Consider the following 288358-nt stretch of genomic DNA (forward strand, 5'->3'; position numbering starts at 1 on the left):
GAAGAAGAATTAAAGCTGCTTGGCATTGTGGAGCAGGGTGACTAATCCAAATTAAGGAGTGGCTAGGAATAGTTTGGATAAATGTTGTGGGCATATATTTCTGCACACACTCAAATGCAGATGATTTTCAACACTGAAAAAGTGAAAAATACAGAAAAGTGTTGCCCAGAATTCTGCATTCATTAATGATTGCTATCATGGGCAACATCCTTGTTCCATAAAAGATCCCTGTGGAAAGGAAACCCACCAGGTTCTTATAAAGTGATTGGGGGAGACATTTACAGAGTGTCTGGCAAACTCTGACTCAGCCCTTCATCATTGACTGAGACACCCAAGACAAATAGTGTTCAAGCTGTGCAAACATTACTAGGTTCCAAGGGTGAAGGCAGGAGGAAAGCAGACCTCATCAGCGCAAGGAAAGAGCCAGAGGTCAGCAGCGATGCAGAAGGAGAATGGAAGGAGACAGGGATCACAATACTTGGGCACTGTGGCAAGGCTAGAGGAACACAAGCTGGAGCACTCCAATGAGCAGCAAAGCGAGCTGGCAAAGCAGGGAGAGGAAAGCAAAGATCAGAACTGGGGGAGGAGATCAAAACTGTGCCCAGGACTTAGAACATTTTGGGCATCAGCCACCCTTATCCCCAGCAAAAGTGCAAGTAAATAGGATTTTTGCACAGAGGGGAATTAAGGGGGATTGGGGGGAAAAGACTTCTCCACCTACTCCAGCTTGGCAGGCACAGCCTCGCTGCTGCCACTACTACAATCTATGAGAGTAGCCACTGGGGCTGCTGTGTGCCCCCAAAAGGGAGGTGGAGGTAGGCTACTGAAAGGAAGCATGGTCATATGGTTAAGATACTAGATCAGGGATCGGCCACCTTTGGCACGCGGCTCGCCAGGGTAAGCACCCTGGCGGGCCGGGCCAGTTCAGTTTGTTTACCTGCCGCGTCCGCAGGTTTGGCCGATCGCGGCTCCCACTGGCCGCGGTTCGCTGCTCCAGGCCAATGGGGGCTGCGGGAAGCAGCGTGGGCCGAGGGATGTGCTGGCCTCAAGCAATCTGGGTTGAGATCCTGGGTCTGCCACAGACTTTCCCTCTTGCTTAGACTCTCTGGGTATGTCGACAGTGTCATTAAAAATCCCTGGCACTGTTTCAAGTCCCAGCTCAGTAGACTCAGGTTTGTGGAGGCTGGGCTACGGGTGTATGGAGGGGGGCTGGAGCCCGGGTTCTGGGCCCTCTCCCCGCCAAGCCTGGACATCTACACTGCAGTTTTATAGCCCTCGAGCCCCAGGAGCCAGAGTCAGCTGACCCACAGGTCTTTTATCACCCAGCAGCAAGTCTCGGTACCTGGGTCAACTGACCCAGGCTCACGCCACGGGGCTAAAACAAGCGGTATAAATGTTCCTGCCCAGGCTCTGAAACCTGGAGACAGGGGAGGTCTCCGAGCTCAGGCTCCAGCCATTTCGTGCTGCTCTTTTTAGCCCCATAGCGCAAGCCAGAGTCAAAGTCCTCTTCAGAGTTTTAAATCTTTTCAGTGGGCACTTATCAGGCGGGAAGGTACAGGCAGGAATGATCCCAAAGGTATCATAGTAATGGGGTAGGTATCGGAGGGCCAAGATATCCAGCGGGCGCAAAGTACCTTCCCCCCACCAAAAAAATAAATAAAACAGCGGAAGACAAAAGCAGCAGCCTTGCAGTGAGGCAGACGGATCAGGGAAGTCCTGGAAAGAACAAAGGATCTCTGGGAATGTGTGGGCCTGGGACAAATTCTCAGGTCCAGCAAAGCTCTGCTAGGCCCAGGACCCAGCATGACAGGAAAAAGGTGCCCTGGTGCTCCCATTAAAGCCCGTTCCCCAGCCCTGCGGCCTACTAAAAATCCCTTCAGACTGCAATGCCTCAGGGTTGTTCTAAGTTGTGCCGGGCTACAACAGCCCCCATGGGACCATTCAGAAGTGACGGTTTGCCTGAGCACAGCCACCCTCGAGCCAGGCTCCCTTCCTCCAGGGCATCACTACACCAAACCAGAGAAATCCTCAGCTGGCCAAAGAGGTCAGCTTTATAGCCCCTTTATGCTGCTGTGTGTTTAGTGCTGATGAAAAGAACTGAGGGGAAAGACCAGGGCCACCCAGAGGATTCAGGGGGCCTCGGGCAAAGCAATTTTGGGGGCCCCTTCCATAAAAAAAAGTTGCAATACTATAGAATACTGTATTCTGGTGGGGGGCCTTGCAGGGCCAGGGGCCTGGGCCAAATTGCCCCACTTGCCTCCCCCCCCCTCTGGGCGGCCCTGGGAAAGACTCCATATCCCATAACGATTTCCCTGATTCATCCTTTTCCCCTAAAAGAGCTGTGGGAAATGAATTGCCTATGGCCTAATCCACAGCACTGGTTTATTTTCATCACTGGTTGCTCTTGTCGTTTATTTGTGAGCTGTTAGCCCTGTCCATCTGGAGTACTAGCAAAGATCCACTAGACACAGCTAACATCTTGCACTTTTGTTGCATCTTTCATCCAAGTATTTCAAAGTGCTTTACAAAATGCTAATTAAATTTCATGAGCTGGGTATGTAGTACTAAGATAGATACTCTGAGACACGGTTCAGTTAAGCGATGTTACCAAGGTCAAACAGTAAGTGAAAGCAAGGAATAGTCCCTACCTATATATATAACTGGAATATAGTCCATCTTTTGATGAATGCCTAAGAAATATTCAGCTCAGCTGTTACCCATACCAAAGAGCCTACAAACAAGCTTCAAACAAAGGCAGGTTCTCTTGGTTCTCATGAATGTCAAGTAAGCAGCATTGCTTCATTTGCTTTGAGCAATGTGTACCTTGTATTTGAACAGGATTTTAACAAAGGCTGGGCCATATAAGTAACAATATGCTTAACTGTGCAATTAAAATAAGTCATGGATGTGAGGAGCTAGACAAATGCAGGACACCACTGACTAGATTTACGTGTTCGTCAGAGCCATAACTTCTGTGGCAAAATATGTGCCTTTTACGGGGAGAGGGGTTCATTAAAACAAATCATTAAAAACCTCATTCATTAAATAAAACCTGATCCTCATCTGCTATAAACTGGTCTCTTCTTCTTTTTCACACTTAGCTGGCTCACTGCTGAGCTAGATTCTGTGCACAGTGGTTACAAAATTGGTTCTCGTTTTCTCAGGTATGATGGAGTATGGGGCGCTCTAATGGTTTTAAATCATTAGTTCAACATTATGAAATGGGTTTTAACGGTTTTGACTGTAAATATCCTTTTTCATTTGACTCATCTCATAATTGTCCTTGACAAGCCACTTCACGTGAATTAACGTTCTGTCATTACTCTTACTTAGACTAAAATTATGACTTCATTTTTTACCATGACAAAACTGGCTTTTCCCATTCTTTTTGCCATGACAAGGAACCTAAATGCTGAGATCTGAGGTAGATATTGGTTTGGTGAGACCCCGTTAATGGGCTGTTGGTTCTTGTGGCATTCCTAGGCTTCTCTAGACTGTATTGGGAATGGAAATCCCAATAAAAGTGAACTTTGCTCTTTAGTCTGTTATACCAACATGCCATTTAGAGCCTGCTTCTGCTCTCATTGAAATCAGTGGCAGAGCTCCCATCTGCTCCAATCTGAGGGCTTGTCTACATTACCAGCTGGATTGACGGGCAGCGATAAATCAACTAAATTTAGATGCGATAAATCAACTGCCAAGCACTTTCCCGTCGACTCTGGTACTCCACCAGGGCAAGAGGCGCAGGCAGAGTTGACAGGAGAGCGTCAGCCATCGACTTACCGCAGTGAAAACACCACAGTAAGTAGATCGAAGTACGTCAGCTTCAGCTACACTATTCACGTAGCTGAAGTTGTGTAACTTTGATTGACCGACACCCCCGCCCCCCCAGTGTAGACCAGGCCTCAGTACAATGAAAGCTCTGGTCCCCAATCCTCAGGTCCAGCTGAGCTCTGTTTGGTGCAGAGCTGAGGAAGGGAAGGGGACAAAGATGGCTTTACACAACTTTTGGGGCTCTCCCAGTTCTGGGACCTGCCATTGGGGATTGCTGGAGCAAAGCACCCATCTACCCATATTGCTTCCCTCTGTCCGTGTTCCCTAAGATGGAGTGTTGGGCCAGCTTCTCCAGCTGTCTGTCACCCAGGAGGAATTCCCCACACCAGCCAGTTAGCCCAGGCCACTGGGCAGAGGATCAGACCTTTGCAGCGATACCATTCTTTCTGCCATGTGACTTTAACGGATGATAAATTCATTTCTCAGGGGAGCTGCCTAACAACAAATCAGATCAAACAAGTATTCCTGGTATCTTTACCACAGGATCTCTCTTTATGATCCCTCTAGTTACTTGGTGGTTCTTCTTATTAAAAAGCCACCATCTGACCCTTGATAATCCCCATATGGCATTACCGGGAACTGCTGGACAGACTCAGAACTGGTCTGTGTTTTTCAGTTTTAGACTGTCCCATCACCCTTACAAGTGATGCCAGGTTATGTTACATGGACACATTCTCCAGCCTTTTTTCAGTTAATGCTTTGGCACTTGGTAATGGCATGTATTGATAGAGGGCAATAAATGGGTGGGTTTTATCAGCAAAAGTGAAAGCCAACAGTACGGAATTTGCTTTCTAAAGGACTTGGTATCAGCACATGGCCCTATCAGTTATCTTAAAAATAGAACCCATTGAACGTTTTAGGCACTTGAAGCATGTTTTGATGATCTGCTACCTTGGAGTCGCACTGTGACGCACGGAGAGAAGTTGGTGAACTAGTCGTCCCCTCTCTTTATTTAAGTTAAAAGCTTGTTGCTGCTTTTACTTTCTAGACAGATTGAAGGACTGGAGCTTCTGAAGAAAATACTTGAAAGAGAAATCAATTGAAGTGAAACAATACAGTACCCGGGTTTCAAACAAATGTTTGTGCTCTAAGTACTTGCCTTAGAAACAATAAGTGCTAAGTATTAATCGGTCATTGATTTCTATAGGCATTTTTAATCTCTCAGCACAGTTAACGCTTATTTCTTAACTGCTAGTATTCAGCACTTGTAAAGTACTTAGTCAACACGACAGAACTGTAGCGATCATTATTCCATATATTAAACAGGCTTCTGTGCAGTTAAAGTGACTTTTTTCTCACCCATATTCAAAAATGCTACCTTAATAATAAGGAATAATTAATAAAAGGAATTAATACTTAGTTCGGCTCTAATACTACACTTGGTCTTAGCTCCGAGGAGCCGAGAAGTTTTACAGCTTTCTGTACTGCTGTTTTCTGCAGTTTTCTGTACAGGTCTGGAGTTTTTAACTCAAAGTATTCAGATCAATTCATGAAAAGGTGCTGCCACAGTGACTTCTCAGAGCTCTGTGTGCCTGTTTGAAAAAATAATGTAAGAAAGTTCTTCAGCTTTATAGAGTGCCATAAAACATACGCTTTGGTTTTTACTAGTGGCTGTGTAACTTGCATTTCAAGTATCTATGCCAGCCAAGGGCGGCTCCAGGCCCCAGCACGCCAAGCGCGTGCTTGGGGCGGCAAGCCGCGGGGGGCGCTCTGCCGGTCGCCACGAGGGCGGCAGGCAGGTTGCCTTTGGCGGCTTGCCTGCGGAGGGTCCACTGGTCCCGTGGCTTCGGTGGACGTCCCGCAGGCGTGCCTGCGGAGAGTCCGCTGGTCCCCCAAAGCCGTGGGACCAGCGGACCCTCCGCAGGCAATCTGCCGAAGGCAGCCTGCCTGCCGCGCTTGGGGTGGCAAAATGCCTAGAGCCGCCCCTGATGCCAGCTCTGCAGTGAAGGCGAAAAAGACATTATTTTTCTACCAAGTGGGGAATCATTAACATGGTGCTTACTCAGTGCTATTATTGTGAGTCTTTGACAGCCATTAATCATCCATGTCTGTAAGACTAGTGCCCAGAATGCTCGTAGAGTTCACTAAAGGAGAATTGCGTGAGATGGCCAAGCTTTCAAAACAAGTTGTTAATCATCCCCTGGAAGATGGGCTAGGCGGTGGGATGCAGTTGGCTTTAAAGATTTTTAGCATCAGCTTAATAAAAATAAAAATGTTGGCAGTTTCTTGCTTTAAAATATCTTCCTCTACAGATCCCCTGTATGCTGCACTTTGATGCAATATGAGCACGACCTACAAATGCTTCGGTCAGTAAAACTGTGATAACAAATAATAGTTGTGAACATAATATACCCCTTTTGGGGAGGAAAAACAGGTCTCAGACCCTAATCCTGCCACTTGTGGCACACGGACAGAGCCACGCACCTGCTCAGAGCCCTAGGTTAACGGGGCCTAAGCTGGCCCCTATCAGAGGCTGTGAGCCAGAAGCCCAAAAGAGTCTCTCTCTAGCTGTAGAGGGAGAAGGGCCTGGCTGCAGGGAGCTACTGACAAAGTACCTGAGTGGAGCAGGGCTGGGGGAAGGCAGAGGAGCTGGGGAGCTCCAGCCTGGAAAGCCCCAGGCTGCGGCCTAGCACTGGGCTAAAAGATACTGGGGGTTGCAGAGGGCAGCCCAGGGGTAGGTAAAGGCAGCAGGTCCAAACCCTCCTTGCCAGTGATGAGTGGCTGATACTGCAGCCTGCCCCAGGGCGTGGGGCTAGACAATGACTGGCAGTAGCCTGATACTGAGGTGAGGTGGGAATAGTGGGTGGGGGTTCCCCAGAGAGAAAGGGGTTACTGCCAGGGGGCAGCACCCCAGGTAAAGAGGGTACCGGGGTCCAGGGAAGGACACCGGGGCCAGAGGACAGGCGGATCACCGGCCTGCAGAGGCCGCTCCAGGGCTGGAAGAGCTAATTCCCAGAAGTCCCCAGCAGGAGGTGCCGCAGGGGTGAGTCCGCTCGTCTACAGTTGAGTTTAAAGGAGAACCAGGAACATTGTGAAGTGAGAAAACCCCTGGAATAAAACCATGAGAAAGTTAGGGTATGTCCACACTAGCACTTCGTTGGCAAAACTTTTGTCATTCAGGGGTGTTAAAAAAAAATAAACGCACACCCCAGACGACAATTTTTACCAATGAAAAGCACCAGGTGCAAACAGCGCTTTGTCGGCAGCAGTGCTCTGCTGCTCATGGGGGGTGGAAATTTTTGCTTGGCAGGAGAGCTCTCTCCTGCTGACAAACAGCAGCTACACTGTGTGCCTTTTAGCGGCACATCTGTAGGGGCACAGCTGTGTCGCTAAAAGCCTCATAGTGTAGCCATAGCCTTGAAGTAGTGCTGTGCCTTGGAGCTTCAACTTTGGAGTCACCTGAACCTGTTGGGGCTGCCCTGGCCTCCTCTTTACCTCATAAATGAGTAAGTGCCACTCATAAATTTTTTTTATTAAAGCTAATGTTAAAAAAATTATATAATACATACGTTGAGAAAAGTGTCTGTACATCTGGATATAGTGCTTAGATTATCCACAAATACAAAGTTAGTTTTTTAAAAATCATATGATACATAGAGTATATAATCAGCAATAACCCAAATTTAGGTGAATAGATTTAGCAATACAGTTTAGATATTAGAATCTGAATACTTGGGTACATCACTCATGAAAAGCTGTACAGAGATTTGGTTGTGGAAAGCAAAATATAACAATGAGTGGAGATTGTCCCTCAGTAATTGAGAATTAGGTTGGTTGTCCAGTTAGAAAATATAATCCATGAGGAAAATATTTCAGTTACTTTCCTGACTGCGCTTCTCATCGGCACCCCTGCTCATCCTTCCTGGTATTGCCGATGTCCGGTGATGTGTTCTATGTAGGTGTCCCTTTACAACCTGATGGCATCTGACACCATGAGTTGCCACATCAGCCGAGCATAGCGTTGACCGATTCCGCATTCTCTCAGCACTCGCTCGTTACTGGGTCCCATGCGTCCAAGGCTCCGATGAACCTGGTAACCCTTTGCTCTCAAGGTTTCAGCCAGAGGGGTGTATTTCTCCACCTTTCGAGCTCAGGCATCATGGAAGGCTGGGGTCCTGTTCTCGAAGGGCACTGTGGCATCCACCATGATGATCTTCTTCTGGTCCTCGTTGGTGATGACGATGTCCGGTTGCAGTTGGCTATTGGCTCCGGGGATAGCAGAGTTAACGACAACCTTCTCCATGAGTGGCAGGATGGCTCTCGCCAGGCGATCTTGGATGGCGTTGTGTTGTAGCTGCCAAGCTCTCAAATGGGGCTTGCAGCTACACAGGACGTGGGGTAGCGTGTCGTTGGCGTCACTTGTCCCGCATCCTGCATCGCTTGTCCCGATTCCCGTGACAGACGGCTCTTCTACACTCACTAAATGCCAAGTTAGTCTCTAAGTCACACGACTTAGTCCCATTGTCTGTCTTATGCTACTGTGTACGTCACTGCCAAATTTATCCCAGAGATTCCCGAGGAGGTTTCACCCACTTATTCCAGGCTGCCGGTGGCCCACCCTAATCATATGATGGAAAAAATAAAACTTTTCAAGATAGACAGTTAGTTGAAAATAATTCCTAACCAGGTTCCCATGTCCATAGGCAGAGCCCAGATTCTGACCTGACATATCTTGTGTGAGCACACTGCAGTCCAGAAGGCTGGCAGAGATTCTGATCTAAGATGGTTTGACAGTGAATTGGAAGGGGACAGTAAATGGTAATAATAATTGAGGGTTTCCCAGTCATTCACAGATACTTGGTAACAAGGAAATTCAATGGAATGTTGTTGTTTTCTTTTGGTCCACTATTGCCTAGATGGATGCAAATACAGTACTTATTAGGTCTCAAAACTAATTATATTCACAGATATGCAGCAGATTAGTGCACTGCTTTTTAGCTGTGAACCTCTTGTGAGACAAGTTAACTTCTACCAATATATTGTGTACTACAGACCCAGCTTGCTCCTTACTCATACACAGTAGGATGTTAAATACGGTCTTATTTTTGGATCTGTAATCTCAGTGCATTGTAAAATACCTATAATCACAAGTAATGCTCTATATTTAATAAGCAGGAACGGTATATACAAGATACTCTTTCTGGGGGGGGAGGAGGGGATTTGAGAACACATGTCGACTGGGATACAAACCCAGAAAGACACAAGTCTCTTTAGCTTTCTTCAACACACATGGCAAAGGGGAAATCTAAATAAAGACTAAAGTTTCATGACGGTGTTCAGTATATGTGGTGAATAGGCCCAATACAGTAACTCCTCACTTAACACTGTAGTTCTGTTCCTGAAAAATGCGAGTTTAAGTGAAACGATGTTAAGTGAATCCAATTTCCCCATAAGAATGAATGTAAAAGGGGGCGGGGAGGGTTCGGTTGCAGAGAATTTTTTTTTGCCATACAGTACAGTACTAGAGTTGGGAGGTGCCTCCGCCTTACCCCACCCAGGCACAGCGCATTGGCGCTGGAGACAATGAGGCGGGTAAGGAGGCTGAAGGTGCTGTAGGCTAGGGGAAGCACGTTGCACAGCAGAAGCGGCAGCTTCCCATATTCAACCCTTGGCCTGCCCACTCCACCCCTTCCGCCCAGTCCCCACCCTTAACCCACCTCTTCTTCCCCCCTCTCCTCCCCCTTTACTCTGCACACCATGTCCTCGCTCCTCCCTCCTGCCCGTGGCAATCAGCTGGCTTGCGACATTCAGGGAGCAGGAGGGAGGGGGGAGGAGCGAGGAGTCAGTGCACAGGCTCCCCACTCCGTCCCCTGACTCCTGCCCGGGGAAATCAGCTGGCTTGCGGCGTTCGGAAGGCACGGGAGGGAGGGGGAGCCTGCATGCTGAGTCCTCCCCTCTCCCTCCTGAACGCCACAAGCCAGCTGATTGCTGCGGGCAGGAGGCGGGGGGAGGGGTCTGCCAGTGGGCAAAAGGTGCTGTGGGGAGGGCGTGTAGAGGAGCTGATGGGGGCGGGGGACCTGCCAGCTGTGGACAAAGCAAGCAGCCAAATGACGTTATAGCGAAGCGTTGCACAACTTTAAATGGAGCATGTTCTGTAATTGAGCAGGGACATAAGATCAAAACAACGTTAAGCGAGAGGATGTTAAGTGGGGAGTTACTGTAGTTTGTTTTAAATTTGCACAACGTCCCTAGTTGTAAACAATAACCACAATATCCTAACATTAGCCGGTGGGTGTGAAAATGATATGGTAAACTCCAGGAGAAACACTACTGGTGAATTTCACCCACGACTACAAAAGGCCTTATGTCCCACTCCTAGGATGAGGCTTATTATGTGGTAAAGAGGCCTTATGAATAAAGACTTTACAGAGTTAACATTCACTACACACCTGGTTCTTTAGATTCAGGTTGTTATTAACACCTAGGACCTCTTGTCATGGCCCAGGACCCTGGTAGTATTAATGAGTGCACCATATTATGATATAGTTGTTTCTAATTTTTCAACCTATCCTGCCCAATCTTTCATGATTTTATCCAAAGCACAGTTTGCCATTTGGACTGCTCATGTGACCGGGGCTATTACGAGCTGATATTCAGCATTTGAACGTGAAGCAAAGCTGCCCTCAGAATTCAGTCATTTCTGAAAGCTTAGGAAAAACTATGAATACAGTGTGAAATTCACTCCTATGTAAAGGGCCAGCCCAAGGCCTATGCGACACCTAAACCCTCTGCTGAGGCTAAGAACATAGGAACTGCCATACTGGGTCAGGCCATGGTCCATCTCACCCAGCTTGCTGTCTCCAGCCCTTGCCTGTACCAGAGCTTCAGGGGAAGTGTACAGAACATGGCATTTATGGAGTGATCCATCCCTGTCTTCTACTCCTGGCTTCTGGTAGTCAGAGGTTCAGTGTTGCCCTAAGCATGGAGTTGATCTCGATGAAATTATCTGGTTATTTTTTTTAACCCAATTATATTTTTGGCCATCACGATATCCTATGGCAATGAGTTCCACTGGTTAGTTATGTGTTCTGTGAAAAAATACTTCCTCTTGTTTGTATTATACCTGCTGCCTATTCATTTAATTGGGACACTTGGTTTTTGTGTTGTGTGAAAAGATAAATAACACTTCTCTATTCACTTTCTCCACACTTTACGATCTTATAGACTTTTATCATATCCCCTCTTCGTTGTCGCTTTTCTAAACTGAACACCCCTAATCTTTTCAGTTTCTTGTCACGTGGGAGCACTTCCATACCTTTGATTGTCTTTGTTGCCCTTCTCTGAACCTTTTCCAGTTCCAAGAAAACTTGTGTGTTGGTTCTCTGCACAAATGTGAATTCATCCTGTGTATATATAGCAGATTAATCAATACGATGAGATTTAAAAGTCATCCTCTGAAGGGAATCCTCTAGAAAACTATCATCTTCTCTATTACTCAATAGGAGACATACCAGCTGTACTGAAATGTCAGAAGGGTTTGCACAGCTGACAAGTTGCTGAAAACGGAGCATGGCAGCATCTCCATAAATTCTCTTTATCCAGCCAAGTGCAGCAGCTTAATATAGACTTAGTAAAAGCTTTAGTCCCACTGTCTCTCTCTCACACTGCGATCCAGTTCTGCCACACGCCACGACAAAAACATGAATGTGGGGATTTAACAGCGTGTAATACCATTAGTAGCACAGCGTTTTATAAATTGTTTTCTGCCGGTTTAAAAAAATGTCTGAATTCAGCCAAAATTCTGACCAGGAAGTCAGAATTGAGGACATTGATGAAGATGAAATCTTAGGAAACTTATCCCCTGAAGAGCTGAGGGAGCTCCAATGTGAAATGGAAGTCATGGCTCCAGACCCAAGAGTCCCAGTTGGAATGATACAGAAAGATCAGACTGAAAAACCTCCAACGGGAAACTTTGACCACAGATCTCTTGTTGATTACCTGTATTGGCAGAAGGCATCAAGACGCATGCTAGAGGATGAGAGAGCTCCCGTCAACCTCTTGCCGTCTGAGGTAATAAGCGAGAATCACAACTGTTTATTATGCATCTGCTATAAGACTTATTGTAAGAGTATATTGCCAAAGATCAGGGCCTTCATAACAATAGGTTTGATGCTTTTGTCTTCCTTTCTGTCAGTTCCTTCTACAAATTAAAGCACAGTATAGTGTATGAATTTAAACTCAGTCAAATCTTGTTTCAGAATTCTGTATAACTATAGGATGTAACTTGAAAGATTACCCCAGGGTTTTTATTTTTACTTTTTGCCCTAAATTGTTAACTACATTTTCAAATGTAAGAAAATGACGTTTTTATTTCATCAAAATCTGACTGAAAAAACACCATATAAAAAAGCAAAATCACAAAATAGAAGTCAAGCTTTTTATTTCTCCATAATATATATAAGAATATATATATTGGCTAGTGTGATTTTCCCTGATAACCTTAATATAATTAGAAGGGCTTAATAAATCTAAAATTAGATAATAATAGTAATAATTAATATAACAATGTTGCATTGAAAATATCTGTCTTTTTGCCTCTGAGTTACAGTCACTAGTGACTATGAGCCCAAACTTCATGGGCCAAACACTCAGCAGATGTAAATCAGCCAAGTTAATGGAACTGGGGATCCAGTTGTATGTCTTAGGCTGGGCTCTGATTCAAGAGTCCAACCCTATTCAGCAATGCACTTAAGCACATTCCTAAGTCCAATTGACTTAAAGTTAAGCACATACTTAAATATTTTGCTGAATTGGGGCCGTAGTCTTTATGCAGGCCAAGCTCCAACTGAATACAAGGGGGGATGTGCCTGCATAAATACATCTGGATTAGGACCTGTAGGAATTTTAAATGACTCAAGAGAGAAACAGTGTGTGACTTTTTACTATCAGTCCAACCTTATATAATATGGTTGTATTCTAGTATGTCAGTACTATATATACCTGAATTCCAGTAACATTTTTAGTGTCATAGTAGCTGTTTACAAAGAAGATAAGCTGTTGCTCGATCATTGTTGGCCTTTAACAAGTTCACATATAAATGTGCTTCCTTTTATACTTTGGGATGTTGAAAGGTGTTGGGGTTTCTTTAACCTCTATTGTACAAAGTAGAGATGGGCCTGAGTGGCACAGTTTGGATCCAGATTTGAACTACAGGTGAGTCTCATCTTACGCGCATTTAACATGCGTGAATTCAGCTTGGCACAGTCGGCAAAAACCAAAAAAAAAGAGAGAAAAATAACAATTTTAATACTGTACCTGTAGTGCGGGTGATTCCGCCCGCCATTACACTCAATGTAATTTTGACTATACGCGATTTTCGCTTTACGCGCTGGCACCGGAACGTAACCCCAGTGTAAGATGAGACTCGCCTGTATTCCAAAGTTGGGGGTTGTGTGGTTCATTCCCAGCTCTGTGTCAAGTTAAATCCATACGAAAACTCTGAAAATTTATATTTCAGCATCCTCTACTTTGTCACTTCAGAACTTGACAAATAGCAACCTCCACTGGTACAACGGAGAAGTGCAGTTAAGTGTCACAGTGGTCCCAATCCTGGTCTCAGTGGGGGCAGGACCACCACCACCATCTGCATCCCTTACTCTTGTACGTACAAAGGGCCTGATCCTGCACTCCTTATTTATATATAAACTCTCACTGGAGTCCATGGGTGTTTTAAGCTGTCTAATTGCTTACTAATAGCAAGCTGCAGACAAAGTGAAATGGGTCCTGAGTAGTAAAATCCAGTTCTTACCCATCATGAGGAAGGGACAAGAAAATTAAATTGTACATGAAATAGACCTTCAGGGAAACTGGGCTAACCTTCCTGGCAGGAAAAGAGCAGAGGCCAATATGATGTCATTACTGATGCTAAAAGCACAGCCCTTGCTTCAAGCAGTGTTCAGAAACCACTTTCCCACTGCAGAACACAAAAGCAGTTGAACTAATATTCACCTACATCCCCAGTGGTGCCCGCTTAATGCTCTACACAGAAGCCTAGACTTCTAAGGCTTGAACACTAATAGTTTTACCCGTTACTATGATGTTCTCCTCTTTTTGGTCTTCATTAGATTGAGCCACAGAGCCAATATCTAGAAATGTATCTCCAGTTTTTTGCTACATGAAAAACAAAGGTTTCCTAGAAATGCAATAGACAACCCATTGTTATATCAGAGAAAATTAGGGCTGATCTACCACTGATGTCAATAGAAAGATTTCTCATGACATCAGTAGACTTTAGATCAGAAATGTGAAAGAAGTTATTGGCATTCTTGGAAAGTTTATATGAGAGACTGCTGTATAACAGTATTTAAGTAAGGAATTATTGTTCATGCACACTTGGGCCAGAAGTACTATGAACACTGTTTCTTTTTTCTAAAAGCATTCTCTTATATATGATGTGAGGAAAAACTGATGTTAAATCCATTTGCTATATTTTTATTTCAGTGCATAATTAATGTAACAAAACCATTTTAAATTATTTCAGCTATTAGCATTTTGTCTTCTTTAGAGAAACATTGCAGAGAAGTTTGAAGAAAATGCTGGGGATATGGACAATATTGCTAAGCAAAAAATGGCAGAAGATACTACAGAAGCAGACAGAAAAGAAACATATTACAAAAACGAACATGTCGAACAGGCCAAGCCTGGTTCAGCACAACAATCGGGAGAAACAAATGAAGAGAGAAGCTATAAAGAGACAGAAGATGAGGAGGAGCATGATGATGACGAGGAGGAAGATGACAGCGACGAGGAGGAAGATGACAGTGACGAAGAGGAAGATGATGACGATGAACAGGAGGAGGAGGAAGATGATGAAGAAGAATCAAGAATGAAGAAGCCATATGGAGACAAAAACAGCAACAGTGATCAGGTAACTAAGAAGGCATGTACAAAATCAGGGGAAAATCCAGAAAACCAAGAAAACCATGAGAAGAAAGTATCAAAACTACAAATTCCAAAGAAGTTAGCTGTAGATACTAGTTTTATTAAGTTAAGTGCAAGACCTTCAGGAAACCAAACCAATTTAGATGAGAGCTTGCAGAAGGTCCGGAAAAATGATCCAGATGTGAAGGAACTCAACCTGAACAACATTGAAAACATCCCAAAGGAAATGCTTGTGGACTTTGTGAACGCCATGAAAAAAAACAAGCATGTAAAAACATTTAGTTTAGCCAATGTGGGAGCTGATGACAATGTAGCTTTTGCTGTGGCCAACATGTTACGTGAAAACAGAAGCATCACTACTCTAAATATTGATTCAAATTTTATTTCAGGCAAGGGAATCATTGCTATCATGAGATGTCTGCAGTATAATGAGACGTTAACTGAACTGCGCTTTCACAATCAGAGGAACATGTTAGGCCAACAAGCTGAAATGGAAATTGCCAGGCTTCTGAAAGCCAACCCTAAGCTGCTGAAGATGGGCTATCACTTTGAACTTCCAGGCCCCAGGATGGTTGTTACCAATCTGCTCAGCAGAAATCTTGACAGACAAAGACAAAAAAGGCAGGAGGAGCAAAAACAGCAGCAATTAAAACAGCAGAGAGAGTTAATAGCCATGTTAGAAAATGGACTAGGGTTGCCTCCTGGGATGTGGGAAATGCTAGGGGGACCAATGCCTGATTCAAGGATGTATAGCTCAATACAAGCCCCCAAGCCACCACCTGTCCCTAAAACTATGCCCATGAGCAGGAAAAATGAACATGCAAGAAAGCCAGCGCCTGAAGAACAGAATAGTGAGGAACCTGCCTCCTTCAAAATGGTCAAACTCAAGAGAACTCAGCGCAAGCCCACTATACCAGAATACGTGGAACCAGCTGAAAAAACAAATATCAAAGATGTGATCAAGACTCTTAAACCAGTTCCAAAAAAACGACCACCTCCCCTGCTTGAGACAACCCCAAGAGAAAAGCTCTTAAATGACATTCGTCAGAGTAACGTCGCTTATCTTAAACCGGTAAGTGTTTATGAAACAGAATGGTAGCAACAGAGAAATATTTCCATCTTTGTAATTGAATGCAAATCAAATCTAATATTCTATTTTAAGGGCTTCCACAAAAGCATCTACAAAAATTGTGGGCATATTCATTTTCAGGCATATAAACGTGTTTATTGTATGCAAGTTGGCATTTTTTTGAACAGATTTTGAGCATTAGTCACGTGTTTCTATATGCACAAATGCAGACTTTTGCACAGGCAAATTAATACAACCACAAATTTTGCAGGTGCAATTATTAATGCCTGGTGAAGATTTGGCAGCTATGCTTTCTGGATAGATTCATCATCATTTTAAAATTAAGTGCATTTATGGGTTTGTTAGGTGCCTCCTGGGCCATTATAAGCTGTTAGATGAATTCATACTTTAATTCACACTTTACACAAATCAGTAATGACCAACCACAGTTTTACTTCAAATGTGGTGAATATTAAGCCCAACTTACAGTCCTTATATAGGAAAAGCTCCCACTGAGTGTTCTTTGAGCAAGGATGGCAAGACTCATACTGTTGTCTGCCCATAGAGTGAGATGTCATGCCTGATTTAAGCTCATAAGTAGACAAATCAAAAGCTCCTCTAAATAGTAGTCAGGGAAATGGTACCACTGATGCAAAGTCCTAAAGGGAGATTTCAAATCTTTGTATGCCCACAATCATAAAGGTAAAAGAAAAGGACTCAACTAATAGATAAGCAAAAAAAATTAGAAGACTGTGTGTGTGTGTGTGTGTAAATCTGTTTCTTTTAGGGTGCAAACAGTTGCAGGAATGATTTATTACTAATCCACCAAATATTATGCAGGGTCCTTAACAATTTATGGTCAATCTTATGAGGTTCTGCACCCCATAATAATACTTATCTAGCACTTTTCATCCATAGATCTCAAAGCCCCTTACAAGGTGAGTATCATTATCCCCATTTCACAGCTGGGGAAAGTGAGGCACAGGGAGATGAAATGACTTGCCCAAAGATTACCCAGCAAACCAGTGGAAAGGCCAGGAACTGAACCTAGGTCTACTTAGTCACCTGTTCAGTGCCCTAGCCTTAACATAAGAACATAATAATGGCCATACTGGGTCAGACGAAAGGTTCATCTAGCCCAGTATCCTGTCTTCCAACAGTGGTCAATGGCAGGTGCCCCAAAGAGAATGAACAGAACAGGTAATCATCAAGGGATCCATCCCCTGTCGCCCATTCCCAACTTCTGGCAAACAGAGCCTAGGGACACCATCCCTGCCCACCCTGGCTAGTAACCATTGGTGGACCTATCCTCCAGGAATTTATCTTGTTCTTTTTTGAACCTGTTATAGTCATGGCCTTCACAACATCCTCTGGCAAGGAGTTCCACAGGTTGACTGTGCATTGTGTGAAGAAATACTTCCTTTTAAACCTGCTGCCTATTAATTTCATTTAGTGGCCCCTAGTTCTTGTGTTATGAGAAGGACTAAATAACACTTCCTTATTTACTTTCTCCACAACAGTCATGACTTTATAGCGCTCTATCATATTCCTCCTTAGTTGTCTCTTTTCCAAGCTGAAAAGTCCCAGTCTTATTAATCTCTCTTCGTACAGCAGCCATTCCATACCCCTAATCATTTTTGTTGCCCTTTTCTGAACCTTTTCCAAGTCCAATATATCTTTTTTGAGATGTGGCGAACACATCTGCATGCAGTATTCAAGATGTGAGGGCTTTCACCACTCAAAAGATCTCATGAGAGACTGTTCTTGTTTTAGTGGGGAGAGGAGTAAGTTTGTTTGTTTGTTTGTTTTACTGCAACTCTTCCTTACTTTGTTTGAGATTATCATGACATTACAAATGGTGCCACTGCCACTGCCCCTTAATCTATGTCTCTGTATACTATTTCTAAGGTATATTTAGTGCATATGCCATGACTTTTGAATTGATAATTTGCTAGACAGGCAGAAGTGGCTCCTCCTGAGCTGCTTTGGTCTATCTGGTCTAGGACACATTTTTTAAATGGCCTGAGTACATATCAGATAGAATCAAATGGCCTCTAACGTATTGTTTTGGTCTGTAGGGCACATATAATGCCTTCAATAATATCTTAATTAAAAATAATTTTTTTAATAAATAGATAAAACCAAACAAGAAAGACCATGGGCTAAATTCACTTCTGGCATGAGCAAGTGTAACTGGAATGAAATCAGTGGAGACAGGCCCTTTTACAGCAATGGTGAATTTGGTTTTGCATTTATGAAATGTTAACAGTCAGCATGTATTTAACAAAATAATATATTGGTCCCGAATCTGTGTATATCACTCAGTGGTTCTTAACCTTTACTGCCGCCCGCACCCCTTTGGTTCTCAAAATATGTTCTTGCAACTTATCAAAAATCAAAATATGTTCTCGTATCCCTTAAACTTAGATATATTTTGTTTGTATATTACAGTAATCATTAAAAATGTATAATGTTAATACATAGGTTTGATGAAACAAAGTAGTTGTATTTACGTGCCTGGGCTTAATTTGTGTTTTCGATGATTTACCTTCTAAAAAAATCTGGCATGTCTCGTCGCACGCCCAGAAAGGGCCTCTCACACCCCCAGGGGGTGCAAGCGCCCCAGGTGAGGAACCACTGTGTGACTATAGTGACTGGACTTGGACCTGTTCCCATTTAAGTCAATGGCAAAATTCTTGGCGGCAACAGGAGTAGGATCTGGGTCTGTTATGCATTTTAACAAAATATGGGGCAAAATTATGAAAAGGACTAATGATTTTGGATGCTTCCATTTTTGTGTGTCCAACTTGAAATACTTTAAGGAGGCTGATTTTCAGAAGTGGCGAGCCCTCAACCTGGGAAAACCAGGCCCCTTTCAGAAGTCTCGGGTTGGGCACTCAAAATCATGGCCAGTGTGTTTAACATTCTGTTCTTCTAGGATCTAATACTGACCCCGTTGTTCTTACGTAAGTGATCAGGCCCATTAAATTCTGTGAAAATCATCATCCAAATGGAATTGCTTGTGTGATGAAGGAATACTCCCATGAGCAAGAGTGTGGAGGATCCAGTCTAAAAAGTAAATTGCCAAAAGGTGCCATTCCAATTTCTCAAGTAATTGACACCTGCTTCATAACTTCCTCTGAATTTTTTTCAATGTATTAATTTTTTTTAAATTACAGGCCATATTTTTGGTCCCATTTACATTTGTACAAACTCACGATGTTCAATGGAATTACACAGGCGTAACCAAGACAAGAATTTGGCCTGATGTGTTCAAGAAGATGAGAGGTCTTAAAATGACACCTGCCTGTAAATTCAAAGTTAATGCTGCCACTATGTCCCTAACTCACATCACTGGGGTATTTTTATTATTATTACTATTATTACAGTGGCAAGGATTTAGCTGCAAAGAAAGGCAGTCTTCAAGACTTCTGCCCTTTTACATTGGTGTAGAAGTGTTGTATCTTGGATTCTGTCATACTGTCTAGAAGTAAAATACCTGCAGTGGACAGGGCACTGGACTTGGATTCAAGGCACATAGACTCTGCCACTGACTCACTGTGTGATCTTGGCACCTCACTTAAACCCTCTCCTGAGTCTCTCTTTCCCCATCTGTTTTCATATGCAGGATAAGAATGCCTCCTCCTCACCTTGTAGAGCACTCTGAGATCTATGGGATCTGTATCTGGGCTAAGTGCTGTTATTGATGGCTATCTGATTTATCAAGCAATAACCAACAGCTCTGTGAATTCTAAGAGACAACAAGGTGCCAAGAATTTCTTAAGCATTACAGCCACAGAATTTCCTGTTACATTTTCAGTACTTTGATGTTACTGTCTAATTATAATAAGCACACTTATTTTTGGAGAGAAGAGGGCGAAGCTAGATTTTCCTGCTATTAACGTGTCTTCTTATTGGTCTTGTACAGGTGCCAATGCCTAAAGAGCTAGAGTGAAACACCAGATTCTCCTGAAGGAAACAACTTGAAATAAAGACTATTCAAGTTTCACTTACACTTGTTTCAAAGGATGCTTTCTTCAGAAGCCACGTGGTAGATACGAACATGTGGGAACAATGCCTGTAATATGTATTTGTTTATACGATGATGAAAAGGGTGGAATGGAACAAGTCAATGCTAAAAGGATTTCCATCAGCTATCAAGTAACAACGATACCCTGGTATAATCTCTGTCTGCCAGCTGGATTCTAGTCTCCAGTTTACCCAGAGGTATTTGCCCAGCAGCAGCAATAACTTAACAGGTTTTACAGATTCAGTCAGTGAACTCTATTGCTTACATGGTACTTCCTGCTGTTAAATTCTCCTGCAACACATAGTGCCCTATTGCGACTTTCCTTCTTTACACACACAACCTTCTTTTTTCACACTGCTGTATGCCACTGCTTTTTTAAAAAGAACACATGTGATTTCTATCTACACAACTTATATTTTCAGTCCAGAATTATTTTCATTTTTTAGACTGAGGAAACAAACAAAGAAAGAGCAAAAATGCCCTGACTAGGAGAGAGCACAGTGTGCATTTCTTCCAGAACAAACTGCAGTAGTTCTGAGAACAAAATGGCTGCCATCTCCGCAAACAGGCAGAGTTCTTAGAAACTTAAAGCCACAGTACAAGGAAAAAAAGAAGGTCATAATGGTTTCAAACTTCATACTCCATAGAATGTGTTCTGGCAAGTATTCTATCTGGTTAGCATTTAAAACATGAAGCCATGAGCTGTTCTGGGAGCTGTGTGATCATTATTCCCCTGGCAGAGTGTCTCTGTCCTTGCTATAACCCTGAACTGTTTCGCCACCCTCATGCTTCAGACCACACATTGCAGTCACCTTCTGAGAATAGAACTGGACTGTTTCAGATGTCCTTCAATACTCCTGATGAACTGGCCAGAGTTGCTGCTCCTGAGTATTGTTAGGCCCTTGCCCTCTGCTTGGGGCTCAAACTGCCTGCCTGTTTAAGGATGGCACTGAATGTCTCGCTTGCATGGCGATGGCAGTGCAGAGCTCTAACTGGAGGTAACTGCACTCGCCCATCCTTGCACAAGTTAATGGTTTAGAAATATTCTGATAGGGAAAAAGTGCTTTAATGATCAAAGCGATAAGCCTTGATTCTGTACTATCCAAAGACAGCCCAAGTACCCACGGAACGCGCCCACGAAAAGAGAGGTTTATTTCTGGTGTTGGGGAAAGTCTATATCCCCAAGCATGTGAAATCCTCCTCAGTTTCTCTTATCTTTAATGAATCTCTTTTCTGGATGCTTTCCCTTTGCTACCAGGCATGCCGTTGTATTCCCCCTACTTCAGTCTGTTCATACCAGCCTATCCACTCTGCTTGATTCCCTATCTGCCAACTCTCCTTTTGCTTCCCACAAAACTTCACCCCACGCAAACCAGCCTCACCAAGTCCATTAATGGCCTACCCTGCCTCTAGTAGCTAAGATGCAAGGCTGGGTCTTGCTCTTTTTTCCCTCCTTGGTCTGCCTACTACTGCTGTTCAGTTCCTCCTCTTTTTGTCTGCATGTCCTTGGCTATCCAATAATCTGACCTCTTCTTTCCATATCTCCTCTGGTTCCTCCTCATTCTTCTCTTCTCACTCAATATGATCACCAAGGCTCTACAAAAGCTTCTGCCAGCCAGCTTGTATTTCTCTTACACAATCCATGCTTCCTTCCCAAACCTCTTTTCTCCCACTCACAGTATCATATCCTACTACTCCCACATTGGCATGAAGAAAGCAACTGTTCCCTATCAACCCTCTCCTTTCAAATCCACCCTCTACCTTAACTGAGCTGCTGTCTGATTCCCTTTAAGGCTCTGTGGGGGCAGGGGACATGCAGGCAGGCAGGAAACTTGATTTACTGTTTGTAAGGTACTGTATGAATTTACAGCACACTAAGGAATTTTTTAAACTATGATTCAACATTGCCTGTGCAAATGTTGAGAGGAAAACATGGTTTTACTTTTTCTCATTTACAGCTGTCAAATGAAGAGAATCCTCTAAGTGGGATGTGCCAGTGTTGTGGTCTCTCTCTTTCAATTGAAAGACTAGCAGAAAAAGGAGCATGGTCAGGCAGAGGTGGGAAAAGCCAAAGCGGCTTTGAGCCACTCTTATTCAGCCCTGTCTCCAGAGGTGATTCAGGACTCACCCTCAACTGAGCAGCTTTTCAAGGGTCTGTCTGGGTGGTTGTGGTGGCGGTGGGGGAGTGTGTGTGCCTTGACCATAACTCCTAGTGTTTAGGTATCATTGCCAGCCAGAGAGGGTGTGAGGGATGGCAGAGCTGCTGCAGTGACCCTATGCCATCAGCCAATCCCTACATGAAGGGAATGCTCCCAGGGCCAGTTAAGCTGATTTTATGCCTGATCATTCTAGTGAATCAAACCCATAATGTTCATGTAAAGTTTTCAGTGTGTTCTGAATGTCTACACTGTGTAGTAAAAAAGAGGGGGAAGCGAATGAGCGATAGGAGCCGCTCTGCACTCACAATCTGGAAGGGTGTCTAAGTGTTTGGAAGAACATAGGGCAACCCCATCCCTTCCTCTGAGGGAAGGCAAAGCAAGCAAATGCCCATCACTACCTTATGTGTAATCACAAGTAGAACCATATGGCCCACAGGCCACACTCAGGCAGGAACTGGCAGCATTGATGAAAGATGCAGAAGGGAACTATATGGAGAAGAGACTGGAACATGCTATTCTCAGTGGCATCAGCACAACCCTGGCCTGTGATTGCAAGACAGTTTGGAGGGGGTGTGGCCAAAGGAAAGGTAGGTCTAGGAAAGTGCCACACAAAAATGGAGCCTTCTGAAAAGGCACAAAGGCAGGTTGCAAAACAAGTTGGCTGCTATTCACAGCCATCAGAGCCTACTGTAAGAGAGGAATGTGCAGCAGGAAAAGATCCCATCTCTCATCCCTTTAGAAAGCATGCAGAAGCAAACACTGGGAGGTATACAGCATTACCCCCATTCGAGCCCAGCTCCACTGGAGGACTGGTTTGTTTCAGAGTAGAGACTCACTTTCCATTGAAGTTTATCCACATTGGACTAAGCCTCACAGTATGAGGATCTGTTAGTGCCTCGTAGATGTCTATAGTTAGTGTGGTCATGTCTGGTGTCATACCATTCACAGGGTTCAGGTCTGAATGGTGGTTGTGGGGATGCATATCACATCACCCTACTTCCCCCCCCCCCCCCCCCCCATGAATTACATACATTATCACATCTACTACTTGCTGTCTCCTACCTCAACCCTAATGGGATTGCACTACTTTTTCTACTGCCTAGACCTCTGCAAACTCCTTATTTGCATTAGGGTTGGAAAAGGTAACTGAGCCCATCTCCCACACTTTTCTGATAGCCACTTATAGTTCCTGCCAACCATATTTGGGTGGGGCGTAGCTTCTTCTAAAAATCCAACAACCCATGCCCTACTCTTTGCTTGTGTCCTCCTTTAAGGGCCCAAAGGATTCTGCTAAGGCCAGAAATAGGCTCAAACTTCAAGGATAAGGGGTTGTTCTAGGCTTTGTGCCCCACCCCCCACAAAACCCAGTAGCAGATACTAACTGGAATTATTGTTATTGTAAAGGTACAGCTGGTTATCTTGTATAGGAAGGTGTCCCCCTTTGCTTCAGTTTCTTTTGAGGAAATATAGCAGTTTACCTCTCTCTACTGCAGAAGCTTTTGTTCAGATGACAAAAAACAAAACATCACCTCATCAAGTCAACCTTCCCACCTCTGACATATAGTGTGCTGGTTTACTCCCACTTGGTTTGGGGTTTTGCTGAGGGTTTTTTGTTGTTTTTAAAGTCAGGAGGTGAAAGCAGAAATCTTCTCCCTTCAAGCTGCATCTAAAGTAGAAATTTAGTTTGGTGGGGACTGGAAACTGAAAATTGCTCACATAAGGTAACTGTGCTCCAGTAACTGTGGTCTGTATATGCACTTTAAAAAGAATGCACAAAACCTCCAAAGTTACATCTGAACACTGGAAAATTTGGTTTAACAAACAAAGAAACCTAAACCCTACACCACCCAGTTTGGTGAGCATACCATTTCTCAAAGTAGTCCAAGAGGCTGCCCTCTCTACTCTCCTCCACCCAGAAAACCACTCACCCAAAAGGACACAGATATCCAATGACTCACTATGGCATGTCCCAAATCCATTCCCTTTCTAAAAGGAAAGAAGACCCACAGTGCATTGTGTTGTGCTTTTGTTATATGTAAAGTAGTGACCATAGTTCAAAAACAAAAAAAAGTATCACTTAAACTGCGTCGTGCTATTGTAGAGTACTGTGATCTTGATTTTCTGCATTATGATTAGTTTAAAAAGAAATAAATGCACTCAGTTTTATCAATTGTTAAAGTTTATTCTTCACAACTCATTTTTAAAATTCTACAATGTAACTATATATTCATGAAGTCATAGGCTAGTATCTCTTCTGTAAGTGTGGCAAGAACTACTCATCAAAAGCTAAGACAAGGTACTATAATAAAGGAACAGGTCATTGCTTCTTACCCTGGAATATACAGAAAGACAAAACTTCCAGTAAATACTGATCACTCTGGAACATTTGCATGGAATGAGGTGTTCAGACTCCTAAACAATTCATTTCAAAGAGACACCATGTGTATGCGCACACACACGACTATATACATGAACTTTGAAGAGGTTTTTGGGTATCTGCTACACCTGCCATGTAGATCAAGTCAGTTACAGATAAATACTTCATAAAAAAGGAGAGATGCAAGAGTGATAGTTATACACTATGTTAATCTGCATACTTTTTTCCATGCATATGGTTTAGGTCAAGTTGAAGTTTACTGAAGAGATTTGTAACAATAGCTCTTGAAACTAATTACTTACATGAATTTGGAAATCGTTCTAAGAATACGCAATTTGTTGTTTTTAGTTATAAGTCTGAAATCTAGTCTTATTTCCCCTGAACAGAGCCACAAGTGGAATAAGTTAGCAAAATGTATGTTTTAGCCAGTGTCTTCTTTAAACTGGAAGCGAGTCAGAGCACAATTTGGACAATGAGGTAAGTCCTAAAATCTCAAGCGACAGTTCTGTTTTTCAAAAACACAGAACTCCAAATAAGATAATGTCCTAGCTATTCTTAAAGTCCAGTTTGTTTTAAATCACAAAACCCCACCTTATAAAGTGTGAAATTGTGGCTCTCTTGAAGTCAATGGCAAAAAAAAAAAAAAGCTTCCATGGACTTCAAGAGAGCCACGATTTCAGAGACACATGCGCCTCTTCTACGGAATTCAGTAAAATCTGCGTAGGTGTATTGCGGGCAAAGCTGGACAAGGCTGCTATCTAGTTTACATATGTTGCTCATTTAGACTTTGATCTCCTGCTATAAGAAAATGTTACATTTCGTGAACGGACTAGGAGCATGTGAGGTGACTTGTGCACTCTGGTCAATTTATTCTTTCCATTTGCTACTTCAGATAAGATGGCTTGAATATAACCTACTTGAAAAAGACATGACACCCCCTAGAGGGTCTTTTAGGGGAGTTGGAGGGTGGGGAAGAAATGAAAATAAAATGTGTATTGGCAGAGCTTTCAGCCAGTCCTGACTCTGGCAGATTTTTGTCTGGTGACATTGTTAGCCAAGTAGTGCACTAAACAGCCCTCCCACCCCCACCCCATACCATCCCTCCAATGAAGTGCATTATAAATACTTAGACATGACACTGGCTACCAAGAACAGGTTCAGAGACTGCAATTCATGTTTGTTTCTCCCTTATCTCCCTGCCAGAAAACAAGACATTATAGAAAGGTGCCTCTCTCCTCCCCAGTCTTAGAGGAGCCCTGAATAACTTTGTGTACCTGTATCTTGCCATTGTCAATCTGTACAGTACGTGCATCTCAGACAAATTGAAAGCAAGCTTTGACAAGAGTAAATAGCAACTAAATTCCTGCAACAGATAAGAATGCCATATTATGTGCCCCTTATTCCTTCACTTTAGCGATGTAATCAGCCAGTTTGTTGATGTTCTCTTCCTGCTGTTCAAGGGCATCAAGTACTATGCCCATGGGGGTCTTCTTCAAACCTATTCCTTCCATTTTATTCTCCAGTTTGTTCTTTATGCTCCGAAGCCTCAGAGACGCATGGATAAATATCACTAAGAACAGAAATACATGTTTGTTAACTGACATGCCCCCATTTAATACCTAGTTTTTTAATGCTCCTCATCTGGCACTTTGACTCTGTAAGTGAGCTGACATCCAAAAGTAGGAAGCTGGAAGTCTAACACGTATGTACTGATATGGTCTGCTTAAGAAATCAAGTATGTATATGTCCTACCTCCAATATAGTTTATTGTTCTTAAAAGGAAAACTATAGATTCCTCCAAGTTTCACTTGCTAGCAGCCTTGAAAGTCAATTGTAGAAATGTGTTTTGGGACAATTTTTAAAACCTCAAATTTCTTATATTAAGTGAAGCCAAGCATTAATTCAGAGTGAATAGACTTGAGCTTTTAGTTCTAGTCATGGGAAGAGGGGAGAAAAGCTATACTTACACAGTAGAGGAAATGTTATCCCAAATATGAATACCATGACACCTCCAAAATAGGATATCAAGAAGTAACTAGACAGCAGGATGGCTACCACAAACGCAGTTGGGTACTGCTTCTTGAACTTGCGAAGGATGTCTTTGTTGTGTGATGCCCACACAAAACCTGTGAACACCAGCACTACTACAGTGCCACCAAGGATCATGTTCAGTGGGCTCAGAAATCTGGGGAGAAAGTGAGGGAAAAAAGTGTTTGAGCAACATCTTCATTTTAGAACATACGAGTTACGCATTCAGTTTGAGTGTCTCACTATTACACGAGTAGGAAGATGGAGACCGTTGACAAGGCTTATGCTTCAGTCCTCAAAACCCTTATCAGCCAGCTTCTGACATTCACATGTCGTGCTTTGTTAGCCACAAGTTGTCATGCAGAGACCATAAGCCATTGGTAAGTGATGCACTGAATTCGTATTGTTCTTGTGTGTATTTACACACACTATTCTCCCCTGCCCTAGTTTTTGGAGGAGTTCAGTACTCATGAAAGCAAGGAACTCACATGTGGCTAAAGAGTCCTGACAGGAATCACTGTCAGCACATCTAAACGCCACCACCCATTTCACTCCTGGGCCTTTCCTGAGCAGCATATGACAGTAATGCCAGATGGTGTGATGGCCTAGTGCTTGCTGGGACTTGTCTTCTCCATTTGTGGCTTAAAACAGGATCTAACCTAGTCTTCAGGAGGTGATAATGCTAGTGATTACCCACTGTACTGCCTTGAGCTTCAGATAAGGTTCAGGCCAGGATGTTTCATTTCTATTCCCCCTCCCCCGACTATATTATGCAGAATGGTACTTTGACTTCTATTTGTATTCTAAATCTTCAGATATAGTAAATGTAAGAGAGAAGAGATGCAGAGATAATCAAACTCAAACCCCCAAATCAGGACAGTCTGTATCCCTATGTAGGGCAATTACTTTCATCAGCATGACAGGTGCAAACTGCAGGTAGGTGTCTCTCAGGGTCAGAAGGAACTAGGGTCTAGGACAGAGTTGATGGACCTGTCCTCCATAAGCTTAATTCTTTTTCTGAGCCATTTATACTTTTGGCCTTCACAACGTCCCCTGGGAATGAGTTCTACAGGTTGACTGTGCAGTGTGTGAAGGAATACTTCCTTTTCATTGTTTTAAGCCCATAGTTAAGAACAGTTCTGTTTGTATGACCAAGATGATCCTGATTTGCCACTGTCAAATGGGGTTTATCTCTACTACAGCAATTCCAGTATTTCAGGCCATCGTTCATCTCAGACATAACCAGATGCAACACTAAAGCTAAGTGACCTGCCCACACTTACATCAGCAGTAAGCTTGGTGCATCCTGTTGGACAACTGCTGTAGCATATGGTAGCATTTATAGTCTGTCCTTAACAGCCAACAAAAACAAAGAGCCATTTCATACACATTATCTAGTTACACTGGCAGTATTTGTATCCACTACTCTGACAAAGGGTTCTGTAGGAAAGGGGAAAACTAATCACTTTTGTTTGAAACAACTCATCTCCAGTTTCCTCTGTAGATCAGCTGTCCCAACAAGGATGGGACAACTGGGCTGAAAATAAAAACCCAAGTTAGCTACCCACCTGCTCCTGTTATTCATGTCTGAGCTCCAGCATGGCACACAGGAACTCTGATAGGGCAGGCCTGTTTGCAATATTTGAGTCATTTGTCTTGCAGTCAGCCACAGACTATATTTAGTTTAAAACAGTCTCTTAAGCTTCCAGGCTGGAAAAAGTGACCAGCATTACTCCAGGCAGAAGTTATTTTAAATCTGTGCTCTGCTGCAGCAGGATTTCTGATCAGACTATACTAGTAATGCTAGTATATATTTTTTTGAAGTCTAAATACACCTCATTTCCCCCTCCACCAGGAGGATTAGCCTCGTTAACTTCTATGAGAAATGACCTGCTCTGTTTAATAGTTTGCCAGTAGCCGGTCACTAGATTTGAGTGCAGGAGGTAGAGCCTTGTCCCCAGTTAAACATTTGTAGGAAAGTTGATATATTCTACTTCAACATTCAGAAGCTTTTATTTATTTTTCCACTTTAGAAGTTGGGGGTTTGTATAAATCACTTCCACCCAAGAACATTAATGGAAGAATATTTTTCTCCCTATTGACAGGTAGTTCATACCAAATCTCTACTTTACATGTTTTTTAAAGCTGAACTTCCTCAGCTGCAAGTGATCCCACAAGACAGCTTTTCTGAGGAAAGAGTTAATCTGAAGTACATGCTTTCTGAAGTGGGATGAATTGCAAAGAGTACAAAGAAGCAGTGAGTGTAATAAGTATCAAATGAGATCATTCAGAGCCACATAAAGGCAGATTAGTAGTAGTGCTGTCCAAAGAACATGAATATTCGTGTTGTGAGCCATGTGGTTCAGATTCCTCAACACTGTTGAATTCAATTTGGATGTTGTGTTATGCCATTTTCCCCGTAACATCATCACTGAAATCTATTTGCATTATGCAGTACTCCTTCCTGCTCCCGCAGTGCTACAACAGAATCATGCTCACAAGAAATAAATGCCATCAGAGAGAAGGAGTAAATCCAAACCTATAGGCTGAAAATCTGTAGTTACAGTGGTGTTTGGAGGAATTGTAAGTAGCTGGGCAGAAGACACATCTGACCAGCGAGATGATGTTAAGAGGAGGTACTGAGTTGTTGAAATCTGAATTCTAAGACAGATGGCTTGCAGTTATCACAGGCTACAGGTTAGGTTTTCCTAAGACTACACACACACACACACAATCCAATGTCTGTTTATATTTTAGAGACATACCATGCTACCTCTCATCTTGGTAGCATATTTTCCATAATGGCCTGGTCAAGGGTGTAAATCAACATACAAAAAAGTGAAGGTGATCAGTTGCACAGAGAGGGGATAGCCCAGCTGGCTAGTTTTTCCAGCAGCTAAGAACTCAAATAGTCCTTTTGTAAGAAGAGCTGGCACTAGGCATAGGCAGACTAAGCAATTGCTTAGGGCCCGCTATTAATTATTAATATGTGTGTGGGAGGGGGGGGGAGAAGAGATATTCCTGCTAATGGCCCCCAGTGGGTTAGCACCAGCACCATTTGTAAATTAATGATGGCAGACAGTGCTCCAGTGAGTTTGCTCTTTTACATGAGTCTAGGCCAGGGGTCGGCAACCTTTCAGAAGTGCTGTGCCGAGTCTTCATTCATTCACTCTAATTTAAGGTTTCGTGTGCCAGTAACACATTTTAACGTTTTTAGAAGGTCTCTTTCTATAAGTCTATAATATATAACTAAACTATTGTTGTATGTAAAGTAAATAAGGTTTTTAAAATGTTTAAGAAGCTTCATTTAAAATTAAATTAAAATGCAGAGCCCCCCGGACCGGTGGCCAGGACCCGGGCAGTGAGTGTGCCACTGAAAATCAGCTCATGTGCCGTCTTTGGCATGCGTGCCATAGGTTTCTTACCCTAGTCTAGGCAGAGGACAGTTCAAGAGGTGGTACTGTGTCAAGCTTTTAAAGTAGGGATGCTTTAAGAACAGAGCTAGGTTGACCCTGTGCTTTATTTAGCAGCTGTCACACCTGTCAGCTTGTTTTGCTTTGCACATGATCTTACTTCAGGAAAGTCTCTACTAAAACACTGGCAGAACCTTTGTTTCTTATTATGTAGCAGAGCTTTTTGCTAACTGCCTTGTGACTGTGACTAGGCTCACCCTCAACACAATATCATCATTTAGAGGGAATACATAGAAAAGATATGCACCCTTTCTCTAGAGGCCCAAGAAAGTTATGCCTCTGTTCCCCCGCGCCCACATTCCAGTACATGAGCAGGCATGAGTTATTTCAAGAGAGCACAAATTCAAATTCTGCCCTCAGTTACATCTATGCGATCTCACTGAAGCCAGTACAGTTTGCATAGGTTAAACTGATGGTAGAATTTAGTGCTGTACATTTAAGCAAGTGGGATTGCCAGGTGTCCGACCGGAACACCCGGTCGAAAAGGGACCCTGGCAGCTCGCCCTTAAAAGTCCAGTTGGCAGCACAGCAGGTGCCCGGCCTGCCGTGGCTCCCCGAAGCAGCGGCATGTACCCCTCTGGCTCCTTAGGTGTAGGGGCAGCTAGGGGGTCTCCATGCGCTGCCCCCGCCCCAAGCACTGGCTCTGCAGCTCCCATTGGCCAGGAATGGGAGCTGCAGGGGTGGCGCCTGAGGCTGGGGCAGCATGCGGCTGCTTGAGGTAAGTGCTGCCCAGAGCCTGCATCCCTGACGCTGTGCCCCCCCCACACCAACCCCCTGCCCCAGCCCTGATCTCCCTCCTGCCCTCTGACTCCCTCAGTCCCAGTCTGGAGCACTCTCCTGCACCCCAAATCCCTCATCCCTGGCCCCATCCCCACGTCTCCCCCCCAACCCTCTGCCCCAGCCCACAGCCCCCTCCTGCACCATAAATGCCTCATTTCTAGCCCCACCCCAGAACCCACAGCCCCTGCCCAGAGCCTGTACCCCGCACCCACACCCCAACCCTCTGCCTCAGCCTGGACCCCCTCACATACTCTGAACCCCTGGGCTCCACCCCCCAGTCTGGACCCCCTTCCTGCACCCGAAATCCCTCATCCCCAGCCAGAGCCCTCACCCCTTCCTGCACCCAACCCCCACAAGCTAGCCCAGTGAAAATGAGCAAGTGAGGGAGGATGGGGAGAGCAAGTGGGGGATGGAGTAAGCAGGGGGCGGTCCCTCAGAGGTTTTTGGTTTTGTGCACGTAGAAAGTTGGAAACCCTATAAGCAAGCATAATAGGGATAACATTTCCAACCCTTATGAGTTACCACAGATGTGTTACTACTGGGTGAACTAAGTCTATTTAACATTTCAGACACCACTAGCATCCTGAGATCTCAAAGAGCTTCACATACATGAAACAGCTACTGAAGCACCATCTAGGAATAGAAACCAGGAGACCAGCTTCCAATATCCCTCTGCTAGTGCCACTACTCACCATTCCCTTAGATGCTTCCCAAATTTTGCTTTGTCATGTAGGAGGCTAACCGGATTGAATATGGATGTATTTTTTAAAGAAACAAAATGGAAGTGCTGCTCACCCTCACTGTTTTTATCCTTCCAGTTGTGTGGGGTTTTTTTTAAGCCCAAATCCTCCAAGCTATTAAAAATAAAGTGGCATTTTGCTGCTTTGGAGTGATCTTCTTGCATAGGGAATTATTCCAACTATATCGATCAGCTAACATGATGGGGGGAGAGTAAAGCGGTTTTGTCAATTGATAATGACTGTGCAGTAAGCTAATGGAAGAAGAAAAGAATCAAAAGGACCAGGGAGGGGGGAGAAGAGAAGAGGAGAATGCAGGTTAAAAACAAAAAAAATCACAATGTGAGGCTGCAGGTAAGCAGACTACTAAGCCATATCAGAACAGAGAGATAAGGTGGGTGAGGGAATATCTTTTCTTGGACCAGCTTCTGTTGGTGAGCAAGACATGTTTTCAAGCTACATAAAGCTCTTTGTTGGATCTGGGAATTTGGGATATGTACTAAGATGAAAACAAATATTCTAACTTCTTATGCTAAAGTATGTGCTGTTTGATCTTGTATTTAGCTATGACACTTCTTCAGATCTGGGAAGTGTACTAAGAGCTCTATGTAGCTGGAAAACTTGTCTCACACACACAAACAGAAGCTGGTCAACTAAAAGATATTACCTTACCCACCTTGTCTAATATCCTGGGACCCACACAGCTACAACAGAACAGACAGCTGTTGACTTACACAGCAGATGAGGGGCTCTGGGATCCCCAGCTCATTTTACACTACCAAATTTTATAACAATTTTTACATGGTGTGAAGGCTCTAGTAGCTAAAATTTAAGTGTTCCAAAATACTGTGCAAGTTTAACGGAATACACAGTGATTTGACTTTTACTAAGGCAGCATCACTAAGGCATAGAAACCCATTAGGCAAGATTTCATTCTCCTGCCAGAGTGGGAGTCCCCCATTAGGATGCAGGGATGGTCTAGGTCAGGGGTCGGCAACCGTTCAGAAGTGGTGTGCTGAGTCTTCATTTATTCACTCTAATTTAAGGTTTTGCATGCCAGTAATACATTTTAACATTTTTAAGACAGTCTCTTTCTAGATGTCTAACACCGATAACTAAACTATTGTTGTATGTAAAGTAAATCGGGTTTTAAAAACATTTAAGAAGCTTCATTTAAAATTAAATTAAAATGCAGAGCTCGCCAGTCTGGTGGCCAGGACCCAGGCAGCGAGAGTGCCACTGAAAAATCAGCTCGCGTGCCACCTTTGGCATGTGTGCCATAGGTTGCCTACCCCGGTCTAGGTATATTTGGTCCTGCCTCCGCGCACAGGGATGGAAGAAACGACCTCTTTGAGGTCCCTTCCCAGCCCTATATTTCTATTACTCTGATCAGAATAAAAACTAATACTGTACAATCTTCATGATAGGACAGATCTAAAGTTGAATGTTTAAGAAGATATTTTTAGATCTTTAGGGTTTTTTTTTTTGGCTCTGTTTGTACAGCACCTAAAACAGTGGGGCCCAGAGGCTCCTGCTGAAATACAAATTAATAACAAAGGCACAAAGAACAGTTAAGCACCCAATTCCTATTGATTTTGGAGCCCTAATCAGATATTGAATAACTTGGAATAGCTACAAGGATTCAGTGGGAGACAGATTCTTAATATGGAGCTATGTTGCTGTGTAAGCCCAGCCTTGAAAAATCAAGTTACTGTATACAATGTGTTTTAACACAGAGCAGCACTGATTCATTCCCACTGGCACTTTTATTGTATACGTAAGCAACTATAATAGCCAAGAAATGTTAGCTTCTAGTTTCTGGATTCACAGTTTTCTACTTAGTCCTGGGGGACTCACACATGATTTTTTTTTTTTTTTTTAAATGCAGTGTTGTTATAGACATGTTGATCCCTGGATTTTCCTTTTTAGATATCACACAGGAAGTGTGCACATAATAGACTGATTACTTAGTGGCCTTTATACTTTGCCGTCTGGGACCCCCCCCACCCCAATAGCTTTTATGGGATAAGATTAGTGTTCAGATGGTACTGTACCATATGATGGTTCTCTATTAAACTAGGGGGAAGCTATACAGAGGTAATATTTCAATTTTACAGTGTGCCCAGCATAAGGGATCCAATAGATGCAGCTCCTTATCCCAGGTAGAGGTATCCTGTACTCATCACTTGAGGTTTCAGAGTGGTAGCCGTGTTAGTCTGTATCAGCAAAAACAATGAGGCGTCCTTGTGGCACCTTAGAGACTAACAAATGTATTTGGGCATAAGCTTTCGTGGGCTAAAACTCACTTCATCAGATGCATGGAGTGAAAAATAAAGTAGGACAGTATAAATATACAGCACATGAAAAGATGGGAGTTGCCTTACCAAGTTGGGGAATCAGTGCTAACAAGGCCAATTCAATCAGGGTGAATGTGGTGCGTTCCCAACAGTTGACAAGAAGGAGTGAATATTAGAGGGGAAATTATTTTTTGTAGTGAGCCAGCCACTCCCAGTCTTTATTCAGGCCTAATTTGATGGTGTCAAGTTTGCAAATTAATTCCAGTTCTGCAGTTTCTCGTTGAAGTCTGTGTTTGAAGTTTTTTTGTTGAAGAATGGCCACTTTTAAGTCTGTTATTGAGTGTCCAGGGAGATTGAACTGCTCTCTAGGGTGACAGATGTCCTGATTTTGTAGGGACAGTCCTGATTTCGGGGTCTTTTTCTTACATAGGAGCCTATTACCCTCCCCATTCCTGATTTTTCACATTTGCTGTCTGGTCACCCTAGTGCTCTCCTGCTGGTTTTTGAATGTTACAATTCTTAATGTCTGATTTGTGACCATTTATTCTTTTGCATAGACACTGTTGGGTTTGGCCAATGTACGTGGCAGAGGGGCATTGCTGGCACATGACATATCACACTGGTAGATGTGCAGGTGAACGAGCCCCTTATGGTGTGGCTGATGTGGTTAGGTCCTACAATGGTGTCCCTTGAATAGATATGTGGACAGAGTTGGCAACAGGGTTCGTTGCAGGGATTGGTTCCTGGCTTAGTGTTTCTGTTGTGTGGTGTGTAGTTGCTGGGGAGTACTTGCTTCAGGTAGTGGGGCTGTCTGTAAGCCAGGACTGGCCTGTCTCCCAAGGTCTGCCAGTGAGGGATTGTCCTCTATGATAGGTTATAGATCCCTGATGATCCGCTGGAGAAGTTTTAGTTGGAGGCTGTAGGTGATGGCTAGTGGTGGTCTGTTACTTTCTTTGTTGGGTCTGTCCTGTAGTAGGTGACTTCTGGGTACCCTTCTAGCTCTGTCAATCGGTTTCCTCACTTCCCCAGATGGGTACTGTAGTTTTAAGAACACTTGATAGAGATCCTGTAGGTGTTTGTCTCCATCTGAGGAATTGGAGCAAATGTGGTTGTATCTTCGGGCTTGGCTTATATGCCCAAATAAATGTGTTAGTCTCTAAGGACTCCTCATTGTTTCCACTTCAGGTTGGAAGTCCAATGAGTTTCCATCTTATTGTCAGACTCAATTTACAACCATAAAAAAAAGAGAGGGTTTTTATGGTTTTACTAGCAATGTATAAGACACAATTCCTAAGAAATGCTGATCATGTTGCCTAACATCACCACTACCCCACCACCAAACTATTCCAGCATAGAGTATAGAAACACACAGCCCAGGGTTACAGACACACCCAGCTTGAATGAGATTAGTTAGGCTACTCTAAAACAGGAGTTGACCATGGGGCAAATTTAGCCCTGTTGAGTGTAAGAATTTTGCACACTGCAATGGTCCTTTTGCAGAATCCTGTCACTGCAGCCTTATAAAAGCTCTTGTGCAAGTTAAACCTCATCTTCAACGGGGTTTTCTAGAAGACATAGAGGCATGATACAGCACTGGATTGCTGCCCAGTGAACAGTTAAGCATGGAGAATTTAGACAAATGACTAAGTCTATGATTTATCAGCAGAGCTTTCTTTAGTTTTCCTGCTCAGCACACTCAGTATTTGAATTGAATTGGTGAGGTCAGCCACAATCTGTCCCACATTAAAAAGGGCAGCTTTATGCAATGCACACCCAGAAGCATGGACTTTTGTTTTTCCATTAGAACTAGATCTTCGCTAAAATAAACGAGTTTTGCTATTCCATTCAATGGCAGCAGGATCAGCACTCCTAGGATGCAAAGTCTTCACACAGTATGGCGCATAACTCAGGAGCAAGAAGATCTCAGACTCCAGATGTGCCTTATCCTGGTGTTGTCACTTCAGGAATTATTTTTGAAAACTAAATATCAGAACAGTTAATGTTATGGATCTGTGCACCATGCCTGCTGGGGTTTTTATTGGCAGATTCAACACATACATGCAGCTGGAAAATGAGTAATATTCCTCTCCCCCCGCTCCAGTTACAGGTAGATAATCCTTATTCTAGAACAAGGGTTCTCAAACTGGGGGTCGGGACCCCTCAGGGGGGGTCACGAGCCATCAATCTCCACCCCAAACCCTGCTTTGCCTCCAGCATTTATAATGGTGTTAAATATATATATAAAAAAAGTGTTTTTAATTTATAGGGGGGAGGGGAGAAAACGCACTCAGAGACTTGCTATGTGAAAGGTGGCCCCAGTACAAAACTTTGGAGAGCCACTGTTCTAGACTGAGGATTTGAGTACTGTAGATCTGTAGGGAAATGATTGAGACGACCAAACAGGTTCAAGCTGTGGTGGCAACAACAGTTTATAGTGCTTTTGAGACCCTTGGCTGAAAAGTACATTATGACTAATGGGTTTTCTGCCTTTCAGAACTGAACATTAGCAACCTGAGGTAGAGAAGAACTAACACCTGGCCAACACACAAAGTTGCACTGATTTACCTAACAGTGAGACGTTGCACTAGTCTAAACTAAAACTACTTGTCTATTCTAGCTATGCAAGAATGTTGACAGTTAAGGGTAGAGTGAAGTAAGCCAGTGCAACTTGTGTGTTTAAAGAAGCACGAAGTAGCTTGCTCAAGGTGACAGAGCTGGGAAAACAACCCAGGAGTCCTGCCTACTAGTTCCATGTTCTAAATCACTTGACCATACAACACCCCTATACTCCCAGTTACCAGCAGCCTTCAAGCTTAGAACAGGTAGAAGAAAAAGATATTCTATTCCATGCTGCCAGTTCCATAGCTAGTAGGCAAAGTAAAAATATCACCCACTTATGAAGACTACTTCACCTCTCAAAGTTAATTGATGCCAATTGAAAAAGTGTGGTGTTGACTTTCAGGAGGCTTCAGATTAGGCCATACGTGTTAAGGGCCTCAAGGAGTCTGACTGGATGCAAGTTCTTTGCTTTAGCAAGTTTTCATTCTGGTTTAATGTTTTAAATGAACTATCTGACATCGTTACAACAAGGTGGTGCCCTGGCTCATAGGCTTAAAGACAGACCTGATTCAGACAAAACACATGATCCTTACCACCCCCAATTCACTATTTAAGTGCTCTGGATTCAGATAAGTGTTACTACTTTACCTGCCTGGAGATGATAATTGCAAATGATTTGGTTGGTAGATTAAGAGGTCCCCACCCCCATTACCACTTCTTTCTGCATCTGCTTCTAAGACACCTTAACTCAAATCTTACAGCAATACTCTAGAGGGAGCCACACCAGATGCCCATTAGAAAGGGGTACAATACTTTGTCCAGGAGCAGACAGGCTCCATAGTGCAGTTGTGCTCAGAGTACACCAATACCCAAATGAGACCCCATGTGCAAAACAATCCTGCTCTTATCATTGAACTTACAGCACTGACTGCTTCAGGGACTGATCCTGCTCCCCCTCAACAGACCTGGAGCCCTGTCCTGACCTCAGGCACAACAGACACAACACCATGACTGAACAAAATTGGTCCCTTGCAGTTTATGGAAAAAAAAAAACCACACACACACACACCCCAACCACGCACCCCTTTCACTTTCTAAATCCCAACTTGCCTGATTCTGCCCTATGGCTGGTAAACCTTTAAGCAGAAAGCACATCACTGCAGAGGAAGTGGTTTTATTTTTAACAAGAAAAGCAGAGTTATGAAGAGAGCGACAGCATCCAGTTCATAAACTCAGTGTTGTTTTTTAAGACCGAGCAAGACTTTAAATTTTTTGATTGGCTGTTTAGTTTAAAACTATAGGTCTCCAAAACAAGCGCACACACACATACATATATACACACACACACACAGGCAAGCAACAGCAAACCGAGAAAGAGGGAGACTGGGGGGAGGGGAGGGAGGAGCTGTTTTAGGACTCCTACTACACAACTGTGCTTTCGAAAGGAAGCTACACCAGCAAACCTTCCACTGAGTCACACCCTTCTGTTTTTGTGCCAACTATATCAGATGAACAGAACCAACGCTTCTGGTTTAAATTCAGAAACCAAGTATGTTTGCTGCCTCCCTTAATACAGCCAAGTTCTTGCACAGTCCGTTTAGCCTAGGCTGCCATGCAGCTGTAGGCCTAACGGATACAATTTAGATAATGCTTTCCCAGCCAGAAGAAGAACAACTGCTGAGACTTGTGCTGCGGCCCTGATAACTGTGCAGCCTCCACTGTAAAAGAACAGAGCTGAAAGCGCTGCATGGGTGGGTGACACATTGACACAGCCATCAATGTCCTGATCCTAAATCCCACTTTAGAACCGTGTCCGCTCCACCCAACAGCCCAGGGAAAAGTTGCCTCGCTAATCCCTAGGACCCAGCTGAACCCAGCCCTTGCAAGTCGCAGGTGCAGGAGACCAAACCAGGGCAGCCCAGAGAATTCAGGCGGCCTGGGGCAAAGCAATTTTGGGGGACCCTTCCATTAAAAAAAAGTTGCAATACTATAAAAGACTATATTCTCGTGGGGGGGGGGGTCCCTGTGGGGCCCAGGGCAAATTGCCCCCCAGGGCAGCCCTGGACCAAACCCTGAGCTTCCCCTCCCGGCAGCGCAGACAGGGGAAGGAGGGGCGCCCCTTTTGCTACCGACCCCCCACCCTGCGCAGGAGAGAGGCAGACTCACCCCACGATGGAGATGACCACGGCCGCCAGCAGCAGGTAATTGGTCTGGTAATAGAGCAGGTTGCTGACCACCCTGTTGTTCCATTTGGAAACGTCTTTGAAATCCGGCCAGGCGAAGCGCTCGAAGCCGGGGAAGAAGTCGTCCCAGGCTCTCCGGGGTGCGACTTGCACATCCATCGCTCTCCCCCTCCGGCTCCGTGCGCCGCGGCGCGGCGCGTCAGCTGGGCAGGGTTCAAGAGCTCCCGGCAGCGAATCAGCGCCGCCGGCTGGCTCAGCTGGGCGGGCAGCGACCCCGCGCCGGCCCGGCCAAGCAGCGGCAGGAGGGGGTTATTTTCCTGCTTCTTCCCTCCACTTCCTCCCCTGTGGGTTGTAGCGGGTGGGTGGCGGTGGCAACGTGACCGAGACGCGATGTGGCAAGCACACGGGAGCGGTATTTTAAATGCCACATTTGCAACAAGGATTCTTCCCCTTGGGGTCTATTTGTTGTTGTTATTGTTGCAAAACTGCCTTTAAAGTTAACCCCAATGTGCCTGCCGTTCAGTGGATGAGATTGTAGCAGCCGGGCGAATTTCGCCAGGGGCGGAGAAGCTCAATCATTTAATAAAATCACATTAATGAGCCTATTGGAGAATTGTTGCAGGCCTTTAACTGCTCATCAAACCCAGGAGAAATCTACAGTCAGGTCAGATGATTAAGAGGCTAGGGATTATTTTGTACATTACTGTACTTACTGAAAACGGGGAGGGAGGAGCATTAGTTTAAAAATATACATATTTTTAATTGACATGAAATTTTTACAAAGTGTCAGATGAATACATATAAAGCAAACGTGCACTCAAATTAGCATAAGCTGTGAAATTCTTATTTTTCATAAAATATTTTACACCAATGCATTTGATGTTTTATAGCACATACAGGCCACTGCCAAAAGCTTGTTTGTTCCCTTTGTTCAATAAGCTGTAACCATCAAAACTGAAATTAACATGCTGTTTTAATTGAAATCACTTCATGAATTCTAAACTATTCATGTTGCAGAAATGGACTTGAATTCAATGCGACTCAGGTAATGGTGATGGCTAGTTCCAGCCATCAGTACATCAGCAAAGGTTGATTCCATTTATCCAGTTATCTTGTTCTTTTTGAGCCTAATCCCACTTCCATTGACTTTAATGGGAGTTGGATCAGGCCTCACTTTAGCCCTGGTTTCAACAAAAATGATGCCTACAGTGTGTAGAGGGTGTTCACTAATTCTTATTTTAAATATATCAATGATCTGTGTGTGCTTCTACCTGGCAGGATGTAGTTGTCAAAGGGGATTCTACAATGTTGCTCAGTAGTCTTTGAGATTACTTTCCACATATGTTGTGTTTGCAGTCTTTGGACCATATCGTTCCCTCTGCTTTTTGCTTTGGGATGAAAGGAATGGAAAACTTCAGTTCATCGCCCTAAATTCTAATGGAGGGAGGTGAACTGCATAAACATCCTATCATACCCCATTCCATTTAACCTCACAGAAACCTCCCTATACCTAGACATCAATATCACAACAACTAATAGGAATAAGTAATTTGACACACATGAGCAGCTCCTTTGGATACAATGGGACTACTTATATTTGTTGTTACTCAGTCCATTAGTGTTTATCAGATTGTCTGTGCCAGCCTCTGTTCAGGCAGAAAGCCAATTACAGATAACACTGATAAGACAAAAAATACATTTCTTCTTCTAGCCTTAGTCACATCTATATGGGGTCCATGCGTCTGACGAAGTGGGCATTCACCCACAAAAGCTTATGCTCCAATACATTTGTTAGTATATAAGGTGCCACAGGACTCTTTGTTGCCATCTATATGGGGTTGGCTCTTCAAGTCCTTCTTCATTCCTGTCTGTCTTGAAGCAGTGCTTCAGAAACTCCAAAGCTAATCAGATCCTTTTGTATGACATCCATCCATCTAGTTATTTTCCAACACTTCTCTTACTTTCCTACTTCTAAGTTAATACCCTTTCCCATATATTCTTCCAGTCTTCTTTTCACATGCCCAAACCAGCTTTTCTATAATTGATACCATCTTCACACTTCCCCTAATTTAAAAAAAAAAGACAAAAACTAAAACAAAAATACATATAAACTACATAAATAAGATGTGCTGGACAGATGGCTGTATGATTATTTCTCTGCAATAAATAAGCAAGAGTCCGTTTTGAAAGCTGGTCTCTTGCTCCGTGAGGCTGTAGTTCAAAGTGCAGTGAACACAGATTGTTCAGTCCCTGTTGGGACTCAGGAGGGTGAATCTTTCAGAGCTTGGTGGTGATCTCTCAAGGCTGTATAGAAAAGTCACATATGAATTTCAGAGGAAGCTCCAGCTTTCATCAGCCTATGCTCTCCATTGTTATGACTGTAGGAGTGAGTTATAGACTCTTATATGCTGCACTATGGGTGTAGGGCTGAGTGACAGGGCCTCCTATGCATTGTGGACATAAATAGCGGCATTGGGAAATCAGAGACCTGCCTATGTGTGAAGGGGAATTCTACAGGGCTTACACCTGGTATTATGGAGTGAACTCTACAGAGGAGGGATGTTTTGGGGGGCCTATGCCCCACAGTTTGGCAATACAGTGAGATGTGCTGGGACTTTGGCCCTGGATGCTGGCTCTGTGGTGAGCTATAGGGAACTATACCCTGCACTGTTGCTAGAGGGATGAGTTCTATGGGGCAGGTTAAGGTTGTGGAGTCCCTGGAGGCGGGGTCCATTCGCTACGTTGTTGCTATGGAGATTAGTTCTACACTCGTCCTGTCCTGGAACCACGTGTCATGCGCGCGCTCCCTCCCTCCCTCCCTCCATCACGTAGCCCCTCCGGAGCACGCCGGGTGGGGCGCTCTATCCTCCCAGCTGCTCTCTATGGCCTCCCCCCGTCTTGGCGCTCTAGCTGAACTGCGCCCATAGAGGCGCGGCGGTGCCGTTGGCCGGCTCGGCCCGCGGCGGTTTGGCAGCGGGGCATTGTGGGAAGCAGGGGGAAATATGGCGGATGGTGAGGAGCCGTAAGTAGCTGTGTGTGTGGTTTCCCCCTCCCCTCGGGGCTCGGTGGGCCCCGGGCTCCCTCCCCCCCGGGCTCGGTAGCGCGAGACTGACCCTTCTTTTATTCTCTCTCTTTTAGGGAGAAGAAAAGAAGGAGGATAGAGGAGCTGCTGGCGGATGGGTTAGTGTGGGGCCGGGCTGCGGGGCCTAGTGCGGTGGCGGGGCCTCGGGGGGAGCGTAGCGCAGGGCCGGGCTGCTGGGTTAGCGTCAGGCCTGCCCGGCGCGGGGCCGCCCGGGGCGATAAGGCAGCTACTGGCGGGCGGTTAGTGCGAGGCTGGAGCTGTGGGGGGTTCGTGCGAGGTCGGGTAGGGTGGAGCTGGCGGGTGCGGTGCCTGGGGGCAGGAGGGTTAGTGTGGGCTGGTGTGGGGTTGGGGGAACTGGAGCTGTGGGGTGGGGCAGTGCGAAGCAGGCTGGCAGGAGGTGGAGCTATGGGGTGGGTTAGTGTGGGCTCCTGGGTGTTAAGGGGCTTGGGTAATGGATTGGAGAAGAGGAATCTCCTGTGGAGAGGGGGCTGGTGCTTGGGGTGCTGGAAGCTTGGCATGAGTATGGCTTGGCAGTGCTGGGAGATGCTATGCTGCTGGGCAGAGGCCTGAGGTGGTGGCTGTTTTTGGCTGCTGAGAATTAAAGATCCAGGCTACAGAAGAGCTGCCTTTGCTTATTAAAACCCCAGACTCTATGCACCTCCCCTCACTCCCCAAGATATAACACGTGGGGACCCTCAAACTGTATCCTTTCCTCTGCTTGCAACCCTCTCCCTAAAGATCACAAAACAGACCTAGCTACTTATCTTGGGAGGTAGGCTCACAGGCATTGCATGTGTATGTTTGGGATGGGGTCACAGAGGTTCTTGGGCATATTGGATGCATGCTGATGACACGTCCCCTCAGAAGCATGGAGCTTTGGGAACTGGGAGGGAGAAGGAAAGAGTGTGGGACCTGGGACACCATAAGGACTGTGATACAGTGACAATTAAAATGACATTGAAAATTAAAAATGAGAAATTGAAACAGTTAATTGAAATATATTGTAAGATCCTTAATAAAAATTTAATTACACAGAGACTGACTAATGCCATAGTGCTGTAAAAATGAAGGCTTTAAAAATGAACAGAAAAAACTCACTTCAAACAACAGATTTGGCAGGTCTCCAAAATGTCTAACTCGAAACCAGATCTTACTGAATACAGTTAACTGTAAATTGAGCAAAATGTAGTCATCTCCCCACTCCCTCCAAAAAGTACAGTTGGATAATGGATACATTTAGACTCTATGTAAACAGCACAGAAAATCAGTTCTTAACGCCACCAAGCACAGCGTTACACTTATTTGTAGCAGAACTTTAAAATTACACTACATAGGATACAGATTAATGTTTGTGGTGCAACTAAAATGAGTTAAAAACATCTATGAGATTTGCATTTCTTTAGTAGCCATGCACCCTAAGAATCAACGTACAACAGGAGGATCCATAGATCCAAGAGTCAGAGAGGAGAGCGTGAATTGTACATATTGCAGAAGAAAGTGAAGCAAGTTTCAATTACAAAAGAGATCTTTGTGCTGTAGTACTTATTATTAAGCTCTTCATAAATTAGTAACTGGTATAACTTCAAGTATCAGAGGGGTAGCCGTGTTAGTCTGGATCTGTAAAAGCAGCAAAGAGTCCTGTGGCACCTTATAGACTAACAGACGTATTGGAGCATGAGCTTTCGTGGGTGAATACCCACTTCGTCGGATTCATGTAGTGGAAATTCACCCACGAAAGCTCATGCTCCAATACGTCTGTTAGTCTATAAGGTGCCACAGGACTCTTTGCTGCTGGTATAACTTCGTAGAATTAGATAGTTACCCCCAGGGATGATTTCAGCCCACTGTCTAAAAATAGTCAAAATATTGACAGCTTGTGAAATATTCAAACAAATCCAGTTTTAGGGTTGTTTTTTTTAATTTATGCAGCTCTTGCTAACACTGAACAGGAATTATAGAGGCTGAGTTGAACTAAATTTTTAAATAGATGTGTTCTTTCAGCGAAAGATTATTTGTTCCGTGTATAGATTAATTTAAAAGAGACAAGTGATCTGAAATTAAAAGCAATATTGAAGTGAATATGCTGGTTCTGAAGTATTCCAACAAGATATTTTGAGATGTAAAATTAAAATTAATTTAATTATGAACTACTAAAAGTGACCTGCAAAGGTAGGAAAAATGGGTTATGGCCTCTTTTTGCTTTATGATGTAAAAGAATTCCTTAAAGCTTAAAAGAAAATTACCAATACAAATAATTTTAAAAATACTTATATTGGAATTTCAGATTGTCTGCCCTGGAATACCCTATGCTTAACTGTCAAATAGGTGCAATGAAAGTGGCACCTCATTAATTGAGAAGAAATTACTTTTATTCTGACAGTTGGCATTTTTGTTAATGCCTGTTTAAAATGCATGGAAGGAAAACTATTAATACTCCACCGCTGCTAAGTGCTAAGAACGTCTCATATGCCTATCTGATTATCTAAGAAGTCCGACAAAGAAAAGGAATACAGGAATTGACATTCCTGATATTTCTAAGGAAAAGAGCTGAGAAAAAAAACTCCTTCAGGCATTCTTTGTACATCAGAAACAAACACACAACAAAAGAGTGCACTCACTTTTTCTTTCCAGGTCACCTTTAGCTGATTGTAGGTAATTAGCCAGATTATTTTCAAGTGTCTATTTGTCTTTGACTTTGGTGTGTAGTTACTCTATTTCGAAAATACTCTCCAGCTGCCACAGTCCTGCAAATGTTTACACGTTTGCTTAACCAGAACTGGAGTAAAGTTAACGGATGTGGACATGTTTTCAGGATTAGACCATAGTTTGGTTTTCTTTTAGCACAACTGATGGAAAACAAGCTGTAGAGGTATGGCATTTTCTTTACTGATTTTTGCAGCTGAATTTACTATGTTCTGTGCAGAATGGCTGTTGATGGTGGGTGTGGGGACACTGGAGACTGGGAAGGTCGCTGGAACCATGTAAAGAAGTTCCTCGAGCGATCTGGACCATTCACACACCCTGATTTCGAGCCAGGCACTCAAGTGAGAAACATTTATTTTAAATACAAATATTTGTAGTGTTGTGTTGCAAACTACTGTGAACACATTTATTGGTGTACCATCCAGCAATGCAAGATAACTAAAAATGCATGTGTGTGTTTAAAGTGAATCAATTGAATCGTATGATTTTAGAATAAAGCACAGTGTTGTAAATAAACTTCTATATTTTTACACTTTGTTGTGAGCTACAAGCTTTCATAGTAATATGTACATAAATTGTACAGTGCAAGTGGACTATTTCCTGAAATTTCAACTGGAAAATAGTAACTTTCTACTGGTTTTAAATAATTTTGGGTGCAGTAAGGAATTATCTCCCAGATAAACAAGGAATTAAGCTAAACGTAAGTAGTCACAGTACTGTAGAACCTCAGAGTTACGAACACCCCGGAAATGAAGGTTGTTCATAACTCTGAAATGTTCGTAATTCTGAACAAAATGTTATGATTCTTTCAAAAGTTTACAACTGAACATTGACTTAATACAGTTTTGAAACTTTAAAATTCAGAAGAAAAAGGGTGCTTTTAGCCATCTTAATTTAAATGAAACAGGCACAGAAACAGTTTAATTACCTTGTCAAATCTTTTTTTTAGTTTCCCTTTATTTTTTAGTAGTTTACGTTTAACACAGTACTGTAATTATTTAGGCTTTTTTTGTTGTTGTTTTTTTTGTTGTCTCTGCTGCTGCCTGATTGTGTACTTCCAGTTCCAAATGAGATGTATGGTTCTGGTCAGTTCGTAACTCTGGTGTTTGGAATTCCTGAGGTTCTACTGTATTGGGAAGGGAGGATGTTTTTAATGGGAATGAGCAAAAATCCATAATATTTGAAGGTGGGATAAATATTTGAAGTGTTGCTATGAGTTCATGTGTCACACTCATATCAATTCTGATATGTATAAGGTAGCCTTGGCAATTACAAAAAAATTAAAAAATAAATAGCAAAATAAGTGAATCCTTTGATTTATTTTGCTTTTTGCCCACTACTTTTTGTTTCCTCCTCTCTGAATCCCTCCTACTTTTTTCTTTATGAACAGTTTCCTAGTTCCTTTTCACCTGATAATTTCTCATTCTTTTCCTACATTGATTTTTCACTTTATAAAAATTCTTACCTTTTTTCTTCCTTTTCCTACTTTCCATTTTTATTCTGGATTCTTAGCCTGTGCTTTTGGCATCTATATTTTAAATGCACTCTGGCTTTATGTTAAAAACAAAACAAAAACTTAAGTGGCTTTTTGTTTTTCATTTATTTTTGTTTTTCTCTCTCCTTTTTTCAGTGCATTTCATTTATTTATTCTTGTTTGTTATCAAGAATATTTGTTTTATTCCTTTTTAGCTTTAGTGTACTGTTCCATCAGTTTCCAGTTCAAGATAAATATCTGGTGGAATAGTCCACAGAGAGAATTATCCAATGCTGCAAGTATTTCACTACCTTTTAGGCCAGCAATATTTTCTGTCTCTGGGTTTACTTTCATTTTGTATTGTGTGGCAGTGGGAGAAAGGCACCGTAATATCTTTAAATAAATTATTTTAAGGGAAGATGGCGGGCAAGTTGCTTATTTCACAAGCAAAATAAAATAGGAAAAATGAAGGAAATATTGAAATCAGCAGACATCTTTTACTAAAGTTAGTCAAGGTATAAGAAATGTGTGGACCAAACAACTGGTAAAGTCCAAGATCAAATAAAAGTTTATTAGGTGCTTAGAAGTTGTAAGTTAATCATACGTTTTGTGATGCAATGGGGAAATCTTAGTTTTCTCCTGTTCAACATATTAATATCCTTTTTCATTCTTTATAGCCTCTCGACTTTTTGTTAAACACATGTAAAGTTCTAGTTATTGGAGCAGGAGGATTAGGATGTGAACTCCTGAAAAATCTGGTAATTACTCTGATTTTCATCTTTTTCTTGGAATCCTACTCCTTTCCTCAGGAGATTATTAATTCACTTTGATTGTTTTTGTTCTCTGTCATATCATTCTTGTGTAAGTGTTTGCAAGATGGTAGCTTACGTGTTGTCCTGCCAGTTTCTTTGCTCTGAAAAGCCTCTTTCACGGATCAGAAGAGGAGCTATAGTTTCAAGTTAATCTCAAATCAAATTCACTGTAGCAAGTGAAATAGTCAGCTGATATAAAACACAATTTAAGTATGTTAAATAAATACTGATGATTCTATTTAAAATCTAACTTAATTTTCTTTAGACTTTTGGATGAACTTAAAACGACAACTGAGCATCATCCAATGAAACAAGATGAACATGCAGCACTCAGATAACTAATGTTAAATTCTCACTTACTACTGCTGCCTAAGAACACATGCTTTTACTTTAAAAAAAATAGATTTTGATTTCTGTTTAATTACTGCTTTGAATACATCATTATTAGCCTTAAAACATATAATATGGTGTTCATTTTTGGATATCAAATAATAAATGTTTCATATGTGTGAAAATATTGAATATTATTCCTATAAGAAATTGGAGGACAAGGTTCTTTGTCAGATTCTTCAGATTTTACCTATTCTGCTTGATAGTTGCTCATTTTTGAGAGGCCATGTTGCAGCCAGTATCCTTGCTGGTTTATGGGACCGAACTGAAATAATTATGGCAGGAGGGTCACTGTTCAATAACAGAAGGCATTTTCTTCCTCTGAGGCAGTGTGCTTTTCTCCATAGCATTTCAATTCTTTTTACTGCAGTTCAGACATGTCTCCTGCGTGGTAGTGTCAGGGCACTATCATTAAACTATTGGATCAGCCCCACAATAATTGTGTAGACATTCTTGTGCTTTAATACCATTTGTCATTACTGAGGATGGGCTGGCCTAGCGACAGGATTGGGCAGAGAGATTAAGGGGCAGAGAGATTAAGCCTGCTGAGTTGTGTCAAATAATGAGGTGATTTTGCACTGCTGTTTGTACTTCAGTATTGACTATAAGTTCTTCATGGTTATTGTCAGCTGTGATTTGAGCACAGACATGGAAAGCCCCCATCTGCATTTATCTTAACTCAGAAATGGTTGTTAACTCCATTGAAATTGTAAATACTTTTAACTTTCTGCCTGAACATTTTAGAACCATGTAGGTGAGGGATAAGTAGATTAAGATAGTTCTGCAGAGTTTACTCTTTTTCAAAGTCTGACCTTTATTTAAAAAAATCTGTCCCCTGTGGTTGTGCGGGTACCATTCACACTGTAAATCAGCATATTACCATCTTCCTTGTACTGCAGTCAGATGGGCTTAAACAAAACAACACCAACTAAGTGTGACTGTCTCCTTCATCTTAATAGTGTTCTAAATTCAAAATGTTTTTTGACCATTTCTAATGTATTTAACCCAGTTTTACCAAATACCAGTTTTTGTAATAAGTATTTTAACCAGAAAATGACTGCACTTAAATTCAAATTTATTACTTACATAAAATACATGTAATATGCATTATAATGTCCTGTGACTTAGCACATAAGCATTACAACACTTAATATTTCAGATATTTTCTCATAGTACTCGTGCAAAACCAATTTTAAAGTGAACAGTCCCTAAAGCATGAAGTATTAGGCTATGTCTACACTAGAGACCTTACAGCGGCACAGTTGTACCTTATAGCAGCACAGCTGCAGCGGTCTCCCATGTAACTGCTCTATGCCGATGGGAGACAGCTCTCCTGTCAGCATCATTAAACTTGAGTGGCAGTAGCTATGTCGGTGCTTCTGTCAGTAAAACTTATGTTGGTCAGGGGTATGTGTTTTCACGCCAGACTGACAAAAGTGCTAGTGTAGACATAGCCAGTGTATTCTGTAATACTAAGGCTATATCTGTGACATCTTGCACTTTTTTTGTTAATCTAACACAGGGTTAGGCAACCTATGGCACATGTGTCGAAGGCGACACGTGAGCTGATTTTTAGTGGCGCTTACACTGCCCGGATCCTGGCCACCGGTCCGGGGGTGGGTCTGCATTTTAATTTAATTTTAAATTAAGCTTCTTAAACATTTTAAAAACCTTATTTACTTTACGTACAACAATAGTTTCACACTAGAATGTTTGTTTATTGCAGGGAAAAAAGTCAACAGCTTCCATGTTGTTTATGTCCATTTGCCAATCTGTGTATGGAGTTGAACACATTTATAGATTCCTTCAGATGCTGGCTTTTTATGAACCCTTTAGTACTTGGAATGTTTTATTGATGAGCTATAAATATCTCACTTCCTCTTACAAGCCTTACTTTATTTCCACAGGCATTGTCTGGTTTTAGACAAATCCATGTTATTGACATGGATACTATAGATGTTTCTAATCTGAATAGGCAATTTTTGTTTCGGTAAGTGATATTTTCATCATTTAAATATTCTTAGATTTCTAAGCAAAAGGCATATGTATTAGATTGTGTGTCTGATTAGGCCAGTAGTATGTCATCAACATTGCTAACTAACTTTTCATATCAAGGGAATGCTCATTCTTAGCTAAGCCGGGAGCCTGATTCTGTACTGCCTTGCACTTTTTGTAGTGTATTGCACCTATGCAAAGTGAATCTAAAATTCTTACTGTTCTGATCTGGTAGTGTTTTACAACCAGGTTGAACTCAATTTTCACAGGTTTCAATGGCTACAAAAGATGCAAGACATTGAGTGGAGATTAGAGTCCCTCATCTCTTAAAAGATGTTGGTTAATATATGCAAGATTATAATTATTGTAAATATTAGCCTCTATAGCAAGCATCTTAATCTTGCCAATTGACAATTTTGAATGCTTTCTTAAATACCTTATTGCAGGCATAGATAAATTTTGAATAATATTTAAAAAGTATAAAAGTTATTGTTTGGAAGTGTGCCGTCAAGAAAATCCCAACATCCTCTATACAGACAAGTAAATTACTAGAACATGTCCTGTAGAAAAGAATCTTGAATTGGCTGAGGGAGAGACTGGAGCACATAGCTAGAGAAGTCTTTCATCTCTAATTTCTATGAGGAAATCTGGTGGCTTTCCAAGATTAAAAAATAAAATAAAATCTAATCAATTATGGCCATAGCTGGCATGGTAGAAAATATAGACAACGTTAATGTGTATAGTGCCTAAAGACTTGCAGTGAGCTTCTCAAATTAATTGTACAATTTGCTGAACAAAGTTCTGGTTGAAATATTGTTGTAGTCTTGATCAATGTCTAGAGCAAATTAAATGAAACAAATTAAGTTACATCTTGGTTCTGAGATATTTAGAAAAGCTATCCTAATGTGTTTTGTCAGTTCTAGAGAGAGAGAGAGGGGCTTTCAAAGCTTACACAGATGTCTTCTTCAGGTCAGGGAAATGTACTCAGACTGCCATAGCTAAATACAAGGTGGAACAGATTGTTTAGCATAAGTAGTGAACGCTTCAAAGGACCATTCGAGGTGAAGTGGCCCATTAAGACCCCTCTAGTTATGGGGGGGGGGAATACATTTTGTTAGTTCTGTCCTCAGTTGCTCTTGGTGGAAGTTGCATATGACGAATTGAGAGTAGAAATCAAATTATGTATTGTTAAACAGCATACAAAAAGGAGTTTCCTATTGGGTACAAGTATGGTACTTTTCTTTTTTAATTAAACAGAATAAAGCTGTTAACAAGTAATACATAAGTATCAATTAATTCACTGATGCCTAAGGTAATGGAATAAGTAATACTATAGAAGAATTTATACATATTAAAGTATCAGCTTCACAAGTAACACTTTCCTTCCTAATAAAATAAAATATCCACCAGTTTTTCAAATATTTTGTATCAGCAGCTGTTACGAAGATCTTTAAATGTGTTTAGTCTCATATCTGAAGCTTATAAGTAAAAACCATTTAACAAATGATAGAAATACGCCGTAATAGTATCTGTTGTTAGATTCTCCTACAGTAATATTTCATCATGTGTAAATCATTTGTAAGACATGAATTCTCAAAGGTTAATGATTTGCTATTAGAATAAGAATTTTAAAAGCCCTCCCCCTTTTTTTTGCAGACCCAAAGATGTTGGACGACCTAAAGCAGAGGTTGCAGCAGAATTTCTAAACAACCGAATTCCTAATTGTGCAGTTGTACCGTATCCTTTTAGAGAAGTAATAGCCATTGAAATTAATTGTGTTTTTAAGATTGCTGTAGGTTGTCAGCCTATTTACCACTGGTAATTAGTACTGAGGGTCAATGTTGGGATATTGAAAGTCTTTTTCCTGAGTGTCTGGCTCGAGAGTCTTGCCCACATGCTCGGGGTTCAGCTGATCGCCATATTTGGGGTCGGGAAGGAATTTTCCTCCAGGGTAGATTGGCAGTGGCCCTGGAGGTTTTTCGCCTTCCTCCGCAGCATGGGGCAGGGGTCGCTTGCTGGAGGATTATCTGCTACTTGAAGTCTTTAAATCAGGATTTGGGGACTTCAACATCTGAGGCAAGGGAGAAAATTATTTCAGGAGCGGGTGGGTCAGCTTTTGTGGCCTGCATCTTGCGGGAGGTCAGACTAGATGATCATAATGGTCGCTTCTGATCTTAAGTTCTATGTTTCTATGATTCTATTTAATTTTAAAGAATCTAACTTCATTTCTTTTCATTTGTTTAACAAGTAGCTTACTAATTGGACTGATGGCTTAGGTTCTGTCCCACTGTGGCATTATCTTCTAGAACAACAGAAGTGTGCATGGGCACAGAAGTAGCTTTGGTGTATGTATTGGTGTTTTTTCATCCCTTCTCAGCCTCGTGGCTGAGGGGTGAAAACATTATCTAACAATCTGTGATACATACAAACCTATTCATCAACTAGAATGAAATACGTTTGAAAAATGTAAAAGGAGCTATACCAGCATGGAACCTCCTGGGCCCACCAGTTATAGATAGATAGCCATATGTGTTGTTACACCAGCACCTAACTATATCCTTGTGCACTCTGGTCAGGGTGTGTAAAGGGACGCACCTCTACCCACAACTCAGTTTCTTCTGATCTAAATAGGCAGCAAGCTGAAACTTGGCAGAATCCATTGTTACTCCCACCGGCCCCCTTTTTGGAAAGCTTAATGTTTTCTCAAATATTTTTATTATTCAAGTTAAGGTAGTTGAGTCTTTTCTGTGTTGTTGTGGACCTTTGTAGACTACGGCTGCTCTTGGCACTGTGACCAGCATTGCACCAGCATTGACTCATGGACCTAAAGTGATGTCATCTCTGTCCAGCCTGTCCCTGTGTGCCACAGTTTTATTCACCGGTCTGATTTGTCTTGTTCAGACTCTTGTCTCCTCCTCTTTTAATCTTTCTTCTTCTTTGGTTTTCACCAGGGAATTCTTCCCTGCTCCCTTTTTCATGTATCTCTTACTTTGGTAGGACTCCCAATTCAACCTCATTGCTGTCTGAGGTCTCCTCCAGGTTCACTTTCTTTCACAGCTCTCCTATGCACTTAAGCTCAGATCATGCTCATCATCACCTTCAGAGGAATATGAGGGTGAAGAGACTAGACAGCACTCTCCAGAGGGGCTACTATTGTTGTCTTCATAGCCGGTGATTTTATGGTCCAACTTCAGTCCAAAAATTTCCAGGAATTGTGAGGCTACTGATCACTACTTTAATATAAATATTAATAGGGTACTATATAAAGCAGGGGTGGGCAAACTTTTTGGCTTGAGGGTCACATCGGGGTTGCGCAACTGTATGGAGGGCCCGGTAGGGAAGGCTGTGCCTCCCCAAACAGCCTGGCCCCTGCCCCCTCCCGCCCCCTGACTGCCCCCCTCAGAACCTCCAACCCCCTCTGCTCCTTGTATCCTGACCGCCCCCTCCCGCCAGGACTCCCACCCCTATCCAACTGCCCTCTGCTCCTCGTTCCCTGACCCTCCCCGGACCCCGCACCCCTAACTTCCCCGGGATCCCACCCTTATCCTTCCCTCCCGACCCCGATCCACATCCCTACCCCCGACAGGCCCCCCGGGACTCTCACTCCCAACCCTCCCTGTTCCCCATCCCTTGACTGCCCCCCCAGAACCTCCACCCCATCCAAACATCCCCTTCTCCCTGACTGCCCCCCAGGACCCCCTGCTCCCTTCCCCCTTAACAGCAGCAGGAGCTCGCAGCCGCGACACCCGGCCAGAGCCAGCTGCACTCCCCATGCTGCCCAGCGGGAGTGGCGGGCCAGAGCATGGCCCGCACGGCGGCATGGCTGCAGGGGAGGGGCCAGGGATTAGGTTCCCCGGCTGGGAGCTATGGGGTGGGTAGCTGGCCCGCGGGCCGTACTTTGCCCACGTCTGATATAAAGTGATAATGATACATCATTAGGTCTTTTGATTTACTGATTTTGTGTTTGTTAACCTATATTTGGTTATAATACTATAAAAGTACTAATTACCATAATATGATTCCTTTACTGCATATACATTCAGACATTTTAAAAAAATTCAGGATATGGATGAAACTTTCTATCGGCGTAAGTAGCATTTGCAAATATACAAATTCTCCACTTGTGCTTTGGGAAAGCACTGTAGTTGTTGATGGTTGCCATTTTTTTGTTAAGTCAGTAGAGGTGTTCACTTTTTATTGTTTGTTTCGAGTGAGCAGAAAATACTATTCACTTAAAGCCAGAACTGTTAAAGTGAAACTTTCTTATAAACTACATAGCACAGCTAAGTTAACTTCATTCCTTTTGTGTGAATAAAATGTATTGATTATTTAAAGGAAAACACACTGAAATTTTAAATTTTTTTCTTCTAGAATTTCATATTATTGTATGTGGTCTGGACTCTATAATTGCAAGAAGATGGATAAATGGCATGCTGGTAAAAACTTTATTTTAATCTTTCTAAAGTTAATCATTATCATTTTAGTATAGATACCTAAATTTAAACAGCTTTATGCAACATATAGCAGTAGTATGGAACAAAGGGGGTTAAAATGGAATTGTGAAACTGGTTAAGATAATGGTAAAGACATACATTTTCCATTATATTTCATATTTGAGTATATTTTCATTTTGATGTATGACATTAAACCTCTAACTCCTTGTGAATCGTGATGAAATGTATACCACTCAATTACATTTTGTGAAAAATGTCAGTTTAAATGTAAACTATAAATGGATTTTAATGCCACTGAAGCCAGCTCATACTTTTTTCTTGAGTGGCTTATATGTAATGAGTTCCAGTTCCTGCTGGACAGCTGTCTGCATCACAAAATCCACCAGTATAATTGGCACTAGTTTGGCCCTGTTTTTTGCATTCTGAAAGGCCAAGGGTTAAATGAGCATGGAGACTTCACTCTCTCTTTTCACACCTAGAACTGGTCCCTTTAGGCCAGAGTTGAGATACAGTGACAGGCAGCATGGAGAAGGTCCATCCACTTTCTCAACATCACTCATGATTTTATATACCTCTATCATGTCCCCTTAGTCTTCTCTTTTCCAAACTGAAGAGTCCTAGCCTCTTTAATCTTTCCTCATATGGGACCCTCTCTAAACCCCTAATCATTTTAGTTGCTCTTTTCTGAACCTTTTCTAGTGCTAGAATAGGAAGAAGTTTGCCTTGTTGCTGCCTGTGCTAATGTGTTCTGTGAATAAACAGAATTCTGTCTTCCAGGCTGTCAATCCAACACTTTTAGTGAGCATTACATTCACTTCAAAACAAATAAAAGCAGGATCTAATTTTAAACTGATATAAATAAGGGAATTCAGGTTAAACTGTTTTTCTGTTACTACTCACCACTTTATTCCTTGCTGTTAGTGTTAATTCATTGACTCAGTGGGATGAATTAAAGATAGAGATGTCGCTATTTCTTTGAATTTTCTTGCTCCTGTGAGTTTTTTATATTTATCTTGTATTACTTTGGATCTTATTCTTAAATTCTTTAAAAAAACAGCAGCAAAACCTTCTGACACTTTATTTTGGGGACTATGCACTTAATAGTACATGAGTGAGACAACTGTGATTTTTTTTCCAATGCCATTTTAGTGGTACCAGGTAAAAATAATACACTAAGGGCACTTCCTGCTCTTTGTAAACACGACTTATCACAGTTGTGTACAGCAAGCAGGATTTGGTCCCAAAAAGCTAATTCTTTGTTAATATGGGACTCTCTTGAGTTAAGATAATACCCTGACAGGAGGCAGCAAGGTCTAGTGGACTTGAGCATGGGACTGGGAACCAAGGTTTCCTAAATTTCAGTCCTGCCTCTACCACTGACTTGCTGTGTAACATTTTGATAACTCACTTAACCTCTCCAGACCTCAGAACAAATTATGGCACTTGGCAAATGTATAATAGTGTGTCTGCAGCCATACCCCTTAGAATTTAGCAAGCTATCCCAGTATGAGGCTAATAGCACCAAATCCAGTGCATTATATGAGCCTTTAACAGCACCATTTCATTGCATGTGTAAACCTGAGATGTTTACACCTGCACTAGTTAATTAGTCCTCCCAACACAATTCCACAGTTCTCTTGCTCATCCTTCAGTGATCTCTCTAGACAAGGACTCCTTGGCATTTGTGTCCCATGCTCAGTGCATACCATGGCAATCCTACATGAAGTTTTATACTTGTATATAATGTTCTACATTCATCTGCCATAACAAAACATGAACTTTGTAATCATTCACTTCTGTGCAATCATTATGTTCTTGTGCTAGCTTCTGCATTTGGTTTGGAAATTCCTTCAGCACCAGTTTCCTATGATTGTGTGACTGAGCCAAATGTGTTAGGGCTGTTCTCAATATCTGGAGTGATGAGGGGATCCATTCTGAGCTGATTCTCATTCCAGGGCACTTTTGTTTATGCCACATGTCACAGCATCTGGTCAAGCTTGGAATAAGGCATAATGCAAAGCAGTACTGGGATAAAATTAAGAGCGTGAAAGTGTGGTTCATTTGGATCCAGAACAACACACGAATGTCTATGGAAGGAAGGCAAATCTTTCCCCATCTACAACATGTTAAAACATAGTCTTGGGCCAAGGCATTCACTGAGCCTCCCATGTCATTGAACAACAGAGAGGCATCCTGGTGGGGCAGGAGAAGTGAATTGATAAGCAGAAATTGGACTGGCAGGTCATGAACCTGGACTTTATGGATCTGCTGTTGTAGATCCCAGCTAACAGTGTTGGAATAGAGGAAGGAGCAGACTCTCCAGGTAAGTTGTAGTGTTTATTTATAACTTAGCTGTATGCTTGAGTTGAGAGAAATGAGGTCCATATGTTAGTGATTCATTGCTGTTGTGCGGACGGATGCTGCAGCCATTAGGGCTGAAAGTCTTCACTCTTTCCACAGCCATGGGGAGCAAGAGAGCAGAGTGTTGAGCCCCTCCTATGAGTGCTGTTTGGCCAAAAGATTGATATTTTTCTTCCCTTTTCCCCCCCAAAATGTGATGGTGCATGCTGCCCTTCACAGTCCCCTCCCCCACCATCATTCTTGTAGCCAGAGCCTGCCTTTCTTTCTGCTGGTAGAGAAACAAGTTGGTTGAAGTAATATCTTTTATTGGACCTAGAATTTGGTTTAATAAGATATTACCTCACCTACCTTGTCTCTCTAATATCCTGGGACCAACATGGCTACAACAACTCCATCTTATGTTGTCAGATTGGCCACCTTTAAGCATAGAAATTCCAGTGACCCCATGCTTCCCATTGAGTACTGTGCCCCATATAATAGCACTAAAGCAGCATGAAAAAGATATTAAAATGTAAAAGTTTCAAATACCCATTGATGGTATTAAATCCAAATCCACTTACTGTACTTTGTAGCTAGTAGACATCAGTGACCTGAGTGGATCAGTCGAATCTCTGTCCAATAGGACCAGATCATGTAACTAGTGCTGATAACAGTTTATCTTAGCTACAGTCTTTTTCCAATCTCTGGGTGTTAGAGTAGTGAAATGCTTGGTTGTTCACTCCTGTAGCTCAGCAATGAGGTTGTTAGCAAACTAGCCTTTCATGACCCCTCCCTAAACCAGGGTTTCGGCACTGATAACTTGAAAAACGAATACAAATTGTATTGAGGTAACCTAGGGCCTTTGATTTCAGAATCTACAGAACCACAGCGTTCACCAGCGTATTTAACAGTAAATGTGTGTAAGACTTTATGCTAAATTGAACACCCCCTTATTCTCACAAAAGTGCAAAAGTTACCTCTATTCTTGCAAAAAGGACGCTTATTTCAAATTTTAGTTCTCCCTATTAGTGGTGGGCAGTTGCAAGTGAGACAGATTAAGATTAAGAGAAATTAAATATCCCTGTTTAACCCTGCTGCTTTTCATTTCTTTTTCAAAAGTTGCTATTAGAAGGGGGAGGAGATGCATATATTAGCAAGAACAAAGGAGTGTAATGTTAAGATCAGCTCAACAACCTTCATAAGAAGAGATCAAGGATTGATAGCTTCCCTGAGTTACAGAGGGAGCCTGATTGCTGGAGCCCAAGAAGAGGAGATGACAGAAGAAGTGATCTTGACAAATTTAGTTGTTTATTGAGAACAGCTTAGAGTGTAGAAATCTGACAGAGTAGGAGAAGGATCAGAGACTGCAAAACTATATGGAACATGAAAAGGAAATAAACTGGCTGGTGATAGAATAACATTCCATGGCAATGTACCAGATGATGGGGAATAGGGTGAGCCTTTTAAAAAAAATGAATGCCTAACATTCTCAGCCTGACTGTGTCTACCACCAGGCTTGTTCCAGCAGATACCCTTCTAGCAGTGATGCTTTCATGAGTGTTCCCCTTGCCCTGGAATGCCTACTCTCAGTTTCTCACTTCCTGGCTTGCCTTCCAACAGAACAGCTGTGACAGCCTAGACCTCAGCCAGTCTCCAGCATCACTATCTGTAGGTCTATTACCTGCCCACTTCCTTCTTCCCACCCGTATTTGTTATTGTGATGTCTGACCTTGGACACTGTGCAAACACGATTGTTGTCTTTTCCCTTGCACTTGTTCAGTTTTTATAGTTGAATAAAACTTGTTTTAAAATACATATTGTGTGAGATGATTTTGTTTCACATACAAGTGATTTAGTGGAGTTATATCCCCTATCAAGCTCACCATCAAAAAGCATTGAATAACTGTTACTAGTGTAAGAAGTAAATTGACTGTGATTATAACTATCAGCACTGTCATTCCCATTTGCTTCATTTGCAAAATACTGGCAGAGGGCATCCCTAATATTAGCATGTTGCTTGCTGGCAGCGTTTATGATATCCTTAACCAAAGCATCCAGGTCTGGCTGGTGAAATGCCAAATCTGCATCTGCCTGCTCTATCCACTCACTAGTGAACATTTCCCTTTTGCTTTCATAAATGCAAAATAAGTGAGCAGATGACCTAATCAGTAGCAGTGTAATTTCTCTTCAGAAGATGTTTCCATCTTGCCTTAAAGTTGCAGCCGTTCTGGCTTTGCTGAACCAAGTAGTTGAAATAACACCTGTCACTATGTAGTAATCATGGTAAGCTTTCATAAGCTAGCCACGATTATGGTCTGTGGTGTAGGGCAAAAAGACTGGATTTTTGTACATTTCAGAGCAGTCTAGAATTCTTCAGAATTAGCTCAATTGTACTTTGTCAGGCCAGCCTAATGCTTGTATGATCCACCAGGGCTTGTGTTAGCATGAGGCCAGTAGCTTTTTTCAGTTAATATCCTCTTACGTTGCTTGAGTGGGCACAGAATGGTGCCATCTACAGCTCTAATGCAGTCAGTGAAAGCTATCTCAAGAAATTATGTTGGGGACATTTATGTTGATCACATTCCCCAGTAAAACTTATCTTCTGTGATACACACCTCCAGCACACAAGCCCCCTTTTGTGGACTTTCCAAATCCCACGTGTCCCAGTGAGCAATGGTTCCCGCAGTTGCCAGCTTCCACAAGGAAAGTGGATTTCTTTTTGAGTGGATTGGAACTTGTGTGTTGGTATGAGCTCCTGAGAGAGAGAGACACACACACACACACACACGTACGTACGTCTCCTTCATTAGAGGTGTTCTAGCCACTGTTCCTCATCGCTGGTTTCTTGCACAACTCTGTTTCACAAGTGATTGGACATGTCATAGTCCAAAAATATTTCTCGGTCAATAAAAGATGGCAGCCATCTGAGCTAGGCATGAATGTGGGTTTGAGCTGGGATTCTTGCTCAAATGTCTGAAACTGATTTTTCCAGCAGCAGATTGTAATATAGCATTACGAATACCACTCCTTAAAATGTCCATGTCGTCTGAGAGGATACCTAATTTACATATGTGATCCTTGCATGTACTTCACGGCTTCAGCAGGATCCTTGAATAGATGCTGGACATTGTACTGTTGATGGATGTTTGGCTTGTGAGGAGTTGGAAAATAGGGAGCCGAGCAACAACTAGTCAACTGATGAAATTGCATTATGTGAATTTGCAGTGTATTCTTCTAGATGTCTGCAATATAGACTTCTAAGCAGAGTGTGGTTCCTTGTAAACAAAGGCGACAAAACTGGAATTGTTGTAGGTGAAAGCCTGTTTGTGTCCATAGTTATAGCCATCTTCCTTATTAAACAGCACTTGCTTAAAAAGACCTGTGATTCTATGGATCTTGACAGTAATGGAGAGAATTCAGTGTGGGCATATTATATCTACTTAATCAAATCAGATTGAATTGTGAACAAACAGTGAACTCTCTCAGAAACAAACAGTACTAGAAATGCTTAGCTGTTATGTTTAATCTTAAAATGGGTCAGTCACCTACTATATGTAAGCTTTCTATGACTGTTTCCTCATCTACCTCCGCATATGTTTTGAGAGGGTGGGCTGGCTAATGTTTTATTGCACCTTGCAGATGTAAAGTGCTAAATATTTAGGCATAATACAGTTTATGGGATTTATAAGGAATCTTGGTCTGTATATTCCCTTGACGTCTGTACAGTATACAGTACATATGACATATTTATATCTAAGCATAAATAACAGGCTAGTTTGTATTTTGGTCAGACATAATGGTGGGTGCATTTTTTTTTTTTTAATTTCTGCAGGTTTAACAACATTGCTGTTCTACTTGACTGTAGGAACAACATTCTATGAGAAATGAATTTGAGGTTTAAGCCTTATATATCTAATAACAAATATGAAAGTGGGAGGATGTATAGATTTTTATAATTACAATACTGAATATTTCTTAGCATGCCACATTGTGTTATATCTTTAAGTAATAGATGTTTTCAAAGGAACTTTTTGGATTTGGTATAATTTTTTATGCAACTTGTACAAACTTGTAATTTTAACAGATGTCATTTTTAAACTATGAAGATGGCATGTTAGAGCCAAGTTCCATCATACCTTTGATAGATGGAGGAACAGAAGGTTTTAAAGGAAACGCTCGTGTGATTATTCCTGGAATGACAGCTTGTATTGAATGCACACTTGAACTTTATCCACCTCAGGTAACTAAAATCATTGATTTTTTTTCCCCTGTGTATTCCATTTCTGCCACTTCTCCATTCTCCTTCCTCTCCTCTCCCTCACAGGATATGTTAAATCATTTTATGATCTTTCCTTATCAGATCAATTTTCCCATGTGTACTATTGCATCTATGCCCAGGCTGCCAGAACATTGTATTGAATATGTCAGGATATTGCAGTGGCCCAAGGAACATCCTTTTGGAGGTAATCAGTACACTGCATTTTATTTTATTTTTTTAATCAATGAACTAATGTGACTTTTAAATAATCAAAACGCTGCAAAGTAAGAGGTGTAAAATCATACTTTGAGTCAGTAAACTGTTTGTTTTTAATTTTGCACTTTATCTTACCAACAACCACTAGCCAAATTTCACTCTTGGATTAAAATCCTGTGTGTCAGTTTTCAGCCTGAAGCAAATATTTTACAACTGCATTAGAAAGAAAACAATAGATTAATCATGTTGAATAAACAGTTATTGATCTCTTGTTCATCACACATTGCTTATTCTTTTTTACTAATCCATAACTGCCATCAGCAGAAAAAAGAACAGACGTGATTGTTAGAAGCCAGTAATGAAACTGTCTATTGCTAATATAGAAATACACAGATGTATAATTTCAGACTGAATTTGTCTGTTTTGTAAATGGTTCCATTGAGAGAGGCCCTTTTATTATGCTGAATTAATTGATACAGTACTGATTCATGTTATGGTAGCTTGTAATGGTTTTCACTGCTTATTACAGTAATAGTAAACTTAGTTTGTGACAGTGGTTTACTGACTTTGAATGGTTTAGATTATTTTAATGAGTTTAATACTATATCACAGTCAAAGTATCTCATAATTTTTAAAACAGGCTTTTATTTACTGTTCATAATAAATCCTTGAAAGCTTAAATATTTTTGCTGAACTTTTCCCTTGTGTAGACCTATAACTTTGCTGCTACGTTTGACTATGATTGCTGATATTTGCATACTTCTTGGGGGGAAAAACAGTATTGAGACTTTCAAGGGGTTTGAAGAGAGATGCAAAAAGTAGTTCTAATATTTGGTCTACTAATCTTAACATCGCCCTTAAATATATTATATGGTCTCAACTCTTGAGAACATGCAGGGTTTTTTTTTCTCCCCTCCAGCAACAAAACTGTACATTTAAAGTAAGACTTTTACTTTAAAATTAATATTGGGGAGTGTGAAAATGTGCAGTTAAGGTTAGTTAACATTAACTCTGCCCCCTGGCCACTATCCACAGAATAAACAAAAATCAGACAATCTTATCTTCATGTAATGCCCATCATTGAGAAGCAATCTAATGTAACTACCTGATGTACACCCCCCCCCCCCCCCCCCCCCCCCGGCCCCCACAAGATACACTGTCTCCTGGCAATGCCCCGGCAGGAATTGGCCATATAGAATAGACTGGATTGAGAGATTTCTCTCCAGGCCAGTAAATGGATTCCTTATCCTCCCCAGACCAGATCCCTCTTCCCGCATAGGTTTTTTTCCCCTTTCTGTTCACTCCAGCCTTCCTTGTTCTATTCCCCCCCACCCCCACCGCACAATGTAGTTCCCTGCCCACGACTCCCCTATGCACCCTGTCATGGCCATCAATGCAGATTTTATAAATTTTATGCACCAGTGCTCATAAAATGTATGGAAATCAGTTTTAACATCTAAATTGTTTTGCCAACATCACCTCCAAAACCGTGCTAATATCTCAGCAAGACTAGTGGATTAAAACAAATATAGACTTTGTAGACAAAAAAAGTAGATGTTGAAGAGTCGTCATGAATTTAGATAAACTTGTCTGTATATCTTTAATTTTCCTGTAGAGAATGTTCCTTTGGATGGAGATGACCCTGATCATATACAATGGATTTACCAACAATCTTTAGAAAGAGCATCACAGTTCCATATTAAGGGTGTTACATACAGACTTACTCAAGGTAAGAAAGAGCAGTAGTTAACATTTCGTTGAGTGTGTGTGGACAGTAACCTTTTGCAAATGGCAACAATAAATACCAAGAAAAATACCAAGGTATTTCAACAGCATTTAGATACTACAGTGATAGGCGCTATAGAAATGCACAGTATAGGAAAGTGTGTAAAGTGATTTAGGGTATAATATACTGCAGTCAAAACAACCACAATTTTTGGGTAACATAGTCCTTTATATGGGGAAACTATTTTGGAAAAGGCTTAATGCTGTATGTCTTGTCTTTGTAGGGGTGGTTAAGCGGATCATTCCAGCTGTAGCTTCTACAAATGCAGTCATTGCAGGTACAGTAATGCCGAAAGGACAATCTTTGGCTTTCATTAGAAGGTTCCCAGGCATCTGAGTACAAGTTTCCCTCACTTTGCCCATCCATTAGGGGTAGTGAGCTTTTTCATGAGGTAGCTGTTGAAGACTGGAGGGTGAGAGTGGGTAGCTTAGGGGTTTTCTAGTTAGCTAACTTTTCCTTTTATTATCCCATTTTCTCTACATGGCAGCTACACATGATCTTGCATAATTCTGAGTACTTTATGTGACTTAAGAGTAAGCAAAAGTTTTGGAGGTTGCACTGACACCTCAAAAATGTAGAGATAAAAAGTACAGTGCAGATCTCCAAGACTGTCTCAGATGAGTACCAAGTCCACCACATATTAGTGTGTAGTACTACCAGCTAAGTCTCTGAGAAACCTTTCAATCTGTAGGCATTTTGATTGTGTGGTTGTGTATATTCTGAGATTGAGAACAAAGCAACTGTTTTTTTTCCCTTTTCCAGCTGTATGCGCCACTGAAGTTTTTAAAATAGCAACAAGGTAATTTGTTGTTTTTAATATAAATATTTTCAACAAACTTATTTGAATAAACACTAACACATTTCTCATTGCAGTGCATACATTCCTCTTAATAACTACTTGGTGTTCAATGATGTAGATGGATTATACACATATACATTTGAAGCAGAAAGAAAGGTTAGTCCTATTACAGAAGAACCTCTTGGTCTGGCTGGGTTGTTTCCTGATTTTTATAGCACCTGTTGCAATAGCAGCTACTTACTTATTTGCTGAACTTAAAATTCAATGTCTGGTCCCCACCAGTGTAGTATCTAAATATCTCCCAAGTTCTATTTAAAAATAGAAGTAACGGTATGTCTGACTACTTTCCCATGGAGGAGTAGCCTGATGAGTATACAGGATATTTTTGGGGGGAGGGTTGGCCTCGTAGACAGTGATCTGCTTAGATCGATAGAGAGCAGCTAGACTTCAGCTTTCCAGGGGAATAAATTAAGGTCAGTTGTTGCTGATCTGGGGGTATATCAGATGTCTGAGATACGGCAAGTGTACTAAACAACTCTGGGCACTGCTGTTATTTTGGGAAAAAAATTTCCATTGGTCCTCCAGATGTTACTCTGCTAGCACCAAACAGCCAGGCAACTGTTTAGAAAAAGGAGCATTTGATAGTTGGGGTAGGCCTGGGATCCACCTGTCACACACCAAATTACCAAAGCCCATCATAAAATAAATACAAAATACTGACACCTTATTTAAGAAATATTTATGTATGTTGGGCTAAAATTTCCCAATGACTGGGGGAAGAAGTTCCACATGCAGAAAGGATTCTCCACCAGCTATTTGTGTTAATGTTGTTGCTGCATCCAGTGTTTAAAGTAGCGATCCCTGTCTAGAAAGGTGAGCCAGGTGACTAAATCCCTAACTCTGGCAATTGCTTTTGCTAATATAGCTGGAGGAAAACAGTAGCTGAGCCTGGAAAGCAGGATCAAGGAAATATTAACCCTCTGACATCAAGAATCATAATTCACAGAACAAAGTACATAGCCTTAAGGACACAACAGCAACTGTTGGCATTAAGAGGTTAGGACAACATAGTTAATTCAGTAACATACAGGATTAACCCTAAACTTTAAACCAAACCGAATACAGATTGACTGTACCTTTTTATTTATATTGTTGTACGTTGGTGACTAACAACCTGATTCAAAGCCCTTTGAAGTTGATGAAAAGGTTCCCATTGACTTCACAGAGCATTGGATTGGGTACTTAATCTTCACAGAAGTATTAATTTTGCTAGATCCACGCGTTTATAAATTTTGCAAATAATTGTATTAGCGAATATATACATTTTGAATCATTACTGGTACTGATATAAGTATATTTGAAAAAGTCTATTAGTATAAGCTTGATTATTACACTTTTTTTTTTGGTAGGAGAATTGTCCTGCCTGCAGCCAACTCCCTCAAAATATAGAGTTCCCTTCATCAGCAAAACTGCAGGAGGTCTTGGATTATTTGACAAATAACTCTTCATTGTAAGTGTTCAACTATTCTGATTTCTTTGATTAGTTTTTAGAAATTTGAAGTTTGCAGCATGTTGAAATTTGATTTTTCAAACTGCATTTTATCCTGATAGCTCTCATATTTTACTTTCATGTTTTTCATACAGGCAAATGAAATCTCCAGCAATCACAGCAACTGTGTATGGGGGGAATAAAACACTCTATTTACAGGTGATCAGTACCTGTTTGCTTTTGCTTAGTTAACTTATTTTCATTTAAGTTTGGCTTGGTTTAATTTAAAAACATGTTTTATTTTACAGACGGTAGCTTCAATTGAAGAACGAACAAGGCCAAATCTTTCTAAGACACTGAAAGGTATTGCCTAATTGAGTCACGCAGAATATCAAGACATGCATATAAATCAGAGATATGATTACTCAGTTTTAGTGCTGTTTTGTTTAATGCCTCTGTAGAACATATTACACATTTTGCAATAATAGGAGCACTTTAAACAACAAATCTTTTAAATTACATATAAATTCAATAAAGTTAGTATGTGACTAATTTTAGAGAACTAGGTTTGTATCTGATGAAGTCATTTTAAGATATGTGCAAATATGCAGATTGCTGGATTGTCTTGAAACAAGTGGATTTGATTTATTTGTATCTGGGATTATTATTCCCCATTCATCTCCCCTAATTGGGATTTTTTTGGAGGAGGAACTGTAGGGATTACCTACTACAGAACAGGATTTTCAATGCAGTTAGCTGTGTGCTTCTATAGAAAGAAAAACCAAATTGCAGAAGACAGAGGGAGTAGAGAATTTTTCTCGGTTACCTCTTCTCCTTACATTCCCTCCACTCTTCCTGTTCCGCTGCTCTTCATTTTCTATTCTCTTCTAATTCACAAACACTGATACTAAAAACCTATAAGAGGGTAATAACCCACCTCCTCACTCACTAATTCCTGCAGTAGAATATGGTTAACTCCTTTTCATACAGTCAGCCATGTCCTTAAAATTATTTTGGGGATGAGCACTAACTCCTTTAATAGCATTCATTATTTGGGCAGATGTTATTAGAAAAAATATTTGAGTCAGCAAAGGATGCTGTGAAACTTAATTTGTCTTTTATTCTTAACAAATATCTTCTGCTAGTCATCTTGGTTGAATTAACACTGAGGTTGTTATAGCTAATGAATTACATATAACTGAATTCTGATAGTTTTGTTTAAGCCTTTGTAGAACTGTAACTCAGTTGTTGTTTTTTTAAATTAAGCATACATCTATTGCATACAACTTTTTTTTTTTTTTTCCTATTTCAGAGTTGGGGCTTGTGGATGGCCAGGAACTTGCAGTTGCTGATGTAACTACACCACAGACTATGTTGTTCAAGCTTCATTTTACCACTTAATTTAAGCCTCATTAATCTGCACATACAGTGAGAGAATTCTGCACACCATGTAAAACATGTGCTCTATGTGGATGTTCAGAGTAATCTAAAATGTCCCTTTTAAGTACTAGCCTTGCTGGAAGTTAGATTATCCCAAGTGAATCACTCTTATTTTAGAACTGTCCTTAGAAGCCAATATTTGGTGGATGGTATTTGTATAAATACTCATTAATGTACAGAACTTGATGTACAGTGATGATTTTTTTTGGTTTATGTGTTGATGTTAAAATAATGCCAACACTCCTTCCTACACTTGGACATTTTTTGGTGGTCAAAGGAGTTGTTCTCTGCTTGCCTTTGAACACCCACATCTACAAAAGAATATCCTTTAAGGAGAACCATGATGATTTTAAATTAAATTTTAGAACCCATATACATTTACTGAATCTTATATTAAAACCTGCGGGCAGTAGAGTAAAATAAGCATTGTATGTTTCCTCCTTTATTTAATATTCATTTTTATTGATCTGCTAAACGGATATTAAGTATTGCAGGAGGGTTAATTCACTTTGTTTACAAAATATGGAAAGACAATGTAATTAAATTAAATGAACATCTATGCATGAAAACAAAGTATTTTTCATGTTTATATTTGCAGTGGATTAGCGGTTACTATGCACAATAGTTCAGTCAAAAGCCCACTGATGTTCTGGATTGGTGACTTATGTTTGGTTATCATTGATGCTCTCAAGGTATTTATTAATAAAAATATAAAGATAACTTGTGCTGCAGTATGTCAATGGGAATTTAGGACAATGTGACCATAAGAAAGAGAGACAAAAATATAAGATTGTGTGGTATTATTTTGTCAATTAAAAGAGCTGTTTCTGTTACCATAATAGGTACAAAAGGTGTGTGTGTGAAAGAGAGAGAGTGTGTCATTTGTGCACAAATTAACTCAAATGGATCTGAAATCTATTTTATTTGACACATACCTCCCTTTCTCTTCTTAAATCTCCCATCCCAGCTTTTAGAGATGTATAAGTAGAAAGAACTTGAAGACCATACACCCCGAAAACACTGTGACATGAACATGTCTTGCAAAATGTGGTTGTATTTACAACCATTTTAAACATTAAAATTAAAGCTGGCTGAAATATTTTTAAATATGGAACTTAGAAGAAAAAAATTATTAAATCTTTACCAGTTTTGACAAGGTGTAGCCAAAAGAGTTAAACTATTTTTAGCTATTTGAGTAAATTACTTCCAATAGTACTTCTCATTCTTAGAACTGACACTTTCTAAAAATTGACACACCTTTCTAAATAAGGAGTAGGCCCAGCTTCCCTGCTTTTATTATTCTTGTTGTGAATAGACAAAAGCTGATTGCCCTCGTATTAAAAAATGTCCTTTCTGTACTCCCAATCAAAATAATCAAAGGCCCTGTCTCAATTTTCCTGGCCTTTTGGAGCTGTATAGCCAATTCCAAGCATTCAAAAATCAGCAGTCAGGCTGCAAAAAACATGTTTTTTTTTAAATTGCTTTTTGGGCATTTTGTACCACTGGGTTTAGGTATTTTTCTCTTCTCTCCCCCCATGCAAGCATGTGTACTAGAAATTTGCCCTTTTTCAAAAATGAAAGGGAGCGTAATCACGCCTGCAGGAAGGCGGCTGCAAGAAATACACCCACGGGTTCGATCAGTATCTTGGGATCCTCACTTCAACCTCTTCCATCTTTGCATCTGCAATTGCCCAGTCATTGCATGGGGCCGGGTCCTGGAAGGTAGGGTGAAAAATCAGGACACTTTATTTCCCAGTGCGGGGGGGGACGACTAATTGCATCTATAAGACAACGCCCATCCTCGCGGGAGCTGTGGTGGTTCGTCCTGCCAGGGACCGAGCCGGAACTCATTCAAAATCCGGAGTGGGGAGGTCTCGCGTGACCTTCCGTCCGCCATGACACACACCGAGGCGGAAGTCACGCGAGCTGCGGGAGGTAGTTGTGTTGTGCCGCGGTAACTATGGCGGCGACAAGACGAGCAGTCACATGACCACCCGCCGCTTGACGCGCCGAGTGAGCCTGCGCTGGGTTTGTTGACGAGTGTGCGACGTGGAGGCGTGTGACGTGCGCATGTGCGGGGCCCTCCCTCGGGCCGGGGCTGGGGGGTGCGGGCCTTACTCCTGCGACTGCTGCTGCGCCCCGCGCGCGCTGCGTTCCCCGCCTGGCCGCGGAGGCCCCGGGCCCCGGGCCCGAGCCGGGCGGGGGGATGAGCTGGTTCAACGCCTCGCAGCTCTCGAGCTTCGCCAAGCAGGCGCTGTCGCAGGCCCAGAAATCCATCGACAGGGTGCTGGACATCCAGGCCGAGGAGAGCCCCTGGGCCCAGGCCGTCACCCCCGAGCACGGCGACGGTAGGTGTGCGAGCGGCCGCGCCCCTCACCGGGGCGTCTGGGCCGCGCCCTGGGGTCCCCCCCACCCCCCGCTGTGCCGCGCCCCTCACCGGGGCGTCTGGGCCGCGCCCTGGGGTCCCCGCTGGGCCGCGCCCTGGGGTCCCCCCCACCCCCCGCTGTGCTGCGCCCCGCACCGGGGCGTCGGGGCCGCGCCCGGGGGTGCCCCACCCCCGCTGTGCCGCGCCCCCCACCGGCAATGAGGTGGTCTCTGCTCTGCCGTACTTACAGTCTAAGTCAGTGGTTTTCAGCCTGTGGTCCGTGGACCCCTGGGGTCTGCAAACCAGGTCTAACCGGTCTGTTACCATCGAACAGGGGTTTTCAATCTCCAGACTAGATCTAAGATTTCCAAAAGGGTCTGCACTTCCATTCAAAATTTTTTCGGGAATGGGGGGGGGGGGAAGAGTTGAAAACCGCTGATCTATGCAGCAGCACAGAGGCCGGTGCTGTGTGAAGGCCAGGTTCTGCCCACCAGTGTTTGCACATGTAGTGAGTGGTGGTTGAGGACAGAATGTGACCCTCTGGCAGAACCATCTGCTGTAGGGTGACCAGACAGCAAGTGTGAAAAATTGGGACAGGAGGTGGGGGATAATAGGAGACTATATAAGAAAAAGACCCCAAAATCGGGACCGTCCCTGTAAAATCGGGACATCTGGTCACCCTAATCTGCTGTCATATTTATTGTGGAGGCTGCCTTGAAAACAAGGTTTTTTTCTGCCTCTTTCACAACTTATTCTGTATTTTTTTTTAACACTTTACAATTATATAGCTCCATTGAAGGTATTCAGAGCTCTTTGCAAACAATTACTTACATTTCCTAATAGGTTTACCATATTACAGGTGAAGGAAAATGAGGCACAAAGAAGCCTAGTGCTTTCCCCAAAGGTGTAAAATGAGGAATTGCTGGAACTGATATTAGTCCTTTTTCCTCTGCTCCACTTGATGACTGACAGTAATACTCCCAGTTTTGAATAATATGCTTATGCCTTGAGGATAAACTTTTAATTCATCTACTCAAGAAACTTGTTAATTCATTGTTGCTCAATGAGGGTGACTGGTGTGAAGAGAGAAATGTCTAAGTAATATGATTTCTTCACCACTCCTTTGTCTAATTCTGATACAGGCATCTCTTCCTCTACTATCAGTGTCTGCTGCATTAATCCCTCTCCAAGTTCATAGAAATTCAGTGGAGTTTCATGCAGAAGTTATGGCAGAATAAACTACTGCAACTTCCTGCTTGCAAATGTTTATTAAACAAATTAGATTGTAGAAAGTTTGCCATAGTCTAAATATGATGAGGTGAAGTCTGTTATTTATATAAGGCACAGCATTAATACAGAACTTGAAAGAAAAATTCATCTTAAATTATAGTATTGAGTTTCTTTCTACGCTATACGTTCAAGGTGAAGAAGTCCTGATATGGGACACTATTTTAAAATTAGGGCTGCAGGATGAAGAGACTCAGTAAGCTGTAATGGTAGCCAATCAATGTCCTTAATACAAATGTTGTGTATATCTTGAGCATAATATAGCAGTAAAATGGAGATAACAGTATGTTTACCAGGCAGAGTAAACTTGAATCTCTAATAAAGGACAGTTGGAGAACATTTTCCAGGGTGATAGTGAAGTATAAACGAAGTTTAATATATAAGCATTTCTAGTAAAAATCAGTAGCCACCTGTCAGATGGCTTCAATGTCATATAAGTTAAATAGTGGGGGTTTTGTGTGAACAACAGTTACACAAAACTCAATCCCTGCTTCTTTTAGTACTATACCAAATCATTTTAAAATGTCAGTTGTATTTAATTTTTTTGTGATAACAATATGAAATTCATAAGGACATCAGTAGAGGTAATTCAGAGGTCATGGGCAAACTCCGTGTGGACCAGATAAAACCACATTTTAGTGATTTCAGCTTATTTTTTAAAAATAAGCATGTGTGTTGTCAAACTGTTGCCAGACTTTCAGATGTGCTGAATCACATGCATTTCACATGAAAGGCAGTAAAAGTTTTTAGTGCTCAGCACTTTTGGCAATGAAGCCATTAGTGTCTTACACAAACTTGTGTCTTACCCAAAAGTGTTGATGTTACTAAGTATGATGTAGGCAATAATGTACCAGTGCAACAATTGATATTGAGTGTTGTAACTTACAGATTTCGTATTAGTTTACTATTGCATGCCATAACTATTTGGGACAAATCTCTCTTTACATAAGTCTGAAATAAGTAGTGAGATACCCAGTGCTTTGACTACATGTGGGAAGTATCTTGGAAATTATTCTTGAACCCCAAATGTTTTCTGTTCCATATTGTCCTGTCAGTTACTGCATTTACAACACTACTAAAATTTGACAATGAAATTCTTCACATCCTACCCAACATATACTAGCCAGAGAACAAAACTGTCCAGAGGTTAATATGAGAGATGAGGCTGGGAGGGATGCTACTGAAGTCCAAGGCAAACAGTTGCAGTACCCTGTTTGCTGCTGTGGGACAGCACTGAGGAGAAGAGTGAAGCTAACTGGATTGTTGTTAGTTTTATTGTGGCCCCACAAGGCTGGGCATAGCAACCATGAAAACCAAGGAATGTCTTGGTTTTACCCTGTGTAAGAAGGTTAGGAACAGCCCCCAAGGCACTGGAGTTGTTTGTCAGCTGCCTCAAGAAGTTTGTTCCACTGGTTTGTGTTTTGGAAGATTATTGTCATAGCCATAAAGGCTAGAACCTTTTAGTCCTAAATTCTTCAAAATTGAAAGCTGAGACTCTCTCAGTTGTTAGAATTGGTTTTCCACTTGTCAGTGACAGGGAATTTATTTTAAACCATGATAACTGCACTTTGTTCTTTTCTGATCTGCCTAAAGCTCTCAACTTCAGAGTGTCCAGATCACTGTGACTAGCCTACTCTCACTACAGTAAGCCAGTTATATTCCCTGTCCACTGTCCCCTTCACTGGTTTCCTTTCCATCTTGGAAATTGTCCTTTATGATTTTCAAAACTCTATATGGGCCTATTTCACTCTGTCTCTAATACTCATATCCACCATTTTCAGCTGCTTCTCAGATCTTGGTATAACTCTTGTCTGCCTTCCTATCCCCCACTGACGTTCCACAGTTGCTGGGAAGAAGAAAAGTCATTTTCATCCGTGTTGTTCTACCTTTCTGGAGTTCCTTCTGTACATTGAATCATTATGGCTCCTTTAAACTTTGACAATTACTTGTAAAATGTAAGGTTGCAATAATAATAAAAGGTACTATAGCTATCTATATATCTTCTTTCATGCTGTATGTTCAACATCATATAACTTTCTTTGTTCATTTTCTGTATTGTTGCATCTCACAATGCCAGTACTGCAAAACCGTAACTTTTATATTTTAGATGCTTTTCATATGACTGATTTTCTTTACTTCTTGTTTTAGGAACAAATTCCCTTACAAGTGGAGGATGGGATACTTCTACCTGGGGATTAAACTCAAATATAGAGCCTCAAAGTCAGCCAATATCCTCACCAACAGCAATCACCAAACCAGTTAGGAGGACAGTGGTGGATGAATCTGAGAATTTCTTCAGTGCCTTTCTCTCTTCACCAGATATTCAGAGTATACAGCAGAATCCAGTGGTGTCTAAACCTCCAGCCAAATCACAACGACCCAAAGAAGAAGTGAAAAGCACTTTAGAGGAATCTCTATGCAGCAGTCATCCAGAAACGCTAGTAGAAACTGAGACAGAAGCAAAAGATTCCTCTGCATCTGTCCTAGTGGACTTGAAAAACCTTGATGTTCCCCAGGAAAAACTAGAAGAAAGTTCTGTACTTGAAACTGATGTTAAGCATGAAGAGAATACAAACAAAGGCACTGATGATAAGGTGGCCACTCCAGATCTCAAAGTACCTGAAGTTGTTGTTAATGTGAAATCTAATGCAGGAAATGATGGATCAGGAAGTGCTCCTGACAGCCCTGCACAATCTCTTACTGCAGAGACAAAGGACATGGGTTTGGAAAGTAAGGAACAAAAAAATGAGGACAGACAAAGCAACACACCTTCACCTCCTGTTAGCACTTTCTCCTCGGGGACATCCACAACTAGTGATATTGAAGTTTTGGACCATGAAAGTGTAATAAGTGAGAGCTCAGTAAGTTCAAGACAAGAGGCTACAGATTCAAAATCCAGTCTTCATCTGATGCAAACTTCCTTTCAGCTCTTATCAACATCTGCCTGTGCTGAGTATAATCGCTTAGATGACTTTCAGAAACTGACTGAGAGTTGCAGCTCCTCTGATGCTTTTGAAAGAATTGACTCATTTAGTGTGCAGTCGTTAGATAGCCGAAGTGTAAGTGAAATCAATTCAGATGATGAATTATCAGGCAGAGGTTGTGCTTCAGCATCTCTCACAATCAGCCCTTTAACACCAAAGACTGAGATGGTTGACCTCATGAAAAATAAATCTAAAGAAGAATTGAATGAGATACTTGTACACGCAGAGGAAACTGAAATGGAGGAAAGTGGGAGAAGTGCAACCCCTGTTAACTCTGAGCAGCCAGATGTTTTGGTTGCTGCTGTACAAACAGATGAAGGACAAACAGTCAAAGAGGAGGTTGTGATGCAGCAGCAAGGTGCTGAAAAGTTGCCTAAAGTGAATTGTGAAAAGGAAGAGCTTTGCAAGGTAACTAGAGAATATGTTATGTAAACACACAACATGCATTCTGTGGGCTGAATTCATCCCAGTTATAAGTGAGTGAAGCTGCATTGATCTTGACCCCTAGGCAGTGACTTATACCTGGACCAAATAAGTCCATACTGCATCATTCTGTACTAATGGAAAGTTCTTTGATCCTGCAATGTAAGGCTTCATCTGTCCAGAAGCCCAGTGAAATCATTAGAGCTCTGCATGGGTGCAAGCATCAGTCTGTGTGGACCTGACTGCAAGACTGGGGCCTTAATGGGTATGTCTACGCTGCAGCTGGGAGCGAGCCTCCCAGCCTAAGTAGACATTCCTGCTAGTGGGGCTTGAGCTAGCATGCTAAAAACAATAGTCTGGACATTGTGGCTTGGGGTCTCAAACCCATCTGTCCCCCCTGGGAGCCTGAGCCACAGCGTCCATACTGCTATTTTCAGTGCATTGTCTTGAGGCCTACTAGCAAGAATCTGGCTCAGGCTAGGTATACACACTACAGACTTATATCAGTATAACTACATCACTCTGGTGTGAAAAATCCAGAGCCCTGAGCGACATAGTTATACTGACCTCTAACCCCTTGTGCTATATTGATGGGAGAGCATCTCCTACTAACATAGCTACCACCTCTCGGGGAGGTGGACTAGTTATGCTAACGGGAAAAGCTCTGCTGTTGTCATAGTAGCAGCGTCACTAAAGTGCTACAGTGCAGCTGTACTGCCGTAGTGCTGTACCTGTACACAAGCTCTCAATAAGTATTTTTGTCAAGTGTACATACTTCTAGCTGTTGTGAATTTGACTGATTATGAGATAAACAGTGAAAGGAGCCCCTTGAAAATTTTATGATGTAAAATTATCAGTAATCGTTAACATTTCAACAGTAGTCAAACAATTTGCAGATATAGATATACAAGCTGTGTAAAACTGATTACATGTAGAATGAGCTTGAAAATATTTTTAATACACTTTATTAGGCTTGTATACATTTGGTTTTGTAATATATAGATTTAGTGTTAACTTGTTTTCAGAAATGGGAAACAACTTTGATTAACTAGAAATCATGCTGAAAACATTTTTTTGGCATTATACAGTAGCTTAATTTACACAATACATCAGCATTATTTCAATTGTAAAGACCTCTCCTCATAGGCACAGGAACTGCGGGGGTGCTGCAGCACCCCCAGATTTTACATGGAACTCTGTTCCCAGCCCCGCATGTGAGTTCGTGGTGCTCCACATCCACCCCCAGTTGTGGCCCCAGCCTCTGCTCCCTTATCCCTGTCCGTGTTCCCCTCTCCCAGAGCCACAGCCTTTTGCTCCTGGCCCCAGCTCTAGTGGGTGGGGGGAACAGGTAAAAAGTTTGGGAACAGTTTTTTGCTGACTTTCATCACCCCCACTATAAAAAAAAGTTCCAAATGCCATTGCCTCTCCTAGAGAAGTGTTACACCCGAAAGCTTCAAATGACCTAGTTTTTGTCACTAGCAGATACTTTAGAAAGACTAGGTAAACTAGGTGTTTAAAGCCAAGAAGAGAAACGAGTTAGTGAGTATTGACTAAAATAAGTATAAATTGGATAGCTAACTTAATTATACAAAAAGGAGAAATGTAGACAGGAAGCATGGTTCAGCAGATAGGGTACTGGACTGGAACTTCAGAGACCTGGGTTCTATTCCCAGTTCTGCCACTGACCTGCTGTGTGAACTTGTGCAAGGCACTTTCCTTTTTTGTGCCTCATTCCCCTCCCAGCCTTTGTCTGTTTTAAATTGTCAGCTCATCCTGGATAATCTGTTTCTGCAGTGCCTAGCACAGTTGGGCCCTAGTCTTGGTTTGGGCCTGTAAGCATAGCAATGATATTACTATTAATAATAGCAATGGGAAAAGAGTGTGTCTGAGTTTATGAAACACCTTTAGTTAATACACTTTTGAAAGAAAATTAATAAGCGTGTTCCTTTTAGTCTGTGTAAAATTGTACAGAATTATGATGTAAATGTTGCAGAAAAGTAACAGCCCATGACTGTGTACATAATTATGTTTAATTAGATAATTGTATAATTATTGAATATAGAATACTTTTTTTGGTTTAGAAATCTGTTCTTGTTCATGAAATATAGTAGATTTTTCAGTTACATTTACCCTGATTAGATTGTGGTACAGGTAACTTTACCTGTTATTGGAGATTTGACTTGACTTATATTTGTTACATGTAGTTTGTAGACTCCATTTGTATTTTGTCATGCCTCTTCTGTGGTAAAGTGCCACAGAACAGTGGAATGAGAAGTATAAAGGAGTTCTTAATCATGCACATCTATTTATTAAAAATCTAGAAAGTATAGAGCCTTGTTTTTCTTGTTTCTTAATTTCATGCTGATGAATGTCTTGAGTTTCTATTTAGTACTTATGGCCAGTAGTTGTAAAACAAAACTTCTGCTCCCTATTGTGAAAACTTAAAACAGCTGTTACAAATGAAGCATTTTGGAAGCAATTACTCTTGCACTTAACATCTTTAGCTCTTAGAAACATGAAAAAGATTCAAAATTAAGTTGTCAGATGCCACAATTGTAAGCTCTGTCATCTGCAAATATATCTGACAAAATAAGCAGATAAGAAAATAGTGGAGACTCAGGGCCCTATTTAGCACTCTTTACTCAGACAGAACTACCATTGAACTACTACTGAATTTAATGGGAACTTTGGCTGAGTCAGGAATTCCCTTTGTTAAAAGTTTAGAAAACTAAATAGATTCAGAAGGTCCAGATTCTGTCTCTGGTATAATTAGATGTAAAAGCTTACCATGAGGCTTGCTATTCTTCATTGACTTTAAAATAAAAGTTCCTAAAAGTATCAAAAGAATCCCAACCTCAAAACCCAGCTAAAGAAAAAAACATGCTATTTCCATCATTTAACTGTTTTTGATCATGTCTAAAATTTTATTCAGATGATTGATTTGTTGACTGAGAAGCTGGAGAAGAGGGAAACACAATTATTAAGTGTTAGTAAAGAGAAGGCAAGCCTGGAAGAAGCTTACGATAACCTGAAAGAGTAAGTATCAAAATAGCGACATTTCTGAATGTAAGGGTTCTGTCTATAAGTGCTAAATTGTGACTTATTGCAACAAAAATGGGGGCTACTTAGGTGTGTGATACAATAAAACAAATGTTTTTCATTAGTGTTCAAACAGTTGTTCATTTGTGAAATCAGCCTGATATTAGTGTGAAGTAGTCATGATTTTTTGTTTATTAAATAACTTAATAAACAGTTGTCTTTTACATAGTGTAACTCTTCTTGTTGTACTGATGCTGTATGTTTACCCATTCGTTAGCAGAGCTTGATTAGTGAATGTGTTTTAGATGACATTGTAATGCCAACCTTATGTTACACTACTTAACTAAATCGGTGAAGATCTTCTAAAGACCCGTGTTTCTGATGAGCGTCAATGTTTTGTGTCTTGCTAGTTAAAGTTTATTATAAGAGCTTGTTGAATGCAGTTTGAAATGTCAACATAACCATTGGACTATTCTAAAATGTCTTAAATCTAGTGAAATGTTTAGAGTGAAAGAAGAGAGCAGTAGCATTTCATCTCTTAAAGAGGAGTTTACTCAGCGAATAGCAGATGCTGAAAAGAAGGTCCAGCTAGCATGCAAAGAGAGAGATGCAGCTAAAAAGGTAATCAGCTTCCTAGCTGAATTAGTATTTATAACACTAAATAGTCTCAGCTTCCCTGAGGAGCAAATCATAAAAATTGAGTTTAGGAAAATATGACATTTACAGGAGCCACTGTGAAGTAACTTCGATATCAATATAAAGGTTTTGGGTTTTTTGTGGGGACGGGCTCCACAAGACCTGATAGAGATGTTTTCATGATTTTATAAAATGAAAAGGATTTGGGGATTTAAATACTCACTGCTCAAACACTAAAGCATTTTGCTTAGCATGGTCTGTTCATAGTCATTCTGCAAAAAGTAAATTAAACAGCATAATTAAAAAATATTCTTAAATTTCAGATTTTAAAAAATGCTTTATTGTAAAACACAGGTTTTTTTGTTGATGCCCCTCTAAATGTGTGTTGGAGCAGTTGGGGCTGTACTTCTTTTTAGGAGGAAGTAGAATCCCATGTTATCTGATATTCACTTGCATGAATTAAATAGTTCTGGGTTTTTTTTGCTACATTCCAAAGATTTAAAATAGGATGAGGTAAAGCCAAAAGAAAATTCTGGTTGAAAAGAGAAAATAGGGGTATTCATAGATTCCAAGCCCAGAAGGGACCACTGTGATCATCTGGTCTAACCTCCTGCTTAATACTGGCTATAGAACTCCCTAAAAATAATAGGGGTGTCAGTTAACTTAAAAAATATACACTTAAGGCTAGTTATCACCTTCTGCATCTTTGAGTTCACACAGTTATTGCCTAATTCTTGCAGAATAATTTTTCATTCTTTTAACTGCTGGTTTATTCTAAAATACAAAGTCTAAAGCAGTCGTTTTCAATCTGAGGTCCGCGGACCCTTGGGAGTCCGCAAACTATGAGATTTCCAAAAGAGTCTGCACATCCATTCACAATTTTTTAGGGGTTTGCAAATGAAAAAAATGTTGAAAACCACTGATTTAAAGTCTTTTTAGGAATCTGAGAAATTGTGCTATATTTGGGGCCATATCTGTTTTTCCAGTGGATAAAAGCTCCATGTAACTTAACATATGTATTTTTAAAAGGGCTAACATTATTTATAAATAGTACTAAGAATATTTCCTCCTTCTTAGGAAGTAAAGAATGTTAAAGAAGAATTGGCAACTAGACTAAATTGTAATGAAACAGCTGAACTATTGAAGGAGAAGGATGAACAAATCAAAGGACTAATGGAAGAAGGTAAAATTGGTAAACGTGTTATAGTAAAGATATTTTAGAAGTGTCTTTTAATGCATTTTGTCTTATTTTAGATCTTGCATGAAAATGTCATGTTATTTCAAATATCTTCTACATGTGGAAAATGTTTAAGCAATGAGTCTCAATCCTGTCCATACTTTTTAAACATCAAAATGTGGGTATAGTGGAAGAATTTGATGGAAGAACTTGGGAATTTCCATCCCTTGTCTCTACTTTCTGATTTGACAGGGAACTCTGAGTGTAGAAGCCTTGTATAGGTAGATAACGTAAATATTTTGCTCTGTCACAAACAAAATTAGATCAGCAGCACAGGGCACATTCATCTACATTAGGAAAATAAGGTTTTCACAGCAGGTGTCAAATTCTCTATCCTCCAGATCTCCTGAAACAATGTTCAAGAAAAATGTCTAGTACTTTTTGTTTGAATGCGTGTTGGTCTCTGTCAGGTTCACTGCCAGTCTTTCACAGCCCTTAATGGGGTCCAAAGAAGCCATTTTTAGTGACTTAGGGCAAGAGACACAAAAGGTAGGCTGAGAGCTGAATGGAGCTGCTTGTAAAGAGCCATTTGCAATGCTGGTGAAGTGCCTTCTCCTGAAAAGTTCCTGGCCTTCTGCCAGGAACCACCTCTTGCTGCTGCTGGCAGCATGGATGTAGTTACTCACCTGTCCCCACCTGCCAGTGTGGATTGATTTAGATTAGTGGTTTAAATCACAAAGTTTAATCATGATTTAAACCAGTAAGCAGGAAACCTTGATTTAAATAATTGATTTAAATATTATCTTACATTTGTACTTTTTAGTTTTTCTTAAAGTTTAATTCTCGTTAGTTGGTGCAACTATTAAAACTCGTTGAATCGCAACCAGATGCAGCCTTTTCACTAAATCTGGTGAAGCCAGGAGGATCCACTATGTCTATACACATTTATTTAAGCAGTTATATAGTCAGAAGGGACATTATGATCTCTGACCGACCTCCCCTAAGATGCAGTCCACAGCCCATCCACCCCACCACCCACTGAACTAATGACTCACTTGACTCTGCTGAAATGAATGCTTCTAGAAATCATTCAAGTAGCAGATAATCCACCAGCCCCCACCCTGCCCCCCCCCGACCCGGCCCCAGAAAAACCCAGGGCCAGCCACACTGCCCCCTGGGAGGAAAAATCCCAAATAAAATTCAGACCCCACCCCGCGATGCTGAACAGGCCTGTGGCAGAGACCCTCACCAACTCCTCCAGAAAAAGGCTAACAATATCCCAACATTGACCCTTTGTACTATGTACCAGTGTGTGGTGTTATTGACCTGACCTATTGTTAAAACTATACCATCATCCTCCATAAACTAATAATAATCTATTTAATATTAAGGTAAAGTCATTCCTTCTCCTGTTGTTTCTGTTGAGCTGTTCCAGAATTGCACTCCTCTGATGGTTAGGTTAGAAAACCTCAAGCCATTTCTCTTTTTTTGATTGACAATATATTTATATCCTCGTGTCCCCATTAGCACATGAGCTGAAATAAATCTCCCTCCCCCCCCCCTATTTATTATCTTATATATTTTAAAGAGTGCATATATATCTCTTATCCTTCTTTTTTTTTCTAGGAAAAACAAACCCGCTCCTCAAGTCTCCTTTCATACGACAGGCTTTCCATTCCTCGGATCATTCTAGTGGCCCTTCTTTGTACCCGTTCCAGTTTGACATATAGCTTAACATATGTTTATTTAGATTCTTACTTTTTACTTTTTTATTGTTAGAAAATGGTGAATGATGCATTTCTTCTTTACTAGGTGATTTTTTTACTTGAGATTTATGTCAAGCTGCATTTGGATTGAAATTAGAATTCAATTAAATGAATATAAACAACATTTTAAACCATTTTTATTGATTAAATGAAATTACCTTACTGTGCTGGGTGCATAAGAAGGAAAACAAATTTATCAAAATATGTTTTGAGTTTAAAACTGATTTATTGAACAAACAAGTATTAACTGTTGATAGTGAAGTGATAGGAAACAATTATTCAACATGAGCCAGATTGTCAGAGGTATTTAGGTGCCCAAAGATGCATATAGGTGCTTAGTGGGATTCTCAAAATTACCTAAGCAGGTTCGGTGCCCAAATCCCGGATCGGCGGGTAGTGATTGATCTATCAGAGGTTGATTTATCGCATCTAGCGTAGACGCGATAAAATAGATTCCTTGATCGTGCTCCATGTCGACTCCGGAACTCCAGATCATGAGAGGCAGAAGTGGAATTGACTGGAGAGCGGCAGCAGTCAACTCGCCGCTGTCCTCACGGCCAGGTAAGTCGACCTGGCCGATACGCTGATTTCAGCTACGCTATTTGCATAGCTGAAGTTGCATATCTTGGGTCGACTGCCCCCGCTAGTGTAGACCTGGGCTAAGTGGCTACACTAAAATGTTGCTGCTGCCGATATAACTCGCCCACTACACCAACTTAACTCCACTTCCACAAGAGGGGTAGAGTCAATGTAGATGTAGTTAGGTCAACACATTGTCAGTGTAGACACTGCATTGCTTACATTGACTGTTGCTGCCTTTCAGAAGCTGTCCCACCCTGACAGTTAAATTGCTGCAAGTGCTCCTGGTGAGGATGCGCACCGCTGACAGAGGGAGTGTAGTATGGACATGCAAAAGTGATTTAATTACTGTGGTGGCTGTATGTCGTCGTCGCTTAGGTCAGCATAATTTTGTACTGTAGACATACCTTACGAGGGAAGTTTTCAGGCATTGTGACATCACTACGCCTGTTCCATTGGGATTGGAGGAATGACGACTATACATTTAAGATGGCCAGAATCCACTGACAATAGAAAATGTTATAAGGCTGCCATGTCAGTATCAGTGTAAAAATACTATAGGTTGAAGTGATTGGGAGAGAAGAAAATAAGCAGCTTTAGCACTGATTCACTGTTAGTTTAATATTGGAATAATAGATGATTTATGTCGATTCCAATGTCTTTTTATAGTAAATAATGTAGTCCATGCGGCAGTTGCATTAATTATCCTTAATATAGCACAGTGTAAGCATGTAGATATTATGGCAATAGGTGCTATACAGTGCCCTAATGTTTGAAATTAAGCACTGTAGAGGAGTCAATGTAAAATCATATTTCCTGGTGATACTGTTACTCCTTAGAGAAAACAAATCTTGCACTATATTGGATGATGGAAGGGCATGCTAATTAATACTTCACTTCATACACATTTTTCTTTTAAAGGAGAAAAGCTTTCAAAACAGCAGCTACAGAATTCCAACATCATTAAGAAGTTAAGAATGAAGGAGAAGGAAAATGAAAATACTAATACAAAACAGAGCAAAAAGATTAAGGAGTTAGAAGAGGAGTTGCAGCATTTAAAACAGGTTAGAAATATTTGCAGTCACATTCTGTAAATCACTTTATTCTGATATTGATTCCTTTAACTTTGATTATACAAGATGGTCTTTTCTGAGAGGTTTCATAATAGCTTTTGTTCCCTTGTACTTCATTGTGGTTTGGAGATTGTGGTCCCTCTTCTGATTCTCAGTAGTTTGGGGCATGTGGTTTCTGGATGCTTTCACTTAATACATTAACTGTTCTTCATCATTTGTTTCTAATTCTATAGTTCCTCATTGTTTACACTCTCTTTCTCAGTTTTCCTTTGGGGGTAACTTTATGTAGCTGTAATTAGGGTTTTTTTTATACAGTTAATTATGGATGTCTTTCTAGAAAACTTAAAATAACTATATTTTTTTATTAGTGTTTCACTGTTGCATTAGCTGAGATGTTGAAATACCTCAGTGGTTGCAGATGTTATCCTGAATGAACAATGCCCATCTGAAATACCTGCTTACAAGGGTCAGACTTAGTTTATTTTATTGTGATTTTCTGTGAAAGTTCAGGACACAAATGTCACTTCATGCTTTCAGAGGCTTTAATAGCCTCTTGGCTGCCATAACAGTCGCTAGTTTAACCTTGGTGATCAGATGTGGAATTCCCAGTTGAGCTTTCCAGACCTAGGTTTATGGCACTTCTCTGAAGGGCTCTTTTTAGTATGTCATGTGCGTTACAGACATTATTGATTCTCATACCTTGGAGTGGAGATATATTAGAGCAACCAGAGAAGTTTTGATGATATTATTATAGTTCTTTGTCGATGTTGCTGTCAAGTGTTCCTGCAGTGGCTCAATAGCATGATTACCAACCTCAGGGCTGACTGTCAGGAAACGGGGCACAAACCCCAAAGTGGCTGAGAGCTGTATACTTAGATTTCATCAACCAAGTATAAAATGTAAACTCCTCAGGCAGTGTAATCATGGAGTCTCAGACATTCCCCTGGGGTACTCTGATCTATCTTGTCATTTAGTCAAGCTTGCCTTAGTGATCGATGGTCCCAAAGTCAGCACCTGTGCCACTAACCGTCAAAGGTTTTACCAACAAAAGTGCTAGTGTAGACAAAGCTAGTATTTCACATGTGTTAATGCTTCTGTCCTTTCTGGTAATTTACTGTTACAAAGCAAACACGTAAGTATTAACTTATAACATGATACAAGTATTATAAGTGAGATTAATGCAGGCAGCAACTTACAAGAATTTCATCAAGTCTAAATACAAAACACATTTTTATAACTGTAATACTTATATTAACAATACTAACACACAGGTGAGCCAGACTGGTTCCAACTATGTATTTATCAGTGTTCAGCTGAGACCTGGGAGCCTTGGCATTTGCTGGCACCTGGTCTGCCAGTGTCACAGTTGCCACCTAATCAACGGTGGTAGTGCTGGGCGGTGGCTGGGGGAGGCTGAGCCTCCCCAAACAGTCAGGCATGGCCCCGCCCACACTCCGCCCCTAGGGCCCCGCCTTGGTGGTGCCACTTGGCTCCAGGGGTGGAGCAGCGGCACCACCGTGTGGTCTTCCTCCCGGCGCTCCAGGACTGGGGTGGACTGCGGGCACGAGCCAGCCTGGGGTGGGGGCTGACGGCGGTGGTTGGGGGGCTCTGGGTTCTGAGGTGCACGGAAGGAGTGGAGCCTCTGGCAAAAGGGACGGGTCTGGAGCATAGCCTCCCCCAGCTGGAGGTTCACAAGCTGCTCATGATGGTAGTTTCCTTATCTCAGTAGGTATCCCAGCATCCTACATCTCTCCCTTTTTTCTTCAACTTTAGCGAAAGCGCCATTCCAGGAATCTTACGTTCTAGGCTTTCACTCACCAAAGGTAATTTAAAGACTATTCGGTAGTCTTAGTAAGTCTTATTCCGGCTCTTGATATTTCACTCTCTCTAAAACTTATGTTAGTGCTCAGCAGGGCTTTCTGTTGGCCCTGAACTTGATTGCCACCAGTTGCCCTATGCCCATGCCTAGAAGTAATGTCACTATAGAGGCCTATGTCTGTATTAACTCACAGGTATGCTGTAACCATTCAAGTGCAAAATGTTGTAGTCTTAATTGGAGCTGGCGTTTCAGGTTTTAATGGAATTTAACTCAGGAAGACTTCTATAAAATCCTCCATCTTAAATTTGGAAGGGGTTTTTCAGTTATTTTGGTAGACTTATAATTTTTTTTTCACTCTAATAGGTGCTTGATGGCAAGGAGGAGGTTGAAAAGCAGCATCGAGAGAGCATTAAACAACTGAACAGTGTGGTAGAGCGACAAGAGAAGGATCTCAGCAGACTTCAGGTCGACATGGAAGAGCTTGAAGAACGGAATCGAAGTGTTCAAGCAGCACTTGATAGCGCATACAAGTAAGCAGATACTTGCATGCAAAAATCAAGAAATTTACATTTAGAAACTCCTGTATATAGTGCCTGAGAAATGTTTATAATATGTAGTAAAAAAATTACTTGGTAAGTCATCTTGACATGGTATAAACTGTGAGGATCACTGTAGTTTTTCTACTTAATTTGAATTTTATGATCTAAAATTCCAGTGCCTTTAATTCTTGGTTTGTAGGGAGCTTGCTGATCTTCACAAAGCTAATGCTACAAAGGATAGTGAAGCACAAGAAGCAGCATTAAGTCGTGAAATGAAAGCTAAGGAAGAACTTGGATTAGCTCTGGAGAAGGCCCAAGACGAAGCCCGCCAGCAGCAAGAAGCTTTAGCAATTCAGGTGAGCTTTTAAGCGTGGGGATTAAAGCTTTCTCTTCTAATTTGAGAGTGTACTTTGGGCTAGTGGATGATGTGCTCTATTGAAGGGAACCAGGCTTTGTGCAAGCTGGATGTCAAAATTCTCCTCCATTCTTCCTAAAAAATACCCTTTGCCAGAAACAGCTTGGAAAAAATACTTAACAGATCTAGCACGACTGTTTTGTAACTTAGTAAATAGAAAATAGTGTGAACACCAGATAATAAATTTAATTAACAATACATAGGAGGAGAAAAGTCATATTGCACTAAACCGCTTATCCAAAGTCGTAATTTTAAATGTGTTTATAATCATGAATTTAGACAAGATAATTTTGGTGGTAACAGGGCTGGTGCAGCCATTTAGGCGACCTAGGCGGTCGCCTAGGGCACTAGTATTTGGGGGGGGCGGCAATTTCTTCGGCAGTGACCGCGGCGGCTGGATCTTCGGCCGCCCCGGTTGCCGCCGGCATTTAGGCGGAGGTAGCTGGGACAGGAGAACGCGGGGAGGGCCACCTGCAGCAAGTAAGGGGGTGGGGCGGCATGCAGGGGAACTCCCCGCCCCCGCTCACCCCTGCCCCGCCTCCACCCCGAGCACGCTGTGGCTGCTTCACTTCTCCCGCCTCCCAGGCTTGCGGCGCCTAAGCTGATTGACGCTGCAAGCCTGGGAGGCAGGAGAAGTGAAGCATTGACGGCGTGCTCGGGGTGGAGGTGGAGCAGGGGTGAGCTGGGGCAGAGGGGGTGCCTCAGGGTGGAGGGTGAGGGGTGGAGAGCTGCCGCGGGGGGGCACCTCCAGGTGGAGGGGGGAGCTGCCACGGGGGGGGGGAGGACGGGGGAGGGCGCAAGGTGGAAGTTTCGCCTAGGGCGCGAAACATCCTTGCACCGGCCCTGGGTGGTAAGCCATAGTTCATGCTTGTGCCATTCTCTTATTGTGATGCTAAGTCAGGGGTAGGCAACCTATGGCACGCGTGCCGAAGGCCACACGCAAGCTGATTTTCAGTGGCACTCACACTGCCCAGATCCTGGCGACTGGTCCGGGGGGGCTGTGCATTTTAACTGAATTTTAAATGAAGCTTCTTAAACATTTTAAAAACCTTATTTACTTTACATATAACAATAGTTTAGTTATATAGTATAGACTTATAGAAAGAGACCTTCTAAAGACGTTAAAATGTATTACTGGCACGTGAAACCTTAAATTAGAGTGAATAAATGAAGACTCGGCACAGCACTTCTGAAAGGTTGCCGACCCCTGTGCTAAGTGTAACTTCCTTGAACTGGACACTATATAACTAGTCAGTGGTGGGTAAGCTAGTGAAACTGTTATGCACATGGTGTGTGTGGGTATGCAGAGCTGACCTGTAAAACTCTTAAACTGGAGCCCCCTGTACAACATTCACTGATGCAAATACACGTGGCTGTAGCAGTGACAAGTGGAAACTAAAATTCTTCATTAGGAATTAATGAAATACAGTAATGGTCTGCTTCCTGCTGATACAGGTGGCAGACTTGAGACTGGCACTTCAACGAGCCGAGCAGCAAGCAGCAAGAAAGGAGGACTATTTGCGTCAAGAAATCAGTGAACTACAACAGGTACAGTAACAATTGTTTCTTTGATATTTCTGGCACGCTACATCTTCATTTGGTTCAAAATGTGTGTGTGGGGGGGAATAGCTCAGTGGTTTGAGCATTGGCCTGCTAAACCCAGGGTTGTGAGCCCCCTTATTGAGGGTGCCATTTAGGGATCTGGGGCAAAAATCTGTCTGGGGATTGGCTCTGCTTTGAGCAGGGGGTTGGACTAGATGACCTCCTGAGGTCCCTTCCAACCCTGATATTCTATGATTCTATGAAAATAAAAAATGCAAGGATTATACTGAGATAGACAAGGTGGGTGAGACAATATATTTTATTGAACCAACTTTGGTTGGCAGTGGCAGTGCTAACTCATTGGGGGCCCTAAAAAGGAATGTCCCCCCCAACCCACCCCACAATGCATACTAAAAAAGCAAATAGAGGGCCCCCTTGAGCTGTTCGGGGCCCCTAAGCAAGTGCTTAATCTTCTTATGCCTGTTCGTTGGTGAGAGAGACAAGCTTTCGAGCCACACAGAGCTCTTCTTCAGGTCTGGGAAAGGAACTCCCAGTGTCACAGCAAAATGCAAGGTGGAACAAATTGTTTAGCATAGTAGTTAGCATATATTGTAAGGGACCATTCCACCTCTGTTGTCATAGGACAAAAAGAGAGGATTAGTGGGTTATAGATTGTTGTAAGAAGCCATAAATCCAGTGTTTCTTCTGAACCCCCACTTCTGGCCTTCAAACAATCCCCCAGCCTCTCCAAGCTCCTCATCAGAAGCAAGTGCCACACAGACCAGGACACAACAACTCAAAATGGTATCAGACCCTGCCAGACCAACAGATGGAAAACCTACAGACATAGCTCCACTGCTGCAGTGATCAACATCCCCCATAACGCACCTTTCAAGAGCCATGGATCCTACCCATGCCTATCACATATGGTATACCTCATTCAGTGCAGTAAATGCCCCAATAACTGTGTGGGTAAAATCAGACAATCACTGCGCTCTCAAAGGAAAATGATACAAGACAAAAATGCCCTATCACCTGTGGGATGTACACTTTTCACAAATAGGTCAGATATAGAGTGATCGATCAGTCCTCATCCTCAAAGGAAGCCTGCACAACGCTTTCAAAAGACGAGCCTGGGAGCTTAATTCATTACTCTGTGAGACACTAAATGTGAACCAAGACACTGGATATATGGTTTATTAAAACAATCTGTAACCCACTAGCCCCCCCCCCCCTTTTTTTTTTTGTCCTATGACTGCAGAGGTGTTAACGAGCCACTCGACCTTGAATGGTCCCTTACCATATGTGCTAACTACATATGCTAAACAAACCATTCCAGCTTACATTTTGTTGTGACCCTGGGAGTGCCTCCCCCCACCCACCTAAAGAAGGGCTCTGTGTGGCTCGAAAACTTGTCACTCACCAACAGAAATTGGACCAATAAAAGATATCGATCTCCCCTCAACTTGTGTCTTGAACATGCCTGCACCGATAGGACTACAACTATACTACATACATAGGATTATGCTGAGTCATTTGTTTAGGGGAGGGACTTCTAAAAGCAGAATACAAAATGCTCAAATGACTTCAAAGTTCATAGGCCACAAGATAGTTGTTTGGGTTGATACCTTTTCAGCCACGTCTAATGCAGAAGAACATTAGGAACAAATGTTAGGAAAATCTTTTAGTGGCTTGATTTTCAACCAATATATTTCTTTGAAAACCATTATGCCAGCTTTTTAAGCATGACAGATCTTTTTAGTATGAAGCAAAATTTAGCCATGAAGAGTGTGATTATACTGTAAAACGTCCAGCAAATGGACACTTAAATCCCTTCCTACCTTCCTTGGAAGAGTGGATTACTTCTTCATCCTTCCCTTTTAGGAATAGCCCAGAGATTAGTCTAAATGAGGCATCTTCCTGGTGCCTGTGGAGAGAGTATTGCCAAATGAATATGTTAGCATCAGGAGGGAAATGTGGGCTTGATAGCAGATCCTGTTCAGGTGTGAAGTGGTTAGTAGAGGCAAAACTTGAACTTTTGGGCCCCAGAATGGAGACCTCCTCTTTCTTCCCAAGTAATGGCATTTTTAAAATTGAAGCCATAATATGCTGCCAGCTCAGAATTAGGGCCTGCTAGATGAGACTTGTCTTCTGCTTAATACTGGAAATTCCAGTTATATACTAACACAACACTACCATCAGAAAAAGGGTTCTTGGCAATTAAATCATCTTCAACTGTTTGAATTTAAACACCAGACCTGTTTCCTAATGACTTGTCTAAAGATGTCACTCCAGCTCTTGATGATGTATTATTCTCCTCTGACTTCACTTAAAAAAGAAAGAAAGAAAGAAAAGAAAAGAAAAAAAGGTGCGGTTTAAATAGTAGTTATTGTAGAACATATAAGGATTGTAGTTACATTTTTAGCGGTATTTTGTGGTAACATTTGAACTGGTCATACCGTGTTAAGGTTTAATGGCATTTAACTAATTCATAATTCAGAGACTCCAAGAAGCAGAGAATCGGAACCAAGAACTGAGTCAAAGTGTTACATCTGCCACCAGGCCACTTCTTCGGCAGATCGAAAATCTACAAGCAACACTTGGAGCACAAACCTCCTCATGGGAAAAGTTAGAGAAGAACCTTTCTGACAGACTTGGTAAGTCTAGCTTGTAGACTTCAATGTACAGTATGAATGTGGAGGAGACACTAGATGGCAGTAATGTAATGAGAAGGGCATAGACTTGTGTCTAAAGCCTAAGACTGTGAGTTGGGAGATCTGGGTTCAAATGTGTATCTGTAATATAGGATGATACTTAGGTGTGTTTGCAAGGGTGCTGTGTGGCATGATTTACTGAATTTGTAAAAGACTTGAGATTGTATGGTGGTAGTGATTTATATAAGTGAAAAGCACTCTGTGTATATATATATAGCATTTTAAAAAGGGAGTGGGCCTGGGAGAGGGGCGGGAGTGGAAATGGGCCAACATCTTGAATTGTCAGATGTGGTTTTTGGATTCCATGACGTGGGGCTCAGCTAGTATAATTTACTGTGACACTATCCCAAGCTGTAAAACAAATATATTTCACCTGGGTTGAGGGTTGTAATGAAAAACCATTTCCCCTTGGATGAACAAAATGACAATGGAATAAAATGTCCAAAGCCACAGGTAGAGTATGTAAATATTTCCTGGAGCTACCGGTTTCAGTCCTTTAATGATTTACTCTTTAAGACTAGAATCTCAAATCCTCCTTGCCCGACAATCCTCTCTACCTCCAATTGCATGTTCTTGTTTGAGGGCAGGCATACTGCCACCAATCAGTTCTCAAACAGTGCTGTATCTACTAGTCCTGCTATTACGTGCTTCTGATGGCTAATGCCAAGATGTAATTGCTTACCACATTTTGAATGCTGTTGAAAAGACTACATTTCTCTTGAAGCCTGGAAATAGTACAAGAATAAACCTTTACAATGTTAGATTCAATTCAGATATTTTTCAAAACATTTGGCAAATATGACAAACATTTCAGTTAAACACCTAAATAATTGTCTTAAGTTATGGAGGACTGACTGTTTTGGTGTAAAAGTCAGCTAATAGTTTAGTTTTTTTATAATGGATTGTGTATTTACTCTTTCTTGGGAATTAGGTGAATCTCAAGCCCTCCTGGCAGCAGCAGCTGAGAGAGAACGTGCTGCTACAGAAGAACTTCTTTCCAATAAAATCCAAGTGTCTTCCACTGAATCACAGAATAGCCTCTTGAGGCAGGAAAACAGTCGCCTTCAGGCTCAGCTAGAAGCAGAGAGAACCAGACTCAAGAAACTGGAAAATGAAAACAATAGGTGAATTGGGTCAAGTTCTTGGCTCATTCATGTTTCTTTAGTCAGATTCATGTGGAAATGAAAGGAACAATCAGGTTTTTGTGTTTGAATAGGAAGACTTGCTCTTTTGTATTAATTGGATAACTACCATATAAAATACTGATGGTGTTGCTGGACAGGTTTTATGAAGAAAGACAAAGACAGAGATCCTTTTGTTTATCTGATACCTACTACTTTCAGGTCACTTCAGCTCTTCGGGGCTGTCGTTGTACCCTTCGGGTTCCTAATGGCACTTCTGATGCATTGAGCCTTAAATCTCTCACCTCACCCATGACCAGTCACTCTCACCTACTTGATTTGCTTTTGACAAGAATATTAGATAATGTTCATGTACGGCAGGTACCATAGGCTTGGGGAGGCTATGCCTTCCCAAACAGCCAGATGTGGCTTTGCCTCCCGCCCCCCCCCCCCCCCCCTGCTTTCTGCGCTCTGCATGCGGAGCTCCAGTCCCCTAGCCAGTACCGGCCATGGCTGGGGCTGCGGACACACATGCCGCCCACCTTCCCGGTGCTCTGGGCCTGGGGCCTGCTGCGGTGGGGGGAGGGATGCAGAAGGGGGGGGGCTGAGGGCTAGCTTCCCCCAGCCAGCAGTTCACGTTCCACCTATGATAATGTTCTCTTTGGCCCTACTCTTGCAAGCTGCTTTGTGCAGTTGCAATCCGTGCGCCTGCATGCTGGCATAAGGGTCCATCTGCACAGAGCAGCTTGCAGGATTGGGACATTAGAAAGCATCCAACATCTCCCAAAAGAAATTAAATCAAATAATTATCAAGTGCTAAGAAGTTGAACTGTGGCAACGACTATTTTCTTAAACAAATTCCCGCTTTTAATAATAGAAAAACAAGAAAACATGTCCCTTGAAAACTAATGCTTTTTGGTGGCTCCCTGCCACCACCTTCTGAACGTCTGCCCTGATGCATTTCCACCAACATCCAATCCAGGCCTCCCACCTCTGCCTCAGCACAGAAACTATTGTAGAAGCAAACCTGAAGTCAGTAGTAGAAACATTAACTATGAATTATCCTTGTGAAATTCTTCCTCTTAACTATGTCTCTGACAAACTCTGTGTTTGTTTCCTTTTTAATCCCCTGGGCTGTTCCTGGGGGGAGGTGTGCTTTCCTGCATTGTGATTCCTGTTCATATCAGGAAATTCCCTTTTCAGCATCCTGGTGGTACATTGGGAGGATCAAAATACTTTGTTGATCTTTCAGTAGACTTCATCCTCTCTAGGCAACTGCAGTTTCTTCTCAGACAATCTACCAGTCCTAAGAAATTCTGACACCTGGGATAGTTTTGTCTTCTGGGTTTCATTGTGTTAATTTGAAGAGTCATATGCTCACTTCTGTAGTATGCTTACACTGTTTTTCTATGAGAAATAGTTAAAGCAACTTTCAATAACTTATCTTTAAGGTTAATGTGTTACTGGTTCATGCAATGATAGACCAAGTATCCAGAATATTAAAGCTGCATGCACCACAACTAACGACACTTAAGAGGATATTCCATGGAAATATAAGTAGTAGTTCAACAGGGGTTCTTAAGATTTGCAAACATTCAAGTAGCCACATACTGCGTACAAGTCAGTGTGTGGGTATTTTTCTAATATCATAGAGAAATAGTTGTAGTTCTCCATTTGGTAATACAGATCAATTCTGTTCTTGATGCAGTTAGATATTAAGCTTAGATATATATATTTGTATAGAAAGCAAATATAGTGCATTATGCTTTTGTCAGTTTCAGTAAATTCTTTTTCTTTGTGTGAACCTAAAATAGAAACATGAAGAGACAATTGTCTTTAATAAAATTACATTACCTTTCTCTCTTTTCAATATAGGTATGAGATTGAATTAGAAAACCTGAAAGAGGAGTATGTGAAAACTCTTGATGAAGCAAAGAAAGAAAAGGTATTGGTTAATTCGATATTGCATTGCTTCATCATAAAATTTTGAGTTTGCAAGGGATTAAAAATCCACATTTCCTCCTTCTAGACGCTGTTAGCTACTCAGTTAGAAATGGAGAAAATGAAAGTTGAACAAGAAAAAAAGAAAGCAATTTTTGTACAAGAAACAGCAAAGGAAAAGGTATTGAAATTTGCTTTAATGTTTATTCATGTATTTTAAAAATCTTATTGGGACACAGGATGACCGAGCAAGTCTCGAACGCTAAAATGTCTCATAAACAACAAACAAGAATTACAAGGATCTAGCATGGTAATACCATGAAACTAAGTATCTGGGACTTCTCCACATCTTTCTTTTCCTGTGAATTCAATGCTTGTGTGAAAGGTGCTGTATTGACAGTCCTGAATAATTGCTCTGCCTAGCCATGGAATAAATGAAACATGGACAGTGGCAGCATAGGTTGAGCCACACTGTTGCACCAGTGTGCCTTTGTCCTTACCTTGAGGGGCATAACATTCAGTGTCTAGGGACACTGAAAAACTCTTACCTCTGCTGAGACTACTGGCAAGGTGCTGGTTAATTCCAGTTGTGATGTGTCTGTGTGGTATGAATACTGGTCTGTAGGCCCCAGACTCCACTTTGTTTAGCATAGGTTACCAAGTGCCCATCAGTCACTACCAGTCAGCAGTTGATATTCTAACACAGCTCTGTCCTCACTGTTAATCTCCTAGTTGCTGCAGTTCTGAAACCAAAGTCCTGTTCAAAGCTATTTACTTCATCCTTCTGAAGCCAGCATGTCTTCAGTTGCTGACTGCAGAGGACATCAGCCTATTTAGAAAAACTCATCAGTAACAGAGTTTAGCCTCAGAGATCCTGAATTTGGGCATTGTAACACTTTTTAAAAAATCTCTTCACTGTCCTTCATCCAGGGAAGAAACCCACCTTTTTGTTCAGGGTGTCATTCCTGTGAGGCACATGAGCTCAGCAGAACTCTTAATTGTCTCCAGGGCTCACGTACTTTTGTGGTCTTAGGTCAGCATTATGCAGTGTGGCTACTGAAAGAACACTTCCCTATGCAGTAGGTAGTAACTTCTGTTTCTGCATAGCCAGGAAAGGCTAAGGCAATGGTGGGAAACCTGCAGCCCGTCAGGTTAATCTGCTGGCAGGCCGCAAGACAGTTCGTTTACATTGACCATCTGCAGGCATGGCCGCCCGCAGCTCCCAGTGGCATGTTTCGCTGTTTCCGGCCAATGGGAGCTGCGGGCTGGTCAATGTAAACAAACTGTCCCGCGGCCCGCCAGCGGATTACCCTGACAGGCCGCAGGTTTCTCACCATTTCCTTAGGCTTTCCCAAGCAGTTGAACTTGGGCTAGATGTACTAGTGACACTGTTAAATCCACGTCACTGTTTAAACTTCAATTAATATACAGAAAAAATGAATTTGTGCTATACATTTGGGAGTGAAAAAGGAGACCGCCTTATATGCGAAAAGGTCTGTTTATCATCCTCTTCCTCAACAGTCTTTGTTCCTTGTATTCACTTTCTCTTAACTAGCTGTTGTATTTTTCAAAGGAGCGTAAGTCATTTACCTCATCAGCAATGGAAACTGTTTCGAGTACTCCAACACTGTCACGCTCAAGCTCTATAAGTGGAGTTGATATGGCAGGCCTTCAGGCATCCTTCCTCTCCCAGGTAATGTATCATTTATCAGTTGATGTTTTTTGATCAACCATTTTGCTATCTTGTGTGTGTTTGCAATGAATCATGTTGGTGTCTTCAGATAGTTTTATTGGCATGTTAATTTTATCTAGCTAGTAACTGCATTGAAAAAAGTGATTTCAGCTATTCTGATTTCTTAAACATACCTACGAAATGTCTAGGTTTGCATAGCATTTGAAGGAGGGTGCCTGAGAGTACATTTAAAAAAAAATGTAGAACAGTAATGTGGAGAATATAAACGTCAGGTACTATTCGTGTAATTCATTCCAAGGTGCTTTATAAAATAATTGGACACTATATCTAAAGTTGACTTGACTGACTGTTAATCCAGTGATTCTAGTTTTAGTGCACCACTCACCCATGTAACACTGCCACTGTCTTGATGCAATCTGTGAAAAGTCTGTTGCTTCTGATGAATTTATCTGTGAGAATATAGAGATCTATGCTAGCCAAAGGAAAGTGGTAAAGGTGACATGACAGCCAGCAAATAAGGAGTTATCTTAAACTTTGTTTAGCTATTCAAAATGAGCTTTTGTTTGGAAGGAATATATTTGAAGCATTGAAACTTTTGACTCTGATGATGATGGTCTTCCTTTGCTGTTCATATTGAATCAGTAGGCTCTTGCTTCTAGTGCTAAAGTCTCTCAGTGTCTGATCTTACGGTTGGTTAACTTTTTATTTGTAGGATGATCCTCATGATCATTCATTTGGGTCAATGTCTACAAGTGGGAGCAATCTTTATGATGCTGTAAGGATGGGAGCAGGGTCAAGTATAATTGAAAATCTGCAGTCACAGTTAAAACTGAAGGAAGGAGAGATTTCTCACCTACAGGTACTGTGAGAATCACTTTAAGTTTATTGTGTCATAAGTAGAAAGATTAATGTGATTTTACTTTACTGGCTTTGTTTTACAAAGTTTATTTTACTGATAGCTGTGTAGGGTCTGGATGTGCAAACAATGGTTTTGTCTTGCACTGATGTAGGGACACTCCTCCCCACCCATCCCCCGGGCAGTTCTGTTAAAGTCATGATGGGCCATCACAAGAGATGTAAGCATTCATTACCTAGGTTTTGGATGAGGTGGATCAAGTAGACTCTACCTGGCTATCTCGACATTGATCAGGGTTCCAGGGAAAGGTGAAGAAAAAGGTGAGGAGTTTGTGTTGAATGCTGTTTCATAGGGCACTTAATTGAAGATGCTTTAAAGGCAGTATATCGGAATTCCTCCCCCTGTCTATCTCTGTTCACCTGGTTTGATTGCTTCTAGTTTCTACTGATCTGGGAGTGAAAATCCCCAAGACTTAACTGTAGTTTAAGTGTAAGGAATACTAATGTGAACTTATGTGACATGCAGGTTGGAAAATAAAGAAACCACTTAAACATGTAGTTGTGTGTCATTGTAAACCTGTCTTAAACTTGAATAATGTGTTTTTCCATGTTTAAGATGTATGCACTCAGTTTAGCAAATTAACCTTGAGCTTCAATTTTTATGTATGAAAGAGCTCTTTAAATTGACACCTTACTCCACAGCAAATACTCTTACCTATACTATATTATTTTCTTTCTTTATAAATCTGACATCCACTTGGTACTGTCTATATCAGTGATACTCAGACTGAGGCTTGCGAGCTGCAAGTGGATCTTTAATGCGTCTGCTGTGGCTCTTTGCAGCACTGTGTCTGTTTTGGGTAATGGTGATCGCTATTTTGGTTCCTGAACCATTGAGGTTGAGTATCACTGGTCTGTATAATAAATTGACTTCCAAGATCAATCATTCTGAATTTTTTTTTAAATGAAAAACAAAGTTAGTAACTCAGTAGGTCACTCTCAGCACAAAGCTCTAATAACTGTTAAATGCCTGTTACCTTAGCTGGAAATTGGAAACCTTGAAAGAACTCGATCAATAATGGCAGAAGAGCTAGTTAGATTAACAAATCAAAATGATGAATTTGAAGAAAAGGTGAAGGAGATACCAAAACTACGTGCACAGCTAAGGGTAGGTGGCTTTCATTTATATAAATCAGGTGAGAGATTGACAAGTGATTTATGAAAACTCTTTTTACTAAGTTAATCATTCATAAATAGATATGTAACCCTGTAGGTGCCCATAGTGATACTTAATTCAAAATCTCTTTTTTCCTTAAAGTTGAAAATGTGGTAAGAATCACAAAGTGTACATTGAATTATTAAAAGTTAGGCAGTGGAAAAATAACTCAAAGGAATACAATTTTAGACTTGAAAATTAAGTGCTCTTTTTACAGTAAAACTCATAAATTGTTTTGTAACTTTATAGGATGCAGCTTAGAGATGGATGGGTTTTGTCAGCAGGCTTTGTTGTATTGCATGGCAATTATCAGTTACTTCCCAAATTGATTTTCAAATTGTTATGCTAGTAAACATACATACAGTTCATTGAGTGTGCATACCTATAAAAGAATCCATGTTAAGAGTCAGGAATTGTGAGCTGCAGAGATACACAGCCATATTTTCAGAATTATGCCCATTGTCAGGAATACTAAAATATGCCATATAATCAGTGTAACTGCATGTGTAAATGACCACTTCATAGGCATATAGTCACTTGTACACACAGTTGTCATAATTGTACGCATAATTGTATACAAAAATTAGGTGTGCATATTTTTGTGCTCAGAGCATTCCAAACATTTAGCCTGGAGCTCATAATTTTTGAGTGAATTGGAAGCCTGGAGAGCCAGCATATGGAATACTCCAATTCTTATGAGTTTAGCAAAACATAACCTATCACAGAAAAGGTTTATGATGCCGTCTGATCATGATACTGGTGGAATTAATAAAATAAATATTGCAGATTTTAATCCACTCTTATTACTTAACTTCTTGGGTCTTTTTTTTTTAAAGAGAAATAACATGCAAATCTTTTGAATTGCAGTTATCTCATTCTGGAAAATTATTCTTTTTTATATGTGCAGCATGTTAAATTTTCAAACCAGAAAGTTTTTGACTCTAAGCTTCTTCCTACAACAAAATCTAGTGATGGTTTGCTGAATAGTCTCTCCTTGACTCATCTTAAGTTATGAACATTAACAATTGCACAGTTTTCATACTGCTTTGTACTATGCAAAAATGAAGGGAAAATGCTTCTGAAACCATTTTAGGCTTTCATGTGTACAAGCGCTTGTAAAATCTGGGGTGTGAGAGAGTGTTAAAATTGAATATTATAATTTAAAGTGACCTGAGTCATGAAGTAGATGCCCTTTCATTAGATGATAATTTGTGGACCTTTCCAGATTATTTTACTCTGAAATTCATTTAGAAACTACAGCTGCCCACCTGCTGAATGGAATGCTATGAGCAACCAACCTCTGTGTTTAAGCCGTCAGTTATATTTCAAGATCTTAGTGGTCTTCTGTAAAACCCTTAGCGGTCTGGGGCCTGTTATCTGATATATCAGGGAAAACTTGCAAAAAGTGCCTATTTTCTATAGAGACTTGGGCATTAAAGCTAGAGTCATTTATGAAAATTTTACGCCCTCACCCTATACCCTACCACAGCAGCTGAAACTGATTTGAAGATTTATGCTATTGCTCTTTGTAGTTAAAAATCCTGCCTTTGGAATTTGCTTCCTTTCACGGTTCCCAAGAGCACACAATGCAGTATGTTTATATGGGTTAGCATTAGTTTAACTTTTCAGTTTTTTTAATACTTAAAAGAACTATAGGCAATGTGTTTAGACAAATAATGAAAACAAATATGTGGCATTGCTTTTAAATTGGGGAAACAGCCCAATAACCAGAAGCCCATGTTGTTCTAGGATTTGGATCAAAGATACAATACTATACTTCAGATGTATGGAGAGAAAGCAGAAGAGGCCGAAGAGCTTCGACTGGATCTTGAAGATGTGAAAAATATGTACAAGACTCAAATAGATGAACTTTTAAAACAAAGACACAACTAATTCCTGCTGAAACTGTAACTTTCCAACAATGACTTTAAACTGTAAAGAGTGATGTTTATGTAAATGCAGAATTCAAATGCCTTGTAAAAAAATGTACTATAAAAATGGGATTATATTGTAGAGCTCTTATGTGGGGGAAAAAAATCATTACACTTTAACAGTGTTTAGTACTGTTGGCAGTTAAATTATTTGTGCATTATTTAAAATGTGTTTAAATAAAAACCATCCTTCTCTTTATTTAAGTTTAACCAAAAGGTGGACCATTATGTACAGACAGCACAGAGATTATTTGACTCATGTAATATTACCTAACCATACAGCACTGGAAGGTGTAAGGATACTGTAGCATGAGGCTTTATTAGAACAGCCCTTGATAATTTTCAGATTACTGTTTTACACACTTTCATGGGTACAGATCAGAGTTTATGTTGAATGATTTTTTTAATATCCTGGATATTTTTTCTATAATTTTATAGTACAAATACTATTTTTTTTTAACATGACTATAAATAGCAGTGACTTGCAGTGTGAAACGAAAGGGGGTAGATATTTCAGGCTTAGCTTTTTTTTAAAGTGAAAATTTCTGATTTGTACTTTGGAGATTTTGAACATACAAGAGTAACAATTTCATGTTTATAGACAAAATTTTATCTTCATATTACATCTTTTATCTTCACTCCCCAAAGCAGGAGATTGACTCAAGACTACTACTCTTGTTCTTTAACCTACTATTCCATCTTGAATATTCTTTGTGCTGCATTCCTGAAGCATAATGGGGCCATTTGGTCTGTAACTCTAAATGGAACTAACTTCAACTGCAATAAGCAAGACAATTCTTTTGGTTCTTGTAGTTTTGGGTGCTGCTTTTTAACAGTACTATTTAACAGCAAAACCCCAACAAAAACAGATATATAAAATTCTCTTGACACAAAATAATTGCTGCTGCTCTTCTGTAGCCATTCTGTCTATCTTTATATATTTTTAAAAGTGGATTCTGATGTACTATTTTTAAGATAGCCTGCAGTTGTTAGAAAAGATCTCCAATTTCCCATTTAGGAGAGGCATTGGCTAGGAATCAGATAACATCTACATAGCTTACTGTACGAAGAGCTACATTTGGGGTCATGTGTCAGAGGGAACTTCTGAATCAGACCCTTGGGAGTGCTGAGAATTAGCTTGCCTTCTTCCTCTTTGCATTCCAGACAACAAATAGTTCATTGCATCTCAGATTTGTAGCAGTGATGGATACTTATAGTGTGAACTATGCTGCATATGAAATTCACTGCTTATCATACCACTGCCTGCAATCTGAGAGATTTCTCTCTCTTCCTGTTAAATTACAAATGCATATTAAGTGTCAGAATAATCCCTAATGTGTTACAGTTTAGCATTAGTTGGACTTAATGGGACATGGAGACTTGACTGAGGCTTGGTCTACGCTAGAAACTTATATTGGTTATAACTACATCACTTAGGGGTGTGGAAAATCCATACCTCTGAGCGACACAGTTATACTGACCTACCTCCCTGTGTAGACAGCGCTATGTCAATGGGAGGTCTTCTCCCGTTGACATAGCTACTGCCTCTTGGGGAGGTGGATTTCCAACGTGACGGGAAAAGCCCTCCTGTTGGCATAGGTTGCATCTTCACTGAAGCGCTACAGCGGTGCAGCTGCACCGCTGCAACTTAAGTGTAGACAAGCCCTGAGGAATCAGCCTCTTCTAGAGAGATACTTCTGTAGTAGGGCTTTCCTTCTCAGGGTCTGCCTGCATTAAGTATTTCTGCACTGATGTAGCTACACATGTATAAAATGACGATTGCACTGGTGCAGTTTACACTTTCAAATAGATAACATCTCTGCAGATTTGCACTGCAGCAAAAAATCTCCAATGTTAACAGCAAGATTTAGAGTGAAATATTCAGAGGATTCTAATAAAGCTATAGAGAATTGTAAGGATGCTAAAAGTTATAAAGGCCTGCATCTGTTATAGTAACTTTTAAACAATTTAAAATAGCTTTTTTGGTCAAAGGAATTTGTATTCTTGTGGGTAGTGAATCCTTACAGTTTATTTCATCTTGTAAACTAATAGTTCTTATACTAAAAGACAAACTAAGATTTTGCTTTCTTAAAATGACATTCAATTGCTGGTAAATACAAAATGTAGACTAAAAATTTTATCTAAGCTTATTTTGCAGAAGGTGAATCATCTACAGGTTGGTTGAATCATTTTAAATTCTGAGGTGTAAATATTTAAAAATTGAGCCATTTGTAATGGAACCAATGTTCTAGTAGAGGTAAAATTAGTTTAGGGCACCAGTGAAGAATTGTTTTCATATAGCAGTTTCCCATTACAAATGAGACAACACTCATCTAGTAAAAGGAATGAATAAGTATCTAAAAATGAAGATCAATTAATAGTGATTTATTCTTAGTAGACAAGTCAAGGACTACTCCTGAGAGAGATGCATCTAGCTTGGCATTTTTATTTCACATATGATTGCAGGTGCTTTTCTAAGAGAACATTCCATGCTTAAAATATGAGAGGGTAATTTTCAGTCAAAAGAGCAGATATAGCAACGGCTCTATTCACTAATAACTGCAAATATTTTTCATATGTTCTTTTCAGTAATGAAGAGCTTGAATAAATGGGAAAAAGTAGTGTACGTTCTACACTCACTGTTTCTTCATTGGTTTTAGCTATAAAGTGATATATGTCATGTATTTCAGGCCCAGAATTTGTTTTACAAAACTTGACACATTTTATAAATATTTTGAATTCAGTGAAAAGATGGCTTTTTGCTTGCATTCAGCCATTCTCCTGCAGTGAAACCATTTGCTATAATAGTGCAGTAAAATCAGAAAATGAAACAGTCTAATCATCAAAGCCTTGTGAAACTTAAAAAGTAAATAACATACATGGTGAAAATTTTACTTTTCACCACTACATTTTAAAAGTTCTTTGTTTTAATCATCTTGGGTGAAACATTGTTAAAGAAACAACTGTAAAACATTTTAATATGCCAGTGTCCCTTAGATGCAATGCTGTTGTTGAGATTGTCTGTCTAAGAGAAATATTTTTGGGGAAAAGGGATTATAAAAAGATTTGGGAAAGGTCTAACTTCTATTCAAAGTAATAGATCAAAATATTACCCAAAGAATAACTATTTTGTCTGTATCTGTTAGTCTTCAGTAATAAGTACTATATGAGTGTGAAGAAACATTACCATTTCAAGACTTGCTCAAAGTACATTTTTCAAATGGGGCCTGTTCTGTAGCCCACTGAAGGCAATGGAAAGACCCCTATTGACTTCGGATTAGCCCCATGGTGGTTTAATAGGGAGAAATTAAGGTTCAGTCCAACACTCATTTACTTTAATGAGCATTGCATTGCATCCTTAATGAACAACCAGAGTAGATGTTCCAAATGCTATTTACCTGTATATGTGTAACAATTTTTATTTTCACTACAGAAAAGTTAATTTGTCCTGTTATTAGACTGTTTTTGTTATGGTTATGTTTTGTAAAGGGCTACAACTATCTTGAATATAAGACCGAAAATGGATTAATATACTATGAAAATTGAACATTTGAATTCTGATTGTAAAATAATGTAAATAACCTGTATAAAAAAGGGGCTGGGTAAAATAAAAATTGAAGCTAATAGTGTGTTCCTAGTTTTCTGTAATGACTGAAGATTGAAAACTAATTGAAGATAGGTGATTCTTTGCAAATATCAACATGGCAGCCTGCAAAGAAAATGTCTTAGGTAATTTAAATAAGCAGCCCTCAAAAAATGAACGTTGAATTGAATCAGGGTTTCAGAACACTGGTAGGTCTTGCAATTTTTGTTTGTGCACCAATATCTAGGCACCATAGGATGGTTTACCAAATGTAGTTCTGAATTTTAATGCTGTTCTAGGATTAAGATAATGCAGGGTTTGGACTAACTTCCCTTTAGGCTGTAAATGTAAAATATCTATCAAATAGCTTATTAAAATTAATGGGACTGAAATTTGTGCTTAAGTGTTTTGCTGAATAGAGATGGGAAGACAGATGGTCCAGTGGTTAGGGTGCTAGCCTGTGACTTGGGGGAGCTGGATTTGGTTCCCTGTGGTGCCATAGATTTCCTGTGTGACCCTGAACAAATCAATAGTTTTGCCTCAGTACCTCATCTGTAAAATGGGGATAATAGCACTTTCCTACCTCACAGGGGTCTTGCAATGATTTATATTTAAAAGATTTGAGGGGCTCAGCTACTATGGGAATTTTGTTTCCTCTAAACTTATAGAAACTTTTTTAATTTTAAGAATAACTGAAATGTACTAACATCAATAAATTGAACTGTGCACCCACATTGGGTGGACCAGTATTAAATAATGTTACTGTAGGTGACTTAGAATGTTAACCCTCGTCCTTTCGTTCCAAAAGTCACTTTTCTCGCCTTTGCCCTTCCAAACTGAAGCACAGCATCAGAGAGATCCGAAGACTGGCCAATGGCATTTTCAAGCAATAAAATAGCAAGTGATGTCATTCTCTTGGCCATCGTCAATTACAGGTATGTTTTAATTAGCCCGAGCTTCGAAAAGCTGTGCTTACCACTCACTACTGTGAACGACAGCGTGAGCAGAATCCCCAAAGCTATCCACACATTAGGAAAAGTGGCCTTCAGCTCTGCATCGTGAATGAATGGGAGAACTTGGAGTGGAGAGTGCTTCCCACATTGCAAAATGTAACGGATGTTGTCCAATTCAACACGGAGGTCTTTATCATTGACATCCAAACATTCCCCAGGCGTCAGCCTCCGGTGAAGATCCACACAATTGTTCAAGTGTTTTCCTGTCTGCCGGTAGCTTGCTAAGGTCATACAAAAAGCCCTAGGTCTTTTCATGGTGCTTTGTGTCCAAACCTTTCTTTGATGGACACTTGAGCAGTGTCAACAAGCAAGCAAAAAACCTCCCTCTTGAATTTTTCTTCTAAGCTTCCCATCACTTTCTCTGTCCTCGTAACCAACTGGTCTCCTCTTCTGATGAATACAAGTTTCCTTGAAGACTGGCTCAACTCCTAAGTTTTCCGACATTTCTTTGGTAGCAACATTCTATTTTCCTTTTTGTCACTAGCAACAAAAACAGCACCCCAAACCTGGCGCCCCCTAAACCTGGTGCCCCCTAAGCCTGGCACCCCAGGCAGTTGCCTGCCTCAAAATCCAGCCTCTACCCTGCGGTAATTAGAATGGCTTTTGAAAATAAAAAGGTTGCATTTTGGCCACTGAGAAGCTGTGCATATTAAAGTTAATGGGAGTTTGCCCTTTGACTAAAGCAGAAGCTGTATCTAAGTAGGGAAATAAGTTCAAGATTGAAGGAAATAAAACAATGGTGTTTTAAATGGGTACGTTTCCTGTTGGACCATGGTAGGAAAGGCCCTTTTCCGGTACATACTGAAAAGACCACCCTATCCTAAGCACACCAGGAGAATAGCTCTGTTCTAGTACTTCATTTATGTTCTGCTTTTTACATAGATAAAGGGAAGATAATTGGAAGGTCTGAAATATAAACAGATTTTTAAAAGCATTTAACATTTATATTGCAGTAGCACCTAGCTGTCGAGGTCAGGGCCCCGGTGGACTAGATGCTATGCAAACATGGTAAAGAGCTAAAAAAAGACACAATGGGTAGATGAGACAAATGGGAAGGTGTATAGTTACTTGACATTTATCAAAAATAACAAAGTAAACCTTAATCATGGGTGCAGATAACTGGGGAGGAGCTCAAGCTCCCTTCAAAATTTAGTGATTGCATTAATAAATAAGACACTGAGTCTGGAACAGAAGCTTATTTATCTCACTTTGTTTAAAGGTGCACAAATTTAGTCATGGTACAAAAGTATTCATTAAAGTGCTATTCAATACATATTTTTAACTCTAGGCTCTCCCCCCCCACCCCAAAAAGTTACTTATGCTCCTATTCTCCAATGCATTAGTCTGATCATTATGGGCTTTGAGCATGACAACCGCAAACAAGCTCCAAGAGCTGATAAAGTGTACAGAAAAAGCCTGCTTTATGTACTGCCCTTTGTACTGGTACAGCTATGTTAGGGGTGTGGATTTATACTGACAGTTATACCTGTACAACAACTAACGTGGCTGCAGTTGGAGCAGAGGTGGGCAAACTACGGCTCATGGGACTGTCCTGCCCAGCCCAGCCCCTGAGCTCCTGGCCGGGGAGGCTAGCCCCTGGCATCTCCCCCTCTGTCCCCCCACAGCCGCAGCACTCTGGCCTGCTGCTCCTCTCGTAGGGGCTGTGATCTCCTGCTGCTCGGGGCAGCATGGTAAGGGAGAGGGGCTGAATAAGGGGTAGGGGGTCTCAGGAGTCAGGGGACAGGGAGCAGGGGGTGGTTGGATGGGGCAGAGGTTCTGGGGGGGCAATTGGGACGGAATGGGTGGTTGAGTAGGCGTGGGAGTCGCGGGGGGCCTCTCTGGGGGTGGGGGTGTGCATAGGGGTCAGGGCAGTTGGGATGGGGAACAGGGGGGTTGGATAGGTGTGGGAATCCCAGAGGGGACTCTCAGGGAGAGGGGATGTGGATAGGGGTCAGGGCAGTCAGGGGACAGGGAGCAGGGCGGGGTTGGATGGGTGTCAGGGGTCCCAGTCGGGGGACAAAGAGCAGGGGGTGGGGCTGGATAGGTTGGAGGTTCTGAGGGGGGCAGTCGGGGGTGGGAAGTGTGAGGGGGAGGATAGGGGGCGGGGGGCCAGGCTGTTTGGGGAGGCCCGGCCCTCCATACAGTTTTGCAACCCCAGTGTGGCCCTCAGGCCAAAAAGTTTGCCCACCCCTGAGTTCGAGCGATATTAAGGTCCCTTATTCAAGTACAGTTTATTCCCTTTCTCATAGGTAGTCATAGGCATCCTTCAGTCTCGAGAAGGGTGACCAGATGTCCTGATTTTATAGGGACAGTCCTGATTTTTGGGGCTTTTTCTTATATAGGCTCCTATTACCCCCCGCCCCCAGTCCCGATTTTTCACCTTTGCTGTCTGGTCACCCCAGTCTCGAGAGACCATGGGTTTGTGTCCTGAGAGGTAAAGCATTTACTCCGTTGATTTTACGCCAGATGCGAACAAGAGAGACAATCTCTGCCGCATCCGTCGCATTTCGAGGTGATGTTACAACCCTTTGGGCTCTGCCCTCTGCCAGCTCTTTTCTCTGCTGAGCTGGACGGCTTCCTCTCCTGACTCCCCCCGGACCTTTTTAAAACTCCCCTTTCCAAAGGCTGCTGTCTCCAGAGCCATGTATAACTGCAGGCGCGTGGGAGTGATTTAATGCTGTACAGAGTAAACTTAGTGGGAGCATTTATGGTTTGGACAAGGCCTTGCTAACCACAACCAGGCCCAGGGGGGGTCCCAGCCAGGATGCTCCCGCAGCACCATTCACAAGTGAAGTGGCCAAGTCCCTCAAAAGCATGAGCCCTGCCCGTGCCGGGCGGCCCAGCTGCGGGTGCCAGCAGCGCGGTGACGACAGCCCATCCCGGCGGTGTCACAGGTACAGGATTCGGAGTCAATCCGATTTGCTAGGCGAGTCCCAGGCTCCGCGGGAGCGTGCGGCAGGTAAGGCCGCGTCGGGCTTTAGACTCAGTGCACGGGGGCCCCGCTCCCGCAGGCTGCCCCGCTCTCCGCGCGCCCCCTGGCGGCGCTGGGCGGGACGCCGGGCGGCCAGAGGCCCCGGTGAGGGGCGGCTCCACCTCAGGCCCGTCCGGCCTCCTCGCCGCCCCTCCCCGGGGCTGGTTTCCGGTGAGCGGAGCCAGCCGGGCAGGACTCCGCCCTCTGCTCCCCGTGCGGCGCCGGCTGCGGCAGGGAGCCCAGGCGGAGCGGCCGGGCTGGGCAGCGGCACCGTCCAGCTCCAGGTGGGAGAGCCGGGGCGTCCCCCTCCCGGGGCTGGTGCCTGCTGCTGGGGGCTGCTCGGTGCTCCCCCCGGCCTGGTGCCTACTGCGGGGCTGCTCGGTGCTCCCCCCGGGCTGGTGCCTGCTGCCGGAGGGGCGGGGGCTGCTCGGTGCTCCCCCCGGGCTGGTGCCTGCTGGGGCTGCTCGGTGCTCCCCGGGCTGGTGCCTGCTGCGGGGCTGCTCGGTGCTCCCCCCGGGCTGGTGCCTGCTGCTGGGGGCTGCTCGGTGCTCCCCGGGCTGGTGCCTGCTGCTGGGGGCTGCTCGGTGCTCCCCCCGGGCTGGTGCCTGCTGCCGGAGGGGGCTGCTCGGTGCTCCCCCCGGGCTGGTGCCTGCTGCGGGGGGGGGCTGCTCGGTGCTCCCCCCGGGCTGGTGCCTACTGCGGGGGGGGCTGCTCGGTGCTCCCCCCGGCCTGGTGCCTACTGCGGGGGGAGGGGGGGCTGCTCGGTGCTCCCCCCGGGCTGGTGCCTGCTGCGGGGGGAGGGGGGGCTGCTCGGTGCTCCCCCCCGAGCGGGTGCCTCCTGCTGGGGGCTGCTCGGTGCTTCCCCCGGCTGGTGCCTGCTGCTGGGGCTGCTCGGTGCTTCCCCCGGGCTGGTGCCTGCTGCTGGGGGAGGGGGGGCTGCTTGGTGCTCCCACCGGGCTGGTGCCTGGTGCTGGGGAGGGGCTGCTCAGTGCTTCCCCGGGCTGGTGCCTGCTGCTGGGGAGGGGCTGCTTGGTGCTCCCCCGGCCTGGTGCCTGCTGCTGGGGCTGGCTGCTGGGCTGGTGCCTGCTGCTGGGGGATGGGGGGCTACTCGGTGCTCCCCCCCGGCCTGGTGCCTGCTGCTGGGGAGGGTTGCTCGGTGCCCTCCCGGGCTGGTGCCTGCTGCCTACTGGGGGGGGGGGGTGGCTGCTTGATGTGTTCCCCCCGGAAGCTGGGAGAGGGCTGCTTGGTGTACCCTGGTGCCTGTCTCAGGGTGGGGGGGGGCACAGGGTGGCTGATTTGGGGCATTTCTTCTCTCCTCTTTCACTGGGTGCTGCCTGTTGCACGGGCTGGCTGGGTGCTGCTCTGCCACCCTCGCTCCTCCCCCACTGCAGGCTGGATGCACACACAGTCCCCTCCCCGGCCCTTACTGGAAGTGTGTGTGTAAGAGGAACTGGCTCAACTTGGGGGTCTGGCACTTGGCATCTCCCTCTCAGAGTTTGGGGAGGATGTTATTGAAATTGTATTGGCTATTGTACATTTGTAGGAGCTGTGTTATCTACCGTCCCCTTCTACCCTAAGGACTGCTTCTTCTCTGTTATCCAATTGGTCTGTGCAGAGAATTAACCCTGTAGCAAAGCTGGAGAATCCTCTTCCATTCTCCCTGTGCCGCACCGGACCTGCCCTGGTGTCAAAGAAAGGGCTGTAAAGTGGCCTTCCAGGTCATTGTTCATCCAGCTCTAGGGGGGAGGAGGGATTAAAGCAGTTTGAGGGTGTAAACCTTGACTCAGTTAAAGCATCAGCTAGCATGACAGGGCTACTTGAATTTCCTCCCCTCTGGGTTTGTGGTGGTTGAGAGGAAGTACCATTTTTGCACACACTAGCTTCCCATTACTTTCCTGGACATCAAATTTGTCCTAGAGGCAGTCGGGTTCTACAGCTATCTAAGGCACTTGGCACCTTGCAAAACTGCCCATGCCTTAGCTCAGGACATGTAACCTGTACTCTGTGAAAGGCTCCATGAATTGATATTGCCTATGCATTTATCTGCCTGAAAAGACTCACTGAATTTGCATGGAGCTGTGCTAACCACGTTTTCCACTTCTGATATCTTGAATTTAGCAACAGGTAACTTCAAAATTCTATTCCTTGTGTCTTGTCTGGTTACAGAGTCCCAAATCCCTCTGTGCTGAAAGAGCGGCCTCATTTTTAAGAGCAGCATTTAATTTTGCCTCACAGTTAACTAATGTGCTTGTTACAGAATGTAGCTGTTCTACTGCAAGCAGTTGCAATCTACATTTTGTCATTCATTCGTGAGCATGAGTTACTGTGATCACCAATTATGATTGTAGGAGCAAATTCCAGGCTCAGAATTGAATGTCCCTCAAAATGTAGTTGTATTGATCCATTGGAGACTTGTAACTGTAGAAAAGGGAGCTGTGGTTAGAGAGTTCATCTCCGATGTAGAGAGTAGGGAGCTGGTTTTGTGTTTGAAGATCTCTGAGGAGGAAAAGGGTGCTCGTACTAATGCTGACTCTTGGTTTTTCTTTGGTTTTCTGAAGACCCTTAGATAACCATGGTAATAAATTCTGTAGGAAAGGGGAAGATCTGAAAGCTCTTTAACTTTCTTTAAGTTTTCTAACTGAAAGCTTTTCAGCAATAGGAGTACGACTCGGAGAGGCTGGGAAGGGCGATGTTTAAAGCTATAGATTGGGCTGTGTGCACAGTTTTAACAGCTACAGGTGTATGATTAAAAATGTACTGACAATTCTGCTTATTGAATATTCTCAAGGTTTGTGATTTTGTATGTGAGATTTTCTATGCAAAATGTATTTAATTCTTCCCTGTAGCCAGAAAATCTAGAGCAATTCTCCTTGAGTAGATAGGCAAGTAACTGACTGCATCATAGGAATATTGCTAATAGCTTTAGTGGGTTACAGATGCATTTATTTTGAGACCAGAAGGGACCATTATATCATCTAGTCTGACCTGTGTAACACAGGCCACGGGGTTTCCTCCAGTTACTCCTGTATTGAGCCTAATAACTTGTTTGACCATTAAAATGTATCTTCTAGAAATGCATCCACTCTTGATCTGAAGACTGGATATATGTATGTTACATTGTTATAATATACTCCTTGGGAAAAATATGTGTAATGTTAATAAAACATAACCAGACTGATGCATTCAGAAACTTAGATGCCATATTGAGATAGTATATATTGCCATTCAACTGGTTGATGCATTCCCACTTTGTGCAAGGAAACAATTTGTATTTTCCAACATCCCTATTTTTTAAAAGTTTATTATTTATAATCTTAAAAAAATGTAGGCAGTTTTGTAAAACAAGTTCTTCCTACAGTCCAGATACAATATAGTCTATATATAGTTTCCTGATTTGGACACTCAGGATTCCTTGGGACTCGGTGAAAGGCAACACACCCATTTCGCGTTGAATTTGAGTTGGCAGTGCTTAATAACCCTTCATGACTAATGATTAATTTTTCAGACAAATCAGAGACTGTACGAATTAATCTCAGTGCAAGTTTGCCCTGCCTAGGAAAAAGCTGCATGGTCCAAGACAAAATACTGAAAGTGTATTTATTTGACAGAATATTGACCAATAGATATGTTATGTTACTGTCTTTCCTTCTTAACTGCAGGACTAGTTGGCTGCCATGCTAATGTTGCTTGCGTTTGGAGTGCTGCTTCAAGAAATCCTGGCTAATGCCCAAGATGAAAATCTTACTGAAATCAAAAACATTCCAGAAGTGCCATTATATAGCTACAAAAGTATCAATGTACCGGAAGAGCATATTCCATACTTTCTGCACAACAATCGGCATATTGCCACAGTCTGTAAGCAGGACTCTCATTGCCCATATAAAGTAGGTATTTCTATGTTTACTCAAATGTAATTTTGGGGTTGCTTATTCTTAGAATCATAGAAGTTAAAGATGGTAATAAGTTGGTCTGTTTGCCAATGGGTTGGTCATCTCTGGGGTTAGAACAGCTCTTCCTTAAAACTACTAAGCAGTGCTCTTTCCTGACTCCCATACTGTCACAAGAATGGGGGGGAAGGGGGGAAGGATTTGAGATATACAGAGTTTTTTGTTAATTACTGTGATGGTCTGTATTCACCCCTTGCACACTATTATAATAATCTTTGTACAACTGTGCCTTGTGAGGTATCATTTGAAACCTCATAACTCACTGGTCGATATTGTCCTGATAAAATGTGTGTGGCAACATTGTATGTAAAATTATAGGACTCCACAGTATGGTATTACTAAGACGTATTCCAAATCTGGGAAGCAGCCAAACCAGTTTCTCAGAGACAAAAAGACAAGATGACACCTCAGCCAGATGTCAGCAAGGTCAAATGAGCCATCACCTGCTTAAGTGGCTATTCATTGGCAGGAAAAGGGACATGGGTGAAAAATCTACCTCTTAAAAAGAAACAGCTTTGGGTTCCCATCCTCACAGACTTTGTGTCTCCTGAACCTCAGCTAGAGGTGCTTTTCGAAGAAGGGAAAGAACTATGTCAAAGGAGGGCAGATGCCCCAAATCATTCCTCCCTTTCGCTCTGCCCATGGAATCCATTGAAACCTGAAGAACAAACGAAGCAGCATTGGACTGGGGGAGGGATCCTGTCTGAAAGAAGTTCAGCCAGTAGGACAGCTGAAACGTGGTGAGAGAGACCCTACTTTGAATTCATTCTAGTTAGGTATTAGTTGCATTTTACATTTATTTTCCTTGTAACTAATTCTGACTTTTGTGCCTCATTGCTTATGTTCACTTAAAATCTATCTGTTTGTATTTAAGAAACTTATTTTTATCTAAACCAGTGTGTTTGAATTGAAGTGTTTGGGAAACTCCATTTGGGATAACCAGATTTGTGCATATCATTTTCTATTAATAAAATGATGGACTATATATGAGCTTGTGTTACCCAGGCGAGAGCTGGGCAGCACAAGATGTACATTTCTGGGGAAAGTCTGGGACTGGGAGTTTGCTAGTGTAGCTCTGCAGTGTAATTCAAGAGTGGCTGGCTGCAGCACTCAGTCTAACTGGGAGTAACTTACAGGCTGGAGGCTGTGTGTGAGCAGACCAGGAGTGGTAGCTCTCACAGCAATGCAGTATAAAAGGCACTTTAACTTAGAGAGCAGAGGTGACACAGCTGTTTATCAGCCCAGATTGTACCCTGGGTATGTCACAGTGGCGCAGCAAGCAGGGTGTGTGCATAGCTCATTATTTCAAATGAGGTTTACACTTTAAGCACCGGTTAAGCGATTTTAAGTGACTGTTCCCAGGTATGACTGGGAACAGTCAGAGAAAGTTAGTTTATTTTCTGTTTGTTTATTTCGGGTAATTGAAACAGAAACAGTACAGCATAAAAATGAGCATCACTGAAACAATTGCAAAGCTACCTAGATTGGAGGCAGAAGAAAGAGAGCACGACTGCGAATACCAGAAATGGTAGGCAGAAATGAGACTGGAAGCTGCCCACAGGCGAGCCATGGAGCTGAGACTACAAGAAACTGAAGCTCATAAAAGAGCCATGGAGCTGAAAGACAGAGGCTGAAGAAGAAAGAAAAGGAAAGAAAATATAATCGGGACCTGATAGAAAACATGGAAAGATCCCAGAGTTACCAACATTTCTCTCCACTCAAGGAACCCTCAGCTTGGACAAGTTGTGTCCTGCAGTTGTCCTGTGAGACTGCATTGAGGAATACCTTACCACTTTTCAAAAGCTATGTGAGGTTCATATATTCCTGGGGACAAGAAGGTCTCCACACTGATTACAAAACTGTGTGGTAAAGCTTTAACTGTATTTAATGAAATGCCAATTCAGGAAGCTTTGGAATACTTTGAATGTAAGAGAGCCATTTTACAAACATTTCAAATTACTCCAGATGTGTATAGTTTGAAATTTAGAAATCTTAAAAAGAGTGTTGGCATGAGTCATAGTGAATATGCTTATAAGATGTATGACCTCAGGACAAGATGGGTAAAAGGGAAGGGGGCTGAGGATTATGACTAACTGCTTGATCTCTTCGTTCATATACTCAAGGAATGTTCCTGAGCAAAAAGTGTAAGGAGTAGCATGTGGGATAAACCTTTAAAATCGGTATTAGAAATGGCCACTCTGGCTGATCCCTTTTGAGCAAGCCCAGATGTCCAATGAGCACAAGCCACAGAAGAAGGGGCACAAACCCAGTGTAAAGGGGGAAATCCCTTTTTGCCCCTGGGAAAAAGGAGGGTGGTTGGGAGCCTAAGAACTCAACCCCACCCCAAATCGTTCCCCTCCCAGAAATCCCCATCACAATTACCATATAGCCAGAAGAGAAACAGGCTTGTGTACACTGAACAGCATGTTCAGACATGTGAAAGAAGCTCTGTATAGTAAATACAGTTATTAGAAAGTTTCTAGACTTGCTACCAGGCTGGTGTAGTCTGCTTGTCACCTCCAGACTTATGTCAGGTGTATTGAAATTTCAAGTGCTAAAGCTTTAATCTTACAAGTACTATGTACATGTCCAGCTCATGCATATAGTCCTATTGAAGTCCATGGGAATAATGTGCATAAAAGTGTGTGTGTGTGTTTGCAAGACTGGCGCCCAAGATGTAAACAGGTAATCTAAGCAGTTCCTTATGATAATGCGGCGTGAGAAAACGTAAAATTGAAAGCTTTTTATGCAAGGCTGATTTCAAAGAGACAGGGTGTTAGCTAACCGTTATTTGGAAGTCAGCTGAAATATAACCTAATAAGCCAACAGTTCTCAATGGGGATCTCCTGTGTTACAGAAATACTTGAAGAATCTAAAATCCTGCTGGGGCTATGAGAGATCCTGCAAGCCGGAATACAGGTTTGGTTACCCAGTGTGTGATTATGTTGAAACGGGATGGTAAGTTTCCATTTTAAATGTATAGAAGTGCAGCGTGTCCCTAACATAGGACACTAATGTTTATTTTGGATATTGAGTTAACTTACTTGTTTCAAGGCATAGTGCAGTGTTGTCTAAAGGAGGATACTGTGATTTTCTTCATGGAAACCTGCATAACATTGAACTTTTTCAGGAAAAAAAGTGTTATTTGAAGTACTTCATGTCATGATATTTATGCAGACTGGCTAGTTCAGGGGTCGTCAACCTTTGGTATGCAGCCCATCACGGTAATCTGCTGGCGGGCTGCGAGACATTTTGTTTACATTGACCATCCGCAGGCATGCCCTCCCGCAGCTCCTAGTGGCCAAGGTTTGCCGTTCCCAGCCAATGGGAGCTGCGTAAACAAAACGTCTCGCGGCCCGCCAGTGGATTACCATGATGGGTTGTGTGCCAAAGGTTGCCGACCCCTGGGCTAGTTTGTTATAATACAGCCTTAAATTCAAGTATCTTTTTCATAGTTTAAAAAAAGAAAAAAGAACTTGATTTTTTTGGCTGTCCAGCTGATATGTTTCCTGTTTTGAAACTGAATGGAGATGAAAACAATACACTGGCTGGCTCTTCTGTTCTGGTTTATGTATTAATAACTTCAGCTTGTGAGGAGAGAGAGCCTACTCTATAAGATGGTTGTCAGACTCCTTCTGTGGTTAGGGGAATGATATTTTCAGTTATGGACCATGGTCTTCACCCAGTCTCTATGATGCACAGTCTAAGGACAAAACCTGCAGTTTTGATTTCTGTTGAAATTTGGCCTGAGGACGTTGTTTGTCCTTCTCAGTGCAGGATCCATACAGCAGGGATCGTTTTGCAGGATCTGTGGCATCATAACTAACATTCTTTCCATTTACTTTGTGTCCTTTTTGTGTATCTCTCATTTTTACTGTCCTATTTTTATTCTGTCTATTCTGAGATTGTCTATTGTAGGAATTAAAAAATAAAGTAACCTTCCATTAGCCACCAATTGCATTGGTTACAGGAGGCTTAGATATTGCTTTTTGTAGCTCTGCTTTCATAAATTGATAGACTCTAAGGCCTTGTTGTGATCTCCATAATGCAGGCCATAGAAATTCCTCAAAATAATCCTTGTGCAGATCTTTTAGAAAAACATCCAATCTTGATTTAAAGATTGTCAGTGATGGAGAATCCACCATGACCCTTGGTAAATTGTTCCAATGGCTAATTACTGTCACCTTATTGCCAGTCTAATTTGCCTGGCTAGTTTTGAGATCTCTCAGACGATGAGGATAAATAAAACTAATTTCTCAGGCATCCTCTTGCAGTTTGAATTAAAGAGCCTCTTCAAAAAGCTAAAATGCATTAAATGAAGGTCCTTGAATTTTTTTCATGCATCAGGGCTAATGACATTGAGACAGCTCAGCAGATATTCTGGAAACAAGCTGACTTCGGTTATGTTAAGGAAAGGCTGGATGAAATGAAAACCCACTGCAAGCCTATAGCAAAGGTAGGTGTTTTGATATACTTATAAGATAAACAATGCAGTCTTCATAAGTTTTTAAACATAATGCCACTACATAAATCCATGGTACACCCACACCTGGAATACTGTATGCACTTTTGGTCGCCCCAACTCAAAAAGATCTTTCAGAATTGGAAAAAGTACAGAGAAGGGCAATAAAAATGTTAGGGGTATGGAATAGCCTCTGTATGATGAGAGATTAAAAAGACTGGGACTGTTCAGCTTGGAAAAGATGACCAAGGTGGGGATAAGATAAAGGTCTATAAAATCATGAATGGGGTGGAGAAAGTGAATAGGGAAGTGTTATTTACCCCTTCACATAAAACAAGAACCAGAGGTCACCTGATGAAATTAATAGGTAGCACATTTAAAACAAAAAAAGGGAAGTAATTCTTCACACAATGCAGTCAACCTGTGGAACTGCTTGCCTGGGGATGTTGTGAAGGCCAAAAGTATAACTGGGTTCAAAAAAGAATTAGATAAGTTAATGGAGGATAGGTCCATTAATGGCTATTAGTCAAGAGGGTCAAGGACACATCTCCATGCTGTGGGTGTCCCTAAGCCTCTGACTTCCAGAAGTTGGGAGAGGAGGATAACAAATGGATCACTCGTAATTGCCCTGTTCTGTTCGTTCCCTCTGAATCATCTGGCAGCAGCCACTGTTGGAATACAGGATACTGGGCTAGATGGACTACTGGTGTGGCTATTCTTATGATGTTCTGCTCCTAGTAGTATTTTATTTTAATCAATCCCCACTTATTCTTTTTGCACAGGGTGATTCATCTCTGGCCTGCTCACAGTACCTCCAGCATTGTAGAGCGACAAACTTGTACATTGATTTAAGAACCACAAAGCGAAACCATGACAGGTCTCTGAATTGCTTATGTTCCAGCAATACCAGGAAACACCAGGGAAAATACACTTCAAAATGCATATTTCACAAATCTCCCTCTCTGCAGTTATCTAGTGCATATGTCGTCATGGTACCTGGGTTTCAAAACCTATAGAACCAAAGACTGATTGTGCTAGGTTCTTCCTGCATTTACACTGGTGCAAACCAGACAGCTTACTGGGGAGACTTGGGGGCTGATCCTGCAGAGACTTAAGCATGTGCTTGACGCATGCTGAGTAGTCCCCACTGAAGTCAGTGGGATGACTTGTAAAATAATGCAAGTCTTTGCAGGATCTGGACATTGAATATCAATCAGAAGGGTAGATTTCAGGAAGGGGAGTTTTGGAGAGTTGCATTTACCATGTATGGCAGCACCACTCATTGAAATTCTCAAGGAAAGAAACTGTAGGACCACCCACATCTGTTTTTTTTTCTCTTGAGAGCAATTTGATTTTGGGGAATATGTAGCTCTCCTTTTTTAAGTAACAAATCTGACCATTGGCAAAAGCAGTGTAACCAATTAAGCATGTTTAGAGTGCACATCATTTCAAAGGGATGCAGTTAACTTAAAATCTAGACAACTTTTAAAAAATGAGTTCAAGATAGTTTGTTGCTACACCTGCCCTGAGCCCCCGTAATATTTCTTGAGTTCACAATCACGTTTTCCTATTTAAAAATGTATATATCTTTCTTGCCTCTATTGCTGTATGAAGTGCTTGGTCACACTTACTAGTAAGGCTACATTTATCAATAGTTTTTTAAAGGGTTAATTTATTATTAATATGTATTTTAATAAATCATTAGAATCCGACAGATCATGAGATTGCTTTTAACGGTTCCTTAGAGCACCTACCGGAATGCTTATGACAAGATTACACATGCTACTCATGTCTGTAACGTGCTTTTATCACCTGTTTGTCATTTCTTGGAAAACTGTTTAGTTTCGTTTGTTTGTGTAATTACAGTAACACTTAATGTCCATCTCCTGTACTGAGCTCCATGTTGGGGCAGCGATCCACCTACATGGCACTCACTACAGAATTGAGGACTAACTGATTGCACAAGAGGAAACTCTGAAATTGAATAGGCAGTGTCATTACATGCACAAATTAAAGACATTTAAAAAATTGAGAAAAATTTGGGGGTCTTTTCTGTTAATCTTAGGTGTTACTTGTTATAGAAAACATTTCTAGTCTGAATACATGACTTTAAAGAAAAACTACTGATGTCCCTTTAACTAGCACAAACATTTAAACCCAATTAAAAGATTTAATGTTGGTAGTTGGAAAATTTCCCTATTGATAATCAAGGTACAGTATTGCTATATTTTTGAATGTTGTTTTGAATGGTAAATACTATGCAATCTTAATTCTTGTAATAGTATGAAATGTATTAATTGGCTCAAGGATATTCTGTGTTGGAGGAATCACTAGTGGTTTTCTGTAGTCTGTGCTATCACTTCCTGGTAAATTTCAACCCTCTTGTACTATATGAAAATAGATAATTTGTATTAAGTGATTTTTGTGGGTGAATATAATGCTCAGAAAGTGAAACGAAGGCCCAAGTTCAGCAAGGTACTTAAGTACGTGCTTAACGTTAAGCATGTGAGTAGCCTTATTTAAGTCAGTGGGGCTACTTGTGCCAAATCTTTAGTACATGTTTAAGTACTTTGCTGAATTGACCTAGCACCTAAGTGCATTGGCCTGAGCTGGCTGCTGTGCAGGCTTACCCGTGTAGAACTGCAGTGTACCTCAGTACTGATCTGTCTTGGGCTGGGCTCCTCTTGAACTGCTACGCTGGGGCCAGGTACTTTATGTTAATATGTTTTTATTCCTTTACATCAGATTCAAGGAAGACTTTCTCCAGAAAGGAGAAATCGGAGGTCATTGTAACTTTGACAGTCAAGCATTCATGGCTGAAGGTCAGCGCAAGAGCCCTCTGCAGTCTTGGTACGATTTGGAATTGTAGCTGTATCCAAGTTAGAGTTGGTTTTTACTCTGTCTGCCTTTCTTTGGCATCAACAGCTCTCAGTGAGGCATTTCGTGCTAATGTACTTCATACTGAGAAATACTGACTCTCGGAAATAAATGAATACAAATTGAATCCCACACATAGCAGAACCCGATGTGGTCATACATTTGATGCTGCTGTTTTCAACATTGACGTGGACAAAAGACTGTAAATGTCTCATAGTGTTAAGTTTGAGTAACTATTGATCCAACAGTTAGTTGGAGAAAAGGGTATTGTCCCGTCTTGACCCAAAAGCAGCACTGTCATTTTGTTTGGGATCCACTTGAAACAGTCTCTGAAACAAACCAAAAATGTGAAGTAGTAGTAATGGACTGAGCACGGTGCCGGGAGTCAGAAACCTGGCTTCTGATCTTTGCCTATCTGTGTGTCTGAGTACCGGCACTTAACCTGTCTGCACCTCCGCTATCCCATCTGTAGAATGAGGCAGTAATGATAATTCCTTTCGTGTGCAGTGGTTTGCTATTTAGGGGTGAAAAGCACCATTACCTGGGTCAGCCAGGTCCTTAAACTTTGAGCATAAGTGCTTTGCTGAATTGGGGCCTACTTGATGTCTGTGCTTTACACTCCTGTACCTGCAAAAGGGAGTTTGAGCTTGAAATTATGGGCTGGGTGCAACTATCTACAGGGCTCGGGGACTGTTGCAGGGCAGTGTTTTGTGAGGACACTCCATCCTAGAGTGAGGTAGTGTGGGATACCTTGCTCAGTTACCACTTGAAGTGCTGCTGTCACATAGGGTTTGTCTGCACTGCGATTAAAAACCTGTGGCTGGCCCATGCCAGCTGATTCAGGCTCATGGGGCTTAGGTTCTTTTGCTCTGGGACCCTCCCATCTTAATTGCATGGTAGACATACCCACAGTTGCAGGTTAATCTCTAGGGCAGGTGGAACTGGAGACATCAAGTAGGATCTAAGGATTCAGTTTCCCTCCTTGTCCACTTCCATTTGTGCTTTCTCTGACCTCACTAGGGTTCCCTTGGGTTCCTCTCTCTGGCCATGTGTAACCTCATTGTCCCCACTGTGATCAGTAATCTCAATGCCATCTGAAACGCTGATCCATTTTCAAAAGATGGCTGTCAACATGCAACCAGCAAAATGAATCCTCCTAATTGGTTTCAGACTTAATCAACCTTGCACCTGTGGGCGTTAATCTCGCCAAAGCATTGCGGTCTGTAGTGAAATGCCTTTTAAATGCACATCGATAAATTGGACAGAAATGTATTCAAATTAACTGCACCCAGGAAATATGGATGGAAGGAAAGACTCTTTTCACAGTTCTTTGCTGGGTTGATTTGTAGATCAAAGATGCTGCTTGCTCCTGAGATCAAAGGCAGAGTTTTTAACCTTTTGAAGCTAATGATCTAAAACCCTTCAGTTACAATTAAAAATTATTTTCAATTGTCAAACCTTATCAAACTTTGGCAGCATTATTAGATGAAATGTACATGGTGAATTGTAATAGGTACTTGTATTCAGGCACATTATCTTAAAAACTCATTAAATGTCATTGAATAATTTCAGGTTTGCCGAACTCCAGACATATACTCCACTAAGCTTCAGACCCATAGAAGATGGCAAATGTGACATTATTATTGAAAAGCCAACTTACTTCATGAAATTAGATGCAGGTAACAGATATTATTTTTCTGTCATATAGTGTGATAATGTAGTGTCCATTTACATTACATTTTTAGGGTGTGTGTGTGTGTGAAATTCACTGTGAACGTGTATGTGGTCTTTATAGATCTTTGAAGTAGAGTGAGATTATAAGACTTTGTTTTCACTCCCTTTTCATAGTTCAACCAAATCTGTGAGATTGTGACAAAGTGCAAGTTTTGTACTATTAATATTAATAGCTTAAAAAAAAAACCCAGAAAAGTTTCACACCACTTCCATTACACTTTGACTGATGATGACTATTTTCATATCTCACTTGCACATTATGGGAATAAACATAATTTATTACTGGCTATATCACTTCAATCAGCTTCTGCATACATAGGTATGTAACGGTTATGGGGTGGTGGGTGGAAGTCATGTACTTCAAGAAAAGAACCCAAGCAAATAACTTTTTATGCAGGTTTGTCACTTTAAAAGTAAAAAGACTTCTTTAAAAGCTTTGAACTATGTGAAAATCAGCTGCAAAGTATGTAATATCTTATCTACTTCAGTATGGGAGAGCCCTACTGATTGCTGTCCTGCACTATATTATACTTCATGAGAGACTTGAAGTAGCTTATGAAGGTCTTTCCATCATGAATATTTTAGCATTTCTTCAATTTATTGATCTTATCTTTAATATTCTTCATTTTAGAGATTTAACATTAACAGGGGAGAATACTTAGCCTGGTATTTAGACAAATGGGTTAGGCTTTAAAAAAAAATAGGAGTGGGTAAAAACACTGTGCTCAAGAGTCTATTTGAAGCGGGCTTTGGAGCAGGTGCTAAATGAATAACATTGCAAGAGTAGCATCTTATCCCACGGCCCAAAGTGAAGTTTACCGTACCTTTTTTTAAAAAGCCTGAAAACATTTTGTTGAAGTCCTAATATTAGTGTTTGCTATGTGCAGCTAGACATTGCAGTACCATTAATGTGGTAGTGGTTTTAGTATACAATAGAAAATCACAATAGCAAGTGTAACTTCAAAGAAGTTTAATTTGTGGTTTAATTTTTTACTGCTTTTGGCTGCCCTGCCTATTCCTTGGATTTTTCTTAAAATATCTGGTTAATTCATAGTTTTCTCATGTGATTCCACCCCTACTGAAGCTCTGCATCTCTAAGGCATATAATAAGTTCTCAGTCACATAAAGAGTAAAACTAATTTAAAACCCAGACCTTTCTGTACACAGGAACAGGGAGTGTATTTAGTAATTTCCTTGTGAATAATAAACACGAATGTTTGCAAAAATGGGAATGAATAATGTAGTGCCCTGCTTTATAGTAAAGAGCTTTTTTTTCTCCTGCCAGGTGTTAATATGTATCATCACTTCTGTGACTTTGTCAATCTTTATATCACTCAGCATATTAACAGTTCGTTCAGCACAGATGTCAACATTGTCATGTGGGACACTGTAAGTAGGACTTCCTTTTAAAATATTTGTAGCGGTTCTATCACGCAATGTATTGTGTGCTGCTTGAGCAGCACCCCATGCTTATCTTCTAGCAAAGCAGCAGTTCTGCCCTACAACGAGCCTTTGCTTTATTTATTATACAAACTTGTGCATTGTAATCAAATCACTTGGTGAGACCTGCTAGATGACACGTGAGTCTTTGCATCTTTAAAATATGCAGTCCTAGAGCCTGAAAATCCCACCTGTCCTGCAGAGACTTCTTGTCCAGCAGGGTGAATTCCACTGAGTGACACACGCCCTACCTGACTGCAGGAAGGAGTATCAGGCTCCAGCGCTGAAGGACTGTTTTGTTGAAAAACACCTCATGTGAGCATGGTGGATTTTTTGACCCACCTCTTGTTCATACCAGTAAAATTGAGACAAAGGGCTTGTCTTCACTGCAAGAGTTAGCTCAAGTTACTCCGCTGGAGCTAGCCTCGCTCCTGCAAGAGCAACCACACTGCGAAACACCACTCCAGCTAGGGAGGGCCGAATTAACCCATCACTGGACCCTGAGCGTACATGCTTCCGAGCCTGTCTGCTGGTCAATTCAAGTAGATGCTCCCTGATGTGTTTAACCCTGTCCTGGCCAGCACAGCTGCACTAGTAATCTGTTAACCAAACCACATCCAACTCCTGCACAGATGTTGCTTAATTAAGATCTTGACTTGAAACACTGTCCTTAGTGTTTACCATGGAGAATGCTACATTGCTACAGCACTGAGAGAACGGTAATCCTAGTCATGCTGGAATTTTAGTAACTACTTTCTCAGTGTTGCCACTGTATTCCAGCTGTATTGCCAAGTGTTTAGTTTCTCATTGTATATAACAAAATCTTTCCAATGATCTCTACCTTTCACAGTCAGAATTTCCCCTAAGAACTTTGGGTTAGATTTAGTCTTATGGAATTTGTAGGTATGAGACAGGGAAATACAGCTGCTTGTATTGGTTTCCCCACAAAAGAAATGTGCAACCTGTATTTAAAAAAAACCCAAGCAAACACCCTGTTGCTGTTTAATGGCTAGCTCATGAACAGTCTTTTGCAGTCAGTGCTCTTAATCGCCTTCAAATGTGCTACTATGACATTAACAAATAAATTAGTCCCACCTAACTACGTTACTTCTAATTGAAAATTTTCAGTGGCCCTTGCTGAATTGAAACTATGACAATTTGTGTCTGTTAAGCATGGGAAAATTAGTTTATTAACCAGTATTGAGTGATGTAGGACCAGGTTGGGTTTTTTTTAAGTCACTTGGTTGAAAAATTAGCAATAACATTGCAGTCCAGAAATTCCACCTTTCTAGAACGTTGTCTCAAACTGCAGGATTTAATTTTTAACAACTATTTTCTGCATTCTCTGTATGTTCTAACTCATCGAATGTTAACCTTCCTGGAATTGCCAAGTCTCAGCAGGGTATATCTTCAACATGCTCTTCAACATGAATCCTCCTGGACAAATCAGACAAAAAAACCTGTTTCTAGGTTCTCTAATATACTGGAAGCCAATACATATAAAATATAAGCATCGGTCTTCCTTCACACGTAGCATTTGTAAGTGACATGATCTCTTTCGAAGAGATCAAATATATCAAAGCATCATGATGATTTCCTTTTAAAAACAGCAGGGATACTTTTCCTATTGTTCCTATATTACTAGGGTCTTAACATTTTTTTACTTCTTACAAATGCATAACACAAAGTGCAATTTTTTTATGTACTGGAACAGATCACTTTTGTTTACACAGATTTTATTACTTCTTGCCACCAGATGATGGCACCAAGAAACTTCTTGATTTGCTGAGAGGTGTCTGTGGTTACTCAAAGACAGACTCCAGCTTATTACTGATTCCCTTTTTTTCTTAAAATAATTAGATATGCATGTACTTTTTGGCTACTGTAGAATTGCTGTACTGTCCTTATTAAACAGAAATGCCGTTAGATGTAGGTGAAGCAAAGCAGAAAATGAACAGGAAATACATGGGGTATCTAATTGGGCATTTATCTGCAGACACCCCACCTTCAGCCACATAAAAAAGTGACGTTTATAAATTCCCCTACAATCAGTTCTTTTATGGAGAATAGGCAGCGATAGGACTAGAGCTTTCAGCTTTGAAGATCAGTGCTTTGCTACTGATCTGGAAGTGCAGTTCTTATAACACAAGCTGCTGGAGAATAATATCGAACCTGAAATTCATTAAAACTTCATTGCAGCAGTGGGGGGAAAAAGCAAAGCTGCAAGCTAATGAAATATGCCATCCTTTAGATTCTGTTACATTTCACTGGCTGCCTGCTCTAGCTTGCAATCTTTTTTAGTCTCTTTTAAAACACTGTTTTTATTAAAAATTATTTTCACTTCACATTCAAGACTGATGGACAAAACAGCTGCAACATCCAAAGGAAGTGTACGTGCTGCAAACAGCAGTCTGCTTCCGACTTTCTGAGGGCATATCTAACTGTAATCCAAAAGAAAGCACTGATGCCTCTTTGTTCCATACATGTTAGTGATCTATTAATATCTGTGCGGAGAATACGTGCTGGGGGGAAGGGGAGAAGTGTGGTGATTCTGTGGCAGGGATCGAACCCAGAACCTTTAGATCTGACAGCATGAGCCTCTACTGCTTGAGCTAAAGGACAGGGTCTGTTAGGATTACAGTTAGGCTGACACAGGCCTGGTCTACACTGCGGGGGGAGGATGATTGATCTAAGTTACACAACTTCAGCTACGTGAATAACGTAGCTGAAGTCAGTGTATTTAGATCTACTCACTGCGGTGAGTCGACAGCTGACACTCTCCCATTGACTCTGCTTGCGCCTCTCCGGTGGAGTACCGGAGTTGACAGGAGAGTGTTTGGTGGTTGATTTATCGCGTCTAGACTAGACACGGTAAATCGACCCCCACTGGATCGATCATTGCCTGCCGATCCGGCGGGTAGTATAGACAAGCCCACAGTGATTTATGTTGACCTATTTGTGCATGTCTACACTCAGATTTGTCTGCAGTCAACATAAGTGCCCTATTATGGCGACGCAGTAAAACCACCTCCCTGAACACACAGTCTACATTTCAAAGTTAGGTTGATGTGAGTTCTACTCCACAGTATGCGTAAAAATTTCCTAAAAGGCATGCGCTGGACGGTGGTGCATGGCGCACTGGGATACCTACCTGTGGCGTACCACACTTTGTAGGGACGCTAGGACTCCTGGTGGTTATATGCAGCATCAACACAAGCAGCTAAGTCTGCATGAGCGATATGCTAACTTCGGTGACCGTACGCTGGCGTAACTTGCATCAAACAAAGTTTGTAGAGTAGATGTGACCTTACTGGCTTGAAGGCAGTAGCAGGTTTCCATCTTTATGTGGTCCAGCCACTAGAAGCATTCTTATCCATTGTGTTATGAGATACTGCAACAAGTTGTTAAGGGTAGTGCTGAATTTCATCACAAATTTGCCTGTTGTTTCATCCAGCAAATAAAAGTATTTCCATGAAAGGCACACTGGCTGAATCAAGTAGCCACTCTGTGTCACTCAAGCAGGTAGGCATATGCAGAGGGTGTTTCTAGATCCAGGAGCTTGTCCCCAAATCAAGGTGATCTATTACAATAAGCAGACTTACAATAACTCTTTATTTCAAATGCCTGCTCTGCACATACATTCACAAATGGGTTTGTTAATCTCAGCAGCCCCACTTTACGTACCCATCCTCCCCTCTTCCCTGCCACCTCACACCCGCTATTAGTTCTTTTGTCTTTGGGGAGAAGAGGGAGTGCTGGACACCTCCCCTTGCTGGCTGATCTCTCCACCTCTTCAGGTTTGTCTAGCCTAGAATTTATGCCTGTGTTAACACAAGATGATTCATTGCCAGTTAATATGAATTAGCGAACACAATTGTCAGTTTTAGACATTGCAAACTTCTGTGGTTTACTCCAGGCTGTCCTGATTACTGTGGTGATGGGGTCAATATAAGAACCTGAACTAATATATAGAATCCAGATTGTTACCTGAGAGCTTTTATTCATTGTGTTTGTTTTCTCTTTTCTCCTAGAGCTCGTATGGCTATGGTGATTTGTTCAGTGAGACCTGGAAGGCATTTACTGACTATCACATAATACACTTGAAAACATACGACTCTAAAAGGGTATGGAATTGTATATTAAACTATAGTGCCATGATGGAGTTTTCCAGCCAAACGAAAAAACAATATTTTGAAAGAAGGCTTTACCCTGGTTACAAAGCATAGCTAGACTCAAGGTTACCCTACAAATTAAGACCAAGGTTGTAACCCACTTCCCTGAAGTGGTGGCAGCTGTTGTGTAGACAGGGCCATACTTCCGTGGTTCTGTGAGAGGAGATATTTAAAGATTGGGGCTTTTGCTTCAGCAGCGCATGTATGCCTGTTTCAAACATTGGAGCACATTATGGAGCTTTTAGCATGTCGTAGCAGGGTTCGCACAATGAGATACTGTGTGGCAAGCTATTGTGCTGTAGATTCACACCCTGGCTTGCCACGCACTGGCTTGCCATATAGACAAGCCCTAAGGGTTTTCTTGTGGTATCGTTTGTTCTGAATCTTGTAGTTTTCACTGGGTTATGTCTCTCATCTGTGTCTTAATATAGCTTTTATGTTTGATATTCATGACCTATTATGATATTCCTTCCCTGCCCCCTTCAGCTCCGCCTCCAAGATATGAAGACTGTGGGATATAGTCTACCCTTGATTTTTGTTCTGAAAAATCTAGCTGCCTTCAGCGGGAGTTCATTTTATCCTCTCTTAAATCCCTCCTTTGAAACCTGCCTCTTCCACAATGCCTCTAGATTGCTGCCATCTGCTTAGGTAGATGGACACCTGTGATTATTGATCCATGAAACTACAAATATTCCCTTGTCCACCATCCTACCCTACTCCTTTTTTTGTCTTTTTCCACCTGTTGAATCTTGTCAAAACCCTAGATTGAGTTCTCTGGAACAGCAACTGTCTTTGGGGATGTCTATACTGCAGTCACAGGGTGTGACTCCAGCTCGAGTAGACACACCTGAGTTAGTTTTAATCTAGTTTGCTTAGGTCCCGGAGCGGTGAAACTGCAGCAGCATGTGCTTCATCCCTGGCTAGCCCTGTGAGTATAATTACCCAGAGTTCCAGGTTGCTTCAGGACCTGAGCTATCTAGATTACAGCTAGCTCAGGTATGTCTACTCAAGCTGCAGTCCCACCTTGTGATTGCATTATAAACATACCCTTTGTTCTCTTAGTTTGCAAAGTGCCTAATATTATGGTGCTACGATCCTTGATTGGTGCATTTAGTTGCTGCCCCAATATAAACAATATCTGCAGTGAGCAAGCATGAAATGTGCCCCTTTAACTGTATATTAGAGTACAACCATAACTTTAATGATCTTCCCTTACAGGTATGCTTTAAAGAAGCAGTGTTTTCATTATTGCCTCGAATGCGATATGGCTTATTTTACAATACACCACTGGTGAGTCCTTTTTATCCTGTCAATGTGAAAACTAGACATCTGTGTTCGGATCAGCATTGAACTTTCTGCAAACAAATGCTGGAAAAACCTACTTGAGTTATCACAAGTGTATAAATTGTAATATAAACTGTAAGTGAAGCATCAGATTATAATATAAATTGCCTCTCTGATTTCAGATCTCTGGCTGTCATGGTACAGGATTATTTAGAGCATTTTCCCAGCATGTGTTACACAGATTAAATATCACACAAGAAGGACCCAAGGTATGACTGATACAATCATGGTATGAAGCTTGCATTTCTTTTCTTTAAGCAATCATAGTTCTTACCCCAGTAAGTAGAAGTAGCTGTGAATGTCCTGCTGAAAATAGTGGCAAATATTACTATTTTTTGCTCCCTTGCACTGATGTTTTGAGTCCACCTTTTGTTTGCCAATCTGTTTCATAAAGTTCTTTTGGCAAATATCTGCGCATATTTGTAAAAGGCTGCTCCAGGTCCTGTTCCCACTGGAGAAGGCCTGCACACCTCTTCCCCATTTCAGCCCGTCTGTCCCCAAGGACCTGCATTATGACAAATGTTCTTCCAGGCCAGGAGAGCTGGATGTGTCGCTCCTTCTGGAGTGGCTATCAAGTGCTGCACTTGAACACCTGAGAGAACAGCACAAAGCCATGCATGGTGCACTTCCTTTCTACAAAAACTCAGGTGCTGCCTCTGCAGAGCCACAGAGTCTCTGCTGACCTGGGAGCAGAGAAAGGAGCAATCAAATCTGGCCCTCTGATCCCTGCATGGTACCATCAGGCTGGCCCTAGGCTTATCAGTTTTAAAACACTTGTTATTTTTTCGGACCATTACAGTGGCTGCATTGATGGATACAGCAGCTTTTGATTTTCTGAAGTATTTGCCGGAGAGTAGCCTACATGTTATCACTAAGGGATACACTTTCAAAGCACAAGCATTTAGCTGTACATCTCCCACTGACATTAATGGAACTCATGCAGCTAAATCTCTGGGCTCCAGTTGGAAAATTTACCCCTAAGGGTCCAACTGATTTTAAAAGGTGAGGGAGGGGGAACTGCTACACAGGCAAAATAACTTTTTTCTGCAGGTCTTGAGCACAAATCATCCTCTGTTTCTTTCCTGCTTTCAGATACGCCTGTAATGGCCAATGCAGTGATTCTTTTTTACTCAATTAAAGTTTTTAAACCATTCCATTGTTGTTAGGGTCAAGAATTATGCAAACTATGACATGTTTTTATATTGGAAATCTCAATTTTTGCTCATTTTGGAGGGCGTTATGCTATGTATATCGGTATAACTATGTCACTCAGGGGTGTGAAAAATCCACAAAAGGGACGTAGTTACACCGATCTAACCCACTGTGTAGACAGTGCTATATTGACAGGAGATGTCCCATTGACATAGCTACACCTCTCGGGGAGGTGGATGAACTACGCTGACAGGAGAAGCTCTCCCATTGGCATAGTAGCATCTTCACTAAAGCACTACAGCGGCGCAGCCCTTTGTCTTTAGCTAGCCAAGTTTTCTCTCGGGTATGGAGGCTACTCCTGTATATAACACTTAATTTCTACCCAGGCCTGGAGAAGATGTTTAATACTCAAGTAATTGTTTCATTAAAAAATTTCATGGCAGTTTTACTGAGTATTTTTGGTCCGTCAGGCCCTGCAGATGGGTATATAGCATTGCAGTTTCTCTCTTCTGTCTTTTTAGGATGGAAAAATTCGTGTCACAATACTTGCACGCAGTACAGACTACCGGAAAATATTGAACCAGAATGAGGTTGGATTATTTTACTTTATTAAAAAAAAAAAAAGTTTTTAATTTTTACCAATCTTGTATATTGTGCATGATGTGTTAAGATTTTCAGATAAAACCAATATATCATCTAATGGTAAATCTTGAACAGGCTCAGTGGTAACACTACATTAATCTGACAGACATTCTAGCCTGTATCCATTTCTGTGTCTGCTGCGAGCCTTGTAGCTTTTGTGGATTTCCTTATGGAGATTGGTAGAGGACAGCAAGTAGTGCTGACAGATCAGAAGTGCCTGCCTTTTTAAGCCTCTCCCCCCAAATTATAGAAAAGTAGGGCTGGAAGAGACCTTGAGACGTCATGTAGTCCAGCCCTCCCTGTACAGAGGCAGGACCAAGTATGTCTCGATCATCCCAGACAAGTCATTGTCCAACAGTTCTTAAATCCCCTCTGGTGATGGGGATTCCACAAACTCCCTTGGAAGCCTGTTCCAGATCTTAACTACCCTTATTGTTAGAAATGTTTTCCTAATATCTAACCTAAATCTCCCTTGGTGCAGATTAAGCCCGTTATTTCTTGTCCTACCTTTAGTGGACATGGAGAACAATTGATCACCGTCCTCTTTATAACAGACCTTAACCTATTGGAAAACTATCATCAGGTGCCTCGTCAATCTTTTCTCAAGAAAAAACAGGCCCCCTGCCCCCTTTTTTTAACCTTTCCTCATAGGTCAGGTTTTCTAAACCTTTGATCATTTTTGTTGCTCTCCTCTGGACTCTGTCCAATTTGTCCACATCTTTCCTAAAGTGTGGTACCAGAATTGGACACGTCCTCCAGTTGAGGCCTTGCCAATGCCAGAGTGTGATAGATACCCCCCATGTCTTACGTACGACACCCCAGAATATTAGCCTTTTTTGCAACTGCATCACGTTGTTGACTAATTCAATTTGTGATCTTCGATAATGACCAGATCCTTTTCAGTAGTGCTCCCACCTAGCCAGTTATTCCCTATTTTGTAGTTGTGCATTTGATTTTTCCTTCCTAAGTAAAAGATTTTTTTGAATTTCATCTTGTTGAATTCAGACCAATTCTCCAATTTGTCACAGTTGTTTTGAATTCTAATCCTGTCCTCCAAAGCGCTTGCAAACACTCTCATTTTGGGGTCATCTGCAAATTTTATAAGCATACTCTCCACTCCATTATCCAAGTGATTAACAAAAATATTGAATGGTACCGAACCCAGAACTGACCCCTGTGGAACCCCACTAGATATGCTCTTCCTGTTTGATAGCAAACCATTGATAACTACTTTTTGAAAATGGTCTTTCAAGCAGCTTTGCACTGACCTTATAGTAAATGTATCTAGACTTCATTTCCCTAGTTTGTTTTGAAAATGTTATGTGGGACTGTGTTAAGGCCTGACTAAAATCAAGATATATCATGTCTAAAGCTTCCCCCTTCCACTATGCTTGTAATGTGATTGTAAAGCTAAATTCTCTTTGGCTGAATGTTGTTCTTTATATTCTCTCTGCACACCCCACTTAGTTTTTGGGTGGGTTTTTTTTTTGGTAGACCAATGCGGAAAACCAGAAGACTAATGAAATGTTTTATTTTATGTGGACAGACCAAACTGCAGGTGCTCATATCTGAGTATATGTACTTGCACCCTGCACTGCATTTTCAAATCACATAAGAATGTTTGCAATGACATACTCATATAATAACAATGATAACATGTAGCATTTGTATAGCACTTTTTGTTCCTAGTTCTTAAAGTGCTTTACAAAGGTGGATTAAGCATTATTATCCCCATTTTACAGTTGGGGAAACTGAGATGTAGAAATGTTAAGACCACAAGCAAATCAGTGGCAGAGCCAGGAATAGAACCCAGATCTCTAGATTCCTAGTCCTATGCCCTATCCACTGGACGACTTTGTCTCTCTTGTGTTGCCCTATGCAGTGTGCTCTCTTATAATGGACACATCCCGAGACAAGAGAGGTTAGCATCTTTTCTTGACAATACTATTATAGGGGAAAAAACACTCTTGACCCCTCTCTTTCCTCCATCATCCTGTTTTTTTTCAAAAGCAGTAATAATAATGTCCATAAATGCCCAGAATTGCACCTGTTCTAACCAATGGCAAAATATGTCTACTGAGTAGCTTGTAAAGCTAGTAGTGTCTTTTGTAACCCATTGACCTTACTGTTCACGTTTCCTGTAATAAGTGGGTGAGCTGTACTTGGTTATAAGTACAGAAAACCTTTGTGACTTTCTCCTGTAGAGACTGAGTAGCTACTAGGCATTGTGGCAGATGAAGTTTAGAAAGCATCTTTGGTGTCAGGCCTTGAACTAACAAGAGCTGCTGTTACTGTCTGTTGGCTGGCAGGGTAGATTTTAATCGCAGTGTCTGGCATTAAGTACTAAAGCCCTGATTCAGCAAGGTACTAAAGCAAGTGCCCTAGTTTTAAGCATGTGAGACAGCCTATTGGGTTCAGTGAGTCTTAACACCTCTGCTGAATTGGGGCCTTAATCCCTATATTGAGCACTGTGGGCCAAATTCGCATGTTAGTTCCTAGCACAAACTGGAAGTAATTAGATTGATGGTAAATAGGCCCTCCAGGGTAAAACTGGATTAAGCAAAGACAAGTTGAGGCCCACTGGATTTATACTGGCATGACTGAGCCCAGAATCTGGCTCTGAGAACTAGGAGCTAGATTTTCAAAAGTACCTAAGCATGCAGAGAGGCCCTTGGTGGTGGTTTCCAAACCTCCTAATTAAGTCAGGAGTCAAATTTTCATTGTTTTAATTTAATTTCCCATTGCTTTAGGCATCTGTCCTGCCTAGCGGCTTATGGAAATCCCAACAGGTGCCTATATGCATCTTTTAGGTGCCTAAATACCTTTGAAAATCTGTCCCTAAGAGTCCAGTCCTGCTCCCCATTCATGACAATGACAAAATAACCACTGGCTTCAGTGATACCGAATCAGGTCTGAAGGGCTCATGTAGAAGATAATTAAATCAGATCTTCTGCAGCTTCAGAGACTATATAGTCCATTTAATCTCTCTGCAAGAAGTAAGATACCTAACTGCAGGTAGGAAGATATGAAGGAAGCTCTGTGCTGGTACCTGTGATTATGAGATTGAGAAAAAAAATACTTTATATAGCAGTGGGAGTGTGTGCTGTCATCTCCAATATAATTCCTTGTGGGTGTGTGGAGAAGGTAGAAATCAGCTGGGGAAAGGAAGTAAAACAAGTACCACATTAAATTTTCCTCTTTCCTTCCTAGCTTGTGAATGCTTTGAAAACAGTATCGGCGTTTGAGGTCAAAGTAGTAGATTACAAGTACAAGTAGGTATATTGGTAGAAAATCATAATAGTGTCTGTTATTGGCTGCGCTTGATTATAATCCAGTAACAAATGGGGAAACTGCAGTCTGCCCTCACCCGCCCACCTACGGAAAGAGTCCTGCCTATGTTTAGCTGCTTTTAGAAAATGAAAGAACCATCAATATAAAGAGTAATCCGGTTACTGAGGAATTAGTGCGAACTAGTTAAACTGTCCCCACCCCCTTTCACAATGTGCTATTAAAAAAACGTGTGTCAAGGTTTGACAGGACCCAGACTGAACCCCGTTAAGAATAATAAATTTTGAAATCTCTCAAAATCATTATGTGCCCACCATGCTTCTGCATTTGCTGATGATCACTGATAGCTGCACATCTCAGGGGACCTGTGAGGCCTGAGGTCAAAGGTCAGTTACCTCCACGCCCCTCCAGTAGGTTATTTTGTAACTTCCTTTATCGTGTTTGTTTTTATAATAGTTAGATAGTAACCGGTGTCTGACCTGTGGGTAATGGTGCCTAGAGATTGCAGCCCCACTTGCTAGGCATTGTATAGACACATAATAAGAAACAGTCCCTGCCCCAGAGAGCTGACAGTTTAGATAGACAAAACAGACCTCAGGGGTGAAGTGACTTGCCCAAGATCACTCTGCAGGTCGGTGGCAGACCGAAGAGTTGAGCCCATCTCCTGACACCCGGTCTAATCCCCTGCACGCTAGACCTGTGTGCTGAAGCTCAGTATCTGCATCCCCGCAGCAGGGAGTCATGCACTTTAATAACGTCTATTTAAAAATATTATTTTTTATTTGTTTGACTTGTCTCCTGTATAACTCTTGTTATAAGAAGGTCTAGCCAATAAAGTGTCTGAATGTAACAAACAAATGATCAAAGAATCATTATTGGAACATAATTAAGTGTCATAACCTACCTGAAAAAGCTGCAAGTCTGTAACAGAGTCTTACTAGAATGAAGTTCTGAAATCTCCCATCTTTGTAATTCCCTGCTGAATTGGTTCTGGGCTGAATAGTTACAGGTTAAAAGATTGTTTAAAATAGATCAGTGCTTAGAGTGTTCCTGTTTTCAGAATTATCCCTAAGTTATTTTTGCATTATCTGAATGTAGCTTATTTATGCTAAGATGGATGAGCATGCTGGAGACCCAAACATTATGTTGTCTGCAGGGACCTTGAATTTTCAGCGCAATTGAAAATCACGCACAACTCTGATATATTCATTGGAATGCATGGAGCTGGACTTACCCATTTACTCTTTCTGCCAGACTGGGCTGTTGTGTTTGAACTGTAAGTCTGTTTTTTTCTTTTTTAAGCCTATAACTTCAAATGTTCTTTATGGTCACTCCCTTGTTCGTATTTTTAGCATTTATAGCAGTAGCTATAAGGCTGCCTGGGTGCTTCCATTATAAAGGCCCTACTTCAGTTGCTCATAACTTTCATTTTTGGGGGCTGAAACATTTTAGGCCTAGACTCTTGCTAAGGGTAGTTATCTTTTTGCAGCAAGAGCAAGGTATGTATGCGTGATCTGTTATATGACTGTATTACCACCTTAACCAATGACTTCAACAGAGCTCATGGCTAAGCAGGGAGCAGCCTACTCAGTCATTGGATGGGGAAACTCCAAAGAGAGGAGGGGTATTAGTTGAACTCTTCCCTATGAGTCAATGTGGGAGCAGAACTGTGGAGTATGGGAGGCATGGTGGTGACCAGGCGAGTCAGTTAGATGAGATGGGAAATGGAAGTCCTAACCCTTCAAGATTCTGTTGCTACAGGAGTAAGGATATTAGTGCCAGCATCCTGACCTACATTCCAGCTCAGTTATTTGCATTCCGTCCTACCTACATTTCTCTGGTAGTTCCACTTAAATATATTTTTTGCTGCAAAGTATTGAGTTTTTTTGAAGCCCTTGCTTTTAAAAACAAACGACAAACATGCTGCATTGTATTAAGAACATTTATTTCCATCCTGGGCAATCCTGTTTTAAAATCAATGGAGTCACCTTGGTTATAAGTCACAGTGGCATTTGGCCCATTGCCCGTGGTCTTTCGGTTTCATGCACTGACAACGAATGTGCACACTGTAAACTTTTTCCATCTTGATAGACTGCAGGGCAGTCGTTGTGGGTAAATATCTGCTATAAAATGACAGTGATGCTGCATGTCCCCAGATACAACTGTGAGGATGAACGCTGCTACCTAGATTTAGCAAGGCTGCGAGGCATCCGTTACGTTACCTGGCAAAAAAAGAACAAAGTGTTCCCTCAAGATCAGGTAACGTTTAGTCGTGGGCCGGGGAGGACATCATTATTTCTCATTTTTAATTGTTTAAAGGTAGATTTGTTTTTACTCCTCTCGATTATTGTACATGAAATATGATTTCTGTGCTTTAGCCCAAATTAACTTCCCTGCTCTGATTAAGGAGTCATTTTATATTAATAGCTGGGGTAGAAATTACATTAATTGGCCATTAATTCAAGTTGTCAATAACACTGCTGTTACACAGTTAGTTACTTGCACTGTTGCTTGAGGGGAGATCAGTGGATTTGGAGATTATAAATTAAAATGATGATCACTCAGTTGTCTACTTGTTTTTCAAATGAAAGAAGTGCCTTATTTGCTTGCATAAACCTGTTTCATTTTTCCAGGGACACCACCCAACACTGGGAGAACACCCAAAGTTTACTAACTACTCATTTGATGTGGAAGAATTTATGTACCTTGTGCTTTTGGCTGCCGATCATGTATCACAACATTCCAAGTGGCCGTTTAGGGTAAAACATGATGAATTCTAGGCCAAATTTCAGGTTTAAAATGATTTTAAGCAACATTTCTTTAAAATGTGTTAAAATAGATAAAAAATCCATGCTGGTATAAAACTTGCAAACTTCTAGGAGGAAAAAAATCTCCCTATCAAACACTCCCATAGCTTTTTACTGTATTTTCTTATTCTCTCTTCAGTTCTACATTTTATTCTAGGAGTCTTTTGTTGGTGACTTCTGTTTATCAAGATTATTTTTTGCACTAGTTGTTTGCATTGCTAATTCTCACTACTTGACTTTTTTGTATAAAGATCTGTCCATCCATTTCATGTTATATTTGTCCCATGTATAAATTGTCCTCTTGTAGCAAACTGTGCACAATTGGAGAGAGGAGGAGTGGGTGGTTTGGGGTGTGGAAGGATTAATACAGAACTATTTCTCAAGTTGGTCATGGTATGAATGACGTATGTATTGAAGTGTAATAAGGGAAACAGTTCTCCCGTCCCTCCTCTAGTCTTTGGTCTTGAAGCTTCTATGCTGCAGTACTGTACGTGTTGTAAATAAAATATTTGGGTAGGAATTGAGTTCCTATCTTTAGATTTTAAGCTATTGCGTTTTAAAGCACCTGTTATCCATACAAAGCAGTTTCTATTTGATACAGTGTATACCCTAAAGGTCATATTTTAAACTCAGAGGCATTTTCCAGCTACAGATAAAAACCGAAACCTTCCAAAATCAGCAATAGTTTGTGTTAATCCTGTGGCTCTCCCCACTCCTCCAAAAAAAATTAGGTTACAATTATAAAAAGCACCAGCTCTGACAAAGGCCCCTGTTTGGGTTAGGTCAGGTCTTACGTAAGAAATCTTTCTTAATCATTTATTGAAGTAGTTCAGATAATTCCAAGTATTTTCTAATTTTTTCACAAATGCAGCTCTTATGTGGCAGAAATCTTGTCGGTCTAAACAGTATTATATATACTTTCTTTGAGGAGGTTTAAAGGAATTGACTGTTTTTTTTCTGGCAGAAATGATAGGATGATGAAGGCCTCTCAACTAAATTGAGATATAACTAAATCATGAAAGGAACATTGTTCTTCTAGGCAATAAGAGCCTGATCCGCAGTGGGACTGACTTCAGTAGGATCAGGCCCTGTGGATGGACGTTTCAAAAGTGCTCTGCTTTGATCTAACTCAGCTCCCATTAAAGTCAGTCAGAGCTTTGCCATTGACTTCAGCGAAGGCAGAGTTAGGCCCATGCTGAGTATGTTCGAAAATTCCACTCTAGGGGTGAAATCCTGACCCTGTTGAATTCAGTGGGAACCCTCTCAGTGACTTCAGTAACACCAGGATGATATGTAAAAGACTTGTATAAATATCTGAAGATTGAGTTCAAGAAGACGAAGGGCAGAGTTCCATGTTATATATACTGTAGATTTTTGAGAATGAATTCCATGACATTCCTGCATTATAATGGTACAGTGTCTCAGTTGCCTGAGGCAGAAGATATATTTGTATGCAAAAGCAAGAACGTGTTACGTTAAGTGTAAACACTTGAGTGGTATAATTTTAGATATTATTGACTTCCATTCTGTAACAATCATAGGCAATTTCAGAGTGTAGGCATATTTACTGTTCTTCTTATAATGGTAAAGATAAATTACTGTAAGTATAACTTGCCTATAGATCTCTCATGACCTTAAACAGTGTATAGGAGAGCTAGAGATCTGAAACAGAATGCATTAAGATATTTGGTTCAGTTCTTAGAGTAAGATATTGGGGAACTGACAGATAAAGCTGTTTCACTTTAAAGGAACTGTATAAGCAAAATTGCACTTGACATGAAAAATGCCTTTTAAAATACAAATATCTGAGAAATAGAGTTCTTGCATTTGTGTGTTTTACCTCATTTTTTTAAAAAAAGAAAAATGTATAAAAGAAATATAAGCTAGTAAATGTGTACTGAAAATTTAAAATATTGTAAGACTAAGAAAAACATTAACTATGAAATGTGCACATATATATTTGATAAAGCAAGAATTTTATATAAAAAGCACAATGCATTGCAAAAAGAAAGACGTAATCACTGTTTTGCCTGGGCTTGAGGAGGAGGTATTTCGTGTGTCTAGCTGTCTGTATAGTGCCTTTTCTTACTGTGACAAAGGCCAGGTGACTTGCTGAGCTCTGCCATGATTGGCAAATTTCAGTATCTGGTTGTGTCTACACTTAAGTGTTGAAGGGTTGATTGATTGATTGTATACTAATGTGGTTCTGGGTGAATTTAATAAATTGTTGGCTGTTAAGAATAAGCAAGTGTCCTGATTTGAGAAACATTGTTCAAGTTAAAATTGACCTGAAAAGAACCCAGCTTTCAAATTAGTAAGCTAATGTCCTAGACTCAGTAAAAACGGGGTAATCCTATTAGATTCCATTCTATATTGACTACAGCACTTACCCAGTTGGCAAACCTAGGTTGTTAGATTTCGTCTTTCAAATCTAACTGGACCGTGGCAAATTCATGAAAATTGACCCCCTTTCATACTTAATTATACCTAGTTTATTCCTGAATGGTGCATGTGTTTGGATTGACAGGTCCAAGGTCTGACCTTTGATTGTCAGAGAACATCCAGGTATACTGCATAAAGCCATGATCCTGCAAAGGCTTAAGCATATGTTTAATTTTATGCATTGCAAGTAGTGCCTGTGAAGTCAATGGGAATACTCTCAGGGTACAGCTACACAGCAGCTGGAAAGTGTCATTCGATCTTGGGATAAAGAGTCCTGTGGCACCTTATAGACCTACAGACGTATTGGAGCATGAGCTTTCGTGGGTGAATACTCGCTCCATCATGCATCTGACGAAGTGGGTATTCACCCACGAAAGCTCATGCTCCAATACGTCTGTTAGTCTATAAGGTGCCACAGGTCTCTTTGTCACTTTTTACAGATCCAGACTAACACGGCTACCCCTCTGATACTTGATATTCTAGCTTGAGTGACATGCACCCATTAATTCCACTCAGCCAAGCACTGAAAAGACAGGGCCATAAAACCCAAGGGAGGGTAAAGTCTCAAGGAGGAAGGAGTGATAAAGAGTTTGAAGGCTGTGGAAAGATCAAAGAGAATGAGAACAGTAAAGACGCCAAGCCTTAGCTAGGAAGAGAGGATGTTTGAGGCCTTGATGAGCATGTTGCTCTGTGGATCCAGGAGTGGGAGGAAAGGAGAACATGATGTAGACATAAATTACCCATGCAAGGAGCTATTGTGTCAAGAGTAAAAGGGTGCATGGGTGGATTTCTGAGGATGGGAGAAATTAGACAGTGTTTGTGCACAGAGGAAATAGAGCCAGAAGAGGAGGAGAAGGTAGGTGCAACAAAGATCAATCACCAAATGGGGAATGAGGTGGAGGGACTGGAAGTGGACAGTAGGTGGCAGACTTTAAAATCGGTGGTAGAACAAAGAATGGGGGAGAGGCATGGACAATGGTCAGAATGGACCTTGTTGCCCTTCTCCCTAAAAAGGCTGCCTGCTGCATTTTGGTAGAATGCGTTGAAATTTTTCAAATGTTTTGTAGAAAGTCTTTTTTTTAATGATGAAAATATACACACTTGTTTAAATTTCAATTGTCCATGGTTTCGGATGAAACAAAACAAAATAATAGGTATTGATTTTTTTCCCTTCTCTCACCTCTTTTTCCTTTTCTCCTCTTTTCAGTGGCAGTATGGGGGCAGAGTATGAGGTTGGAGGGAGGAAAGAAGGGGAGCACAAATGAGACCCCCCTCCAAAAAATGAAAACTTGATTTTTTTTAAAATGAAATGTTCATGAAAAAAATTAATGCATCATTTTTTTCCAAAACTTGTGGTATGAAAATTATTTTGAATTTTTTTATTTTTTTCCCCAGCTCTATCTTTGGGCAGTAGAATTAATAAGAACTGTTTGAGACCAGAATATTATAGACCAGGGGTAGGCGAACTTTTTGGCCCAAGGGCCACATTGGCATTACGAAACTGTATGGAGGGCTGGGTAGGGAAGGCTGTGCCTCCCCAGACAGCCTGGCCCCCCACTCCCTATCTGCCCCCGCCCCCTGACTGCCCCCCCTCAGAACTCCCGACCCAACCAACCCCCCCTGCTTCTTGTCCACTGACTTCCCCCTTCTGGGACCCCTGCCCCCCCAGGACCCCACCCCCTATCCAACCCTCCCTGCTCCCTGTCCCCTGACTGCCCTGACCCCTATCCACACCCCCGCCCCTAACTGCCCACCTGGACCACACCCCCTATCCAAACCCCCTGTCCCCTGACTGTCCCCCGGGACCCCCTGCCCCTTATCCAACCCCCCTGCTCCCTGCCCCCTTACCATTCTGCTCAGAGCAGGAGGAGCTCGCCGCCCAGCTGGAGTCAGCCATGCCGCCCGTGCTGCCAGGCAGGAGTGGCAAGCCAGAGCACTGGTGGGGCTGCGGGGGAGGGGGGCTAGCCTCCCTGGCCGGGAGTTCAGGGACCGGGCAGGATGGGCCCACGGGCTGTAGTTTGCCCACCTCTGTTATAGACAAATGATTTAATGGGTTGTTATGAGGGTAGTGTGAAAAGTCACCTGTTTTTGAAGTTGATATGTGTTCTGTCATAATATTCCATGATCTTTATTTCTGTAGAGTACCAGTGATCCAATCTTAATATTCTGTGATCTAGTTTTCCATTCGTAGATTCCATTCATTTTATTATGTTTGTGTTCAAATTGTTTTAATTTTTGAAACAAAGCATTACTCCAAATAATGAATGTTGTAACATGGTTTGCTTTAAGCAAGTAGGTGGGTTTTTCAGAGGTCTGCAGTAATCCTGCTGACCCGCACTCATTATAAATCTATTTTACTTTTGTCCTCAAGCAGACTTTTGATTTCTATATCGTTCCAGAGGAGAGTGCTTGCCTCGGAATGCACTACAGCACTAGATGGCACTAGAACGCTTTCAAATGTCTCATACCATTGTGGCTCTTTAAATGGAATCTCATTATAAATGCAAAGGATTGGCTCAGAGACAAGTACAATACTGCTACTCCTATAGATGATGATTTGTTTTCCCCTCTTCCTATTTGTAGGGACAAATTGTCTGAAAAAATAATCTGGACAGTCTTCAGATTTAAGTGGGGGGTTCTCAGATGCTGTAACGTCTGAATTTTTTTCATTTCTTGATGCTTTTATGAAAAAACTTAGCTGGGCTTAGAAAACAATTTTCAATGAACTTTTTAGCACTCCTTTATTTTCTTGTGAAAGGGCATTTCATACTAAACCATCACTTTTTAGCACTTAACACATTTCCTGTTTGGCTTGGAGGCCTAATTTCCATTTATGCCACAGCATTACCTAGGTTGCATGATCCATTATGTATCATCAACGACATAATCATCTCTACCACTTAGTTCGGTAGGGGTTGTGCTTGATGAATGTGCACTTGGCGTAGTTGCGTTTAGAAATGAGGGCCGACTGACGCTCACAAATCAGAGTGAAAACACTGCAGGACGGAACTCTCGCCTGTGTGTTGGTTTTATTATGAGGCAGCGGTAACTGAGTGGATTCATATGTGAAGAAAGATACTTGAATGGATTTGTGCTCTTTTTCAGAGAAGCTTGGGTGTAGGTAACCTGCAGTAGGAAGGAAAAGAATTAAAGTAAAATTAACATATGCACCTTGACCCTTTAAGGTGCTGATTACCTCCTGGGTAGTGCAGAATGTTCACAACTCCCACTTATTGTTTATAAAAGTCATTGGAAGCCGAGATATCTCAGCACTTGATAAGATCATGCTCAGAACTTTCTTCAGCTGAGCGAAATAAAAATAATGAAAGACAAGGGAGTAATCAAAGGCAAGATGAACCGACTCTAAAGGTAGGTGGCTTTCATAATACGGTGTAAGTATCATTAGGAGGTAGATGTTCTGGGCAAAACGATCACAGTTAGGGTGACATCAGGCACCTCCGCTGAGATTTCCAAAAATAGCCTAAGGGAGTGAAGCATTCAAATCGGAATGAAATTCAAAACCTATTCCCTTGTCAGTAATACAAATACGACACCGTAGGGATATCTGCAGAAAGCGTGGAGGGATCACCGATACGCAGAAAGAGCAGTCTGCACTTATAAGTAAAAGAGAGAGCACAGTAACAAAAAAACAAAAAAAAGTACATTTTGCATTGTATTCATGAAGAAATTTAGCATGATATGAGTGAGTCACTTTTCATCCAATGAGGACAGTAACCTTAATATTGTCCTTTCTTGGCTGCTGTAGTCCAACAGGTATTTGGATGCAACACACTGACTGGAAGGGGATTTATTGTCAACCCTCCCACTGCCTACTTTGTCAGTAGCAACAGGAGGCAGGCAGAGTTCATTTGGGGGGCTACCTAGCTGGTTATTGATTTAGGTTATTTAGTTTGGATGCTGAATGCTGTGGGCCAGAGTTCTTTGCTAAGATGTGCTTGCTCTTTGATTATCATAGCTCTGAGCTTTTGGGGGGCAGGTTAAGTGCATTGTTTGCTAATTTATAGGGAGCAAGGAGATCAAACGTTGGCTGGTCTGCACCAGGGAGGGTCATTTCCCCAGGGCACACTGGCAGCAGTATATTTTTGTGCGTAGGGTACGCTCCTCAAGACACTCTGGGAGTTATTGTTTTCTCCTGGTGATTACAGGAGTTAGGTCTGAAAGGGGTGGAACTTGGCATGAAATGGGGAGGCTACCTTGAGCAGATTCTCACCAGAATATATCATGATATTTCCACTGATATCCATGGAACTGCACCTACCTATCAAATGGGGGACTAGCCTTGATTATTAATCCATTTGTATTTGGGTTTGATTAACATTCATTTGCGGCTTTGGTGGAGACCTTAGGTGGGGGTCCCAGTTTTGGGGCCTAAAGATAATTGCAGGATGGATTTAATTATCTGTAATGTTGAAACTTACTAATAAAGATGCAGCCTCCTTCTCCTGCACTGTGCTGCTGCCCACGGATTCATTTCATGGGGCTTATCCGTGAACAGAGAACTACCATCTGTTAGGTGATAAAGGAGCAAGGTGTGTGCATGACAATGATTGTCATTGGACATCATTCATTATTCCATCAAGAATGTAGCGTGTCGGTCAATGAAAAGGCATGTTTATTGAGTTGACTGCTCTGAATTTTTTTTTCACCACTTACCATGCCAAAGCCTGATAATATAATGAAATATGCCTTTTACCTCTCATTTCATCTTTGTCAAACTGACCGTACATTCTCAGTTTGTCATAATTGAAAGAACTTGAGCAGCATAAGAAAAATAACAAACTATTACGCCTGTGGAAGGGTCTGAGACAGAGAGTCGGGACAGATGTTGCTAAATGAAGGTGTCCAAGCCCAGATGAAAACGTGATGTTGAACGTTGGTGAAAGGGTGAATCCAAGCTCACTCAGAGCTGGGGAAGGCGTGTAGTGATTTCACCTCCCTAGCCACCTTTACGTGAAGAGTTGTATTCAGCCTCTCTTATAATTTATTTATCATGGTGTCAAGTTACTCTAAAGTATTTCATCTTCCCTTTCTGCCCTCTAACATGTACATCCTTTGATGCATCATAATTCATTATTTAAGAAGCATGGATTCTACTTGAGTTTTTAAAGCTATTTTCCCCCCTGTAGCTTAATGTTGTTGTTCGGTAATTTGCATAATTATGTAAAAAACATTTCAACAGGTGACAAGTGGTGATGGTTAGTAAATCCCTCTTTCCTGAATTCGTCAACCTAGTTCCCGTCCCCCCCTCGCACCCTCTGCCCCACGTCACCTGGCAGTAATGAGGCATCAGTATAGGCTTTTGAGAACTTTAAAAAAAAAAAAACCTGGAGGAAGGGCAGTGGGCCTTGCATGAGGCTACCTCCGGTGCTGAAGTATGATCAGCAGAGCACTTAAATATGTGCTTAACTTTATGTAGGAGTGCAAGTGCTTTGTTGAATAGGGATTGACTTACGCACATGCTGAATCAGAGCCCAAATGTTCCTCTACAAGAGAAAGGATGGAATGGGTTAGTGGTGAATGCACAAGAGTGGGAATCAGGAGACCTGAGTTCTATATTACTGGCTCTGTTGGAGACTTTCTTGGTCAAAATCAAACCCTGCACTTTTGGTCAAATTAAACCTTTCTGTGCCTTTGTTTCTCAATCTGTGAAATGAGGAAGACTTACCACAGGAGTAGTTTGAAGCAAAATGCATTCATGTTTGTAAAGTGCAGTGGAATCCTCTGATGGAAGGCATTGTTGGAATACAGAGTAATCTCTGATGTTGTTAATTGTTAATTTGGATAATAGCTGTCAACAGAAAAAATTGCTGCTGAAAAATGCATCAGCACATCTTGAGGACTGAGAGCAGTGCCATAATTTGAATTGTGGTGAGTAATCTATTTGTTCAGTGGGTATAGTGCGTGAATGAATGCCAAATGCGGGCATTTGTTTTGTGTTTTTTCTTGAAGCTTTACATGAAAACTCTGTGGGATGTGTGTGTAACAGGTTATGGTATCTTCAAAGTGGATCGTAATTGTTCACCCTATGTCTTTTTCCTGACAAGAGAGAACGGCAGAATATTAAAGATTTCATTAAAATACTGCTAAGTAAACCAAGAGTAACACCCGTGCTCCAAATCTCCTTCCAGTGCCCTTGGTTACAATATTGCCTTTGATATTATTCAGCATTTTTAACATTCAACCCTGTGGAAAAAAAATTGGGAACACTAGATCTTTTAATTCATGCTTCAAAGAAAACATTTCTGAATGTTATGTAGTAAATCAGTCATTACTTACAAAGTAACCTTAATGCTTTCTTTCTGAAATCAAGAATCCAGGAGAGAAATAGGGATTTTAAAACATTGACAGCTTTCTGGGCATTTGATGTAAAGCGTGTTTTATTGATCAGATTTCAAACAGTATTTGATATTAGTGCCATGCAATGACATCAGATCAGAATATTGTTCTCTCCTTAGAAACAACAGTAGAAAATACAAAATCCCGGTATGTCCCAGAAGCTTGATCTTTCTACAGAAGAGACTTATGGTAGTATTTGAGCATTTCTCAAATTCCACTGACTCAGCTGTCCACTAGACAACATCTTTTCCTTAGTTTTTTCTGTAATGCAAACATTAGATAATGATTTTCTTTTTTTAGGGCTTTTGTGGATAGCCCCATCTTGATAGACCAATGTTTACTTGTTCAGGATCTTTCTCTCTCTTATCTAGCAACACATCTATACTGTTTGCATAACCAATATTCTTCACCTTCTCAAATTAGCCAGGTTTTTTCAATACAAAAATCTGCTTTGAAATGTCATAGAGCCATGAAGTTTAAGGCCAGAAGGGACCAGTAAATCATCTAGTCTGGGACCTGTATATCAGAGGCCATCAACATCACACAGGGCACTAAACCCAACAACCGAAATGAGACCAGCATATTACAGCCCATAGGAGACTACACTATTATGTGCCACAGGCAGAGAAGTTGAGGTACCAAGGTGCACCAGTATCTGAATCCCTCCCCAGTGGAAGGGAAATTATTACAGGAGATATATCCAGATAATCCTGCCAAGCAACCCAGATCCACAGGCTGCAGAGGCAGGCAAAAAATCCCTCAGGTCACTGCCAATCTGACCTGCCAAGATTTTGGGATTTCTGTAGGATGGATATGTCCATGGATTTAGCAGCCTCTACCAGAAACTCTTGCTTACACTGGAAAATGATCCTTTGCTGGAAATGCTTTTCAGCAACATTTCCCCCTAAGCCACTTCCAGTTTTGGCTTAAGCACAAGGCCTTTTCTATGTTAGAAACTGTAGAAATTGTGTTAATTAGCCTAACACCACCTGAAACCTGTATTAGGACTGGTGGTATTTTTTTCTAGAATTTCCCACTGTATGCGAGGAGGCTTCAGACTAAAGCACACATCCATTGTAATAGTTTCACAGAAATGTACTGGAGGCTTGCCTTAAGCCTTCGTTTTGAAACGATGTTAAAATTAATTTTGTCTGCTCTGCAGTTCACATTTAAAATGTTTGATCATTTTCAGCAATGGTTCATTATTGTAGTGTAGACGAGGTTTAAGCAGCCAGGTGTGAGACCCCCAACACCATCCTCTGATATTGAACTACATCTCTTCACACTCTGAGATACAAGAGCACTGCTTTGATTCTCAAGCCTGTTGTGCATTACAAATTTCCAACTTGGAAATTGAACCTAAATCTACAAGCTGCTATTCGGTGTGGTATTTCCAGTCTATTAAAATGGCATTTTTAATGGCTGACATCTCAGCCAGATGGGTTTCAGAACTCAAAGCACTGTCAACAAAAGTCACTTTTGTCTACTCAGAGAAGGCAGGGAAATCAAATGAGTGCCCCATGTACCAGAAAGAAAAAGCCAAGCAGAAGAAAAGCATTAAAATGATATACTATTAGCTTGAGTTTTTTGCAGGACTAATTCTATTTTCACATACCATGTGTGATGCAGGGGGAAGAAAGCATGTAAGGGTACTATTGTCCATTGGCTATGAAACAGCATGTACCAATGGCCACTTGTGAGGGACTTTGTTGAAGACTTTTTGAAAGTCCACATAATTTATATCTAGCACTTCTCCTTAACCACTATTTGGGGATACACTCAAAGAATTCCAGAGTGGAAGCCACAGTTTTCCTTTTACAGAGCCCAGTGCTGAGTCTAAGGGTTTTAATTTACTCAATTTTGCCCTTAAGGTTTTTTTTGACTTGCTTCCTCATTGTTTTTTAATTCCCCCTTTCAAAAGTTGTCACCATACTCATTTTTTAGCCCCATCCTTCCCCCAAAGAAATTGAACTTTATTATCTTCTTGACACTATACATTGCTGTCTGATACTACTAATATTTTAATTGCCCAGCTGTAGTTATGACTTGAGCTGTCTCCCATCATTCTGTCCACTGAGAAAGGGCTGGTTGGAATACTTCAGTTCAGGACTGAATTTCAATGTTTGGGACTCTAAGGCATGATGGCAACTCACTAACGGATGGGATCACCCTGACCTGGATGTGGGTAGTGAGTTTTTCTGTGCATTGGAGTTTAGTAAAGTTCTAGCCATTCATTGAAACCATAGTCAATTGTGGGAAGAATTTATTCCCCAACCTCTCCATGGCAGCACAAATGACAGAAAGGCTGAAGATGTAATGACACTTGTAGTAGTATAAATTATTTACCAAACAATCGATAGGAAGAATGCCATCTACTGCAGTGTGCTTAACAAATCTATAGCAAATACCTCTATAGTCATGCAAGATCATTTTAAATGAAATTTCTCCCCCCGAGCATTTCTTGAAATATTTCTCAAGAATATTTTGTTTGCCAGGAAACCAATTCCTATCGTACTCTGAGCATGCTGCTGGATATGGCAGAGTGTGCCTGTTTATATGTATTGTCACTTTGAGGGAGGCATGTGTATTTTTTTTTTGGTTTTTGTTTTTTTAATAAAACTGCTATATATTTTCTTAGAGACCTTCATTCTTTTGGGCACTTGTGTACTAAGCTTCCATGTTTTCTGGCATGTGCTGTTTATAGAAGTTCATCAGTTAGTAATGAAAAGGCCTGAGGAAAAGAAAATATTCGGTGTCAATTTGTAATAGATACAATGCAAGCTCTCCCCACTTTGCTGATGTTCTACTGTATCAGTTAGTAGAGGTTAGACTAAGGGGATTATAAAGGAATTCCTACCCGTGGTTTTCCTGGAATAATCTTCTTTATGCAAGGGGCAAAAAGAATAGGGATTAATAAAGCAATTAGGAATCAGATACAACAGGCCGTTCTGTTTGCCTACTGTTTACAGAATCCATTAAAGTGGGGGCAGGAAGAATAAATCTAAACTGAAAAGGAAGGCCCTTAGCCATTTTAAATTGGACATAGTCACTAGCACAAAAAAACCCACAGATGACCCTGTGGACTTCAGCATTTTGCTGACCATTAAGGGCTTGATCCTACTCCCACTGAAGTCAATACAAAGACACCGCAGGATCTCAGATTCACCTGCTGATTTAAAAAAAAAAATCTCACAATTAAGACAACTTAAACTTTGACAGACTTTTTAATGTCTCTCCCAGCCATGCAGATCGGCTGAGTATGTACATCTCTTCAATGACAGTTTTACATTTTTTACATATGGAGTATGAGGTGTGGCCCCTCATTTCTAATTTTCCTTTGGGTGTGCCACAAAGAAAGGGTTTGGCAGGACTTCACTAGCAGAAAGTCTGTTGCCCTGGGTGATGCGGAGCTGTCATGCCTATGAGGAAAGACTTGGAAGGTTTGCTATGGGGAAAAAAAAGGATGTAAAAATATTTGTCCTGGGAAATATTTATTTAATATGTATTTGTATCGCAGTATGGAGAAGCCCCCATCAGCGTCTGGGACACCTCTTTGTGCTGGGCACTGTGCATTCACATAATGAAAAGATGGCCCTGACCCCAAAGAGCTTGCACCCTACAGGCCTATCCTGCAAAGACTTTTGCACATTTTTAACTTTACATGCTCCTTGTGGTTCAATTGGCTTCAGTGGGACTACTCCTTTTCCATCAGATTTATCACAGACGGTCTTTGCCCTATTGGAGTTGTTAAAGTTCAGGGCAATTGCACCATTATTTCCCCCTCTATAGTCCAGCAAGGGCACCCAGTGTAGGCTCCTGGCTCTTCAGCATTCACTGTCTTCCTTCTTATCGTCACGGTCAGATTTCCCCCCATGGGGTCTCCTGGGTAAGCACCCACATTGTATATTGCTAATGCTTGTAGATGCACTGGAAAGGATTTTGGGAAGGGTTGAAGGTGTGAGTGTGGAGTGAAAGATTCCTTTGCAGGTTGTGAGAGGCAGAAGGGGGAGGAAGGGAGAAAGGAACGGGTTCACTCGACCATTCAGCTAAGCTCGAAAATAAGGAGCGAAACTGCTGATCAAGGCCAACGCACACACAAAAAGGCTCCCTGCTGCCAAGCACCCAAAAACCCATTAAAAAACCCCAAAAAACTAAACCAAACAAACCTAAAAGGGGGGTGCAAAACAAAAAAAAACCCTCTCTCTCCTGGCCTGGGTAATTTCAGGCTGCACAGCTCCCTGCCTACACTGTGAATTCCCCAGCAAAGTCAGATGCCTGAAGCTGGCCTGTGTCATTTTTTTCCTCAGTGATGGTAAACAGTGCAATTGCCACAGTTAAGTTACTACCTTCCTAAGCAAGCACATTTATTCTTAAGGTAAAAGCATTACAGAGAAAACCTTTTACAAACAAAAGAAGCTAGAGGGCTGCTAATGAGTTTACCAGCAATCCCCACCCCCCATGCCAGCAAGGGCTCTGGTTGGTGACCCTCAAACCCCACACAAGGGTTTCTCCTGTAGTCACAAGTTGAGCCTTTCTCAGAACTAGCGCACAGAGAGGGCAAAGTCCTTCCAACCCTTCCCAGGAAGAACTGCCCCCCCCCCTCCGCTTGGACGGAAGATGCTGTCCATATGTTTGATCAGAAAGTGGGCCCTGAGTCAATTTAAACTCAGGCTATTTATTCAAAGGCCCTTTTCTTTGTATGCTGGTCTCTGGAGAATCCAGTTTGAACCAGTAGATGCAAGTCTCTCCTGGTGGTGACACCTCTCTAGAGGTGTTACAATCTGAGTGAATTTGCCTAATCACTCCCCCCTGTTCTTAGTTCCTGGAGGGCTGTGGTCCCCATCCCCACGGATTTGCAGACAATCCCTGGCCCACAAAAATGCATAAATATTTGCACTTTTAATACAATGAGCTCGTAAAAATACTAAACTTAAACTTAATTCAGTAAGGTTTAATTTAATCTACTATGGTTAGTCCAGGGTATTGTGGGAAATTGATACATCTGCCTAACTCTATCCCTCATATAAACAAACTTCCTCCCTCAGAATTGTTAGCTGCCCCAATCTGAATTAGAACTAAATTAGAACCAAAGTGCCACACACCATGCTCCACACAGGAGGAAAAAAAAGTAAATCTAACACTGGAGAGATACATACACAGCAATCTGCACATTGCCTCTCATTGTACATAGGCCCCTCTGCGTGAAGGTGAATTTCACCCAGCATGCAAAGTGCTGTGGCAGTCACTCAAACAGATCAGCGTTATAAGACCGGAGTACTGAATTCTAGTTCTGCTGCACTGACTGTTATTCATAAAATAACATACAGCAGCAATCCAGATTACACCAAGAAAAGACACTAACTGCACTTTTCAGAGTAGCAGCCGGTAGTCTCTAAGGTGCCACAAGTACTCCTGTTCTTTTTACTAACTGCACTAGCTTTTGATTATGCCCACTCTGGTGCTTCTGTGCTAGAGGATTTTCAGGTTCTAGGAGGTTGGTATTAACTGATACACATGCAGATGATCACATAAAGAAAGTTTCATGCCCAAAAGAAAGTCATTGGAGTTCCCTATAAATAAATATTTACTCGTCCTTTTTCACTGAACATGATGCCTATAATGCAACACACTCAGCATTTCCATAAGGGGGGGAAAAAACTTGGTACAAACACATACCTTGTAATTTACAAACATATCATGTATAATAAACAAGAGACCTTTCCTCTGTGTCCATTTAAGTGTGGTGAGGGCAAAATCTGTGTGAAATAAAGCTCTCTCAACATAGAAACTAGACAACACAATGGAACAAAATGGTATGTGAAACTGCTGACTTGGAGTTTCAGTAGCTAGAGAGACTTAAAGAGGAAATATCTGAGTAGCTGATAAAAGCACCCATTCTCTTACGCAGCTTCTGACCTAGTTCTCAGGGTCCCAGCTCTTCCTACATGGGAAGAGGAAGGAAAAAAAAGAAAGTCTAACTTTGTGCAAGGAAGAGGTTAGCTACACCTGCAGGAGGGTCAGAGATTATGGACACAGTAACCAGTTGTTCCAATAAGAAGGTGACCGGCATGGGCTGGAATTTTGGAAGTGACTAGTGACTTTGGGTGCCAGCTGTTTACACTCTGAACATCTGCATGGGTCAAGGGCAAATTTAATGGGGGTTTCTTGGCATAAATGTACATTTTGCATTAAATACAATTATTCAATGTTGTTGAAAATTGGAAGTTATATTGACCTGTATCAACCTGGAAGGGCTGTGCTTTTAAGCTTCTGAAAAAAGTTCTCTAGTGCTCTGCTAAAATGTTTGTTTCATAGAATCACCCTATTTGCAACAGCTGTGATAAATGTCTGTTTTAATGAGTGGATCTCCTGATCACTCTGCAGTGACTAATGTCTTGTTTAGCCCTTTGATATTTTACAACGTGCTCTTTTCATGCTTTTAAGATAGATAGCTGCAGCTGCAGGTATTTTTAAAGACACTATTCCTTTAAAAGGTTGTTTTAAAAAAACAGTTGGCGCTGAGGTGTGTGATGAATTTTTAATAGTTAAAAACCTAGCCAGAGAGCAAAGAAATGATTTAATGTTGTAAATAAATCTCTTTGTGGGGTTTAATGTGCAAAAATGGACAGCAACCACTTTAAAAACTTTCCACAAATGCTTAGCTCTATATAGCAGTACACTCTGTATATGTTATATCCATAGCCAGTAATGGTTTATTGTATCTTTTTAGGTAGTGAAGGAAGGTACTAAAACATTTTTTCTTCTAGGACTTTGCATAATAACGATTAGGTTTGGAGCAGCTAGTTTAGATCTTTCCAGGGAATGTTTATTGTGGTGGGAATTCAACTCTCGATCCCGGGTTCTCAGATTGTGGCCTGTGGATTACTGATGGTGCCACATACCCCTTCTCAGGAAGCCATTCTGAGACTCACATAGTGGAGGAGGAGATTGGGAATGTCGGGAGGGGAAGTGTGAGTCTCTAGAACACCTTACTTGTACAAAGTGAGCCACAGGATTTAACACTGGAGATCTCTGCCCTGGAGCTAAGCAGCCCCCCATCAGCCTCCCTCCCTCCCCCAGTGCCTCTCACCCACGATTGGGTCCTGCCGATCAGTGCCTCCCCGTGCCTCCCACCTGCTGTGATCAGCTGTTTTGGGATATGCAGTAGGCTCTGGGGAGTAGCGGGGGAAAGAGAGGAGGTGGTGTGCTCAGGGGAGGGAATGGGGCAGGAAGAGGTGGGACCGGGGGTCGAGCAACCTCTGGCACATCGGAAAGGTGGCACTTGTCAAAGGGGCGCCTGTTATTTTGGTTCCACAGTGTTTAATTTACATTTCCTTCCCTCCTGACAGGAAACCTGTTTCTTCCTTTGTTTGGTCCCAGGCTTTCAGGGCTCTGAGCCAAAGTGGCACAGCACAGAGTCCCCCAGGGTTACAGGGCAGGCGGTGACAGAACACCTTACAGGTCTGGGTTGACCCCACAGCGCCACAGATCCCTAAAACAAAACTATACTAACAAAAGCAATATACCTGCTAAAACAGAAGAATCACCAAGAACCAGTTAACTAAATTGATATAACTTTTTCCACCCTCTGCCCTCTCCCATCCCCAAGATAACACACCCAAATAGTTTGGGGTCCTGCCCTGCTTATGGAAGGCACTCTGCCCATCCCTGTGGTATCCAGGTTATGAAAATCTAGACAGAAATATAAAAAACCACAGATGCATGCTCTGGTTTATGTGGAAGCATAATCTCAGCCCTCGACAGAGAAGATATGAAATAGGTCCACCCTTTTTTACCTTAATTGCCACGGGACATAGATTAGCAGATGGTCCCATGGATAGACTGCTGCTATATTATTTCATTTGGAGTTTCTATAAATATCCCTAGTTAATTTATGCAAATGTCTTCTCTTCTTTTAACCTCCTTTAACCTGTCAATATCTTCCTGGCAATCAGGTATCCAGAATTTAATGCAATGCACAAGGTGTGGTTGCACCAGGGCCAAATTAAGGCATATGCACTGTAGGATTTTGAGCCTCAGGTCCTGCATCATGTGAGTACATCACAATCTTAGCTCTCGTTGAAGAAAAAAAAAAGTAATTCTCTAGCCCTCGTGACTGAAAAGAAAGGCTTGAGAACAGGACCGGAGTGCAAACTGAAGCCAGGATGTTTGCCTGAGTCTGCAAACAACCTGAAACAATAGCTATGAGAAACGTAAACTCTACCATGCAGCTAGATGGGGTCTTAAATCCAGGGCTCCACCAGCAAAGGACAGTGTGTGTGACAAGAGGAAAAAAATGGAACCAGCCTACTCACCTTTCCAAGCAGATATACCCTGGCTGCTGGGTAAATACTGAGCATGCCCTGTATATGTGTGTGTGTGTGTGTGTGTGTGTGTGTGTGTGTGTGTGTGTGTGTCGGGGGGGGCTGTTGCAACTCCTAGGATGGAAATGAGACCCCATGCTGCTGCCCTTATTTCACTGATAGAGAGTGACCCCTGCTATCACCATTTCTAGTGAGAGGCCCGTTCACACAGAGGAAGTGGGGTCACGGGTGTGCAGCCAAAGTCAATGGAACAACTTGCGTGCGTAAGTAACTTGCTGAATTGGGGTCTAGGGCTATAAGCATCAGCTTCCACTGATTGAGCTAATGGAGTAACTCCATTAGTTGGCAGATTTAGTAGGCTCTTATCCTCTAATTTCAACCAGACAAAACAGGGACAAAGACTCATGGTCGTCTTGTGTGGGATTCATTGATTCCAAGGCCAGAAGGGACCACTGTGATCATCTAGTCTGACCTCCCATATAACATGGGCCATAGAATGCCCCTAGTGCAGATCTTTCAGAAAAACATCCAATCTTAATTTATAAATTGTCCATGATGGAGACTCCACCACAACCCTTTGTAAATAGTTCCAATAGTTAATTACCCTCACTGTTAAAAATGTACCTCTTATTTCCAGTTGGAATTTATCTAGCTCCAGCTTCCAGCCATTGGATGGTGTTACCCTTCTCTGCTAGATTGCAGAGCCCATTATTCAATATTTGTTCTGCATGTAGATACTTACAGACTGTAATCAAGTCACCCCTTGACTTCCTCTTTGTTGAGCTAAGTTAAGTGAGCTCTTTGAGTCTATCACTATACGACATGTTTTCTAATCCTCTGATCGCTCTCATGGCTCTTCTCTGAACTCTCTCCAATTCACCAACATCCTTCCTGCATCTTGGGCACCAGCGCTGGACACAATATTCCAGCTTCAGTCTCAGCAGTGCCAAATATAGAGGTAAAATAACCTCTCTATTCCTACTCAAGATTCCCCTGTTTATGCATCCCAGGATCTCATTAGCTCTTTTGGTCACAACGTCATATTGGGAGCTCACGAGTCAGCTGATTATCCACCATGACCCCCAAATATTTTTCAAAGTCACTGCTCCCCAGGATAGAGTCCGCCATCCTGTAAGTATGGCTGACATTCTTTGTTCCCAGATGTATACATTTAGAATTAGCCTCATTAAAGACATATTGTTTGCTTGCACCTCGTTTACCAAAAAGTACACATGAGATTCCTATTTATTTCAGTGTGTGCAACAGCAGCAGGATAGGGCTCCAGATTTCCTAATTTCCCAGATTCTTTGCCTTCTTGGCATTAGTACCGTGGTGTTGCAGCTGTCTGAAATCATTCCTTATCACAGGAGCTCATGTCCCCTGTTACTAAACTTCCCCGAGTCTCTCATTGTTCCACTATCTGGGGGAAAGCCAGGGTGGCTTCTGTGGTAGAAGCATCTACTTTCTGGATTATAGATTTAGCTTCTATGCCATTTTAGGAGCCTCTTGGAATCATGTTTGGATGTAGCTGTTACCCAACCATCCAGTAGCAGATTCTTATTGACATGTCGCTTTTTGCTTTTCATGCCTTGTGTTTCGTACCCAAATAATTTTTTCCATTTTCCCCATCATTGCTCTTGAAGCAAGCACATCCATCAGTGTGTGATAGTTGTCATTACAAATAGGTTAAGTTCAGGGAATCTTTAAGTCCAGTTTTCCCCTTGCATTCCACTAGAAGATCCAGAAAGGAGTGAATAATTAGTTAAAGCATTTGAGAAACCGATTTGGCTGGATATTTGAATATGGGGGAGAATTTCAGGTTTATTTATATTGGGGTAGCACCCAGAGGCCCTAATTAAATATCTGGGTCCCATTGTGCTAGGCACTTGTACACATGTAGAAGATAAATAATAAAGACATGCAGAGTGATAGTTTTTGAATCGTTATGTATCCTATCACTGGATCAGAAGCACGAACTGAAAGACTAAGGTCCAGATTCTTCTCTCAGCTACTCTGGAATAAATCTGAATGAACTGCATTCACTTCAGTGGAGCTGCTCTCGATTTACAGTAGTGTAACAGAACAGACTTTATCCCCGGCTTGCTGTCATTATGCCTTTCCATCGAGAAAGGAAGATTGTTTCCAATCTTACTTAAAGTAAGCAGCTTTAATCATTCAGTTTGGACAACACCAAAACTGGTGTGTGTGTGTGGCGGGGTGGGGGGGGGAGAAACAAACACCACAGACCTGAGAATCCTATAATCTTTGGTTTAGTTGTAATGAAATTTTCCAGAATGCGGAGGAAACAGATGGATTCTGATTAATTTCTTACTGAGAAAATTAAGTACAGACCTCAGCATCCAATGTTGACATGAGTGGGGTGCACGAATGTCACTCACGCATCCAGAGTACAGAAAATATCACCATTAGACTATATTTCATTTGCTTGTTAGATACTGAAATCCCAAGTGCAAAAGGATACTAAGCATTGCATTTAGTCATGAGTTAAATATACAGACATATGTAATCCTTTCCAGTGTGCCAGGTTGCTTATCAAAATTGAACTCGATGAACTGAAGGAAAGCTGTATTGCTGCCATCTTTTCTTCTCATTTGAGAGTCATTATTTACTGGTAGACAGAATATTAAGATAAGATGCTCCTCCTAGAGAGAATATTCAACTGTCTCACTATAGAGTTTGAGTCAGGAGAAGTAACCCCGCTTACTCAAATCTGTCAAACAGTGGGACATTAACTTGTAGGGCCATATTTTGAGCTCACATCTGTGTAAATCAGAAGATAACTCCACAGTTGCTTCATTGGAGTTATTCTGTGGTTTCACTCATACGATCTAACCCAGGGGTTCTCAAACTTCATTGTACTGCGGACCCCGTCTGACAACAAAAATTACTACACGACCCCAGGACGGGGGACTAAAGCCTGAGGTCGCCCAAACCCCACCACCCTGGGTGCGGGGGGCAAAGCAGGGCCTGTAACCTGAGCCCCGCCAGCCAGAGCTGAAGCCCTCGGGCTCAGGCTTTGGCCTGGACCCCAGCAAATCTAACGCCAACCCTGGTGACCCCATTAGAATGGGGTTGTGACCCACTTTAGGGTCCCGACCCACAGTTTAAGAACCGCTGATCTAACCTATATAATAGGGGTAGGCAACCTATGGCACGTGTGCCAAAGGCGGCACGCGAGCTGATTTTCAGTGGCACTCATACTGCCCGGGTTCTGAACACCGGTCCGGGGGGGCTCTGCATTTTAATTTAATTTTAAATGAAGCTTCTTAAACATTTTTAAAACCTCATTTACTTTACATACAACAATAGTTTAGTTACATATTATAGACTTATAGAAAGAGACCTTCTAAAAAGGTTAAAATGTATGACTGGCACGCGAAACCTTAAATTAGAGTGAATGAATGAAGACTCGGCACAGCACTTCTGAAAGGTTGCCAACCCCTGCTATATAATTATATGCTTAAGAAAATGTAATTCATTCACCAGTTGTTAGGATATGGTTGAAGCCAGATGGATATAAGAGGCCACAGCTGCTTGCTTTACTTCTATGAGTGGTCCCACTGAAGTTGAGGGAACCATACAATGTTAGTAAAGTGAGGGAGACGTGAGCCATGTTGAGGAAAGATATTCATTATGATTGACTTACACTGTTTTAGTGAACTTCACTTGACTGTTCAAAAGGATGTCACTTGCATAGCTCCCAGTGCATTTCATCACAGAACTCCATGACAGAACATAGAAAGTAGGGGACTCAGATTTTTTCTGTGCTTGGATATTCCCCCCGCATTGGAAAATCAATAACATTAGATTATAGCTGGGTGTTTCCTGAGCTTTTGAAAGCTCCCCTACAGGAAAATGAAACTCGAGGGACCCCTGCTTCAGCCCCACCACGTGTTGTTAAATGTCTGCTCATCAGATGTATACATGTCCCCACTTTCCTTTTGCAGGATGCTGCTGTAGATCAAGATTTTTTGAAAAGTTTCACATTTTGTTGCAAGTGAAATAGGTCTTTTATTTTTAGAAGATAAACTAATTCTAGATGCTAACTTCTGGAAGTAGCACAACGGCTGTCTTACAGTGGAGGAAAATTTAAAAATCCAGGTTTCCTGCAATCTTAAAGTCACTGAAGTCGTATCTTTTAACATAGAGTATTTTGAAAATTGCAGATGCACTGAATCGTGAGAATAGCCCTGAAATGACATTACTAAATGGAGCCCATCTTTTAAAGTCATAACTTTTATTTTAAGTGAGTCGTGCAGTTTGGGAAAACCTGATCCTGAGGTTCTTGGGGTTATGATTGTTTGACCCAGTTTTGCCCTGTGCTGACATACAGTCTGTTCTTTGTCTGTGAGATACAGAGGAACTTTTCTCAACCTTCATGCTCATTAGAGAACAACTAGTGGTTTTTGTGGCCATAAATATGTAAGATTCCAAATAAGATGGAGACTGATTTTCAGAAAGTTGAGGTTTGATACACAGTCGCATGTGTGTTTTACACACACAATTAACAAAATGGTGCGTTCACACTGGTATCCATACCCATTTCTGTCTGAAACTGCCATAATTATGTGTCCAAAATGGTACACTGCTTGTGCACCTGCAAACTTTCTGAACAGCACCATTCTCATTAATGATCTAGGCCTGTTCTCACTTCCTCCGTTGTTTCATAGTGCTTGATTGATGATCGACTGGGGATCCAAAGCTAGACACTCTTAGGCAAACAGCTTCCTGTCTTACTTTGTTGCTAGTGATGAGAGGGCATGCTGCCTCTTTATTGTGTCACCTGGAGTGGCTGATGGCCTCTTTTGGGACTACATGTTGTTGTTGTTATTTATTATTTATTGCACTGACAGTGTGCTAGGCACACCCACATGGGTTTGGTTTTGGCCCTCCAAACAGAGTCAGAATGTCTGTCTTTTCCTTAGAGAGACAAGGTGGGGGAGGTAATATCTTTTATTGGACCCACTTCCATTGGTAAGAGAGACAAGCGTTTGAGCCACCCAGAGCTCTTCTTCTTATCTTTCCCTTATTTATTTTAGCCTATACTGGCAACCTATGTCAGTCCCCAAGCTCCAGCTTTGCACTAACTTAGGGCCTGATCCAACTCTCACTGATTTGTGCAGCTTGATTCATGTCACCTACGATTAACCTTCCTCATATTCTTTCCCTCTTCCCCTCCCCCCAAAGAATATGCCTCTCTTTGCAATGACAACCTAATCCATCCTTGCTAGTAACAGCCCTTTCCCTCTTTAGATAGTGTTTGCTGTCAAGGCTTTTACTTGAGGCTCTTTCACTCTGTACCAAGGCCAGGTGGTACCCTGCTGTCTTCTTCCTTTGTTTTCTCTCTGTGCACCACTTAAATCCCACTCAGCGCTATTCTGAGGATTTAAAAGGTGCATTGGCTTTGCTGCTGGACCTCTGACAAGGGAGAATTTCATCCTACTAACAGAACAGCCATCTCCTACCACAGGCTACATGATGCTTTTCTGATTCAATTACTGCATTGCCTCAAGACCTCAGATGCTCCCGGAACTGCCCCACCAGGATAAGATACTTTATTAATTACCTGATTTACACCATTGCTAGACACAGCTTTCTTGTGCTTACGGTCCTTTGTTTGCAGTTTTTGCAGATTTTTTTTTCACTGAAAAATGCCTCGATTTTACAAAAACTATTATTTTTAGTGATTTTTTTACCCGAATTTTGGACCACTCAATTACATGAAAATACTGATTATGTTAACAAAATGCCATACATTACAGTAGGTACAGTAGGTAGTATGTTCATCTATAGTCCAAGTGTAAATGGAAGGCTTTCTGTTAAAGTAAGGCAGTGTAGTGGAAGACACACACACACACACACACGCATGAACTGTTAATGAACAGTTCATGAAATAAACCACAGCATTAAATTGCTTTTACTTTCAGTACACTTACTTTTCTCTATTTGTTGATTTTTTTTTCTGTCCTCCTGTACCCTAATATTAAGCCCAACATGTACCCAGAAAACAGTGAAGTACATTTTTTGCACTGATTTTCATCATTTTTTAAATTTTAGTAACAAACACTGATACACTCCTGGGAAATTTTAAAGAAACTAAAAACTGAATATGAAGGACCTTGTGGATATGTGAAGTAATGCAAACTCAAAAAAAAAAAAAAAAGGAAGATCCTGCTCACAACACCAACACATAGGCCTGGGGAAGGGTGTAAAGGAAGAAGATGCAGAGCTGTAGGAAGAGGTGAAACCAAGTAGAGAGACCAGAGGTGGATTTGGGATGAGGCTAACATTATGGGTGTGGAGCTTTTAATGAATTAATTTGTAAAGTGATAGTGCAATGGACTGTTCAACAACTGCAGAAATGGGTCACGACTAAAAATAGTTTAATAAACCAGTTCAAGTAAATCAGTTTAGTACATCAGTTAAACTGAGAATACACTCAGCCAAGTGTAGCCATTTTCAAGGTACAGAATGATGAAAATTGGACGTGAGCGTCAGGTTGCTTTTGTCTCGTTATGTAAGCGTCACACCTGAAAGACCCAATTGGCACTACTTCCCATGTACAAGCAAGCCAGTTTAGATATTAAAATGGGGTATAATGATGAATGGAAGTGTGGGACGTGTCTTGGTTATCCTAGGTTCATAACATATAATTGAATTATTTTTGTAAGCCTATTTTAAGACCTTTGATTTCTGGCTTCTGTTTTTAATTAATCAGCCTGCTCTCGCCCTTGTGCATTATTATGCTGTTCATTAGCATTCCCTGAGACTACAGAAGTTTGACTTCTGAATAAAGTAGTGTACAAAAGAGAAGGGAGGCTTTTTATCTAACCACTTAATAATTTAAATGGAACTCTTCTTTAATCATTGTTTAACTGCACAATAGCTGTTTATTTAAAACGTGCATCAGCTAATTTTGCAAGCAGAAATAGAAGAAAATGGTTAAACATGTTTAGAAATAATGAGCCTTTTAACTATTCTAATCATCGAAAGACTTAAAACGTATCCAGGACTTACTCCAGCTCATCTTGGTGAGACAGTCACAGAGTCCGGTGAGGTGTCAAAAGGTACAAGCCTACTTCTGTTGGAGGGAAGCAGTGGACCCCGGTAACTGCAAAGCTAAAAGATGATTGGCAGGGTGAATATTGTTGGCCTGGCCTCCAGCTGTGAGGATTGGGGCTTGTGAAAGAGGAGGGGGTTTGATCACAGGACTGGGGACCAGGACTGCTGAGTTCTAACCCTTTCCTATAGGTTTACTATCTTGCTCACATTGGGCAAATCACGTGGGTCTAGAGCCAGCAGGGACTCTCCCATTGATTTAAATGGTGCAGGATTAAGACCTTAATCCCTTTGCTGGGTTTTTCATCTGTAAAATGGGAATTATAATTCCCCTTGCAGGGGTGTTTCAAAGATTCAGTTAGATGGTATTTGAAAAGTGCTCTCAATACACTAAAAATAGTGAGCATCTGTTCAGCATTTGTACATTGAAAATGCTTTACAGCCATTACCTAATGTATCTGAACAGCACCCCTATGGGATAGGTATTGATATTCCCATTGTATAGATGGGGAAACTGAGTTGGGGTGAGAGATTTGTTCAAAGACAGAGACTTCGTCGGAGCTGGGGTGAGTTCTCAGGCCTGTCTCATGCTTAAAGCGCCTCTTGCATAAATGTTGTGTATAACCTAGTACTCTAATACTTTGCATAGGGTAGATAGGTCTGAAGCAGTGCAGACTTATGCAGGGTGAAGTAGCAATGAGATGAAGACTAAGTAGTAAATCGCACACAGCCTAGCTGTAAAGAAATGAAATTGTAGCTCTGAGCAGTCATCAATTGTCCATATGGCTGCTTCACACTCAGAGTGAAATTCAGCACAAGGCCTACATGGGATGTAAGCAATGCATGGGTGTGTGCTGTTCCTCTGGGCAGCGGTGAATTTCACCTTAAGAGGATAGTAGGGACACCACAATAGCACCTCTGCAGCCAAGAGAAGAAAAGAAAAACAGACTGTCTGAGACTAAATTTTCAAAAATGACTAGTGATTTTGAGTGCCACCATTTTTGAGTCACCAATGTAAAATACCTTTCACAAAGGCCTTATTTTCAGAAGGTGGGTGGTTAGCACTTTTAAAAAGCAGACCCTTGAAGCTACCTCAAGGTAGGCACCCAAAAATTGTTACAGCCAAAACCATTAGCCGCATTTGAAAATTTAGGTGTGTCAGTTTATATCTAGTGCACCAATCATTGTAGTCGTGTAAGAGTATTGGATTGGTGCGTGTGTGCGTGTGTTTAAAAAGTAACTTGCAATTAGGTGCAAAGTGCGGTTGCACTGACCAAACCATAAATGGCACGTCAATGTTTTCTATTGGAAAAGCAGGAAAAAAGTTTAAACAGAAGATGTAAATTCTTCCTCTATAAAGCAGTTCATCTAGAACACAGTCATAACCAGGGGCGGCTCTAGAAAGTAGGCTGCCCCAAGCAGCGCGGTGCGGTGCACCGCCCTTCCCCGGTCCCGCGGCGGGTCCCCTCTTCCCGCGGCTCCGGTTGAGCTCCCGCCGGCATGCCACCGGAGCCCGGGACGAGCGGACCTGCCGCAGGCATGCCTGCGGGAGCTCAACCGGAGCCGCGGGAAGAGGGGACCCGCCGCAGTCATGCCTGCGGCAGGTCCACCGCAACCAAATGCCGCCCCCCCGGGAAAGGGCCACCCCACGCGCCTGCTTGGCGCGCTGGGGTCTAGAGCCACCCCTGGTCATAACACAACAAACGCTCTTACCAGTCCCCAGCCCGGATATGTGGAATTGTGCACTGATGTGCAACCCCATTATTTGTCATATGCTGCCAGTGCAGTTGGCACTGTATGAGCCAGAGGAAAAGATGTGGCCCCGGCCCTGAAGAGCTGACAACTGAAGCAGGAGGACAACACAAAACACACAGATAGAGCCTTCCTCTGGCTTTATCTCAAATCTTCTAAAATATATATAATGGGTGAATAAGGGCGTTTTTCTTGATGTTACTGTCCGAAGGCTTCACAAAAATCTGGAGGCAGGATTGAAAAAAAGAGAGTGGGAGCACTAAGCTAAGCATGGAGTCCCATTCATAATGGGCAGCATGGAGGAAGAAATGAAATCTGACGCTAAGGGCTTTATCCTGCTCCAATTTAAGTGACCATTAAAACTACCATTGATTCCCCCTCCTTCCTAGGAGTAGGATTGGGCCATAAGGAAGAGCGGAGGCATGGGATCTGTTGGTGGAACTGGATTTTGTGGGTCCCTCTCTCTCATTCTCAACAAAATTACCTAAATGGGTTGCAGTTGCCACTGTAAATTTAATAATACAACAGATTGCGCTAGAGAAGGTACAGTGATTTTTAAGGTCTTGCATACAGTAATGCTGGAAAAGTTAGGCAAAAGTCAATTTGAAGGACCATACCTGGTTGAAATCCACAATATGAATAACCTTTTCAGCTTTGCTCAGAACACCTGTGGTGGTCCATTCCGTTTATCCACTATCTCTTTGCATTACGTGTTGATGATAGCTGGTACTGCAATAGCACTTAAAGGCCCCAGCCACAATCAGGGTGTCATTGTACTATGCACAATACACTCACACAGTAAGAGACAAATCCTCCCTAAAGAATTTGGAGTCTAAATAGACAAGGCAGTCAAAGGGGGAGAGAGGAAAGTGAGCAGTGGATTTGGGGTCGGGAAGGAATTTTCCTCCAGGGTAGATTGGCAGTGGCCCTGGAGGTTTTTCGCCTTCCTCCGAAGCATGGGGCAGGGGTCGCTTGCTGGTGGATTATCTGCTACTTGAAGTCTTTAAATCATGATTTGGAGCATTCAACAGCAGAATCAAGGGAGTGAATTAGTTTAGGAGTGGGTGGATCGGCTTATGTGGCCTGCATCTTGCAGGAGGTCAGACTAGATGATCATAATGGTCCCTTCTGATCTTGGATTCGATGATTCTATGATTTGCCCAAGGTCACCCAGTAGGTCAGTGACCCCTGCATCCAGCCTCTAGAAAACTGCCAGTAAAACATCATTTTTCACTAAATGTAATTTAATTTTAATTCCTAAATTTGACAGTCCATTTTCTTATGAATGCAGCATATTACTGACCAGACCTGTGACCAGAGGAAGGTTGGCAGGTCAAGCCTCTGGCGTGCTATCATGCCTGCCAAGTTGCCAGTGTTTTCAAAAGAAGATGCTGATCAGATTTGCAGACCAACCCTTTGCTTGGGAAATGGCTTTGTCCTCTTCCCCCAGCTAGGGCATGCCCAGGTCTCTGATCCTAGCAGTGGCTCTGCTAGGCAGCTAAAAGCTTGGGCTGAGTGGGAGAGCAGCGTGTGCCATGCAACCTGGGAAAAACATCAAGATCTTGCACTGCAAACAACTTGTGTTTCCTCCCTTGCAGGGCTCTGGGGATGCAGCAGGCACAGAATTCCCAGAAACAAAAGGCGTCTCCACTTTTACTGTGCGCTGTCATGTGATGGCAGGGACAAGAGGAATTGGGAACCTTATGGAGCAGAAAGAGGGGGAAAGAAAGAGAATGGGGTGCTGTAGGAAGATGCTAAAGGAAGAACAACAAGTACTGTGCTTCCTCTCTCCCTCTGAAGAGGTAGCAGGCAGAGGGACCCAAGTTCGGTTTAAAGGAAGGGTTAGTGTATTTGGGAAGGTTACTTGGAGCCTTTGTGGGCTCAGCTGAGGCTCATCCATCTTCCAGGCTGATAATCTGAGCTCTGAGTCTTCAGAGTTCCCACATCCCTGGCTGACCTGGGAACTGTTTGCCAGACTGAAAGTGGAGACGTCTGTGCTGAGGGGCATTTGCACTCGGGCATCCCTGTTTATGTTGCAGGGGCCGCGTAATGGAGAATGGGACGGCCTGTCAAAATGTAGACGTGGTCCTACTGTGGGGTGAGGGAAACAATATCTATCTATGCCCTGTGTCTGTAATTTGTATCTGTATCACTCCATGCTTTTGAAGAAGTGGGTTTTTTTTTTTACCCAGGAAAGCTTATGCCCAAATAAACCTGGTGGTCTGTAAGGTGCCACCAGACTCCTTTTTTTTGTGGCTACAGACTAGCACAGCTACTCCTCTGACACTTACTGGGTAAGGAACAGACACTGGAAGGCAGAGACATAAACAAGGGGATGGGAGAGGGGAGAAGATGATTTCTGAGGACGCCAATGTGGGTTCCTGGGTCTCTGTCCTGATACGAGATCGATGAGTTTGCAATCGCTCCCAGGTAGTTCCTTAGCCCCCGCCGCTTATGCTTGTCGCGCAGACGGCCCTGGCCCAAGGCTGGCAGCATCCGCAGCCTGGGTTCCCCCAAGCCCGCCCAGTATTTGCAGGGGATGGGGGGACAGCGGGCGCGGGCAGGTCTCAGGACTCAGATCACGATGAAATCTCCCTCCCCCAGCCCCGCTCTGAAGGCTCGGAAACCTTCCCCTTCGGGGTCTGAGGCGGCGATCGCGGGGTTGCAGCGGGGCCGCCCGGACAGCACGGGGAGGGGCGGGGAGACCTGGGGGCCGGCTGCCCCCCCCCTCGCAGCCAGCGGCGGGGGAGGGAGCGGGGCTGGCCAATCAGGGCCGGCTGCCATGGGCGGGGGGCTTTCTGGGCCACTCTAGTTTCAAACCAGCGCTGCAGCCTCCCCGGCTGAGTCTCCCGTCGCCGCGCTGGGGCTCGCCCCGGAGTCGGACGCAGCTGGCCGCGGGGGGAGTCCGGGGAAGGGGGGCGCGACCCGCCCCACCGACCCAGCCGCTTCGGAACTTCCTTCCCTCCCTGCCCGGCTCCGGCCGGCGGCGCTGCCCGGGCCATGGGCGATGAGCCCGGGTGAGTGGGCGCCGGGACCTGCCGGCTGCAGCTGCGCCCCGGAGCCGGGCGCGGCCTCCCGGCCACATGGCGAGCGCCCGGCTGCCCCCGGCGCACGGCTGACGGCGGGTCTGGAGGGGGCTGGCTCCGTCCGTCCGTCGCTGGAGCAGACAGAGCGGCTCCAGGTGAGCCCCGGGCCCGGGCTGGGTCTCCCAACTTTCGGGGTAGGGGGAGCGGGCGGCTCGCCAGCCCCGGTCCCCCCTTTGGTTCCTTGCGGGGGCCGGGCACCCCTGAGTCCGGGGAAGGGGCTTGTTCCGAAAGGAGCCGGGAGCGCTTGTCCGCCGGTATCCCGCGGCGGCGGCGGGGTGCTCGGTGCCGGCTCCCCGCTTCTCGGGGGACCCCGGGCTGTGTGGGGAGAGCCCCAGTGCGGGTCACCCCCCCTCCGGGGAGAGCCCAGGCGAGTTCGAGCCCGGAGCCCGGGCTAGTGCCGGGCGAGCTGGGGCGAGTTCGAGCCCGGAGCCCGGGCTAGTGCCGGGCGAGCTGGGGCGAGTTCGAGCCCGGAGCCCGGAGCCCGGAGCCCGGGCTAGTGCCGGGCGAGCTGGGGCGAGTTCGAGCCCGGAGCCCGGAGCCCGGGCTAGTGCCGGGCGAGCTGGGGCGAGTTCGAGCCCGGAGCCCGGAGCCCGGGCTAGTGCCGGGCGAGCTGGGGCGAGTTCGAGCCCGGAGCCCGGAGCCCGGGCTAGTGCCGGGCGAGCTGGGGCGAGTTCGAGCCCGGAGCCCGGGCTAGTGCCGGGCGAGCTGGGGGCGGCGATGGCTAGTACTGTGCCCGGGGGCGGTCTGGCGCAGAGGCTGCTCGCGGCGGGAGGGGGGCTCTGCCTCAGGACCCCCCACCCCGGGGCTGGCAGCTGCTGCAGCCTCGGGGAGCTGCCCGAGTGCAGCCGGTGCCGAACGGATCGGGGGGTTGCTGGGGAGGGCGGAGATGTGCCTGGTCTGTGGGGGGCAGGAGGAGGGTCCCCTCCTTCCGCCTATTGCCCCCCTGCAGCCGGGCCCGCCGAGGAAGCCTCCCGAGCTCCCGGTTTAATCCCGGCGGGGAAGCTCATCCATACAACGTGACATTTCTCGGGGAGACAAGTGCTTCGGCCCCCGGGTCCTGGGACAGCGGCGATCCGCCCTCCTCCGGGCCCGGAGCGCGGGTCTGGTTAGCCGGGCTCTCCTCGCTCCGCCTGTTTTCTTCCCCCGAGCGCTGGAGACGCCAGGCAGGGAAGCCCTGGAAGGGGCTGAACAAAGTTTCGGTCCCGGGCGTCAGCCCACCCAGTTCAAGGTGGTTACAGCTCCTCTTGCGGTTCCCGAGCTGCGCGGGTGAACAGGGCCGGCGAGGGTCGGTTTACTCGGGATCACTTGTGTTTGAAGGGCTCCAGCGCCGAGCCTGCCCGCAAATCAGCTTCTGAGCACGGCTGGGTTTGTTGAGCCGGAGTCACTGCTCGGATTCCGGGAGACTCGCCGAGCGCCACACTGAACGCGTCCGCTGTCAGCTGCGCCCCGGTTTGCCCGGCGGGGCTCTCCCGCGTGTGCACACGCAGCAGCAGTGCGCTGAAAATACTCCAAATAAGAAGGTTCATAGGAATTTTTTTATATCGCCAATTTAAATTAGAGTTTGACTCTTTCCCCCTGATTACTCGGCGATAGGGAATAAATAACTCCTGACAGCAAACTCCCCGTATGCCGCTGAGAATCCTCCAAGGTGTGTGCTTAACCACCGCATTACAACCTGAGCACAGATGCGTTGCGGAATTGCTTTGACATGTATGCTTTTCTGACGCGCTGTTTCATAGCATGCACTCAGTGCATATTTGCCTGGTCTGTAATTATAATTGCTATGTATATTTAAAGGGAGCAATCGGAATTTGCACTTTGTTAATAACACTTTTACACTAAATGATTAGCGAAGTGCAACATTTATTCTTCAAACAGGTAATGATGCGGTTTAATCCATGAAGTGACTTATATTCATGAATGCAGTTATCCAAATCACTGTGGATAAATAATGACTTGTCTGTTCCCAGAGTGACCAGCTGGGTATGGGCAAGCTGCCTTTCATATGTGCATCAATTCACCAATCGGGACCTCCATTGGTAGACCTAGCATTGTACAATGCTATTTTTTAAGTACATCTGCCTTCAGATTTGACTTGCCTTGCCACCCCCCTAAGAAAGTACCAGCATGTCAATTTACATTACTAAGAGAGTATCAATATTTCATGTAAATAACGTACTTTCATGGCTCTTCTACCTGTGAAAATGTCACGGTTACAGTTTTGTTCCTGAGAAATGGATTTGACTTCATTTTGCCAAACATTATGGTTCCTGAAATAGTTTTTATTTCCTGGACCAATTGTTGTCTCACCACTGGCAACCTCTTAACATTTTCAAATGGGACCTTTTGAACACACACACTTTATTTTAGCTAGGGATATTACAATGCCCATTCCTCTCAATGAAGCAGGCATTCTTTGCTGACCCCATTCCACTGCGAAAATAAAAACGGAAGATAACCATTTTAAAGCACCCGATCTCTTTCCCTCCCTTTCAACAAGTAGCTTTAGTCTCTCTTCCAGTGATTTACGCTGATGATACTTGCTATGTAGATGATTGGGGTAATGTGCATGATGTTAAAACTGCAGTCACTGGGGTATGACATCACCAACAGCCAATCAAGTGACTGCTTTGGACACACATTGACCTAAACTGTATTCTAAAACTGATTTAGTGATTCTGCATCGCTTCTGATGAATAGGCCAAGTGTTGGCAGAATGGACCGATTCTTAACAGGTTTGGATTGACTTCCCCCTGCCCCAAAAGAAGTTGAATTTTTCAAAGGTTTCTGGTTAAGAGATCGGTTGAATGTTGATACCTTAGTTTTCAATAAACCAGACATTAGTACAGTGTGCTACTGCCTGATTATTAAAAAAACAAAAAAACAACCTGATGAGTTCTCAATCCAGACCATGAGTTGTCATCTGAACAATCATATTTCTATACATCATATATCTGCAGGCACCAAATACCATTAGTGCTTTGGATGTGATCCTACTGCAACCTTTACATGAGTAGCCAGGAAGGGTGGTAGACCTGGGCCCTATGTTTTTACTACCTTGCTACATCCCAATTAAAAAAATCCAATAGCTTTCGGTAGCTTTTGCAGTACTGGGCCAATATTACTGAATCTGACCCAACTTTTGCAATGCACATAATATCTCTGCACAGTCTGTTCTCTTCCACTTCATGACACTCAATTAAACATTATTGTTACCTTATCATTTTGGGCCTGATCCAATGAAAAGATTTTGATTGACTTCAGCAGAAGTTGAATCAAACCCACTTGTGGATATACCAAATACGGTCTGCTTGTAACTGGTATACATTCCTCCACTATTTTTTCACATTCCCTAGAATTTACACTTTTGAGCCTATTTAAAAATATTTTGTGCACCAAGTTCAGTCACTGGAGTGTTTCATTTATATTCTTTCTTTGCAATTATTAAATAATATATACAAATTGCAGTGATAATATATGTAGGAAGCATTCAATTTCAGTGAACCGCATGAAGTATTCCCACACTGCCCGTGATGTTCCCCAGGAGTGTGTGTTGTTCTCATGCCTTGGCTACCCGTAAGACGTGACAGAATACATTTAATGAATTACCTTTAAATTAGAAGGCAGTAAACAACTCATTATTTGATTAGAGGAATATTAAAATTAGAAGAATGTTACAGTCTTCTGATATCCTGTGGCATGTTTTTTACTAGCTAGGAAGTGACATGGGTTACTGCAGAGAGGGGAAGTCTCTAGAGAATTGTAATGATTTTCATCTGTGTGAAATCTAATTTTTGTAATGTTTTTTTAGTTGACAGAGTTTTTGCTTTCCCGTTTTAAATTAATACAATTTGTTATTTTGAGTGAAGTTAGTGCTTGTGAAGGGTGTTGGGTGGACAGCCTTGAAGGTTGAAATCCCTTAATTAGAGAACAAGAGCAGCTTCAGCAGTGCTAAAGCAAGCATTATAATGGCTTCAGTCCTTTCTGAGAGGTCCTCTGCCTTCTAGAAATGAGATAGTAGCTCTGTCCCTAGCCCCATTCAATCTTTGGCCTCTGTTTAGGCTTCCCACCAGTGGTCACTGTGGTTTATGTGATGTGCAGAACTGCCTGCTGAGGGCATGATCCAAAACTCGTTGAAAAGACTCCATCGATGTCAGTGAGCTGTGGAAGAAGCCCTAAGAATGTAATTTCAGTTCACATACATCACCAAACAGGTAACGCAGGGGTTCTCAAACTGCGGTTCGGGACCCCTCAGGAGGTCACGAGGTTACTACATGGGGGGGGGGGTTGTGAGCTGTCACCCTCCACCCCAAACCCTGCTTTGCCTCCAGCATTTATAATGGTGTTAAATATATAAAAAAGTGTTTTTAATGAATAAAGGGGGGGGGTCGCACTCAGAGGCTTGCTGTGTGAAAGGGGTCACCAGTACAAAAGTCTGAGAACCCCTGAGGTATCACATGGTAGTGATTTCCCGCAGCTGCAGACATGGGTTGGAGTTGAACTGGTGATCAGTAGTAGTGAAAGTGTGTATGCGGGCTTCCTTGATTCCCCTCTGCCAATCGTTTTTATTTAGCTAGGGCCAACTCTTGCAGTCCTCACTCAGTCAGAACTCCCATTTTGCCGCAGTAAAGACTGAAGCTCTCAGGATGGTTGTGCCTGAGTAAGAAGGACAGGAGCTGTCTGACACTGCTTCTGATCTAAAAACGTGTATGTGCAGGTAAACAATAACGAGGTGTTTGGCTGATGGTAATTAATGACAGTAAACAATTTAAGGTTCTCCTTGAAGAAAGGTCCCTATAAAATCTTGAAAGTGCTCCACACTTGGGACTCCCTTTGACATTAATGGGTGTTCTTCCTGCTGTAAAGCCACTGCAGGATCAAGTACTTCATTTACAACTACGCTTAATTTTATTTTATTTTACCGTAAGGGGAGTGTATAGTTAATAACACCTGGATGCTGCAAAGCAAACATTTCATCCTTCTCCTGCAGCGTACGTGTCTGTGCCTAAGCCAGTGTATTAAAGAAATTTCCAGGAGCAAGGAATGCTAGAATCTCTGCAGCATATGTTCATAGAGCCAGCTAGCATCCCTGCATTGGCTGGATGGTGCTTTCAGCTGTAATGCATGCTGAGCGCTTGCAAACCAGGGGAATTTACTTTGGGGTTGTGCCACTGTAAGCAGAGTGTCTGTGCTGCTCTAAAGAATCCCAGGAAAGCCAATAGGAACCAGCAGGTTAGTGCAGATTTCCACAAGCCACATCACTGAAACCGAACACTTTTTAAGTGATTGCTTTGTAACTCCTTCATGCCATGGCCCTGATTCCTCTCTTGCTAGGACTTAATTCCATTGACTCCAATAGAGTATGCCAGTGGACAGTCCAAATAAAAAAAAGTAGAACCAAATTTCATGGTGGTGCTACTAATTTTTTGTAAAATGTATTAGTAATTGAAACACAGCGGAAGGGAGAGCTTTGATAATAGAACCTTCATGGTCAGGTCTGTCTTGTAGAATATTCTCCTCAACAAAGTGCTCACACAAAGAACGTCTCTCTTTTTCTTGTTTGAAATGACAGCTCCTGTGTTCTGGGAGACTACGAGCAATGATAAATAAAGCAAGCAACAGTATTTATAAACCATGCTTTGCATGCAGTACTGCAGGTAACAGAGTTTGGTTAATATACTTTGTTTATTTAAAAAAAAGGGCTTTGCTGCCTTTGTTTTCTGAACCACTACCTGCAGTACATGTTTAATTATGTTGTTAAAGTCCTGCTGATAAGAGGTGTGTGTTTTCAGTTGGGCTAAGTCTGGCCATTCTAATTGTGGGAACAACTCACACCTGGTAAAGGTAGATCGGGACACCGACAATTTGGTTCTAAAATGGCAATAAGCAATTTTTCTGGGCTGTATCAAGAAGAAAGAAAACCCAATTCTGGTTGTCAGAGCAAGCCCTAGGCTTGGATAAAGCAACTAGTAGATCTTTTAACAATTTTTAAATGAATTGCAAACCTCTGGCTCGTGTTTGTACAGTCCAGGATATCAGAATCTCTGCTTGCATTTTACAAACTATGCATCACATTCTCCTTGGACACAGATTTCAAGGGTTATTAATTATTTAAGTCTGTGGAGAATTTGGCCCTTTGTTCACTAGCTTTAGTAAGAGTGAGGGCCAAATCTAGGCCTCGAAGCAGACAGAATGGCACTGAATGTTTAATAATTCTTTGCAAAATTAAGTTTTGGTTTTTGTATTGAGATGTCTTTCAGAGGCAAACATTGCAATGCACAGAAAATTGTGATAGCTTGAAAATATGATATAGCAATTAAATAGCAGGATTCTGTTCTCCCATGGGTGTGCAAGAGACATGGGTGTATTAGGATTAAAACCTTAACATAAGTTATTGGTGGGTGAATGGAATCCCAGCTTAACATTATTGAGGTTGTGGTATTTTAGGATCAGGGTATGTATGACTGGTTGGGTCTAGTTACCTTAGGATGTCTGTGGTGTTCCCACTAGTCAGTGAAAAGTTTGTGTGTTCCTGGTAGTTTGATCAGTGAATAGAAGTACATTGCAGATGTATTTATGTAGTGAAGTGCAGAAGTTTTCATTACTAAGGAAGGATTCATCTTGTTACAGTAGTGAATTTAGGATGCTAAGCTGTGATATTTTCCTGTTTCTAGAATGTTATATTGCATTGAGATGAAATCAGGGTGATAAAATAAATGTTTCCTTTTTAATTTAAATCACTATAACATGCTAATAACATTGGAGACAGCAAGTTTCCAACTTCAGAAAAAAGCATCATTTATTATTTTTCCTGGTAAAATTCATTCAACCTGCTGAGACTAACTATAATTTTTTTAAAATAAAAGAAACTTGGTTTGGATCTTCAGCACCAATAACCCTTGAGGATCCAAGCCATGACATAGTAGATCCATCCTAGTAAAATTTTTGGGTCTCCCTAATCCCCCCGCCTGCTTCCAAAAAATAGAAGATCCTAGGGCACATTTAGTGGGTACCCCACAAATCCTTTCCATTCACCCCCCTCTCCTGCTCCCAGCCATTGGGAATGATGAGTTCTGAAAAAAATTTTTGTGGACCGGGCTACTTTCTGCTGTTGCCCTGTACCCCCCGACACTCAGGCTGGTGGGGGAAATTGACTGAGCCGTCCCCCCAGGTTCCTACAATTGCTGCTCCAGTGGACTGTCTCCGATTGAGCACAGGGGTTCTGAAGTTCCTTCTGCTCTCTGTTAATGAACAGAAAAAGTTGGGTGGTTGGCTTTGCTGGTCTCCATGTGCAGCTAACTGCATCCCTTGCGCCTGTTGCTGGAGGCTCCACTAGCTGCTCGTTAGAGGAGCTGTGGTTTGACAACAGGCAAACAGTTGCTGTTTCTGGATTTGAAGTGGTCCATAGAACTGCCTAGGAGGTCTTTGTGGCTGGCAGGGCCTCCCTATGAATCTAAGCTCTGTGGCCATAGTCACCCCGCCTCTTTTCGTAGGTGTGGTGGGAGGAAATGGGTGACTAGGCTGCATGGTGGGATAGATGAGGTGAGTTGAGATCCCAGTGCCTGATGGGGCAAAAGACAGCAGAGATTCCATAAATTGGAACTGAGGATGATCTATAAAAAAGAATCTGTGCTGCTAATATATAGGCAAGTGTGCTAGAGAACCACCTGCTCTGTGTATCTGTATGCTTCACAGGGGTGCTCCTGTAACAACCCCACCTGTTGATTCGTCCCCTTGTGTGATGAATTAATAAAGAATGAAGGAGACAGACACACTGACTGACTAGTTGTGAGATGAAATGGAAAGCAGCCTCCAGCTGCTATAGTAGTCCAGACAGGACATTAAGTGTGTGGAGAGAAGCCCAGCATCCCACTGCTAGTCCAGGAGTCCTGTCCCATCAGCTGAAGCTGATCATGAGATAGATTTCCCATCATTTTGTACGCATCAGCTTATGCTGATGATGAGGATGGATTTCCATCTTTTGTACCATCATGCAGCATTCAGTAAAGATAGGTGACATGTAAAAGAGTCAGAGGATTGTTTTACCCATCCGTGGTCCATGCGGGGAGCTTTTTTATTTTGATTTCGACGGGCAAACAGGAAATATTCAAAAGTTCTTTAAAGAGCCATTAAAATCGATATAAGGTGCCTGCTAGTGTGGACGGTTTCGGCGTTAAATCGGTTTTACGCTCCTAAAACCGATTTAAACGCCTAGTGTAGACCAGGCCTCAGAGTTGTTGTTGCTGGGCCTGACTCTCTTGCCTTTAGTCCTGTGGCGTAGTGCCTTACTCCCAGGTGTAGCTGCACTGATTTCAGTGGAACTACTCATGGAGGAAGGAGCCACGCAGCATGAACACAGGTGTAGAGGACCCATGAGGATTATCTGCTGCGCTTGCGTTAACAGAATATGGGCTGTTTGATATGTTAATTTTTGTACCAAATATTGTCTGCTTAATTCCTGTGAAGCACCTAGAGTCTAAGATTGATGCAATAAAATTTAAACAAAATATAGGTACAAGCCCATTTGTATATAAAAGTACTCAGGCAATTGAATCTGAAAATGGTTTCATAACTTGTTGGAATATGGAAGAATTGCTGTAAGGGGGTTCAACAGATGGATTCACTTCCATTATTTCAGTTCATTAAGCAGCGTTTCTGAAACTTCAGGTGAACATGCATTATTCTGAGGAATGGGATGAGAGAGCATTTGAAACTTGCATGGCTGAAGCTGAAATGTATTTCCAGTGGGTTACTGGGAAAATATTTACCAATTGCAGGGTTTGCTTGATTCTGGGCAAAAAAGGAAAGAAATGGGAAAAACTGAGTTTTAATCTAACAGTGGCTTTTAATTTGGTGCTGGATGATTTATTAGTTTTAGTTTTAAATGTTTTAGCATAAATAAGTAGGTATTAACATAATTCGAATATCTTCACAAACACATACCTTTAAAAATCTGCAGTGACTCTACTATTTAGGAGAGTCTTATTTGAGAAGGAAACTCCTCCAATTTCTAGATCTACCTGACACAGATGAATGCAGGGAGGGATGGTTTATTTTATGGAAGGATTAATGGAATGCTGCATCAGAGGAATGGATCCCTAATGAATGGCATTCAGCATATCCTCATAAATTAAAAGCACTTCTACCAAAAAATCTACTTTAGTCTTCTTGTGCATGTCATTAATAGTTCAGGACATTCATTTATTTAGATTTAACAATAAAAAGACCATACAGACGCTTTGAGCACCCTCAAAATAATTAAGCTTACCATAACAATGATAACTACCCAGCAATGTTAAATGCTAACATAGACGTATATTAACTCAGCCTGCCTGCAGCATTAAATAATTCAATGGAGATAATTTACCTCAGCCAGCCAATAAATAAATTAACTCCCTGCCCCCCACCAACCTGGAAAAATCCCCAGAACATCCCTTTATGTCCATCCTGTGCAGAAGCATACCCGTTCTACTGCCTCCCCCAACCAAAGCCCTGACAACATCAAAGTTATTAGTCAAAATGTGAGCGCTTATTGCAAATGTAGGGGAAATATTCCTTCCAATGACTTGTTACATGAGTTTCAGTTCTTAACAATTTTGCATGGGCTCCAAGCCAACCAATAATGCATCCAGAAATGCTCCAGTTACTGCATATGATACTCTAAATCAGCTTTTGAGCTCCATTTCATTTGCACTATTCCATTCCCCCATGCAGTATAGAGAGAAACAAACCAATTAAAAGGGCAATACAGTTGTTTAGGATTTAAATAGTTAAATTAAGGTATAATCCTGCATCCCCTAGGTACAGTATCCAGTACTCTCACAGACTTGAGCAGCAGTTATGTATACGTAAGGACAAAAGAATTCTGACCCTGCTTCTGTCTACAGAACCCTGCAACCAGAATTGGATTCTGCAATGGGACTTACTCGCATGAGTAAAGGTGAAATGATCAGGCCCATAATTGCTTCATTTTAACAAGTTGTATCTAAATTTGAGTATTTCTCAGATAATGTTAATATACTTCAGAAACTACAGATCAAATTTGTTCTCTAGTCACAATCTATTCTCCAGCTTTCTGTTTGTTGTTTTGTTGGGAGGATTAAGGGGACCAGCATTTAACCAGTCTCTTTGCAAAAGGCCATGAAAGCCAGAGGAAAATCAATGTTTTTAGCATTGGTAGGCTTTTGCAGTGTGGAAGTTGAACATATTTCTCATTGAATTGGACTTTTAGCAGTGAATAAGCTATTAATGTTAAATCTTGCTTAGGACTGTAGCAGATGATGGCAGCTATATGTAATAATTTTGTAGCTATTTGTATTTAGAATATATATACTTTAATTTTGCTGCAAAATTGATTGTTACCAATTTGGTTCTCCTCTTTGCTAAAAACACCATACTAAATAAACCAATTTGTAATGTTGGTGTAAGTATATTTTTATATACAAATAACATGTTCTGTTGTTATCATGTACTGCAGTCTTTTATTTAAAATCTTTTTTTCTTTTGCTACACAAAGGGTTAAAGCAAAAGGTGTAATAAAAGTTATACTTTGGCTACTTTACTAAAATTGCTGTTTGGTTATGAACAATAAGGTTTAAGAATAACATTATAAAATGGGTTTTTGAATGGATCTTTCTGTATTTCTATCAGTAAAACTGCACCCTCCATATAATACATATGCAATTTGTTTTTAAATGTCAAACCAATTTTTGCTGCTACTGCTTTTTTTTTAAAAAGCACAAGAAAATAATTCTGTTCAAATTCCCCTTAAATATGACCAAAATGATGATAACATTATTAAGGAGAAGGGCCAGACTAGCTGGAGGATATACATTAGTCACATTAGTTTCACAAATAGATGTTGATTTAGATATTGATAGTAAGGACACGTTCTAGTCATTTTATAGAATTAACAATTGATCAGCTTGTTAGGTCCGAGTCCTTCATTACAGCATGTTTATTCATTATTGTCATTACAAAGTGGAAGTAGCTGAGATCATGATGATTAGCAGTGCAAAATCTAAAAGCATTGAAATCTGTTTTAATATTAAACTTTTTTGCACAGATACACCCTTTTGAGTAACGTATTGATTCCTGCATTTCACAAATAAACCCGACTTAACTTAAAAACAGCTTTGTCAATTTGCAGTTCATTTACATTTTTCAGAAACTCAGGCCTATGAATCAGGCTGGAAACAGTGTAATATGTGTAGTGTAAAACATTCTTTTCAAATTATAGTAGGTTATGTCTTGCTCTGTGTTGATATACATAGATATATAGTTACAACTGATACACTTAAATATGCTGACATAGGCGAATGCAGAGATGGCATTCCAGCAAATATATTCATGATTGTTTGCTTGTTACTAAATGTATCATTTCTTTTAAATCAGCAGTGACTTAAGCTTGTGCAAACTTCAGAACAAAAATACCCAAAGAGGCTTCTCCTGGTATATTTGACTAATATATTGAAGAAGATAAATAGTTATTTTTAAAATGTATTACACAGTAGAACTGAACACAAAGGGAAACCATTTTACAAATCTGAAAGTTAAGGTCACCCTGAGAAGAAAAGGACACTTACGGTGACTAGAAAAACTCTGCTTCCTGAAGAAATTGAGATTCAAAGTTTACTCTTTTCACAGTTTCTTTTACAAAGCTTTGGGATCCCAAGTGTAAAAGCAGAGTCTGTTTTGATGTGCAAATATTTCAAACTATATAGTACATGGAAAATAAGATTCTAACTTCCAGCCAATACTATAGATTAGATTTAGTCTCTTAATTTGTCTCAGTGTATCAAGCTTTAATGATGGGTTTTATAATACAGAATCGTACTGTTTTACAATAAAATTTGTAAACATTTAATTTTAAACTTTTAATGAATACTTCCCCCCATCTCTTCTTTACCTTTCCCAGATAATCTTTCTTGTTCTAAAAATCCATCATATATTTTCATCATATACATATCATGGAGCAAATAATGCATAATTCACACTTCTTGTGACATCTGCTCAACAGCATTTTATTAGGGTTTGTTAATAACACTAACGAATTATTTGTTCTCTGACTCTTACCTTAGCTAATATTGCTAATCTGTTTGAGCTGTAGTAAATCAGGGCAACACTAATATATATATTTTTAAGAACTGAATAATGGTAGATCTAGACTCTTAATTTTTTAATTAAGTCACTTATCTTCATCTACATATTTATCAGTGGAAAATACTAAGATGTATTAGCTGTTTTTATTTTTGTTATGTATGTAAACATGCTATAACATAACCCAGAGTAGTGTATGGAATATTTCTGATTTTCTTCTTTAATTTACAGCGCAACTTTATAGTGTTTTCTGTGAAATATTCGTTTGTGTACTAGAGGTGTTTAATTTGCTGCTTGTTCTGCTGTTGGCAATAGTATGCCATGTCATTGCTTATACAGTAGTTTAACTTAGGGTGTAATTCATATTTGAGTTTGGCCTTCGAGCCAGATCCTGTAGCAACACCGCAGTGCTTCTTACTGAGAGTAACAATATCTAGCTCTTATTTAGTCCTTTTCATCAGCAGATCTCAAAGTGGGTCAGTCTTTACTGCGTGTATCCTCACAATACCCCTGTGAGGTAGGAAAGTGACATTTTACAACTGAGGCTGAGTGACTTGCCCAAGGTCATATAAGACAACAGTTTATCAAGAAACTCCCAAGTCATGGTGGTTTTCAAGGATGAAGATCCTATTACTGAGACTAGGAGGTAGCTATATATGAAGATCGGGACTAGAACAGTTTAAGGCCTTCTACTTCAGGGTTGTGGGTCACTGCCTCTGTTGTTGTCCAAAAGCAGTGTTGCAGTTCAGTGGTTTTCATCCTCTCCAGACAAATCTATTGCTTTTCTAGAATGAGACCTCAGCTGGCTCCCACTGCTGCTTATCCAGTTGTGCTTGGAATTGTGCTTTGGCTTCTCCTGACAGCAGTCTCCCAGCTGCCATGTTTGCAGCAACTCAAGCCCAGCCAACTGGAAGTGGGGGCATCTCAAGGCCAGGCAGAGAGGGTCATAATTACAATAGCAGAGGGACCCTAGAGTACCATTCACAAAAGAGCCTGAGGAAAAGTGCTAGCACTGGTTTGCCTACCGGCGGTAATGAACCGCTACTACAGTTGAGTAATAAGTTTAGGGCCACTGGAGCTATTGGCTGATGGTGGGCAGGATTTGACCCTTGATAACTTTACACTTTTTCAGGAAGTTGAAAAAAATGGTCTCAGTGGATGACATGGAATATTTCTTCCCTTTCTAGGAAAATATCTGCGGGAGAGGGTCTGGGCTGCAGAGAACTATGGGAGGATCCCTTTTTTAGTGTTTTCCTAGGGTGCATGGCTTGTTCTTCCCACACCTTATAAGTGGTCATGTCATCAGGGTTTCTTTTCCCTGCATTAAAACCCAGGACCATCTTTTAAGGTGATTCCTCCAGGATGGAGGAGCTGTGAAGCTCCAGTTGGTGGTAAATCTCTGCCAGTTTTTCTGTTGATCTTGTATAGGAGCAAACAGTCCACAACCTCCTAAATCCCCCTATCCCAGAAGAACATCCCCATATCCTATGGAGTTGGAGGCAATGCACCCCAATTACTCTCTGTGGGGTGCGGAGAGAACCCTCTCCGCAAGTATTACTGGCTAGCTATTTAAGTGTAACAGAACGAGCGTTGACTCAGACTCCGCTTTGATTTTTCCCACTTTTTATTGGTTCATCTCAGAACTTAAATTTTTGATTATTACTCATTTCATCCACACAGATATTATGTTTAAACACCAGCCGCGTTAGGGGTTTTGCTACATTCGAAATAACAAAATGGGAGCTTGTGTTCCTAGTTCAGAAGAGGAAAACTGCCAGAATCAAAGAGGTAAATAAGAGCTGATGAAAATTAATTGCAAACCTGTCAAGTCTGGTCTATCTCATTGTATCATTATTAAATGGTGTTCAGAAGATCTTATCAGTGTAAAAAAAACAAAACAAAAAAAACCCCAACTTGCTGAATTGTGAGAATTCAGCAAGCAACAGGCTGGGATTTGTATTTCCTTCAGATGTTCCCACTTTGATCTTACGTTCAACTTTTCATATTGTTTTGGGGCCTTATTGTACTGAGAGAAGAGGCCCCAGATCTTTGTAAGCTTCATGCTGACAGGTTTCCGTTGAATACTCTCCTGAGTGGTCGAGTTACTTGTGACTGTGTAGAGGTGCCGAGGGGGTGTTGTCCTCAAAACATATGGAGCCCACGGATCTATGGGGAAAAGAAGCTTCAATCTAAGGGATCCCAAGATCTCTACACTATGTCAAGACCCCATCCCAAGGTATCTCCCCTAGAACAGGGGTTTACAACCTTTTTCTTTCTGAGGTGCCCTAGACATGCTATAAAATCTCCCGGCCCATCTGTGCCACAAGATCTGGTTTTCTGCATGTAAAAGCCAGGGCTGGCATTAAGGGGTAGCAAGCAAGGCAATTGCCCTGGGCCCCAAACCACCAGGGGCACCTAGAAGCTAAGTTTCTCAGGCTTCTGCTTCAGCTCCACATGGCAGAGCTCTGGGCTTCTGCCCCGTGCTGTGGAGCTTCGTTTTTTTTCTGCCCTGGGCCCCAGCGAGTCTAACGCTGGTCCTGTTCGGCAGCCCCCCTAAAACCTGCTTGTGGCCTCTGGTTGAGAACCACTGCCCTAGAAGATGTGCTGCCATGAGCTGCCCTGACAGGACTGTGCCAAACTCCCTGAATGGAGAGAGGACGACATGGAGCAGAAGTTGCTCTTTTTCCTAGTAGTACTGTGTTCACTTTCACTGGATATTCCGTTACCGAGCCAGAGACTTTTCATAATCTTCAAGATTAGCTGTGGGGACCTTGGAGGATCAAACGAATATTGACTATTCATGAGATGCTGCTATTCAAAGGTATTAAGTTGATCAGTTCTAATTGCCAATGGAGAAATAATCAGGAAGTTCCTTATGTATTTGAAAGGCAAAATTAAACAACGCAAAAGTCTGGGTTAGGAAAATGAACATATTTGTTGTGGGTGACCAAAATAAGCCAAGATCATAAACCACATCAATATCTCCCAGTGTGAACTGCATCTTCTGACCTATAGATGCTAGCAAATATTTCATACTTGCATATGCAGGTCCTCAGAATGGTAGAATATGGACAGGAGTTACAGCTGACTTTTTTCAAAGACGCACCAATGTATTTAGCTTATATTCTAACCCCCTTACTCCCAACCTCTTTTCGTATAATAGGATTCAATATTGAGATACTACAGCTCTATTTGATACAAGCAGAATCCGTCTGTTCTCAGGGTCATCTGATACTGTGTACTTTTGATTAGCAAAGTGTGAAGGAGCAGGCGCACATACAGTGTTTATGTACTGAAAATGTTTGCGCTATTATAAACATCACAGTCCTCTGCTGAACCTCTTTCAATGATCCTGAGGTAGCATCTCCCTTTGATTCGGGCCATTGGTGCATCACACTGTCAGAGCATGCCCTCAGGGAGGGGTTTGATTTTTTTCAGAAGGCTTAAAAGAACAGCCCTTGCAGTAAGGTGGAAAAGGAGAGTTTGTACGTCCAGAGAGATTAAAATGGAAGCTTTGTTCTGCTGTGTACAGTGACTTACAGAGGTCTTTATTTGAGACTGACCTTCTAGTGAAGAAAAGGCAACAAGAAACAAGGGCATACAATAGAAAGGAAGCTGCATGGGCACTGCATGCAGCCTCCGTTGGAAGGGATAGGGAGGGAGTGGAATAGGGTTTGACAACTGTCAGGGTGCTTAGTTGCATGGGTGGCAAGCAAGGCTCTTTCGTTAAGGAGTGGGAGATATGGCAAACCTACTGGTTACCATGTGAACTCATGCCAACGGCATATCGGAGGAGGCTGATGACAGTTCTGAACTAAACCCTTCCCCTCCATTTTTGAATGCAGTGACACGCTCTGCTGAGTGAAGATTTCATTATTTGCAGGCTGTCTTCTTGATAATCTTGGCCAAGAAGCATGTCAGTTGTAAGGGGATGCTTTCATTTGGAGAGAGGGGAAAAAAAAAGAATCTAATAAACTATTTTCCTCATAGCTTTTTGCATCAATATTGCTATTTTGCATTTAATTAGTAGCACTAGTAAACTAAAGGACCCTAACAAATTCCTGCTGTGGTCCCTGAGACGTGGTGCATTTCTAATAAGAGCATGTTTTCATTAAATAGTCCTGTTACATTTCTTGCTAATGGCCCATTCTCCATTTGTATGTCTGCTCTGCATATTATAATGCTATGGAAGTGCAGCATGCTATAAACCTAGAATTTGAATCAGTGACAGAAACTCAAAATGCCTTTTAAAAAATGTCTCTCATGGAACTTGTACAGTGAAGGAAATTCAGATGGGAGCAGTTAAAACGAGAGGGTTTCACTTTTGTGTTCCAGCTCATCAATCATTAAAGAGACACTGGCAGGTCAAATGGGCCTAAAACTGATTGATTTACAAGAAGAATCATTTTTTTGAAAGAGAGTTTAAATTAATCTCCAATGCCAAATTAAAAACAACAACAAACAAACATCCATACATTAGGGTCCTAACTAGGGAGTGATTAATTAACTCAAACCCACACCTGTCCATTAGATCATCTAGTCTGACCAGTTTTTCACAGAATATTAAATTTCTATTTGAGCCCAGTAACATGTGTTTGAGTAACACATGCCTTCCAGGAAGGCATCTTTCTGGGTTTGGAGAAAGGTTTTGTTGGTGTTCCTAGCCTCTGTTTGCCAGAAGCTGGGAATGGGCGACAGGGGATGGATCACTTGATGATTACCTGTTCTGTTCATTCCCTCTGGGGCACCTGGCGTTGGCTGCTGTCAGACAGGCTACTGGGCTAGATGGATCTTTGGTCTGACCCAGTATGGCCGTTCTTCTGAGAACCTCCACATCACAATCTCAGCTAGACACACACCCTTTTCTTGTGACCTCCTGTCAAAAGCAGTGCATTGGCTGGCCTCACCTCTATAGGACCTGGGCTGCCCAGAGGCCAAATACCTATTAGAGATTAGTTCCAGGATGCTACTGCCTCTTTGGGGAGCTGCGGATAGTGCAGTTACCAGATCTCATTTGCATATAGATGAGCTTCAGGGATATGCAGTGTATGGGGCTGGATAGGTTTAAGAGCAGGGTGGAAGTGGATAAGGAATGGGGTGAAGGATTTTCACAGGATGACTGGTGGGGGACCAGGTGGGAGAAGGATGTCCCGTTGGGTAAGCTCAGAAGGCTTGTGTACTTAGGGAACCTTGGAGGTTTTGTGCGCATCACAAATTCTAATGTGAACAATTTGTGCTGCTCTATGTACCTGGCTTAGCACATGCGTGCTGGTTCCCTTGAGTTAGAATGCACAGTTAACCATCAAGCGATGTCAAATGATAGCATGGGATTAGGCAGGTTTCTGAAAGAAGAGAGTTGATGAACACTTAGATTAAGATTAGGGATTTGAATGGCTCCAGTGGTTTCTTTTAAATTGACTGATAGCCCAAGTAGTAGCTATCAGCCCAAGCTCTTTGGAAATATTTGTCATTAATCAGTGCTCCTTAATGCAGCTCCCTTGGAAAGGGCTCTGGAAACGCTGTCCCAATTAGAGAAATTTGTACTCGCTTTATTAGCTCCTTCATCATGGGCACTACTGCAAACAAACAAGAGTAGGGATGGGAGAGCGGGATCCTGCTGGTGCAGTGCTAATTCCAGAGGCTGCAGCGGGAGGAGCGTGCTATTGGAAAAGGGAGGTGAAGTGAGCGCCACAGAGGCCTGTGGCAGGGAAGCAGAGTCACTCTGGATTACAGGCCTGAGGCAGTTCTCTCATTGCACTGGCAGGCAGAGGGGGACTTGCACAAGCTCCTCATTAACAGAGCCAGGCGTCTGGGCCCCACAAAAGAGAATCGCTCAGCTTTTATTTTTAAAAACCCCAAAGATAAATTTCTAGCCTTTTCTCTTGTGAAGAGAGCCTTGAAGAGAGAAACCCACACAGCTCGATAGCTAGGGCTGAAAGGAACAAGAAGCTGGACTCTGCTGCTCTAGCTGGAGGCTGGTCACTGGGGCCTAAAGCTGCATCTTTTCCCCCCCGCTGCCTCAACACACGCTTGCGTACACGGGATTTTCACTGTACTGCGGCTGTGTCCGCATGGGATGTTATTGCGCGGCAAGCTGGTGCACTGCAGAGTCGCGCCCAGAATAGATGACTGTTCGCCTGCTGACTGCCGCCGGGGGCTTGCTTCCCAGCCATCCCGCTGATGGCAGGGCACCCACCATGAGGAACAGCTGCTAGGTAGGTGAGCTACATGGAGGCTCCATGAGGCTCCAACAAGAGGAAAGTTGGGGAGATGGAGGGGAGGGATAGAAGGATCGAGGGATTTGCATAGAGAAGTAAGAAAGGGAGGGAGATTTTGTTTTTACTGAGGAGGAAACGGTATGGAATTTGCAGGACTCCGTGGGGTGGAGGGGGTGTCTCCTAGGACATGTCCTGAATCTCACTAGTGGAGGTGGAAAATGGCAATGCTTTTGGCAGGGCAGTGTTGGTGGCTGGCTTGGGGGATTATATCCTTAAATCCATCACTCACCTTTCCAGTCATGCTGCCATCCTCCATACACCCAATCTGACTTGTCAGCTGCCTGTCGCTCACCACTAGGAAACCTGATGTGGCTTCCAGTGACAGAACAGCATGGCATGAACATGGTGCAACTATGGCCTTGTACAATGTTAATTGAAGTGGGCACTGAGTCAAGTCCAGTATTCATCCTGAATGCCCAATCTCAGCGTTACATCAGCTGTTCACAGTCGCTGTTTGCCCACCCCTCCTTCAGGATTAAAGACAAATCACCTTTTTAAGGTAAGCCAGTGGTTTTGAAAGCACCTGTATAATGTTAGACATTATTATCCGGTGTGATGCTGGTAATCCGTAAATAAATCAAGATCTGTGAGAACCCCTGTCTGGGGTGTATTTTCAGCCTTTTTAACTAGGAAAAAGATTGGATAGGATTGCGATAATTCTTTAAATGCAATTATTTATTGATCTCACTTTGACTCATCCCACTAGCAGGAATGCCCTGCTAACCTATTAGCAGTATTTTGCTTTCAGCCAGTGATTATTGAACAATGAGGAGTGGTGTTTAACGAAACCCTTTTCAGGAATAGTTGTTGAACTGCAAAATCTGTAGAGGGAGGGAAACATGGGTTTTCCCCATTTCACAAGGAACAGTTTTTTAAAAAGTGGATTCACTCATCAGAATAACTTTATGGACGTGCTTCCTTAGGCTAAGGGAGCAGTTTCATTTAGGCCTGGCAGCAGAATGCTTTCCCATTTGGGGGCACTACTGCTCCCCCAAATACTACTGTATTAGGATGCTGAGGGTTAAAGGTATAGCCATTTGACCCCGTGCTTCCCTGACTTCTGCATATTACATTTCTCATTATTATTTTTTTTGTTTTATACAGCCAAAGATATACATGGTGCTTTATGGGAAAATAAAGGAAATACTCCTTGCTTTCTAGGGATGAACTTTCAGCTAGTCCCAAACTAATATCATTTCAATATCTGCTGTGCACAGAGATGTGGCTGAGCATCTGCTTTGGACCAGGTCCTGCATTCCTTACTTGAAATGTACTCTGGCAAAACTTCGGCTGAAGCCAGTGCAGCAAATAGGGTCCTTCATGCATGCAGATCATATGGTTGGATGCCCAGCTGCCCTAGCTGGATGCACTAATTAGTTCAACCGCCATTTTTGTTGGCAGGTGCGTGTGCAGAAACGGGTATGCTGAAAATGTCCTAGATTGCTATAGATTATTGGCAGTGGTGCGTTAGGTGATGCAATGGGCTGTGGAGTGGAGCTGGAGCAATGAGATGTTCAGCTGCTGGCCATGTGCGTGATAACATGGCTGCCAAAATGTGTGTCCAGCCTGTAATGACACTTCTGGAAGTTTAGCACTGCATTTCTGAAATGCTTTTCATTACATTTTTGTAACCATTAGCTAATGAGTCCCAGGTGGCATGATTACCCCTCCGCAGCGGAGACTCTCAGTCAGTCGGACTCTGTTGCTCAGAATGGATGCATGCGTTCAATGCGGCATGTGCACCTCGAACTGTAGCTATTGCTGGGCTTTTCTCTCCTTGCGTAAAGTTTTAAGAACTCGGGACAAAATGAGAGACATTGGGCCAGGTTCTCTGCTGAATTGAGACTCCACTTGGGGCTGCTGAATGAGGGAGGCCTAGTCCTGGCCCCAGTGTATGATACAGCAGCCTGTGGGAGAGCCATGCCTGTGGCAAACACCTCTCTGCCCCTGACACTCTCCTCCCCCGAAGTGGGGCTGGTTTGGGGGATCGCACAGGAGTAGGTGTGTTGGCAATGTGACATCAGAGAGTTTCCTTCCATCAAGGGAATTTTCAACTGGCCAGATCTGGCCACCAGAGAAGCATTAAAAGAGGCCCAAATACACCCAAATCATGCCCCTGTCTCTGTAACACAGACGTCTTGTACAGTGGCCATTCACCCAGCCTCTACAGTCTAATTCCAGTTCCATTCCTCTACGTACCCTTGCTGGGGTTTCCATGGGGCCATCTTTCCCCTCCTCTCGGCTTTAGGATTGAGTGCTTGCCCTTCAGCTTATTCGTAGCCAGTGACCATCCACATCTTGTTTGTGATGGGCATTGCTGGGAGGAAGCCTCTGGAAGACCTTCACTCCTTGAGCCATGGCTTGTTCTAGCCGCTCCCATGCACCCGCCGAGGAGGGCTGCATGCAGCTTCCCCTGCAGCCCATCCACTCTGCCTTGCGTGTCTAGCTGCAGAGCAAGGCAGGGGGAATCTCACTGGCATCACTTCCAAACAATGGATATGAACCGGCTCGTCCTTTTAAGCCTGAGTGATGACTGCAAAAGCTGCTGACTGTGGGCTACGTCGTGCCTGCTGGGCAGAGCCCATAGTAGGGGCAAAGGGGAGCACCGGGAGGCATTCAGTCTGAGGGAAGCAGAGCTCCTCTTTAATGTGCAGAGGGAGCATCCCCATAGGTGCTGGAACTTGGGGTGTGTGTGTGGGGCTTCCGCAACCCCTGGCTTGAAGCGGTTTCCATCCTATACAGGGTTTACAGTTTGGTTCAATGGCTCTTAGCACCTCCACTATACAAATTGTTCCAGCGCCCCTGAGCACGGCTGCGTTTCCTTATGCACCAGTCCTGCCCTGGGTTCAGTGTGGAGTGGGATGGGCCCTTCCTCCTTTCTGCCCTCTCTAGGTGTAGGAGCAGAGCAGTCCCTGTGCTTCTCTGAATGCAGAGACTGCGTTTCCGCACGGTCCTTTTGTGGGCCCTACAACTGGGGAGTGGGGAAGGGTTTCTGAGCCCTTTCCCACTGTGTAATGGCCAGGTCTCCTGACAGATCTACTGCAGGAGCTGGGGGCTGTATTTATACTTTAATGGCATGCTTCACTTTTCATTACCCTTAGAGAGCTAGTGTTAATCCTGCTGACTCAGTATAATTACAGTCTGATTCCCTGGATCCCTCCTGGGATTTCCTGTTGGATAATGTGTTCTTGGCTTAGACTCTGCACCAATCTGGAGGGAAATGCGCCTCCTGCTGGATCACCCTTGTCACTTCCTGCGGCACCTATGTTTTCCTTTAATGCCTCCTACCCAAGCCCCGCTCGGCTCGTGTGATTGGATGGGAGCCCAGCCCAGGAGCGTGAGGCTGCAGAAATAGCTTTGCTTGGCTCTCTGCAGTGAAAAAAATCTCCCTGCTAGATGTCAATGGAAGACTTGAAACCTTGGACTCTAATGATGAGAGATTCTCTGCCTTTGGTGATTTCTGGCTCTGTAGCCTTCCCAATGGAACTGCGCTAACAATGTTTACCTCATCTCAGGTAGGATGACGATGAATAATAAATAACACTATGTGAATTAGGAGCCCTATTCTGACTCCCATCCTCACGCTGAATTGCTCTTTATTGTATGAGTCGTGCTGTTGATCTTCATGGGATGACTCATGGAGTACAGGCTATTCCACAAGATCTGAGGTGCTAGAATCTGACCTTAAATTTTTTGTACCCGGCTTGAGAAATTTGGCTGTTTGTGGATCTTTGCAGGGAAAAGGGGGAAGGAATCCTCTTTATCTGGGCTGCAGAGTGGCTCCTCCAGGTCTAACGTGACCATGTTGCAAGGGATGGTGGCTGATACATTTATATTGTGGTAGGCCCTCAAGCCCCAACCTTTACCTGCTCCAGTGCCTTGCATGACCACACACAGCACCCATGGAGCAAGGGAATATAGGGCATATGTGTGCCTAGCACAGACCTCCCCCTCCAAATCCTTCTCCGCTCCTTTAGGTGAAACCTCATCGGCTATCTGCACCATTGGACACAGGAGAAGGATTTCTCCCCAGGCAAATCCATGAGTCTATAATATTTTTTGACAGGCTGTAACTGCTAATTGATGACTTGCCGAGTAACTGGGCAGTCAATATAATATCCGTATTGCTTGGTTTGCCTAAATTCATTATTTACAAGCTGGAAGAGGTAGGTTTTTGACCTTATGGACAAGTTTGTTTAGGGATTATACTTCTGTTAGAAGGCCTTCTATTGCATCCATCATACAGAGAGACTAAGCCCTTGGATGGTTTCAGAGTAGCAGCCGTGTTAGTCTGTCTCTGCAAAAAGCACAGGAGTATTTGTGGCACCTTAGAGACTAACAATGTGTACACAGAAAACACATACCTGCTCAGCTCTTGCTAAGCCAGTTCCAACAGCCCCCCAACTTTTGAGTCCCAGCCTCACTCTTTAGCCCCTGATTCTGTCTTGCATTCCACTGCTGCAGTTTTAAAGCAAAGAGAATGGCGCCATATTTCCCAAAGGACTGCACGGATATTAGCTGATCCTTACAATGCTGCTGTGAAGTTGGTAAGTATTATTATCCCCAGTTTTCAGTTGGAGAGTCTTTGGCAGAGGGTAAAAACAACATTTTCATCTTTGGGGCCTTCCACTTGTGGGTGCTGAACTTGAGACTGCATGGGCCTGATTTCTAGTGGTACTGAGCATCCCACAACTCCCACTGGTTTAAACTGTGTCAGGCCAGCGCTTAGGAAAATCAGGCCCAAAATGACAGGACTGAGGCCAGAATTTTCAGAAGTAGCACAAGTGACTTGACCAAGGCTATGCCATGAGGCATCTGTAGAGATGGGATTAAAAATTCAAGGTGTCCCAGGCTCACGTTCAGTCCCCTTGGGTTCATTGCCCCTAGGGACTTCATAGCACAGAAACGACCCCTACTAAGAGCCCTGTTGTGTTATTTAGCCACTGGCTCATGTTGGGAGTGGACTTGCACCAACCATAGGGGCCGCTAGGTGGCACAATCAAATCCTGATGGGCCTGATATATTGCAGGACTCTCATGATGGTGTGGCCTGTTTTCTTGAGCACCCCTACGCTGTGTGTGTGTGTGTGTGTGTGTGTGTGTGTGGCTGGGAGTTGTGACTGTGAGTGGCCCTTGTGTGGGGCGTGCCGTATGGCAAAGACTTTTCACCCTTCTCCCCATTCCACAAGGACCATACTGATCATAAGTGCTTTCTAATATATGCAACACTCGTAAAATAAGCTGATCCAGTCACTCAGTTAACTTGGGTTAAATACACGATCCTGGCTTGTTAGAAGCCATTTTGGTCTGCCATGTTGTAATCCAGATAGATTGGAATAGCTCTGTCGTCTCATTTTTTTCCTGCTAGACTTGGGCAGTAATCTGACTCTTTAAAAATCCTTAGGAAGCTTTCTCTGAATGCATTTCCAGGTGCTCAGCAACTCCTTTGCCTTGGTGTGGGGAAGAGAGAAGTCATCCCTGTGCCCTTTGTGCCTTCTCTTAATCCATCTGTGGGCCTGTATAGCGCAGTTCCAGCTGACACGTACACAGACTCCCTTTCACATGTGTTAGAATTGCTCCTTCATCTTTTAGAAGGAGTCCACGTTGAATAACACAAAACAGCCTTCTATCTCCCAGGGCTGTAGCATGCCCAGCCCCATACTCATTTGTTCTGTCTCCACAAAAGCAATCAGAATACTCCATAGACTGCTGCTGCTATTGTTGCTTCACTGGGTGTAGTACCTTACTGCATCACTAGTCCCATCCATTTGCACAGGACTGCCTGAGGAGTGAAGTCCTACTCAGCGTGAGTAAGGGGGACACCAGGAGCTGGCGATGCAAATGCTTTGAGTACAGGTCTTTGATGTTATAAAACTCTTGAGTGGGAGGGTCTGTAGGGTAAATGCTAGCAGACCTTTCTCCGTAACCGTGCTAATGGTACCAGGAGTTGTTTAACTGTATTAGCTGTTGCCTTGCCTGCCCTTGGGGGCATCTTTGTGTCTTCCGAGTCTGATGCGGTGTTGGTCTATGTTGGGGCTGGATACTCGGCAAAAAGGACACACAGAGGCACCCCAGATGCAGGGTATTTACTCTGTATTCTGTGCACACAGTGTCAATGCTCCTGTCCTGTTCTATACACCTGCCAGTATTGCGCCCTGGAGAAAATGGGGCAAAAAGGGGATTGATTAGAGCTAAGCATCCTTGTGCTCAATTTTGATTCCCCAACGTGAATTCACAGAGACCATTTTCCACCTAACAAATAACTGTGTGTGTTGCAGAACTAACTACAGACACATACCGGAGGCATCTGGTAGTGACTAAGAGGGGATTAAGGCTGCTCAGGTGTCTATCACCCACTCCCCCTTCCCTAATCTTGAGAGAGTCTTCCCGAGAGAGAACATCAGATGTCAACGAAGACAAGAGCAGGTATTTCCACACAAGCATGTGGTATAAGATAGCGCAGCAGTTCTCAAACTGTGGGTCGTGACCCTGTTTTAATGGGGTTGCCAGGACTGGCATTAGACTTGCTGGGAGCCAGGGCCCAAGCCCAAGCCCCACTGTCTGGGGCTGATGCTGAAGCCCAAGGCTCAGGCTTCAGTCCCCCCTCCTGGGGTTGTGTAGGAATTTTGCAATGAAGTTTGAGATGCCCTGAGATGGCGTATCTTCTGTGTGAACAGCCCAGATGCCACAGGGATGGGCACCTCAGGGCTATATGTACATAATCCCATATTCTATGTGTACTATGCACTGATGGGCTGGATGGCTTTATTTTATTGAGGTCTCGTCAGTATTGTCTTGTTTCTTTCCCCCCGTCGTCGTTAAACGAGGCTTTGAAATATTCCAGTGGAAAGGGCTGACTGGCTGTGACAGGTTGAAAGGCTGCCAGCAGAGAGTGGAATGTGACGTCATAAAAAAGCACTTTGAGAGGGTTTGTTTTGCTTAGACGTTTTAAAAATTGCTGGTAAAGCCTGTTGTGTGCCTGCAGAAGTCTGAAAGGTGCTGGGAACTGTCTGCAATCTCTCTGTGGAACTGAATTTTAGGCTGTGTGCCTAGTTTTTTGTTTTTGTTTTTCGGTTAATGCTAACATTTGTAGCTTGTATTACCTCACTTTCCTGTAGTCTGAAGGGCTTTCTTACTTCAGTCAGATATAACTAGGCAGTTGGAAGTGATGAGGCCTGACTTCCCTCTCCTGTACTCAGTGTAAACAAGGAGTAGCTGTACTGAAGTCAATAGTTACCTGGTGTAAAATGAGAAGAGGATCAGGCCCTTGTATGAAGGGTGTGGTGCTCTTTTGTCCTCTTGCACACACAATCTTGAAATCATCTCAGTATTTATTAAAGGCACAACCCTGCCAGCCTCACTCATGTGGGGTAGTGTCTTATTACACAAGACTACACATGTAGTAAGATACTACTCAGTGAGAGTCTCATTGGCAGAATCTGTCCCTTTAAAGGGCTTGCTTTTTACAGTGATGGGGTATTGGGGGAATGTCTTGGAGTTCAACTAAGGAGACATCACCCGAAGCAGAGTCATTTCCGTTTCCCTTTAAAGAGTATTATAGCACCATCTGCAAAGGACTTAGGGGTCATGGTAGCAAACCAATTCAACATGAGCTCCTAAAGCAATGCTGTAGCTAAGAGGACTAGCGCAATTGTTGGATGCAGGAGATGGGGAATATGACGTAGGAATAGGGAGGTGGTATTACTGCCATATATGGCATTAGTGGCACACTTACTGGAATGCTATGGCCAGTTCTGGAGTCCGCCCTTCATAAAGGATGTTGGAAAGGTTGCAGAAAAGAGGTATAAGATGATTCATGGCCTGGAAAACCTGCCTGACAGGGAGAGACTAAAGTTTGTGAAAAAGAAGGTTAAGCAGTGACTTGATTCCCGTCTGTAAGTACTGACGTGGGGGGGAAAGATTTCTGGTAGGGGAGGGCTCTTTAATCTTTCAGAACAGGGCATAATGAGATCCACTGGGTGGAAGTTGGGGCTTGATAAATTGAGCCTAGAAAAGTGCAAATTTTTCATAGTGAGGTTAATTAACCACAAGAACGACTTATTGAAGGATGTGGTGAATTCTCCTTCCCTTCACTTCAAGTCTTTAAATCAATAATTCTAATAGACTACCTAGCTCTCCTCTATGGGCGTCGCATGGCTGTCTTTCTAAATGCTGTGCTCTGGCTCTAACAGAAGTTATGGTCCTGTTGCAGGAATCATCAGGTGAGGCTGGAATTCTGCAGGAGGTCAGACTAGATGGCACCTTCTGGCCTTAAAAGTCTATGAAATGTGGTTGAGGTGGCTATGGGGGCTAGATTGTGTCACAAGAACATGGCCCCTAGGAAAGGAGTATAACAAGGAAAGAATAGGAGCCATAGTCCCCTGCCTGTTTCACCCTTGTTCCTGGGTAGAAGGTAGTAACAGGGCTGGATTTAGGGCCAGGCAACCCAGGTGACTGCTTGGTGGCGCCGGGTTTGGGGTGCTCTTTTTGTTTTAGCAACAAAAGGGAAAAGAGAACTTTTGAAATAAAATGTTTCGGGTATTCCATATGTGGGTTCATTTTTCACTAACCTCCTAGAATGTCCTGGACCTTTCTAGAATCTCATGAAACTTTCCAGACTTTCTTAAAATTAAAAAGCTTCTATAAGCTTAGAGGAAACAAATTTTTTTTTTGCTTATATATGTCCTGCATAAATACAGACTTACAGATCCTAGCGTGCAAATGTATCGTCTTATATGACTGGGATAAATCATGCATGCAAATTGTTCCTCAACATCATGAAATAGGCTACAAATGCAATAAAAAATAAGGTATTAAAAAGTTTAACAAGTGGAGGGGAGGGGCACCGAAGACGTTCCTTACCTGTGGTGCCATTTGGTCTAGGGTCAGCTCAGGGTAGTAAGTACTTCTCTAGTCACCTATATTAGCTGAAAATCATGACCCCTTTGCCATGCCCGGCCTCGGCTCTGCCTACCCTCTCTTCACCCGCTCCCCAGGCTCCTGCTGTGAAGGGCAGGGAGTAGGAAGTGCACAGCTCCTGCATAGGAGAATAAGGGACAGGGGTCTTGATCCATTTTCTGCCACTGCACAAGTATGCAGACCAAGTTCTTGGGCAGAGTCTTCAGAGACAGCCAGCTATGCAAGAAGGCCTGCAGTGAGGCGGGTCATTTGTCTGGTTTTAAACTGGGAAGTCCTCCTTTTGGATGGTTTGTCCCCTGTCCAGTACTGAAACAAAATGGAATCTGCCGCTCCACCCCCGCCGGTGTGACCTTGCATCACCATGCACGCGAGGACACACTGGTGGTGGTGAGGCATACCATTCCTGGGAATATGTGACTGGCCTCCCGGCCGTTCAGGACTGAATTGACAGAGTGGATCTTACTTGTGGCAGAGAAACAGTGCTGACAAGATTTGTTTGGGGGGGGACGGCAGAGGATGACTGGAGGAGTCTGACACCAGCACATTAATATGATTAATGACAAAACTTAATTTGCACGGACGGCTCATTCGAAGACAAAGGAGAACTCTCAAATGAGAGGCTTTGCAGCAAGCAGGAGACATTGAGGGGATTTCTCCAAGGGAGAGGCTGGTTCTGAGTTAGAACAATAAGGAGTGAGGTTTCAGAAGGCGCAGTTGCTGCGTATTCTATAGATGAGTTAATGAGATTTTCCAGTAAAGTCGAAAGTTGGAACGGTTTAATATCACTTTGCTAAATTATGTATACACAGTCCAGGGAGCTGCCTTAATTCGCATCAGCCTGGGACAACTTAATTTTTGCTATAAAATTGCAGTGAATTCCATTTAGGCCATTTCCGATATCTTAAAACACAACTGTAATTACAGCGAATGGAAGAGTCAAGTGGCTTTGCTGGCACGTCATTCTTTGGGAAATATGTTTCTAGCCCACTAGGGGGCACCCATGTCACACTAAAGGAAGGCTGAACATTGTGAAGTATCTGCAAGGTATTTTCAGACTCTGTTTTTTAACCTGCTTTTATCCTTTTAGTCTGAACTTCGCCCCAGGATAGTTTGAATGAGAAGTGATAGTATTATCTGTTGTCTTAAAAAAAACCTTTGTTTACTACACGTTAAAAGGAAATAACGTCTATGTGGATGGCATTAAACAACTGCAGACGTGTCTGACCAAATGATCTTAAATACAGCGGGAGAGAAGAATAGACTGCACCTACCTTTGTATGAGTTTTGATGTATTTCAGAAAGAAATGCTGCATGTTGATTTACTTCTGTTCATAGCAAAATGTTGTCAGTCACACTGTTTCATAGGCATATCTCTTATGTATGAGGACCTCCTGTCCTCCCCCATGCAAGATGCTGCATTCCCTCAGTTCCCATTGACTCCACTAGGAGGTGCTCTGCACCATTCATGATCAACTCTTAAATACGTGGCTCTTATATAGATGCTTTTCATCAGTAGATCGCAAAGGGCTTTACGAAGGAGGTCAGTGTCCTTAGCCACATTTTACGGATGGGGAAGCGGCAGCACAAAGGGGTGAGATGACTTGTCCGAGGTCACCCAGCAGGTTAATAGCAGAGCTGGGACTAGAGCGCTGGTTTTGGGACTCCTAGGGCAGTGTGTTAGCCACTACACAACATTGCCTGTCATCAGAGTCATAAGGAATGTTTGCTGCATTTAAAATCCGTTCACTGAATCAGGTGGTTTTAACTGGTGGAAACATTTCCTGAAGAATCAATTAGGTTTGGGATCATTTCGAGCATTGCATCTTTGACACTCTGTTTAGATTACATGAAGAATTAGAGATGAGGGACAAAGTCCAATTAAATAACCTGGACTAATTAAAACACACACACACACACACACACACACACACACACACACACACACACACACACACACACACACACACACACACACACACACACACACACACACACACACAATTTTCTCCAGTAAAGATAATTAGGCCTTTGGAGATTAATAGCTAAATATCCACAATGTGACTACTGGCCACATTAGTTTCACTCTAGAAATGGGCGGTCTCTCTTTAGGACAATTTGGACATTTTGTTTTAGCACTTCTTTTAATGTCACGTCAGCTGTTTTCCAATCAAACCTTAGCACTGGGCGCTGATGGTTTTGAAATGTGTGGTCAGTAAAACGTGGATCGTAATTCCCCTCCTCCCCGCGCTTCATTTACTAAAATGTAATGGTTCCAAATGGTTAAATAAAGACCTTCAGTAGCTTTTAAGGAATTTCTCAGCTCTCATGCTGACAAATCTCCTTGTACAATATATGCCATGTGAATTTATTTCATTTATGCAAATTATTTTACATAAGAAGAGCCTCTTAAGAGATGGGCCATCTGTCTCTGTCGCTGTCTCTCTCTTCCTTCCCCCCCCTTTTTTTTTTCAAATTGAGGACATATTGGGTACATTTCAAATTAAGGTCCTATTTATAAATTCTTGGACACGCTTTTATTCTTTTAATAGTTCATTATAAAGGATGTTATAAAATGCACTGGTAATAACCTTCACAGATGTTAAAATGAGCTATAAAACTATTGGCAGGAAAAGACCCCACTATAAAATATTATACAAGTTTGTACTTCTGTTTATTGATCTGCCCCCCCATCACCATTAGTGTCTGAGCACCTCACAATCTTTGACTCTATTTATCCTTACAACCTCCCACCGTGAAGCAGGGCGGTGCTTTTCAGTTATGGAATTTGAGGCCCAGAGAGGCTAAGCGGCTTGCCAGAGTCTGTAGTGGAGCCGGGACTTGACCCATCTCCCAAATCCTAGAGTAGCACCCTACCCACAAAGCCTTTGCTCACCCTGGTAAGCTTTTCCTCATGTGAACAGTCCCGTTGACTTCAGTGGAACTACTCATGTAAGTGCTCACCAGCATGAATAACGGTTGTGTAATCTGTTTCATTGCCATTAGAAATGGAAGCTTAATATAAGAATTACATAAGTTCCTGGAGGATAGGTCCATCAATGGCTGTTAGCCGAGATGGTAAAGGATACAAACCCTTGCTCTGGTGTCCCTAAGCCTCTGACTGCCACATGCTGGGAATGGCCAACAGGGGGTGGATCATTTGATGATTGCCCTGTTCTGTTCATTTCCTCTGAAGCATTTGGCCACTATTGGAAGACAGGATACCGGGCTAGATGGACCATTGGTCTGACCTGGTATGGCCTTTCTTGTGTTCTTATGTAAGTATTTATTAACATGACAATAACATACGTGGAAGTAAAAACCTTACGTTCTGTGAAACAATATTTAAATTGCTGTCAATATGCATCTAAGAAAAAAAGGTTGCTTGTCAAATTCTTGATTCAGTTAATTGATGGATGGAATACTTACTCTGTGCAGAGAACAACAAACCACCTTCATTTTACTGGGTAGGCTAAAAAAGAATGAATTGTACCGTGCTGTTCAGGACAGGGAGGTGTCATTGGGGTCTGTAGTACCATTATAGAGCCTGAGGAGACAGAGATTAAATGGACTTCTCATTTTCCATGGAACATGAGAGAGAGCTTTATGGTGTCCATATTAAGTTAGGTTTTGAAATTGGGTTAATGAATAAGGGCATAATCTTGCATTACTTATGTGTCTGAAAACCCCATTGAAAGGGTGCCCAGGTATGGCAGAGTTGGGGTTCCTAGAGAGCCCTTCAGAGTTACTTGCATAAGTAAGGTTTGCAGTATCAGGGTCCCTGTTATTATACGGCCAATCTTGCAGGTTGCAGATTGCCACCTACTGGTACTGAGCACCCACAATGCCCAGGGCCAGTTATTGCAAAGCACATCTCCAGTGAAGTAAAGGGTCTGGCCCATTGAGGCCAGTTGCCGTTAAGCAGGATCAGACTCTGAGTCTGTAACTGACCAATGAGAGTATCGTTACCTGCCCCTGGCACTGGGGACTGGCTGCATGAGAAATCCAGACTTCCCCAGGAGAGATCTTGATTCAGAAGGTTAGGAGTGATTGTATTGTTTGTGCAATCTGTAAACAAGTAATTGTTCTGCTGCTGAAAGTATTGCCACACCCGCTGGGTGATGCAAGAACCAGCATTAAAATCTGCCCAGGGGAACATTACTTATATGGAAAACAGGCACAAAACCCAGTTTCGGGACTAAAATCTTGGAATTTCTTTTAACATAATCAGGTGAGATTTTTTTTTTCTATTCTCTTTCTCTTATTGACATGAAGCAGCTAGTCTCAGCCCCGTGATTGGATTGTGGCAATCCCGTCCCCACAAACAACCCCATTCTTTCAAGAAGTTTTGCATCCAGATAGCACGGGGAAGCCTTGAATTATGCTAGTGGCAGTGTCATCGGTCTTTCTCTATCTAGTGACTGCAAATTGGAATAACCCATACTTTGTTTTTCTTTAATCAGTAAAGTAAACACAGAGCAGGTTACAATAAAAATTGTATTTGCTTCTAGACAAACCTTCAGGATATATAAAATAAAGATAGTAAATTTGAGTAGGAAACAGGTATGACCCTAAAAACTAAGTAGTATAGTGTTGTATTGATTTCTGAAAGGGCAATGTAAAAATATATCTGTCTAATCTGAAATGGACAAACATGTATTGGACACAAAACACGTCAGTCATTCTCTCTCTTGTGTTTAAAAAAAATCCTTGAATTTCTTTTTAAATAAAGCTTTGAGATAAGTTTGTTTTTTCTTCACTCATATTTATAGAAGAAATTTATTAATAAAGACAATAGATCTTTGTCTTCAGATGCCACCCTACTAAAATCTTGTTTTGAACAGAGTTGCTGCATTGTATGGATGCAGGCACATGCTAATACTCTCCATGTTGGTCAAACAAGGGAGAGGAAGAAAGTGATTAATTTGTAGCTTGTTATCCTGATATTACTTTAAGTCCAAGGATTTCTCTGTTTTTTCTCACTGCAAACTGAACAGGAAAAGATGAGCATTGCAAACCATGGGCTTTCTTGCTCCGAGCATCAGCCACTGAAAGGCACCTGCTAACATGCTTTAATGACCCCAGAGATGCTATGCCCTCCAAAGGAAGGGTGTAATTTTGTATTTCTTAAAAGCAAATTCCTAATTGTTCCCATTGCGTAGCAAAATAAGAAAAGTGGTGGTAGAAAATAAGAAAAGGTCATTTTGATCACTCAGTAGGCAAAGAGCCCATTATTATGAGCACTGACAAATTACACTGTGTGTCATATTTCTGATAGTGGAAGGTCAAGTTGAGCCCGGGGTAGGAGAGAGAACAAATATAAACAATAAAAGCAAAGGGACTTGAATTTTTATGAGATGAAATTTTCAGCTCATTATTTTATGGAACACATGTCAATAAAGCTATTAGAGTTTCTCTGCAGAACAATTTCTTGAAAATGCAGCTTCTGGAAAAACACACACTTATCAGCATGAGATCTGGTGGCTGTCAGCGACTAGTCCCGATAGCAGACCCGGCGAATAATGTGATCCATTGTCAAAACGCAACCATATGCGATCCTGCGGAACCTCTGTTCTTTAGATCCAGGGTGACACTACTAATGTTACTGGGAATGTGCAAGGTTGTCATAATTGCAACTTGGTTTCAGTAAATGGAGGGTGCTTACTCCCCACCCATCTCCTACCACTCTCCAACCTGAAACTGAGCCGGGGTGGGGGTGTGGACATGTGATGCTGTCTCTGAACAGCTGGGATATGGCCAGATGTGGAAATACTGGAGTTCTTGTGGTATTTCTGTTTCAGCTGGACACCAAATGCACCAGGAAATTTTCCAAGAAAGCCTTTTTAATGAGATTTCCAGCCCAATTCTGCAGGCACCAGAGGTTTGGGTAATTCCTGAAATGCATCTGAATGTGTGGGGCTCCAGAAGCCTGGGGAGAATTCCCCCGTGCTGGGGAAGTCTTCTCTGCATCCTGCACCGGCCCCACCCACATCGTAAGTGGGAGGAGCAGGCATGACAATGGGTGGGCGGGGAGGTGGCCCAGCAGAATGGAGCTCTGTTACGCCTGCATATAAATAGTGCTGCTCCATGCAGCTGTAATCTTGCACTGGGGCCAGGTGGCTGAGGAACAGGGAGAGAACAAATGGCTCTCTGCAATGCTTAGGTAGGATGGCAAATCTGCCCCTTGGTGTTTACCTGATGGAATAAGAGACTGAGGTCAAAGGGCCTGATCCAAACCGTATTGGCAGGACAGGAACAGACAATGTTTCACGTGATCATGGATGATAATGCCATTCCTAGGTCCCAGTGGGGTGTGGAGCCATTCTCAATCCCTAGAATTTGCTTGGTGGCTTGTCAGCCTTATGGATATAAGTCACTATGTATATGATTGAATACTGTATTCACCACATTTATTATTTCTGAATGGAATGATCTCTGCATAGAGTTAATCCAATGATCTTTCAAAACTGCCTTGTGATGTTTTCTCTGTATACTTGAAAACAGTTTAACTAGCTCTCCAATACTTTGCTGCCTTTTGACACTCATTGCACTGTAGATGGCACTGTAAAACAATGATTTTGTTGACAGAAATCTATTAAACATCACCATTGCAAACTCTAATTGCTGTTTAATCTGGTTTCCTCTGCAGGTCCCCAGAGCGAAGGAAAATTTCTGAAATGCAGAAATGCTTGTTTGTAGCTGCAAATGGGAATTTGGAATAACTGTGAAAATCGTACTGAAATAATTGTGTTTGACTGGAACAAAATTCTTGCAAAGTCCCCAAGGTAAGACAACTTTTTATCTTTTGGAATTGGCAATGAAGATTTGCCATTCTGGTTAGCGGTAATGTCCATTTGAATCTGTCTGAGGGAACAGGCGAATGAATGTATGCAAATGTAATGTTTCTGAGAGAGTTATCCTGCTGATATCACCTGCTGCTAAATGTGGTGAAATGCTCACCTCCTATCACATAGTGTCCATCTAACTTCAGTTTTCTCTCTCTTTTAAAAGAAAAACATTGCTATCTTTACACTAGTGAGTTGTCACAACACCTTAGTCATTTTCTTCTTCATTCAAAGGTTGTAGTGCTTTAACTACACAGGTATAGTTAAATTGGTACAACACCCCCTAGTGTCAATGCATTTATACCAGTCTAAAGGTGCTTTCTATTGGTACAGCTGTTTCTATATGATAATGGGAATAAGCTATACTGGTATAAGGTGTCTTTTATACCAGTATAATTGCATCCATAGTACGGGTTGTACCAGCACAACTATATTAGTAAAAAATGAACTCCCTAAACAAAATAGTTATACTTGTACAAAAACTATGGCCTGGGCTACACTAGCAGGGCGGGTTCAAACTAAGATACACAACTTCAGCTATGCTATTCGCGTAGCTGAAGTTGAAGTATCTTAGTTCAACTTACCTGGCCGTCCTCATGGCAGCGAGTCGACTGCCACTGCTCCCCCGTTGACTCCACTTACTCCTCCTGCCGAGGTGGAGTACGGGCGTCGATTAGTGTATGGATTTATCGCATCCAGATGAGACGCGATAAATCGATCCCTGATACATCGAACGCTAGCCGCTGATCTGGCAGGTAGTATAGACGTACCCTATGTGTAGGCCAGGCCTTAGTGAATGAGTTTGTCTAATATTGCTAGTGAAGGCAGGGGCTGGACTCGATAATCTTTCAAGGTCCCTTCCAGTTCTAGGAGATAGGTATATCTCCAATTATTATTATTTATTATGAGAGGGCCTTGAACTGAAATCCTGGATTCTCTCCTCTGACCATATTCACCTCTACAGCCCAGGCTCCTCCCTCTAGATCAGTATGTTTAAGAACTGTTGCCTTTTTTAGAGGGCAATTGCACGACACCATGGGAAGCAAACTGCTCCTCCCTGCACTGCCGAAAACGTGGCAGGTTGCTGGGGCCAGATTTTCAGCAGAGTCCAGCGCTCCTAATTGGAGCCAGATTTTTAAAAGAGCTCAACTTCCATTTAAGCACCTAAATAAGGGCTAGATTTTCAAAACCGCTCAGCACCCGGCAGCTTCTATTGAGAACAATGGAGAATCGGCCTTCTCCCTCAGTGAGAACAAAGGGAGCTGCCGGACCCAGAGCACTTTTGAACACTATTTAGCTGTCCAAGCGAGGTATTAAAAATTTTCAAAAATCTGCCTCCTTGTGCCCAATTTTCAGATGTTGGAGGCTCCCCTTAACTTTGCCTGGAGTTGTGGGGGCCCAGCAGTTCTGAAAATCAGGTTCCAAATGTTTAAATTCTAAAGGTCTAACTCTGCTTTCAATTTCACTGCTGTGTACCTGAAGGAACACCACTGGCTTCAGTAGTGCTCCTTCAGATTTACACCAGGGAAACTGAGGTCTGAATTGGGTTCGCAGCAGATCGTTTGGTCTGTTTCCAACATTTATGCTCAGAACAATTGAGTGATGTTGATGACAAGAATAACAGCATATATCCAAGCTGCATATTTTGTGTGCATTACTAAACTCCGTGTTAATTATGGGCTCCAGATCGTGCATTCAGGGGCATGTGAAGCAAGGGACGTATTAAGGTGAAATTCTGCTCTCGGTTAGGCCGTGACTCCCCTTTGAAGACAATGGGGATAAATGAGAGAAGGATCTGGCCCATAGTCATCTTGGCAGAGGTAAGCAGATTCCAAAGCCTAGCTGGGTAGGTTACTATTATTTTTTTCCCCCCTGATTGCCATAGACTTCAGCCAGGATCAGGCCCTAGCCGAAAAACATTGATAATCCCACTTACAACAGATTCACTTTAATGGAGTTGCTGGATTTCGGACTGGTTTAAGTGAGAGGTGACTCAAGCTCAGACTGATCTGCTGAAATGGAGCTCCTCCAAGCTAACAGCTGGCCCAGTCCTGAATGAGTTCCACATGTGGAGTGCTTCCAGTGCATGGCCCAGTGTGAACCTCCATTTTGTGGGTCTGATCCTCATTTACACCAAGACTCCTTTACTCCATTGTAGGAGTGTAAAAGGGCCTTAGTGTAAATGGGATTCAGGCCCTGTGTGTTTTCCCTCATTACAGCTTTGTTTGCAGGGCGTAATCACACACTGGCTTCTAGAGGCAGGTAGTTGCTTGTGATAGGCAGACATCTCCTTTCCTTTAAAGATTTAAAAATCTTGTCTGGCTGCTTTAAGTACAACACCATTTTCTTAAATCAATAGACACCATTTACTTTTTAAATAGTCACCGTACAACAAAGATGCTTTATAAAATAAATTTGCAGGGAGAGGCAGACGCTGCAAGGACAGCTGAACATGCGCCAATGTTGCTGTTTTCTTCACCAATGTATTTTTTTCCTCAATCATAAGATAATGGGTGTTGCTAAAATATATTTACAACAGGATCTTAGCCTGATAGTTTGTGATATTACAAAGTGCTCCTGTGAGCTGTTTGGGCAGTACCAATATTGCCACTAATGAACAAGCAGAGAAGGACAGTACTTTATAATGCAGGAAAGGAAAGAGAGGCAAGCCGTTCTAGATGAGAAAACATGAGATCTGCTTTTTGATGGTGTATGTATTTTAAATGTTTAAAATCAAATGGAAATGCTTCCTGAAGCCGTTACAGTAGAGGTGAACATTTTGTGAGGTTTCCTCTTTATATTTTTTGTAAACGTTAGAATGTTCACCCACTTGCACGATCTGATTAGCCTAACAGTTTGAGGTACTTTATAATCAAACAAACAAGCTCCCTTGCAATTGCATCGGGAAAGCTGAACTGAAATCTGCAACAACAACAATAAATAAATAAATAAAATAAATGCCATATAGTTTTGTTTTTGTTCGTTTTTTGAGAGTGGTGTTTTGGTATCCGTAAGAATGCTCAAGGTAGACTTTTCCGAATCCCAGCATGCTGGTTAACTACAGATCAGGAGTCGCTGCTATGAAAACAGTATTTAGTTCAATTTATGCACATCCATAAACTATTTTTATTTAGTTTGAGACTTTCTTGCGTACAGCATTTGCTGAAAAGATGGAATCTAAGGGTACAAGTGCAAAGCGCACTCTTGGGTACTTTGTATAAATAATACATCATCATAATTCAGTTTAAGAAAATGATCACATTACCTTTCCACATGATGAATGCTACTGTGGAAGCCATGGCAGAGTAATGAAAGCCGGGAAGTCCTGAGCTCTAACACTGCCTTCCACTGGACCTGATTCTGCCACCCTTACATGGCAATGTTTCTTACTCCTCGAATAGTCCCATTGATTTCCATGGAATGAGCTGTGGAATGGAATGAGTTGCTACTCAGCATGAATGAGAATACGGGAATCTGCCCTTTATATTGCAGCAGTGCTGGGAGGAGCAGTTCCCCAACCTTGATGTGGTAGGCAATGCTTGCAAAGCAGATTGCGGCCAGATTTCCACCCAGGCTCAGCCCCCAGCAGCCCCCATTATTCTTGGTGGGAGCTGTTGTATGCTGAGCCGTTGTAAAAACTTAGGTGCCTAAATAGGAGCTGAGCTTTGTTTTGAAAATCTGTCCTGAAAATTATTAGAGGGATTTTCCTGTTCTGTTGCTGAATCTGACCTGGGTCCAGTTTAAGACCCTGACCCGCTCAAAGTAACATTCAGTCTGTATATATTTAAATTGAATGTTGCTTTGAGTATGTGAATGTGCAAGGGTCTTACTTTTAAACCTCAGATTCACAGAACCTAATGAAGTCACATAAGAACATGCATGGGTGTGTCAATCACCACTGCAGCGCTTCTAATTACGAAACACAGTTGGCAAGGAATTGATCCCAACCCAAGTGTGAATTTGATTTTTGTCAGTATTACCTGGTAATAAACCATTTCAGTCACTCGTCAGCCTCTTTTCAGCTTTCCTCTTCCCAGCAGCATTTTTACACTGTTCCCTAGTTATATTGTTCTTTCACTCAGCTGCTTTCTTTTCTGCCTACAGGATGAGATTCTGTGCCAAATCGATGCTTCTATCTCACTGGCTCTTTCTGGTCTATGTGTTAATGGTGTGCTGTAAATTGTTGTCCGCCTCTAGCCACCATCCCCGAGGGCACACAGGTAGGAGCTTTTAAACTCATTACATGCCACTGAGACCAATTAATAACACTTGCAGAATGTTAGAGTCCACTTTTTAGCCATGGATAATTGATGAAGCTGTTGACAATGTGTTATAATCAGTGCGAAAGGTTAAAATAACAGCAAAAAAGAGTTGTTGTAATTTTATGTAGTGCCGTTCACAAGGCAGTTTTGGAGCAACTTCACAGCTGCTAAGATTTTTGGGACTTGGTCTTATCATTTTCCTTTCCTTTTTTAAATCTTAAACAGTTATACGTATGGTTTCTATTCTGAAATATAGCTTTAACTTCTTCCTGTTAGTATAGGCCCTTATCAATGGAAAGATTCCCATTGGATCAGGCCCTTAGTGCTACCTGAGTCAGTCCTTCCATTAAATTACCCATATCCTTCTTGTTAAATTAATCCTTACTGTATATTAGCCATTTCCCTAGCATGGATGTTGAGGCAAACAGTGAAAAGATATGATTGAATCAGAAGAGGAAGTTGCTTTCTTGCAATGTTAGATGGTAGCACCCTTCTCTCTAGATGAGAACCTCAAATCTGGCTCAAGCCTGATGCCCAGACTTGGGCTCATTCCCAGTGCTAACACTAGGGTGACCAGACAGCAAGTGTGAAAATCGGGACGGTGGGGGGTAATAGGAGCCTATATAAGAAAAAGCCCCAAATATCGGGAGTGTCCCTATAAAATCAGGACATTTGGTCACCCTAGCTAACTCTGCTGTTCAGTACCAGAAAGCGGAGCTCCATTTGTTAGAGGTTCCATCTTTCAGGTGAAACCATACGTTGATGTTCTACCTTGCCTCTTCCTGTGACTTGTCCAGGTGGACGCTAAAGGATCCCTGTGGTCTTGCCAAACTCCTTCTCTATTTAAAACAAGTTCCAGCAACCAGGGTCCTATATGAACTCCGTACAGCTGCTGTATTTGTTGACATGCTCATGCTAATCAGCATTGTTGCGTCTTGAAGAGTTGCACAAAGCACTAACTTGGATTTGTACTATAAATAACTAACATTCAGCCGCCACCCAGTTATCACTTGGGGCTCTCCAACATTGTGAATCATCTTTATCAGGCTGCTATGTGTTACCTGGCACGGCTTTTGCAACTTGAAAACATTGAGCACACTGATTGATTCATGAGCTATTGCAATTTAACCTTTCTGTTGTACAGAAAAGGTCTCAGGCTCACTTTGATGCCTTGAGTAGTAGGGTTTATGGGAAATTAAACAGCAAAGAAACGGTAAACATTAGTTATTTTAGGACAGATATTTGCTGGGGAAAACAGACATAGCTCCAGTCACGTCAGTAGGAATGCACTGATTTATACTAGCTGAAGCTGTGGCCTAATATGTATAGTTTGATGTAAATCTGATCTGAAACGGAAGTGATAGCTGTGCTGGAAGAGCTCGGTTGCTGCTGCTTGCGCCAGCTGATAGATGACATTCTAATTAGGTAAGATACACTCTAAAACGTTCTGCACGTGGCTAAAAAGTTTCAGCACTACTCCAGTTAATTGAACATCAGAGGAGGATCTAGTGCTACCCTTGTCTCCCAGATAGTCCTTTTCTTCCTCTGTGGAAATGGCCCGAGTCACACATTACAGGGGAAAGATTGGTTACCGGCAATTGCACATTGACCGAGGAAGGATTGGCTGCAGACAATGAGTGTGGCCCTTTCTGAAAACGGTCATTCCTGAGCAGCGGGTTCCTGATCCGACACCACAGTTGAATTTTCTTTCTTGAATGTAACAAAATTAGCAGTCGGAAAACACGCTTCTATAGACGTTGTCATTCAGCCAAGAATTCAATCACAGCCTTGTAAAAATTAGTTTTTTCATGCCTTTTAAACTGCACTTTACATACAATCCCAAGGGAAATACCTGTGACAGGAAGAGAACATCTATTATGTGTATGCATGATGGGTGTTTATGAAACAGTGCAAATGATGGTATTCTTTTCACTTTACATGTCAGAATACTTAATTGCATATTTTGAGTTGACAAAAAAATTCTTTCTCTCTGTATCAAGCAGTTACTGCAGAGTATAAGCAACCAACCTGAAAATTACATAAATCTGCTTAAGTAGATCACTCCTAGGTAGGTCCAAGACACATACAACTAATAGACTCTTAAACTTTTGCTTCTTATGATAAATTAGGCCAAAATCTGTGGTGCGTACTCAGGCAGAGCTCCCATTCAACTGGAATTTGACCTCTGTTTTATATAAAGCTGTATATTTAAGTGATTAAACTTATCTCTTAGTACAGAATTAATGACCCAATTCTTGGGTGGAGATCTAGCAAAACATCTCCTGCTGTCAATAGGTCGCTTTCAAAGTAGCTGGGAGAAAGCGTTAACCCTGGAGGCACTCAGAGGGCATAAGAACAAATTCAAGCTTTCATCTCAATGCAGAAATCTTCTTTCCTCCCTTAGTCAAACAGCTGCAGTGTGTGGTTGACATGGGGAGATAAGAAATATGTCTCACTACAGTGACATTACAATGGAAATCTGAGCCAACATTAAAACGGCACTGCTTTGCTTACTAACTGGACACCATCAGTGTTGTGTGTTCAGGTTCACTGTACACCAGGAATGATCGACGATAAGAGACTCACAGATTAGACTTTCCTTCCCCACATTCTGCTCCCAAAGAGCTGTTCTTTAGTTTCAGCAACTTCTGAGGAGTTTGTACCTTCTCCCTCCAGCCCCAAAACAGCACCAGTGTTTTTTAAAAGTGATAGCGTAAGAGGAACCTTTTGCAAGTAGGTAGGAATGTTCACAGTATCCCTTTAACAATAGTCTCACTTTAACAGGAGTCCACAGAGCTTGGTCTTGATAGACTCCAAGAAGGAGAGGTTGCACAAGTTCTGAGAAATACTTATGCCCACTGAACAGGTAGCAATACAGCATGTTCATAGTATCCCCTAGGGGCCTAGCTTTTCAAAAGAGACTAGTTGTTTGGGGTGCCCAGTTTGAAACAACTTAAAAGGGCCTGATTTTTCTGAGCTTCCACCCCTGAAAATCAGGCCCCTTAAGGTGTCTCAAGTCCCCAAAGCACTGATCACTTGTGAAAACGTAGATCCAAATACCAGTATTATTACTAAGGAAGTTGATTAACCCCTAATGCCAGGGGCTGGTAGGATTCAAGCTGGAAAACCCCAATAGTTTTTTTTCTCTTTTAAGACCCTGATGCAAGGAGAGACTCCCATTGACCTCACTGGTGTTGGTCTGGGGCATAAAGAATACAGAGTTCTGCAGCTGTCTCACCAATACAGAGCTTGCAGGAGTGACTCTGTCCATAAGAAGCCAGCAATCAGCAGAATGCTGTCAAAGGCTATGGCTACACTGGCGATTTGCAGCGCTGGAAAGCCTCCACCAGCGCTGCCATTAGTAAGTGGCCACACCTGCAGGGCACTTCCAGCGCTGCAACTCCCTGGCTGCAGCGCTGGCCGTACACCTCACTCAGCATGGGGAATAAGGATTCCAGCGCTGGTCATCAAGTGTGGCCACACACCAGCGCTGTGATTGGCCTCCAGGGTATAAGGTGTATCCCAGAATGCTTTTATAAATTACTCTCTTTGTTTTGTTATGCAGCCTCTCTTTGTTTTGTTGTGAACGAGCTCCGATCGGAGCTCTGTTCTGTACCTGGCTGTAAACAATCAAATGAGAGGCAGGCAGGCAGAGTGAATGATCGGAGCTCCGTTTGAACTGCTTATCTATAAAAACAAACACTGATCACAGCAAACAGGAGCTATCTGTACCTGGCTGTGAATGATCAAATGAGAGGCAGGGGAAACAGTGTTGGATGCAGGCTGTTAGGGTTCGCAAACATTTTGTGATTTTTCCAATCTCTCTCTTCCTCACTCCCTGTCACTGTAAACCACAGGGAGTGAGTGAAACAGGGGGCAGTCCGTGTTGGAGGCAGGCTGTTTGCAATTAGAGTTAAGACTAAGGGCTCATGAACATTTTGTGATTTTTCCAATCCAGGAAGCTAACACACAGTGTTGGCTCCAAAAATCCACTCTCTCTCTTCCCCGCTCCCTGTCACAGTACACCACCCTCCACCCCCCTCTTTTGAAAAGCACGTTGGTGCACTTGAATGCTGGGATAGCTGCCCATAATGCAGCACTCCCAACAGCGCTGCAAATGCTCCAAATGTGGCCACACACCAGCGCTGGTAGCTGTGAGTGTGGCCACACACCAGCGCTGCTCCTACACAGCTGGATGACCAGCGCTGCAAACTACCAGCGCTGCAAACCGTAAGTGTAGCCATACCCAAAGTGGAGGTGCTCTGAAACATCTTGTCTGAGAAAAAGGACTTAGGCACTACAGTAATACAAAGACTAGAAAAGCCAAGAGTTAATCTTTTCACCCTCTGTACTGCCCCACTGCTCTGTCTCCCTTTGTTTTGCAAAACAGCCTTCACTACTGGAAGGCAGCAACACAGAACAGACTGTCAAGATACAATGCATTCAAATTAGAGATCTGAGATCCTGATCTTGACCCCAACATAGAGGCTTGGGCTCATTTGTAATTAAAATAGTGTAATCTGGTTGACATACATTTCGAAAACGTGCTTTAAAACAGGGGTAAATAAGCACTGAACAGGAAGAAATATCATTCCTATACTGTGCTGGAATGGGGTGGGGCCACTTTTAGTACAAGCGAAGTCTCATTTCCGTCTTTGTTTAGCAGTCATAGATGACAAGTTAGGACGTGTAGAGTAAACACTTTCTCAGGTAACAGCTAATTTATAGGCAAGATTTGCAGGTCAATTTATTTATTTATTTTTTGGGTGCGCTGCCACTGTCACAAGCCAACTGAGTCGCTTTGGCTTTCTTCATGCTATGCCTTATTCCTTTGCTACGATAGCTACCTGAAATGCTCCCAACCTGGGTCTGCTTGCAAGTGGTTGGATACTGTGACTAAATAATACTTGGCTGGGTAAGAACAAGCCAAATGCATGTATTTAATACCCACTTAGAATCTATTGGGTTGCGAATGTCAGAGAGAAGGGTTCATAGTTTGAGCCACTTGTTAGGAACAGGGTCACCTGCCACTGCTGCTTCTGCAAAGCTGTTTTGTAATTTGTTGCAATAATCAATTTGTAAGCACCTAGAGGATAATAGCGTTATAAGGAATAGCCCACACGGATTTGGCAAGAAGAGGACCCTGTGGACCTAGACCGTCCCTGAACTACATACTTTTTAGCAGCACTCTCGTTGGATAGTTTATCTCCCCCAAACAATCCTCCTGAAAGTATTTGTTGGGCTGGATTCTCCACTCCGTTACACTTGTTTCACACCTTTGTGGCTTGCCTTTCTCGCCCTGCACCATGGCTAGGAATAACTGCAGCCTCTGTATTCAGGGGCGGCAAAGGGACTGCTATGTCCATGCACCCCACCCCACAAGAGGGGGAAGGGCTGCGGTTCTGCTTCCATCTCTTTCTCCCCCTTTCCCACACCTACTCCCACCCCCCAAAAATTGAATGTTTGGAATGACGGGTGACTGGATACTGGTTTGGTTACAGAATGTGAAGGAGGTTTTGTCTAGAGATGGATCAGGATCAGACCCACAGATCTGGGCAAGGAGGATGTGTGACTTTAAATCTGGATCCAAGTTTTGCAAAGGGCCCTATTTTTATAATGCACCAAACCAAATCCTTGCTAGTTAGAACAGGGTGAAAATCTGACTGAATTTTGCCGCTTTGCCCCAGCTCCAATATTGGGTTTGAATTTGCTCAGCTCTTCGTGATTTTAAACAAGAACTTGACTGTTAGCCGTGATGCCTCGCTACCACTGCGTAGATGCAGTACAATACAGGGGAAGGCAGCGGTTGGTAGGGATAAGTTGGTGCCTTGCTGGATCCCTGGTCAATGACATACTGGGGTGCTCGGGGCCTCCTGGTCCTTGCCACCACACAAAGGGATTGTCAGAATCACAGGCATCAATGTTTTTCTGCACTGGTGGGGGCTTGCGCCCCCGGCCCCGCCCCCACTCCACCCTTGCCCCAAAGTGCCTGCCCTAACTCCACCCCTCCCTGCCCCATTGGACCCCCCCAAATCCCCACCCCGGCCCTGCCTCCTCCCGCAAGCGTGCCGCATTCCTCCTCCTCCCTCCTAGGCTTGGCGTGCGAAACAGGTGTTTCGCAGTGCAAGCACTGGGAGGGAGAGGGGAGAAGCAGGATGCAGCGGCGGGCTCACAGGGGAGGCAGAGGTGAGCTGTGGTGGGGCAGGGCACTGCCGGTGGGTGCAGAGCACCCGTCAATTTTTCCACATGGGTGCTCCAGCCCCGGAGCACCTACGGAGTCTGCGCCTACGGTCAGAATGACTTCTGTGCCTTAGGTGGAGTTCACTCCCTCTCAAGAGTCTGCTATTGAGTACGCAGGGTACTGGCCTTTCAGCTATGGCAGCGTGGTACATGCACAGCTCTGCAAGAGTGGAAAGCAGTGGCTCAGAACGATGATGTGGATGAAAACCCTCCTATATTGTCAGTTCCAACCCTCTTACTGGGTGACATCCCTCAGAGGGCAACGGAAAAATCCGTGCTTTGAAGCCCGCAACCTTCTCTAGCGACTCCTTAAAGCAGAGCCCTGCTCTGTATGGTTTACATAGGAACCGCGATTTGTAGTGAATGCAAGGGCCAGCTTTCATTTGCAAACTCTGACGGGGCAGGATTGCACCCGTATTGATGACCATTTTCCGGGATTCCACCACTGTTCTACTTTGCATTCTTTAAGTGATACTTGAATAGGGAAGACAGATCTATGTACCAGCTCGGTTTGTATAAAAACAATCTTAATGAATAATACAGGAGTGCATTTCACATAGAAAACGAAGACTCTCCCTGCTGCTGCTCTCCCTCCTTGCTTGCTGGGCTTAGGGAAAGAAGTGTCTTTTTCAAACATGCTTTCCTCTGTCTCTTCTCGCAGTGCTTTCCTGGGCGTTGTTAGCTCTGCCTAGCAGTGGGACCATCAAATTAAGTCCATCGTCCGCCATCCGGGGAAATCTCCTGTCATTTACTGTGTGCAAGTGTTGTATGTGTATGGGCAGGGAGCGAAGAGCTACCGTTGATGGACTTGCAGACTGTCTGCAGCACCAGAAGAGAATGTTTGGAAAATCTTATCTTTAATGGACCCTTTTTCCAGGGTTGCCCAGAGGATTCAGGGAGCATGGGGCAAAACGGGGCTGTGGTACTTGTACTCAGCGGCATTTTGGTGGTGGGGGGGTCCTTCAGTCGCTCCTTGTCTTCGGTAGCACTGAAGGCCCCCCCGCCGTCGAAGACACGGAGCGACTGAAGGGCCCCCTGCCACCAAAATGCCGCCGAAGACCTGGACCGCTGCTGGGCCAGGGCTCGCGGGGCCCGGGGCCTGGGGCAAATTGCCCCAATTCTCCCCCCACCCCCCAGGTGGCCCTGCCTTTTTCTGTTCCACAAACCAAAGCTGAAGAAACAGTCATCAGCCTGGCAAAAGCTAGTGAAATACACTGGTAAAGTACGTACTGTCCCCCTCTCTAGTAGCTAGTTGAGTACAGGATAACAGCCTACTACAGCTGACAGCCTAACTGCTGTGAGGAGTTAATGGGTGTGAGTGTGGGGTGGGGAAATATTACATAAGTAAAGTGGGGTATAGTATTGGGAATCTGATCAGAAGTAGGGGCAAGAGTAGCGTAGCAGCACTGTAAGAGTCTGAAAGAGTGAAGTGTGTGTGTGTGTGTGTGTGTGTCAGGGACTGGATGTTGTTGGGGTGGATTAGGGAGCCGAGTGGCAGCCTGCAGAACAAATGAAATCTTTGTAACCAGAAGGGCAAAAACCAGAGAGGGGTCCTTCCTTAGGTACAAAACTGCAATTTGTGTTTCAGTGCATACGTCTAACAGTGTTTGCTCTGCCAAGATCCCTTCTCGTTCCTATGAACTTGGAATGTCATTGTCACGAAAACTGAAATTCAAATGTGTCTTCCTAGTAAGATCAGTGAGGGACGTTCTCTCGTGATCACGTTTTTGTTTCAGGCTTTCTTGCTGCAGACTCAAGACAACAGTTCAGCGCAGCCACAGCTTTTCACAGCCATGAGGACTGTCAACTTCATGGGTGAAATCCTGCTCTTGTTGAAGTCAGTGGCAAAACTCTCATTTGACTTCACTGGTGCCTGGACTTCACCCTGTGTGTTTGTTTGAACAACACCTTAGATTCCAAAAAATGCAGCCATGCAATGCAATGCAATGCAATGCCACCAACAATGCAGATTTCTGGCAAGAACCCTACTGCTTAGCTACCAAGGCTGTATATTTTGCAATGCTTCTCTGAGTCGGTGACCAGAGAGGCCACTAAAAGCAATGCCCGAAACAGCCCAATGCTGGTACAAGTTTGCCAGGACTCGGAGTGGCTGCTTAGACCCTGTGCAGTGCCTGTTTTCCAGCAGTGAGGTTGCAGGTGAAACTCAACACCAGAGATAGAAAATGTAGCTTCTATCTTCACTGTTCTTTTCTTTCCCCTTTTGTGTGTGTGTGTGTGTCTTGTTTTATCTTCCAGGAAATGGAATCAGACTTTAACTTGAGGGGGGAGGGATAGCTCAGAGGTTTGCACATTGGTCTGCTAAACCCAGGGTTGTGAGTTCAATCCTTGAGAGGCTCCATTTAGGGAACTGGGGTAAAAATCTGTCTGGGGATTGGTCCTGCTTTGAGCAGGGGGTTGGACTAGATGACCTCCTGAGGTCCCTTCCAACCCTAATCTTCTATGAATATGAGCTCCAACTCACTTCTCCTTTCCCCAGAAAGGATAGGAATTACCATCTCAAAGCCTTCCAAGCTGGAGGTGCTTTAGTCAAAGTGTACTTGCCAGCAGCCTTTCAGTTCCACTAGAGGGCCCTGCAATGCTAAAAACCAGCTCTGATCATACAGACAAGCAGGCGGCTCTGTCTAATGATCTAAGTCATAACTGTGCATTTTACTAATTAGAATTGTGAGCCCTTTGTATTTCCATGGGTCAGACATGGTTAGTGCAAAATATGCTTTAGCCCTTTGTTCCACTTAGCTCCTTCTATGTCTTAATGTTTTATTCAGTGTTGTTTGTGTTTTATTACACTGCTACCAAATAGAAACGTAGCCACAATGTGAAGTCCTGGCTCTCTAAGTACTAAGGTGCGAAAGGCAACTCCATTTAACAATAGGATCCCTTTACAAAGAAAGAGTTCTCTGCAGGACATTTTTTTTATGAGCAGAAATGGGAGGAAAACACCTTGTTCCTATTTTCTGTAGTGTTTATTCGTTTTAAATAACAATAGACGCTTAGTACACGTAGGCTAGAGTTTGACAAAGACTTCACTTTGGATGCGTGGGTATGCTACCACTAGGGAGTAATTCAACGTTAATTTGGTCGTTTTATAATGTGAAATGTAGCCTCTGGTGTAGTTTTCCACAAATGTGCACTTTTGCCTTGTGGAATGTGATTGTATGTGAATAGACTTGTGTATTGTAGGGAGCCAGAAAAAATTACAGATTAACTGATTAATGCGTAGCTTTCGCATATCGTGTTTCAGGAGCCGGGAAAAACCCAAACCTGTTCTTTCTCAAAGGAAGGGAGGCGCTCTGAATGATTGAATCTCATTTAACATACAAATGGCCAACTACAGTGTATCAGTCTGTGTAGCACGAGGCTGAAATCATGCTCTTTCCCACATTATCAAGGTGACCTTATTCTAAAGCCATTGGGAAAAGCTTGGGAAAATACAGACTTATTTTATTCATTTTCCATTGACAGCGTCATTTTTTATAAGTGAGCTATCTGCAATAAATGATACAGCCTCACATCTCATTGACCAAAGTCCCTAACCAAGCAGGATTTTTTCCTCTTTGCCTGATCTATTTTTTATAACCTTTACAGCTTTTTCCTTTTTAAAAAAAAAAAAAAAAAAAAAAAGCTCAAAAAGAGCAGGCTCATACAAATATGAAGGGGATGGAAGCAGTTTCTTCTGTTGCACTAGAAGGCTGGTGTGGACCTGCTTGATAATTCAAATCTTTGGCCAGAATGGAAAGGAAGCTCATCTTCAGCATTCATCTGAATGAACTGAGCATGGTAGCAATGGAACATGATGGGGAGCAGGTTTTACTTCATGGATGGTGGTTGGCACCCATGACACCCTTGGGAGGTGTGCCGCTGGAGTCACCCAGGCATTAATGTGCCCAGTATGTCTAGTGAAGACAGTACTGGGGAGGAAGGAAGGTTTGGGGGCCTTGGGCTGGAACTCGGACGATTCAGATTTGATTCCTGGCTCTGCTACAGGCTTCCCAGGTGACCTATTGTTTTAATTTAATTTGACCCAAAAGGTCAAAAGTTTTAACATGACCCTGCACTGTCCAGCATGAAACCAAGGTTCAGGGTTTGATATACCAAGACCTCAGGGTTGCTTAGTACCATAGCAAAAATACCGTTAAAAGTATTTAAACCTTTTATTAAAGATACAGAAAAGATGGAAAAAGCATTGACGTATTTCAAATGTAAAGTATGAATTTAGGCTTTTGTTTAAACCACATCCTAGGTTTCCTTTCCCTTTAACTGGAGAGAGGTTTTGTAAGGAAAAATGGCTTGACAGTCTTTGAGATGGTAATTCCTGTCCTTTCTGGGGAAAGGAGAAGTGAGTTGGGATGAGCTGGAGCTCATATTGTTAAAGTCTGATTCCGTTTCCTGGAAGATAAAACAAGACACACACAAAAGGGGAAAGAAAAGAACAGTGAAGATAGAAACTACATTTTCTATCTCTGGTGTTGAGTTTCACCTGCAACCTCACTGCTGGAAAACCACAGGCGCTGCACAGGGTCTCAGCAGCCACTCCGAGACCTGGCAAACTTGTACCAGCATTGGGCTGTTTGGGGCATTGCTTTTAGTGGCCTCTCTGGTCACCAACTCAGAGAAGCATTGCAAAATATACAGCCTTGGTCAGCTAAGCCAGTCTTTGGTTAGACTGAAGGCCAAAGGAGCAGGATAGGAAAGAGAAGAAATAAGTTGGAGAAGGAAAAGGGCACACGCACAGGCACACGCACACACTTAATTTCCCCCAGGAATAGAGAGTAGCTAGTCTCTACTCAGTCCTTGGCTTCTCGGTGGAAAGGAGAGTGAACCTGTAGAGCAGATCTCTTCAGTGCTGAGCCCGTTATGGGGTGAGGAGAGAAGCTTTGTATTGCCAGTGTCCACGTTGCAGCTCTTCTGTGGATAGAGGACTTCACACTCCAGAGCTGTCTGTCTGACTCCTCTCGCAGAAGTTCGTACCACCCAGAATATTTGGGACAACACCACGCAGCAGAAAAAGTTAGATTTTACAATACGACCTTTATTGATGAGGGGACCAGTCATTGTTATGGAACTGGTAGCAGAGGTGCCAACTTTCTAATATGTTGGGGGGGTGCTCTGCCCAGGCCCCACCCCCACTCCACCCCTGCCCTGCCTCTTCCCGCCCCTGCTGAGTGTGCCCCCACCCTCACTTCTCCCTCTCCCTCCTGCATGCCATGCAACAGCTGATCGCGGTGGGCGGGAGGTGCTGGGGGGAGGGAGAGGAGCTGATCGGGGGGGCTGCCAGTGGATGCTCAGCCCTGGAGTACCTACTATGACTCGTAGTGCAGTGCACTGCAAATCACTGCTGTGTGGAAGGACGGAAATCGCTCTAGAGGGCCTGATTTGGGTACCCATACTCATGAGTAGCACTTACATGAGTAGCCCACCGGATATCGAATAAGGGCCTTAGAATGAACTTCAGTTTCAAGTGGCACTTAAGTGTTGCATAGGCCTTGTGCGGCACAGGGATGAATTTCCCCCTTAACAAATACCAGCCTATAGTCTGATCCAAAATCCATGGAAATCAATAGGAGTCTTTCCACTGACTTCAGTGGGCTTGGATCAGGCTCTTCGCGACTGTCTGAATATTTCTAGCCCTGACATCTGTTTCTGTAAACCAAAGAATACCTAACTGATAGCGGCTGAAGCTGTCAACAGATTTCCTTGGCATTTTGCTTTTGGTCAAAGAGCCGCTCCCAAGTGCTGCTTTTAGAAGTGAAATGCAGCTGTCCGTTTTTTAGTTTACTGCAGTAATCTTGCATTCTCTCAGAAAAGTGACAACCCCTGGAGGACAGTGGATTCTAAATGGGGAGATTAAGCATGTCTTGTTGGGTTCAGCAGGGTAATCTCTTCTCATCAGACTGGAAATGATATCCATCAGCACAAGAATGGATGCCACACTCAACATTCATTATCTTCCTGGATAGCAATCTTTAACAGTACTCGCTAGAATAAAAAAAAATTATGAGCAGGCAACTCCAGGATCAACATTTCTATTACCTGGTATCTGACACACCTTCCTTTGGGGATTTCCACTTTCATTTTCCTGCAGGGGCATCGTCCACATATCAGTGGATCCAGGGCCAATGCAAGGATGTTTCGTGCCCTAGGCAAAACGTCCACCTTGCGCCCCCCACCCTGAGGCGCCCCTTCCCGCCCCCGCGGCAGCTCCCCCCCTCCGCCCTGAGGCACCCCTCCCACCCCAGCTCACCCCTGCTCCACGCACGAGCACCCCGAGCACGCCGTCGCTGCTTCACTTCTCCCGCCTCCCAGGCTTGCGGCACCTAAGCTGATTGGCGCCGCAAGCCTGGGAGGCGGGAGAAGTGAAGCAGCGACCGCGTGCTTGGGGAGGAGGTGAGGCAGGGGTGAGCTGGGGCGGGGAGTTCCCCTGCGTGCCGCCCCCACCCACTTGCTGCAAGCAGCCCTCCCTGCACTCCCCTGCCCCAGCTCCCTCCGCCTAAACGCCGGCGGTGACCTGGGCAGCCAAAGATCCAGCTGCCACGGTCGCTGCTGAAGAAAATGGTGCCCCCCAAATCCCAGCACCCTAGGCAACTGCCTAGGTCGCCTAAATGGTTGCACCGGCCCTGAGTGGATCCAGTGATGTCCATTGCTGTCATGGTTATATTAGAATTTTAAGAGATAGTTGTTTGAGAAGTAGGGGGAAGAGTTTCTTGAGTTTTTATGTACCTCTTGCATTATTTCATCATCATCTCTCCCCATAATCCTAAAGGCTGCCTTCTCAAAGGGCACCAGGAGACCCCATAAGTGCTATGGAAATGCATATCCTGCTTTTATTTTTTGCTTTGAGTGATGACGCAAGTCACTAGTATATTCAGTAGGTCACAGGTAAGGCTTCTGGTATGGAATGGCACAATCCTCATCGTAAGGTATTTTCATTATGTTTTTGCATTTGATTTTGTCTCCTGTTATGTTTGCTCGAAGTCCCGCTTGGCAAAAATCAACTTATTTAAAAGACTTAACGCAATCTTTGGCGCATGAGGATGATCAGCTAACAGCACGGACTCAAACCCAGCATTGTGCAAACTCCCATACGCCATCTACTCCACCTACACCCTTGCTAATGTAGACTCGCGCGTCTCAAGGGAAGCTCTGTGGGGAGTTTCTGACATGCTCAAAGGTTGGACAATGGTGAGACTGGGAACCCGATTTTCAGTTGTGCACTAAAGTGACCGGCCTAGTGCATCTCTTAGATTCCGAATATTTTTGCAGCCTAAATTTATTCCCCCCCCTCAATGACTCAAGTCCCTTTTTTTCAGAAGAATATTGGCTCAGCTATGCCTAGCTTTGCACAGGATGTAGAGAGCACAATGAGCCTTCCTCATGCCTCCTGCCCCTGGGCAGTGGCTGGAGGCAGCATAAAGAGTTAAACACGAGGACTCAGGCTCCAATGTTAGAAAGAGCCCAGCTACGTCCCTGCCCCTCCTAGTGCCAGGTGTTGCTGAAGAGCCAGAAATCGAGTCCTACGAGGTTTTTGTTGGATGTCAGACAGTGGCAGATACAGCAATTGGACCTACTGCAGGACACCTTTGAAAGAGCAAAGACCTTGCCTCTTGTAAGCAGCCCCCGCTTCGTACACCCATTCCCCACTGTTTTACAATGTCTCACACACAGTGTCATTAGAAGGTGTCGTGGCTTTCTTTGTTCCCTTTAAAGATGTCCTCTGCAAAGTCCGGTTGGTACACTAGACACCGTCTGAAAACACGCATGATTACAGGTCACATGAACAGTAACTTTGGGAACATTCTGATTTATGCTTTTTTAAATGATAGAGTAAATGTCACCAATGGAGGTGATGGGTTTCCTTCAAAGACTTGACATTTTTGAAGTGGTGGGGGCCTCTTCAGATGAGATGCACCATATATCCTCACTGGCATTTGTTGTCCTTTTCAGATACCTTTCTCCCTCCTCCCCTTCCAAGCCCCCCTCCCCCAAAAAACCCAAACAAACAAAAAAACCAGTTCTTTTGAGAATGAAAGAAATAAAAAGGCAGAGAGTAATTTGGCATAGTGCAACTGACATCACATTGCGCCAGTGATTTTACACTAGCTGAGTATCTGGCCCAAAGTGTGTGTACGGAGATATGGATGTATCTTTCTGTTGCTAATTCATCTAGCTGTAACAAAAGGATTCAAATTATTCAGAGAGTTTCTCATCCCAACTGTTGTGGCTGTACAGAGTGGGGCCTGCTGGCTTCAGAGTCTGTTCTGTTTGGAGTAGGTGTTGCTGTTCTGAAAATTCACGTTGCCTGGAGTGATTTTTCCTTTCAATTTTTTCCCAAAATTTCTAAGACTATCTTGCTTAAAAAACAATATCTTGATCGCGCTGGAAGTTTCCTTTTAGAGATTTCCCCAGCTTGGCAGCATGTCAGGATGAGCTGTCTGAGTCTGGGAGTGCCCTCTCTTTTGGAAATTTTAATAACTTCCTTGCATTGTGCTCACCTCTTTGATTTTTATCATTTCATGGAACTGGGCAAAGGAGAGGGAAAGATTACTGTAATTTTTTTCCGGCCTGCCCCCATGCTATGTTTCTGTGTCTGAACTACAGAAGAAAGTAGTTGTGTGGTATTTCTGTTGGTAATACCGTGACAGGAGTGTGATTTTTTTTTTTCTTATTTCCATTGGAAATGCAAAAAATACCACCAAAGGCAGACATTCTGTTGAAACAGTGTGAAAATGCTGGCATCAGCAAAATGCAGTTTACTCCAAGTGATGACTCAGTCTCCAAACGAGGAGCCAAGATAATAAGTCTGCAACATATGAATAACTCTGCTGTGCTGATGTCAAGAAACATCCCTTTTATCTGACTGAATTGCATGGTACCGTAGTTTGTGCCAAACTAAACAGAGATCTATAGCTTACTATGAAAGCATGCCCTCCTCCAGTGGGAAGAATCTACCTGAATAGTGGAACAGTGACTATAGGTGGGACAAAAACCAGAAGCATTTATCCAACTCCCACAAAATGTGGGGATTTGGATTAGCTGGGACCTGGATCAGAACCAAACCTGGTTTTGGTTTTGCAAAACCAGTCCAATTTTTGTCCATTTCTAGCAGTGACCATATTAGGCAGCATAAAGTGCAGGGGCTACAGTACTTCACAGACTGAAACATGGGCTTCTTGACACATTTTCTAAGTTTCAAAACAATGTTCTGAACTGAAGAAAATAAAATGCAACACACACATGCACCCACCATTGGAGGATGAGCTCCCAGGCCAACATTTAGCCATGAATCCCTAAAGTAAAGCACCATATTTAGGCTCCTAATAAATGGGTTGACATTCAGAGGTGCTGAACAGTCAGTGGCTCCCAATGGACTCCCAGTACCTTTTGAGAATCAGACCACTTATTTCAGTGCCTAGGGATGGTACTGCCTAAATGCTCAGTTCTAGAGAGAAACATTTGGGGTGGCATATTCAGCTTGGCCCCAATCATGCAAAATGCTCAGTATTTCTTGTTTACAATGCAAACGCTCCTTGGAGCCCCAGTCATGGGCCGGGATCTCATTTTGTTAGGTGCTGTTCAAACACAGAAACAAAAAGTTGTCCTTGCTCCAAAGAGCTTACAGTCTAAGGATGTGTGTGTAGTGCAGACATCTGCTGGCATAGCTACGTCGGTCCAGGATGTGAAGAGGTATGATCCCTGCTAACACAGCTGTGCTGGTAAGCAGTCCCCAGTGCAGTTATACCAACTTACTTTTGCCAGTATAGTTTGTTTCACTTGGAAGTGGTGGAATAAACTTATACTGGTAGAAGTGGTAGGAACACTTTTCTGATAATGCCATACTGGTAAAATGTTCCTGTTTTAAACATGATCTGAGTAAACACTTGTGTTGTATCAATCAAACTTCAACAGGACTTTATTTTTAAAGTGGAAACCTCTTTACCAAGCCGCTGCTGCACCCTCTGTAACTCTCACTCTGCCTCCTCAACTCCTCCCCTCCTTATTTTGAATTTGCCTTGTCTTGGACTTTGCAGCTTAGCTCGTGTTTATGCAAAGTGCATAGACTGATTGCTTTAAATAACATCACCAAACTAGTTTTTGAAAGCTCCAGTGCACCTTCCTGGCTAGCTGCTCCAAAGCTATACAAAATTCCAGACTGACAAACGATTGGTAAGCGCCGACTGAAATTATTTTCAATATTTCCTAGGCCTCAGTCCATTAGCTAAGTTGGCCAAAAGGCCATGAACAGAAATGGCAGTCTTGAAATATTAGCATTTTGCAGTGAATGCTAACTACTTGATGTTTACAGTCGATTACATTTTGCTCACTGTATTTTATTATGGAATGTGACAGGGGGACTCTGAGACAGAGTTTTGTGACCTAGTAAATAGTATTAGCAAGGTTATTTTATGCCCGATCAAGGAAAAACTGGGTTGTGAAATGATGAAATCAAGCAGGGAACAGACAACGGGGTGGGGGCGGAGAAAACCAACATGTTTTTGGTGCGGCTGTAGCAGATGGTTGTAATAAGAAAGCGGCCATCACTGATTTCCCTGATAATACCATCTTCATTAAGGGCCAGACTATGGTTTGCCCAGGATGGGAGTGTGTGGGAGAGAAGGAAGCACTCACAGCTGCTGAGATTCTACACCCGCGCAGAGGGCCTCTGCAAGGCCATCCGTCACTTAAGCCCCATTCACAATAGTACTGACAGGGTGCTTGTGCTGGCTCCCTGCACAGGGGTGATTTCACCCTCACGCCTGTCAGCACTGCTCCTCATTACTGCCCACAGCAGAGCAAGCCAGCTCCAGAAGAGCAGGGCAGAGGCGGGGCCGTGATCCAGACTGCCCACCGTACCGCCCAGCAGAAGTGTTAGTTAGTGCCCACTGTACCCCTTCAGGTGCGACACTGTGGCCAAAAGGGCTAATGTGATGAATGACCAGAAGAATCTCAAGTGGAAACAGAGGTAATTTTACCTCTGTCTTTTGTATCTGTGGTGCGACCGGTGCTGGAATGCTGTGCTCAGTTCTGGTGTCCTCAACTCAAGATGGGTGTTGATAAATTGGTGAGGGTTCAGAGAAGAGCCATGAGAATGATTGGAAAACATGCCTCAAGCATCTATTTAGCTTAACAAAGAGAAGGTTAAGGGATGACTTGGTCACAGTCTATAAGTACCTGCATAGGGAGCAAATATTTGATAATGGGCTTTTCAATCTAGCAGAGAAAGCATGATCCAATGGCTGGAAGTGGAAGCCAGACAAAATCAGAAAGGAGATAAGGTGTAAATTTTTAACTGAGAGGGTAATTAATGATTGGACCAATTTACCAAGGGGCATGGTGGATTCTCTGTTACTGGCCATTTTAAAATCAAGATTGGATATTTTTCTAAAAGATCTGTGCTGGGAATTATTGTGAGGGCGTCCTATGGCCTGTGTCATATAGGAGGTCAGAGTAGAAAATCACAATGGTCCTTGGTGGCCTTGGCATCTATTAATCTATGAAAGGTGAGCATAGTGCCTCCCAGAGCACCTTCAGGGGCAGTGCAGTTCCCCACTGCTCCTAATGCAGGGGTCAGTGCCTTAAAATTGGGTCTGAAAGCAGAGTTGGGTTCAATTAGATTCTGGTTCAGATGCTCTGAAAAAGCCAATAATCTGTTTTTAAGTCTGACACCCTTCTTTGCTTTGGCCGGGGAATGAGAGGCAAGTTTACAGGAGAAGATATTTTCTGTCCATGCTTGTAGATATTGTAGTTGGCAAAAGGTATACAAGCAAGGAAGTGCACAGATCTAATCCTCCTGCTGCTCGTGCATTTATCATAGAGTTTTGTGTGTCATGAGATGAGCTCTGGGCTGCAACTCGCATGTATTCATTGCAAATCTTATTTCAGAGCATTCTGTTGTAATGTGTTTCTTAAATATCAGACTGTCACTTCTCTCCACCCTTTGGGGGTTTTTTTCTCCTCTGTATCTGATTAAAAATTGATAAGTAATAAACTTAAAAAAATTGTCAACGGTGCTGTAACGTGCTGTAAATAAAGTGTAAAGGAAAAAAAATGGATGAAAATGAAAGACAAGGGGATATGACACACACCAGGATAAACACTGAACCTTGAGAGGAGTATTGGTGTATAAAGAATGTCATCCAGTTCCAAAGAGCTCTCTTGTGCTATGAGAGCTACTTGGTTTTTTTGCATAAATCTGATGACATAAACTATCCACTCTGTGAAAGAGAGATAATGTCAAGCTGATTGATAAAGTGAGCAGGACATGACAGTCCGCAAGGAGGAAGAAAAGCAAAAAATCATTTTCAGTGGAGACAGGGTCTCATGATGTTGTTTAGCGCTTGATAAGCGGATTGAGGATCAGAAATCAGATTTAAATTACTGGGTGATGAAATGAGATGGAGATAAATAGGTCTGCTCTAGTGATTACATCCCTCTTGACTAGAATCAGAGATTAAATAATATATTGCACTTCTTCAGTTAATTCCATTTTCTTGTTTTCAAACAAGTGTTGGAATCCAAAACAATTTTAAGCACTAACCCACTGAAAATGTGCCAAAGAAAAGATTATTTTTCATGTTACACACTGTAGCAATCTTGTCTGTATAATGTTTATATGCATTTATTAATTACCGGGGCTTTGCTATTACAGAGCCATCTTGTTAACGTTTATTTCTGAGAGGTTTTTTTTATAAACCACAGCTTCAGTAGTAAAATCCAAGACATTTGTTTACTGACAATAAATTGAAAAGCTCTTCGGAAATATAAACTAACTCGACCGTAGAGCTGTAAGAATTAAGCACGACCTTGGGCACAATTTTCTGCTCGGTCCAAGCGACACTGAACACAGAACTGGTGGGGTAAAGGGAGCGATAGGCCAGACTTGCAGATCCCTGACCTGTGGCTGACCAAGGTCTAGTTTGTTTTCCAGCAGCCTCGGGGCTGCTCTAAATTATGCTTAGCTGCCCATGATCCCAAGGGAATATTCTAGAAGCTAGGAGTTGCTGGAGAGTAGAGTCATTCTGGTTGTGTTTCCACATCTCCGGGAATGCTCCCCATACCAACTGCTTCAAGGGGAGGGAAGCATAGAACCACTGTGCTGGCTTTACATTGCTTGGGACTTGTCCTTAAGCAGGAGGAAATCCGGTGTGACCAGATAAGCTGGCTTTATAGCCCCTTTGCACTTTGGTGAGTGGAAGGTTGTTCTTGGGCTGAAAATCCAATGAGCACGTGAGGGTGAGGAGTTGGGAAGTTAAGGGGTCAGCAGGGCATTTGGGATCCACCACCAAGAGAATCTTGATCGCTGGCTATTGTTTGGGAAAGTTCCGACCATGACAAGAACAGATGGAGGCGGGAATGTCCCAAGACGTGGTTCACTGGATGCAATGATAATTTTAAGTCTGTTGCATTTCCATAACACATTTTATGAAAGTATACAAAGCATAGGGCTGGGAGAATAACACACAGATGCAGCAGTGTTTTACTGACAAAACCATGCTGATAAGGTCTGACAAATTAATCCTCATGTACTAGCCTCAACATAAGCCCCCCTCACCCTCCACTTTCGTATGATTTGCTGCAGGAATTCCCACATGTTGATGCCTTGTTGTAAAGGCCCATTAACACCAAGAATTTACCTTTTTCATAGATTGTTCTCTGTAAACTTGTCTTGGGTTTAAAATATCACGGCCCCTGTTTCATTATTCACCAGTAATGATGTGGATGATGAAAATGTAAAGCTGTCATTTATCAATTCAGAGGCCTTCAGTTACCTACCAGGAGGTGTTAAGTAGAGAACAGAGAATCAAGTTTAGTATTTTATTCAGCTTTGTATTTTAGAGCCATGGAGCTTCCAAGTATTACGACAAGGCAGAGACAGGAATTTAGGACCAGATTAGGCACCTGAAAATGCGGATAGGCACCTAATGGTATTTAAATATTTACAAAATCCTAAGTACCTAAACGTGCCTAAATAGTGTTGTAAAACTGGCCCTTAGTGCTCAGAATCTGATATTTTCACTTCTCGAATTTAGGTGCTTTACAAAGTTACGGTACTTAGGACAGAGGCTTTTCATTCTCCTCATTCAGGGGAAAAATATATAAATCCTTGCAGGTTCTTTGGGAGGCCTTGCACCTGGTACACAGATTAATGTAGAAAACCGCCTTTTCTTCCACTTCATCTTTTAAATTCTATCCATCTAGTTAGGCCAGAAAGGATCATTACTATGTTATAGGCTGATCTCCTGTATAATACAGGTCATAGGACTTTGCCCAGCATTTCCTGCTTTGAGCTCCAATATCATATCACAGCTGAAAAACACATGGGATTAAAATGGAAAGAATCAGCAGAGCGACTCTCACAGGCAGTGTCGCACTCGTGCCAGAGGAGCAAAGTACTTCTTCCATCATAGCACAATAACACCAGACAAGCGCAATTGTATCTCATTAGGATTCTTTAGGAGCTGATTTGTTTTTTATTCCTCTGAAAATGACAGCTTTGCTGAGCATTGATGGCAAGATGCACAATAATCTTCAGCAAAGCATATGACAAGAACCCACATCCCATACCTTATAGTGGTCAGCCATCTTTATTCAACTGATTAAAAAAAAATTCATCTTCACCACTAGGAGGAAGTACAGGAATATAGCAACATGTTATTTTCAGCTTCTTGGCTAGATAACATATAGAGCTGTCTAATTTAGAACATATCCTCCCAATTTTAAGGGGATTTTGTTCCTATTTAATCTTCTATACTTTGTGACTCTGAATCCATGAGACACAACAACTATTTAATTTCCTCTGTTGCAAAAAATCCTATACTGGTTGTTAAAAGACCCAGGTGGCTGAGTAAATACATTGTACATTAGAGATGTACCAGGGTGAATTTCATGGGTCATACTGCAGCAATGAACAGTCCAGACCACTGAATATTCAGGTCAGAATTTTACCTGGAAAGATAACTGGCACTGAATATGAACATTTCCCCTCTGGTTTTTATTAGACTATATCAAAAGCAATTAAAATATGCAGGAATTTACTTCCAGATAGCCCAGACAAATAATTTAATTTATCACTGTTTTAAAAATGATCTTAGCTGGTTTTGTAAATATATTTGCCCTTCAAAAGTCCCATTATTGTTTAGAGCAGCTTCAGCATGTATGTGGTGATTTAAAAACGCAATCTACTTTACTAAAAATTTGTAACAAAATTTTGTGTTGCATTACACATTTGCAACGTAAAATGTTTCATAGCTAAACATCAAGGTTTTATGCTGTAATTTTGTGCATACACTCCTTCATGTCAGTGTTAGCATTTAATGGTGGCCAGATAGTCTCTGAAGTTAACAATCCATTAGAATGAAAGTATGGGAAGCCGACATCAGTGTTGGTGTTGTATTTTCAGTCTATTTGTTTGCACAATCCATGCAGCAGGAGGAGAGAGATTCATGTAGTAAAGGCGCTCTCTGCAGTGTGACAGATTTGAAGTCTCCAGGTTCACGAAGGTGAGATTTCTGAGAAGTGAAACATTTTGGGGTGACCCTAAATCAACAGAAAGAGAGTTTTCTTATCCTTGGATTTCTAGTCTCCTGACATCTGTGCGTCTGGTGACAATGTGTTCTCCCGTATTCTTGATTACTTTGTAATAGCTGTGGTCAATTTCAATTCATGGTCATATGAATATCATATTCTCTATCTCTGGAGTTGGTTCCTAGATTAAGAAGAAGTGATCTTATTTTCCGGGGCATCTGAAAATGGTATGAAAGGGTCCAGTGGATAGAGTATATAGGTAGCGCTGTATATTTCCAAGCAGGGAATACAAGTTTGAATTACATGCTTTTTTCCCGCCTCCATGCTGTGCAGCAGGGAATGGAGAGTTAACTGCGATTCTACAGGTTTCAGAGTGGTAGGTTTCAGAGTGGTAGCAGTCTAGAAGGACAGTTGGGAATCCCAGCCAGAGGGTACCGGAGGCGAGTGTGTATAGATCGGGGTGGGCAAACTTTTTGGCCTGAGGGCCACACTGGGGTTCCAAAACTGTGTGGAGGGCCGGGTAGGGAAGGCTGTGCCTCCCCAAACAGCCTGGCATCCACCCCCCCGACTGCCCCCCTCAGAATCCCTGACCCATCCAACCCCCCTTACTCCTTGTCCCCTGACTGCTCCCTCCCAGGACCCCCTGCCCCTAACTGCCCTCCTGGGACCCCACCCCTATCCAACCCCTGTCCCCTGACTGTCCCGACCTCTATCCACCCCCCACCCTCTGACAGGCCCCCTGGGACTCCCACACCTATCCAACTACCCCCTGCTCCCTGTCCCCTGACTGCCCCCTGGGGCCCCTCTGCCCTTTATCTAAGCACCCTGCTCCCCGCCCCCTTACCATGCCACTCAGAGCACCAGGACTGGCAGCCATGCCGGAGCCAGCCACACCGCTGCGCAGTCTAGAGTACCAGGACAGGCTGGCGGCTCTCGCAGCCGCGCTGCCTGGCAGGAGCTCGCAGCCCTGCCTCCCAGAGCGCTGGCGCCACGGCGAGCTGAGGCTGTGGGGGCGGGGGTCAGTAGGGGAGGGGCTGGGGGCTGGCCTCCCTGGCCGGGAGCTCAAGGGCCAGGCAGGACGGTCCCGCGGGCTGGATGTGGCCCGTGGGCCGCAGTTTGCCCAGCTCTGGTATAGATAGCGAAATGAGGGGATGTTATGAGTTTTCTCCTTTAGGCCTGTACAAGGTACAGGTTTGACCTTGTATTTGGCCCTTAATTTCATGACAAAACACATTCTTTGCAAGCTATCTCCAAACCTGCTTGGAGAGATGGAGATAAAAACCTTTGTGGAATTTATTGGTGTGTGTAGTAGCTGCGTACACTGGCTACATAAATTATCCTGTACTGTGCTATGGAAATCGCGGCTGTCGGGCTTATAAAATTGTCAGAGCGGTTTGGGTCCTCTGGTTAGTTTAAAAACCCAAAGGTAAAAATCTCTTTGAAGGAGGATTTCTAGGAATAAAGAGATCTCTTAATTAGGGTTAATGGTGTCAGCCAGCTAAGGTAACTGGTTATCCGTATTAATCTAGCCCTGAGATTGACCCTGTGGGAATGTTGCTGCTGAATGCCTCAGGTAGCTGATGAGAATGAAAGCACATGTTTTAAGGTCCGGGGAGAGGATAGTTGGAGTCTATTTTGCTCACAGGCATGCATGTGCTTAAAACTTGGGAGTTTTAAGGGCACAGCATAGCTGTCTACTGGGATTCCCCTGGTACGTTCGCTAGAAGAGGATGCAGTAGCACTTCTAAAGAGATGATTAATGTAGTTGAAATAGTTATGTGAACGGGTTGCTATTAAGTAGGCTCCCTATGTTGGTGTCATATGCTATGCAACAGGAATGGTTGGAGCTTGGGAAGGACACTCTTCTGGTTGCTGTCATAAAAGAGCTGTTTGCTCCTAGTGTCCGGCTGACGTGTTCCATTACAGTTCATTCTGATGTAGGATGATATTTCTTCTCAGGCGATCTAATGGCTAGAACAATCTGACGAATTCAGGAGGGACCTTGAGTGTTTGCCCGTCAGACCAAATGGGTCTGTTGCAGAGCAAAACTGAGAGCGGGGGCCTGTCATTTGTGGGAGGAGGGCAAGGGATCAGTATTTGGGCAAGCAAAAGTTTAAGGCCGTTTTCCAAAAAATGTGAAGAATCCATTTTCAAAACCCCATAAATGATAAACCCTTTTTCTGAGTGTTACCCAAGCTAGATGAGATGGGGCATATTTAACCCCAGGAAGGTTGGCTTCATTTTGGGGACACCGGCACAGGTTTAGGACTCAGACTGGCAATGGAAACCTAGCTGACTGCTCTGTAATTTAAGCCTTTGTAGCATACCTCTCAAGCGAATACCTGAGCGGCTGACTTATCAGATCTCTTGATTTCTGCTCAGATAACTTATTCGAGTGCTATAAAAACTCCACGGTCCACCTGTGCCACCACTGTTTTTCTGTGTATAAAAGCCAGGGCCAGTGTTAGGGGGTAGCAAGTTCGGCAGTTGTCTGGGGACCCACTCCACAAAGGGCCCCACAAAGCTACGTTGCTCAGGCTTTGGCTTCAGCCCGGGGTGGTGGGACTCAGGGCCCTGGGCATCAGCCTTGTGCAGTGAGGCTTCTTTCAGCCCTGCGCCCCAGCAAATCTAATGCCAGCCCTGCTTGGTGGCCCTGCCTGAAACCTGCTCGCGGTCCCCCAAGCGGCCCCAGAGCCCTGGTTGAGAACCACTGACTTAGATGCCTCTGAAATCCCAGTTGTTTAAGGGTACGGCCACACTACCCGCTGGATCGGCGGGTAGCGATTGATCTATCGGGGATCGATTTATCGTGTCTCATCTAGACACGATAAATTGATCCCCGCTGCGCTCCCCGTCGACTCTGGAACTCCACCAGGGCGAGAGGCGGAAGTGGAGTTGACGGGGGAGCCGCGGCCATTGATCCCCCGCCGTGAGGACGGGAGATAAGTTGAAGTAAGATACGTTGACTCCAGCTATGCTATTCTCATAGCTGAAGTTGCGTATCTTACATTGACTCCCCGCCAAGTGTAGACCAGCCCTAAATCTGCCCCCTGTTAGCTGCTTTGATTATATTAGTAATGCCACTTTTCATTCCAAAATGACAGGGCAACACTGATGGCAACTTGTCTATCACATCTTGTTCATCGTGTTCAGTGCCAAAGCTATAAAGTGTATTTAACAGTATACCATAAATAATTTCAAGATGGTAATACAGTAACATTGGAAAACAAGTATTTAGTTAGCCAAATCAGATGACTGCAGTGCAATACGCTGCTAGAGAGGAGATGCACTTTCATATCTCAGTCTCACTTTTGAATCCCAGCAGGCAGAAAGGAAAAGTCTACCCTTGAAACCTGACGGAGGCTTATTTGCAAAGTCTTATAGATTTCTTTATGTAACAGTTCTAAGCAGTCTTGCCCCTAGTGACCTAATTATGTCACCTGCATGCTGCACAACTTCGTACTTAAAGCAGGACTGCCACAAGGCATGTGAGCTTTGTAATGAAATTCCCCGTAAATTGGATTTTGTCTCTTTGCTTCACTATGAGCTGCTGACTTCAACAGTTTACCAAAGGTTGGAAGCTCAACTGTTTTCATTTTGTTTTGTTTGTTCCTTCTGAAAGGCCAAGGATGTGATGATACAACTCGTAAGTCTTTTTAATCGTTACCATGTAATTAGAGCTCAGAGAGGCTGGAAAAAGATGTCATGTGAGAAAGCTCTTTTCCTTTAAAAAGCTCTCAGAACATGTAAGGGAGCCTTGAGAGGGCTTTAGGGGGAAAACAGTCGTGGAAGTTAGGGAGGGAAGGAAAAATACCCAACAAAATTATTTTTATTTAGGGCTGGGAAGAAAAAGATCTCTTGCACCACTCGGACTCATTCGCAGATAAAAACAATTAAATACTAATTATTTTGAAAATGCCATGTCAAAGCAAGAAAGAGACTGACTCTGTAGTCCAGTGGTTAGGGCCCTGATATGGGAGATCCAGATTCAAGTCCCCATGTCCTACCCACTGCACTGGGGGCGTTCCTCATATTTACTCTAGAAACATATCAATAAGTTCTTGGTTTCGTCTCCGTGTGGGACAAGAAAAACATTTTGCACCAAGCTCTAATATTGGCAGCTTTCTCCCTTTGCTTCTCTCCTACTAATCTCACGATCTCTGAGGTCTTAAGCATTTTAAGACAATCCTATGAGTCCTTACACCCCTGGTTTTATTTAGGGCCAGAGCCTCAGCTGGTGTGAATCAGCAGAGCTCCTTTGGCTGAGAATATGGCCCATAGTATTTTGAAGGAATGCACAAAGGTGCATCGATCCAGATTGATTGACTGATCTTTTATCTGTCATGAAAAATTCTTGGTTCCTGTGAAAGTCACATGTGAAATCTCCATTATTTGTTACATTGTGAACAAATAAAGTTATTGCACCAAATGCTCCACAACATGAAAGCACCTGACTATATGGTATTGTTTTGCCAACTGAATCCCTAAGGGTAGCCAACATTTGGAGTTGGGGGTTTGATTCCCAGCTCAAAGGGACATACTCGCGTTAGCTCTCAATGAGCCAACATGCTAAAAATAGTAGTGTAGCTGCAGTAGCATGGGTTGCAACAAGCGGTGGGTAGGGTTAGCCACCCTTAGTGCAAACCTGTCCGGACCCCGGGCGTACTTATGTGGGCGGCTAGCTCATACCCTGCTTGTACAACGCTACTATTTTTAGCATGCTAGCTCAATGAGAAGTAGTGCAAGTACGTCTCCTTGAATTGGAGATCACGACCCCAGCTCCAAGTGTAGACATATCATAAGTCACAGGACTGCATAGGAAACAGTGGGACTGCCACTCTGATATGTTTGCCCTTAGTTTTTAAATCAACAGCTGTTTGTGGAATTAAGTACAAGATTGCAGAACTTAAAATGAAAATCCTGGCTGTTTTTCCCAAATATTCAGTTGGGCCAGAGGTAAGCTGTACTTTTCCGTGGCATACGCCAACATTTGCGTGGCTTGAGTTTTGTTCTGCATCTACAGAGCAGCAGGCCAGAGGAACTCAACATAAGCATTGGTTTTGCAGAGAGCTTCTCCACCAGGCCTGCAGGCTGTATACTATGACAAATGAAAAAGAATGCAAGGTGGTTGCTGTATCACTGAACAAGATTTCATTAACTATCAGTTAAAAGGAATATCAAACCCTTCCCTCTCAGTTGAAGACTCAGCAATTGGTATAATATTGTTAAGGAAGAAAGATGTTCAAGTGGACACGCGGGGCTCAGCTGGCATTATCTGAAACTATGATTAATATAATTGATATTTCAGGAGGGATTTTAGGTTATGCTGCTAGATTTCTTTCCTCCCCTCGTGGGTCTAGTTCTGCAATGATTCTTTTACAATGATTTTCTTTCTTTCTCTCTTTCTTTCTATTTTGGATGTCATCCTTTGTCAGCCATGCTGTAAATGGACTTAGGAATGTTTTCCCTTTTAATTTTGTGCTTTGCTTTGAGTCCTATGTGTTTTATTAACTGGGTTTATTTTTGCACTAGTTTTGGGGGTGGCAGCTACAGGCTTCATTAATGGAAGTCACGTGTCCCACCATCCTAACCAGAGGAAGAGGCTGAAGACAAAAAGGAAGGATAGACTGGCTTAGTAGCGGAGAGTGGCCAAGGGCCCGTACTAATGATTTGTCAGCTCATAGGTGGACAAAAGGGGAAAATCACCTTTTGAAGATGAAGGCCCCGATCCAGATCCAGGAAAGCCATTAAGCACACATGTAACTCATATGTTTGAGGATCTGGGACTGAGTGATCACTGAGCATGACAGTTACCTGCTTAAAGTTAAGCATGTGCTTAAGTGCTTTCCCGGGTCAAGCCGGTACCTTGTGTAGTTGTTTACATTAATGCAGAGTGGGTGTAAACACTACCATTAGGATGTTAGCAAACTGCCGTACATTCTTATTCAGTATCTCTCCCTTGTAACACTATGGTATGATGCAGTATGCAGATAGCTGAGTAAGAGGAGGCATTAGTTTTCAACATGAACAAGTCCACTGGGTCATATTAACCTCCTTCAGTCTCGGTGTTTAAATAATTAAAATAAGCGAGATAGTGTTTAACTATATGTATTTAGAGGGTTACTGGAGGAGCTTGTTAGTTCAATACCCTAACATATTGTCTTAAACCTTTCTGAGCTCCAGGATGCCTTATTAAATATTTAGTGAATATTGCTGAAAAAGTCGAGATTTGCCTCTCTGTTTTTGGCAACTGATATTCTCAAATGGCTTTTTTTATCCCTTAAAATACTGGCCACATATAAATAAGTAGCTTTCCAAATTTGTCAATACCTGCCATAAGGGAAGGCAGTCCAATATTTTTCATTTTGTTACTATAGATCTTGATAGTACAGCAAGAACTAATACTCACGGAAAGCTTTCTGTTAGCCAGTCTTTATCCCTGAGTTACTGTAAAAACCTCTCCGATACCCTTTTTAAGTGATTGATTTGACAGCAATTCCTTCAGATAGAAGCAAAATACGTGTCAGTTGCTGACCAGGGTTTGAAGCTGTCGATATCTTTCTGCTCGTTTCCAAAGCAGTCAGAATGAAATTAGCTAATTGAACAGTAATTATATGTATTCACTGTTGAATGGTAGTTATGTGTGACAAGCGCTTAGTGCTTGTGAACTAAATATGTGCATCAAATAATTCAGAATGTTACATTTTTAAAAGTTACGGCATTACCCCGCACTAGTGACATCACTGGAAGTTTTACGACTGACTTCAGAGAGCTCAGACTCGGCCCTGAGAGGTGTAGCTCTTCTTGCGAGGGAAGAGGGGAAGATTTTTCTTTATACTAAACAGAGTTGTTTAAGTTTTGCTGTATAACGGGGCACAAGGTAGCTTAATGGATTAAAATTGCAGCAGTGAACTTGTGTCTTGATTGCAGTGAATTGTGGGCAAGGCAAAGACCTCTAGGAAAGGACTTCGTAGTTTCTGTTGAGCCCCTGCTAGAGCATACTGGATAGTAAACAACAACAAAAATTATCATACCGAGCCCAATGGCGTATGACAATTGCTTGTCTCTGCTCAGTGCTGGTGAACGGGCAAGGCAGAACATAAACCAAATTGTATCTGGTCTCCTGGCTTCTTACCGGGTGAAGTTGAGGCAATGTTTCTTCTGCCAGTTACTGTAAAATACTCATTTTTCCTGGTACTGGTGCCTCACCAAACTCTTCTTGCTGTTCCATAGCCTGAAACTGAGGTTTCCTTTGTTTGGATTCTCTGTCGAGAAGTCCGTTAGGCAAGGTGAATGTATTTTGTGGAGCTGTATGGAGAACCTTATGAGCAAAGATATTTTCTGTTTCTAATGTTAAGCTAATTGATTCTCTGCGTCCCTTGAAACATAAGCAAGCCAATAGTCCGCCCCTCCTCAAATGCTTTAAATTACCCTTTATATGCTCTTAAGTAAGGTGCTGGACTGCTAACCTGTTGAATCTATGACATAGGTTATATTCATTCTAGTATATTGCCATATATCCTTATTCTGGACCTTACCTGTTCTTCAAGCTGCGAATCATAATCGGTCACATCATGGTTGCTACTATTATCAAGGAAGAGTGAGGAAATCCTGTAAGAGAAGACAGTCCCACTTTTGACAAGATAATTCAAGGGCAGATATGTTCCGGTGTTTCACCAAAGTGCCCTCATGCTTTACGTGGTTTAGATTAGCAGTTATATCTCTTAAAAAAAAAAACCGAGGAGTACCTGTGGCACCTTAGAGACTAATCCTTTTTGCTTTTGGGCTGAATTGCTGCTTTGAGTTGACAGACACTTTAAAAGTTTATTTAAACAAAAGACCTACCTCTGGTTGAAACTGTCAAGAGTGTTTAAAAAATTATCAATTTCAGTCTCTTTTTACCTAATTTCCATGTCTTTTCTAGCTCTATATTACAAAGCATTCCTGATGAGAAATTTCAGTGATTTTAAATAATTAAAAAAACCCAACCCAACTCATGCTTTACAGATGCTGTGTACTTTTTAATTGCAGAATACAAAAAGTCTTCCTGCAGGGGATAAATGACACTATTTTTTCTAGTACATTGAAAGTAGCTGTCAAGTTTGCTGCTGAATAGCCTCTCTGATTCAGTGTCTTGTAGTTAGGGAAATTTAATGAATACATATTGCAGACTGCGGTGGCTCCCAGTAGGAGGGCTGCTGGGTTTTTTCTTTTTGACCCACTTTGTTGTTTTATGTATTCATTCAGTTTTGTGAAATACCCGTGTTGGTGTCCCTTCCATAAATTAAAACAACAACAACAAAAATGACAACAGGAACATAAACAAAAGTCTACCCATAAATAAATCCACCTCAACCCAGACACTCCTCAGCCACCTTAGAGAAGGGGGGCGGGGGAGGGAAGATAGACTTTGTAGCTGTCCAGAAGATTAAGAAATCTGGACTAAGGCAGGGAGGGAGTTCCAAAACCGGGTTCAGAAAAGAGCTACAAGAATGATTCAAGGTCTGGAAAACCTGCCTTGTCGCGAGAGACTAACAAAGCTCAATTTAGTTTATCCAAGTGGAAGTTAAGAGGTGACTTGATCATGTTCTACAAGTACTTCCATGGGTAAGGTTTTTCTGTTGCTAGAAGCCTCACTAATCTAGCAGAAAAAGGCCTAATGAGATCCAGTGGTTGGAAGCTGAGGCTGGTCAAACTTAGATTAGAAAGAAGGCTCAGTTGTTCAACAGTGAGGGTAACTGACCCGTGGAATAACTTGGCAAAGGTCTGTGGATGGATTCTCCATCTCTTGAAGTCTTTAAATCAAGACTGGTTGTCTTTCTAAAACACCTGGCGGAGCTGAAATAGACGTTATGGGTTTGATGCAAAAATTACTGGGTGTGGTTCTGCTATGCAGGAGGTCAGACTAGATGATTCTAATGGCCCCTTCTGGCCTGAAATTCTAGGAATCTAGGAACCAAGGACCCTTTTCGGAGAATACTCTGCCCAGAGCTTCCTCTCGTTTGTACAAGTGCCTCTGCTGATCTCAGACTGCGCAGTATATCGCAGGGAGAGAAATGCCTCTTGGGTAACCAGGTTCCAAACCACGTAAGGATGTATTGGTTAAACCCAGCATTTTGAGTTCCACCTGGAAGCATGTGGGAAGCCAGTGCAGATTACTGAGGGTTTAACGTGCTCCCAACGTGTAACTCCTGAGTAAGCGGCTGTAGCATTCCATCCCCAGGCTTAGCCCCATGTAGAGCTCATTCGGGCGATCTGATCTTCGGTGACAAAGGAATGGATTCTTGTGGCAAGGTTCACGTTGGAGAGAGCGGCCCACACGCGTCTTGCCTGACACAAATGGAAAAAGTGCTTTTTGCTACAGCAACTAGCTGGGCATCTACAAGCAGCCCAGGATCTAACCTCCTCTCCCGCCAAAATAGTGGGGCACCGATATGAGTTCAAATGGCTCCCCCCAGCCCACCAATGTTCTCTGTGGGGAATGCTGGAATCCAGCAAGGAAATGTGATTCAATCTCACTGAATCTTTGCTCCGAATGGGGCTTCTTAACTCTGCCCTGGAAATAAAGGAGATGGGAGTGGCTGTTGGGTTAAAGGGAACTAGAGAAGTCTCTGAAGGGAAACCCTAGGAACAACCACGCTTAGGAAGAAAGCTTAGCCTGAGCTTTTCATGATTGCTATTTGAGCTAACAAATATCTAAACCCCAGGGAGGAGGTTAAGTGTGCACTAAATAGTGTGCCAGATCCTCAGGTCCTTGATTTCAGGGCCAGTTCAGAAGCCAGGCCTATGGGCTGCTCTGAATTGTATTGGCGAGCCATGGCCCCAAAAGGGGCCGTCTGCCAGCTGGGGACCACCAGAGCACGCTGTCATGTGGCCATGCCTCCTGTTCTGCATGGGGCATGAAGTACACCACAGTAGCCGGTAACGCTGGCTTAGTTGGGGACTTGTCTGTTTTCTGCTCCCTTGCACCATCCATCAGTGCAAAGGGAGGGGGATGGGGCCCAGGATCTGGCCCGGTGGATGTAGGTCCCCCAATGAGTGGGTTGCTTAGTGGATTATCATTGTCATTGCGTTTAGCGACGATGCCATTTTTATGTTCTCACTCCTGGAATGTATTCGCATTAAAACTGACAAGCAGGGGTGCAATGGGTGAAGCTACAATGATTCTATATAGCTGACCGTAGCTCAGATATCCCAGGACAAGAATTTGTAACTGCTGGGGACAGGTTTGGATTCTGACCCGTTCTCAGGGAGGTAGTAATTTTAATTCTTCTTAGTGTAAACAAAATAATTGAAGTGAAGTACATAGGCAAACTTCATTTTTATAGGCCATGCCCAAAGGCCCAATTCTGTAAGGTGCTGACGATCTTAAAACCTACCTTTTAAGCCAACGGGAGCGCTGTGTATGTTCAGCACTTCACCAATTGAGCCCTAAATGCATCAATATGTAGCCTTTTTAAATTGAGCCTGTTTCAGGTGGTTGAGCTTAAATGTAGATCGTTATTTTCTTGATTCTCAAAATACAGTATGTTTGGGACACTTTGTATGGGGTGAAAAACCTGCTTAGAAATCAACCATTTCTGTGCTACTGTTGTGGAATGCAGCTGTCTTGTGAATGCTTTTCAACAAAGTCCACTGCCAGCCCTTACATATTTATGATAACCCCAAGCCACCGACTGATCTGCCACTGATCTCGGAATGAAGAAAAATATTCATCATAAGCAGAGCATCATCACAGCAAAGGACTCACAATATTGTATACCCTGCACTGTATTTTATTGTTTTAAATCCAATGACTGGTTTTTATCTGTGTCAGAATCTTTCACCCTGTTCTTCTCTCTCAATCCCCCGCCCTCAGGGGTGGGGAGAACCATGAAGGGGGAAATTTTACTTTGACTTCATGTTGTAATATTTATGCTTTTAGATGCAAGAACACGGAAACCTACGTCAAAATTTTCTTCCACTTTATATCTACTACAAATGAGCGGGCTAACAATATGTCAGCGGGAAGTTTTGAGGCCATATATCATCTATAAGATGACAAATCAGAGAAAAAGCTTTTGCAAAGCCATTACTTTGTCAGCAGTTTTATGCTGAATGTTTTGCCAGTTGCCTAATAGCAGTTGAGGTTCTTATTTAATAAGCTATTAGATATTTTTTACACAGTGATATTAAATTGCTGGGATTTTTTTTAAAATACAGTTTGGCATTATAGAGATCTGTATTATTTCCTTGAAGTCTCTATTTACATGTGTTTAAATAATATTGGGCCATAAGTGCCATTAATTTGGTCACAGTGGAGAGTACTGCTTAAAAATCGATGGTACAATATCTCCCACTGTGTGTCAATTCCATTATTTAATCTCCAGTGACTGGTAGTGTGCACTCCAAAAATTAAACTGATTTCCCCCAACAGCAAGTCTTCTAATTTCCTGTGCTCAGAGGAGCGTTTATATAATCACAAATGCAGTTGCAAGGGGACTGGATGGGCATTAGTAATGAGATACAGAACCTTTCACCTCAAGGTCACTGTTTCTAATCCAGATCTGATTGGAGGGACTGCGAGTGCCTTCTGACAGGTGTTTGGTGTGAAATGAGCTGAAGTTCTCAGTACTGTTAGTGAATAGATAGCTCCATTGGAAAAAGTCACCATCACAGGGGCTTTCTTTTTGGCAGTCTCTTCAGGGAGGTTCTGGGATGAGTGCAGATAGACTGGGAACTACCCTCTGACCTGTGCAGGACACAGTGCTTTTGCTGCTCATAATTTTGGCAAGCAGCTGTGTGAAATTAACAAGATTCTGGACAGTTTCACTGCTGCTGTTCAGAACCTTGAGGGCAGCTGGCGAGAACTGTCTAGAATCAGTGTTACTTTTCTGTGGCTGCTGCTGCTACTGCTGCTTGGAAAGGTGACGACTGGAGGTAGGGGAAGGAAGTGAAGCAGTTCATGGGGGAAGGTCCATTAAGTAGAGGCTGCTAGATACAGAGAGTGGTGGAAGTGCCCCACCACTCTGTAGCAGCGTGAAGGCTCTGGAGAAGGAAGGGGTTAAATGGATGCAGGAGGAGGAATGGTACTCTTGGGGAAGCCTCCCCAATAAACACCACCTTGCCCACTCGAGATGCCAAAACAAGCCTCATTCAGAGCAATGTGTGTAGATCTTCACAATATGAACCTCCCTCTTTCTTGCAGATTTTGATCAGCGATGAAATAGTTAACAAAGTTGACCCTGATTGCACCTGCTGTCATGATTCAGCAGCAATTAAACTGCACTTCATGCGCGTCTCAAGCACTTGCAAACCAGATGTCTTGCAGAGACCCCGTGCGTTCTGCCATCTATTACACCGCAGCACATCTGTCAGGAGCAGGGCCTTTTGCTCACTTCCCACGTCGGCCCTACTTCAGCAGTGAAAATGAAGGACTCCAGATCCCATGATCATTACCCCCTCATCTACTCACTTAATCCAAACTCTATCCTTTGGTACATTGAACTGGATAAGGTACCAGAGGGGCCTAGTACATTCTTAAGATGCCTATGGATCTAAGAACTTGTTTATAGTTAGTATCACTTGGCTTGCAAATAAAGTGATACTCAGTTTAAGATCAGGAAGAAGTGTCCCAGCCACATTAACAAGAACTTGATATTTCTTAATGAGACACAAGCAACAGGGATTAAAACAAAAGGAAAACAAAACGGGAGCAGTTTAGCTCGTCTTTTGAGAATCTGGCCAAAGGGAACATTTTGAGAGCTTTTTTTTTTCCGTAATGTGCACAAATTACAATGGAAAATGACCGTTCTAATTAGAGGAACATCTTTGTCGAAAGATAGTGGAACTAATGACCACTGAACGAGGTCACCTTTAATCTTATTCAAAAAGGGGAGATGGCAGGGCATGGCTGTTAAAGTCAACGGCTCTTGGGGGAGTATGAGCAGCACCGCAGAAGTTAATGGTCTGCCCTCTCACGCCACCTGTGGCTGCTACATTCTTCTTGAAAGCAGCCGTTGGATGTGCAACTGCTTTAGAAGTGGCATCTGCTTCTCTCCCCAAGTTGTTTCCCTCACATCTGCAGCGACTGTGACAAAGCACATGCTCCTCTTCGTTCGCCCTCATTGCTCTGACCTTTCCTGGGGCTCATTTTTTATGCTTTGCCTCCTTAATGACTATTCTAATTCATTTCTGCACTTGCTGATAGTCTCATTAGGGTTCGGGGAACATTCACCTAGTGAGGAGGCCCATTGTTTTCTTGAAAAATAAAAGTTCTTCAGAGCTGAGAAGCTCACCGGTGTGCTTTGAAAATGCCATTTCCTTGCAGTTTTTCCTGCCTCTGCCCCCCCATATGCCTTGTGTTTTCGGCTTAGAAGGAGCCAGCTGTGTTTTCTTCAGCTGGCCATTTCCTGTTTTTCACACACTCCCTCCAGAAAATTCTCCTACTCCATTGCATTTCAATGGACACCAAGATCTGGACATTCAAAAATTTTGTCTTAACCACGGCACCTGTAGCTGCTATTGCTGTGGTAACAACTGACCTGCTGGCTACTGTTGTACTGTCATTGCTTCCTGTTACACATGTAGGTAGAAGTAATCACAGCTGTTTGGCTTCTGAAATGAATTTGGCCGCTTCAGCTCAGTTCACAGCAAGTGGATTTCCACATTATGGGGGGAAAATATCCCTCCTAAATATCACAATTGGCAATAGTTGTCCGTCTTGGTGGTGCTTTTAACAAAGAGAATAAGGATTGAATAGCCAGTGAAATGCCATATTGGCTTTCCCCAGAAGTGCTCTCTCCAGCACAGGCATAAGGCACAGGGTAGTGAAACTTTCCACAGTCTGTTCCTGTTGCATGAATTATGGAGGTGCCCGGGTGACTATGTAGTTAGGGTGGGATCCACAAAGGGATGTAAGCATTGCAGCACTGAGTGTCTATTGCTCAGGCTCCTAGAAAACCACAGGAACAAGTTTTTTGATCCCCAAGGCTGAGTTAGGTGCCCTGGCGCCTTGTGCCATGAATGGGGGGAAGGGCAGGGGAGACAGGCAGCTAAGGATGCGATCCACAACAGCTAGCTTAGGTGGGCAGCCAGCTAGCATGCTAGCCCATGGGAGATGCTGCCCAGAGGGGTGTGTGCTAAGCCCTGCCTCGCTCTCAGAGATAGACGCCTCTGTCAGCTTAGAGATCCACAAACAAGAACCTGCTGCCTCAAGTCAGGAGGCTTCGGAGCCTAAGCTGGCTTTTGAGAGAGGGAACTAGGCATCTGCCTTACTCCACACAAAAGAAGTGGGCAAGGAGAAGGTCTTACTTCTAGCCCAGTGGGAGATGTGGGAGACCCCCGGTTCAATTCCCCCTTCTCTGCTGGAGGGGGAGAAAGGATTTGAAGAAGGGTCTACTACTCTCAGGAAAGTGCTCTGACCTCTTAACTATGGGATATTCTGATGTGGGGCATCTCATGTTGAAGCTGTTGCACTCTGGATAATGAAAGGGTTGTTGGAACAGGGGGACTGGACCTGGGGTCTCCTATCTCCTAGATGGGTGTCCTAAGCACTGACCATTCCCGTTCTCCCTCTCTCTTTCTCTGGTCCAACGACTGTTGTAGTATTTATCCACAGTGGAATAGTCTGGGCCAGAGAGCAAGCGCCCATGCGAATGACTCATTGTTGGACATGGTCTGTTTCGATTAGGAGGTTGAACTTGAAGGCCCCAATGCTGAGGTCTGACTGAAGTGTTCTTGGTGCAGGACCTGAGAGTTAGAGAGCTCAGGTGGCTTAGAATTTTGACCTATCAATGTTCCGGCAAAGTCTCGTGTTCCAAGTGGGATCTATAAGTAACTACTGACATCTGACCACAAGAATTACACACGTGCGCACACACACGCATATATGTAATTTTAAATGGTACCTTCTTCATAGAAAGTTGTATTAACTCGTCATATTATCAGCCTGGGAAAATATCTGATACATAAATATAGCTTCAAGAAATATTCATTACTGCAACTTGCCAAATGAGAAAACAATGAAATTAGGATACAATGTGCAGTGTCGTTAGTGACGGCAGGTTTTTGCAGTGGAAAATAGAAATGCAGTTATTGGTCTAATCCATGCAGAACTCTGGTTAACAGGGAATAATAAGGGGAGTCGGGCGTTTTTCTGTGACCAGGAAAAGAAAAGGCCAGAAAAGAAAGGAAAGATAATTGTCAGGCAGCAATCGGGGCCCAACCCTGTCTTCCAACACCACCTGCGATGTCTGCCAACGAGCTTGTGGCTCAAGGATCGGACTCCTCAGTCACCAAAGGACCCATGGGAAAAAAACCTGTGAAAGATCATCCTTGCCTCGAAGGATCACCAACGAGTAAGGGGAATATAGAGCCATGAATTATTTGTATTACAATAGTACCTATATTTTGAATTGTTTTAAGAGTCATTTTTAACGCATAAATTTGGACAGGTGCTGACAGGCTGACTATTGGCCTAGCCTTTGTTTGGCCTGGATGATGTTGTGTTTATGAGTTGCTATGTGGAATAAGGGTGATGGTTTTTAAAACAGGGCGTGCTTAACATATCTATAAAATGTTCTGCCTGAAGTAACTGGGGGGTTGGAGGGAAGACAAGTGGAAAAGGACTGGACATTTTCAAAAAGTCCCTCTGCAGAGAAACTGGTCAAAATGACCTGGCCAAACTTGCCCAACTATGCATAATCGAATAACAGCATGAAAATAGCTTAGATAGCAAAAACATAAAGTTAACTCATGCATATTGTATGAGTTACATAAGATACTTAATATTCATGATATTCAATAGTATGATAATAACTATATAATTTGGATGTGTATAAATATGAGAGAGAGATTGTAAGGGCTGTTGGAACATTCTAGAACAAACCTATCACGACCTGCGTGCTCTGCAGGAGAATGGTACATTTCTTTTTTCTGTACGTCTGTCATTTCTTACTTTAATAGTAATTATAATCTCAAGGAATGCTCTTGCTTAAAATAAAGGTTTGAATTAATAAACCTGAGCGTGTACCTCTCTCACCCAACACACAGGCTCCAACTGAGACCAGGGCTCATGTACATACACACACAGCCAGGTATTAAACCTAGATCTCCTGAGTCCAGTGCCTGGGCTACAACATCCTTCTTCCTCTTCTGAGCAACCTCTCAGACTTTGGGCTGAAACTGAACTGAAGCGTTGAAATTTTCAGGAATTACACCTTTATTTAAAGAACAGGCAGGTTGAGAGGATCAAGAGCTCTGCAGCTCCTTGAGGGATTATTTCTCTCTCTTTCACAGTTGCAGAGCGGCATAAAATAGTAGGCAAATGCAGCGGGGGGAGGGGTTAAAAATAAAAGGCGACAATAAAAAATGGCTGTTTCTTTCTTCAGTGGGCTTGAAATTTCGCTCGTGCTTTGCACTAAAAAAATGTAATTGCTAAAATATCCCAAATCCAAATAGTTGTATAACCAAAATGGAAGCGCTGGTAGATGATAAAACCTTTTAAAATGTTCTCATGCCGCTCAGAATTAAAAATGTGTTTGCGCTGTTTAGTTTCATGACCTATTATTGCTTAGCTGGCAATTGAACCTTCAACTTGGACTATTCCAATACCCTGCTTGTCTCTTTCATCAAAATACACCCACGACAACCATGACAGCCATATAAAGCTCCTTGTAAAATGAGACAAACTCTGAACATCATTAAGCAGCAATGATCAAGGCATAGGGTCTTTCCCAGAGATTAATGACCAGTTGAAAATTAGTTGGTGGCCCACTGCCCAGTACGTTAGCCAATCTGATTTCTTGTAACATCTCTTGACATTCCAGTCACCTTATATTTTAATATGTGACTGTCATTTTAAAATGTCATTTCCCATTTCCCTGCCAAATGTATCGTTTTCGTTCACAGTAACCTCCACCGGCTCTTGCTTTTCCAGGAACCAGTTCTGTTAGTGGCATCACATATTGTCACATGATTTGTAATGAACACAAACCAATTGGGAATAACTGTTGAAGCTGTTCTTTCAAAATAAGAATAAAAGGAGAAACGGGAAAAGAAAAACCTTTATACAACCCCACCTTTTAAAGACAAACATTGTTCTTAGATCTTTCATGAGCAGAATCTCAAATGATGGCTAAATAGTGAGTAATTATTTATCTACTTTCCTGTAGCGGATCTCCCAGTTAATAGGACCGTGTCTGAATTTGGCAAACTGATTTTATTTAATAGGTGAAATACACCCTTGTGCAAAGGACCAGCACAGGGTCTTTGCACTGCTTAAGTCCCATTTAAATACTATTTTGAGTCCTTAATGGGGATTTAATTAGCTCATATGCCTTGTGCTGGCTCTCTGAGTTTCACCCCTTGTATTCGGAGGCTACAGGGCTGATGTTCATTTAAAATTAAGGAAATGTTTCTTTCCAAATGTGTTCTGTTTTCTAGCACACGACACTTACTTAATCTACAGGTAGCTAAAGCAATAACTTCTGAGCTAAAAATTGCTGTTTCACATGCTCCAAGCTCACATGGAGGACGATACCATTTGAATTAACTAGATTAATTGTTGAATGCAATTAGGCCCAAACTGGTCATTTGATATCCCAAGTGATGGGGTATCCAAAAGGCTTGATCCTCAAAATGTGTTTGGTTAAAAGAATTTCATTTCCTTTTTGAGTTGCAAAGAGCCATGTGTTTCACAAAGGAAATAACCGGTATGCAAGAGACACGTGATTATGAATAACGTAATGCTCAGCTACTATGTATATGATCTGGCCTGGAAATGGATGAGCGGTTATGTATAGAAATAAATTATGAATACTACATCAAAAAAGGGGCAAGCTTGCATTATATATATATATATATATATATATATATATATATATATATATATATATATATATATATATATAAGCATATTTTATATATATAAAAGAATTCTCTACTGTATCTTTGAGTGATACAAAATTCCCAGGACACTCTGAGACCATTACAAGAACAAAATAAAAGTCAAGGATGTCTCTGAGGCTGACCGGTGGGATGGGTGAGACTATGATAGAAAAATACGGGAAATCTATTTGATGATGGAAAAGAGCAAATGTATTTCTAAGCCTTTCCATCTGCCTCACTGCAGTTCTATGTTTGATTTCAGTGATGTTACACTGGCATAAATGTGGAGTAATTTGGTAGTGAACCAGACCCAAGGAACAGGATCTGTGTTTTTATATGAAGGGACGGCTTTCCTGCTCTGGTAGGATATTGCTTGTATCTGTACATTAGCAGCATTGTCCACTTAATTATATTAATATTGTCATCCTAGCATTTGTTTTCACTAGCAGGTGAATTAAGGGATTATAGACCGGATCCATCATGGTACTTAAGCACTGAATCCAATGAGACTACTCATGTACTTAAAGTTAGGCCTCTGTTTAAGTAACTGACTAAATCAGGACCTATATACTGTGTTCTGTGGATAGTACGTAGCCACTTTCATCCAAGTGGGTGCCTTACCCCAGGAGCTGAAGAGCCCTTCAGGGACCTATTCACATTCCCTCTCCCCTTTACTCATGATAAAAGTGTGAAAGAAGGGGCAAATAACAGGAAGAGGACTGCCTATATATATGCTAGTGAGAGTGAATGTTAATGGGACATGGGGGAATATTCATGCAGTGTAGCGAAGAATACTGCTTATTTGCTACAAGAAAGGCTGGAAAACGCAGTCTTTTCCCTGCATTCTTTCAGAACCACATGTTCACAGAACTGAACAGAATTGGATTATGAGGTCAAGCTCCAGACAGGAAACAATTAGCACCCATGTACTCTGAGGTGCAAGACACTTTAGATTCCATTGATACAAATGACATACATTTGGGCCAGACTGATTACCGATACCTCGGTGAGGGAAATCCGTATTCATTAAGTTTAGCTCAGCAGCAAAGCATGCAGGGGTGGTTCATCTTCTAATTCTTCATTTGCTTCCAGGTCACTCTCCAACCACTGTCCTTTTTTGTGCAGCAACTTTTTTTTTCCCATTTGTAACACCTACTCTGTCACAGCTGTTTTGATTTATCGACCACTCGGATTTAATACTTTGTTCCTTGGTGAAATCTTGGAGCTCATTTCTGATCTAAGGTCACCTACACTACTTATTCTAGGGGACTTTAATCTCCATATGGATGTGCCCTCTGACACCGGCCAAAGAATTCACTGTACTACGATTCACTCCAGCTTTATCAGCACGTCCACTCACCTGCACATCTGAGAGGTTGTGCTTTTGATAAGGTTAACTTCTTGGGTCTCTCGTTATGAGGGTTTGAGAGCACACACCTGGCTTTCCAATACATTTCTAGATTTATTGTACCCTTAGGATTCCACACAAATAAGTTGCTTGTTTGAAGGGGGTCGTTGCCTCAACTCATCACTTCTAGCCCAAAATGAATGTTCATTCTCCAGCTGGAATTTTGCAATGCTGGCTTGTTGTTCTTTTCATGTGCTTGTACCATTTACCCCGCATGACCCGGGAGTGCAAATGTATTTGAGGGAATGAAGGCTTTAAGGTTTTGTGTCTTATTCACGTTGTGGTTTGGGTTAAATCTTGGTGTTATGGGCTGCTGCCTTTCATTCAGGATAAATGTAATGAACTGGCTGAAACAATAACAGTTGCATATAAAACCCAGGCATGTGGAAGGCTTGAGAAGAAGCTGAAGTAGGGGGCCCAAGGGGTTTCAAATGCAGGGGTTCGGTTTGGTGGAGCTGTTTCTGTGTGAGAGCGTGTGAGAGAAGTGACTTCCACTGCCTTAGAGTTTAAGGCCAGAAGGGACCACTAGATCATCTATCTGGCCACCAAACACCACCGAGCACCTGCACTCTAAACCCAACAACCCAAAGTATTACAGCCTACAGGAAACTGAATATGTGCCCCAGATAGAGAATAGAGACCGAGTGGCCAGAAAGCTAAGCAGACAGTAACAAGAGCACTGGGTAATGTGACCGTGAGAGGAGGCTAAGAGAGGAAGGTTTGGGACATGGGGAGCTGGCTGGAAAGGCAGGTATGGAACAGTGAGCAAAGGAAGTGTCTCCTGCTATTTGATTTCTACTGTGTTCAGGGAAACTAGACTTTGTACACAATTCTTGTAAATAAATAAGACTGCATCAAAGAAAATACCTGGTTCTATCATCAATTTCTCTTCATAGTGGAAACAACCTGCGTGATCCCAAACTTTTGACTAGCAGCTCAAGGCAAAAGGGTTAACAACATGAATGCTTTGGGACTCAGAAGTTCTTAGGCTTTGAAATCAGTTTTATAAATTAGGAGTGCACCACATCTTTGCTTGCTTGCTTTGTACTGTAGACAGTTTTAGGGCACCAATCATCGTGGCAGAATAGCTGGGCAGCAGCTATGTATTTAAGGCGCACAAGAACAAGGAATAACAGACTTGGCTCCTGGCTGTCTGGAATGGCCACTATTGCCTAGTAGACATTTTTTGCACCAGGTCATCTTTTGCTCATTGTGTCCAGGTCACTGTTACATATTTACCCTGAAAGCAACTGGACTTGGGCTCACTCTGATCTCTTGTGGCAAGGTGCTCCAGAGTCCTCCTTTGAGAATAGCATCCTGGGAATTTCACACTGGCTCTCACCAACTTCATAGCCCTGGCAAGTGAAATTGGACACAGTTAGGATGCAGAGGCGATCGTTAGTAGAGACCCTCTGCTTTAGTCCTTTTATAGATTGGTCACAACCCAGCCTGCGGACCTCTCATTGGCTTCTCACACAGTCACTCGGGCTGGGCTCATCACCCTGCTCCAGGGGGGCATTGGGTGTCCACAACTGCGGCGCCCCCCTCTTTTTGTGTATGCCGGCCTTCCTATCACCCTGTGCTGCTGCGCCCATGTTCCGGCCAGATCCCAGGCCCAGGCCCCGCCTCCTGGCCTGACCCCCACGCGCCTCCCCGACCACAGCGCCCTGGGTGGTTGCCCATCCCTAAGGCTGGTCCTGACGGCTAATTCAGTAAATACTCTGAGTGCAGTGCTTTCCTCCCATCCTAGGGAGGGAATAGGTGTTTGGTGGACTGCATTGGTGCCCAGTTTCTGTGGGGATGGAAACGAGGGTTGCACAGGGTTTCACACCTTGTCTTCTCTGCCAGTGATGAATGCCCTCCTCCCTGAATGGAGGTGGCCAAAGAAACTCCCTGAGGAGAACCTTGCTGTGGATCTGTTACCAGCAGAATGTATCCCTGCTTGGCGATTTTCCCTGTTGGCATGCCAGGGGGTAACTAAGGGCAGAATTTGGATTGCAGCTCTTGGCTATCTGCTCTTAATAGGGGAACAACTGTGAGCGCAGAGCATTTGTATAAGAGAGCCCACAGCGGCTTTGCTCTTCAGAGTCTGATTCTCTAGAGATCACCTTCCTCTACCCCTCTTTGCAATTCACTCTGTAATGGCTTTCCTGAGTCTTCTGCCACAGAGTTCACTTCCTATGATCTTCACTCTTTTAAAATTCTTTAATCCCTGCTTCTCTGTGGTGTTGGCTTCCCGAGAGTGCATTGATTACAAGATATTTTAAGGCCATTCATGAGCTGTTCTATCCTTATGCTCTAAGCTGTGCCTTAAAAGCATGACAGGAAGGTTTGTTATTCAATGCAAGATGGAAATTAAAATATGCAGAAAAGTGGAATCCCCATTCTTAAGTTCCTCCTTCATGGGGTTCTCTGCCTTTGGGCAGGTGCAATAGGTTTCAATAGATCTAGGCAGAAGAATAGTCAGTTTGAGTTGGTGGGTAGTTTTGTGGGTTTTGTTAACTCTAAAAGCTGCACCACAAGCTAAAGACTCAATGCTCCAGGCTGCTGAGCTCTGAGGAGTGGGGTGTGGAAAGCCAGCAAGCTAACACTGAGTACTCAGCATTTGATCAGCACCTGTTCACAGGTAGGAGAAATTTCCTTACAGGTAGGAGAAATTTGCCTGGTGCTCAGAAATCAGAGTAAATACCTTTAGAGATGTGCATGGATGAACAAAAGTAGGCATGACCATGAGGATGGAGAAAATCCATTACAAGGGCAATGCAGTGAATGCAGATGATGCACATAGCAGACATCTTCTGGCTTTTCAGTAACTTCCACTGCTAAGTGGGAGTAGTGGCTTTACCCCCAACGAACTTAAGAGCTGCACTAAGAAGAGAAGGGGCAATCAAGAAGGTCTTTTATTCCACTGGAAAAGAGTAGCACTCTCAAAGCTGAGCACCCTACCTTTACCAAGAGACAATTTGAGGATGTCTTTCCTAACCTTCTTGAGCAGTCTGGAAGTATGAAAAATGGTATAATAATGTATCTGTGATGCTGGCCGAGCAGGTGCCAGCTCATGCTGAAGTCCCAGGTCAATGTGCTTGTGTATTAGTACAGCTCAAAGTAATGGTTAAATGTATAAGAGTGTATTTGGTGTTTAAACTTCATGAAAACTAATAGGTTGTTACTTGCATTGTTTTCACTTATCTGTATCTTGTTATAATGTCGTAGCAAGTATTTACATTGTGCGTACCCCTGTAACTAAATTACCCACCAAATGTGGAAGAAGCCTCGTGGAATGCAAATTAAGAACTTTAACAGAAGAGCGCTAATCTGAAAGCAGGTGGTCATTATGTGTGATGACTGGAGGTCATTCCTCACTCACTCATCAAAGGAATACCCACTTTGTCAGACGTCTCTCTGGACTGTTTGGTTCTAACAGGGCAGAATAACTGAACGAGAAGATGGAGATCCCCAGAATTATTCTGGGTAGCCCTGAGAGACTTTTGGGAAACTGACAGATAATTACATTTCTGCTACCCTGTGGAATTATAGAGTGTGACACACCTGTATATATATTTTACCTGCTTTAACGTCTCCATAACTCTCATTTCATTTTCTTAGCTAATAAACCTTTAGTTAGTTTACTATAGAATTGGCTACCAGCATTGTCTTTTTGTGTAAGATCTGGAGTACCGATTGATCTGGGGTAAGTGACTGGTCTCTTAGGACTGGGAACACCCTGATGTGATGTGATTTTTGGCTTAAGTGAGCTTTTATCATAAAGTCCAGTTTGTCTAAGGGGTCTGTCTGTGACTCCGTGGTAAGACTGGTATAATGATCCAGGAGTTCACATTTGGTACTGCTTGGGTGAAATCTAATTGTAGAACATACCACCAGTTTGGGGTGTCTGCCCTGTTTTCTGACAGTCTGCCCTGAGGTAGGCACTCACAGTTGTGAGCTACTCCAAACAGTGTGACAGTAGCTACCAAGACAAAGTACAAAATTCAGTTTTGTTTTCTGCAAGTGTCCTATTGTCACTGAGCACCAGCATGGCCTAAACCCTGCACTTCGCTGACATGGTGTCATGGCTGCAAACTCCACACACATTTCATTTCAAAACAGGTCTTATTTTTCAGGCTGCATGCCTAAGGCTGAATCCTGCTAGTCTTAATTAGATGAATAGTCCCATTGATTTAACAGGGCTACTCATGTAAAACAGGCAGGATTTGGCCTTTAAAATGTATGTTCATTCAGCTACACATTTATTGTTGGATATATTCGATCCGTACGATAAACAAATCGGTGAGGATTTGCATCTCTCAGCATAACAGGTTAGTATCTTTTCTTAGTTATTAATTGCTGGACACCAGATGCTAAGAGTTGATCTTTCATATATAGTGTATCACAGATTCAAATATGTACATTTATGTAATGTATTTATACCAAGTCTTGATTTTTAACTCACTCCCTTTTAAGGTATCATCTTTTTGGGCCCAATCTAGGCTCTGATCTTGCTCAATTAAAGACATTAGGAGTCTTGTCTTTGAGTTCAATGAGCGTCGGATCAATTTCTTAGTACCTATAGAACAGAAGACTGGAAGGGGCCACCTCAGTTATTGAATCCGGTCTGCTGCTACTGCAGGCAATGGGAGTTTTTACACTGATTTTACTGGGCATTGGCTCAGGCCCTTTGTTTGATTCTATTTAACAATAAATAAATAAAAGCTCTTTAAACTAAAAACAAGCTTTTATAAAATCTCACAGATCTTCAGGCTTCTGTTTATTGTGGCTAAAAATTACCGCACAGAGAAATTGTGTAGAACAATCATTTGGAATAAAGTGGCGTGGCCAGTTTCATTTTTTATTATATATACTGACTTATGGAACATCTACTGTCTTAGAAGCAGGGCTTTTATTTATTATTATTTATTATATGACTATTAGGGACTTGCATAAAAATACACAGCCTGCCAATAAATCTAATGTGGTAACTATAAAAGAGAGAATTTTATGCTGTGTTCAACATTTTTCATTCTATAAAATGCCTTATGTATTTTACTACTATTGCATATTTTGCTTAAAACAGTTGTGTGTGTGTTTTTCCCCCCTCTGGAAAAAATAATATATATATTTTACATTTTAGTGCTCAAATGGAAGAGTAAATTTCCTTTTTCGGTATTCTAGATATCTAGTTTTCTGTCCATTAAGATTGTTCTACATACCAATTTGACAGCAGAGATCAGACACATCTCCAGCTGGGTTTGAAATACTTGTGAAAGCAACACACACACACACAAAAGGGACACTGGGAAGCCAATCTAATTAAAAAAAAAAACAGTTTAATTTTTTTATACTCTCCATGTGTGAAAAACCTGCTTAGAAGCTTAATTATAATATTCCCAGCTCTGCTGATTTTTGGTGGCTTTCTGTTTAGCAAACTCTGGGCTGGATCCTGTTCATTTTACACATGCAAGTGGAGAAATTCCATTCACTTCAATGGGATGTTTTTGTGTGAGTGAGCAGAGCAGAATTTAGCCCACTGATATTTGCTGATGCATGTTTATAGAGAATGCATGTCTGCTTTGTGCACTGCTGTCTTCATGCGTTAACTAGAGATGGGTCAAAACTGCAAAGTTCACTTTCCCTAAACGCAGGGGTGTTCAGATCAGTGATTTTGGTTCAGTTGATAGAAATAAGGAACAGGCACTAAAGGCCTGATTCTGATCCAATCACTCACATTGAATATTACCTTCGGGGTAGTCCTGTTAAAGTCAGTGCCTATGTGTCTCTCCTACACAGTCCCCAATAAGGGGTGATTCAGGGGTAGGATGGTTGTGGCCAGAACCATGCTGTAGGGTAGAGCAGTCCCTGGAGATGCCTCCTAACAAGCACAGCACAGATTTCTGGCACTTCATCTTTTATGCAGTTCACTGAAAGGCAACGTCTTAATATGACAAGTTCCTTGGAGCAGCCTTGTGGTGTAGTTAAAATGCACCAGAGCATATTTTTCCCATTGTGGACATTGTTTGTTTTTTTTAAATTTGCTGGCACATCATGATCACTTAATAATCAAACATATTGTCACTGAGTACTAGTGGACAATGGGGAGTGAATTACTTGGCAGTTAATTGGGGAGCTAATTCATCTTGGCCCAGCTGGTCATTAGCTGCTAGGAAATGTCCATGCTTCAGTTCATTACTGCTACAGACTTGTGCGCCTGCTTTCTCCCCCCCCACAGTCCTGAGGTTTTCTGTGAGTAGGAGAACAGAATAATTCTCCAGGGCTTGTCGTCGTAAAGTTCTCAGCTTTTTTGATGTATCCCATGTATTATTTTGAACAGTATTCTTCTACGTTTCACTTTCTTTTTATTTAACCAGGCCTTTGATAGTATGCACCCGCCGACACTTATGTGTGTACCTTGCATTCTTTGCAGACAAAGCCCCAGAACTGCTTTGATGGCGAATACTTTATGATTCTCTGCCTCATCTTTGTGTCTAGCTAACTCATTAAAAAAAATCTTTTATATGGCATTGGTAATGGACAGGGTGCTTTACAAACATAGATAAGACCCATCCAATGCCTTGAAGACCCTGTAATCTAAATAAGACAAGACAAACACAAGGGGAGGCCCTTGTCAACAACTCAGGAGATTAAGAGTGTGGAGGTAATTAATGATGAGACGGGGAGAGGGATTGTTTGAAGTGGTGGTACTGGGGAGGGGTTGGAAGTTGGGGAGAGAGAGTGCTTGGCAGATAGGGAGAAGGAAATCCTTCCATGCATAGTGAGGGACTTGACAGGAGGCATGAAGATGGGGTGGGGGGTGGGGGAAAGTAAAAGTGAGAGGAAATGGAGGATGAGTAGGGAGAAAGGAGAGCAAGGCAACATTATCTAGAGTTTCACAGATGAAGGCAAGGAGCTTGAATCTGATGTGATAAGGGACAGGAAGCCAGTGGAAGTATTTAAGCAGGAGATGGATGGATTTGTAGATCTTTCTGTCTATATCATTCGCCTGTCTAGTCTATCTAGCAAACTTGTCATTCTCTCTATGCATTTATAAGGGCTGGCTAATTGGTAGATGGAGGCAGATAGAAAAACCAAGCACTGTTATGATGAACTAATCTGAATTAAGCAGAACATGTGAAGTGCAAGTAATGTGCCTGGTCCTGCAGGGGGCGCTTGGTGCCTTCCCCCTCCAGGGGCTCCAGTGAGAATCGAAGTGGCTCAGTGTCTTGCAGGACTGTGTGCACTCTGACCACAGTAAATTGCTACATTTTCCCTGCGTTGATTCTCTTTTGGCACCATGACAGTAATACCCCTCCCCCCCAACACTTCTACCTCTCTGATTATTAGGCCACCACCAAGTCAAGCAAGGGACGTGTGAAGTCGTCGCAGTGCATCGTTGCTGCAATAAGAACCGAATTGAAGAACGGTCGCAGACAGTGAAGTGCTCTTGCTTCCCGGGGCAGGTGGCTGGAACAACAAGGGCACAACCCTCTTGCGTGGAAGGTAAGCAATCTCCTGCTCACGCCTACTGCTCTTTGGCTCTCCGAGACGTTTAGTCTCCTTGATTGTTTGACTTCCTGCTGTCTAGAAAGCATAATCCCTCCTTTTGTTAATTTTGGAAACATCTCTGTTCATTGATGATAATGAGTGTGCATAAATCTTGGTGTAATTAATCCCCTTAATGTATGTTCTTGTTCATTTCATGTCTGTGCCAATACAACTTCTTAGTTTTTCCACATTAAAAATTGTACTTTAAACTAGCCTCAAAACGGCACAAGCCAAGACATTGTGAGTTTAATCATTAACCCATCCAGCTGCCTCTAGCCATAGCATCATGGCCATGGAATCATTGGGACATAAAGAAACCAGTGACTGGTCATCGATCCAGTACTTCATAGCCACGGGCAAGCAGATTAGTACTGAGACATCTGGTTTGTGTGAACTCTCCTCTAGGCTGGCATAATCCAGCACCCTATATTGATAATATGCATCTGCACTGGGCCCCCTGTGTGTCTCCTTTGCCCTACATCCATTCAGCTTTGCATGTATTCTAACCCAAATGAGATGGCATGTGAAGAATCCCAAGGGAGTTGATTATGTACCATTGAATTGGTGCCACAAACAATAGGTGGCACTGTTATGATGTTCTGATAAATGCAAAAGCATAGTACAAACTGATCTAGTCCATCACCCTTGCCTTCGGTTACGTTGAAGAGCTTTACAATCCATAGGCACAACAGCACAGTTTAAAGATCGATTTATAGTCTTCCATTTGTTGGCACTGGTAAATATCGCTTTTTATAACATTTGACTGATATAAATTAAAAAGTTATAAACTAAGACATTTCTCTTGAGCTGAGATCTTATAATGCAGCCAGATCTTATAATGAATTTGTGTAGCTGAAATATCTACCCCCAAAGACTCAAATCTCTCTAAATATTTCATTGTTTGTCTCCGAACACATATGCTGCTTCTGGCCATGGGATGCTTTTATGTTAGGAAATGGCTAATATAAGTCTTCATTAGCTTATTTGTCAGTAAGAATTAAAAGGATCTTTACATATAAGTCTGTGAAATTTACATTTAAATTGAAATAAAGCAGAAAATTTTTAGTAGCTTACTGCTAATTAATATTGACACAGAAATCACTGCCCTACATTTTTGTTAATCCACAAGTAAGATACTTATCTTCTGTTTTCATTGCTTTTCTCACAAAATCATGACCTTTAAAAGTTAAATATAAAATACCCTCAGTTTCTCTGACTTTCTATAATGTTTCACTTTAGGAAAAATCCTACAAATAAATGTAACTGTCTGATTTTAGTACTTACTTAACCTATTTATACGTTTTCTATTTCTGAGACCCTGTTATTTTATTTAGGAATTAGATTTGGCTTGACGTCTGAAATATCTTGTAATGCAGGGGCACAATTCAACCTTAATTTTTCAGTTTACTGAATAATTTTTCCTGTAGAATCATATGCAGTACCTGTACCTTTTATGTAACATACCATGCCACAGTTTTACTGTTCTTTATGATGGATAATAAAGTCTAGACATTTATTAAAATATACTTTAGTATTACAAAGGTAACACTCTGTGCTTTCACAACAGAATGAAGTGCATAGTGCAGTGGAAGTCTAATTTATTTTGTCAAAGCAAACACTTGCTGAAACAATTTAATGGCTTCTTTTCCTTCAAGTGTGCTTGAGATTAAATAAGACAAAACATTTAGAATGCAAGATTTTTAGTTATGAAAGGAGAAGCTCTTGGTTTTTTCCCACCTTAAGGTGATGTTTTAATATACTTTATTTATTTCTGTAAGCATTTAGATCTGGACTCAATGACATTTTATTCCTCTGCTGTTGCACAGAACCCATAACTATCTGTTCACAGGCTCAAAATTGGATTTTTCACTATATTCAGACTTCTGTAAGCCTCAACAGTGCACAAGCCAGAAAGAGATAATATTTAACATGGCCTGACTTGTATAACTAATTATTTTAAATATAATGAAAGAGATTCATTATTCTTTTCCCAGAGATTTTACCAAGGTCAAGAAGATTTAATTGGACCACATTCCGCACATTCGTAACATGAGAGTTAAAGGTCTTGTTGAAAGCGCAGTATTACTGGTTACATTCTAGCTGAAACAAAGTGTACTTTAGAGCGCTTATTTTGAGTGGCTTTTTAAGGTATCTTCTTTTAAGCTTAGCTAATATTATTTATATTCAGGTAGCTCACTTCCCTTTGTGTCAAGCATTCCGCATACACCATGTAATAATACTGAAAAGACAGTCCTTGCCCCCAAATTCTTTACAATCTATACAGCCATAGTAGGAGAAAAGTGAAATACAAAAGACTTTACACACAATTTCATAATGAGGTCCTGGTCTAGGAGTAGGTCTCCATATTATGCCAGAACATGAAACCCTTGTTCAACTTGATGAATACTTTCCCACATGATTAGTCCTATTGATTTCAGAGATGCTACTCACATCAGTTCATGTACCATTAGGTAAACAAGGGCAATACAAATGGTGTTAGTTCAGGAAGAATTATGAGGCCAGAATGGAAAAATCATTAAGGAAGAATAGGCAGCCCTTGGTAAAAATACCTTTAATAATCCCTCTCTCCTATCTAGTGCTTTTCATCTATAGATCTCAAAGCACTTTACAAAGGAGGTCAGCATCATTATCCCCATTTTACAGATGGGGATGATGAGACCCAGGGAGGTGAAGTGACTTGTCCAGGGCCACCCAGCAAAACAGTATCAGAGCCAGGAATAGAACCCAGTTCTCCCGAGTCCCAGTCTATACTTAGCAGTCTTTGTAATGGACATAATTTCACGCAGACTGCCCTAGGGCCAGGTACCCCAGGCTTCCAGGGTCTGTGGCTCGGGTGAAGGCCTGCCATGTGTATCCCAGGGTTTCTATTTCTGTGGTGTTGGGATTTCTCTCAGATTCCCAAGAACTCAACTCGACTCCAGGTTTCATTGTTGGCATACAATCAAACTACACAGAGCTGATCAGACTCATGGATACGGGTGGATACAGGGCATACCACAAATCCAAAGAGTACAAATATTGGTTACTTTATATACAAATGAAACCCCATACTGACACGTGTCTTCCATTCTACATCATATTGTGAACTTTATGATTGGGCAGATTATTTTCAGGATCAATTCCTGTACATATCATTCCTTGTTCACATGCCACATGTACACAGCCTGTTTTGTAAGTTCCCTCCTTGTATTTTGTTTGTTCCCTCCTTGTATTTTGCGTGCTTATCTCCCTTCTACCTATTTGTAGCCATTGCTTCTGACACAATTATTTCTTGCCCCTGTTTTTACATAGCTTCTCTCTTTCCCTGCCCTTGGCTACTGGGGCCCACTCATACCAAGTAAGGCCTACACACAGCTCTGGGACAGTCCTGCCATACCAGGGCTTGTGGGGTTTCCAGGTTCCCAGCCGTAGAACCAGGACCCTGGAGTTCCTGGAGTGTGTTTCCAGGATCTGTGGTTGCAGGCCAGTCTTGCCATGTGGACTGCCCTAGGGTGGGGACTGCAGGGCTTCCAGACTACTTGGCCAATTGCTACCAATTCCTGAACTGACCTGGGAGTCTGGAAGCTCTGGGGTCATTGGCCTCAGAGCCACAGACTCTGGGAGCCAGGACAGCTGCTGGCTGAAATTAACATTCTTGTCAGTTGCACAACTGCCAGCAGCAATGAGACTTTCTTGGCTTTTCAGCAAATTGTGAAATTATCTGGGTTCCTGGGTGGAGTTGTTTTTTGGTTTGGTCTTTCTCATGTTTCATTAACTTGTTTCTTGACCCAGCTCCCATTGAAGTAAATGGGAGCCTTTTCACTGACTTCAGTGAGATATGGATTGGGCCCTAAGTTGCTAAGTACTGTGTGTTATGGCTTTTGGTGTAAGTAGGCCATGAAATGGGTATTTTAAAAAATAATCATGATGGCGTTTAGAGTAGAATCATAGCTCAGCTGGGCAATTTGGATTTTAAAATAGCTTGGACAGATGTTAAAGAATATTCCAGAAGGTCGAATTAAAGCAGCAGTCTTACTCCAGCAATACTGCGTGTTAAAATAGAGTACAAGGTAGTGAACTAATGGGTCAGACTTCAAAATACTTTCAAACAAACATGGTGACATGTAGGGCCAATTTTTCAGCGAGGCTTCAGCTTTGTGCTAATTCATAATGGGCAGGCATGCCTGTAAACATGGGCTTATGCAGTCAGGTGAGTGCCCATGCACATTTCATGTAGCCTGGATACTGCATGGGCACTCTAGACCAGGGGTCAGCAACCTTTCAGAAGTGCTGTGCCGAGTCTTCATTTATTCACTCTGATTTAAGGTTTCGCGTGCCAGTGGTACATTTTAACATTCTTAGAAGGTCTCTTTCTATAAGTCTATAATATATAACTAAACTATTGTTGTATGTAAAGTAAATAAGGGTTTTAAAATGTTTAAGAAGCTTCATTTAAAATTAAATAAAATGCAGAGCCCCCCGGACCAGTGGCCAGGACCCGGGCAGTGTGAGTGCCACTGAAAATCAGCTTGAGTGCCGCCTTCGGCACCCGTGCCATAGGTTGCCTACCCCTGCTCTAGAATATAGTATCACTACAGAGTTAGGCATGGAAACTTGGTGCTTCTCTGGTCAATGAGTGTGGCAGTCACCCTATCTGCATAAATATAGAAATGAGGTGGTGTTGGGGGGACACACTGGGAGTGAACGATGCCACAATGCAGCCTATCCACAGCAAATACCCAAACCCATAGGCTGGAATAGTGTCTACCACTGTTCAGCGTACCCTCTGTTGTGCATTAGGACCTCTGGATATACATAGTCACGGATGCTTTGGCTCTTTACTCAGCTCAGCTCTAGCTACCCATGTGCCTTTGCTTGGTTTTGGCAAGCACAAAACCCCTTTTTACAGAGCCCAGGGCATGCAGTGGTCAATCCATCCACACCCCCACCCTGGGAATCAGGGGATACAGAGTGCCATAATGAAGCTATGCCAGCTTACACCTGCTGGGGATCTGCCCCTAACTGTTATGTCGAAATTAATATTAGCAAAACAAATCTGGCGAGGTGAGGAATTCTACCAATGTGGGACTAATTGGAAAACACCTTCATCTGGAATATGCCTAGAGAGGCGAAAGTTGGTCAGAAGATTGTTGGCAGCTAACCATGTGCTACAGAAAGGAATGCAACATTAATTAAATCCTGGGAATGCACTGGACTGAAAGCCTTAAGTGCCTTGAATGTAAGAAATCGAGCCTTAAATTGAATCCTCATTCATTTTACCCAATCTCATTTGTAAAATGAGTCTAGTAATATTTTCTGTGTTGTGAGGCTTAATTAGTATTTGTAAAGTGCTTTGCACTTCTACAGTCTTTCACCCAGGGAACTGAAAATGTTGGTTGTAACAGAAGTCAAAATAGCTCTCTAAAATGAAAAGTGGAGAGGTAAAAAGCAATAGAGCATGATTTTCCATTGCATTTTCCCGCCAAGCCCAGAAAAGTCCACCGGTATTCCCTGGCAGAAGTACTTTTAAAATAGGGTGCAGGGGCAAAAGGTATTTTCCTTAAAATAAGGCATTGGGTCCGTATATTTTTATTCCATGTTCATGATAGCCCACTCATTACATTTTTTCCTCACTAAGGTCATTGCACTTTGAGTGCCACAAACAAGGAACCATCTGTGTGTGCACGCGTATTGTATATACAGAGGTAGATATTTTAGTACGGAATGCTATTGACTAGATTTTTGGTTTTGTTTTTTGCAAGTTTTGAGCAAAAAAAATCAAGACTATTTCTTTCTCCCCCCTCAATCCCCTCCCCCCTAGCCTCATTTCCCTTGGGTTCTTTGAGCCTCCGAAGACAGGCCAGCCACATGCTTTGAGAAACACTACTGTAGATAAATTAAGCTGCCAAGCTCAGAACAGAGCACAGAATATGAAAGGAAGAATTTTTAATCATCAGTGAGTAAAAAAAAATGAGAGCCTGTATAACTGCCTAGCGTTGCAGCTGTAAGATGTGATCAGAGCCATAGAAAATTTGGTTTAGTAAAGGTCAACTCCTTGTGCTATGAACAAGCGGTAAACACTTAAATTCAAAGTGATCATTATGACATTTAGTTTTCTCCTGTTTCCTCTGTAGAAATAAACATCCTTGAGTAAGTACCTAAAGCTAGGCTGACAGCCACTACCAAGAGGATAAAGCATTAATAATTCTTGTCTGTGGTGAAGCTACCTTTCCTAAGTGTGTTAAACGTATCTCTAAGTAAATCATCACAAGCCGAACTATCCCCCACCTAGGGCAATATACTATTTACTAGTAATGGAATCTACTATTACTTCCCTGCAGAGCTGTGTCAGCAGAAGATTTATTCCAGGTAGGGCAGTCCACAGTCGATTGGTAGATGTCACGCCAAAGTAGTCTTCTATTCCCTCAAGATGTTGGTAGAATATGAGATTGGTATACTCAGCGAGGACGGTGATCAATTGTTCTCTATGCCCGCTAATGGTAGGACAAGGCATAAAGTAGGTAGCATAATCTGCAGCAAGGGACATTTAGGTTAGATATTAAGAAAAACTTCCTATCTGTAAGAATAGTTAAGCTCTGGAATAGGATTCCAAGGGTGGTTGTGGAATCCCCATCATTGGAAGTTTTTAAGAACAGGTGAGACAAACCCCTGTCAGGGATGGTCTAAGTATATGAGGTCTTGCCTCAGTACAGGGGGCTGGACTAGATGAACTCTCAAGGTCCCTTCCAGCCCTACATTTCTATGATTCTATCTGAAAAAATAGTTACTGAAACCTCTCCAAGAACTCTTCAATTTGATAAGGGGAGGAGATATTTTAAATCACTCCATGATTCAAATGGTGATAGGGACAGCAAAAGTTTAGTAACTATTTCTATGAAGAAGAGTTTAGTCTAAAATCCAGCCCGAAAACTTTCCTAGTACAGGAATACAGGAAGCATTTTTCAAATGAGCAAATGTGCCCAGAGAGCTAAGAAATACGGCACTACAAAATAGATATTATGGACATCCTGGCATAAATTGACATAAGAATTGGTGCTATACTACAGCAAAGAATTGGTGGTTTCCTACATCAAATAGAACAAAATATATTAAGTATATCAAGAAAGGGTTTCACTTATTCTGAAGAAAGGTATCAACACAGAGCAGAAACCAGCCAATGAAAGAAAAGAAATTGGAATATCATTGAAAAAGAATCACAACTAGAAAAGAGCTGAAGTTGAAATATTCAGGCCATTTAAGAGCTTGCAGGTCCAATGCCTGATTTACTCTTTGGTGCTCTCAGTTAGTGGCTGTGCTGGCTTTTTATGGAATAGAGTGCTTCTGGAAATTATGGGCCTGATTCACTGTCCTATTTATTCCGATTTTACACCATTTGAAATCAGCGGAGGTACTTGGACGTAAAACTCTAATAGTGCAGGGGTGAATCAAGTCCTATATTGCAGCGTTATTCAACTGGCAGTGGAGATTCATTCTTGAAGTATTTCTTTGAAAGGGATATTCAATCAGGTGTTGGAAATGGATTGAGAGGAGGATGTAGGTTGAGAACACAAATGAAAATTGCCTCACATTTAGTGATGCCCAGTGTGGGTTAGTCTCAAAACATATCATGAGCAATTAATTATAATGGTTGCTCTCAGTACAAAGAAGAAGCTGGATGGAACAATGAAAGAAAAGAAATAATTGCACGTATACATGGAGACTGGGATGTTAATAGAGAGAATCTGTGCTCAGTTAATGAAAGAACTTTGTAATTAGGAATACATGTTTACCTAAATACACGTAGCATGCAAAACAAATCAGAATTTTGGCAAATAGGAAAGATATAAAACAAACTGATCAGGTGGTAATAAATTCAGAATGGAAATGATCTCTAAAGTGCCATGACGCACAATTAAGTTTCATTCAAATTAGTCAATCAATAATCAATCAGCTGGAGTAGAAGCAAATGCTCGGTGACAAGAACGATGCGTTCATTTATAACTCCGGTAGGTTGAATGGAGAGTATCTGAAGTCAAACTGTTATTCCAAAAAGGTATTTTTCAATCCACAGGTGCCTCTAAATGCCACCTAGACTGAGAGGATACCCTGGAAAATAAGTAATTGAATCAGCATTTCAGCAACTGAATCTTCCAGTGTCAGCTTGCCGTTAGTTAATCTAATTTGAAGGTTGCAGTAGTAGGAAAGTACCTTTGAACTAATGAAAAATTGTTTATCTTTACATAAAGTAAGCTGTGTTATTTTTGTACATCACTTTAGAACAAGGCACCTTGTTAAGTATGAAGTTCAGTATTTTGTGCACATAGTAAAAAAGTGCAAAGGAATTAAATAAACATTTGTAGCCATATTGTATTTTGCACTCCACTTTAGATTATGTAAAATTGCAGACCCGTCTCTTCCAAATTGTTCTCTGTGATTTGATTGATCGCACCTGCAGTACTAACGTTAAATCAGGAATGCATGGCAAAAGTTTGTAACATTTTGTGGCAAAATATATCTGTTGTTGTCTGAATTAGTAAGAAGTTACGGCTACATTTGTAAAACTAAAAACATAGTCGGAGACAAATTGTGTTAAGAGTAGAAAATTATTAAATCTGCATAAAGTATAATAGTGTAGTCTACTGGAAGAGTGACAGGATGCAATTGAAAGCAGATTCTTAGTTATCTATTCATATGTTTTTGTTTTTTCCCCCAATGGTATTACAATAGATTCCCCACTGCTGGGTCTTTGTTCTCTACGTGAGTCTCTGATAGAACTCGTGTAGGTCTGAGCCATTATATTTTCTTACCCGCTGACAGAACCACTTCCAGCCTAGCACATACATCCAGGTTAAACATTTACTATCCTGCACTCAACAGATCAACTCCATTTGAGTGTAACTTTTCATAGCAAGCAGGTGTGATGTTCTCATTAGCTACTGCTGTTCTTATTTATTGATTGTATTACGTTGATGTGAGCATCATCGGCTTGTGACATTCACCCTCCACCTTGTCACTAGGTTTTTGGACCTATCAGCTGTGGCTGGGCTCAGGGCTCCCTTGGAAATCCATTTCATTAACAGTTCAGACCAGATTCGTGTGGTCATAAGGAAGTAATTGCTAGAATTCTTCCCAGTCCCTGCACGTCTTGCTTGGGATGATAGTTCTTTGAGCCATGCCCATCCCTACAGTGCTTTCCAGTCCATCACAATGAGAAAGAGATGGTACCACTTCATGCTCCAATCTCCTCCTGACCATGTCAGATGCAGGGTACAAGGACTGAAGCCTAGCTATGATCCCTACTGCCATTCTGACACCTGTTTATCTAGCTAAGGTAGTCCATCACCATGATATCTAAGCATCCATCTCCATACCAGCATCCTGGAACCAATATCCTGCCTATCCTGAGACAAAGATGCTGCAGTCATGGGCAAGTAGTGCAGTAATGCTCAGCAGTGAGGTGTGACTTCTAATACACACCAATGTGCTGTGCACTAACTGGCCTGTGTAGACCCTGATGGTGATGTCCCTGGTACCTGCTAACATAATACTAGTTTTGGTGCACATTAGAATTCACCCCACCCGTAGTGCATTACTGCACTGTGTAGATGAGCTTGTAAGTACTAACATACATAGGCAAGAAGCCAGAGCAACTTAAACGTTCACTGAATAGCATAAATCATTCAACTCAGTGAATTCAATGGGACTGTGGTACTCGTGTGAGTAACGGTTTTAGAATCAGGTCTTTGCAGACTGGTTAATCATGGTGAATATATTTTCTGCCTAATGGATAAATGCTAGATTAAATATAAAATGAACAGGACACGATAATTTTTAAACAAATAAATGGCTCACACGTAATTTTATCAACTTAATAGAAAAGACTGTATTCTGTTTCTGTTTCTAGCCTCCATTGTCATCCAGAAGTGGTGGTGTCACATGAACCCTTGTCTGGATGGAGAGGACTGTAAAGTGCTACCGGACTATTCAGGTTGGTCTTGCAGCAGTGGAAATAAAGTCAAAACCACAAAGGCAAGTATAGAGAGAGTGTCTATTTAAAAGATATGCAGTGGTGTTGTAGCTGTGTCGGTCCCAGGATATTAGAGAGACAAGGTAGGTGAGGTGATATCTTGTATTGGACCAGGTGAGAGAGACAAGCTTCCGAGCTTACACAGAGCTCTGATCTGTGTCACCTTAAACCGTGTGTCTCTCACCAACAGAAATGGGTTCAATAAAAGATATTACCTCACCCACCTTGTCTCTCTAGATTTAAAGGTCACAGTCTAGTGACAACATGCGCTCGTTTCCGTTGACCCTGCTCTGCCGGTGTTAGCATCAACCTCACCATCTTAAACATTTTGGGGTTTGTTTGTTTTTTTTAAACAGTGATGTGCATGATAGCTTAGATCCAGCAATGTCTTCAGTGGGAACAGAGGAGTGAATACTCCTCTCTCCAGTATCTAGCTCGATTAAATTAGTTGGGCGCTAGAGTGATCCGGCGGAGGGCAGAGTTAGGGCCTGCACATCCCATCTCAATGGGATCCTCATAGTGGGTTATCACATAGCTAGCTCTGCCTCAAACTCCAGTCTTCCCGGAGAGCTGCGTTTTGCACTGCATGGAGGTTAGCATCTCCTGCACCGTCTCCCCAAAATCCTGCCCTCTCATCCCTTTTCAGCAGGACTTCGCCCCTTCCAGCAGGGCCTTCCTACGGCAGGATCAGGGTTTGCCCCTTCCAGCAGAGCTTGGCCTGTCCCAAGGACAGATTGCCGAGCATGCTTTATTGTGCCTGTCAGCACAGAGGGTCATTGTCACAGGCAAATATTCAGTCAGGCAAGCCCACTAAATTCATTTTGGGCCCAACACTTCAGCCTTTGATCCGCCTGTTTGTGTGAGGAAGGACAGCTCACTTGTATTGATAGCAGGATAATGACCTTGATTTGCAAAATGACAATGCAGGGCCAAGATTTTCACAAGTGACTGACTAAAGTTTGGTTCCTGACTCTGTGGTGAGAGACCAAAACAAGTGACCTGACTTTTGAAGGTGTGGAGAATCCGCACGGATTTCTGACAGGAGCCATAACGCTCTCTGCACCATTGAAGGTCTGCCCACTGACTTAGGAGCGTAATTACGGGCTTTAGCTGCCCATTTTTTAATGTCTTGGCCAAGATCTTCATTATGAAGCCCAGATTCATAACTAATGACCACTGAATATGAGGCAAATATCTCATCCCTCTGACTATTTAACAAGCTAAAATTAATTCAAGGAACTAAGATTTGGCAACTCATAGTGGACAGTGTGTCTAAATACACTGTGAAAATAGCAGGCAACAACCTGTAAAGATAAATGGTTAGCCTTAGAGCCCTCCCCACACCGCTTCAAATTGAGAATGGACTCAGCTGTTTATGAATTAATAAGCAAATGTTGCTGCCAGATTCCATTTGATAATGACTGTTTCACACAGTAGTGAAAGGATATAATACATTCTATATTAGATCAGAAAAAATTAAATGTATCGGGCAATTGTTATGTGATACTGTGAGTAGTCATTATCTGGGGGTTAACAACCCAGATCCCATGATGATGGGCTAACTAAATACCCAAGCAGAGAGATACAATTCATAGTCTGAAAAACACTGTTGCTGTTTTCAAGGTTAGAATAATGGTTAAAAATGAATATTTGTGTAATGCTATAGCCGTGGTTAAATCATGCCATACCCCTGCCTCCTGCAGCTTACAGACTCTGCTCCTGATCTTGCAACTGACAGTCCACGTGTACAGTGCATTGTCAGTTGCAGGAATGGGGGGGATGAGTCCATTCCTGTGAGTTGCTAAGCACCTACTGCAAACTGCTGATTATCTTCCACCTGTGTTAGTCAGTAGCAGTGGAGTGCCCTCACGGGATCAGGCACCGAGTCAGACATGGAATGAGGAGAGATGACTTCAAACAAAGGAGTGAGCTGGAGAAAGTAGAAATTATACATAGGAAGTAATAGAGCTCCTCCCATTGACATGAGTGGGGAATCTAGCGCTATGTATCTAGAAAAAGGCAAGTTAAAATCATTTTTAAAAATTAGGCGCAGGTTCGATATACTCAGTGGCTTTAAAAATGAACAAAGGAAAGGGTTAAAAGGCCACTAGGAGCATTGCTAGGATTAATAACATCAGGGCTGGTGCTGCAAGCACTTTAATGCATTTGGTTTCCTTTGCTCCCATCGATTTCCGTGGGACTGACCATGCATCTGAGTGAAATTGCTCATGTTTGTGAGTGTTTGAAGGGCCTGGCCCATAAATAATGACAAGAGGCAGCAGTAGCTTGGCCTGGGGCAAATGCAGCAGGTGTCATTTATATTATTATAAATATTATTATATTATTATAATAAAACACCCTGCAATCAGCAAACCAAAGAATAGGCTAATGCATTGTGATGGCCATGGGGATGTCTTCAGAAAGGCAGAATGGGGCAAATTGTTCTGCCTTCAGTTACACCTGTGGGAAATTCTAGACCTACCCAAACCCGTTGGGGTCCAGCTGAGGACAGAGTTTGTCCCTGAGAGAGCTAGTGTGGTTGCGTGAAGCCCCTCCTTTCCTTTGCTGGGGCGTCGAGTACGTTCCCCACTGGAGCAGACCACTTTGGAGGGACATGTAAGGGAAATAGCATGCAGCTAACAGGTGCACGTCACTTGTTCTAGCATATTTTAAATATGAGAAATGTTCATTGGAAAATGCAGTGAGGGAAAAAATTGTTTTCTTAAATGGGAAAATGTCTGAATTCATACATTGGCAAATAGCTATAGATAGAAATACAGAGACACAGGTAGACTGGAATTATCGCTCTGACTATGCTGTGTGCATGCGTTCCCCTTTCCCCCTCCCTTTGGAATTCCTCCCCCGCCGCTACCTTTTGGATGGTAAACTCTTCGGGACAGGGACTGCTTTTCTATAGGTGTATGTCTAGCATCCGGCACAATGGGGCCCCTAATTCTGACCCAGGGCTTTGGGTACTGCTTTAATAGAAATACAAAGATGAACAATAACAAGCATTATGTTTCAATGGCACCTAAGCTTGGGATCCTCTTGAACCAGTGATAGGCAGCACTTCCTTCTGGGCACAAGCCAATAGCTTCTTCAGAAGGAAGGCCACCCAATCAGCTGCCCAGCAATGTACATTTTTTAGTATGAACTCTGTGGTAGAACATTGCTTCTTTGTGGTTATTTTATTTAATGTATTTTGCATGCAGACAATGCAGACAAGTGACTACTTACGCTCTGCATTCCTGTGATTTGCTTGCCCGTCCAGGCCTTTCTGTATTTATCTGTGGTTGTGCATTCCTTTCTCAGTGAGTAAACCTGTGAGGTGTACTTTGTGAGGTGGGACTATACACGTAACAGTGCTAGATCCCCAGTAGCAGTGACATTTCATTTAGCACTGCAAGAAGACAAAATCTCATAATACTGGTCCCCAAGCCATCATGATACTATCACTAGCTTTTAGGATTCTGCCACTTGAGAATAATTCTCAAATAATAAAACTTTATTAGTCCAACCAAGACTGACTGGAAAGGTATAAAACATTTTATGTCCTTTATTAATCTTATGCATATATAGTAAATTCATTTGTATAACTGCTTCCAGCTATTGTGTAGAGCTGTTACAAAAAATTATGAAGTCTGGCACTGCAGTTTCTAAATAACTGTGTACAGTAGAAGATTTTACAGTAAAATAAACAGGTTAATTTTACAATCATTACTGCCCTGTGGGAGAAGAATTATGTATGTTGTAATCAGAGATCAGGATTTTTTTTTAAAACGAGTTAAGTAGAATTGACAAAAATAGCACCTCCATGGACAAAAATCTTGATTTCCCCGTTAGGCAAGTGGTACTCAAACTGGATGCTAGTTGATATAAAATAGAAGAACATAGGAATAGCCATATCTGGTTAGACCAGTTGTCCAGGTGATCCAGTCACAGTAGCTGGCTGAATGTTTCCAAGGGAAAAGTACAAGAAACCTCTAGATAGACACCTCTAGAATGACCTGCCCAAAGGGGAAGTTTCTTCTTAATGCCTACAGTGTAGTGGTTGGCTTATGTCTCAAGTCGTGAAGGTTTAAATCCATTTCAAATAAAAAAAACAGGGATGATTTCATCTATTTACATGTTTGATTCCTTTTTGAAGCCTATAAAATCTTGGCCTCGATGATAATTGGTGGCAGGGAGTTCCACAGGCTAATTATGCATTGCAGAAAGAAAGTTCCTTTGATCACTTTTTACGTTGATTTTCAATTTCATCAAAACAGTAGCCAGACATGCAGTCTGAGACACTCATATATTTACTGTGTATTTATAGATGTAGTTACAATGACTAATCAGGGACAGTGAAACAAGTAAATGCTTCCTTCTTGGAGTAATTGTCTTGTGAAGCCAAATAAAAATGAATGGAATACTTTCTGCACGTGTTTATATTTATGAAGGAAAGCAGACCAACAGAGCTGTTTTAAAATACATTCTAGTTGTGGTTAGAAACTAGATTTTTGATGTGCTTAATTGCTGACCAGCTATCAATTGAAAAATTGCTGGGAAACTTAACAGTGAGTGCTTTAATATACATGTGTTAAACTACAAGCACTGCATGTAAAGACAGAAGCACTTGCCTTGGCAGAAGTAGCATTCTTGAGCAGGGCTTCATCTCCTCTGAACTCAGGCATCCCATTTGCCCCCACTGTCCATCATCTCAGTATTATGCATGAGTCTGAGGATTCCTTCAATTCCTGTGTCTGCAAATCTGCCCATCTTCCTCTCTGAAAACACTGTCTGTGTTTACCACTGCTTCAGCTCCAATTCCTCTGACCTCCTCAATGCCTCCATCTTCTAGTCTGGACTATTTCAACTCCTTTCTCCAGGGCCTTCTCAAGTTGCCGCTCTCCAGCCCTGGAGAAAGCTGCTGCCCATCTTCTCACACAGATATAGGAGCATGGCCACACTGACTCACAGAATCATAGAAATGTAGGACTAGAAGGGATCTTGACAGGTCATCTAGTCCAGTCCCCTGCACTGAGGCAGGGCTAAGTATTGGCTAGACCATCCCTGACAGGTGTTTGTCTAACATGTTCTTAAAAACCTCCAATGATGGAGATTCCACAACCTTTCTAGACAATTTGTTCCAGTGCTTAACTATCCTTACAATTAGGAAGCTCTTCCTAATGTCCAACCTAAATCGCCCTTGCTGCAATTTAAGCTCATTACTTCTTGTCCTATCCTCTGTGGTTAAGGAGAACAATTTATCATCCTCCCTCTTATGTACTTGAAGACTGTTATCACGTCCCCCCTCAGATTTTTCTTCTCCAGACTAAACTCATTTTTATCAATCTTTCCTTATTTTTAAATATTTTTTGATGCCTCTTCTGGACTTTTTCCAATTTGTCCACATCATTCCCAAAGAGTGCTGCCCAGAACTGGACGCAGTACTCCAGTTGAGGCCTTATTAGTGCTGAGTAGAGCGGAAAAATTACTTCTCGTGTCTTGCTCACAACATTCCTGCTAATACATCCCAGAATGATGTTTGCTTTTTTTGCAGCAATATTACATTGCTCACTCATATTTAGTTTGTGATCTGTTATAGCCCCCAGATCCTTTTCTGCAGTACTCCTTGCTAGGCAATCATTTCCCATTTTGTATTTGTGTAATTGATTATTCCTTCCTAAGTGTCAGACTTTGCATTTGCCTCGATTGAATTTCATCCTATTCATTTCTGACCATTTCTTCAGTTTGTCAAGATCATTTTAAAATGTAATCCTGTCCTCCAAAGCGCTTGCAACCTCGTCCAGCTGGTATCATCTGCAAACATTATAAGTATATCTCTCTATGCCATTATCCAAATTATTTATGAAGATACTGAATCCTTAAACTTGACCAGTTTCCATTGCCCATGTCCAGAATCCAGTTCAAAATGACCCTCCTTATTTATGAAACTGCACATAGACTTGCTCCATTGGCCTTACTCACATAGCACCAGCAGCCTCTCTGAGCCCTTACACGTGATCACTTTGGTGGTGCAAGTGCCTTCAGCTCTGCAGCTCATGCCTTTTGGAGCCACCTTCCTGAATCTCTGTGTCATTAACTCCCCATCTGTTTTCCACATTTATCTGAAAATACAGCTTTTCTCCTTGAAACCACTAGGTTGGCTCTAGTTGTGCTTTCAGTTTTTAACTGTGCTGCATGTTGTCTGGCTTTGTAAAGCATTCTGGGATATCATTTTAAAGAAAGGTGCTATTCAAGATAATTCCGTTGGGGGAGGTTTTCAAAGACACAAATGGCACATAGGCATCTTATTCTCAGGAAAAGGGAATTAAGAATCTAACTGTAAATATGTGCTTTTGTAAATCTTTCCTTCTATTACCAAATAGCATTGTAGTTTACACTAGTTTATATGACTTCTGGTGATACGCAATACATAGATATGCTGAATGTAATTTAATCGTTTAACGTGTGTTCATCTAAACAATTCCTTTGCAGGAACAAAACAGTTTTATCACCATTGCTCTGATAGTTTCTATGTGTGTAACTCTCTCTTTCTCTCTCTCTCTTTTTGTAGGTAACACGGTAGCAAAGGATAAACCTATGTGTCCTTGCTGGAACAATGGGATTTGCAGCTGTGTTGCTTGTCTGTTTCACATAATCCCGTTTTTTTCTGAGAATACTGTAGACTTTTACACTTCAACTTTACAAAATTAGTGAGCAAGAAGGACAATACTTCTCTTTTTGACTATGGTGGTACTTCTTGATGCAGGATTTTCCCATGCAGAACTATACACTTTTATTTAAAAAAAAAAAAAAAAGAATTATGACTCTACTGAAAATACACCTTGGATTCTCCAGGATCCTACACCTGCAAACAATTCATAGAAACGCAGACCTGTGCTTCTGAAGCACATCAACTATAAGACTTTATTTACGGCACTGAAGGCTGTGAAATCATTTAAACGATTTTAGATCTTTCAAGTAGCTTGGGGAAAAATGGTTACATTAGAAAGAACTGGCATAAATTCATTAGAAGGTACCATCTATCATGCAGTACAATGGACCAATGTAAAGCTGGTCTAAAAGCTAAATGAACCTAAGGGATAATGGTAATAAACCATGTCTCAATGCATTTTCAGCTGTGATTTAGTAAATATTGATACTGTATGAAGGTGAAAAAATGACTCTCGTAAATCAGTAGCATTTAGTGTATGCCATACTTTTTTACAATCTGTGCAATTATATTTATTTCCTTAGATAGTTCCAGGTATTTTAAATTTTACATTCATAAGTGGCAGTGAGGGAATGCGGGGAAGAGACTAAACCTGAAAGTAGATATAGATTTTATTGTCCTAAATAAATCCGTTCTCTAAGGGAATAACAAAGTATAAATATTCCTTGCCTCTTTGATTCCAGATATGGAAGAGAATTTAGCCATTAGCTAGAAATATTTATTCAGATGCTTCAAAACAAGAGAGGAAACTAGAACTGCATAAGAAAAGCTTACTGGAAGAAGGGTAATTTGTTTAGATTTTCGTAGCGTTGGCTGTATTCTAATAGGTAACTTACTTAAAATTCATAAGTCCTAGATAAAAAAAGGATCTTCACTTTCAATTAGCTCTAGTTTATAATGATTATAATAATTAAGTGTCCAGTTCCTTGACAGACAAAATTTTCAAGCTGATACACTTTGTGACACATAATTGTTTCATATTATTTTAGATGTATCTCATTCGGTTTTTCTTACTTGCCTGACTGTTACACTTTTTTTTTGTCATCAGACTTCATAAATAGAACAGTAAAAGGAAGTGCAGTTGCAGCCAGTCATTTCATGGTTACATCATTTTATGGCTCAGGATGCATTGGAATAGAAGTAAATGCAATGATGCAGACAGATATCATGCAGATTAACTGCTAACCCAGCTACTGAATACATTGTTATGCTTTATGTAAATATTACAGTACTAACATACAACTGGTTTTTTATATATCCAGAAATGCCAAAAAATTGAGACTGTTGCACTAATTTAGTTTGCTGTGCACAAGCTTTCTAGCTTACGGGAAAAATACCATCAACAATGTGAAGCTGTTTAGTTTGTTTTGTTGCAGTGAGTATAAATTTTGATCCAGTCTTACTCCCATTGAAATCAATGGCAAAACTCCCTTCTGATTCCCGTGGGAGGAAGAGAAGACCCTATATTTTGATTTTGGTTTCTCGCTTTTAATTATGTACTTTGATCACCGCTGGGACCATGGTGGCTATTGTATTTGTTAATAAGTACATGAGAATTTTTCTGCTACGTGTTTTGAAAGCTGCATAGTTATTCCACCTAACAGCCTTTGCCCCTCTAATGGACTCAACATTTTGATCTTTTTTTCATTGTAATTTAAGACTAAATTTAAAGAATCGTCTAAAGGATTTAAACTGTTTGGATGCACACATGCCCAGTGATATAGTTTTAAGTGAAGATTGTTGTTACTTTATGTCTTGCTAGCCTAGGCTTAATTATTATTTATCTATTGTGGTAGGCACTGAACATACCCAGAATAAAACACTGTCCCTATTCGAGAGAGTTTAGAATCGAAATAGACAAGGCAGACAAGGGCTGGTAGAAAGAAGCGGTTGTTATCCCCATTCCACAATGGAACTTAGGCTCAATCTCCACTATGCTTGATTTGGAGCAGAGACTTAAAGGCAGGTTTCCTACCTCCCAGGAGCTTGCCCTAGCTCTCAGGCTACTGGCTAGTCAAGGATGGGTCTCAGCTTGCTGGCTTCTGTGAATCCCTCTCGTAGGCGCCTCACTTTCCCTGTGCATTGTACAGGGAGCCTGGGCAGCTGTGGATTCGCTGGGCAGCAGGGCGGCTAAAGTATGTCTGCACCGTGCACTCCTGACGGCGGCGTGTCGTGTATGTGCGCTGCACGCCCACACAGCATGGGTATAAGTAGCCGTGTAGATGCTGAGGCACTGCGGGGTGAGTAAAGACATGCCTGAAGCCTGTGGGTATACACCTCACATGGCACTCTATGTGCCCAAGCAACGCCTCCCCTGTCTACACCACTATTTTTAGCAGTGTAGCGTCCTGCTACTTTCCGGCTCCAGGAGTCTTTCCCTGCTGTCTCCCCCTTGCCAGGGCCTTTCACTGACAGGTGTAGCTGCACACGGCTGTGTGGACACAGCCTCCTTTTCACTCTGGCGTGTAGCTACATGTACACTACATGCCGCTGCCAGTGGCATGCAGTGCAGACATAGCCAAAGAGTCAGGCACTGCAATGCTGATGCCTTAACGTCTGTTATGGATCTAGCCCTAAGTGACTTGCCCAAGATCACACATGGTCAGTCGGTAGCAGAGCTGAGAATGAAACTCAGGCGTTCCGTGTCCCAGCAACCACAAGGCCATTTGCCTTATCCATGGATGGAATAAAGGCAAGACACTACCTTATGTATCTAGACTCAGACATACTGAAGATACATTTTCAGAGTCACTGAAGAGGAAGAAAACAATGACGTAAGTTCAGTAACACAGGTTATGCAATGTACAGCTTGCCTTCCTAGAACAGCCTCCTATGATAGTGATTTTATATTTATAAAGCAGCTTTCTTCTCAAAGGATCTCAGCTTTCTGGATTCGTTGCACATACTGTAATCTATCTAGCTTTAGGTATGGTGCTACCCCTTCTTCTAAGACCAATGTCCCGTTTCCGACATCAGCATCAACCTCTGCTGAGTGGTAGAATTCTAGGGCCTTACAAGTCAGCTTCCTAGTGGAGGAGAAATCTATAGTGCAGAGTCTGGGTATGATCTAAATGTAACTTGCTTTATTTACCTGTATACACCAATCCTGGAACAGAGATGATCACAAACATCATGCAGGCGATTCTCTCTTCCAGAAATCTCAGCCCAGACCCCAATGCTTGGCTCCTAGGAAGCTACTCTCTCCTGAGAATTGTCTCCAAATATAGAGAATAATGGAGAGAGAAAACTCTCTGGTATCTGCTGCTGCATCTCTCAAAAGGACCACAGCATATAAAAAACATACAATAATACAGCATTTCTTCAAAGACTAAAACCTTGCTCACACACTAAGAAAAATACATGTATATCTGTAAGACTATGTGTAATAGTACCATCTGGTGACTCTCACTATAATAATAGGAATCACTTCAGTCACTACTGAAATACAGCAACTTCTCCACAAAACTTTTAAGCTGTTTGGTAGCACACATCAACCCTACGGAACCATTTAGGACTTGAAGTGAGGAATATTCTAGTCAGCAGAAACTATATGGAGCTTTTGGGTAGGCTCAATGCAGTTGCTTAAATTGGAATTAAGAGAGACATTGGTATTAGCATATGTAGTCTTGCAAAATCCATAATGGTATAATTAATGTCCACAAACCAAACAGCTCATCTGAAAGACAGTACCTGCAGCAGCATTCTCAAGCACCAGGCAGTAGCACTGATTCTGGGTAGACTCAGAGAAGAGTGCTTATCTAATTCTTGTAGCACTTGACTTCGGGTATGTCTACACTGCATTGTAAAGCCAGGTCTGTAGGATCTGGGCTTGTGAGCTTGGTCATTCCAAGCTCATGCTTGAGCATCCACACTGCATTGTAAACCTCGGTTTACAATTGCTGGACCCCTGTCTCACAGCCATGTATGTCCATGCTGCATTGTGCAGACCTTCTGACTTGAGTCTGCAGCTTGACCTGGGTCCACACTGCACAATGACAGGGGTTGGACCTGAGTCACAGTGGTACTCTGATCCACCCCCCATAGCAGGGTCTGGGTCTGACCTGAGTCAAACTGATTTATGGGTGGACAGAAGGGGAGCTCGGGCTCAAACTTGAGTCAGTGCCTGGGCTTAAGGTAGGCCTACACTGCAATAGAAAAAGTGGCATTGAGTCGCAGAGCTCGAGTCAGCTGACTGGGGCTCATGGAGCTCGGGCTACAGGGCTGTAAAATTGCAGTGTGATGTTCGGGCTCGAGGCTGGAGCCTGGGCTCTGAGATCATCCCCCTTTTGCGGAGCCTCAAAGTCTGGGCTGAGTCAGCTAACCAAGGCCAGGGGTGGCTGTGCTGCCGATCTTTTCTTGCACTGTAGACGTATCCGAAGAGGTCCCTTGTCCAAGTAGAGACCCAGACCTACTCTGCCTAACGTTGGAGATTTGACTACAGTACTTCTCATTGCATGGAAGCAAGGTGGCTGAGAGCTACAATCCATTCCTAATGCTTGCAGTATATATTGAGTTCCACTTGATCTGTATTAACATTTTAGCTGAGGGATCAGGACCCCATTACAATAGTGGGGGCTTTTGGGCATTGCCATAATATAAAGAAGAATAAAAGGTAGGATGCCCAAAGTGCCTAAGGGCATTAAAAAAACCCCGCAGCATCGAGTCTCTGAACCCAGGTCAGTTGACTTGGCCTTGTGGGGCTCAGGCTTGCATGGCTAGGAATAGCAGTGTAGATATTCCAGCTCAGGCTGGAGCCCGGACTCTGACACCCTGCAAGGGAGGAGGGTCTCAGAGCCTGGGCTCCAGCCTAAGCCTAGATGTCTATACTGCAATGTCTACACTCACTGTCCGATCCCTACGAGTCTGAGCTAGCTGACTCTGGCCTGCCGGGGCAATGCCAGGGCCCTTTTATTGCAGTGTAGACCTACCCTAAGTGACTTAGGAGCACATGTTCCACTGATTTTCAATGGAACTTGGGCTGCTCAGGGTATGTCTACACTGCAAAAAAAAGGGGTGTTCTTAAATCATGGTAACTAACCCGTGTTACTTACCTGAGGTTAGAATAGCAGGGAAGCACAGCAGCTTGGCTTTTAAACTTGGATGAGCAGCATGAGTTAAAACCTGTAGGGTAACCTGCCTAAGTGAGTTAAAGGCCTGCTAATGAACCCAAATTAGCTAACCCAAACATCCCTTTTATTTGCAGTGAAGAGACACACTCAGCCACTCGTGCACTTTTGAAAGTCCCACCCAACATTTTTAAATGGTCTTTTACAAGCTAGTCCCCTTAGTCCAGTTCCATCAATGTAGGTGTCAGCTCCCACTTTTACTCATTTGGATGGAAATTCACATAGGTAATGGTTTAGAATAACAGCCTCATTAACGTGCAAGAGACGTTTTGCATTTTATAAAACCCTATGGCTCTATTATTGCTATGAAGGCAAAGTCACCCACAAGAAGAAATTAATTACTGTTAGAACCCTTCAGGGGCTGTTCTACCTCAGAGAGAGAGAGAGTGTGTGTGTGTGTGTGTGTGTGACTCCTGTTAATGCTAATGGAAATTCTGTGCACTTGAAAGGAGAACAGTTCAGTAATGTAATCACGTGATTACAGCACGTGACACAAAATGATATTCAATGAAATCTCGCCAGAGAAATGACTATGGGCTACATTTTGCTTCTAGGCCCAGCCCTGGGCAAGTGTCAGTGCTGGAGAATGCCAGGAAGGAATTGTGTTCCTGCAGAGAAGTCAGGTATTACATCCATTACTTCCCACTTCACATTGGCTCAGTGGCATAGTGGGAGTGGATGTGTGGGTGGAGGGGGATGACAAGGCTCTGGCCACTCCATCCGTTGCCACCCCCTTCCAGCCCGTCTGGTCAGTGGGTGGAGGAGGGAGGATTGGGCGTGCTCTCCCTGCATGGCTGAAGCTTGCTTGGCCATATACCTGCACAGTCCTATGGGTGTGTGTTTTTATGATAAAACACATTTAACTAATACACTGCCTGACTAGTGGTTATAACGCAGGATCCGACACTAGCACTGCGACTTCTTCATTCGGCTCAGGGTGAAAAGGCGAAAGTGTTTAACTGTCATCCAGGGGAATATCCTAGAGCTTTCTACTCCCCATCTCAGAAATGCTGGAAGGAAGGTGTTGGGGACATTTTAACAGTGGAACAACAAGGCACATGGCTCCCCATCTCATGGGAGGTTTGTTTCATTATAGACTTTGGCCAAACCGGGCTCACGCTTGTGGTCGGGACTCTGTTGACATGACCGAGGTGGCACAAGTTACTAGAAGGCAGAAGGTGACCAATGACAGGGACCGATTGTCCCCTCTGTGCTTTGATCTATGAAGTGGAGGAAGGATCAGTAACCTACTCACTGGCCCTCCACCCCCTTCTCTTATTGGCTGCACAGAAGACACCATGTGTGTTCTCTGAAATTGCTGGTAGAGGGAGGAGAGGGAGTCTCCACGCTGAACCAGCAGGGAATTTCCTTACAGAAATGTTCTCTGAAGGGTTTGGCACAAGCATGGATAAGGAACTGATAGGAGCATGGCAGCTGGGTGCGAGGAGGGGTGGAGGAGTAGTAAGGAGGTGTTGGTGGAATGATTCGGCCTCAAGAAACTACGTGGCCTCAGGAGCACAGATCTTTCTGCCTAACTTTGTCCTTGGTGTCCTCTGCCTGAGCTCATGATTTAGCCCATAGTAATTATCCAGTGGGATGTTCTTTTGATAGTCTATCCAACTATAGTGATCACATAGAGTAACTGGGTACCCGAGACTCTGGTGATCTGCAAAGCTGCATAACTAGAGCAATAATCATCGTTCATTTTCCAGGAGCAACTAACCTACCCATATGAACATCACCGAGAAAGAGTGCTGAAGAGCCTTGCAACAAGTGGAAAGTCATCCCAAGTGTAAGGTGTGAAAATTAGGAACATAATTCCCATATACATTATATATCTTCTCTCCAGCTGCATATCTATGCATCCCAATGCATACCTCCAATGAATTTCCAGTTTAGAAAACCAGTGGTTATTTTTTAATTGCTACATTTTACAATGAACATTTCTCTTTAAAATTCCCTAGAGCAACTGATTTGCAAGCAAAATAGACTGCTCGTTGCTTACTCTTTAAATTGTGTCCCTCAAAGTAATCTACTTTGTAGGGGTAAAATCAATGTAAAATGCATTACTCTAAGTCCCAGCAAAGTGAAGTAGGAACTTTGTGAAATAACATTAACGTTCGCAGTTAGACTTGCACAAACCCTTCAGAGTCAGGTTCACGTGAAGGCAGAATGATTTGTCCTACTGTATCTTTATGAAGACATCTCACACTGTGGAATGCATTATCAGGTCCATTAGGAACATTGTACAAAAGCTTCGTGGACAGGTTTACAGGAATACGGCACGTCTGTTCTATTTAGGGCCTCAACCAAAGCCCGCTAGGTCACTGGTAGTCTTCCCATTGCTTTCAATAGGTTTTGTTGGCTGCAGAGCACAAGTGTCTACTAGCAACAGGTTAACAATGAACTGATGCTTTGTTTGCAAGGCCTGTTGCTCATTTGTAATATTTGAAAAAAAATGCACTGTCCGAAAGATGGAACTGTTATAACACAAGTGGCGGAGAGGTGCAAATATGGAATTCAGGTCATGTTAAGAACTTTAAATAGGACTTGAGAAAATTCTGTGTATTTACCTTATAAAATTCAGTGGGAAAAAATTTACTTTCCTATAAGGTTTGTGTATTTATGTGTATATATACATTGGTATATATTTGGAAAATGGTAATATTGTGGTTATTCTTTTACAGTAGTCAAATGCAAATCATTGCAAAGGAGATGCAAATTCTTGCAATGTTGCCTTGCAAGATTTTTTGTTAGTAAGTTTAAATAAAGCAAAACAGAACTTAGTGTATCCCTCAAAACATGAATAGCCTACCGGATAATACCAAATGCACACCTGATCTCTTGACATACAAAACGAAGATGACAGATGCGCTGTCAAAATACAGATCTATCAAATTCATCATGTAAATCTACCTACAGATGCTTTCCAATAGCGATCTAAGGGGAAACAAACATTTTAACTTAGAGTAACCTTGTAAACAGGAACTTTTTACAAAAGACCGGGATTAACAATTTATGAATTGTAAGAGGATCATGCAGAAAGGGCTACTTAGCATTGATTTTTGGCTGTGAATGACAACAAAGCCAGTCTCCCTGTTCCCATGATACAGTGCACTGTTCTAATGTCTAGTTGTATAAAGATTCATAGGCTATTTGCATGAAGTCATGTCAGATACTGCATCTTTCATGTTATTCATTTCATGCTTGCTGTCGCCTCACAAAAAGCATTAGATTTTCTTATTAACACTCTGGCTCTGATTCCATGAAAGGGAACAATCTCAGAATCACTTTAGCACACAGAATTTTGCAGTGAGGAATGGCTCTGTAATTAGGCTTGCATTGAGTTTTGTAGTTAAAGCAGGGATTACATCTCTTTTCTTATGGATGAATAATTTAGTATATCCTCTCCAGATTTATAGCACTTACCCTTTGTGAAGAGAAGGAACTTTGTGAGAAGTAAACTTGTTAATTAGATTATAAATAATGGTTATCACATGGGAACCTTAAGAAATGTCTTTAGTGAGTCTCATAAATTTTTGGGTTCTTCTAGCAGCAACCAACAACTCTTAATTTTTCTGATTTAAAAATGAAACCCCTTTTGATGCTAGCATCATCTGAGGCAGAGGCTACCTTTTACATTTCTTCACGAGATAATGTTTTAATCTATTGATAGTGTTTATCATGCCCCTTTCTGTCTACACTGCCATGTATGTCTTCCAATAAATTTGATCTCAGATGGAGGCCTCAAGATATACCTATTCATAATTGGAGATATACCTATCTCCTAGAACTGGAAGGGAACCTTGAAAAGTCATTGAGTCCAGCCCCCTGCCTTCACTAGCAGGACCGAGTACTGACTTTTGCCCCAGATCCCCAAGTGGCCCCCCTCAAGGACTGAACTTACAACCGTGGGTTTAGCAGGTCAGTGCAACACAAACCACAGAAGATGTTTCTAGCCTTCATGGTGGTGAAGAAAACTCTATAAATGTGAATAGACTGGAAAAAATGCAAGGCAAAAGCATTTTATGGGCCCAGTGCACTGAGGCAGGCCCACAGCCTCCATCACACTTCTCCCAATCGCCCCATATCCCTGATCACTCCCTTCTCCCAGCTGCTCACGGCATAGTCTACCTTCTCCTCAGCATACCAGGGACAGCACAGGGGTGTGCGTGGGAGATGGGGGAGCGCAGATGTTTGGGGGCAGAGGGAGTGAAGTGGAAGCTGTTGAAAGATACAATAGTTCACTGACAGGCTGTTGAAAAACTAGAGATTTCTTAACACGTGAGTGGCAGCTCCTTGGCCCATGGCTTAGGAGACAGGCATGGCCACGTGAGAAACATCACCCCCCACCACGGCGTGTCTGCGTAGGTGAGTCCAGGACGTAACGGGCTCAGAGTCTGGACTACATTCCCCCTCTTGGTGTGCTGCCTCGTGGCGTGATTCAGCAACGTCGGCTGGGCAGCGGAGGGAGGCTGCACTGTTGCTGCCCATTCTGTGAATGAGGAACTTTATTGTCTAGTGCTGTCAAACGCCCCGCTGGAGCCTGAATTCCCTGTAAGTAAGAGGAGTGGAGCGTTTCAACGCATCTCCAAGTCGAAGACCGCTGTCAGCGCCACTGATGTGGCTTTAGTTAACAGCTCTGCTAGAGCCATTGGGAGAGGGATAGCTCAGTGGTTTGGGCACTGGCCTGCTAAACCCAGGGTTGTGAGTTCAATCCTTCAAGGGGCCACCTAGGGATCTGGGGCAAAAATCAGTATTTGGTCCTGCTAGTGAAGGCAGGGGGCTGGACTTGATGACCTTCCAAAGTCCCTTCCAGTTTTAGGAGATAGGTATATCTCCTATTATTATTAGTCAATCCAGGGCCTGCTCCTCTTCTAGAGGGATGTCCGTTTGTGGATCTGTGGCTTAATGGACTGATGGCTAGTTTACCAATGCTGCAGTCCATTTAATCACTGCAGGTGCATTGATGGGATAGACCCTCTGGCCTCATTCCAAGCCGCTAATGTCCACTGCATTAAGAATATTTCAAGGCAGTTAAATTCCCAGGTCACTGATCTGATGTTCCACAGATATTTGGAAAAAAGTCCTGTCAGATAAACTCTGCAATTGAGTCAAGCCAAATTATCCACACTCTTCAACAATCTTTTCCTTGGGCAGGCTTGAACTTGAAGAACTTCTTTGGAGACTCCAGAGGTTTTATGGAGTGATGCCAATCATGGCACGCAAAGCCTTGCTCAGCCCGCCTAAGACCTTCTTTCTGATGGATGAGTAGCTCGTCAATTCTCACCTGGGCATTGCTAGACCAAATTCCTTCCTCTTTTAAATAAAATGCCTGCCTTCTCCTCCCCTACCCCATCACAGTGCATGGGCTTCTGGCTAGATTATCAGCTACACTACGTAGGCATGACTGCATTTGGTGCTCTGAATCCACATCTGCCATAAGAATGCTTTTTTTAAATGAAAATCTCTCTTTATGTTTTTGTCCCAAATAGCCAATTTTTCTGGTCAACATTACAGGGTAACTGCTTGTTACATTTCATTTTAAAAAATTCTGTGAGGGAGTATATCTCCAGGAAACCATCAATTCTATTTTTAAAGTAACCATTGGTTTTAAAACTGGCCAAATACCAAGTTTTTATGAAGCTGTAGACTATTTTCAAATCCCTCCTAGTTTGAGGTTTGTAATGTCATTTCAGAAAGCAGCTAATTTTAACCCCATGTTCATGTCATAGCTCCTAGTCACCACCCAGCAACTATGATTCCCCTCACAGGACCAGTGCTACTATCTAGCCAAATTGATGCCGGTTTCTAATCCGAGAAATGGAACCGAGTTTCATCCACCAGGGTTTCTCACCTGAGAAAAATGCTGGATTTTTTCCTAAGAGTAGCCACAGTCCTGTGCTTGAGGCTGAGTTTGAGATTAAGTTGTATGGTTTGTTTGTATAGTTAAAATTACAACCCTCTGAAAATTGCAACGTGATTACATAAATGGCAGCAGACCCTTAAATATGGCAAATGATGTATTAATAATGCCGCAATTATATTTTATATTGGATGATCTCAGACTGCTTTATAAAGATTAATTAAGCCACCCAACACCCTATGAGGTAGGAAATTATTATTATTCTAATTTTACGGGTGGAGAAACTGAACGACAGATGTTTGCCCCAGGTCACAAAAGGGTCTACAGCACCAACCACCAGATCTCTTGAGTCCTAGTCCTGGGCTTCAACCACACACTTTCTGTCCCCTTAATGCTTACCAAATGTAAACTCTGCCTGAATGATCACGCGTGTAGGGGCTCAATTCGTGTTTACAAGCAACTGGATTCTTTGTTTTATTGCTCAGGACAGCCAAGGAATTTAAAAGCCTTTTGACTGCTGCTATGGCAGAGTGAGAGCTCAGTGGTTTGAGCATTGGCCTGCTAAACCCAAGGTTGTGAGTTCACTCGAGGGGGTCATTTAGGGATCGGCAGCAAAAATCTGTCTGGGGATTGGTCCTGCTTTGAGCAGGGGGTTGGACTAGATGACCTCTTGTGGTCCCTTCCAACTCTGATAATCTATGATAGAAACTCATAAATTTTACAAATAATGCATTTTGCTATTCAAATATATTAAAAAGAATGTGCATTGGAGAAAACCATTCAGAAGGGTGCTTGATTCTTCGAAACAGCTGTTGAGGCATTATATCAGATAAAGTGTCAGCGTAAGGCTTGCCCGCTGTTTGGCTGCTGAATTCATATCTGATATAGATGTGACGTAGGTCTCCTGAAAGTACAATATATGTGAGGCTGCTACATCACTGGTACTGCGCTAATGTGTCCATTTCTCTGATCCTCAAATCAAGTCAGTATGTCACTAACAGGATTTTAGTTTTTGAACCTGCAAAGATTTTTGATATTTTACCCTGCAGTGTGAATAGTGCAATATAATTTATGATATTGCTCTCCAATGAATAGTCCTATTCCATCCTCTGTAGGTCTGGTTTGTGTCAGTGGCCATGGGGTGCTTAATGGAGAGATTAGCCCTAACCAACTAGCCCAGGAGTAGAATGTAGGGCACATGGAGGAGCTGTGCATGCTCCTTCCAATCTGCTACTGGCCCTAAACCATTGATGGCTTGGCCACCTGGCTGATACATTGGGATCAGGGGCGGCTCCAGGCACCAGCGCACCAAGAGCGTGCTTGGGGCGGTAAGCCGGGGGGAGGGGGCGAGCGGCCTGATGGTTGCTGTGGGTGGCAGCAGTCAGGGAGCCTTTGGCGGCATGCCTGCAGGAGGTCCGCCAGTCCCGCGGATTTGGTGGCAAATCAGCAGCGGGACCGGCGGACCTCCTGCAGTCATGCCGCTGAAAGCCGCCTGACTGCCGTGCTTGGGGCAGCAAAATACATAGAGCCACCCCTGATTAGGATAAGGGGCAGAGCCAAGTTTTCCCCGCATGCTGCCCTCATTTGCAGGCAGGGAAGTACCGAATACACAAGCCCTGTTCTCCCCAAAATGCCTGCAGTGGAGAAAGCAGACCATGCTGGGCAGGATCTTAACAGCCCTTGCAGCCGTGCACAGCCACAATCTGTCCCTAAATTTGCTTGATATCCTGGTGTAGGATTAGAAGGCTGTTCACGGAAGGTTAATACACATTTCAGACATGTTCAGCTGCCAGGAACCGTTGGTCTCATCTCTTTACTAAATAGTCAAGGGGGGAATGTGTTAAATTTGCAAAATTTATTAAATTAGGAAACCTTCCCCTCCTAAAAATATAGAGTCCATTGAACTGGAAAGGCCAAGGTGTGCTTTCTTTCACTTCATCATTTTTGCACCACAAGATTGAGTCTCTTCTTTGGCCCTGCAGATCATTTTGCAAATCCTACTAAGTCCATTACTGTCATATATATATATTAGCCACATGTGAATTTAATTACCCTTATGAGAACGTGCCATGGTTCATGGTCACAGGAGCTATTTCCATTGGAAATAATTACCCTCAGGTGCAATATAATGTGGTGATAGAATTATTTTAAAGCCGGGTAGCAGCCCCATCTGCACTTGTCACTACAGTATGTATTTCTAGTGTGTCTTCCTGTTCTATTAGCATACTATAGCATGGGTGCAATGAATATTCTTGTACACATTGGCACCTATGAGCTACAAACTAACATGAGATTTATTCAGAGGGAGCGAGTTAACATTCCCAAAGGTGTGTATGTCTGCAACAGGCCTGCATATGGGGGGAGGGATAGCTCAGTGTATTGAGCATTGGTCTGCTAAACCCAGGCTTGAGAGCTCAATCCTTGAGGGGGATGCTTAGGGATCTGGGGCAAAATCAATACTTGGTCCTGCTAGTGAAGGCAGGGGGCTGGACTCAATGACCCTTCAGGATCCCTTTCAGTTCTAAGAGATAGTTATATCTCTATTATTATTATTTTAATTGTCTTTGGGTCTAACCTCACAACCCTTACATTGAGAACACCCCGAAAATAGTCCCATTAACTCTTCTTTTGTAGAATGGGGCTATATATGAAAGTGTGCCAATAACTCCCATACTGTGAATTGTGAGTTCTCTACCCCCTCAAACAGAGAGGCCTCCACTGGCTTCGGCATGTGTGCTGAAAGAACGATGGGCGCATCCCAAAGGACACCCTCTATGGCAAATTGGCATCTGGAAAAAGACCCAAAGGATGCCCAAAATCATGTTTCAAGGATGTGTGCAAGCAAGAGCTCAAAGACATGGACATGGATGTGGACAACTGGGAAGATCACACTCAGTACTGCAGTACTTTCCTTTGGAAAGAAGAGCGTAACAAAGGTCTCGGGAGTTACGAGAGGAAGCAGTCCAGCTTAGCAGAGGAGAAAAGAGCTGGCACAAGGCAGAGCCCAAAGGGTCAAAACATCACCTTTAAATGTGACGTGGCAGAGATTGTCTCTCTCCAGTGGGTCTCTTCAGCCACGTTCACGGCTGCCATAAAACCAACGGAGTAAATTCTTTACTTCTCAGGGGTGCATATCCATGGTCCCTTGAGACTGAGGGATGCCTACTACTACTGCTCGACCCCTAAAATGTCCTCAGATACAGGAAACACAATGAAACTAGTGTCAGAATAATTTCTTCAGAACTACATTGTTAAATGTTCACATGCTGGGGAGCTTGGTTAACAAGACTAAGCTATCCCTATATAAGATTCAGGAAAGCATCTTTCTTCAGGAAAACATGCGCTTAAGTCCCCCTGCAGTCAAGGAGAGTTAAGCACAGGCTTAAAGTTAAAGCACTTGCAAAGTTCTTTCCCAAATCCTGGCTTTATAGCTGATCATATAATCCAGAATAGCCACTTTTCCAGATACATTGTTAATAGGTATTTACAAAATATTTATGTATTTCTTCAAATGTCTAACATGTGATGAAAATCCCAGGAGGCACTTATCTGCAACTTTAAGCACCTAACCACCTTTAAAAATCTGGCCCGGAGTGCCTAAGGCTACGTCTATACTACCCACCCGGGTCGGTGGGTAGCGTTCGACTTCTCGGAGTTCGATATATCACATCTCATCTAGACGCGATATATCGAACTCCAAACGCGCTCCCGTCGACTCCGGACCTCCACCACCGCGAACGGCGGTGGCAGAGTCGACGGGGGAGCCGCGGACTTCGATCCCGCGGCGTCTGGATGGGTGAGTAGTTCGAACTAAGGTAGTTCGAGTTCAGCTACGCTATTCGTGTAGCTGAACTTGCGTACCTTAGTTCAACCCCACCCCCCAGTGTAGACCAGGCCTTAGTGACTTTTGAAAATGGGACATAGGCATTTTTTAAAATGTTACAGTAATTCAACCCACGTTCCTCTTTGCCATCACCTGCTTCATTCTGGTCCACAATTCATATTGTTTCAAATAAACAGACACTGCTGCATCAAGGGCTTGATTCTGCAACATTGAGCTCAGTGGGAGTTACACCATTGCATTGCACGAGAGCAGGATCAGATCACAATTGCCTAAACCGAATGCCACGGAAGGGTATGTGTTAACAAACTGGTGAGCTGGGTGACATTTGCACCAAGAACTGGCTGAGGAATGTTGTTTTATTCCATATTGCAATCTTCCCCCCAAAAGCACTGGTTTAATTCAATTACATTTGAAGCAATTATATAAAATATGTGACTATAATTTGATATGCCTAAAGTAGTTTGGTTTTGTAATTAACTTGTTGGCATAAAAGTCATTATCTGATAATATCCAGGAATGGAGAAATTTGTTGTCTAAGACAAGTAAAGAGGTATATGTTAGAAGCTTACCTTCAAATGAGCACTTCTTTTGTTTCATGGAACAATGCAATAGCTTCCTGGGCAATTGAAATCAACCTGCTTTGCTGTCGTGTTTCTAATTCTAGGGTTTACTGGTAATAAATGTTTGAGTCGAACGTGACATAATGCAGGTATCCCAGTGGTAGGAGAAAAGATAATGGTTTCAGCCTCAGCAGGTGCATTCCATAATCCTTTATTAAAAAGGCCTGCCACACACTTGCACAACGTGTGATGGATTGTAGTCGGATTAAAACTGACATCCGATGAAGTCACAACAACATTTTCCTTTCTTCTAATTAAAGACATGGAAACCAAACGAATATGAAGGGCCTCTAAACAGAATCGTGGTGCAGGGTGGCAGAAATTATTGTGGTGCGTCTGTGATTGCCAGCCCTGAAGTTTACAGGACGAGGGAACGGTTTGCCCTAATGGTCTCGCTGTGAGTGTGTTAAAATTAAATTGTAGGCTTTCTATGAAAGGGAACTGGCATTGTTTAATTAAGAGCCTCTCGCTTTTAAGTTCTCCTTGACTTCTAATGCCAGTGTGATGTGTGGACACATGGCACTTTGTCTTTTCAGGGTGTAATTAGACGTGGTAATGCAGCTGTCCTGTTTACAGTGTAAATTCGTCCAATGACAAATGGAGTAGACTTAGAACCCTGGCGGTACTTCAGGCCACGCGAGCGGAGGGTCTTCGCTAATAACTAGTATGTAGCGAGGACACCATTAACTGCTAATAAGTCTGTGATTGCTGGGGATTTACACTAGCATGGACTACTAGGAGACGTCACTCTAGCTCCACGTACAGGACTAACATAAAGAGAAGTAAAGCTCTGCAAAGCCTCTTCCAAGTTGTTTATGGGCCACATTCTGACACCCTTACTCTGGTTGAATAGCACCTTACTCCACAACTAATCACACTGATAATTCTTGGCAGCATAAGGAGCTACTCAGTGTCTGGGAGGAGAGGTAGACTGACAAGATCTCGCCCTTTAAACATGGTTGTTTACAAACAATACATAAAAGAGTAAACTACGTGAATTCCTGTAGATCCCCAAATCAGGTTTGGGGCCCCACTGTGCTAGGTGCTGTACAGACACATAGTGGGAGACAGGCCCTGTCCCAAACAGCTTACAGCATAAATAGACAGAACTGGGAAAGGATGGGAGCAGGGAAGTATTATTATCCCTGTCCTACAGATGGGGAACGGCGGCACAGGGAGATGGAAATAGGATAGAAATTTGCAGAACCTTAAAACTGAGCATGAGAGGCAGGGGCGGCTCCAGGCACCAGCACACCAAGCGCGTGCTTGGGGTGGCAAGCCACGGGGTGGGCGCTCTGCCGGTCGCAGCGAGGGCGGCAGGCAGGCTGCCTTCGGTGGCTTGCCTGCGGAGGGTCCGCTGGTCCAACGGCTTCGGTGGACCTCCCACAGGCACGCAGGACCAACGGACCCTCCGCAGGCAAGCCGCCGAAGGCAGCCTGCCTGCCGTGCTTGGGGGCAGCAAAATGCCTAGAGCCGCCCTTGATGAGAGGAGTGAACTTGGCACACGAAGAAACTTGGGATCTGATCCAGCAGCCACTGAAATCAATGGAAATGACTCCCAGAGGGTGGGGGTGGCGTCCTGGGAAAGAAGAGGAGGGGGTCACACAGTCAAAGCCAAGGAAGAGGTGCGTAATTTGAGCCATTGAGTGTTAGCTACCATGGGCTGAAGGGCCTGGAGGGAGGTGAGAGGCAGGCAGGTAGGGTGGGAGGAGGTTATAGTGCTCCTGATGGGTGGGAAGCCAGGAAGGTGTGAAAGAGCAGACAGTGACAGGAGCTGGGTAGAGCTTGGACCTGTGGAGCGCTGGAAAGGGAGGAGTCCAGCCACCTGCGGGCGTGACAGGGAGGGTGGCAGATCTGAGAGCAGCAACGGACAGACTGGGTGCGTGCATGGGGCTGAGCAGGAAAGGGGCCTGGTGAAACCGGAGACTGCAACGCACCCCTGTTTGATTTTCATAGCGTGTGCTGAGCTGGCAGCCGCTGGGAATGTGCTGCAAGTGCGAGGATGGCACTTGAATGGCAGAGTGCATTCTTTGCTCTCCGCAAGAGCCAGGGGACCTGCGGCTCCCCCCTCGTGTGGGTCACAGTGCTGCTGAATCTGTAGCTAGTCACAGCAGGGTAGATTCACGCACTATGAGCAGCTCCGTATTTAGACTCTGCAGTCATAGCCCCTCCATGGCTGCACCGGGGAGTAATTCTCCCCCCCACACTTACTCTCGCTCCAGCCTGGGCTACACATTTGATGTCCCCCACCTGGGTCTGCTCCCTAACCCCTCTCACACAGGCAAGCAAGCTACTCCTAGAAAAGGGTGAGATAATTCCCTTCCCAGGGCCCCAGGGGCGTGGGGAGAAGTTGTGACTCTGAGTCACATTCCCTGATCTGCTCCCAGGGCAATGCAGTGACCTGCCGTCCCTCATACTCCAAGTGGGTTGTAAGGTCACGGCCTAGCCCTTTGTTAGTTCTAAAAAATGACCCTAAATTACCATGGCCTGAGCCACACAGAGAAGTTTTATCGCTGTATCATACCTGAGCTGGGCTGCTGCTCTGGGAAAGCTGCATGCGACTCTGATTGGCTGGAGACCCAGCGAATAGGGATACAACACCTGTAGGCTACAGGGGTGTTATGCCCACAGAGCAGGGGCAGCTCCACGCACCAGCATGTGCCTGGGGCGGCAAGCCACAGGGGGGGGGGGGCGCCCTTCCGGTTGCTGTGAGGGGGGCAGGCAGGCTGCCTTCAATGGCTTGCCTGCAGGAGGGCCACCGGTCCTGCGGTTTCGGCGGCAATTCAATGGCGGGTATGCCAAAGCCACGGAACAGGAGGACCTCCCGCAGGTATGCCCCCAAAGGCAGCCTGCCTGCCATGCCTGGGGCGGCAAAATACCTAGAGCCGCCCCTGCCACAGAGGAGGTGACGTGCTGGGTTGCTCAGCTGTACTAATGAGAGAGCTGGAAGATGGGCTGAGGCTACTCAGCTCCTATTGACTTGGGATCCCCCGAGATACGAGGACACTCAGCAGTGCACCTCATAGGAGGGAGCCCTCAGGAGCTTTTCAAGCTCAGACAGACCTCTGAGATTGTCTGGATAACGTATCGGAGGGCTAGTCTACATGGCAAGTCAGCACTAACTCACTGTATGGACGAGCCCTTAGATACCTATATGGTCCTCGTTACTATGGTATCTGAGCATCTCATACTCTTTAATGGGTTTCACCCTCACAACATCCCTGTGAAGTAGAGGGCTGCTATTGTCCCCATTCTGCAGATGGGCGACCTCATGGCAAACCAAGGCACAGAGAGGCTGACTGACTTGCCCAGGGTCACACAGGAAGCCTGCGGTAGAGCAGGGGATTGAACCAGAGTCTCTCAAGTCCTTGACTAGCACCTGCACTATGGGACAATCCTTCCTCTAATGGCTCTGGTTTGGTCTGAACCTGATGCCCAGGGATCTGAGTGGAAGACACTCTGGGATTTTTAGAGCTGGAGCTTGGTATCTGCTTCAGTTATGGCCTTTTTCCTGCTTTGCTATGACATTATGTTAAAATGCAGATCCCTTTGGCACATCATTTGCCAGCTCTCTGTTGTGTCTGGAGATACAGGACCCCCAAATCTTCATCAAGAAACTGTGGATATTTTCCTAGCCCATTTACTGGAGGCGTGGTAAATTCCATTGCTGTAAGCTGCACTTAGCTCCAGATATAATGTTAGACTTCTAGATGCCTAAGGCTTTGTCTACACACAAAAGTTGTAAGTTTGTATTGCTATAACTATACCGGTATAATTAAAGAGGTACAACTCCCCTACTGTGGACACAGTTAGACACAGGCACAAATGTGTTTGCTTGGGAAGGGGAAATCAGCTATAAGGCACCTTTTAACCAGTATAACTGTGTCCATAATGGTATAAAGTGATTCCCCTTCCCATATGGGAATAAGTTAACCAGTGTAAACACATTTATACCAGTATAGCTATTTTAGTTAAAAAAAAAAAAGGTTAAAAAAAAAGAAAAATCACACTGTTACCTGAAATAATTAAATTAGTACAAAATCTGTGTGTAGACCAGGCATAAATCAGTTTTTGAAAATGGAATACAGGCACTTTTGAAAATGTTCCCCATCATGTTTTATTAATGTAAGAAGAAGCAGCACACTCAATATGTTGTCTTGGAGCAATACATATTTTTTAGGAATACATGAAACAACGTTAAACAGAAAGAAATCATGATTAAAATAAGTTCAAAGGTTTAGGGAAACAGAAATGAATGTGGAGTTAAAAATGAAACATGCAGTAAAAATAGAAAGCTCATTGCAAATGAACCCATTCTCAGCTTTCAGGTTTGGACAGTAATGAATTGAAAACAGATTATTGCATAGACAGTGTTGGACATAAAATATATTAATCTGGTCAGCGTATACTAACACACCTAGATTTACAATCAGGTGCATTTAGCTGCTGTTCTCTTGATTTACAAACTCTAGCCTTCAAAACAAAGGATCAAAAAAGAAAAAATAATCCACAGATGCATTGCTGGGATAACTCACTTTCCCAAGAGACTCTCTACCTTAAGCTTTCAATCACATCCTTTACCCCTTTAATTACTGAAAAGTCCTTCAACTTGTGTATTTAAGGGCACAATATGATAGATGCGAGCTGTTGCCCGTGCCCATCTGGGGCACCTTTTGCGTAGTTAATGCCATGTATATTTCTTGGGTCTGCATTGATTGTTTCTAGTACCACACGCACTCTGCATGGCTTCCTGCTGAGTACCTGACGCCCACAAAAAGAGAGGGGAGCTGTGGCAATTGATAACAAATGAGGAGCAGCAATGACTGAGTGTCACAGCCTCATCTGACAGCAAGCGTCTGAAAAAACCCAGTGGCTTCATGTGCCAGATTTTCAAAGCTCCCGCTTGCCCTATCCTCAGTTTTGAAAATGTCCCAAGATTTTCTCCAGACTTTGAGTGTTATCCAAAGCACCCTGAACTCAATGTCAGTCTTTCCAGCAGGTTTTGGATCAGGATGGAATTCCCTGCGCTGCATTGAATCCACGCCCTTTGATGTCGGCTTTCAACTAGATGAGTAATGGCCATCATGACTGGAGCATGGGCGATTGAGCCCAGTGGCTGGAGCAAGAGTCGGGAGCTAGGAACTGGAGTTAAGGGTCAGAACCGGAGTCAAGAACCAGGAGTTGAGCCAGAGGTTGGAGCTGGAGTGAGGAATGCAGAGTCAAGCTCAGGGTCAGAGACACTCGGGGGCAGGGGTGGGCTGGAGTAAGGCAGGCTACAGAAGTGATCACAGCTGCACCCATAACTATTGAGTTTAAAAGCCGGCCTGCTTGCTCCCTACAGCCAATCAGGCAGGCCTGTCAACGGGGCAATCCTACCGCAATCTAGCTGAGTTCATTACTCTGCCTATAGGCTGGGCTGGCAACTCCATCATTCCATAATGACTCCTAGGGACAGGGGAAGGCTGGAAGACCTGCATTCTTTCCACACAAAATAACCGACTATTTTCATTGGACAACACCGAGAAAAATCAACCTTCCCGTGCTCCAACGTTTGACACAGGAAAGGTGATGCCACCCTGGACACCCTTTGGCCAATGCAGCTGATATGGGTAGGTAGTAAAATACCAGACTCACCTGGTTACAAAAACTTTACTTGAACAATAGGAGAATTAAAAAGTGGTTCTTGTGGGGCCGCGTGACCGGATTGTGTGTGGGCTGCACAACCTCCCAATGAATGAGAAGCCTGAGTATGTTAGATGACGTTCCCAGTTAGTGCCATACATGTTCGGTTGGTCTGGTGTCTGGGCTATGCAGGCTGGTTGGGCGAGCCCTGCTGGCTGTGATTCCATTGTGGTGTTAGTGGAGAAGTAGAAGGCTCCTTTTCTTCAGTGATGTAGTCCTGTAAACATTATTCATGTTCCTAGCAGCGGGATTCAGAATATTTTCTGTGCCATTGATGTTCTAGCTTTCTGCTTGTGTGCCTCAGCTGCCGTAGTTCGTGGTAATCTTCATCTGTGTTGGGGGAGTCAATGACTTGGGACGAAGGATGTTGATGACCGTGTACATCATGTGATTATACTGTTGTACTAACTTATCAGCCTTTTGGCCTTACATTTGGGTGGCTTGTTCTCTGAGGACCAATTGAAAACCTAGGGAGTTCAGGAGTGGACCAGCTTTGGTTATTCACTGCCCCGGTGGGAAAATTCTGCTTTCTGCCTGGATGAGGTGGTGGCTAGGCCACGAGAGTGGTATATTGCTGACGTCGCCAATAGCCATCCCACTTCTAAACATTAGTAAATTAGGGCCCAATCCTGCAAACATTTACTCAATTATCTTTACCTGAATAAGGAAGGATTATGCCTGAAGACAGGTTTTTAGTTATTTGCTTAGAGTGGCATGAGCAAAGGACAAAGAGAAGTGGCCCCATCACTCCTGTTTTGCCATTCACTCCGATGGGAGCAGGCTTGGGCCAATGTGAGGATAAGGCAAAAGAAAGCAGAAGAATAAAAGGGTGGATGTGGATTTATTGACTCAGTTATGTGAGAGCGGGTTTCCTCTCAAAGTGTATGTATATAGTGACTGTATAGAGGAATACACTATAAACCCCATAAAACGTGGCACAGACTGAGGGGATGTCAGGTGGATTATTACTTTGACAGACTCAGGAGACCAGAGTGCAGGTACCGCCTAACAGCAACAGATAAAATAAAATGCTGACCGCTAGCCAGGGTTGCCAAAGTGTAGAAATGTTAATACCCCAAGGAGACCACTTCTTGGGTAGAAATGGTTCCTCCCGTTAGCCAGTGTGGCTCAGAATATTGGAAGGGACCCCTAACGGATGGATAACTGCAAATCCAAAAGCTGTGTGCTCGCTCGACCTCCGGGAGGCTGCATGATTTCCAAAGGAGCTGCGTAATACCTAGTCTGAGTGAGCATACATTATATAATATTGGAGCACACCAGGGTTAATGTTCCATACCATGGCAATCATGCCTGAGCCCCCTTTGTCAACAAGAAAAAATAATGCTATTTAAATCCAGACTTGTTCTTTGCAGAAGGAAGAGGAACGCTTGTTCTTTTCATATTGCTGGGGGGAGGGGGAAAACCCCTGCAGTGAATTCTTCTGAACACGTACACTGCACATAAAAGTGAAATAAAGGAGGCAGAGTTTTGTTTTTCATCTGAGTGCTGTAAAATGGGGAATGCAAGCATGTCGTGCTGCAGGCTGCTTTCCCAGCAAGTTATGACAAATACAAACCTCTGAGGAGATGGTGGAGTTTGTCAAAAAGAAAATATTACACGGAGACACGCCATTAATTTTTTAATAATTGCAAGATGTGGGTTTTGTCGGCAGTGAGAGGTATGTGACGTACCTTGCTGTCTAATTTGATGGGATGAACTTCAAAAAAACCCCCAAATTAAACAATTTTCCTTTCCACCGAAAAGAGAGAGAATTAGCTTGAAATGGACTAGACAGGATAAATCACACATGCAGCTATCTCAGTGTCGTGCAAGCAATGTAGGGCTGGAAGGGACTTCAAGAAGTTATCCCCTTGCCTTTATTTGTGGTCCTTGCTGCTTAAAGTCCTGATCCATATGTTCCATTTGCCACGGGGGAGGGGTCTGTGCCTGCTGCTCTCAGAAGCGCACTCTCCACACTTTTGAAATGTGGTGTATTCTCCTTGAAGATTCATCCAACTCTCTTCCTTTGTGCAGAAGTTTCCAGACTCCGCTCTGGATTCTCAGCAGGACGGGCAATCTCCAAAACAGGTTCACACAGAAAGAGGCACCTCCCATCTTCTACCAGTGCCAGATTGCACAGGTATCAAAAGAAGTTGCACGTTGAAACCTCAGGGGGCTGTTTAATCTATACTCAGGAAAAGAGGAGCCATCTGAGCAGCTCTGGCTTCCCAGGAGGCTTATACCTGTC

The 288358-nt window shown here is 42.7% G+C and overlaps 6 protein-coding genes across 17 annotated transcripts; 5 read left to right on the forward strand and 1 right to left on the reverse strand.

The window, feature by feature from the left end:
• The first annotated feature begins 11313 nt into the window (after positions 1–11313).
• LMOD3 (leiomodin 3) lies at positions 11314–24028 on the forward strand. Its single transcript, XM_039481139.1, has 3 exons — positions 11314–11844; positions 14339–15787; positions 19713–24028. Exons 1-3 carry the CDS (start codon positions 11554–11556, stop codon positions 19737–19739), a joined length of 1767 nt encoding a protein of 588 aa, XP_039337073.1. The 5' UTR covers positions 11314–11553; the 3' UTR covers positions 19740–24028.
• Positions 24029–25627: 1599 nt separating this feature from the next.
• Positions 25628–38614, reverse strand: ARL6IP5 (ADP ribosylation factor like GTPase 6 interacting protein 5). Its single transcript, XM_039481140.1, has 3 exons — positions 38391–38614; positions 26318–26535; positions 25628–25920 (listed from the first exon to the last, which is right to left on the reverse strand). Exons 1-3 carry the CDS (start codon positions 38564–38566, stop codon positions 25748–25750), a joined length of 567 nt encoding a protein of 188 aa, XP_039337074.1. The 5' UTR covers positions 38567–38614; the 3' UTR covers positions 25628–25747.
• Positions 38615–41275: 2661 nt separating this feature from the next.
• Positions 41276–66365, forward strand: UBA3 (ubiquitin like modifier activating enzyme 3). 4 transcript variants are annotated; one of them, XM_039546455.1, is made up of 18 exons: positions 41276–41429; positions 41546–41587; positions 44413–44533; positions 46344–46424; positions 48776–48858; positions 50520–50600; positions 52907–52950; positions 53235–53299; positions 59742–59897; positions 60018–60120; positions 61747–61860; positions 62141–62194; positions 62680–62716; positions 62791–62872; positions 64126–64226; positions 64361–64424; positions 64514–64568; positions 65518–66365. In XM_039546455.1, exons 1-18 carry the CDS (start codon positions 41410–41412, stop codon positions 65604–65606), a joined length of 1392 nt encoding a protein of 463 aa, XP_039402389.1. In that variant the 5' UTR covers positions 41276–41409; the 3' UTR covers positions 65607–66365. The 4 variants fall into 4 exon arrangements, with proteins under 4 accessions (XP_039402389.1, XP_039402390.1, XP_039402392.1 ...); XM_039546457.1 differs by having other exon boundaries at positions 41415–41429; positions 44389–44533; XM_039546456.1 differs by lacking the exon at positions 41546–41587 and having other exon boundaries at positions 41286–41429.
• Positions 66366–67732: 1367 nt separating this feature from the next.
• TMF1 (TATA element modulatory factor 1) lies at positions 67733–100384 on the forward strand. Of its 4 annotated transcripts, none has more exons than XM_039546453.1 (17): positions 67733–67993; positions 71446–72689; positions 75637–75740; positions 76238–76364; positions 77457–77562; positions 80823–80965; positions 83157–83323; positions 83532–83688; positions 85203–85295; positions 87790–87946; positions 88935–89127; positions 91000–91069; positions 91154–91246; positions 92621–92758; positions 93471–93617; positions 94656–94781; positions 96579–100384. In XM_039546453.1, the coding sequence occupies exons 1-17, from the start codon at positions 67852–67854 to the stop codon at positions 96720–96722; spliced, it is 3351 nt and encodes a 1116-aa protein (XP_039402387.1). In that variant the 5' UTR covers positions 67733–67851; the 3' UTR covers positions 96723–100384. The 4 variants fall into 4 exon arrangements, with proteins under 4 accessions (XP_039402387.1, XP_039402388.1, XP_039402384.1 ...); XM_039546454.1 differs by having other exon boundaries at positions 67734–67993; positions 92639–92758; XM_039546450.1 differs by lacking the exon at positions 93471–93617 and having other exon boundaries at positions 67737–67993.
• Positions 100385–104209: 3825 nt separating this feature from the next.
• On the forward strand, positions 104210–134436 carry EOGT (EGF domain specific O-linked N-acetylglucosamine transferase). Of its 2 annotated transcripts, none has more exons than XM_039482637.1 (16): positions 104210–104315; positions 107987–108211; positions 111132–111232; positions 112622–112730; positions 113519–113613; positions 115482–115586; positions 117186–117292; positions 118633–118736; positions 122819–122911; positions 124178–124249; positions 124426–124512; positions 125977–126045; positions 129308–129369; positions 130542–130661; positions 131542–131644; positions 132019–134436. In XM_039482637.1, the coding sequence occupies exons 2-16, from the start codon at positions 108002–108004 to the stop codon at positions 132163–132165; spliced, it is 1584 nt and encodes a 527-aa protein (XP_039338571.1). In that variant the 5' UTR covers positions 104210–104315; positions 107987–108001; the 3' UTR covers positions 132166–134436. The 2 variants fall into 2 exon arrangements, with proteins under 2 accessions (XP_039338571.1, XP_039338570.1); XM_039482636.1 differs by lacking the exon at positions 104210–104315 and adding an exon at positions 104473–104611.
• A 3122-nt stretch (positions 134437–137558) lies between these two features.
• TAFA4 (TAFA chemokine like family member 4) lies at positions 137559–266539 on the forward strand. 5 transcript variants are annotated; one of them, XM_039546108.1, is made up of 6 exons: positions 137559–137751; positions 195175–195310; positions 199475–199590; positions 248024–248179; positions 258129–258253; positions 264814–266539. In XM_039546108.1, exons 2-6 carry the CDS (start codon positions 195231–195233, stop codon positions 264823–264825), a joined length of 489 nt encoding a protein of 162 aa, XP_039402042.1. In that variant the 5' UTR covers positions 137559–137751; positions 195175–195230; the 3' UTR covers positions 264826–266539. The 5 variants fall into 5 exon arrangements, with proteins under 5 accessions (XP_039402042.1, XP_039402040.1, XP_039402043.1 ...); XM_039546106.1 differs by lacking the exon at positions 137559–137751 and adding an exon at positions 161213–161328; XM_039546109.1 differs by lacking the exon at positions 137559–137751 and adding an exon at positions 169810–169900.
• The last annotated feature ends 21819 nt before the right edge of the window (positions 266540–288358 follow it).

This window comes from Mauremys reevesii, linkage group 7 (assembly GCF_016161935.1).
Source record: "Mauremys reevesii isolate NIE-2019 linkage group 7, ASM1616193v1, whole genome shotgun sequence".
NCBI lineage: Eukaryota > Metazoa > Chordata > Testudines > Geoemydidae > Mauremys > Mauremys reevesii.

Coding starts and splice junctions, on each gene's coding strand:
- TAFA4 (XM_039546108.1), top strand. CDS start 195,231: ATGGGAATTTGGAATAACTGTGAAAATCGTACTGAAATAATTGTGTTT. Junction 195,311..199,474: donor ATTCTTGCAAAGTCCCCAAG/GTAAGACAACTT, acceptor TTCTGCCTACAG/GATGAGATTCTGTGCCAAAT. Junction 248,180..258,128: donor ACAACCCTCTTGCGTGGAAG/GTAAGCAATCTC, acceptor TTCTGTTTCTAG/CCTCCATTGTCATCCAGAAG.
- UBA3 (XM_039546455.1), top strand. CDS start 41,410: ATGGCGGATGGTGAGGAGCC. Junction 41,430..41,545: donor ATGGCGGATGGTGAGGAGCC/GTAAGTAGCTGT, acceptor TCTCTCTTTTAG/GGAGAAGAAAAGAAGGAGGA. Junction 64,425..64,513: donor ATAAAACACTCTATTTACAG/GTGATCAGTACC, acceptor TTTATTTTACAG/ACGGTAGCTTCAATTGAAGA.
- EOGT (XM_039482637.1), top strand. CDS start 108,002: ATGCTAATGTTGCTTGCGTTTGGAGTGCTGCTTCAAGAAATCCTGGCT. Junction 118,737..122,818: donor ACATTGTCATGTGGGACACT/GTAAGTAGGACT, acceptor CTTTTCTCCTAG/AGCTCGTATGGCTATGGTGA. Junction 131,645..132,018: donor AAGTGTTCCCTCAAGATCAG/GTAACGTTTAGT, acceptor TCATTTTTCCAG/GGACACCACCCAACACTGGG.
- TMF1 (XM_039546453.1), top strand. CDS start 67,852: ATGAGCTGGTTCAACGCCTCGCAGCTCTCGAGCTTCGCCAAGCAGGCG. Junction 87,947..88,934: donor GAACCTTTCTGACAGACTTG/GTAAGTCTAGCT, acceptor CTTGGGAATTAG/GTGAATCTCAAGCCCTCCTG. Junction 91,070..91,153: donor ATGAAGCAAAGAAAGAAAAG/GTATTGGTTAAT, acceptor TCCTCCTTCTAG/ACGCTGTTAGCTACTCAGTT.
- LMOD3 (XM_039481139.1), top strand. CDS start 11,554: ATGTCTGAATTCAGCCAAAATTCTGACCAGGAAGTCAGAATTGAGGAC. Junction 11,845..14,338: donor TCAACCTCTTGCCGTCTGAG/GTAATAAGCGAG, acceptor TGTCTTCTTTAG/AGAAACATTGCAGAGAAGTT. Junction 15,788..19,712: donor ACGTCGCTTATCTTAAACCG/GTAAGTGTTTAT, acceptor GGTCTTGTACAG/GTGCCAATGCCTAAAGAGCT.
- ARL6IP5 (XM_039481140.1), bottom strand. CDS start 38,566: ATGGATGTGCAAGTCGCACCCCGGAGAGCCTGGGACGACTTCTTCCCC. Junction 26,536..38,390: donor GTGGTCATCTCCATCGTGGG/GTGAGTCTGCCT, acceptor CTTTCTCCCCAG/ATTTCTGAGCCCACTGAACA. Junction 25,921..26,317: donor GATAACATTTCCTCTACTGT/GTAAGTATAGCT, acceptor TTCTGTTCTTAG/TGATATTTATCCATGCGTCT.